Source organism: Paroedura picta, chromosome 3 (genome assembly GCF_049243985.1).
Source record: "Paroedura picta isolate Pp20150507F chromosome 3, Ppicta_v3.0, whole genome shotgun sequence".
Lineage (NCBI taxonomy): Eukaryota > Metazoa > Chordata > Lepidosauria > Squamata > Gekkonidae > Paroedura > Paroedura picta.
In genome coordinates this window covers 143,954,999-144,197,325 of record NC_135371.1, presented here as the reverse complement: position 1 = coordinate 144,197,325, position 242,327 = coordinate 143,954,999, and the positions used below count along the sequence as shown (strand labels likewise).

General features: G+C 43.8%; 4 protein-coding genes across 15 annotated transcripts; 1 reads left to right on the top strand and 3 right to left on the bottom strand.

Annotated features, from left to right (window-relative positions):
• Positions 1–68,199: 68,199 nt before the first annotated feature.
• LOC143833050 (uncharacterized) lies at positions 68,200–84,063 on the bottom strand. 3 transcript variants are annotated; one of them, XR_013229505.1, is made up of 3 exons: positions 83,746–84,063; positions 78,280–78,567; positions 68,200–68,623 (listed from the first exon to the last, which is right to left on the bottom strand). XR_013229505.1 is itself a non-coding variant. In XM_077328373.1 (2 exons), exons 1-2 carry the CDS (start codon positions 83,765–83,767, stop codon positions 76,130–76,132), a joined length of 378 nt encoding a protein of 125 aa, XP_077184488.1. In that variant the 5' UTR covers positions 83,768–84,039; the 3' UTR covers positions 76,000–76,129. The 3 variants fall into 3 exon arrangements, 1 of the variants encoding a protein (XP_077184488.1); XR_013229506.1 differs by lacking the exon at positions 68,200–68,623 and adding an exon at positions 76,000–76,485; XM_077328373.1 differs by lacking the exons at positions 68,200–68,623; positions 78,280–78,567 and adding an exon at positions 76,000–76,485 and having other exon boundaries at positions 83,746–84,039.
• Positions 84,064–84,115: 52 nt separating this feature from the next.
• ARSG (arylsulfatase G) lies at positions 84,116–189,971 on the top strand. 9 transcript variants are annotated; one of them, XM_077328368.1, is made up of 13 exons: positions 84,120–84,389; positions 119,376–119,746; positions 130,204–130,391; positions 131,994–132,041; positions 133,546–133,657; positions 135,491–135,628; positions 150,949–151,145; positions 154,760–154,840; positions 174,293–174,401; positions 182,552–182,672; positions 186,366–186,456; positions 186,581–186,620; positions 189,429–189,572. In XM_077328368.1, the coding sequence occupies exons 2-12, from the start codon at positions 119,523–119,525 to the stop codon at positions 186,592–186,594; spliced, it is 1,323 nt and encodes a 440-aa protein (XP_077184483.1). In that variant the 5' UTR covers positions 84,120–84,389; positions 119,376–119,522; the 3' UTR covers positions 186,595–186,620; positions 189,429–189,572. The 9 variants fall into 9 exon arrangements, with proteins under 9 accessions (XP_077184481.1, XP_077184482.1, XP_077184483.1 ...); XM_077328364.1 differs by lacking the exon at positions 186,581–186,620 and having other exon boundaries at positions 135,494–135,628; positions 189,429–189,971; XM_077328359.1 differs by lacking the exon at positions 186,581–186,620 and having other exon boundaries at positions 84,121–84,389; positions 189,429–189,971.
• SLC16A6 (solute carrier family 16 member 6) lies at positions 89,531–104,581 on the bottom strand. Its single transcript, XM_077328369.1, has 6 exons — positions 103,878–104,581; positions 100,121–100,362; positions 97,892–98,035; positions 96,917–97,045; positions 94,955–95,776; positions 89,531–93,114 (listed from the first exon to the last, which is right to left on the bottom strand). The coding sequence occupies exons 2-6, from the start codon at positions 100,353–100,355 to the stop codon at positions 92,873–92,875; spliced, it is 1,572 nt and encodes a 523-aa protein (XP_077184484.1). The 5' UTR covers positions 100,356–100,362; positions 103,878–104,581; the 3' UTR covers positions 89,531–92,872.
• A 146-nt stretch (positions 189,972–190,117) lies between the features above and the next one.
• On the bottom strand, positions 190,118–227,148 carry WIPI1 (WD repeat domain, phosphoinositide interacting 1). 2 transcript variants are annotated; one of them, XM_077328372.1, is made up of 13 exons: positions 226,787–227,148; positions 217,514–217,596; positions 215,878–216,047; positions 212,883–212,979; positions 209,867–209,964; positions 208,496–208,588; positions 206,921–206,991; positions 205,385–205,492; positions 203,501–203,665; positions 199,809–199,916; positions 197,591–197,712; positions 195,672–195,772; positions 190,118–190,644 (listed from the first exon to the last, which is right to left on the bottom strand). In XM_077328372.1, exons 3-13 carry the CDS (start codon positions 215,962–215,964, stop codon positions 190,597–190,599), a joined length of 1,098 nt encoding a protein of 365 aa, XP_077184487.1. In that variant the 5' UTR covers positions 215,965–216,047; positions 217,514–217,596; positions 226,787–227,148; the 3' UTR covers positions 190,118–190,596. The 2 variants fall into 2 exon arrangements, with proteins under 2 accessions (XP_077184487.1, XP_077184486.1); XM_077328371.1 differs by having other exon boundaries at positions 226,791–227,148.
• Between the last annotated feature and the right edge of the window lie 15,179 nt (positions 227,149–242,327).

The following is a 242,327-nucleotide window of genomic DNA, read 5'->3' as shown; positions in this document are numbered from 1 at the left end:
TGTCTGGGTGGGGGGAACTTGCCCTACCCTTCCTCGCTCCTCTTTAATTGGGAGGCCTACAGCCATTGCAACATGTACAAGAAGAGCTTTGCAGGAAATGCAATACTTTTCCTCACTGCTGGATCCCAAGGACATTTACTTGGCGGTAATCCCGCTGGTTTTAGCAGGGCTTATTTAGCATACTGTATGAATAATGTTCAGTCTCAACAGCTTGTAACTCTGTGCCTGTTTGGGTTGCAGCCAGACACTGTGTATGCTTACTGGCAGTAAACCCCATTGATTTTGAAAGGGCTTGTGTGCTAGTGTGCACATACAAGTGTGAGACTGCATCTTCAACAGTATAAGAGGCCTTCATGGGAGGAGGTGGTATTGTCAAGGCTAAGGGGAAGGGGCTGATATCCAAAAGATGGAATCAGCAAGGCTTCACTGCAGGCAGGCCAGTTCACTTAATTTGTAGCCACATACAAACATAAGCAGGCTGCTTTCTTATTCAAAGGGCCAAGACCAAGGTCAGTGTTTGATATAGATTTAGATTTACATGGATTTCTTACAAGCTCTGGCACCAAACTGGAAAAGCTCAACATTCCCCCCAATTCCCCACAGTGAATTTTATGAATTGGGTGGATTGCTCCCTCCCCGTTCTCTTGTTGATAAAAGGCTCAATAATACATATGTTCAGACAGCATAACACCAAACTAGTCATGATCAGTCAAGTATGATCTTAATGTTTCTATAAGAGAGGAAAGCACTTGTATGACTTGTGGCTCTACAAATCCTGAGCATCATGATTTAGACTTGGATGTTTGGTGGCAGATTTGGCCTAACATACTAGCTGTACAGAATGGTGATTGTTCCACAAAGCAGAGAAAGCTTCTGCTTTTGTTCCTCTTTCTGGTCCTGATAAGTGAGTTAGTTGCGATATGTTGGGTCTAAGACATTAGACTGGGGAACCTAAACAAAAGATTTTACTTGCCTATGCTTTCAGGGTCACTGTTATTCTGGCAAGCTCGTAAAAGTATCCAGAAATCGTCTACCAGATCAAGCACAAGTTACCAAAATGTCTTTCTTGCTAACAGGAATAGCTCTCTGTCTTCTATATCCCTGGTACCACTTGAATCAATGTATAGGATATACTTAGGTTAAGTCTTAGATTCATGGCAAATATGAAATATCAGAATGTATTTTCAGTTACCTCTTCCTATTAAATTGTTAATTTGCCAGGAGTTGTTTTAAAATGCCACAGAAACTTTTAACTTTACAAATTCAGGGTCATATTTTTAAAAATCTTAAATTGTTACGGCTTTTTCAGACTACAGTGGATTAAAACTGATCTGCCTATGAATTTGGTGGGAAACAATTTTAAATCTGAAACAAAACATAAAAAGTCATTCTTAAAAAGTAAAGTTGTTTTTATTTTAAGGTCTGTGGGTTAGACCCTAAGTAGCCATTCCTAGAGCTTTTGGTGGCCGAGGAGAGGACAGCAACTTCTTCTTCCCAATGTATGGTCTTGTGTTGTACTCCCATGCTGTTCCTGAAATTCCCTTGACCCTCCAAGGGGCTCAGTAGATTGCAGTAGGAGTTGAGAATGCAGGTGAGTCCAACTCCATAAGCTTCACTCTGCCAATGAGAGTTATAGTCCAGCTCTTAATCTTAGACTTGGAGTGGGTTTTGCAGAGTATAAACTGATTTTTCACGGTTGAAAAAGAAAGTCCTATTTTATCACTGGGAAGTAAATGTCAATGCAAGATGGGGCAAAAAAAGAAAAGAAAAAAAAAGCAACCTTGGGGCAGGGGCAGGAATTTCCAGGGTAGTCATTTATGAACATGGACTCCCAGAACATGGGTCTCATAACCCAACTGTGGTGATAACTGTAAGGTTAGTTTAGAAACTAAGTATCCCAATCAGCAAAATGGTGGCAGAAGGTCGCTTCTCTAACTTCAGTGCTTCCTGGCCCAGATTAATTAGTTTTCATGTATGCTAGCCATAGTCTCCTGTTAGCTTTCTATAAGCCTCCATGAGTACTATGACATAGCCATCTGTACAATCAATGTTATTCGGATTACATATCACTGTAATAGTGCCATTTTCAGTTTCTTTACCTTATACTTGAAAGCGAATGATGGCCGCTTATTGAAACTTCCCATCTGTCCACAGCAGTGAAAGCTTGTGTTCTATAAAGCCTTATCTTAAAAATGTATTTTGTAACAGCCTCACAAACCTTATCTAATGAAATCAAAATTTGTATTAGCTTTGTATAAATGGGGGGGCTTTACTTTTTTATAAACATGTTAACTTCTGTAACTTTCCAGGGATAAAGAGAATCTCTTAACTTTGTAAATTTTCCCCCTTGCCTTAGTTCAGCATTGGCAATAAATTATTTCTAAAGGTCTTAAAGGCATAATTTTAAGAAGGTTCGATTACTAATAGATGATGAAAGCCTCTTTTAGTTGTATATTGTTCTGTACATATTTTGCAGAAATGTTGCCTCCCAGCTATTAATATTTGCCTTGTGTAAAATAAATTACTGACAGTAAATAAACAATATAAAACCTCATTCTGGAAACAAGTTTTGTATTCTTATACATCTAAGCCATGTTTTAGAGGCAAGGTAGCCAATATCGACAACTGCCAAGTTTCAATTAAAATATTACATCTACCCATTCTTAGTGCATGTAGCCATTTAGGAAATTAAAAACAAACCACAGAATTTTCTGGGAAAAGTTCAGAGTAGTTTCAGCTAATATATTGCATATGATTCTAGATTCTGGGGGAGAATTCAGAGGAAATGGTTTGGAAAGTCCTATGTGAAACCTTGGCACCATCAGCTTTGAACCACAGATTGTCTACATGTGAAATGTGCCCCCCTCCAATCCTTTAATAAAAAGTAGAATTACACATCCTGTTACGTCAGTCTATGGGAAATCAGCCATGCTGGAGTCCAGTAGAACCTTCAAGACCAACAAGGTTTTGGCGGTATAAGCTTTAGAACAGGGGTAGTCAATCTGCAGCCCTCCAGATGTCCATGGACTACAATTCCCATGAGCCCCTGCCAGCTGTCCATGGACATCTGGAGGGCCGCAGTTTGACTACCCCTGCTTTAGAAAGACAAAGCTATTCATCCCATCTGGCTGTAACCAAAGGAGCACATGTGGAGTTCCACTTGCAGAACAGATTTTACAACCTCTCCTTGAAAGAAAAAAAAGGAAAGATTCATGTGACTTTTCCAATTTGATGTTCAGAAATACGAAATCCATAATTATTCTAAAGATATTATTTAGATATTGATAGTTTTCCTTAAAACAAATTCCTGAAAGTCTAGAGAAATGTTTCATGAGAATTTGAAAGTCACATTGTCCTACAACCAAAGAAAGGGTCAAATGCAATTGAGGCAAAGGAAGGAGTTTCTTAAGGAGAGAATTTGAAAGGACCGGATGATCAGTTTCAGAGTTTATCTACTTGACAGTTGAAGGCATTTTATAAATACAGCTGCAAAGTTCTGTGATCACTGCAGAATCTGCAGTTATTTGGTTTGAAAGACATGACACACATTCAGGTCTCAGGGAAACAGTTATTTCACTATATAATCCCATTAGTTCATAGGAGCATTTTCATGATATGTTACATGTAATAAGTCCCTAAGAAGTCTTTCTGAAAGTTGTTCTGGAGCCAAGGCGTCTAAAATTACAAGCCCTATCTGCAGGGATGACCATGAATCAACCTAAAGAAGCAGTCAGAGACGGGGGCGCATGGCGAAGACTTTCCTATAGAATTGCCGAGGATCGGACATGATTGAATGGATGACATCATCATCATCATCTGCAGAAATGCCAGTGGAAAATATTCAGGTGAGAGTCTGCCCAAGGATTGTCTTTTGACCTAGAACACCCATTTTGAGCAACTTTGTAAATCATAAGTTCTGTTTGGAAAGTGTTCTGATGATCTTTCTCCTAGAATGCATCTATATGACTGATCTGAAGTGGGTTTACTTTTTCCAGCAAGCCCTTCGCCCACATGCACTGGGTGAAGTTTCTCAAGTCTCCCTTCCTCTAATAATATCTCTGAGGTTGCTCAATACGCAGAGGCAGAAGACCAACATGTGTATCAAGGCTCCAAAGGGCCTCTTTGGATTAGGCTGCTTGTGGTGGTGTGCACTTAATTCCAGTTGGAAAGTTTTGGATAGAAGACCTAGAGTCATCTGAAGCAAAGGAAGATGCCTAGACTCTTAGACCTAACTTTCCATCACACTTCTATTTTTCCTAAACAGGGTTATGGTTCATAACCCCCAGGTTTTCACTTTAAAAAAACAGTAGTATGCATGAAACCATTTAAGCAGTCAAATGCTGAGAATTCAAGTAGCTTCCCCCCCCCCAATTGTACCTGTTAACATTATCAAAAAGGTTCCAACACATAGAAGCATTTGTCTGAAAACTGCAGTCTTTAAATCTGCTCTTTATACATGCAGCCCAGTTTCCTGCTGTTCAGTCAGAAATTAATGAGTGCTTAGACATTGTGAGCAAGTGTTTGCCAGGACTGTGTCTAGTCTAGTTTTTCCAGACAGGCCCTTTATGAGTAACGCAGGAGAAGCTTTGCTTCTCAACTGTCTCTCTTCCTTTAATAATTTAATGGTTTGATCCAGGAATATGGTTTGCTGTCCTTGGCTACAAAGATGTTTACTTTCATCTCTCTGTTCATGTTTCACACTGGAAATTTCTCTGGTTCCAACAAGGTTCACAAATATTCCACTATTCCTCACTACTGTTTGGCCTTAGGGTGTAAGAACGTGGTGACTTTCTTACACACACAAGGGTTTACTATATTTCCCCATCTGGGTGTTTGCTTACTGGTGGCCCACGATTATCAGACGCTAGATGTCACCGTTTGGACATGGCACAGGTAGGGATTAGTGGTTAATTAACAGAAGGAGGCTATCTCCTACCCAGATAGCTCCATTTATTGGGGCTTCCCTTGATACCATTGTAGAGAGAACATTTCTCCCAAAAGACCAAGCCCATCAGATTCATACAATGGTGACCCAGTTCAAACAGAGCCAGTGGCAGTCAGTTTGGTTGATCCGGTTCTTATTGGAGTTAATGACAGTTTTAGTGGCTTTGGTTAGGCTACATAGTAATCCATGGACATCTGGAGGGCCGCAGATTGACTACCCCTGTTCTAAAGCTTATACTGCCAAAACCTTGTTGGTCTTGAAGGTTCCAGCATGGCTGTTTTCCCATAGACCGATGTAACAGGATGTGTAATTCTACTTTTTATTAAAGGATGGGGGGGGGGGGGGCACACTTGACATGTAGACAATCTGTGGTTCAAAGTTGATGGTGCCAAGATTTTACATAGGACTTTCCAAACCATTTCCTCTGAATTCTCCCCCAGAATCTAGAATCATACACAATATATTAGCTGAAACTACTCTGAACTTTTCCCTGAAAATTCTGTGGTTTTTAATTTCTTAAATGGCTACATGTACCCTTACAACTGTGGCTTGTGAAAAAGTTTAAGGTCGAATGCTATTTCCCTGGGACATGTTATACTAGCCCAAGACAGGTGATCAGATCTTTAGCATGGTGGAAGGAACACTCTCATTCTGGAATTTCCTTTGGGTTTTGATGACATTACAGTCACTAAGGATGCTTTCCTAGTGGGTTGGGGAGTACATTGTCAGAATAAATCTGTTCAGGGTAGATGGTCCTCTTTTGGGGCTCAATCTCATATTAATGTTCTAGAGTTGTATACTGTGAAGTTTACCCTTATCTCATTTACTGATATGTCACACAAAAATAATGTTTTGGTGCATTGGACAATTTGGTAACTGTGCACCATCTGAATATACATGGTGGCACAGGCTCCAAATGCCTCTGCTCGTTTCTATTGTATTAAATTTATTTGATCTTTTTAACTGCTCCTCTTCGGTAACCATCTTGGGGCAGTTTACAACAATTACAGGTAACACTAACATGGGAAGTATGCAGTGAGCAGGGGTATTACATTCAGAGTTATTCACATCACAGGGACAACCAGTGTTCAGGCAGGCAATCTCAGCAGAATCTTCAGAAAAAAACATGAATGGTTCATTTGGGACATTGCTCTCCATCCACTCTTCAAAAAATGGGGGACTCCACAGGTCATGGCAAAATCAGCAAAGGCCCCCACGCTCTGCTTCTTGGCACAAATCCAATTGTGTAATTTCAGATGATCCTTTCGTTAAGGATGTCAAAGAGTGAATTATTTTAAATAATTGTGTTGGGCATGAGCTAGCGGAGACACAAGGCAGCAAAACTTCCCTTTTTGTGGTCTTTACTGCCATCTCATTAGTATCCATAAGTGTCTCATAAGATGTTCCTGAATCTTTGTCGTGAGTTTGCCACCAAACTTGCTCTAGCCGTCTCAGTTCTTGTTTCCTTTTGTGCAGTTCCAATGTGTACCATAGGACTGGTTTGAAACAAGCATAGTGAGGGTGTCGGGGATAGATCTCTTCAATTACCTTGGAAAGGTGGTTGTGCTAGTACTCTACTAGCACATCAACCAAGTTGCCTAATTGGATCTTGGAGAGAATTCTGGAAGTCAATTGGATCCATAAGTCTTCTTAGTCAAGCATAAACCTGCTCTCCAACTATACAGGGAGGGAGTAAGGTATCTCTCCAAGCCTTAAGGTCTGACTATTGGCACTCTAGCTGACTGAAACAGACCATGGGATAGAGACCATGGGATAAAGGAAAAAGATTCTCAGAATAGGATTGCAACTCCACACATACACACACACACACACACACACAACCTTTTATCCAGGATTTGTGAAGGACCGAGAATCCAAGTGGAGTAAGATTTTTCACGGTGACAGCTTTGCCCTCTTGCAGGTCTAAGTCACACATGTGTCACTCAATTACCTAGATATGCTAGTGGGCCTTACTGTCTCCATAGTCCGCCTCTGCTAGGCCCAAGCAAAACCTGCACAGAGCCAATTATGGGCTAGTTGTGTGGGAGTGGCTCTGAGTGTGACATTCTTCCATTATGGGGCGACCTTTTGGGGTAACACATGCCAGATCTATAGTTTGCTCCAGGGAGGAATCCTGGAGAGAGGTGGTCTTAATCCTTGGAAACATGGCATTACATAGCACCAATGACAGAGAAAGACCTTTGTGCCTTTGAATGGGACACAGGTTAGAAAGGGTGCAATCTTTCCCATATCTACCATCCCTTCATTTAAACTACCATTTTGTTGTGCCAGACTCTCCAAGTCCCACAATTACAGGGATTCTCAGCCCCTTCCTGGCCTCCTTCCATCTCTTCTCTGCCATTCTCCACAGCTGGTGTCATCCGCTCAGCAAGAGCCCTAGCCTCACCTTGGCATTCAGGAGGCCACGGAGCTGAGTGATGCTGAAGGGTACTGGAACACCCAGGCCAGTGACTGAGGAAGGGGGGGGGGCTGTGACGCACTGTCACTGTCTGTTGCCTGTGTGCTTCTGTTCACGATCTACCTTGTCTCCCTCCCTGCTCTTAAGATCTGTATTCCTTAATGAGTGGAGCTGATGTCATCAACCACCTACATGCCCTAACCTTGAGGAGGTGCCCAGCAATAACAGCCTTTGTTGTCCTCCTATCACTGGGCATCATGGGGTCCTTGAGCTTATCAACCGAGGGAGAGCCAGTGCATAGAGCACACTTGATTTCTTTGGGGCACACTTGACATTTTGGGATGACAGAGCCCTGACAAAGGGGAGGGGAGAGGTGGCAGTGGCAGGACATCTCCCCCTGAGCTGCTGGTGGCCTGTACAAGGTGGGAGGATCCTTGACCGTTTCCATGTCCCAAAGTATAGGGCCTGGGTTCATCACAGCTCATCTTGCCCACACTTTCCTCCATATGGGCAGTGATTGATAGTAAAAAACCTAAACATCCATTGTGAGTGGCAGGAAGACTTCACGAGGGACTGCAATGGATGGGAGGGGCTGGCAGCCTCTGTGATGTAGGTGGCCAGGCATCTGGAGGGGCTTCTTACCCTCACAAGGGACATCAGTGAGAATCAGGGCCACATCAAGATATTGCTGGGAGTCCTCTCAAGAATCCATTTGTGCCCTTCCTGTACCCTCCCCTCCTCACCAGCCCTCTTTTCTGATTGTCCTTCAGCGGGGATGGAATGAGAAGCGGCACAAGGACCTTGACATGGGTGCCCTGCAGACTGGTGCAGCTGCAGGTGAGCAGAGAAGCAAAAGAGGTTTAGATTTGCTGGATAGTGCTGCATATGTTTCATTTCCTCCAAAAGTGTCTGTTTAAAAAAGGGGAGGAAATCAGTTCCCCTCCCCCCATAGCTTTGAAATTTCTGGAAATGTTACATAGAAGCAGAAGAAGAAGAGTTGGTTTTTATATGCCACTTTTCTCTCCCGGAAGTCTCAAAGCAGCATATAGTTGCCTTCTCTTTCCTCTCCCCACAACAGACGATGTCCTCGAGCACAGTTGACAAAAACCTACAACCATCTTAGTGTAATAAACAGGTGCTTAGCCAAAGAAAAATGACAACAGCACACCTGATATTATAATATTCTCCTCAGACAACTGTAGAAACTTCACAATTACAGTTCAAAACTTCAGTCTGAACGCTGCATTTTTTCAGGGTATGTCCAGACCAAGTTTGTACTTTAATGAAAATCAGCTGAGGAAGTGATCTGAGAAGCTTCACTTCCTGAGTAATTTTGTGCAAACCATTCTGAATAATTCAAGAAAGTCAACTGTTTGGTTTGTTAAAAATGCGAAGAGGAGGCTTGGATTACGACATGACTGTGAGGGTCTTATCTTTGTTGTTATCTGCCAGTTTGTCATTCTTAGGCTTTGGTTTAGAGAAGATGTATGTATAATGCTACATCAACAGCCTCTGTCCCCTCTGAGACTAACAAGGATCTATAAACATGTTAATGGTTATTGTTATTTCTGCAATGAGGCAAAAGCCAAGTTTTTGCCTGGGTGGCGGAAATGCACCCCAACAAAACATTTTTGAAAGACGGTTACACCTGTTGAGGAACATCCTTCTAAGAGTCGATTCCCAAATGAACCAGTAGCGAGAAAGAAAAGCACTCCATATATGCTCAGAAGCATATCTATCATGGCTCTTATGCCACCTAGCAAAGGTTTGTTTTCAACATTAAGATAAAGAGACTTCACCTTGAGATTCTGGGTCAGGGACTCCAGTTGCAAAATGCGCAAAGCCGGTCTTTAGCCGTGCTAACTAGAAGCATGTAGCTAATTAGACAGAACGTGGTGTACTCCAATTTAAGAGACACTGTGAGCCCCCCAGGCAAGGCTTTATTGGCCTCTTGTTCAAACCAGTCGAAAGCAAATTCTGGAGATGGCTCAAGTGAAGTCTTACTTCCTCCTGGTCCCTGTCTCCATTATAGAGCCCCCAGGAGTCAACATGAATTTCTAGAATTTCCCCCACATAGTCTGATGTTTATGATATGATGCTGGTTGTTTTCTTTGCCTGGGCCAGGCTGAAAATTGAATCCGAAAGCAGAGACAGATCAGAATAAGCCCGTATAGGCCCCATTCACTCTTCCCTACCCTCCATCAAGAAACAGCAGCTGACGCCCAGCCACGCCTCGCTGTTTGAACCCGCCAATTGAGTAGCGCAGCGAGCACTGAACTCCGGCCTGAGGCGGGCAGAAGTATGCTGAAAGGGTGGAGGCTGTACTGGCAAGTACCAACAGATATGGTGATAGTGAGCCACTGTGTGAGTCGTAGGGGTGAGGCTGCATGAGAGGTGGCCTCGTGACACTGGCCTCTGTTGAAGGAAGAGTGAGAGTCGAGTAGCGAGGGAAAGGTTCTAGTGGTACCAGAGTGTGTAGTGTCTGTGGAAAGAGGTGTGGACTAGTTTGTGAGGAAAGGGTGCCCTCTTACGCCTTGGTGCTCAGTGCTTAGAACCGACTTTTTCTACCTTTTCACTATGGAAGTACCCCTAAATATTCTTCAGGCTCTGAGGTACCTCAGAAGTGATGTCAGCTAGCCATGCCTCCCTGCAACACACACACACACACCAGAAGTGACATGTCACTCCCAGATGTGACCAGGCCACTCCCAGTGATGCATCACAGAAAGTGATGTTACCAGCCCCCGCTTTCCTCCTGCATCAGCAGATGTGTCTAGCCCCATCCCATCCCCACCTACATCTGACGGTCACATATTAATGTAATAATTGCATTGCTAGAGTTGCCAACTTTCAGGTGGGGCCTGGAGATCACCAAGAACCACAACTGATCTGCACCGCTAGGGTTGCCAGCTTCCAAGAGGCGCCTGGAGATCTCAAGGAACTACAAATTTATCCACTTTGCTTTGTGAACAGGACAACCTAGATGGGAGATTCACACACAAACAAAAATTCTGGTGAACTCTGAGCAGCTTTAAAAAAAGGGGAGGTTGAGGAAGGCAGCCCTGGGGCATTCTGTAAAACCAGTGAACTGGGATCGATTTTCTATTTTCCTTTTTTTCTGAAATAAGGGAGGAATAAACTACACAGATCTCCCATTCCAGATTCCTGTTTGGTGGCCACACATGCACTTCAATGGGTAACTGGCTGAAGCTCTACTCTAGTGATCCCCAACCTGTGGGCTGCGGACCACATGTGGTCCTTCGACTAATTGGAGGTGGGCCCCGAAGGATGCCTTTTCCCTCCCCCCCCCGGCCCTTTACTTCATTCCCCCCAGCCCTTTACAACACACTTCATTGTTGTGGCATGTCTGTATCTTATTTTGAAGGGATGTTTAAACATTACCATAGCGATCAGAGAGCACTAGGGCAGTGGTTGAGAGTAGAGGAGTAAACTTCTCCCCCCCACCGGGCCTCAGTAAAAGGCGTTGAGTGGTCCCCAGCGTTGAGTGGTCCCTGGTGATAAAATGGTTGGGGACCACTGCTCTACTCTATGAGAATCTTTCTGCATGTGGGCAGTACACCCATGGGCACATATGAAATAAGTTTATGAATTTTGCTGTCAAGATCATGTTGTCACCTGTTCTTGTCATGATGTTTTCATGATCAGTGTTACCTTTGTATTTATGGTGCACGTAGCCTATGTATTTTTGTGTCTTTCCTTTGCTGTCATCAAAGAAATTCATGTACCTGCTTTGTTAACCCTTCAATAAGGATATTTCTTCAACCAAGAGTCTGCTTATTAGGGAAAATAAACGGGAACTGAGACCTAAACACATGGATACAGTATCAATCAAGCCAGGAGCTCTTAACTATCTCTCTGTATATTACAAAATGTGAAGCTGAGGAAGGGCAGAGGAAGGGCAGGGAGGCAGCAAGCACCATCATCTTCTTCCCCTTCATCTCCTTCTTCCTCTGCTTCCACTGCCTTCTCCTCAGGTGACAGCTGCCACTCCTCAACCAGCAGTGGCTCCGCTTCATCTCCCGTTACAATCTCCATCTCCTCTGCCTCGGTGGTGGCTTCATCAATATGCCTAGCTTTACCTTCTTCCGCACCACCAGTTAAGAATGCTGAAGTGGTCACATCAGGTGCTGAGGAGGAAGACAACGGCAGCTCCTCTCCAAAAGGTCCTCAGAACTCAACCGAAAGGAGCTCCTGGGAGTAGCAATAGCTTCTCTCCTCAGCATTAGGGCTGCCCATGGCCATTGCTTCACATTCTTGCTACCACAGAATGCAAGGACCGATGGCTCCAGCAATGTCAGTATCCGGCCAGAATACGTCACCTCCACAGAGCACTCATAGAATCATAGAGTTGGAAGGGGCCATACAGGCCATCTAGTCCAACCCCCTGCTCTATGCAGGATCAGCCCTAAGCATCCTAAAGCATCCAAGAAAAGTGTGTATCTAACCTTTGCTTAAAGACTGCCAGTGAGGGGGGGAGCTCACCACCTCCTTAGGCAGCCTATTCCACTGCTGAACTACTCTGACTGTGAAAAAGTTTTTCCTGATATCTAGCCTATATCGTTGCACTTGTAGTTTAAACCCATTACTGCGTGTCCTTTCCTCTGCAGCCAATGGGAACCGCATCCTGCCCTCCTCCAAATGACAATCTTTCAAATACTTAAAGAGGGCTATCATGTCCCCTCTCAACCTCCTTTTCTCCAGACTGAACATTCCCAAGTCCCTCAACCTATCTTCATAGGGCTTGGTCCCTTGGCCCCAGATCATCTTCGTCGCCCTCCTCTGTACCCTTTCAATTTTATCGACGTCCTTCTTGAAGTGAGGCCGACAGAACTGCACACAGTACTCCAGGTGTGGTCTGACCAGTGCCATATACAATGGGACTATGACATCTTGTGATTTTGATGTGATGCCGCTGTTGATACAGCCCAAAATGGCATTTGCCTTTTTTACCGCTGCATCACACTGCCTGCTCATGTTTAGTTTACAATCCACAAGTACCCCAAGGTCTTGTTCACACACAGTGTTACCTAGAAGCGTATCCCCCATCCAGTAGGCATGCTTTTCATTTTTCTGACCCAGATGCAGAACTTTACAGTTATCTTTATTAAATTGCATCTTGTTCTCATTTGCCCATTTGCCCATTGTGTTCAGATCTCGTTGTACTCTGTCTCTATCTTCCAGAGTATTTGCCAGTCCTCCCAATTTAGTGTCATCTGCAAACTTGATGAGTAGCCCCTCCACCCCCTCATCTAGATAATTAATAAATATGTTAAAAAGTACCGGACCGAGCCCCGAGCCCCGAGGTACCCCGCTACTCACCTCCCTCCAGTTTGATGAAACACCATTGACAAACAACTCTTTGAGTGCGGTTCTCTAACCAATTCCCTATCTACCTAACTATCTGAATATCCAGATTGCAGTCCTTCAATTTATCCATCAGAACATCATGGGGAACCTTATCAGCTTTACTAAAATCCAAGTAAATAACATCAACCAAATTTCCACGATCCAGCAAACCTGTCACTTAGTCAAAAAAGGAAACCAGGTTGGTCTGACAGGGCCTGTTGGAGACAAATCCATGCTGACTTCCTTGGATCACCAAATTGTCCTCCAAATGTTTGCAGATCGCTCCCTTTAATATCTGCTCCATTATCTTACCCACAACAGAGGTCTGACTCACTGGTCTATAGTTTCCCGGGTCATCCTTCCTCCCTTTTTTGAAGATAGGAATAACGTTTGCTCTCTTCCAGTCCTCCGGGACATCTCCAGTCCTTAAAGAGGTCCCGAAGATGATGGACAAGGGTTGTGCAAGTTCTCTGGAAAGTTCTTTGAATACTCTCGGGTGCATTTCATACGGCCCAGGGGATTTGAACTCATCCAGTGCAGCTAAATGCCTCTCGACAACCTCTCTGTCCATGTCAACCTGCCACCCAGACACTATCCTTTGGCTACAGCCATCTCTAGATGTGCCTAAACCCTTTGACCTGTGGGAAAAAACAGATGTAAAATAGGCGCTGAGCCTTTCTGCTTTCCCTGCATCCTCCGATCACTCCGATCACAGTGAAGTAATGCGTCACCGCAGTTGGGAATTCCTGGCTTAGAAATATTAATTTTAGTCTTATTTGCCTTTTCCGATGTTCCCAGAGTCGTTCATGGACAACAAACCTTTATAAAGTTCAGAATTAAACACTAACTCATTAAACTGAATCAACTATAACAACGTGTGTAAGAGCACTGAAATTCATTTGTTTGTATCCCATTTGGAGTCGTATGTTATTAGTGCAGCCTCTTTTGCTGTGCCTATGACATTCAACAGTTGGGAGTCATTGAGGGTATAATATGCACTAAGGTTGTAAATATGGGGGTCCACAATTCCCATTTTAGGCTAAAACATGGTTTAGCATAGTGCATTTGTGTCAGAGTTCAATTTTTATTCAAGCACTATTTGAAATACCTTGGCTCAGAGAGTTTCTTAAACTTGGTTTAGAGCAGAGCATGACAATGGCTTACTGCACTGTCGAGGATTCTGGAAATGGGTAGAGCCAGAAGTTAAGAAGATGCAGCCGTGTCGTTGAGGGGTAGTCTCTTCACAGTGACTGCCCAGTGTATAAACATAGTGATTAAAAGAAAGGGTATTTGAACCCATCTTCGAGTGATAGAGAATGTGAATAGTTCCCTGTGCTTCTGAATGTTTCTTAACATTCATTGCTGATTCTGTTAAAGGCGGGATGATAGGTTTGATAAGTTATTGCTGATTAATTAGGGCAGTACTAAGAAGTAGATTCAGATACCTTTGTATGGATCTGACTGAATTAAGAACCATTGGAGGCTTGGTAGAATATGCGCTGGTAGTGACTTTTAAAAAAGAAAAAGCTAGGATAATGTGAAGCACAGACATAATGCATGGGATTAGACTGGTGACTGATCTTGCAGAAAGCTGGGCTTGTCCAAAAGCAGAAGCCGATAATGAAACTAAGACTGAGTTTGGAAAAAAAGACTTGATGGAAAAGAGGAACGTGAATGACACATGCTGAGGACATGATGACCACTGAGTAAGCAGCAAGATGTAAATTATCACAACGGTTGGTTGGTTACTAAATGAATAATAGAGGTTATGACGGGTCACTAGCGGTGGAAAGAAGATGTACTGTATGGAAATGAGATACAGATTTTTAAACTGTGTTTCCTTCTCATTGCTAAATTGAAAAGGATTAAACATTCTGAGGAGATCTTGAAGGCAGCTGCTCTGCGACTGCACATTCAACCACTCTTCCGAGGAATGGGACATGTAAGACTGGACGGTTGGAGCCTCCTTCAGTCGCTTCAGGAAAATCCCTGAAATTAGGGACAGATTAATAATCTCTCAGAGAGGAGCACAGTTGTCCTCACCACTAGCCTTTACCAGTCATGAGGGACATGGGTCAGGGTGGCCCATGGTGGGTGGCACATCTGCCAGGGCACTGTCCTCATCAGCTAGGAAGAGCAGACTGAAGCCATCACAAGTAAGGCTTGAGACGGCCAAGGGGCCTCCAATTCCCTAACTCTATCAACATTAGTGAATAAGTTGTGGTAGAGCAACAAGATTTTCTCTACAAAATAGCTAACAAAACCCTCACCGTTTATGTCTAAATGGTTTGATTTCAGACCATACAGCAACTAAGGAGGTCAGAAATTGAACTGTTTTAAATAATTGTACTGGGTGTGGTCCAACAGAGCCAACGGAGGGCTTTACTGTGTAGCCTTTGCTGCCACCTCATAAGCATTCATGTTCCTGAAGCTTTATCATGAGTTTTCCAACACATTGAAAAGCTCACATTTTTCTAAGTTCTGTCCCTAATTTCAGATATTTTCATGGAGAGATTGAAGGAGGATCCAATTGTTCTGACTGAGCAGTGATATCAGGGCTCTCTCAGCCTCACCCACCTCACAGGGTGCCTGTTGTGGGGAGAGGAAAGGGAAGGTGTCTGTAAGCCGCTTTGAGACTCCTTCAGGTAGAGAAAAGTGGCATATAAGAACCAACTCTTAGGGGCTTTTTGCACGCCTTCAAAATAGCACAATGGTTGCCAATTGAAAACGCTACTGATTTGCCGTTTTGCACAACGTCGTCGACAATCTGCCACACACCTGAAACCAATCTGCAAAAAGCGCTTCCTTGTAGCGCTTTCAGGGAAATCCCCAAAAGTGGATTCACCCTCCGGAAAGCGATACACTCCTGCAACCAATCTGCAACACTAGTGAAAAAGACCTGTGCGTTAACATTGTTGCGGTTTCTACAAAGTCCCTCCCCCTCTGGCTCTCCTCTCTGATCTTCCGGCGAAGCGATCGCCATTTTTTTTTCTCCGAGCGAGCGGGGATAAACGCACCAGCGAGCCTCTTTCTGTTTAGAGGCTTCCCTGGCTTCAGTCCTTCCCCTTTAGTCACTAAGCACAAACCACAGAAAATCCCGTTTGCTGATGTATTTTCCCATTAATTTTTACACATTCATTCAGCCGAAAATCGGGCCCGTGAGAGGGGGGGGGTTTCACTCGGAGGCAGCGTGGCAACGATCAAACGATCAAACGACAGCTCAAACACATTAGGCAGCTGGATGGGTCTCTCCGTTGCAACGAATCTACACAGATTCATTACAATGGGTCTGTTTTTTTTTTTTAAACCTTTCTTAAAGGGAAGGGGGCTGTTTGGGAGCATGCTAACGGCTGCCCATTGGCTGCTTGACGGCCAGGGGCGGGACGAGCTTGGCAATAGCGCTTCCTTTCTAGCGATTTCTGCCGAGACCGGAAGCCTGTGGGAAACGCTACAAAACGCAACTGGATTCCACTACAAAGGCAGGTATGCATAACGACGAATTCCACTATTTTAAATGGCGATTTTTCATTCAGTGACCAATTTGCTACAAAGATCCCGGTGCGTAAAGCCCCTTATTCTTCTACTACTACTTATTGCCAAGAGCCTAATCCTGACTTTACAGTTCTTTGTGATTTTATTAAAGTGGTGACGTATATAAATACTGAAGTAACCCTGGTTGTCACCACTACAGCAAAAAGCTAACCTCTAATCCTATTCTAACCTCTCCCGCATTTTTTATAATTACCTTATTGCCTTTTAAGCTCCATATAATTGAAACTTGGAGCCAGTATAGAAAGCAGCTGGTTAAGAATGCATCTACCATCACGGAGGGGTCTGAAGTTAACATATAAAGCAGCAATGCCAAGAACATCATGCACAGGTGTATTTTATGTCATCCAACAAAACTTATTCATGTGTGAAATGATAAGCTTTGTGCTTCTCAGGATTTCCAAGAAACCCTAAAATGAAGTAACCACTAAAAAACCTGGCATTTGCAATTCATCAAGCATCTGCGCCTGAGAAAGGGATAGTTTTATAGACTTTCTACCATGAGGAAGCCTTTTCCACATTGATTTGTGTCCTTAAGCATCTGTGCACATCTGCCACATAAGTTATGGAGCATTTTATAATGTGTACATGGTTCATGCTGGACATCATCTGCCAGGTATGTTGCTTCTTATCAAGACTTTCATGAACTGAGTGAGATCTAAAATACATACACATTCTCCTCCCATTTGCAGGGAAAGATTGCAGTGGGGAGCAAGATTTGGACTTTTCTTTGAGTAGTCTAATAAATTTCCAAAGCACTCCAACAATTTTTGGAGTGAGCAATTCAGAACATAGTGTGTATGTTAAGGGTATGTTGTTGGTTAAACCTTTAGCTGCCTGTGAATCAACAAGTCCTGGACCAATAAACACTGATTAATATGTTTACTTGTGAGAATATCCTTTGATGAGTTGGTTGAACCACTTGTGATAACTATATATGTGCAAAAGTGCATATGAGATCAATACAACTGTCTTGCTTCCATTTATGACCCACCTTTAGTGGCCAAAGCTAAACTTGGAAGAATGTTAGTTGTAATTAACATTTTAGTGCTTTTCTTTGCCCAAATGAAGGGTATTACAACAATGGAAATTGCCCTTTCCAGCATGATTTATAGAAAAGTGGGTCAATTCTGGCAACTGTGATTAATTTATTTTTTAAAATATTAATACCTTTCCTTTCTTCTTGGTGCAAGGTGGTTTACAAGCAGTAACTAATGATTTACAAGTTTATACCAAATAAAACTACCCCTTGATACCTCCCTCCCCCCCAGTAACTCTGCCCTTGAGTTATGTGAGCACAAATCATCTTTTGATTCAAACCACTGGACCCTACACATTTCAACAACTGTATACATTGATGGTCTGAGGGTTTTTAGGTGACACCATGCTGTTCTGTAGGTGCTTTATTAAGACAGATGTAGTATCTAAATACCATCTTAAATCAATGAGATTTAAAGATTGTGAGATTTAAAGGAATGCCTAGCTTTTTCAGGATTTCATCCAATATACTGAATATTCTATATTATATATATATATACTGCAGATATTACCAAAATAGCTTGACTTGCTCCATCCTTGCTTGCATTTGTGTAATTCAGTGGTCCAAAGTTCTCTATCTACTGTGAGACTGCTGCAGATCCACGAATAGAGTAATGTTCAAGAGGTTTACAGGCTAGTACTTGTGTATATGGACTTTTCTGCATTCTCATTTTACTTGCTGCCAATTTGCTGCTTCTTGGGGGTTTCCCCCCTATTCCACATGAGTTTTGCACCCTCTAGTGGTCAATTCAATACAAGTTTTATTCCCAGTTTATCTCCTTGCAGTTTTAGGGATTTTCTGCATTCGCATTTTACTCACTGTTAAATTCCTGTTTCTTAGGTATCCCGTCCCCCCCCCCCTGCCTTCTGCACACATTTTCCTCCTACTAGTTGATTTGATATTAAACTGCTTTATTTCCAGCTTTATTTCTAATAAATTGTAAAGAAAGCTGTTTGATATCAAATCAACCTCTAGAAGTAGCAAAATATGCAGAAGGTAGAGACCTTCAAAAACAGGAACTTCTCCTTCCATGGGTGAAGTCCTCCAAAATTGTTTAAATCATGTCTTCTCTCACTCCAGGCAGAGCTATTCAAATGTGTATGCCTTTCTAGGACCAAGAGAGGGCTGTCCTTTCCAGTTTTGCATGTCTGGTCATTCCAGCAGGTTCTTTCAGAGCCTTGCTCCTATTTCCTGCAGTTTTTCAGCATGTGGACCTATCTGAAGGTGAAGGAGGATGGAGTCTACCTGATTAGCAAGAAGTCCCAGCAGATGGGTTAAAAGACAGGTTATAAATCTCCCAGGTTGAGGCTGTGGGCATGGGAATCTTCAAAGACATAAAGACACCCCCCTCCCCCAGTTGTAGTGAGCAAAGCTGGGGAAACCTCTGTCTCCAGCTCAGGCAGAGCTGCTGATGTGAGCATCCCTAACCCCCATTCAGAAGGAACAGGGAAGGGAGGAAGATACTGAAGGAGCTGCCAGCCCACCCCCAGAGGCATGGTGATCCTGGAAAAGAAACAGCTGCATTGAGCAGGCCAGAGGAGAATGGAGAGAACGAGTCAGATGGTGCAGCTTACCTGGCAACTCCAACACAGAGCTCCAGTAGACCTCCAATGCAGAGTTCCTTGACCTGGAAATTGCAGCTGGTACAAAATGCAGATGCTCGGTTCCTCGCTGGAAGGCCTTAGAGGGCTCACATCCAGCCAGTGCTGAGGCAACTGTGTTGGTTGCCAGTTGCAGCCTGGAATAAGTTCAAGGTTTTAACCTTTAAGGCCCATCACAGTCTGGGACCCATATACCTGTCACCTTATACCTCCCACACACACACACACAGGGTTTTGTACTCTGTGGGCACTAACTTATTGGGGGTGCCTGGCCTTTGGGAGGTTCACCTGGCCTTAACCAGGGCCAGGGCCTTTTCAGTCCTGGCCCTGACCTGGTGGAATGAGTTCCCAGAAGAGCCGAGGGCCCTGTGAGAACTTTCAACATTCCGCAGGGCCTGCAAGATGGAGCTCTTCCACCAGGTCTTCGGTTGAAGCCAGGGTATGGAAGATGTGAGGAACCCCAACAGGTCAGACATCTATTGTACCAGAATTGGATTGAAGGCACCCCTGAGGCACCGGGTAGGGGTAGCTGGAAAGTTGGGGGAGGAAGTTGGGGTTTGTAATGGGGGGGGGGTTAACTTTTGTGGGGTTCTTTTTTATGTAACTGCCACAAGACGGATTGCCGATAGTGGTGGGAAATAAATCCAAATCCAAACAAACAAATCAATAAATAAATGGCAAGCCACCTCTGAAGACCTCTTGCCTTGAAAACTCCACAAGGTTGCCATAAGTCAGCTATGACTTGACAACAAAGAAAAAAGGGGGGAAAAGAAAAATGCTAAATAACATCTTAAGCAGTCACGTTGTAAAACTTTGTGTTGCTAGTCCCTGATACCGTAGATTTGCCAACTTATCAGTCACTGTGCCTTCAAAAGCAGCTTGATTGCAGAAATTGGCAGGGCAGGAGATCACCTTGACCGTGAAAAATCTCATTTGCTGTAATCTGCATATCAAGATAAAAGCCCCCCCCTCCCTTTTTTTTTTACTGTATTTCCATCTCATCACAAGTGTTTTGTTCTTGATTCTAGTTCTTTGTATGGACACAGAACATACAGCAATTCTGTGTGTAGTTCATGCGGCACACCTCTTAAAATACTTAAGGGGGAAAAAAGCCAAAGGATGCTTTTTGGATTGTGGAAATAACAATGATAGATCTTTATCCAAGAGACTCCTGGAATTTTGTCTTTGTCAGTAAAATCTTTTACTGAAGATATGTCAAATGTTACTATTTCATGTTTCAGCCAGTGAGATATGTGGCTTGATTTTTTTTAAAATACTATGATAAGATGCTATGATAATGAAAGCATTACTTGAGCCATTATGGACGTGCTATTATGGTAGACTGTGAAAATGACCAATTTTATTTCTCTGGTCAGAGCTCAGAAGAATATTTGTTTTGTAACTTTCTAGCAAAAATTGACTGTGCTCAGCAATGATTCACAGCTCTGTGACAGCTGAAACGCAAATCTTTCTCTTTCATACCATCTCCCCCTGTTCCTTGAGCAATCTTCAGCATTAATATTAAAGCACTTGAATAAAAGCTCTGCTTTAAAAATACAAGCACTTTGAAGCAGAGAGAGATTTTCTGTAAGGTTATTTATGAGTAATCCCCCCCCCTTTTTTAAACTGTAAATTGACTGAAGCGTGCTGGAAGGAGAAACAAAACAGACAAATTAATCAATGTTCAAATCACTGATAAATGCCTCTGTTATTTGTACTGTGGGTTCTTATTAAATGCAGCAGTGCATATCAAATTGCAGGCTTTTGTGCCCGCGAGATCTTTACTATGAGGACTGCAACACATTTACTGACCACAAGGTTTCAGTAATGACACATGTTTTAAGTAGTTCTGTAATATAGGTGTCATAGAGCAGGTGTTCTCTAGGGCTGCATTTAGACTTTACAAATTACCATTTGTTTACAGCACAAACAAGACTGAAATCCTTGGGTTTGTGCCTCTCCTCTGCCCTGACACACAGTGCAGAGATTGAAGAGATCTTAAAATAGGAAATGGACAAGCTGACTGATGCTTGTTGTGAGGTCCAAACCCGAAAAATAGCCAAGACCAAGGAGAAAAGGTGGTCCAGCTATCACCTTGACAGTGGGATGTGTATAGTGTGTTTGGCCATGGAGGGTCCCAAGTCCAACAGAAGGTCCTGTATCCAGTAAGCAACAGCTTCTCAACTGAGTGTGAGACAGACACGTCTGCATGCCCTGTGCCAGTGGGGTGTGTGGGAGTGAAGGATTGGCCAGGGTTCACTGAATAAGACGGAGGCTCTTTTGGAGAAGGAGAAGAGCCATCACAAGCTGAGCTGAACAATGGGCAAGTCAGGAGATGATTTGAAGCCCAGTGCCCACCCAATAATACAAACCCTCAAATCCAACCCATTCTGCAGCTACCTTTGAGGAAACTGATCACAACCAGAAGGGCTCTGGGCAAAATAAACAATGAATTCCTGGGACGGATTGGCCTGGCTGTGGGTGCCCTGCTATCATTCTGTAGTCATTTTTGATTGGGGGGGCTACACTCTCGCTAGTGGTGCAAGTGGAAGAGGATGGCTCAAGACTTGGTGCAACAGAACTCATGGAAGCCCCCCCCACACACACACACACACACATTCATCCCCTGTATGCCATCCATGTGTCCTGCCCCCACCCCATGCTCCAGCTTTTGGCTTGCACAAGAGGGATGGTCATTGGCAGCATTCCCCAGCAACACCTCCAAAGGATTGTCCTTTGCCAGTGGCTAGATGTCTCCTTGCCAGTAAGCAAGGATGGCTTTGAGTCTGCACTGGTTTCCATGACCAGCTGGAATAACAAGACCTTTTCCTGAGTGAGTCAATTTTCTCCTTGCCAGTGGGACGCCCAGACCCAAGAACTAGGGAAAGAAGGAAGATCCTCTCAAAAATGGCCCTTCAATCTGCCCCATTGTGTATACAGGGTAACAGCAATTCGGAGTTTAGATCCTAGTGATAGCATCAGAAAGGCTTATTGACCATTGGCTAGCTATTGGTTGTTGAAATTATCCTGTCAGGGGGCTCCTTTTAGGGTCAATCACAGGCTTTGGCATGAACCTCTGAATTGTATAAAAGTTCAGGTGGTGGGCTGTTGTTTGAGTTCAGTTGTGTGCAATCATAAACAGCTGATGTTTTGGCACACGAGCAACTCCACCCCATATTGAACCCACTATTCAATACCTCCAGTGCCCACTTGTCTAAGCAGCCCATCAGTATCACCTTGATGGTGGAGAGTTAGTGAAAAAAGAATGGCTTGACCCTCGTATGATGATGGGAAAGACAAAGAGGAAGACCAGCCAGCAATGCCAAGTCCCAGGAAACAAGGTTGGCCAACCAGCAATCAATCCCATTGACAGCATTGTAAGTGAAGGCTGGAAGCTGTGGAGCACCCATACACACACCCATACACACATCAACAAAAGGACAACTTCTAGCTTGAGCCCTGTAGGAAATGGTCTCACTGGTTCCTCCTTTAGTTCTCCCTGAGTCTCGGCCTTGCATATCTGGCACAGTCCAGGTTTATCTAGCGACAACAGAGTTATTGCATCAGCAGCTAGCCATCTCCTGAAGGGGCCCTTCTACTTCTGCGTGCAAATGTGCAGAGTCATCTGCCAGTGCAGGACTGTCTACCGTATGCAGCTGTTTCAAGCACAGCACTGTGTATTTGTTAAGAGTGTGGAAGGATTTGGAATATAACCAAAATTTCTTATAAGGATCTTGAAAATGACTCAAATTTGCTGTATGCTTTGATAATTAACTTAAGTGATACTAGATGATCCTGGACCTGGGGGCCAAGCCCAATGAGGAAAGGCTAAGGGATTTGGGGATGTTCAGCCAGAAGAAAAGATTTGGCGAGGACATGATTGTCACTTGGAGAAGGGCAGGGAATGGTTTCTGTTGGCAGCAGAGGATAGTCCCTCAGTAAAGAGTTTGAAATATGTGTAGCATGGTACTGACTGGATATCAGGAACAAATTTTTCATATAGTAGTTCAGCAATGGACTTGCTCCCCCTCACTGAAAGTCTTTAAGCAGCAGCTGGACAGATACTTAGCCTGGATGCTTTAGACCAGGGGTAGTCAAACTGCGGCCCTCCAGATGTCCATGGACTACAATTCCCAGAAGCCCCTGCCAGCATTTGCTGGCAGGGGCTTCTGGGAATTGTAGTCCATGGACATCTGGAGGGCCGCAGTTTGACTACCCCTGCTTTAGACTGATCCTGCATTGAGCAGAGGGTTGGACTTGATTGGCCTATATGGCCCTTTCCAACTCTACAATTCTAAATTGAAAATAGTAGTGACAGTAAACTGATTCACCCTCACTCAGCTTGCCTTGGACTTTGGATTTCTTTTTTACCAGGGGAAGAAGCCATGGGGACACATAAATGACCAAGATAATGGATTTTATGTCTATTCAGAAGTCCAAGCAAAATAGAACTGTGACATTTACATTTTTTTGAATGGTGAACGCATGCCCACCTGCAACCTTTCTTGCCATCCACTCAAGTGGAATGAACTTAACAGTTACTCTAAGTACCTCCCCTCTCTGTTTTCAGGCTGAGTGGGGCACATGGAACAATAGTGATTATTTTTTTCCCATTTGTCCCTTTCTTTCACCAGGATTTTGTTGAGAGAACGGGTGGAGTATAGTGGCCCATTTTTGAACAAAATGAAGAATCTGGGGAAAATGAGGTAAACTCTGTGCTCTCCCCCTCCCCCTTATCCTGTTCTCCAAACAAGCCTACTGGCTCCTCAGTGGATACTAGGAGGTTAAGTCAAGTAAGGTATGGGCTTGAAGAACCTAATGCAGGATTCCTGTGCACCCATGCATAATTGAGGGAAACATACATGGAAATGCTTATCAGAGATGCTGCTGTGAACATGTCATAAGTGTTTGGGTTGGATGGCATGAACACAGTGCAGGCCAGGAAATGGAAAACAAGCACAGTTCCCATCTAACCATAGAGATCTCAGTTGCTTCAGAGAAACAAGGCAAGATTAGATGCTTCTTAACCTAGTGGGTCCCCTTAACACTCCTGCTGGATCTGTGCTTTCAACTTAAGACGATATAAAAGTTACCTTCTCTCTTGCTAAATCCCTGTGACTCCTTAAACAACAAGGTACACATTTATAGAATTTGCTTTACAGATCTTTAATTCTCAATCCACAACTTTGCTAGATTACAAAACAGAATATCCTGTAGGCTCTGCATGTTACAGATACAAATTATTATGAATTTCTCACGGTCCAGTTGTATTTTAAACACAATTTTCACTTTATGTGGGGATAACTCCACATACCTACCACACACAATACGGAGAAATGTTTCTTTGTACTGATTTCTGCCACTTTTCCGTGATGGAAAAGTGACTATAGTTTGTTTCTTTTTCTTCCTCTTTGTGTGTTGTCCTCAAAAGCGAAGAAATAAAAATGTAAAGGAGCTGAAAGGTCCTGAAGAACCCTGATTTGAAGTATGCATGAAGGACATCATTGTTGGTCAAGAATCGTGCTCCCAGCCAAGACAGTTGATTTATGTTGCCTCTTTTCAAGATCCATGTCCACTGAAGCAAGACATTTAAATCAAGGTTTGATTTTTTTCTAGGCACTGAAATGTCAGAGGGAGGAAGAGGCTAATGGGACAGAAGCTGAACTCAGTAATGCAACCCAACTGGGTTGGCACATACTTGTGAAAGCTTTTAAAGAAAGCTATGACTGGATTGTAAAATGGGTAGACGTTTTTCAGAGGTAAAATCCTTCGGTATATGAAATAGTATCAGGTTCCTTGGCGTGTACCTAAGTCTGGTGTGTATCTAAGTTCCATGGATTCTAGCGTTTTCTGTTCAATGTTTCTTGTTGCAGTTAATAAAGAGCAGATTGTTTTCAAAGAGCTGTGTCTGTGTCTACCGAACCCTCAGACTTAATAGGGCCCATGCAGCTGCAAGTTTACCAATTGCCCACCTTTTGCACACTAGGCCCAGATGCTAACTGTTTAATAGCAATCAAACATAAATGAAAATGACATGGGTTATATTAGCATACAAGCAAAACAAAGAAACAAATTAATGCTACAGCAAGTATCTATGTTTTATTAATAAGGGGACAAAATTGACACTTTTATTAAAATGAGGGGACGGTCAGGAAATGTGAAAAAAGGGTACTTTTGAAGGGTACCCTTCAAAAGGATACATATGGTCAACCTAAGTCTTACCATTATTTACAGCTGTACATCATTTCCTTAGTTTTCTGAAATGAATTGCAGTGGCTCTCTGGCATTCACTAAGAATAAAAATGTCTTCTATCAGCCAATTTCTAGTACAGATACACAGAAGTTCTATGCTATCTGAGATTCATCAACATTTATTTGATGTAGGCTTGAAAGCCTTGGGGCATAATATTGCCAGTCATAGAAAAAGAGGAAAATACCCCTTGTTGGAAGAGAAGGGCTTTGGGATGTCTCTTAGCCTGACTCCAGAGGGGGTTGTCAGGGGGTCAGAGAGACAGGCCAGGAGACAGAAGATCCTTCCTGTCTCTACTTTATTGCTTGCTATCCCTTTGATGTGTAGAATACTATTCTTAGGGAACAAACTTCCTTCTGGCTTCCTCTACACACCTCTCTCTCTCTTGCACGCATTGCCCCTTTTCTTCATCTTTGGCAATACCAGAGCAGAATGGATTCGGCATCTCTCTCCACCAAAGTTAGCTAAAATAGATTAGACCTCTGCCTCTCCACTATCCTACCTAGAAATGGATTTCCTTTAATAAAAGTAATTGAAAAATTAAATCATAAGAAGCAGGGTTTTTTTTAAAAAAAATAATAACATTAGCAGCATAATTTAAATGAAATGAACAGTAAAAACCCACAACATAGAATCAGCAGGAAGAGTAAAAACCATAATAATCTAAATGGTCATACTTATATATCCTAAGAGCAAAATCAAAAAAAAGAATGCCAAAACCTCAACAAGCTTCATGCAAGGAAACTTATATGGTGAGGTAGTTCTAGGGTAAGGTCCAGAGATAGCCTTGTTTCTGGTACCAATGAGCTCAACCTCTGAAAGTGGCATCCGAAGAGGAGCTCAGCTGCCAGGCTTATGGGAAGAGATGTCCTTATTCCAAGCAGGTTAGGGCTTTAACTGGCAGCCAGGATAGGTGTTCCTCCCCCCTGAATTGGCAAGATTTGTTCCAGGGGAAAGTTATTATATATTAATAATGTAATAACTGTAATAAGTGTGAAACATTTAATTTCCTATTGTATAAAAGAGTTTTTAATTGAATTTGGGGCCCAGTTATATTTCCATTTCTGTCCACAATCTGATTAACACTTTCCTACTGTGTGTAATTTTCAAGGTTAAGTTTTGTTCATTACAGAACTACTGGTGCCCTATATCAGATTTTTAGATTCATTATCAAGATTTATGTTATAAAAGTTCAGATCAGTTTGTTGTTAGAATGAGAGAGCAAGATGGCGAGGCAGCTTTGTAACACGCTAAATTTCCCTTTCTGCTATGACTCTTAATGGAATTACAGAAAGCAGGAATGACTTCTACATCTTTGCTGGCTCCAGTGTCCATGGAATAGTGCTTAGTGAAAGTGCATCTAAAAATGGATCGTGCAGAAGGTTTAGGGCCTGATTCTGAAAATGATACATTATTGTACTTTCTGAAGCCTTTGATTTTGTTCAGCTAAAATTGCAAAACTACAAACTTCCAACATGTGGAGGGCATGCTCAGTCTCATTCTTTGTTTGCAGAAGGAATACTTATAAGTTGACCAGGGATGGTGATATACAATTGATTGTGTCCATGTCCATTTTGCAGAATATGCACACCGTGAAGACTTTTTAGCATCAGTAACTCCTGTTTCACAGGTTCTGAAAAATAATTCTTGAGGCATAAATTATCTATGCTGTCAAATGCAAATTTTGTGTATTTGAGTATAGGAATATGTCCTGCCATGGTGTGGGAGGGAGGATGTGATATTTGCCTCAGCAAATCTTTAGCAGAGTAGGAAGCTCAGCTTACCTGACTCAGAACAGAGCTACTAACTGTGGTTGTCATGTTTTGTGCTCTCATCTTGAACAGTGCTTTAGGATGCTTTGGGCTGATTGAGCAGGGAGTTGGACTAGATGGCCTGTATGGCCCCTTCCAACTCTATGATTCTGTGATTTTGGACAATGTTCTTAGTTCAGGGTTACAAACTCAGCACGGCTTGTCACTTGTGGGGATGCCTCCATGCTTGGATAGAGATGGATGGGGCTAGCAACAAGTCTCTTTAATTATTTCTTTTCACTGTTGGGAAGTGTCTGCCATTAATCACTAACCTGATTGCCTCAATGTTTTTTGAGTGACAACTGAGCCCAAAGAACTAATTTGCTTTTCTAGTAAAGAATTATCATACTGCATATTAGGGACTTTGGGATGCTGTTTACTAATTTGACTCTAATTTACCTTCTCCTTGTACCTGTATTCATATGATCCCTTTTTCATTGTCTGAGGAAGTGGTGCATACACACAAAAGCTCATGCCTTGAATAATTCTTTGTTGGTCATAAAGGTGCCATTGGACACAAATTTTGTTGTGCTACTTCAGACCAACACGGCTACCCACTTGAATCAGAGACATCATGACAGTCATCCTATGGGCAAGAATACTGGAAGAGAAAGTAGCAAGCACTTTTTAAACAAGAACTATTGCATGACCAAGACATGACTATTCCAACAAGACTGAAACACTGTAGGGGGTCCAAGAAGCTTATTTCGATGAACAGAGAACCAGGAGAAGATAAGGAAGGGAAGGACAAACTCTTAAAGTATCTGCAGGTTACAAGGTACTGTAGGTCAACCATCAGAGAGGCCAAAGCTAGGAGTTCTGCAGGGCCTGCAAAAGGGAGCTCTTCCACCAGGCTTTTGGTTGAGGTCAACCTGAATTCAATCATGAGAACCACCACCAACATGTCCATCCTATGAGGCCATCAGTATGTTACAGTTAAAATTGGATGTTTTCACCATATTTGTTCCATTATGTTACTGTTCTCCTGTTATGACTCTTTCACTATTATTCAATTTATGTTATCTGTAATGTTTTTATTCCAGTTCCATGTAAACTGCCCTGAACCTCAGGGGAGGGCAGTATATAAATATAATAAACAACCAAACAAACAAATAAATGATCTGGATGAGGGGGTGGAGGGACTCCTCATTAAATTTGCAGATGACACCAAATTGGGAGGAGTAGTGAACACCCCAGAAGGCAGAGTTCAAGGAGATCTGGACATGCTGGAAACGTGGGCAAATGAGAACAAGATACAATTGAATCAATAAGGATAAATGCAGAGTTCTACATGTGGGTCACAAAAATGAGAAATATACATACTAGATGGGAAATATACTTCTGGGTAGCAGTGGGTGTATGAAAAAAGGTCATGGAGTACTTGCAGACTGTAAGCTAAAGTGGGAGTAAAGAAGGCAAATACAGTCTTGGGCTGTATCAATAGAGGCATCACGTCAGAATTGCAAGATGTCATAGTCCTATTGTATGCCACACATAGTCCTATTGTATGCTTCACTATTGTATCCCACCTGGAGTACTGTGTGCAGTTCTGGGGGTCTCACTTCAAAAAGGATGTGGACAAAACTGAGAGGATTCAGAGTTAAGCAATAAGGATGATCAGGAGAGAGGACCAAACCCTATGAGGAATGTTTAGCCTGGAGAAGAGGAGGTTGTGAAAGGACATGATTGTTCTGTTTAAGTATTTGAAAGGTTGTCACTTAGAGGAGGGCAGGGAGCAGTTCTTGTTGGCAGCAGAGGATAGGACCTGCAGTAATGGGCTTAAACTATGTGTAGAATGGTACTGGCTAGATATCAGGGGGAAATATTTCACAATTGTAGTAGTTCAGCAATGGAATAGGCTGCCTAAGGAAGTGGTGAGCGCTCACTAGCAGTCTTTGAGCAGTGGCTGGACAGATACTTTTCATAGATGCCTTAGGCTGATCCTGCATTGAGCAGGGCCTGTATGGCCCCTTCCAACTCAGTGGTTCTATGATTCTGTTCTACTAGGTTTGCATACAGTGTGTGGATATAGTTGAAATGTGAAAAAGGTTTTAGAGCTACTGTGATTGGTAGGGAAGTCATGAACTCAGACTCTGATGAAATACTTTGGTATGTATAAAACAGGAACTCTGATCAGACAGAAATTAATAAATGATATGCTGAGGAACCCCCTTCAAGGATCGCTGCCTTGTTGTGGCAAGGGGGCTTGCGTAGTTCAGTGAAGCTATGAGCTATACCGTGCAGGGCCACCCAAGACGGACAGGTCATAGCTGAGAGCTCTGACAAAAGGTGATCCACTGGAGAAGGAAATGGCAAACCACTCCAGTATCTTTGCCATGAAAACTCTATGGACAGTTCCAATAGGCATAACGATATGACGCTGGAAGATGAGCCCCTCAGGTCGGAAGGTGTCCAATATGCTACTGGGGATGAGCGGACGGCTAGTACGAGTAGCGCCAGAATGAATGAAGCGGCTGGGCCAAAGCCGAAAGGACGCTCAGTTGTGGAAGTAACTGGTGGCGAAAAGACAGTCCGATGCTGTAAAGATTTTTATTCCATAGGAACCTGGAACGTCAGATCCATGAATCAAGGCAAGCTGGACGTGGTTAAACAAGAAATGACAAGACTGAACATCGACATTTTAGGAATCAGTGAACTAAAATGGACAGGAATGGGTGAATTTAATTCAGATGACCATCAGGTATACTACTGTGGACAAGAATCTCGCAGAAGAAATGGAGTAGCCTTCATAATCAATAAGAGAGTAGGAAAAGCAGTCTTGGGATACAATCCCCAAAATGACCGAATGATCTCAGTTCGAATCCAAGGCAAACCATTCAACATCACAGTGATACAGGTCTACGCCCCAACCACTGCTGCTGAAGAGGATGAAGTTGATCAGTTCTATGAAGCCCTACAACACCTTCTAGAAGCAACGCCCAAAAATGATGTGCTTATCATCATGGGGGATTGGAATGCTAAAGTAGGAAGCCAAAAGATAACCGGGATAACAGGCAAGTTTGGCCTTGGAGTACAAAATGAAGCAGGGCACAGGCTGGAAGAATTTTGTCAAGAGAATACAATGGTCATAGCAAACAGTCTTTTCCAGCAACCCAAGAGACGACTCTACACATGGACATCACCAGACGGTCAACACAGAAATCAGATTGACTATGTGCTCTGCAGCCAAAGATGGAAAAGTTCTATCCAGTCAATAAAAACAAGACCAGGAGCTGATTGTGGTTCAGATCATGAGCTTCTTGTTGCAAAATTTAGGCTTAAATTGAAGAAAGTAGGGAAAAGCACTAGGCCACTCAGGTATGAACTAAATCATATTCCCGACGAATACACAGTGGAGGTGACAAATAGATTTAAGGAATTAGATCTGATAGACAGAGTGCCTGAAGAACTATGGACGGAGGTTCGCAACATTGTACAAGAGGTAGCAACTAAAACCATCCCAAAGAAAAAGAAATGCAAGAAATCAAAATGGCTGTCTGAGGAAGCTTTACAAATAGCTAAGGAGAGAAGGGAAGTGAAAGGCAAGGGAGAAAGAGAAAGATACACCCAACTGAATGCAGAATTCCAGAGAAAAGCTAGAAGAGATAAGAATGCCTTCTTAAATGAACAGTGCAAACAAATAGAAGAAAACAATAGAATCGGGAGGACCAGAGATCTTTTCAAGAAAATTGGAGATATGAAGAGGACGTTTCATGCAAAGATGGGTATGATAAGGGACCGAAATGGTAGGGACCTCACAGAAGCAGAAGAGATTAAACAAAGGTGGCAAAATTATACAGAAGAACTATACAAGAGCGAGCTTAACATCCCTGATGACCACAATGGGGTAGTTACTGACCTGGAGCCAGACATCCTGGAATGTGAAATCAAATGGGCCTTAGGAAGTCTGAGCAACAATAAAGCTAGTGGTGGTGACAGCATTCCAGTTGAACTATTCAAAATCTTAAAGGACGATGCAGTAAAAGTGCTACACTCAATATGCCAGCAAATTTGGAAAACTCAACAATGGCCACAGGATTGGAAAAGGTCAGTTTACATTCCAATCCCAAAGAAGGGCAATGCCAAAGAATGTTCAAACTACCGCACCATTGCACTAATTTCTCATGCTAGCAAAGTTATGCTCAAAATCCTACAAGCTAGGCTCCAGCAATATGTGGACCGAGAACTTCCAGAAGTACAGGCAGGATTTCGAAGAGGCAGAGGAACTAGAGATCAAATTGCCAACATACGCTGGATCATGGAGAAAGCTAGGGAGTACCAGAAGAACGTCTACTTCTGCATCATTGACTATGCTAAAGCCTTTGATTGTGTGGAACACAACAAATTGTGGCAAGTTCTTAAAGAGATGGGAATACCAGAGCATCTTATTTGTCTCTTGAGAAATTTATATGCAGGTCAAGAAGCAACAGTGAGAACTGAACATGGAATCACTGACTGGTTCAAAATTGAAAAAGGAGTTCGGCAAGGCTGTATACTGTCGCCTTGCCTATTTAACTTGTATGCAGAGCACATCATGAGAAATGCGGGATTAGAGGAGTCACAAATTGGGATCAAGATTGCAGGGAGAAATATCAACAACCTCAGATATGCAGATGATACCACTCTAATGGCAGAAAGTGAAGAGGAACTAAAGAGCCTGTTGATGCGGGTGAAGGAGGAGAGTGCAAAAGTTGGCTTGAAACTCAACATCAAGAAAACAAAGATCATGGCATCCGGCCCTCTCAATTCCTGGCAAATAGAAGGGGAAGAAATGGAGATAGTGACAGATTTTATTTTCCTGGGCTCCAAGATCACTGCAGATGGGGACTGCAGCAAAGAAATTAAAAGACGCTTGCTCCTGGGGAGGAAAGCTATGGCAAATCTAGACAGCATCCTAAAAAGCTGAGACATCACCCTGCCAACAAAAGTGCGTTTAGTCAAGGCTATGGTATTCCCAGTTGCAATGTATGGCTGCGAAAGTTGGACCATAAGGAAGGCCGAGCGTCAAAGAATTGAGGCTTTTGAACTCTGGTGCTGGAGAAGACTCTTGCGAGTCCCTTGGACTGCAAGGCGAACAAACCGGTCAGTCCTCGAGGAGATCAGCCCTGACTGCTCTTTAGAAGGCCAGATCCTGAAGATGAAACTCAAATACTTTGGCCACCTCATGAGAAGGAAGGACTCCCTGGAGAAGAGCCTAATGCTGGGAGCGATCGAGGGCAAAAGAAGAAGGGGACGACAGAGAATGAGGTGGCTGGATGGAAACACTGAAGCAGTCGGTGCAAACTTAAATGGACTCCAGGGAATGGTAGAGGACAGGAAGGCCTGGAGGATCATTGTCCATGGGGTCGCGATGGGTCGGACACGACTTCGCACATAACAACAACAACAACAATATGCTGAGGAAACTACGTTACACATTCTGTTTCCAGTTTCCTGATCGTTGCTTTCTTCTCAGTAAGGGCGCCTGGAACTATGTTCGTCTGAAGACAAAACTGCAAAAGTGGAATGTGTAGAGAAAGACAATAGGGGAGAACAAGTACACATAGCAATACCATCTTCATAACATAACATCCCAATTCATAACATAACATCCCAATCAGCGGTCCCCAACCTCTGGTCCGGAGGCCGGTACTGGTCCGTGGATCAGTCAGTACTGGGCCGAGGCTCCTCCTCATCCTCCTCCCCAGCTGCTGCCTTGGGGGCTGCCATGCCTCTCTGCTGCCGGCTCACCTTTGGTGCTCTCCAGCAGCCTCCATGGCTGGGACCCCGTTTGGTGTGGCACTGTGCAGTTGCTGCTGGCAGCGCCCCCCAATGGGAGGGGGAAAAAAGGGGTGCTGGTGCGAAAGGAAGTGGAGCAACGGCTAAGGCTGTGGTGACATCCCTTGGCAGAGGACTACCCTCCCCTCGCCTCATTAAAATTGTCAAGCGTTGACCAGTCCCCGGTGATACAAAGGTTGGGAAACACTGGACTGTACTATTTCAAACTGCAGGGGAAGACTCAGGAGCACCATGTATTGCAGCTCTTTCCCTTATCTTAAAAACTCCCTGCATTAGGAAAACCAGCCTAACCATAGAACCGTTCTCCTTGTGGGCCAAATTTTCTATTTGCACGGAGGTCTCACAGTAAAGAAACATTCAAACCTGGAACCCACCATTTGCAGTTTGAAGTGGCACAGTCCATTCCACCACCTCAGGGTTCTACCTCATTGTCACCTCATTCTTTCATGTCTCTTCCCTCGGATGTTGCAAACAAACAAACAAACAAAAAACACTCTTAACGTCTGCCCACAGGCTTCATCCTCAGCTTCAAGGAAGTCTGTTCATGGCTCATGGTGATCTATACATCTGCTCAGATTCAACAAACCACTCTGTGAATTTTAAGAAGTCTTGATAACTGACGGTATTACTTGGGTGTTTTTCATATCCTTTGTTCCTGTTCCTCCTTTTCATATTCTCATCCTTAAATTGTAAGCTTCACAAAATCTGACAAAATCAAGTAACCTGGGCTATGGAGGTTAGAGCACTTTAAAATATTACAGTGAAATTAGTAATGGTAGATTCTTAAGCAGAGTTACCCAGTCAATACAACCAGCTTTTCTGCTGGATAAGAGTGGTAATCCCTTTGCCCGCCCGAAACACCAGGGTGTAGTCTGCACGGGGCTTTTTACCGAGTCCCCGTTTGAATGAATTCTACACTGAATTCGATTTGCATTTTGATTTTCGGCGCTTTAAATTTCCCCTCTGCAATAAGCATGATTATTTCACGGTGACCCTACCTTTCCCCCACAGTATCCTGGAGTGGATATAAGCCTCAATGAAAGGCTCAGAAGTCAGCAGCATTCTTATTAGATAAGAGCCCACAGGGAAGGGCAATATAAACATTTTAATATAAATATATAAATGTATAAATAATGAATGACTGCTCTTTCTACAGATGGAAACATGACAGCAGATTTTCGGTCAAACCCAATGAAAACACTATGTCAGAGGTGAGTTTTTAACCACATGTTTAATAGAAGCAAAACTATAAATTTATTACAGATTATGTAAATATTCATGACTTGACTTGACTTGGAGGTGGTGGTGGTGATTGTGCAGGAGCAGGTGGTGGTGATGGTGGTGGTTCAGGAGCTGTTGGTGGTGGTGATGGTCGAGAAGGAGGAGCAGGAGGAGGAGCAAGTTCTGCTGGGGATGGAGGTGGAGTAACGGGGAATCCGTTGTTCCAGCATGGGTTCAGAGAGTATCTTTTCAATACTGGGCTCTCGTAATGGTGGTGTTCCCATGCTCCAACTGCTCACATCCACTTCCTCGAAGAACTCATCGCCATGCAGTTTGTCCAGTATGTCATTTTCCAGTTCATCCAGATTATAATATATATCTTTGAGCCAAAGAGGCTTATCTCTCAATGGAGAGGGTGTTCTGGGAATCTCTTCATCCGGCAGTGGTTTCTTTTCTTTGCCCAGAAAGCTCTTCTCCATGGCTGCAGAACGCAGAGACAAGGCTAGAATTAGGCAGATAACACCAACAATGATCAGAATGATGGTGATCACTGTAATAGCCAAGATCTGCTTGTTTCCATATCCATATGATGGAAGCCGCTCATTTGAGAGCCTGCCTGAAGGCTTCTCCAGTTGTGGTGTGCTTGCTGTGGTCTTATCAGCTGCATCCAAGGAAGGCCAAATGCTCCATAGGGAGGATGTTTCATCGATGGGCCCACGGACATTGGTCTCAGCGTCTGGGATGGATCGTTTCCAAGGGGACGGAAGAGCTAGCCCCATAAGAGGCACCAGTAACATGCAAAGGAATAGGTTAGCATAAGCCATATCGGCAAGGTGTATGCCACCGAGCAGGTCTTTGCAGACTGCACAGCAACCACTGTGGGCAAGCTTTATGCATGTCTGAAGATGGTTGTGACATCATTTAGCAGGATAATCAGCATTATAACCTAACCATCCCTATGGCAATGATGAAGGCTTTGCTTGAAAGGCAAGGACTGATAGGCTTGAGGCACTGAAAGCAGCTGGGTATTGGCTACAGGTTACAGAATCATAGAATCATGGTGCTGTAAGGGTCTCCAGGGTCACCTCGTCCCATCCCCTGCACAGTGCAGGAAACATAACTACCGTGGCCCCCACAGTGATCCCAATTCCATGCCCAGATGACACATCTTTTGAAATGTTTTGAATTTACTGTCATAATTGTACAATGCTAATGTTGTTCTAAGTATAATAATCATACAATGTACAGCATATCCCTATTGCCCAAAATGTATCTCTTCCTTACAAATTTATGGATTTTAGTTGATCTAGAACAATAAAAAGATAACGTATCATAAAAAAAATATCCTGAATAAGTTGTTTAACATCCCAGCTTTGTCTATAAACTGTTTTCTCCAGGTACATATTTTACACAGAGCCATTCCTCCATAATTAGTAGTACCTTCTGCTTTCAATATTCTGCTACTCAAATTGTAGCTGCTATTAACAAATTCCTTATAATCTCCTTATTGTTTCTAACATATTAAGATAGCCTAACAGAACTGTAACTGGATTACATGCAATCTCACAATGAGTAATTTCTGTTAGAATCTGAAGTATTCCTTTCCAAAACATTTTGACCAAACCCATCGAATATGGATAAAAATACCAACTCGCTTTTTAACATCTCCAGCAACTGAAAGAGGATGTCAATACCATTTTTGGCTTTTTGGTAGGGTATAAACCATCTGTACATCATCTTATTGATATTTAATGAAGGTGTTAAAAAAAAAAAAGTCAGCATGCCATGGTAGGTAAATAGTTTCTATCATTGTCATCTCCAAGTCAATTTAATCATTCCTTTTTCCTTTCTCTGTAAAGAATAGATTTTGGGTGAGTAGGTCCGTTTAATCGATACATCCAATATAGTTATTCGATGTTGCAGAGACAAAAGGGTACTGTGAGTATACTGAAGCATTAGATCTGGTGTTCATCCTCTTTTACCTGTGACTTCTGAAAGAGTTAACAGAATAGACTGCTAGGGATGCCAGTCCCCTGGTCGGACCTGGAAATCCCCTGGTTTTACACCTCATCTCCAGGCAACAGAGATCGGTGCGCCTGGATGACACGGCTGCTTTAGAAGGTGGATTCCACAGCATTATCCTCCACTTAAGTCCTTCCCCACCCTAAATCCCACCCACATCCATCTCCACCACCAAAGTCTCCAGGTACCACCCAAACCACACCTGGCAAGCCTACTGAAAGCTCATGTATAACATCGTTTAATTGTCTAGCCAAGTCTTAAATGAATTCAAAATGACCATATCCATCATGAGTAATATACATACTGATTAGCTCATTTTCCATTGAGACTTGCATTTATCCTGCGCCTCTGTCAAGGCTTCTGGAGTACGATTCTATTTTGGCTTAGTGTGGTGCTTTTTGTTTATATCTATCCCAAACAAGAGTGGGATGACTCCATGAACTTGTTGGAGTGTGAACCCCCAGCCCCACATCCAACCGCTTGGTGTAGTGGTTAGGAACGCGGACTTCTAATCTGGCGAGCCGGGTCCGATTATGCTCTCCCCGAGCAGTAATATCAGGGCTTCCTCAGTCTGACCTGCTCCACAGCGTGCCTGTTGTGGGGAAAGTAAAGGGAAGGTGATTGTAAGCCACTTTGAGACTCCTTCAGGGAGAGAATAGTAGCATATAAGAAACAACTCTTCTTCTTCAGCAACATCAGGGCTCTCACAGCCACACCTACCCCACACGGTGACTGTTGTGGGGACGATTTATGTCGGAGGTGTGTTTTTAATCACATGTTTAATGGAAACAACACTAACTCTTTATTACAGATTATGTAAATTTTCATAACATCAGAGAGATCAGTCACTCTCTTCTTCACCTTCACCTTCACCATCCCCCACTCCATGGTAGGTAATGAAGTACATAAGTGAATCCATGCAGGAGGAGGAAGCAGAAGAATGCCGAGATGGTATATTGGACTGTACTATTTCAAACTGCAGGGGAAGACTCAGGAGCACCATGTATTGCAGCTCTTTCCCTTATCTCCCTGCATTAAGAAAACCAGCCTAACCATAGAACCGTTCTCCTTGTGGGCCAAATTTTCTATTTGCACGGAGGTCTCACAGTAAAGAAACATTCAAACCTGGAACCCACCATTTGCAGTTTGAAGTGGCACAGTCCATTCCACCACCTCAGGGTTCTACCTCATTGTCACCTCATTCTTTCATGTCTCTTCCCTCGGATGTTGCAAACAAACAAACAAACAAAAAACACTCTTAACGTCTGCCCACAGGCTTCATCCTCAGCTTCAAGGAAGTCTGTTCATGGCTCATGGTGATCTATACATCTGCTCAGATTCAACAAACCACTCTGTGAATTTTAAGAAGTCTTGATAACTGACGGTATTACTTGGGTGTTTTTCATATCCTTTGTTCCTGTTCCTCCTTTTCATATTCTCATCCTTAAATTGTAAGCTTCACAAAATCTGACAAAATCAAGTAACCTGGGCTATGGAGGTTAGAGCACTTTAAAATATTACAGTGAAATTAGTAATGGTAGATTCTTAAGCAGAGTTACCCAGTCAATACAACCAGCTTTTCTGCTGGATAAGAGTGGTAATCCCTTTGCCCGCCCGAAACACCAGGGTGTAGTCTGCACGGGGCTTTTTACCGAGTCCCCGTTTGAATGAATTCTACACTGAATTCGATTTGCATTTTGATTTTCGGCGCTTTAAATTTCCCCTCTGCAATAAGCATGATTATTTCACGGTGACCCTACCTTTCCCCCACAGTATCCTGGAGTGGATATAAGCCTCAATGAAAGGCTCAGAAGTCAGCAGCATTCTTATTAGATAAGAGCCCACAGGGAAGGGCAATATAAACATTTTAATATAAATATATAAATGTATAAATAATGAATGACTGCTCTTTCTACAGATGGAAACATGACAGCAGATTTTCGGTCAAACCCAATCAAAACACTATGTCAGAGGTGAGTTTTTAACCACATGTTTAATAGAAGCAAAACTATAAATTTATTACAGATTATGTAAATATTCATGACTTGACTTGACTTGGAGGTGGTGGTGGTGATTGTGCAGGAGCAGGTGGTGGTGATGGTGGTGGTTCAGGAGCTGTTGGTGGTGGTGATGGTCGAGAAGGAGGAGCAGGAGGAGGAGCAAGTTCTGCTGGGGATGGAGGTGGAGTAACGGGGAATCCGTTGTTCCAGCATGGGTTCAGAGAGTATCTTTTCAATACTGGGCTCTCGTAATGGTGGTGTTCCCATGCTCCAGCTGCTCACATCCACTTCCTCGAAGAACTCATCGCCATGCAGTTTGTCCAGTATGTCATTTTCCAGTTCATCCAGATTATAATACATATCTTTGAGCCAAAGAGGCTTATCTCTCAATGGAGAGGGTGTTCTGGGAATCTCTTCATCCGGCAGTGGTTTCTTTTCTTTGCCCAGAAAGCTCTTCTCCATGGCTGCAGAACGCAGAGACAAGGCTAGAATTAGGCAGATAACACCAACAATGATCAGAATGATGGTGATCACTGTAATAGCCAAGATCTGCTTGTTTCCATATCCATATGATGGAAGCCGCTCATTTGAGAGCCTGCCTGAAGGCTTCTCCAGTTGTGGTGTGCTTGCTGTGGTCTTATCAGCTGCATCCAAGGAAGGCCAAATGCTCCATAGGGAGGATGTTTCATCGATGGGCCCACGGACATTGGTCTGAGCGTCTGGGATGGATCGTTTCCAAGGGGACGGAAGAGCTAGCCCCATAAGAGGCACCAGTAACATGCAAAGGAATAGGTTAGCATAAGCCATATCGGCAAGGTGTATGCCACCGAGCAGGTCTTTGCAGACTGCACAGCAACCACTGTGGGCAAGCTTTATGCATGTCTGAAGATGGTTGTGACATCATTTAGCAGGATAATCAGCATTATAACCTAACCATCCCTATGGCAATGATGAAGGCTTTGCTTGAAAGGCAAGGACTGATAGGCTTGAGGCACTGAAAGCAGCTGGGTATTGGCTACAGGTTACAGAATCATAGAATCATGGTGCTGTAAGGGTCTCCAGGGTCACCTCGTCCCATCCCCTGCACAGTGCAGGAAACATAACTACCGTGGCCCCCACAGTGATCCCAATTCCATGCCCAGATGACACATCTTTTGAAATGTTTTGAATTTACTGTCATAATTGTACAATGCTAATGTTGTTCTAAGTATAATAATCATACAATGTACAGCATATCCCTATTGCCCAAAATGTATCTCTTCCTTACAAATTTATGGATTTTAATGTTGATCTAGAACAATAAAAAGATAACGTATCATAAAAAAAATATCCTGAATAAGTTGTTTAACATCCCAGCTTTGTCTATAAACTGTTTTCTCCAGGTACATATTTTACACAGAGCCATTCCTCCATAATTAGTAGTACCTTCTGCTTTCAATATTCTGCTACTCAAATTGTAGCTGCTATTAACAAATTCCTTATAATCTCCTTATTGTTTCTAACATATTAAGATAGCCTAACAGAACTGTAACTGGATTACATGCGATCTCACAATGAGTAATTTCTGTTAGAATCTGAAGTATTCCTTTCCAAAACATTTTGACCAAACCCATCGAATATGGATAAAAATACCAACTCGCTTTTTAACATCTCCAGCAACTGAAAGAGGATGTCAATACCATTTTTGGCTTTTTGGTAGGGTATAAACCATCTGTACATCATCTTATTGATATTTAATGAAGGTGTTAAAAAAAAAAAAGTCAGCATGCCATGGTAGGTAAATAGTTTCTATCATTGTCATCTCCAAGTCAATTTAATCATTCCTTTTTCCTTTCTCTGTAAAGAATAGATTTTGGGTGAGTAGGTCCGTTTAATCGATACATCCAATATAGTTATTCGATGTTGCAGAGACAAAAGGGTACTGTGAGTATACTGAAGCATTAGATCTGGTGTTCATCCTCTTTTACCTGTGACTTCTGAAAGAGTTAACAGAATAGACTGCTAGGGATGCCAGTCCCCTGGTCGGACCTGGAAATCCCCTGGTTTTACACCTCATCTCCAGGCAACAGAGATCGGTGCGCCTGGATGACACGGCTGCTTTAGAAGGTGGATTCCACAGCATTATCCTCCACTTAAGTCCTTCCCCACCCTAAATCCCACCCACATCCATCTCCACCACCAAAGTCTCCAGGTACCACCCAAACCACACCTGGCAAGCCTACTGAAAGCTCATGTATAACATCGTTTAATTGTCTAGCCAAGTCTTAAATGAATTCAAAATGACCATATCCATCATGAGTAATATACATACTGATTAGCTCATTTTCCATTGAGACTTGCATTTATCCTGCGCCTCTGTCAAGGCTTCTGGAGTACGATTCTATTTTGGCTTAGTGTGGTGCTTTTTGTTTATATCTATCCCAAACAAGAGTGGGATGACTCCATGAACTTGTTGGAGTGTGAACCCCCAGCCCCACATCCAACCGCTTGGTGTAGTGGTTAGGAACGCGGACTTCTAATCTGGCGAGCCGGGTCCGATTATGCTCTCCCCGAGCAGTAATATCAGGGCTTCCTCAGTCTGACCTGCTCCACAGCGTGCCTGTTGTGGGGAAAGTAAAGGGAAGGTGATTGTAAGCCACTTTGTGACTCCTTCAGGGAGAGAATAGTAGCATATAAGAAACAACTCTTCTTCTTCAGCAACATCAGGGCTCTCACAGCCACACCTACCCCACACGGTGACTGTTGTGGGGACGATTTATGTCGGAGGTGTGTTTTTAATCACATGTTTAATGGAAACAACACTAACTCTTTATTACAGATTATGTAAATTTTCATAACATCAGAGAGATCAGTCACTCTCTTCTTCACCTTCACCTTCACCATCCCCCACTCCATGGTAGGTAATGAAGTACATAAGTGAATCCATGCAGGAGGAGGAAGCAGAAGAATGCCGAGATGGTATATTGGACTGTACTATTTCAAACTGCAGGGGAAGACTCAGGAGCACCATGTATTGCAGCTCTTTCCCTTATCTCCCTGCATTAAGAAAACCAGCCTAACCATAGAACCGTTCTCCTTGTGGGCCAAATTTTCTATTTGCACGGAGGTCTCACAGTAAAGAAACATTCAAACCTGGAACCCACCATTTGCAGTTTGAAGTGGCACAGTCCATTCCACCACCTCAGGGTTCTACCTCATTGTCACCTCATTCTTTCATGTCTCTTCCCTCGGATGTTGCAAACAAACAAACAAACAAAAAACACTCTTAACGTCTGCCCACAGGCTTCATCCTCAGCTTCAAGGAAGTCTGTTCATGGCTCATGGTGATCTATACATCTGCTCAGATTCAACAAACCACTCTGTGAATTTTAAGAAGTCTTGATAACTGACGGTATTACTTGGGTGTTTTTCATATCCTTTGTTCCTGTTCCTCCTTTTCATATTCTCATCCTTAAATTGTAAGCTTCACAAAATCTGACAAAATCAAGTAACCTGGGCTATGGAGGTTAGAGCACTTTAAAATATTACAGTGAAATTAGTAATGGTAGATTCTTAAGCAGAGTTACCCAGTCAATACAACCAGCTTTTCTGCTGGATAAGAGTGGTAATCCCTTTGCCCGCCCGAAACACCAGGGTGTAGTCTGCACGGGGCTTTTTACCGAGTCCCCGTTTGAATGAATTCTACACTGAATTCGATTTGCATTTTGATTTTCGGCGCTTTAAATTTCCCCTCTGCAATAAGCATGATTATTTCACGGTGACCCTACCTTTCCCCCACAGTATCCTGGAGTGGATATAAGCCTCAATGAAAGGCTCAGAAGTCAGCAGCATTCTTATTAGATAAGAGCCCACAGGGAAGGGCAATATAAACATTTTAATATAAATATATAAATGTATAAATAATGAATGACTGCTCTTTCTACAGATGGAAACATGACGGCAGATTTTCGGTCAAACCCAATCAAAACACTATGTCAGAGGTGAGTTTTTAACCACATGTTTAATAGAAGCAAAACTATAAATTTATTACAGATTATGTAAATATTCATGACTTGACTTGACTTGGAGGTGGTGGTGGTGATTGTGCAGGAGCAGGTGGTGGTGATGGTGGTGGTTCAGGAGCTGTTGGTGGTGGTGATGGTCGAGAAGGAGGAGCAGGAGGAGGAGCAAGTTCTGCTGGGGATGGAGGTGGAGTAACGGGGAATCCGTTGTTCCAGCATGGGTTCAGAGAGTATCTTTTCAATACTGGGCTCTCGTAATGGTGGTGTTCCCATGCTCCAGCTGCTCACATCCACTTCCTCGAAGAACTCATCGCCATGCAGTTTGTCCAGTATGTCATTTTCCAGTTCATCCAGATTATAATATATATCTTTGAGCCAAAGAGGCTTATCTCTCAATGGAGAGGGTGTTCTGGGAATCTCTTCATCCGGCAGTGGTTTCTTTTCTTTGCCCAGAAAGCTCTTCTCCATGGCTGCAGAACGCAGAGACAAGGCTAGAATTAGGCAGATAACACCAACAATGATCAGAATGATGGTGATCACTGTAATAGCCAAGATCTGCTTGTTTCCATATCCATATGACGGAAGCCGCTCATTTGAGAGCCTGCCTGAAGGCTTCTCCAGTTGTGGTGTGCTTGCTGTGGTCTTATCAGCTGTATCCAAGGAAGGCCAAATGCTCCATAGGGAGGATGTTTCATCGATGGGCCCACGGACATTGGTCTGAGCGTCTGGGATGGATCGTTTCCAAGGGGACGGAAGAGCTAGCCCCATAAGAGGCACCAGTAACATGCAAAGGAATAGGTTAGCATAAGCCATATCGGCAAGGTGTATGCCACCGAGCAGGTCTTTGCAGACTGCACAGCAACCACTGTGGGCAAGCTTTATGCATGTCTGAAGATGGTTGTGACATCATTTAGCAGGATAATCAGCATTATAACCTAACCATCCCTATGGCAATGATGAAGGCTTTGCTTGAAAGGCAAGGACTGATAGGCTTGAGGCACTGAAAGCAGCTGGGTATTGGCTACAGGTTACAGAATCATAGAATCATGGTGCTGTAAGGGTCTCCAGGGTCACCTCGTCCCATCCCCTGCACAGTGCAGGAAACATAACTACCGTGGCCCCCACAGTGATCCCAATTCCATGCCCAGATGACACATCTTTTGAAATGTTTTGAATTTACTGTCATAATTGTACAATGCTAATGTTGTTCTAAGTATAATAATCATACAATGTACAGCATATCCCTATTGCCCAAAATGTATCTCTTCCTTACAAATTTATGGATTTTAATGTTGATCTAGAACAATAAAAAGATAACGTATCATAAAAAAAATATCCTGAATAAGTTGTTTAACATCCCAGCTTTGTCTATAAACTGTTTTCTCCAGGTACATATTTTACACAGAGCCATTCCTCCATAATTAGTAGTACCTTCTGCTTTCAATATTCTGCTACTCAAATTGTAGCTGCTATTAACAAATTCCTTATAATCTCCTTATTGTTTCTAACATATTAAGATAGCCTAACAGAACTGTAACTGGATTACATGCGATCTCACAATGAGTAATTTCTGTTAGAATCTGAAGTATTCCTTTCCAAAACATTTTGACCAAACCCATCGAATATGGATAAAAATACCAACTCGCTTTTTAACATCTCCAGCAACTGAAAGAGGATGTCAATACCATTTTTGGCTTTTTGGTAGGGTATAAACCATCTGTACATCATCTTATTGATATTTAATGAAGGTGTTAAAAAAAAAAAGTCAGCATGCCATGGTAGGTAAATAGTTTCTATCATTGTCATCTCCAAGTCAATTTAATCATTCCTTTTTCCTTTCTCTGTAAAGAATAGATTTTGGGTGAGTAGGTCCGTTTAATCGATACATCCAATATAGTTATTCGATGTTGCAGAGACAAAAGGGTACTGTGAGTATACTGAAGCATTAGATCTGGTGTTCATCCTCTTTTACCTGTGACTTCTGAAAGAGTTAACAGAATAGACTGCTAGGGATGCCAGTCCCCTGGTCGGACCTGGAAATCCCCTGGTTTTACACCTCATCTCCAGGCAACAGAGATCGGTGCGCCTGGATGACACGGCTGCTTTAGAAGGTGGATTCCACAGCATTATCCTCCACTTAAGTCCTTCCCCACCCTAAATCCCACCCACATCCATCTCCACCACCAAAGTCTCCAGGTACCACCCAAACCACACCTGGCAAGCCTACTGAAAGCTCATGTATAACATAGTTTAATTGTCCAGCCAAATGAATGAAAAATGACCATATCCATCATGAGTAATATACATACTGATTAGCTCATTTTCCATTGAGACTTGCATTTATCCTGCGCCTCTGTCAAGGCTTCTGGAGTACGATTCTATTTTGGCTTAGTGTGGTGCTTTTTGTTTATATCTATCCCAAACAAGAGTGGGATGACTCCATGAACTTGTTGGAGTGTGAACCCCCAGACCCACATCCAACCGCTTGGTGTAGTGGTTAGGAACGCGGACTTCTAATCTGGCGAGCCGGGTCCGATTATGCTCTCCCCGAGCAGTAATATCAGGGCTTCCTCAGTCTGACCTGCTCCACAGCGTGCCTGTTGTGGGGAAAGTAAAGGGAAGGTGATTGTAAGCCACTTTGTGACTCCTTCAGGGAGAGAATAGTAGCATATAAGAAACAACTCTTCTTCTTCAGCAACATCAGGGCTCTCACAGCCACACCTACCCCACACGGTGACTGTTGTGGGGACGATTTATGTCGGAGGTGTGTTTTTAATCACATGTTTAATGGAAACAACACTAACTCTTTATTACAGATTATGTAAATTTTCATAACATCAGAGAGATCAGTCACTCTCTTCTTCACCTTCACCTTCACCATCCCCCACTCCATGGTAGGTAATGAAGTACATAAGTGAATCCATGCAGGAGGAGGAAGCAGAAGAATGCCGAGATGGTATATTGGACTGTACTATTTCAAACTGCAGGGGAAGACTCAGGAGCACCATGTATTGCAGCTCTTTCCCTTATCTCCCTGCATTAAGAAAACCAGCCTAACCATAGAACCGTTCTCCTTGTGGGCCAAATTTTCTATTTGCACGGAGGTCTCACAGTAAAGAAACATTCAAACCTGGAACCCACCATTTGCAGTTTGAAGTGGCACAGTCCATTCCACCACCTCAGGGTTCTACCTCATTGTCACCTCATTCTTTCATGTCTCTTCCCTCGGATGTTGCAAACAAACAAACAAACAAAAAACACTCTTAACGTCTGCCCACAGGCTTCATCCTCAGCTTCAAGGAAGTCTGTTCATGGCTCATGGTGATCTATACATCTGCTCAGATTCAACAAACCACTCTGTGAATTTTAAGAAGTCTTGATAACTGACGGTATTACTTGGGTGTTTTTCATATCCTTTGTTCCTGTTCCTCCTTTTCATATTCTCATCCTTAAATTGTAAGCTTCACAAAATCTGACAAAATCAAGTAACCTGGGCTATGGAGGTTAGAGCACTTTAAAATATTACAGTGAAATTAGTAATGGTAGATTCTTAAGCAGAGTTACCCAGTCAATACAACCAGCTTTTCTGCTGGATAAGAGTGGTAATCCCTTTGCCCGCCCGAAACACCAGGGTGTAGTCTGCACGGGGCTTTTTACCGAGTCCCCGTTTGAATGAATTCTACACTGAATTCGATTTGCATTTTGATTTTCGGCGCTTTAAATTTCCCCTCTGCAATAAGCATGATTATTTCACGGTGACCCTACCTTTCCCCCACAGTATCCTGGAGTGGATATAAGCCTCAATGAAAGGCTCAGAAGTCAGCAGCATTCTTATTAGATAAGAGCCCACAGGGAAGGGCAATATAAACATTTTAATATAAATATATAAATGTATAAATAATGAATGACTGCTCTTTCTACAGATGGAAACATGACAGCAGATTTTCGGTCAAACCCAATCAAAACACTATGTCAGAGGTGAGTTTTTAACCACATGTTTAATAGAAGCAAAACTATAAATTTATTACAGATTATGTAAATATTCATGACTTGACTTGACTTGGAGGTGGTGGTGGTGATTGTGCAGGAGCAGGTGGTGGTGATGGTGGTGGTTCAGGAGCTGTTGGTGGTGGTGATGGTCGAGAAGGAGGAGCAGGAGGAGGAGCAAGTTCTGCTGGGGATGGAGGTGGAGTAACGGGGAATCCGTTGTTCCAGCATGGGTTCAGAGAGTATCTTTTCAATACTGGGCTCTCGTAATGGTGGTGTTCCCATGCTCCAGCTGCTCACATCCACTTCCTCGAAGAACTCATCGCCATGCAGTTTGTCCAGTATGTCATTTTCCAGTTCATCCAGATTATAATACATATCTTTGAGCCAAAGAGGCTTATCTCTCAATGGAGAGGGTGTTCTGGGAATCTCTTCATCCGGCAGTGGTTTCTTTTCTTTGCCCAGAAAGCTCTTCTCCATGGCTGCAGAACGCAGAGACAAGGCTAGAATTAGGCAGATAACACCAACAATGATCAGAATGATGGTGATCACTGTAATAGCCAAGATCTGCTTGTTTCCATATCCATATGATGGAAGCCGCTCATTTGAGAGCCTGCCTGAAGGCTTCTCCAGTTGTGGTGTGCTTGCTGTGGTCTTATCAGCTGCATCCAAGGAAGGCCAAATGCTCCATAGGGAGGATGTTTCATCGATGGGCCCACGGACATTGGTCTGAGCGTCTGGGATGGATCGTTTCCAAGGGGACGGAAGAGCTAGCCCCATAAGAGGCACCAGTAACATGCAAAGGAATAGGTTAGCATAAGCCATATCGGCAAGGTGTATGCCACCGAGCAGGTCTTTGCAGACTGCACAGCAACCACTGTGGGCAAGCTTTATGCATGTCTGAAGATGGTTGTGACATCATTTAGCAGGATAATCAGCATTATAACCTAACCATCCCTATGGCAATGATGAAGGCTTTGCTTGAAAGGCAAGGACTGATAGGCTTGAGGCACTGAAAGCAGCTGGGTATTGGCTACAGGTTACAGAATCATAGAATCATGGTGCTGTAAGGGTCTCCAGGGTCACCTCGTCCCATCCCCTGCACAGTGCAGGAAACATAACTACCGTGGCCCCCACAGTGATCCCAATTCCATGCCCAGATGACACATCTTTTGAAATGTTTTGAATTTACTGTCATAATTGTACAATGCTAATGTTGTTCTAAGTATAATAATCATACAATGTACAGCATATCCCTATTGCCCAAAATGTATCTCTTCCTTACAAATTTATGGATTTTAATGTTGATCTAGAACAATAAAAAGATAACGTATCATAAAAAAAATATCCTGAATAAGTTGTTTAACATCCCAGCTTTGTCTATAAACTGTTTTCTCCAGGTACATATTTTACACAGAGCCATTCCTCCATAATTAGTAGTACCTTCTGCTTTCAATATTCTGCTACTCAAATTGTAGCTGCTATTAACAAATTCCTTATAATCTCCTTATTGTTTCTAACATATTAAGATAGCCTAACAGAACTGTAACTGGATTACATGCGATCTCACAATGAGTAATTTCTGTTAGAATCTGAAGTATTCCTTTCCAAAACATTTTGACCAAACCCATCGAATATGGATAAAAATACCAACTCGCTTTTTAACATCTCCAGCAACTGAAAGAGGATGTCAATACCATTTTTGGCTTTTTGGTAGGGTATAAACCATCTGTACATCATCTTATTGATATTTAATGAAGGTGTTAAAAAAAAAAAAGTCAGCATGCCATGGTAGGTAAATAGTTTCTATCATTGTCATCTCCAAGTCAATTTAATCATTCCTTTTTCCTTTCTCTGTAAAGAATAGATTTTGGGTGAGTAGGTCCGTTTAATCGATACATCCAATATAGTTATTCGATGTTGCAGAGACAAAAGGGTACTGTGAGTATACTGAAGCATTAGATCTGGTGTTCATCCTCTTTTACCTGTGACTTCTGAAAGAGTTAACAGAATAGACTGCTAGGGATGCCAGTCCCCTGGTCGGACCTGGAAATCCCCTGGTTTTACACCTCATCTCCAGGCAACAGAGATCGGTGCGCCTGGATGACACGGCTGCTTTAGAAGGTGGATTCCACAGCATTATCCTCCACTTAAGTCCTTCCCCACCCTAAATCCCACCCACATCCATCTCCACCACCAAAGTCTCCAGGTACCACCCAAACCACACCTGGCAAGCCTACTGAAAGCTCATGTATAACATCGTTTAATTGTCTAGCCAAGTCTTAAATGAATTCAAAATGACCATATCCATCATGAGTAATATACATACTGATTAGCTCATTTTCCATTGAGACTTGCATTTATCCTGCGCCTCTGTCAAGGCTTCTGGAGTACGATTCTATTTTGGCTTAGTGTGGTGCTTTTTGTTTATATCTATCCCAAACAAGAGTGGGATGACTCCATGAACTTGTTGGAGTGTGAACCCCCAGCCCCACATCCAACCGCTTGGTGTAGTGGTTAGGAACGCGGACTTCTAATCTGGCGAGCCGGGTCCGATTATGCTCTCCCCGAGCAGTAATATCAGGGCTTCCTCAGTCTGACCTGCTCCACAGCGTGCCTGTTGTGGGGAAAGTAAAGGGAAGGTGATTGTAAGCCACTTTGTGACTCCTTCAGGGAGAGAATAGTAGCATATAAGAAACAACTCTTCTTCTTCAGCAACATCAGGGCTCTCACAGCCACACCTACCCCACACGGTGACTGTTGTGGGGACGATTTATGTCGGAGGTGTGTTTTTAATCACATGTTTAATGGAAACAACACTAACTCTTTATTACAGATTATGTAAATTTTCATAACATCAGAGAGATCAGTCACTCTCTTCTTCACCTTCACCTTCACCATCCCCCACTCCATGGTAGGTAATGAAGTACATAAGTGAATCCATGCAGGAGGAGGAAGCAGAAGAATGCCGAGATGGTATATTGGACTGTACTATTTCAAACTGCAGGGGAAGACTCAGGAGCACCATGTATTGCAGCTCTTTCCCTTATCTCCCTGCATTAAGAAAACCAGCCTAACCATAGAACCGTTCTCCTTGTGGGCCAAATTTTCTATTTGCACGGAGGTCTCACAGTAAAGAAACATTCAAACCTGGAACCCACCATTTGCAGTTTGAAGTGGCACAGTCCATTCCACCACCTCAGGGTTCTACCTCATTGTCACCTCATTCTTTCATGTCTCTTCCCTCGGATGTTGCAAACAAACAAACAAACAAAAAACACTCTTAACGTCTGCCCACAGGCTTCATCCTCAGCTTCAAGGAAGTCTGTTCATGGCTCATGGTGATCTATACATCTGCTCAGATTCAACAAACCACTCTGTGAATTTTAAGAAGTCTTGATAACTGACGGTATTACTTGGGTGTTTTTCATATCCTTTGTTCCTGTTCCTCCTTTTCATATTCTCATCCTTAAATTGTAAGCTTCACAAAATCTGACAAAATCAAGTAACCTGGGCTATGGAGGTTAGAGCACTTTAAAATATTACAGTGAAATTAGTAATGGTAGATTCTTAAGCAGAGTTACCCAGTCAATACAACCAGCTTTTCTGCTGGATAAGAGTGGTAATCCCTTTGCCCGCCCGAAACACCAGGGTGTAGTCTGCACGGGGCTTTTTACCGAGTCCCCGTTTGAATGAATTCTACACTGAATTCGATTTGCATTTTGATTTTCGGCGCTTTAAATTTCCCCTCTGCAATAAGCATGATTATTTCACGGTGACCCTACCTTTCCCCCACAGTATCCTGGAGTGGATATAAGCCTCAATGAAAGGCTCAGAAGTCAGCAGCATTCTTATTAGATAAGAGCCCACAGGGAAGGGCAATATAAACATTTTAATATAAATATATAAATGTATAAATAATGAATGACTGCTCTTTCTACAGATGGAAACATGACGGCAGATTTTCGGTCAAACCCAATCAAAACACTATGTCAGAGGTGAGTTTTTAACCACATGTTTAATAGAAGCAAAACTATAAATTTATTACAGATTATGTAAATATTCATGACTTGACTTGACTTGGAGGTGGTGGTGGTGATTGTGCAGGAGCAGGTGGTGGTGATGGTGGTGGTTCAGGAGCTGTTGGTGGTGGTGATGGTCGAGAAGGAGGAGCAGGAGGAGGAGCAAGTTCTGCTGGGGATGGAGGTGGAGTAACGGGGAATCCGTTGTTCCAGCATGGGTTCAGAGAGTATCTTTTCAATACTGGGCTCTCGTAATGGTGGTGTTCCCATGCTCCAGCTGCTCACATCCACTTCCTCGAAGAACTCATCGCCATGCAGTTTGTCCAGTATGTCATTTTCCAGTTCATCCAGATTATAATATATATCTTTGAGCCAAAGAGGCTTATCTCTCAATGGAGAGGGTGTTCTGGGAATCTCTTCATCCGGCAGTGGTTTCTTTTCTTTGCCCAGAAAGCTCTTCTCCATGGCTGCAGAACGCAGAGACAAGGCTAGAATTAGGCAGATAACACCAACAATGATCAGAATGATGGTGATCACTGTAATAGCCAAGATCTGCTTGTTTCCATATCCATATGACGGAAGCCGCTCATTTGAGAGCCTGCCTGAAGGCTTCTCCAGTTGTGGTGTGCTTGCTGTGGTCTTATCAGCTGTATCCAAGGAAGGCCAAATGCTCCATAGGGAGGATGTTTCATCGATGGGCCCACGGACATTGGTCTGAGCGTCTGGGATGGATCGTTTCCAAGGGGACGGAAGAGCTAGCCCCATAAGAGGCACCAGTAACATGCAAAGGAATAGGTTAGCATAAGCCATATCGGCAAGGTGTATGCCACCGAGCAGGTCTTTGCAGACTGCACAGCAACCACTGTGGGCAAGCTTTATGCATGTCTGAAGATGGTTGTGACATCATTTAGCAGGATAATCAGCATTATAACCTAACCATCCCTATGGCAATGATGAAGGCTTTGCTTGAAAGGCAAGGACTGATAGGCTTGAGGCACTGAAAGCAGCTGGGTATTGGCTACAGGTTACAGAATCATAGAATCATGGTGCTGTAAGGGTCTCCAGGGTCACCTCGTCCCATCCCCTGCACAGTGCAGGAAACATAACTACCGTGGCCCCCACAGTGATCCCAATTCCATGCCCAGATGACACATCTTTTGAAATGTTTTGAATTTACTGTCATAATTGTACAATGCTAATGTTGTTCTAAGTATAATAATCATACAATGTACAGCATATCCCTATTGCCCAAAATGTATCTCTTCCTTACAAATTTATGGATTTTAATGTTGATCTAGAACAATAAAAAGATAACGTATCATAAAAAAAATATCCTGAATAAGTTGTTTAACATCCCAGCTTTGTCTATAAACTGTTTTCTCCAGGTACATATTTTACACAGAGCCATTCCTCCATAATTAGTAGTACCTTCTGCTTTCAATATTCTGCTACTCAAATTGTAGCTGCTATTAACAAATTCCTTATAATCTCCTTATTGTTTCTAACATATTAAGATAGCCTAACAGAACTGTAACTGGATTACATGCGATCTCACAATGAGTAATTTCTGTTAGAATCTGAAGTATTCCTTTCCAAAACATTTTGACCAAACCCATCGAATATGGATAAAAATACCAACTCGCTTTTTAACATCTCCAGCAACTGAAAGAGGATGTCAATACCATTTTTGGCTTTTTGGTAGGGTATAAACCATCTGTACATCATCTTATTGATATTTAATGAAGGTGTTAAAAAAAAAAAGTCAGCATGCCATGGTAGGTAAATAGTTTCTATCATTGTCATCTCCAAGTCAATTTAATCATTCCTTTTTCCTTTCTCTGTAAAGAATAGATTTTGGGTGAGTAGGTCCGTTTAATCGATACATCCAATATAGTTATTCGATGTTGCAGAGACAAAAGGGTACTGTGAGTATACTGAAGCATTAGATCTGGTGTTCATCCTCTTTTACCTGTGACTTCTGAAAGAGTTAACAGAATAGACTGCTAGGGATGCCAGTCCCCTGGTCGGACCTGGAAATCCCCTGGTTTTACACCTCATCTCCAGGCAACAGAGATCGGTGCGCCTGGATGACACGGCTGCTTTAGAAGGTGGATTCCACAGCATTATCCTCCACTTAAGTCCTTCCCCACCCTAAATCCCACCCACATCCATCTCCACCACCAAAGTCTCCAGGTACCACCCAAACCACACCTGGCAAGCCTACTGAAAGCTCATGTATAACATAGTTTAATTGTCCAGCCAAATGAATGAAAAATGACCATATCCATCATGAGTAATATACATACTGATTAGCTCATTTTCCATTGAGACTTGCATTTATCCTGCGCCTCTGTCAAGGCTTCTGGAGTACGATTCTATTTTGGCTTAGTGTGGTGCTTTTTGTTTATATCTATCCCAAACAAGAGTGGGATGACTCCATGAACTTGTTGGAGTGTGAACCCCCAGACCCACATCCAACCGCTTGGTGTAGTGGTTAGGAACGCGGACTTCTAATCTGGCGAGCCGGGTCCGATTATGCTCTCCCCGAGCAGTAATATCAGGGCTTCCTCAGTCTGACCTGCTCCACAGCGTGCCTGTTGTGGGGAAAGTAAAGGGAAGGTGATTGTAAGCCACTTTGTGACTCCTTCAGGGAGAGAATAGTAGCATATAAGAAACAACTCTTCTTCTTCAGCAACATCAGGGCTCTCACAGCCACACCTACCCCACACGGTGACTGTTGTGGGGACGATTTATGTCGGAGGTGTGTTTTTAATCACATGTTTAATGGAAACAACACTAACTCTTTATTACAGATTATGTAAATTTTCATAACATCAGAGAGATCAGTCACTCTCTTCTTCACCTTCACCTTCACCATCCCCCACTCCATGGTAGGTAATGAAGTACATAAGTGAATCCATGCAGGAGGAGGAAGCAGAAGAATGCCGAGATGGTATATTGGACTGTACTATTTCAAACTGCAGGGGAAGACTCAGGAGCACCATGTATTGCAGCTCTTTCCCTTATCTCCCTGCATTAAGAAAACCAGCCTAACCATAGAACCGTTCTCCTTGTGGGCCAAATTTTCTATTTGCACGGAGGTCTCACAGTAAAGAAACATTCAAACCTGGAACCCACCATTTGCAGTTTGAAGTGGCACAGTCCATTCCACCACCTCAGGGTTCTACCTCATTGTCACCTCATTCTTTCATGTCTCTTCCCTCGGATGTTGCAAACAAACAAACAAACAAAAAACACTCTTAACGTCTGCCCACAGGCTTCATCCTCAGCTTCAAGGAAGTCTGTTCATGGCTCATGGTGATCTATACATCTGCTCAGATTCAACAAACCACTCTGTGAATTTTAAGAAGTCTTGATAACTGACGGTATTACTTGGGTGTTTTTCATATCCTTTGTTCCTGTTCCTCCTTTTCATATTCTCATCCTTAAATTGTAAGCTTCACAAAATCTGACAAAATCAAGTAACCTGGGCTATGGAGGTTAGAGCACTTTAAAATATTACAGTGAAATTAGTAATGGTAGATTCTTAAGCAGAGTTACCCAGTCAATACAACCAGCTTTTCTGCTGGATAAGAGTGGTAATCCCTTTGCCCGCCCGAAACACCAGGGTGTAGTCTGCACGGGGCTTTTTACCGAGTCCCCGTTTGAATGAATTCTACACTGAATTCGATTTGCATTTTGATTTTCGGCGCTTTAAATTTCCCCTCTGCAATAAGCATGATTATTTCACGGTGACCCTACCTTTCCCCCACAGTATCCTGGAGTGGATATAAGCCTCAATGAAAGGCTCAGAAGTCAGCAGCATTCTTATTAGATAAGAGCCCATAGGGAAGGGCAATATAAACATTTTAATATAAATATATAAATGTATAAATAATGAATGACTGCTCTTTCTACAGATGGAAACATGACGGCAGATTTTCGGTCAAACCCAATCAAAACACTATGTCAGAGGTGAGTTTTTAACCACATGTTTAATAGAAGCAAAACTATAAATTTATTACAGATTATGTAAATATTCATGACTTGACTTGACTTGGAGGTGGTGGTGGTGATTGTGCAGGAGCAGGTGGTGGTGATGGTGGTGGTTCAGGAGCTGTTGGTGGTGGTGATGGTCGAGAAGGAGGAGCAGGAGGAGGAGCAAGTTCTGCTGGGGATGGAGGTGGAGTAACGGGGAATCCGTTGTTCCAGCATGGGTTCAGAGAGTATCTTTTCAATACTGGGCTCTCGTAATGGTGGTGTTCCCATGCTCCAGCTGCTCACATCCACTTCCTCGAAGAACTCATCGCCATGCAGTTTGTCCAGTATGTCATTTTCCAGTTCATCCAGATTATAATATATATCTTTGAGCCAAAGAGGCTTATCTCTCAATGGAGAGGGTGTTCTGGGAATCTCTTCATCCGGCAGTGGTTTCTTTTCTTTGCCCAGAAAGCTCTTCTCCATGGCTGCAGAACGCAGAGACAAGGCTAGAATTAGGCAGATAACACCAACAATGATCAGAATGATGGTGATCACTGTAATAGCCAAGATCTGCTTGTTTCCATATCCATATGACGGAAGCCGCTCATTTGAGAGCCTGCCTGAAGGCTTCTCCAGTTGTGGTGTGCTTGCTGTGGTCTTATCAGCTGTATCCAAGGAAGGCCAAATGCTCCATAGGGAGGATGTTTCATCGATGGGCCCACGGACATTGGTCTGAGCGTCTGGGATGGATCGTTTCCAAGGGGACGGAAGAGCTAGCCCCATAAGAGGCACCAGTAACATGCAAAGGAATAGGTTAGCATAAGCCATATCGGCAAGGTGTATGCCACCGAGCAGGTCTTTGCAGACTGCACAGCAACCACTGTGGGCAAGCTTTATGCATGTCTGAAGATGGTTGTGACATCATTTAGCAGGATAATCAGCATTATAACCTAACCATCCCTATGGCAATGATGAAGGCTTTGCTTGAAAGGCAAGGACTGATAGGCTTGAGGCACTGAAAGCAGCTGGGTATTGGCTACAGGTTACAGAATCATAGAATCATGGTGCTGTAAGGGTCTCCAGGGTCACCTCGTCCCATCCCCTGCACAGTGCAGGAAACATAACTACCGTGGCCCCCACAGTGATCCCAATTCCATGCCCAGATGACACATCTTTTGAAATGTTTTGAATTTACTGTCATAATTGTACAATGCTAATGTTGTTCTAAGTATAATAATCATACAATGTACAGCATATCCCTATTGCCCAAAATGTATCTCTTCCTTACAAATTTATGGATTTTAATGTTGATCTAGAACAATAAAAAGATAACGTATCATAAAAAAAATATCCTGAATAAGTTGTTTAACATCCCAGCTTTGTCTATAAACTGTTTTCTCCAGGTACATATTTTACACAGAGCCATTCCTCCATAATTAGTAGTACCTTCTGCTTTCAATATTCTGCTACTCAAATTGTAGCTGCTATTAACAAATTCCTTATAATCTCCTTATTGTTTCTAACATATTAAGATAGCCTAACAGAACTGTAACTGGATTACATGCGATCTCACAATGAGTAATTTCTGTTAGAATCTGAAGTATTCCTTTCCAAAACATTTTGACCAAACCCATCGAATATGGATAAAAATACCAACTCGCTTTTTAACATCTCCAGCAACTGAAAGAGGATGTCAATACCATTTTTGGCTTTTTGGTAGGGTATAAACCATCTGTACATCATCTTATTGATATTTAATGAAGGTGTTAAAAAAAAAAAAGTCAGCATGCCATGGTAGGTAAATAGTTTCTATCATTGTCATCTCCAAGTCAATTTAATCATTCCTTTTTCCTTTCTCTGTAAAGAATAGATTTTGGGTGAGTAGGTCCGTTTAATCGATACATCCAATATAGTTATTCGATGTTGCAGAGACAAAAGGGTACTGTGAGTATACTGAAGCATTAGATCTGGTGTTCATCCTCTTTTACCTGTGACTTCTGAAAGAGTTAACAGAATAGACTGCTAGGGATGCCAGTCCCCTGGTCGGACCTGGAAATCCCCTGGTTTTACACCTCATCTCCAGGCAACAGAGATCGGTGCGCCTGGATGACACGGCTGCTTTAGAAGGTGGATTCCACAGCATTATCCTCCACTTAAGTCCTTCCCCACCCTAAATCCCACCCACATCCATCTCCACCACCAAAGTCTCCAGGTACCACCCAAACCACACCTGGCAAGCCTACTGAAAGCTCATGTATAACATAGTTTAATTGTCCAGCCAAATGAATGAAAAATGACCATATCCATCATGAGTAATATACATACTGATTAGCTCATTTTCCATTGAGACTTGCATTTATCCTGCGCCTCTGTCAAGGCTTCTGGAGTACGATTCTATTTTGGCTTAGTGTGGTGCTTTTTGTTTATATCTATCCCAAACAAGAGTGGGATGACTCCATGAACTTGTTGGAGTGTGAACCCCCAGACCCACATCCAACCGCTTGGTGTAGTGGTTAGGAACGCGGACTTCTAATCTGGCGAGCCGGGTCCGATTATGCTCTCCCCGAGCAGTAATATCAGGGCTTCCTCAGTCTGACCTGCTCCACAGCGTGCCTGTTGTGGGGAAAGTAAAGGGAAGGTGATTGTAAGCCACTTTGTGACTCCTTCAGGGAGAGAATAGTAGCATATAAGAAACAACTCTTCTTCTTCAGCAACATCAGGGCTCTCACAGCCACACCTACCCCACACGGTGACTGTTGTGGGGACGATTTATGTCGGAGGTGTGTTTTTAATCACATGTTTAATGGAAACAACACTAACTCTTTATTACAGATTATGTAAATTTTCATAACATCAGAGAGATCAGTCACTCTCTTCTTCACCTTCACCTTCACCATCCCCCACTCCATGGTAGGTAATGAAGTACATAAGTGAATCCATGCAGGAGGAGGAAGCAGAAGAATGCCGAGATGGTATATTGGACTGTACTATTTCAAACTGCAGGGGAAGACTCAGGAGCACCATGTATTGCAGCTCTTTCCCTTATCTCCCTGCATTAAGAAAACCAGCCTAACCATAGAACCGTTCTCCTTGTGGGCCAAATTTTCTATTTGCACGGAGGTCTCACAGTAAAGAAACATTCAAACCTGGAACCCACCATTTGCAGTTTGAAGTGGCACAGTCCATTCCACCACCTCAGGGTTCTACCTCATTGTCACCTCATTCTTTCATGTCTCTTCCCTCGGATGTTGCAAACAAACAAACAAACAAAAAACACTCTTAACGTCTGCCCACAGGCTTCATCCTCAGCTTCAAGGAAGTCTGTTCATGGCTCATGGTGATCTATACATCTGCTCAGATTCAACAAACCACTCTGTGAATTTTAAGAAGTCTTGATAACTGACGGTATTACTTGGGTGTTTTTCATATCCTTTGTTCCTGTTCCTCCTTTTCATATTCTCATCCTTAAATTGTAAGCTTCACAAAATCTGACAAAATCAAGTAACCTGGGCTATGGAGGTTAGAGCACTTTAAAATATTACAGTGAAATTAGTAATGGTAGATTCTTAAGCAGAGTTACCCAGTCAATACAACCAGCTTTTCTGCTGGATAAGAGTGGTAATCCCTTTGCCCGCCCGAAACACCAGGGTGTAGTCTGCACGGGGCTTTTTACCGAGTCCCCGTTTGAATGAATTCTACACTGAATTCGATTTGCATTTTGATTTTCGGCGCTTTAAATTTCCCCTCTGCAATAAGCATGATTATTTCACGGTGACCCTACCTTTCCCCCACAGTATCCTGGAGTGGATATAAGCCTCAATGAAAGGCTCAGAAGTCAGCAGCATTCTTATTAGATAAGAGCCCATAGGGAAGGGCAATATAAACATTTTAATATAAATATATAAATGTATAAATAATGAATGACTGCTCTTTCTACAGATGGAAACATGACGGCAGATTTTCGGTCAAACCCAATCAAAACACTATGTCAGAGGTGAGTTTTTAACCACATGTTTAATAGAAGCAAAACTATAAATTTATTACAGATTATGTAAATATTCATGACTTGACTTGACTTGGAGGTGGTGGTGGTGATTGTGCAGGAGCAGGTGGTGGTGATGGTGGTGGTTCAGGAGCTGTTGGTGGTGGTGATGGTCGAGAAGGAGGAGCAGGAGGAGGAGCAAGTTCTGCTGGGGATGGAGGTGGAGTAACGGGGAATCCGTTGTTCCAGCATGGGTTCAGAGAGTATCTTTTCAATACTGGGCTCTCGTAATGGTGGTGTTCCCATGCTCCAGCTGCTCACATCCACTTCCTCGAAGAACTCATCGCCATGCAGTTTGTCCAGTGTGTCATTTTCCAGTTCATCCAGATTATAATATATATCTTTGAGCCAAAGAGGCTTATCTCTCAATGGAGAGGGTGTTCTGGGAATCTCTTCATCCGGCAGTGGTTTCTTTTCTTTGCCCAGAAAGCTCTTCTCCATGGCTGCAGAACGCAGAGACAAGGCTAGAATTAGGCAGATAACACCAACAATGATCAGAATGATGGTGATCACTGTAATAGCCAAGATCTGCTTGTTTCCATATCCATATGACGGAAGCCGCTCATTTGAGAGCCTGCCTGAAGGCTTCTCCAGTTGTGGTGTGCTTGCTGTGGTCTTATCAGCTGTATCCAAGGAAGGCCAAATGCTCCATAGGGAGGATGTTTCATCGATGGGCCCACGGACATTGGTCTGAGCGTCTGGGATGGATCGTTTCCAAGGGGACGGAAGAGCTAGCCCCATAAGAGGCACCAGTAACATGCAAAGGAATAGGTTAGCATAAGCCATATCGGCAAGGTGTATGCCACCGAGCAGGTCTTTGCAGACTGCACAGCAACCACTGTGGGCAAGCTTTATGCATGTCTGAAGATGGTTGTGACATCATTTAGCAGGATAATCAGCATTATAACCTAACCATCCCTATGGCAATGATGAAGGCTTTGCTTGAAAGGCAAGGACTGATAGGCTTGAGGCACTGAAAGCAGCTGGGTATTGGCTACAGGTTACAGAATCATAGAATCATGGTGCTGTAAGGGTCTCCAGGGTCACCTCGTCCCATCCCCTGCACAGTGCAGGAAACATAACTACCGTGGCCCCCACAGTGATCCCAATTCCATGCCCAGATGACACATCTTTTGAAATGTTTTGAATTTACTGTCATAATTGTACAATGCTAATGTTGTTCTAAGTATAATAATCATACAATGTACAGCATATCCCTATTGCCCAAAATGTATCTCTTCCTTACAAATTTATGGATTTTAATGTTGATCTAGAACAATAAAAAGATAACGTATCATAAAAAAAATATCCTGAATAAGTTGTTTAACATCCCAGCTTTGTCTATAAACTGTTTTCTCCAGGTACATATTTTACACAGAGCCATTCCTCCATAATTAGTAGTACCTTCTGCTTTCAATATTCTGCTACTCAAATTGTAGCTGCTATTAACAAATTCCTTATAATCTCCTTATTGTTTCTAACATATTAAGATAGCCTAACAGAACTGTAACTGGATTACATGCGATCTCACAATGAGTAATTTCTGTTAGAATCTGAAGTATTCCTTTCCAAAACATTTTGACCAAACCCATCGAATATGGATAAAAATACCAACTCGCTTTTTAACATCTCCAGCAACTGAAAGAGGATGTCAATACCATTTTTGGCTTTTTGGTAGGGTATAAACCATCTGTACATCATCTTATTGATATTTAATGAAGGTGTTAAAAAAAAAAAAGTCAGCATGCCATGGTAGGTAAATAGTTTCTATCATTGTCATCTCCAAGTCAATTTAATCATTCCTTTTTCCTTTCTCTGTAAAGAATAGATTTTGGGTGAGTAGGTCCGTTTAATCGATACATCCAATATAGTTATTCGATGTTGCAGAGACAAAAGGGTACTGTGAGTATACTGAAGCATTAGATCTGGTGTTCATCCTCTTTTACCTGTGACTTCTGAAAGAGTTAACAGAATAGACTGCTAGGGATGCCAGTCCCCTGGTCGGACCTGGAAATCCCCTGGTTTTACACCTCATCTCCAGGCAACAGAGATCGGTGCGCCTGGATGACACGGCTGCTTTAGAAGGTGGATTCCACAGCATTATCCTCCACTTAAGTCCTTCCCCACCCTAAATCCCACCCACATCCATCTCCACCACCAAAGTCTCCAGGTACCACCCAAACCACACCTGGCAACCCTACTGAAAGGTCATGTATAACATAGTTTAATTGTCCAGCCAAATGAATGAAAAATGACCATATCCATCATGAGTAATATACATACTGATTAGCTCATTTTCCATTGAGACTTGCATTTATCCTGCGCCTCTGTCAAGGCTTCTGGAGTACGATTCTATTTTGGCTTAGTGTGGTGCTTTTTGTTTATATCTATCCCAAACAAGAGTGGGATGACTCCATGAACTTGTTGGAGTGTGAACCCCCAGACCCACATCCAACCGCTTGGTGTAGTGGTTAGGAACGCGGACTTCTAATCTGGCGAGCCGGGTCCGATTATGCTCTCCCCGAGCAGTAATATCAGGGCTTCCTCAGTCTGACCTGCTCCACAGCGTGCCTGTTGTGGGGAAAGTAAAGGGAAGGTGATTGTAAGCCACTTTGTGACTCCTTCAGGGAGAGAATAGTAGCATATAAGAAACAACTCTTCTTCTTCAGCAACATCAGGGCTCTCACAGCCACACCTACCCCACACGGTGACTGTTGTGGGGACGATTTATGTCGGAGGTGTGTTTTTAATCACATGTTTAATGGAAACAACACTAACTCTTTATTACAGATTATGTAAATTTTCATAACATCAGAGAGATCAGTCACTCTCTTCTTCACCTTCACCTTCACCATCCCCCACTCCATGGTAGGTAATGAAGTACATAAGTGAATCCATGCAGGAGGAGGAAGCAGAAGAATGCCGAGATGGTATATTGGACTGTACTATTTCAAACTGCAGGGGAAGACTCAGGAGCACCATGTATTGCAGCTCTTTCCCTTATCTTTAAAACTCCCTGCATTCAGAAAACCAGCCCAACCATACGGCCGTTCTCCTTGTGGGCCAAATTTTGTATTTGTACGGAGGTCTCACAGCAAAGAAACATTCAAACCTGGAACCCACCATTTGCAGTTTGAAGTGGCACAGTCCATTCCGCCACCTCAGGGTTCTACCTCATTGTGACCTCATTCTTTCATGTCTCTTCCCTCGGATGTTGCAAACAAACAAACAAACAAACAAACAAAAAACACTCTTAACGTCTGCCCACAGGCTTCTTCCTCAGCTTCAAGGAAGTCTGTTCATGGCTCATGGTGATCTATACATCTGCTCAGATTCAACAAACCACTCTGTGAATTTTAAGAAGTCTTGATAACTGACGGTATTACTTGGGTGTTTTTCATATCCTTTGTTCCTGTTCCTCCTTTTCATATTCTCATCCTTAAATTGTAAGCTTCACAAAATCTGACAAAATCAAGTAACCTGGGCTATGGAGGTTAGAGCACTTTAAAATATTACAGTGAAATTAGTAATGGTAGATTCTTAAGCAGAGTTACCCAGTCAATACAACCAGCTTTTCTGCTGGATAAGAGTGGTAATCCCTTTGACCGCCCGAAACACCAGGGTGTAGTCTGCACGGGGCTTTTTACCGAGTCCCCGTTTGAATGAATTCTACACTGAATTCGATTTGCATTTTGATTTTCGGCGCTTTAAATTTCCCCTCTGCAATAAGCATGATTATTTCACGGTGACCCTACCTTTCCCCCACAGTATCCTGGAGTGGATATAAGCCTCAATGAAAGGCTCAGAAGTCAGCAGCATTCTTATTAGATAAGAGCCCACAGGGAAGGGCAATATAAACATTTTAATATAAATATATAAATGTATAAATAATGAATGACTGCTCTTTCTACAGATGGAAACATGACGGCAGATTTTCGGTCAAACCCAATCAAAACACTATGTCAGAGGTGAGTTTTTAACCACATGTTTAATAGAAGCAAAACTATAAATTTATTACAGATTATGTAAATATTCATGACTTGACTTGACTTGGAGGTGGTGGTGGTGATTGTGCAGGAGCAGGTGGTGGTGATGGTGGTGGTTCAGGAGCTGTTGGTGGTGGTGATGGTCGAGAAGGAGGAGCAGGAGGAGGAGCAAGTTCTGCTGGGGATGGAGGTGGAGTAACGGGGAATCCGTTGTTCCAGCATGGGTTCAGAGAGTATCTTTTCAATACTGGGCTCTCGTAATGGTGGTGTTCCCATGCTCCAACTGCTCACATCCACTTCCTCGAAGAACTCATCGCCATGCAGTTTGTCCAGTGTGTCATTTTCCAGTTCATCCAGATTATAATATATATCTTTGAGCCAAAGAGGCTTATCTCTCAATGGAGAGGGTGTTCTGGGAATCTCTTCATCCGGCAGTGGTTTCTTTTCTTTGCCCAGAAAGCTCTTCTCCATGGCTGCAGAACGCAGAGACAAGGCTAGAATTAGGCAGATAACACCAACAATGATCAGAATGATGGTGATCACTGTAATAGCCAAGATCTGCTTGTTTCCATATCCATATGATGGAAGCCGCTCATTTGAGAGCCTGCCTGAAGGCTTCTCCAGTTGTGGTGTGCTTGCTGTGGTCTTATCAGCTGCATCCAAGGAAGGCCAAATGCTCCATAGGGAGGATGTTTCATCGATGGGCCCACGGACATTGGTCTGAGCGTCTGGGATGGATCGTTTCCAAGGGGACGGAAGAGCTAGCCCCATAAGAGGCACCAGTAACATGCAAAGGAATAGGTTAGCATAAGCCATATCGGCAAGGTGTATGCCACCGAGCAGGTCTTTGCAGACTGCACAGCAACCACTGTGGGCAAGCTTTATGCATGTCTGAAGATGGTTGTGACATCATTTAGCAGGATAATCAGCATTATAACCTAACCATCCCTATGGCAATGATGAAGGCTTTGCTTTGATAGGCTTGAGGCACTGAAAGCAGCTGGGTATTGGCTACAGGTTACAGAATCATAGAATCATGGTGCTGTAAGGGTCTCCAGGGTCACCTCGTCCCATCCCCTGCACAGTGCAGGAAACATAACTACCGTGGCCCCCACAGTGATCCCAATTCCATGCCCAGATGACACATCTTTTGAAATGTTTTGAATTTACTGTCATAATTGTACAATGCTAATGTTGTTCTAAGTATAATAATCATACAATGTACAGCATATCCCTATTGCCCAAAATGTATCTCTTCCTTACAAATTTATGGATTTTAATGTTGATCTAGAACAATAAAAAGATAACGTATCATAAAAAAAATATCCTGAATAAGTTGTTTAACATCCCAGCTTTGTCTATAAACTGTTTTCTCCAGGTACATATTTTACACAGAGCCATTCCTCCATAATTAGTAGTACCTTCTGCTTTCAATATTCTGCTACTCAAATTGTAGCTGCTATTAACAAATTCCTTATAATCTCCTTATTGTTTCTAACATATTAAGATAGCCTAACAGAACTGTAACTGGATTACATGCAATCTCACAATGAGTAATTTCTGTTAGAATCTGAAGTATTCCTTTCCAAAACATTTTGACCAAACCCATCGAATATGGATAAAAATACCAACTCGCTTTTTAACATCTCCAGCAACTGAAAGAGGATGTCAATACCATTTTTGGCTTTTTGGTAGGGTATAAACCATCTGTACATCATCTTATTGATATTTAATGAAGGTGTTAAAAAAAAAAAAGTCAGCATGCCATGGTAGGTAAATAGTTTCTATCATTGTCATCTCCAAGTCAATTTAATCATTCCTTTTTCCTTTCTCTGTAAAGAATAGATTTTGGGTGAGTAGGTCCGTTTAATCGATACATCCAATATAGTTATTCGATGTTGCAGAGACAAAAGGGTACTGTGAGTATACTGAAGCATTAGATCTGGTGTTCATCCTCTTTTACCTGTGACTTCTGAAAGAGTTAACAGAATAGACTGCTAGGGATGCCAGTCCCCTGGTCGGACCTGGAAATCCCCTGGTTTTACACCTCATCTCCAGGCAACAGAGATCGGTGCGCCTGGATGACACGGCTGCTTTAGAAGGTGGATTCCACAGCATTATCCTCCACTTAAGTCCTTCCCCACCCTAAATCCCACCCACATCCATCTCCACCACCAAAGTCTCCAGGTACCACCCAAACCACACCTGGCAAGCCTACTGAAAGCTCATGTATAACATCGTTTAATTGTCTAGCCAAGTCTTAAATGAATTCAAAATGACCATATCCATCATGAGTAATATACATACTGATTAGCTCATTTTCCATTGAGACTTGCATTTATCCTGCGCCTCTGTCAAGGCTTCTGGAGTACGATTCTATTTTGGCTTAGTGTGGTGCTTTTTGTTTATATCTATCCCAAACAAGAGTGGGATGACTCCATGAACTTGTTGGAGGGTGAACCCCCAGACCCACACCCAACCGCTTGGTGTAGTGGTTAGGAACGCGGACTTCTAATCTGGCGAGCCGGGTCCGATTATGCTCTCCCCGAGCAGTAATATCAGGGCTTCCTCAGTCTGACCTGCTCCACAGCGTGCCTGTTGTGGGGAAAGTAAAGGGAAGGTGATTGTAAGCCACTTTGAGACTCCTTCAGGGAGAGAATAGTAGCATATAAGAAACAACTCTTCTTCTTCAGCAACATCAGGGCTCTCACAGCCACACCTACCCCACACGGTGACTGTTGTGGGGACGATTTATGTCGGAGGTGTGTTTTTAATCACATGTTTAATGGAAACAACACTAACTCTTTATTACAGATTATGTAAATTTTCATAACATCAGAGAGATCAGTCACTCTCTTCTTCACCTTCACCTTCACCATCCCCCACTCCATGGTAGGTAATGAAGTACATAAGTGAATCCATGCAGGAGGAGGAAGCAGAAGAATGCCGAGATGGTATATTGGACTGTACTATTTCAAACTGCAGGGGAAGACTCAGGAGCACCATGTATTGCAGCTCTTTCCCTTATCTCCCTGCATTAAGAAAACCAGCCTAACCATAGAACCGTTCTCCTTGTGGGCCAAATTTTCTATTTGCACGGAGGTCTCACAGTAAAGAAACATTCAAACCTGGAACCCACCATTTGCAGTTTGAAGTGGCACAGTCCATTCCACCACCTCAGGGTTCTACCTCATTGTCACCTCATTCTTTCATGTCTCTTCCCTCGGATGTTGCAAACAAACAAACAAACAAAAAACACTCTTAACGTCTGCCCACAGGCTTCATCCTCAGCTTCAAGGAAGTCTGTTCATGGCTCATGGTGATCTATACATCTGCTCAGATTCAACAAACCACTCTGTGAATTTTAAGAAGTCTTGATAACTGACGGTATTACTTGGGTGTTTTTCATATCCTTTGTTCCTGTTCCTCCTTTTCATATTCTCATCCTTAAATTGTAAGCTTCACAAAATCTGACAAAATCAAGTAACCTGGGCTATGGAGGTTAGAGCACTTTAAAATATTACAGTGAAATTAGTAATGGTAGATTCTTAAGCAGAGTTACCCAGTCAATACAACCAGCTTTTCTGCTGGATAAGAGTGGTAATCCCTTTGCCCGCCCGAAACACCAGGGTGTAGTCTGCACGGGGCTTTTTACCGAGTCCCCGTTTGAATGAATTCTACACTGAATTCGATTTGCATTTTGATTTTCGGCGCTTTAAATTTCCCCTCTGCAATAAGCATGATTATTTCACGGTGACCCTACCTTTCCCCCACAGTATCCTGGAGTGGATATAAGCCTCAATGAAAGGCTCAGAAGTCAGCAGCATTCTTATTAGATAAGAGCCCACAGGGAAGGGCAATATAAACATTTTAATATAAATATATAAATGTATAAATAATGAATGACTGCTCTTTCTACAGATGGAAACATGACGGCAGATTTTCGGTCAAACCCAATCAAAACACTATGTCAGAGGTGAGTTTTTAACCACATGTTTAATAGAAGCAAAACTATAAATTTATTACAGATTATGTAAATATTCATGACTTGACTTGACTTGGAGGTGGTGGTGGTGATTGTGCAGGAGCAGGTGGTGGTGATGGTGGTGGTTCAGGAGCTGTTGGTGGTGGTGATGGTCGAGAAGGAGGAGCAGGAGGAGGAGCAAGTTCTGCTGGGGATGGAGGTGGAGTAACGGGGAATCCGTTGTTCCAGCATGGGTTCAGAGAGTATCTTTTCAATACTGGGCTCTCGTAATGGTGGTGTTCCCATGCTCCAACTGCTCACATCCACTTCCTCGAAGAACTCATCGCCATGCAGTTTGTCCAGTATGTCATTTTCCAGTTCATCCAGATTATAATATATATCTTTGAGCCAAAGAGGCTTATCTCTCAATGGAGAGGGTGTTCTGGGAATCTCTTCATCCGGCAGTGGTTTCTTTTCTTTGCCCAGAAAGCTCTTCTCCATGGCTGCAGAACGCAGAGACAAGGCTAGAATTAGGCAGATAACACCAACAATGATCAGAATGATGGTGATCACTGTAATAGCCAAGATCTGCTTGTTTCCATATCCATATGACGGAAGCCGCTCATTTGAGAGCCTGCCTGAAGGCTTCTCCAGTTGTGGTGTGCTTGCTGTGGTCTTATCAGCTGCATCCAAGGAAGGCCAAATGCTCCATAGGGAGGATGTTTCATCGATGGGCCCACGGACATTGGTCTCAGCGTCTGGGATGGATCGTTTCCAAGGGGACGGAAGAGCTAGCCCCATAAGAGGCACCAGTAACATGCAAAGGAATAGGTTAGCATAAGCCATATCGGCAAGGTGTATGCCACCGAGCAGGTCTTTGCAGACTGCACAGCAACCACTGTGGGCAAGCTTTATGCATGTCTGAAGATGGTTGTGACATCATTTAGCAGGATAATCAGCATTATAACCTAACCATCCCTATGGCAATGATGAAGGCTTTGCTTGAAAGGCAAGGACTGATAGGCTTGAGGCACTGAAAGCAGCTGGGTATTGGCTACAGGTTACAGAATCATAGAATCATGGTGCTGTAAGGGTCTCCAGGGTCACCTCGTCCCATCCCCTGCACAGTGCAGGAAACATAACTACCGTGGCCCCCACAGTGATCCCAATTCCATGCCCAGATGACACATCTTTTGAAATGTTTTGAATTTACTGTCATAATTGTACAATGCTAATGTTGTTCTAAGTATAATAATCATACAATGTACAGCATATCCCTATTGCCCAAAATGTATCTCTTCCTTACAAATTTATGGATTTTAATGTTGATCTAGAACAATAAAAAGATAACGTATCATAAAAAAAATATCCTGAATAAGTTGTTTAACATCCCAGCTTTGTCTATAAACTGTTTTCTCCAGGTACATATTTTACACAGAGCCATTCCTCCATAATTAGTAGTACCTTCTGCTTTCAATATTCTGCTACTCAAATTGTAGCTGCTATTAACAAATTCCTTATAATCTCCTTATTGTTTCTAACATATTAAGATAGCCTAACAGAACTGTAACTGGATTACATGCGATCTCACAATGAGTAATTTCTGTTAGAATCTGAAGTATTCCTTTCCAAAACATTTTGACCAAACCCATCGAATATGGATAAAAATACCAACTCGCTTTTTAACATCTCCAGCAACTGAAAGAGGATGTCAATACCATTTTTGGCTTTTTGGTAGGGTATAAACCATCCGTACATCATCTTATTGATATTTAATGAAGGTGTTAAAAAAAAAAAAGTCAGCATGCCATGGTAGGTAAATAGTTTCTATCATTGTCATCTCCAAGTCAATTTAATCATTCCTTTTTCCTTTCTCTGTAAAGAATAGATTTTGGGTGAGTAGGTCCGTTTAATCGATACATCCAATATAGTTATTCGATGTTGCAGAGACAAAAGGGTACTGTGAGTATACTGAAGCATTAGATCTGGTGTTCATCCTCTTTTACCTGTGACTTCTGAAAGAGTTAACAGAATAGACTGCTATGGATGCCAGTCCCCTGGTCGGACCTGGAAATCCCCTGGTTTTACACCTCATCTCCAGGCAACAGAGATCGGTGCGCCTGGATGACACGGCTGCTTTAGAAGGTGGATTCCACAGCATTATCCTCCACTTAAGTCCTTCCCCACCCTAAATCCCACCCACATCCATCTCCACCACCAAAGTCTCCAGGTACCACCCAAACCACACCTGGCAAGCCTACTGAAAGCTCATGTATAACATCGTTTAATTGTCTAGCCAAGTCTTAAATGAATTCAAAATGACCATATCCATCATGAGTAATATACATACTGATTAGCTCATTTTCCATTGAGACTTGCATTTATCCTGCGCCTCTGTCAAGGCTTCTGGAGTACGATTCTATTTTGGCTTAGTGTGGTGCTTTTTGTTTATATCTATCCCAAACAAGAGTGGGATGACTCCATGAACTTGTTGGAGTGTGAACCCCCAGCCCCACATCCAACCGCTTGGTGTAGTGGTTAGGAACGCGGACTTCTAATCTGGCGAGCCGGGTCCGATTATGCTCTCCCCGAGCAGTAATATCAGGGCTTCCTCAGTCTGACCTGCTCCACAGCGTGCCTGTTGTGGGGAAAGTAAAGGGAAGGTGATTGTAAGCCACTTTGAGACTCCTTCAGGGAGAGAATAGTAGCATATAAGAAACAACTCTTCTTCTTCAGCAACATCAGGGCTCTCACAGCCACACCTACCCCACACGGTGACTGTTGTGGGGACGATTTATGTCGGAGGTGTGTTTTTAATCACATGTTTAATGGAAACAACACTAACTCTTTATTACAGATTATGTAAATTTTCATAACATCAGAGAGATCAGTCACTCTCTTCTTCACCTTCACCTTCACCATCCCCCACTCCATGGTAGGTAATGAAGTACATAAGTGAATCCATGCAGGAGGAGGAAGCAGAAGAATGCCGAGATGGTATATTGGACTGTACTATTTCAAACTGCAGGGGAAGACTCAGGAGCACCATGTATTGCAGCTCTTTCCCTTATCTTTAAAACTCCCTGCATTCAGAAAACCAGCCCAACCATACGGCCGTTCTCCTTGTGGGCCAAATTTTCTATTTGTACGGAGGTCTCACAGCAAAGAAACATTCAAACCTGGAACCCACCATTTGCAGTTTGAAGTGGCACAGTCCATTCCGCCACCTCAGGGTTCTACCTCATTGTGACCTCATTCTTTCATGTCTCTTCCCTCGGATGTCGCAAACAAACAAACAAAAAACATTCTTAACGTCTGCCCACAGTCTTCATCCTCAGCTTCAAGGAAGTCTGTTCATTGCCCATGGTGATCTCTACATCTGCTCAGATTCAACAAACCACTCTGTGAATTTTAAGAAGTCTTGATAACTGACGGTATTACTTGGGTGTTTTTCATATCCTTTGTTCCTGTTCCTCCTTTTCATATTCTCATCCTTAAATTGTAAGCTTCACAAAATCTGACAAAATCAAGTAACCTGGGCTATGGAGGTTAGAGCACTTTAAAATATTACAGTGAAATTAGTAATGGTAGATTCTTAAGCAGAGTTACCCAGTCAATCCAACCAGCTTTTCTGCTGGATAAGAGTGGTAATCCCTTTGCCCGCCCGAAACACCAGGGTGTAGTCTGCACGGGGCTTTTTACCGAGTCCCCGTTTGAATGAATTCTACACTGAATTCGATTTGCATTTTGATTTTTGGCGCTTTAAATTTCCCCTCTGCAATAAGCATGATTATTTCACGGTGACCCTACCTTTCCCCCACAGTATCCTGGAGTGGATATAAGCCTCAATGAAAGGCTCAGAAGTCAGCAGCATTCTTATTAGATAAGAGCCCACAGGGAAGGGCAATATAAACATTTTAATATAAATATATAAATGTATAAATAATGAATGACTGCTCTTTCTACAGATGGAAACATGACGGCAGATTTTCGGTCAAACCCAATCAAAACACTATGTCAGAGGTGAGTTTTTAACCACATGTTTAATAGAAGCAAGACTATAAATTTATTACAGATTATGTAAATATTCATGACTTGACTGAGATCAGTCACTCTCTTCTTCATCTTCTTCACCTTCACCTTCATCATGCCCCTCTCCACTTTCTGGTTCTTCACTAATATCTTCTGTTGAAGGGGGGTCTCCGATTTTTCAGCAGAGCTCTCTATGTCTTCATCTGTTGCTGAAGATGCTGCTTATGGACTGGTGGCCTCTGGTGTTTCTGAAATCCTTTTCTCAATGGACTTATCAGGAGTAGAAGGTGTTGGTGGAGGTGGTGGTGGTGATTGTGCAGGAGCAGGTGGTGGTGATGGTGGTGGTTCAGGAGCTGGTGGTGGTGGTGATGGTCGAGAAGGAGGAGCAGGAGGAGGAGCAAGTTCTGCTGGGGATGGAGGTGGAGTAACGGGGAATCCGTTGTTCCAGCATGGGTTCAGAGAGTATCTTTTCAATACTCGGCTCTCGTAATGGTGGTGTTCCCATGCTCCAACTGGTCACATCCACTTCCTTGAAGAACTCATCGTCATGCAGTTTGTCCAGTGTGTCATTTTCCAGTTCATCCAGATTATAATACATATCTTTGAGCCAAAGAAGCTTATCCCTCAATGGAGAGGGTGTTCTGGGAATCTCTTCATCCGGCAGTGGTTTCTTTTCTTTGCCCAGAAAGCTCTTCTCCATGGCTGCAGAACGCAGAGACAAGGCCAGAATTAGGCAGATAACAGCAACAATGATCAGAATAATGGTGAAGTTTTCCTTTCCAAAACATTTTGACCAAACCCATCGAATATGGATAAAAATACCAACTCGCTTTTTAACATTTTAACATCATAGAATCATGGTGCTGTAAGGGGTCTCCAGGGTCACCTTGTCCCACTCCCTTGTCCCACTTTCTGGTTCATCACTAATAACTTCTGTTGAAGGGGTTCTCCGATTTTTCAGCAGCGCTATCTATGTCTTCATCTGTTGCTGAAGATGCTGCTTTTGGACTGGTGGCCTCTGTTGTTTCTGAAATCTTTTTGTCAATGGACTTATCAGAAGGAGTACAAGGTGTTGGAGGTGGAGGTGGTGGTGGTGGTTCAGGAGCAGGTGGTGGTGATGGTGGTTGTGGTTCAGGAGCTGCTGCTGCTGGTGGTGGTCGTGGATGAGGACCAGCAGAAGGAGGAGCAGGAGGAGGAGCAAATTCTACTGGGGATGGAGGTGGAGTAACACGGGGAATCCGTTTTTCCAGCATGGGTTCAGATAGTATCTTTTCAATACTGGGCTCTCGTAATGGTGGTGTTCCCATGCTCCAATGGGTCACATCCACTTCCTCGAAGGATTCTTCGTCATGCAGTTTGTCCAGTGTGTTATCCACTAGTTCATCCAGATTATAATAGACTAGTAATCAAGCCCACTGTACTCACAATACAGCGGGCCTAGATCATGGTCTCGCGGCCGGCGAGCCTGCGTGCGGCTGGCGGGGGCTCCCTTGCCGGCGGCCTGACGCATCGGAGGCGCTTTGCGCCTCCCAACGCATCAGGCCACTGGCAAGGTAGCAGCTGAGAGCCGCGCTTTGATCCCTTGTCGGCAGGGTGGGAATCGTAGAGGCTAATGGGCAGGCGCTTTGCACCTGCCGATTGGCCCCGCCGATGGTCTGTCTTGGAGGAAGGGGCCAATCGGCACCCTTCCTCATCCCGGACAGAGCCCGCCCAATCTCCTCCCCCTAAGCCCCCACGGCTTTATTTAGTCCGCGGTGCCCGTGGCGCCGGGGTTGGGGTTAGGATATCTCTGAACCAAAGAGGCTTATCCCTCAATGGAGAGGGTGTTGTGGACATCTCTTCATCTGACAGGGGTTTCTTTTCTTTGCCCAGAAAGCTCTTCTCCTTGGCTTCAGAATGCAGAGAAAAGGCCAGAATTAGGCAGATAATAGCAAAGGTGATCGGAATGATGGTGGTCACTGTAATAGCTAAGAGCAGCTTGTTTCCATATCCATATGCTGGAATCCCCTCATTTGCCAGCCTGCCTGAAGGCTCCCCCAGATTTGGTGTGCTTGCTGTGGTCGTATCAGCTGCATCCAAGGAAGGCCAAATACTCCATAGGGAGGATGTTTCATTGATGTGCTCACTAAAGACTTTCATGAGGAGGTCTTTGCAGACTGCACAGCAACCACTGTGGGCAAGCTGAATAAGTTGTTTAACATCCCAGCTTTCTCTATAAACTGTTTTCTCCAGGTACATATTTTACACAGAGCCATTCCTCCATAATTAGTAGTACCTTCTGCTTCCAATAAGTTGTTCAACATCCCAGCTTTCATACAAGAGTATAAGAAGTACGGTCTAATAATTAAACCAAACAGAGAGAAACAGACTTATCCAATGGCAATACAATATATTCATAAAAGAAAGTGTACTTTTTTGTAGTTTTCCTTTTTTCTTTATTCTGTAGGACTTCTGTCAAAATGGTATCCAGATAATATCCATTTTCAGTTAGATTCTTTCATCAGTGACGAGTCCTCTGAGTCTTCAGTATTTTTATCAATTTTATAAGTATTGAGAATTTAAACCTTATTTATAATAATAATATAATACTGGCCACAGGCTCACATAGGTATGGAGATACCGATTGGCCCCTCACCAGGACAGACCAAAATTCCATTCACCCAGCCCAGTCTGGCTGCCAGTCTGCTCCTGACCACTGCAGGGAGAGGACGTCAGTAGGTTGCCAAGGGGGATGAGAACACAGGCTGTGCCAGCTCTTTTTGCCCAAAGGCTGTCCTAACTGTCATGTCCAACTGCAAATTGCCTCAGAACCCTGACAGAGCTGGCAGGAGGCTGCTGAGTGCGCTCCCTCCCCCTCCCTCCCTTCAGGCCTGCTGCGAAGGAGCCTCTGACAGGCCCTGACTGAGGGGAGGGAGGTATTTTCCTTCAGATAGCAACACAGGCGAACCTGAGGGCTTTCCTTTTGAGGGGGGGGTGGGGGACTTTCCCCTTATCCCAAACAGTTGGCTGACAGGGAGGCCACAGAAAAGCCTGTTATCACTGAAAATACTGCTCTGACCAGGGGTTAGACACAGCCAAGCCATGTTTCTTTCTTCTTTGCCACTCTCTGCAGATTTGAGGCCACTGCACATCATTATTCTGCAGAGGAAACTGGCTCTTTTGTATCCTGTTTCATCTGCACAACAACCCTGTGCAGTAGGCCTCAAGTCTTTCAACAACAACCTGTATGGGAGGCCTTAAATGTTTCTTCTCTACCGCAACCCTGACCAAAGTATCCCTTTCTGCCTAGGGAGCTGATCTTTATACTCTGCAGGTGAACTGTAATTCCAGGAGCTCTCCAGGCCCCACCTGGAGGTTGGCTACCCCTGGGTTGGAAATATTCCTGGAGGTTTGGAGGTTCAAAATCGTACAATGCCTCAGAGTCCAGCCTTCAAATGAGCCATTTTTGCCTGCAGTTGGGAGGGAGTGGTGCAGGGGTGTCCCTCCTGGCCTATGGATTATGGCCAGCCCTTACCAGCAACTGTTTGTATTCTGGGGTGCAGACAGGCAGACCAGCATCAGTCCTGTGAGTCTGGAAAGTGCCGGAAGATCTAAATAAATATTTACAGCCTGTAAACTGTAAATAGAGAACAATGTCTGGAGACACATGGTAACTGAATTGACTTTTTGGCCTGGTAAATAACCTTGACCTGGCATATAAAAAACCAGTATAAAAATCCTTACTAAGGTCAAGACTGATGTGCACAGAGAATCTTCCTCTTAGGGTTGCCAGCTTCCCTGTGAGGCTTGCTACCTCACCTCCCTCATGGGGAGTCTGCTATGGGGAGAGAAAGGGAAGCCAATTGGAAAATGCTTTGAGACACCTGAGGCCTGCTGGGTCACTGCGGCCCATTCCCAGTTCTCTCAAATGTTTTAGAGCTCCTGTGATTGGTAGGGAAGTCATGAACTCAGACTCTGATGAACTAATTTGGTATGTATAAAACAGGAACTCTGATCAGACAGAAATTTTTAAAATGATATGCTGTGGAAACTACGTTACACATTCTGTTTCCATTTTCCTGATTGTTGTTTGTTCTCAGTAAAGCCACCTGGAACTCTGTTCCTCTGAAGAAAACCTGCAAAAGCGGAATGTGTAGAGACAGACAATAGGGGAGAACAAGTACACATAGCAATTCCACATTAGATTTTCCAACATGGGTCTTCATTGCTATTGTTACTGTTCAGAAGACGATTCATAAAAATGTACTTGGGTCTCCTTGCCCTTGTCTACATACCAAAATGTTAAGGAAGAAGCTTATACCAACACAGCTACCCACCTGAATCTATCTTTATGAAGGAATTGTTAGTAAAATATGGAGAAGATTACTTCTTCCAAAGATTACTGATTTCCGAAGATGGAGAACCCACCACCTCCTGAGGAACCGGCTTCCTCGGGAGGTGGTGGGTTCTCCATCTTTGGAAAATTTTAAACAGAGGCAGGCAAGCCAGCTGACGGAGAGGCAGATTCCATGAAGGTTCAAGGGGGTGGCAGGTTACAGTGGATGAGCGATAGAGTGTACTGCATGGTGCAGGGGGTTGGACGAGATCAGCGGTCCCCAACCTCTGGTCCGGAGGCCGGTACTGGTCCGTGGATCAGTCAGTACCGGGCCGCGGCTCCTCCTCATCCTCCTCCCCGGCTGCTGCCTTGGGGGCTGCCATGCCTCTCTGCTGCCGGCTCACCTTTGGTGCTCTCCAGCAGCCTCCATGGCTGGGACCCCGTTTGGTGTGGCACTGTGCAGTTGCTGCTGTCAGCGCCCCCCAATGGGAGGGGGAAAAAAGGGGTGCTGGCGCGAAAGGAAGTGGAGCAACGGCTAAGGCTGTGGTGACATCCCTTGGCAGAGGACTACCCTCCCCTCGCCTCATTAAAATTGTCAAGCGTTGACCAGTCCCCGGTGATACAAAGGTTGGGAAACACTGGACTGTACTATTTCAAACTGCAGGGGAAGACTCAGGAGCACCATGTATTGCAGCTCTTTCCCTTATCTCCCTGCATTAAGAAAACCAGCCTAACCATAGAACCGTTCTCCTTGTGGGCCAAATTTTCTATTTGCACGGAGGTCTCACAGTAAAGAAACATTCAAACCTGGAACCCACCATTTGCAGTTTGAAGTGGCACAGTCCATTCCACCACCTCAGGGTTCTACCTCATTGTCACCTCATTCTTTCATGTCTCTTCCCTCGGATGTTGCAAACAAACAAACAAACAAACAAACAAAAACATTCTTAACATCTGCCCACAGGCTTCATCCTCAGCTTCAAGGAAGTCTGTTCATGGCTCATGGTGATCTATACATCTGCTCAGATTCAACAAACCACTCTGTGAATTTTAAGAAGTCTTGATAACTGACGGTATTACTTGGGTGTTTTTCATATCCTTTGTTCCTGTTCCTCCTTTTCATATTCTCATCCTTAAATTGTAAGCTTCACAAAATCTGACAAAATCAAGTAACCTGGGCTATGGAGGTTAGAGCACTTTAAAATATTACAGTGAAATTATTAATGGTAGATTCTTAAGCAGAGTTACCCAGTCAATCCAACCAGCTTTTCTGCTGGATAAGAGTGGTAATCCCTTTGCCCACCCAAAACACCAGGGTGCAGTGTGCACAGGGCTTTTTACAGAGCACCTGTTTGAATGAATTCTACACTGAATTCGATTTGCATTTTGATTTTCGGCGCTTTAAATTTCCCCTCTGCAATAAGCATGATTATTTCACGGTGACCCTACCTTTTCCCCACAGTATCCTGGAGTGGATATAAGCCTCAATGAAAGGCTCAGAAGTCAGCAGCATTCTTATTAGATAAGAGCCCACAGGGAAGGGCAATATAAACATTTTAATATAAATATATAAATGTATAAATAATGAATGACTGCTCTTTCTACAGATGGAAACATGACGGCAGATTTTCGGTCAAACCCAATCAAAACACTATGTCAGAGGTGAGTTTTTAACCACATGTTTAATAGAAGCAAAACTATAAATTTATTACAGATTATGTAAATATTCATGACTTGACTTGACTTGGAGGTGGTGGTGGTGATTGTGCAGGAGCAGGTGGTGGTGATGGTGGTGGTTCAGGAGCTGTTGGTGGTGGTGATGGTCGAGAAGGAGGAGCAGGAGGAGGAGCAAGTTCTGCTGGGGATGGAGGTGGAGTAACGGGGAATCCGTTGTTCCAGCATGGGTTCAGAGAGTATCTTTTCAATACTGGGCTCTCGTAATGGTGGTGTTCCCATGCTCCAACTGCTCACATCCACTTCCTCGAAGAACTCATCGCCATGCAGTTTGTCCAGTGTGTCATTTTCCAGTTCATCCAGATTATAATATATATCTTTGAGCCAAAGAGGCTTATCTCTCAATGGAGAGGGTGTTCTGGGAATCTCTTCATCCGGCAGTGGTTTCTTTTCTTTGCCCAGAAAGCTCTTCTCCATGGCTGCAGAACGCAGAGACAAGGCTAGAATTAGGCAGATAACACCAACAATGATCAGAATGATGGTGATCACTGTAATAGCCAAGATCTGCTTGTTTCCATATCCATATGATGGAAGCCGCTCATTTGAGAGTCTGCCTGAAGGCTTCTCCAGTTGTGGTGTGCTTGCTGTGGTCTTATCAGCTGCATCCAAGGAAGGCCAAATGCTCCATAGGGAGGATGTTTCATCGATGGGCCCACGGACATTGGTCTGAGCGTCTGGGATGGATCGTTTCCAAGGGGACGGAAGAGCTAGCCCCATAAGAGGCACCAGTAACATGCAAAGGAATAGGTTAGCATAAGCCATATCGGCAAGGTGTATGCCACCGAGCAGGTCTTTGCAGACTGCACAGCAACCACTGTGGGCAAGCTTTATGCATGTCTGAAGATGGTTGTGACATCATTTAGCAGGATAATCAGCATTATAACCTAACCATCCCTATGGCAATGATGAAGGCTTTGCTTGAAAGGCAAGGACTGATAGGCTTGAGGCACTGAAAGCAGCTGGGTATTGGCTACAGGTTACAGAATCATAGAATCATGGTGCTGTAAGGGTCTCCAGGGTCACCTCGTCCCATCCCCTGCACAGTGCAGGAAACATAACTACCGTGGCCCCCACAGTGATCCCAATTCCATGCCCAGATGACACATCTTTTGAAATGTTTTGAATTTACTGTCATAATTGTACAATGCTAATGTTGTTCTAAGTATAATAATCATACAATGTACAGCATATCCCTATTGCCCAAAATGTATCTCTTCCTTACAAATTTATGATTTTAATGTTGATCTAGAACAATAAAAAGATAACGTATCATAAAAAAAATATCCTGAATAAGTTGTTTAACATCCCAGCTTTGTCTATAAACTGTTTTCTCCAGGTACATATTTTACACAGAGCCATTCCTCCATAATTAGTAGTACCTTCTGCTTTCAATATTCTGCTACTCAAATTGTAGCTGCTATTAACAAATTCCTTATAATCTCCTTATTGTTTCTAACATATTAAGATAGCCTAACAGAACTGTAACTGGATTACATGCGATCTCACAATGAGTAATTTCTGTTAGAATCTGAAGTATTCCTTTCCAAAACATTTTGACCAAACCCATCGAATATGGATAAAAATACCAACTCGCTTTTTAACATCTCCAGCAACTGAAAGAGGATGTCAATACCAAAAAACTGAAAGAGGATGTCAAAAAAGTCAGCATGCCATGGTAGGTAAATAGTTTCTATCATTGTCATCTCCAAGTCAATTTAATCATTCCTTTTTCCTTTCTCTGTAAAGAATAGATTTTGGGTGAGTAGGTCCGTTTAACCGATACATCCAATATAGTTATTCGATGTTGCAGAGACAAAAGGGTACTGTGAGTATACTGAAGCATTAGATCTGGTGTTCATCCTCTTTTACCTGTGACTTCTGGAAGAGTTAACAGGATAGACTGCTAGGGATGCCAGTCCCCTGGTCGGACCTGGAAATCCCCTGGTTTTACACCTCATCTCCAGGCAACAGAGATCGGTGCGCCTGGATGACACGGCTGCTTTAGAAGGTGGATTCCACAGCATTATCCTCCACTTAAGTCCTTCCCCACCCTAAATCCCACCCACATCCATCTCCACCACCAAAGTCTCCAGGTACCACCCAACCCACACCTGGCAAGCCTACTGAAAGCTCATGTATAACATCGTTTAATTGTCTAGCCAAGTCTTAAATGAATTCAAGATGACCATATCCATCATGAGTAATATACATACTGATTAGCTCATTTTCCATTGAGACTTGCATTTATCCTGCGCCTCTGTCAAGGCTTCTGGAGTACGATTCTATTTTGGCTTAGTGTGGTGCTTTTTGTTTATATCTATCCCAAACAAGAGTGGGATGACTCCATGAACTTGTTGGAGTGTGAACCCCCAGCCCCACATCCAACCGCTTGGTGTAGTGGTTAGGAACGCGGACTTCTAATCTGGCGAGCCGGGTCCGATTATGCTCTCCCCGAGCAGTAATATCAGGGCTTCCTCAGTCTGACCTGCTCCACAGCGTGCCTGTTGTGGGGAAAGGAAAGGGAAGGTGATTGTAAGCCACTTTGAGACTCCTTCAGGGAGAGAATAGTAGCATATAAGAAACAACTCTTCTTCTTCAGCAACATCAGGGCTCTCACAGCCACACCTACCCCACACGGTGACTGTTGTGGGGACGATTTATGTCGGAGGTGTGTTTTTAATCACATGTTTAATGGAAACAACACTAACTCTTTATTACAGATTATGTAAATTTTCATAACATCAGAGAGATCAGTCACTCTCTTCTTCACCTTCACCTTCACCATCCCCCACTCCATGGTAGGTAATGAAGTACATAAGTGAATCCATGCAGGAGGAGGAAGCAGAAGAATGCCGAGATGGTATATTGGACTGTACTATTTCAAACTGCAGGGGAAGACTCAGGAGCACCATGTATTGCAGCTCTTTCCCTTATCTTTAAAACTCCCTGCATTCAGAAAACCAGCCCAACCATATGGCCGTTCTCCTTGTGGGCCAAATTTTCTATTTGCACGGAGGTCTCACAGCAAAGAAACATTCAAGCCTGGAACCCACCATTTGCAGTTTGAAGTGGCACAGTCCATTCCGCCACCTCAGGGTTCTACCTCATTGTGACCTCATTCTTTCATGTCTCTTCCCTCGGATGTCTCAAACAAACAAACAAAAAACATTCGTAACGTCGGCCCACAGTCTTCATCCTCAGCTTCAAGGAAGTCTGTTCATTGCCCATGGTGATGTCTACATCTGCTCAGATTCAACAAACCACTCTGTGAATTTTAAGAAGTCTTGATAACTGACGGTATTACTTGGGTGTTTTTCATATCCTTTGTTCCTGTTCCTCCTTTTCATATTCTCATCCTTAAATTGTAAGCTTCACAAAATCTGACAAAATCAAGTAACCTGGGCTATGGAGGTTAGAGCACTTTAAAATATTACAGTGAAATTAGTAATGGTAGATTCTTAAGCAGAGTTACCCAGTCAATACAACCAGCTTTTCTGCTGGATAAGAGTGGTAATCCCTTTGCCCACCCAAAACACCAGGGTGTAGTCTGCACGGGGCTTTTTACCGAGTCCCCGTTTGAATGAATTCTACACTGAATTCGATTTGCATTTTGATTTTCGGCGCTTTAAATTTCCCCTCTGCAATAAGCATGATTATTTCACGGTGACCCTACCTTTCCCCCACAGTATCCTGGAGTGGATATAAGCCTCAATGAAAGGCTCAGAAGTCAGCAGCATTCTTATTAGATAAGAGCCCACAGGGAAGGGCAATATAAACATTTTAATATAAATATATAAATGTATAAATAATGAATGACTGCTCTTTCTACAGATGGAAACATGACGGCAGATTTTCGGTCAAACCCAATCAAAACACTATGTCAGAGGTGTGTTTTTAACCATATGTTTAATAGAAGCAACACTATACGTTTATTACAGATTATGTAAATATTCATGACTTGAGTGAGATCAGTCACTCTCTACTTCATCTTCTTCACCTTCATCATGCCCCTCTCCACTTTCTGGTTCTTCACTAATATCTTCTGTTGAAGGTGGTGGTTGTGCAGGAGCAAGTGATGGTGATGGTGGTGGTGATGGTCGAGAAGGAGGAGCAGGAGGAGGAGCAAGTTCTGCTGGGGATGGAGGTGGAGTAACAGGGGGAATCCATTGTTCCAGCATGGGTTCAGATAGTATCTTTTCAATACTGGGCTCTCGTAATGGTGGTGTTCCCATGCTCCAACTGGTCACATCCACTTCCTCGAAGGACTCATCGTCATGCAGTTTGTCCAGTGTGTCATTTTCTAGTTCATCCAGATTATAATACATATCTTTGAGCCAAAGAGGCTTATCTCTCAATGGAGAGGGTGTTCTGGGAATCTCTTCATCCGGCAGGGGTTTCTTTTCTTTGCGCAAAAAGCTCTTCTCCTTGGCTGCAGAACGCAGAGACAAGGCCTGAATTAGGCAGATAACAGCAACAATGATCAGAATGATGGTGGTCACTGTAACAGCCCAGAGCTGCTTGTTTCCATATCCATATGCTGGAATCCGCTCATTTGAGAGCCTGCCTGAAGGCTTCTCCAGTTGTGGTGTGCTTGCTGTGGTCTTATCAGCTGCATCCAAGGAAGGCCAAATGCTCCATAAGGAGGATGTTTCATCGATGGGCCCACGGACATTGGTCTGAGCGTCTGGGATGGATCGTTTCCAAGGGGATGGAAGAGCTAGCCCCATAAGAGGCACCAGTAACATGCAAAGCAAGAGGTTAGCATAAGCCATATCGGCAAGGTGTATGCCACCGAGCAGGTCTTTGCAGACTGCACAGCAACCACTGTGGGCAAGCTTTATGCATGTCTGAAGATGGTTGTGACATCATTTAGCAGGATAATCAGCATTATAACCTAACCATCCCTATGGCAATGATGAAGGCTTTGCTTGAAAGGCAAGGACTGATAGGCTTGAGGCACTGAAAGCAGCTGGGTATTGGCTACAGGTTACAGAATCATAGAATCATGGTGCTGTAAGGGTCTCCAGGGTGACCTTGTCCCATCCCCTGCACAGTGCAGGAAACATAACTACCGTGGCCCCCACAGTGATCCCAATTCCATGCCCAGATGACACATCTTTTGAAATGTTTTGAATTTACTGTCATAATTGTACAATGCTAATGTTGTTCTAAGTATAATAATCATACAATGTACAGCATATCCCTATTGCCCAAAATGTATCTCTTCCTTACAAATTTATGGATTTTAATGTTGATCTAGAACAATAAAAAGATAACGTATCATAAAAAAAATATCCTGAATAAGTTGTTTAACATCCCAGCTTTGTCTATAAACTGTTTTCTCCAGGTACATATTTTACACAGAGCCATTCCTCCATAATTAGTAGTACCTTCTGCTTTCAATATTCTGCTACTCAAATTGTAGCTGCTATTAACAAATTCCTTATAATCTCCTTATTGTTTCTAACATATTAAGATAGCCTAACAGAACTGTAACTGGATTACATGCGATCTCACAATGAGTAATTTCTGTTAGAATCTGAAGTATTCCTTTCCAAAACATTTTGACCAAACCCATCGAATATGGATAAAAATACCAACGCAGGGGAACCTGAGGGCTTTCCTTTTGAGAGGGTGTGGGGGACTTTCCCCTTATCCCAAACAGTTGGCTGACAGGGAGGCCACAGAAAAGCCTGTTATCACTGAAAATACTCCTCTGACCAGGGGTTGGACACAGCCAAGCCATGTTTCTTTCTTCTTTGCCACTCTCTGCAGATTTGAGGCCACTGCACATAGTTATTCTGCAGAGGAAACTGGCTCTTTTGTATCCTGTTTCATCTGCACAACAACCCTGTGCAGTAGGCCTCAAGTCTTTCAACAACAACCTGTGTGGGAGGCCTTAAATGTTTCTTCTCTACCGCAACCCTGTCCAAAGTATCCCTTTCTGCCTAGGGAGCTGATCTTTATACTCTGCAGGTGAACTGTAATTCCAGGAGCTCTCCAGGCCCCACCTGGAGGTTGGCTACCCCTGGGTTGGAAATATTCCTGGAGGTTTGGAGGTTCAAAATCGTACAATGCCTCAGAGTCCAGCCTTCAAATGAGCCATTTTTGCCTGCAGTTGGGAGGGAGTGGTGCAGGGGTCTCTCCCCTGGCCTATGGATTATGGCCAGCCCTTACCAGCAACTGTTTGTATTCTGGGGTGCAGGCAGGCAGACCAGCATCAGTCCTGTGAGTCTGGAAAGTGCAGGAAGATCTAAATAAATATTTACAGCCTGAAACTGTAAATAGAGAACAATGTCTGGAGACACATGGTAACTGAATGACTTTTTGGCCTGGTAAATAACCTTGACCTGGCAAATAAAAAAACAGTATAAAAATCCTTACTAAGGTCAAGACTGCTGTGCACAGAGAATCTTCCTCTTATGGTTGCCAGCTTCCCTGTGAGGCTTGCTACCCCACCCCCCTCATGGGGAGTCTGCTATGGGGAGAGAAAGGGAAGACGATTGGAAAATGCTTTGAGACACCTGAGGCCTGCTGGGTCATTGCGGCCCATTCCCAGCTCTCTCAGACCTCTCACAACCCCACATACATCACAGGTTGATTATTGTGGAGAGACGAATGGAAAAGGTGTTTGTAAACCGCTTTGAGACGCCTTTGGGTAGTAAGCAATAGGGTACACAAATCTGTTCTCCTAAGGAGCAATCATGAAAGAAGCATGTGGGCACGTAACATTTTATCAACAGTGAAAAAAATTGAAAAGAAGGAACAGGGTGGACACCTGTGTACTGTGACTACCCCATGTGTACCCCAATGCAGAGAGGCATTTCGGTCCCTGTGGCCTAATTCACACAAGAAGGGAAATGACGCAGAACTGGGAGGAATTGGTTGCCATGTAATCTTCCCCTAAGAAGAGTCTCCAGTCTGATTTTCCCTTCACATATCTGAGGACATGGCTCTGGAAAGGTTATCTGTAACCACTATGCCAAAATTCCCAAAGTTCTGTCCTCTCCCACACTCAACGAACATTCCACACCACAGGTTCTTGACACCCATATCTCCACACCCATGGCCTCATTTGCCACCATGCCACCACAACCTCCCACACAACACACATGACAACCCCATGCCCTTACAGACTGGACAACTCCTCCCCTTCCTCTTCCCACTGCCAAGCTCTAGCACCCGTTGTATTCTTGGATACAACAGGCTTTGCCCCTAGTTATAAAAATAATATGAAATGATATGAAACTCTCTTGAAAACTCAGAAAGAAATGCTGTTGCTATTAGACTGGTTAGGCTAACCCAGCCTGTTAGGCTCTTTCTAGGTGTGGCAGAGCTTTTTACTACAACCAACTACCTGCTCTGTCAAATATTGGAGCTGGGTAGCTCTTGCACTTTATCTTCCCAGTGAGGCAGTTCTTGCTGGGCTTTCCGAGGCACAGGGCCATGGGCCCACTGATGGCTTTCCTTGATGTTTCTTCAGAGGCCTCACCAAGCGAGGTTGACCCCACCCAGCGACATCCCTCGGCAAAAGACCCCACAACAGCAGTGGTGTCCCTCGGCAAAAGACTACCCCCCATGGGCCTCAGTAAAATTGTCAAGCGTTGACCAGTTGGGGACCACTGGACTAGATGACCCCAGATCTACCTTCCAATTCTATGACTTCCTACTCCACATACCTTTGTTGCTGATCAGATACATCCAAATACCTGGTTTTAATGGAGCAATAGGAGAACCACTAGGTGCAGTGTAAACTGATCTATCTAGTCAGAAATAAGTCTCATAATATTATTAGTCACTGGCAATTACTTCTAGGAAAGCGCCTTTAGAAATCCATCTGTGATCGTCACCCGATTTCCACAACGCTTTCCAATAGCCAGGTTTCCTCGCAGTCGTGAAACTCTTTTTCTGGTCGCGGTTGTACCCGCCTGCAAACCTCAGGCCGAGGCGGAAGATCCCCGGCGCCTGCCTACTCCACTCAGGCCGCGAGAAAGAGCCCGGTGTTCGCGCACTGACGCAGCTCACGATAAGGGGCGGAGCAGGACGGGGTTTGCCAGTGTCGCTACTCGTGCAGGATGCCTGCGAGCCGCCGTGGTCGGTCGCTTTTCAGTGGCGCAAACTAGAGAGGGCATTTTAACCTTTGGGGACCGTTCCGCCCCCTCTCCCTTTCTACGCAATGGAGTTTCTGGCTTGGGCGGGCAGGTGGGCTTAAGCGGCTGTGAAGGGCTCGGAGGCCATCGGCGGGTCCCAACCCGAACAGAGTAATTCGATAGTGGCCATCGAGGGCACAGGTGATGGGACCGGCCCCAGACTCCAAGGAGAGGTAAGCCGTCGGATTTGTCGACTCCCGGGGGCTGCTTGGCAAGGGGTCGGCTTGCGGCAGTGAAAGCAGCATACTTTAAAAAACAAAGCCTTTTAAAATAAGGGCCGCTCACAGCCCGGTCGTACTAGGCGCTTCCTCGGCAGTAAAAATTCTGCTAAGTTGGATGGCGCGTCCTCCCAGGGAGGCGTGCGTAAGCCCCTTAAACGCTAACTGGAGAGGGGGGAGGCATTGGGGGCGTGGGGGGAACGCGGTGCTTGCTTTGTGTATACGGGAGTGGGGAGGGGGAGCTAGCGCGGGCGCGGGCGCGGGCGCTGCGGAGGTCTTGTGCACAGCCCGGCGAGGCAGCCATGTTTTCTCAGCCCACCGAGTCGGGAAGTGATGGGCGGCTACAGCCCCGTCGGTGTTTGGGCCGCCTCTGGAGCCGGTGGCGCAGCGAGCAGAGGAAGGCCGCCCCAGAGTGCGGTTTGTACTGCCGCGAGGCCTTAACGTGGCCCAAGGGGGGGGGGGATGTCCACAACGTTTAGCTGCGGGGGACTGGCGGCGTCGGAGCACCGGAAGGGGGAATAACTAATAATGGTTAGGAATGCCGGCATGCCCGGTTAGATTCTGCACTCCCCCACATGCAGCCAGCTGGGTGACCTTGGCACTGATAAAGCTGTTCTGACCGGGCAGTAACATCAGGGCTCTCTCAGCCTCCCCTCCCTCACAGGGGGTCTGTTGTGGGGAAAGGGAAGGCGACTGTAAGCCGCTTTGAGCCTTCTTCGGGTAGAGAAAAGCAGCATATAAGAACCAACTCTTCTTCTTCTAATTAAGACCAGCATTTGGGCTCCCGCACTTCCTAAAGAAGATGAGGCGGTTTGTAGGTGGGAAACCGAGGGGGCCAGGTGTTGGGTATAGTTACAGAGCTATTTGCTCAGAATGCATTTCTTTTGTCAAGAAAAAACATCATGTGTCATTGTGCTTCATGTACACCTGTGACATTTTGCTATCCATTATTTAACATACTGAGGTTGCAGTCTGATCCACTTACTTATACATTTAACGGGGGTGTGGTGTCCGTGGTTTAGGGTTTGGTGGAAGACCAAAGAGAGCATGATGTTGTGATGCAGAGCAAGCTGACAGTAGAGTTTCTCTAATGTGGAGGGTCTAGTGCAGAATCTTCAGGGATGGACCTGCAGGCCCACCTTATTTCTCCCTGCCCTCCCACTGTGTGTGCGTGTGTGTATTGGGATGAGGGGGAGACTCTGGAACAGATGTTCCCTGTACTGTGTGGTCAAGCCTGCCCTCAAGACAATTCCTGTAAAGGCACAATGGTTTTAAAATGGCGTTGCAGCCTGGATTTTGCTCCGTTTCTGATATCTATTCTTACAAGAGGTCAAAATGGTGTTGACCAGGACTGACCGGATCAAACCAACAGCTAATCCAGTTCAGTATGTGGGATCAAACTAACAGTTCATCCAGGATGTTATTTCCAACAGAGGAAAGCCAGATGATTAATATCTGGTATTAAAGCAACATATCTTTCTATTTAGCTTTCATGGCTATTAACTGCTAATACCTCCCATGACTTGATCTAATCTTATTTTAAATCTTTAATCCATCTTGTGACTGTGCATTCCAGAAGTGAATTATGTAGTGTGAAAACATACTTTATTGTACTAAAGCTGTTGCTTCTTGGTTTATTTTATTTATTAAACTTTCATCCCACCTTTTACCCAGATATGTTGGGGTGGCATAAGTGGTTCTGTGGCCTCTATCCTAATAAGAACCCTGTGAGGTAGACTGGAATATGATTAGTCCAGGATCATCTAGTGAGACTGTGGCTGTGTAGGGGGTTGTCTCTTATTCTCCCCAATGCTAATTCACATTCTAAACCAGTCTTTTTCATCCTTTGACTGTGGAGTAATCCCTGAAAAGTTTTGCAGGTTTTGAGATAACCCTGAAGTGATGTCAGCCGGCCACACCTCCCTGCCCCTCCCCTGTAAGTGACATCACCCAGACACCCACCCAACCCACCCCAAGAGGGGAAGCCCCCCCTCACCCCCCAACCCACTAACCCAGATTTTAAAAGCTCCTAAACACCCCCAACACACATATGCATACCTCACTGGAGAGCAATGGCCAGATCTGCCTGCTGTCAGGACCTTTACATCTACATAATAAAAACTGCTGTTTCTTGAATTTTTAAAATGAGCATCTAAAGTAGAATGTGCATCATGTTACTGGTTTAAAAGGATGACTTCCTAAAGATTGGACAGGTTGCTTAAAAAAAAAACAGAGCAAATAACCCGCAGTGTTTCTCACAGCTGTGATTGTACAGCTTTATTATATTCTGACTGAGGTCTAGATCTGGGTTGGGTGCTTCTCCGCTTCCCAAGCTTTTCTTTTTCTTCCAATGGCAAAATTGCATCTCTTTGGATTAGCGGATCTCCCTCCCTCCAGTTGAAATAAATATAGATGTCCATGTATCCACAAAAGCCTTACGTAAGCATTGGAAGGGAACTGTTAACTAGTTTAGCTAAATTAAGAAAATTGTCTTACTAATTACTGCTTTTTTGTCATTGCATTTGGACTTTTCCTAATTATGTTTTGCCTTATAGTTCTTGTATTGTCCTCTATTTACGTTTTATGCTCTTCACATAACCTTGTTTATGTCTGCCTAATAAGGCATCACTCTGCATTTGATAGTCCAAGAAAATTTCAGCTATAAATAAAAACTTTTTAGTATTTGGCCCAGTACACACATACATTACAGCAGATTTTCAGAGCAGTTTGCCTGTAATCGTAATTTCAGATTCTGTGCCCACCTTATGCAAAATTCTATACATACAGTGTATTTATTCTGCAGCTACAATAAAACCTCCAGTTTTCCATATTCCATAGCATCCTGATGGCACTATTAGATCTTTTATACGGTGTGCGGAGCCAGATGGAAGATCTCAAATCTGGTTGTTAAATCCAGTTTTATTTAACATTGGTCTTTTCTGCACCAGTGGTTTCTTCTGGTTTTACAATGAATTACTGTCTGATTATTTTTACAGTTCTTCATGTGACCCTACTTTCGAAGCGGATGTCCATTGGATTTTTGGTTGCTGTTCTGCCTCAGGGCGCATTCCATTTGTGGTTACATCAAGAGTTTTTGAGATAATAGTATATCTGCGATTTTTAGACTTTGTTCATTCTAAAGCAGAAGTATTACAAAGCGGAAATGCTCTGTTGGATTTTTTGCTCTGATCCCTCTTCTGTTCTGGGGAGGACAGCTGTTCAAGTCTCACAATGATTGGAGAACACTGAGCTGCCTGGCCATCTTCTTGCCGCCACCCCCCCCCCCAGTCCGTTTTAGGTTTTGGTTTTCAACATGCCTCATGGAACTGGTGGAGGGAGGGGAGATTGCCCTTCTGCATGCTAAGAGTAGCTTAACTTGCTCTTCCAGCCTATTTGCAAAGCCACGCTGTTCCTCTGGTCTTCACCAGGCAGAGGCTCCCTTCCCAGCTTGCTGCCTTCCCCCAACTGTTTCTGCAGGACTCCACTTTGCAAAGCTCCCAGCACAGCTGGTGAGGTGGCTCAACTGGCAAGGACTGTTCAGGGGGGCTGTCCCCCCACCCTCCTCACCCTGTGCCTTTTACCAGGAAGCTGGCAGTGGAACCTTGAGGGTGGGGAAGGAGAGGAGGTGACCAAGTGGTGGGAGCTGTTGCAGCCAGTTCCATGTTTAGTACCTGCCACTGAGCCTGAGAGGAGGGTGGTGTAGTCAGGAGGAGGGTCATTTTGGCCGTCTACAGATTTCCCTGAGTTTTTCCTATCCTTTAGGTTTAGCGAAAGAGTCTGATGTTTGTTAGACTCTGCCTGTTTCCTAAAAGAAACCTCCAAAAACCATTGAGGAGGCCTCTCAGAAATCAAGGTTTCCCCCACCCCACCCCATTTTTGCTTCTTCCCTCCAGTAGTTGGGCTATTGCTTGGAGGAACCAGCGGGGAGTTGGGGGTGGAATATAGGCAAAGGATTCCTTTCCCTTCCAACTGTGTTCATGCAAAAGATCCCATGATCTCTCCTTCCACAGGTGCTTTGGAATACGGGCTCAGTTGCTATGGAAAGTTCTTCAAGGGGACGCAAGCAAAAATGGGTGTGTTTCTGGTGGAGTGTGTGAATTAAGGGCCAGGTATCATGCCAGAGAAAAATAGGCTCATCTTTGTTGAATGAGTGAACCTTTCAGTTGGTTTCCAGCTTGCAGTTTCTTCTCCCAGTGGCCCAAGGCAGATAAATCAATGAAGAGGCATTTCAATGAAATAGTGCCATCAAACCTGGTGAGGGCCAACTTGCACAGCTCCAAGGAAGGGGAAATAAAGTTGATCTATGCTTGAATCCTGCCTCTTGTGGCGCAGAGTGGTAAGGCAGCCGTCTGACAGCTTTGCCCATGAGGCTGGGAGTTCAATCCCAGCAGCCGGCTCAAGGTTGACTCAGCCTTCCATCCTTCCGAGGTCGGTAAAATGAGTACCCAGCTTGCTGGGGGTAAACGGTAATGACTGGGGAAGGCACTGGCAAACCACCCCGTATTGAGTCTGCCATGAAAACGCTAGAGGGCATCACCCCAAGGGTCAGACATGACTCGGTGCTTGCACAGGGGATACCTTTACCTTTATGCTTGAATCCATAGTGCCATTCCCTAAACCTCACACGTGACATCGCAATCCGAATTAAGGAAGCTGCATTTTTGGGGTTGCAGCTACAAAATAAATAATGCTATGGGGAAAAATACTGGTGCATAAAGGCAGGCACTGAATTTGAAGGCAAGCTTAAAGGCTTGTCTACTGGGATAGTCTGCAGTAAGTTCTTCATGCAAAAAAGCTACAAAAGACCAGTCTTTTCCCCATACTGTAATAATTAAACCAAAACTTCTGTTTATCACTGATGTTTGCAGGCAACCTGGAAAGCAACCTGCCTATTTTGCTGTGAATACACAGATAGCTTGTTAATTACAAGACTGTGTACACATGTGGCCTTCATTATTTGCACATTTTATGGAAGTTTTGAAAGCCTTCAAAATGCAGGAATCATAGGTTTGTGCTATACATGTGTCTGAGATTGAACATTGCTGCTAAGAGCTGACCTAGGAGAGAGAATAAAAATATTAAATAGAAATAAGCAGTCTTTTTTAAAAAGTTTATTGCAAAACTCTTGTGTTTGGAGCACTTTTAGAGTTCACCAATTACAGTACAGAACAATCCAGCAATCCTGCTGTGACCATGTTTAATTCTGGTTTGGGGGCTTGTGTACACAGACACACATTCTTGGTCATGCTAATGTGTTATGTACATAAGCAGTAATGTTGTGCAGTCAGTTGTACACATTATTTAGTATTGGAAATCCTGGTAAAAAACATTACAGTAGAACCTTGTTAATCTGCAGGACAGGTACATTTTTCATGTAATATATTCCTTACCATAATATCCTCAGTACAGTTATAGAAGTAAAAATACTGTCTTGTGTTACTGAGGCTACATTAATTTTATAGTTAACATATATGGCATATTTTCTGCTTTGCTAGAGGTATAATAATGATCAATAAAGGTTTGTCAATTTTGGGAACATACTCTCACGCTTGGTCATTTACTCATCAAGTTCAGCGAAAGCCAGCCACCTGTGTGTGTGTGTGTGTGTGTTCCAGTTGCAACTGCAATTTACTGAGGTTCTACTGCAGGTTATAAAGTGCTGAAGGTACACAAAGAACACCAAACTGCTACATGATCTTCATAGTTCTCAAACAGTGAGGGAATACAGACTGCTACAGCCACTTGGACACAAGCACCTTTTCTGGTGTTTTAGACATCTTAAGAAGCCCTAGATGGAACCGACTTTAGATGAGCATGCTTCCAAAATAAGTATGCTTATGGTCACTGACGCTGATATTAAGGACACTTAATTCAAGTGTATGTGCCACTGAAAAGCCACAAGCATCCCCATACATGAATGAATTGGGGTGACAGCCAGAAGTCCTAAGCATAATTAAATTTCATGGCTAATAATATATAGGTTACATCCTTGTGTGGCCCCCAGTTGGGGATAATTAAATCCATGATTTCGGGCCATCCAGAGGCTAAGCAGATTTTTTCGGCAAACTGGAACACTCCTTAGGTTTGCAGAAAAATCAAATGGAAAAAGAAAAAAAAAACACTGAGCGGGCTGAAGTCCCTCCAGAAGTAAAGTAGCGCACTTACGTTCAGCAGCAGTGGCACCAGAGCACAGGATCTGGCAATGGCTACACATCCAGGGCTCCATGCTGGGCCCAGCAGTGGCCACAGAGCGTAGGAGCTGTGCTGGGCATGCTGCCACCTGGGAGACATGCCAGGCATGCAGCCACTAGCAGCGCAGCCTGGAAGTTGCGCCAGGCCCACAGACAGCAGAGGCACAAGCCTAATGCAAAAGTGTATATATGCAAGGTGTGAATATCACAGGCTTACACTTGTGTATTCTGACATCAGGTACCAGCAGGTTTAATTAAAAATACCTCTTTGCACAGGAAGCTTTAAGCAGAAGCCTATGTTGCAAACTCGATTGTCCCTCATAATATAGTCTTAACAGCACAATCAGCATGCAGTGTCACTCCCACTGAAGTGTGGAGGAGCCTGTCCACTTGTACTGGAACATGCATTTTCACCACCCACCCCACCCCTCCCCTGGAATTGTCTAGTGATAAAATAGTGTGCATAAAAGAGGGGCAGGCAAACTCATCTTTCCATTGGTAATTATGAGTTAAGTGAACAGCTAGTGTTGCCGACTCTTAAAAATTCCCTTTTCATATAATTAACTAAAAATTGGAGAAAAAATCCCATCCATGTAGCATATTTCTGTGCTCTCTGAAGCAAATGGTAAAAAAAAATTACTGGCTTTTATGGGAGTGACATTAGCTTCCAGCGTGATAATTTAAAATATGATGTTTGTGGCAGTTATTATATATGCATTTTGTAAACTTTTATGCTTGTATTCTTAAACTCATCCCTCTTTGCTGCGGAGATTGCCCTGTTTTATTTATTCAAATACAGACAAGTAGTGCTACTGTTGCAATGTAAGAGATGTCAGCATCCAATTCCTACATTTTGCCCCTGTGTTGTCACTGGTGGGGCAGTTTGCATGTTCATGGCCTGATGGGAACAGTAAGCTACACAAAAGGGTGGCTCCATGTAGCCCTTCCATTGTTGTGATGACTAATGTTAGGGAGAGGTAACTAATCACATCAATGGCAGGGGCCATCAGACTCCCACATGAAGGTCACAATTTCACTTAAACCACATCTCCTGTTTGAATCAGGTTGTGAGCTTCTTGGCAACCCCATATGCTCCCAGATGAGAATAACTGAATTTAAGAATTGATCTGGATCCTACATACATTCTCAGCTGATGCAAGCACCAGCCATTCCCTACCCCTTCACCAACACATCAATAGAACTGGGACCTTGGTTTTAACTCCACCTATAGACCTAAGTAAATATAAAGCCTAATATGCTTGAAATCTATGTTGAAGTAAGGAGCCATGCTAAGAATTATATAGCTTTTTTGCAGTTGGGACAACAGTCCTAGTGTTTGAGAACTATGGTCCAGAATATATATTTTAAGCATGTTTTACCTCAAAACATTATTTTTACCAGGAAAAAAAAACACAGTCCCTGTAACTCGTGCCTTCTAAGAAATCCCAAATGTTACATAATCCAAGACAGGCATTAAAAATATTATGAATTAAAAAAAATTCCCAAAGAGCCACTCTCTAATACTCTTAAGAATAACTTAATAAATACTAGTTTAAAATTAAAAGATGACACAATAATATTGGTTTGTCTGGTGACTGAGGAGTAAAAAATCGTAATATTTTTTAAAAAGCATCTTGTAATGAAATATTTGCACTAATAACTGGCCATAAAAGTAAAAGTGGTAACCTCCAACTTACCAGCATTTATAAAATTCAAGTGAGTTTTTCAAAAACAAAACCTTCTATTAATTTTCTATGCTACTCCATCCAACCTCCTTTAGCTCTAATTATTTTTAAAAGTAAACTTTACCTTGTAAAAAACATTACAATTATGAATTGAATTTACCAAATAAACTCTTTCATCTTGACTTTAGTTTGATCGAGCAAGATATCTGGTGTAAGATGCTAGCAGGCAGCAGGAAAGTGGTAAAATGACCATTTTCGTTACATAGCTGGTATTTGCATTTTCCTTATACACCACAAATTTGTTTGTTTTTGTATATGGTCTATTGCATATTAGGAATCTGAGCTGCTGCTTTACACAAGATAGGAGTGCTTTTTTGTGGTCAATGAAACAGCATTCCATGTAATGACAAAAGTTATGTAACAATAATTGATCTTTCTGAAAGGATTGACAGGATCCATTCACATTAAGATTTTGCATTCCCTTTAACGTGTATTTTTTAGAAGGCAGGTGAGAGCTGCCAATGCTCCCCCACCCCATGTCTGTTAGCACAACATTTTCTGCTCAAGCCATGCTGTCACTGCCTCTTACAGAATCCTCACTTTTGTCAAGGTCAGATTCTATAAAGTCATCTGGTACATCATGTGAAGGTTCTGAAACAGTCTCATGGGCTGGTTTCTTCTTACTTTGGCACAGCACTGTCTTGCAAGGCCTCACCAAAGAAAGGAACACAGCAGCCAGCAGCATCCCAGCAGCACAGGAATAGAAAGCAGATTTGTAGTTCTTTGTGGTATCCACTAGCATACCTGTGAGTGGGAGAAACATTGAACATACGTTAAAATTTTAATTTCACATTGATCTGTAGCACTGCCTCGTATAGATTAAAAGCAATGCCATTTGTTTTAAGACTCTATACAACTACAGATTATGCTCCAAGAAATATCTAGGCTGTCTGTCAGGGCTCTCTACTGAAACACCAAATATTTATTCCTCAGATTCAAAAACCAGTTCAGTGACTTTGTGTAAGAACAGCTGAAGGAGAAACATTGCCCTTTGATATGCTCTTTTGCTATATTCCTAAACTGTGGGGGTGGGATGGAAATTAAAGAGCAATTCCATAAGAACAGCTTCTGGGGTGGGTGTTGGGGCATACCTACAAAATTTGACATGCATTCCCCTATGGAATGCAGCCACACACATCCCAATTGTTTTGAAACTCATTGACTTCAGTCCTTGGAAATACAAGTTGGATGTCATCCTGTTGAGTTGAAGCTTGTAAACAGCTTCAGAAATATTGGTATTTCTTTCCTGGACTGCAGTTGCCATACACACTTGCTATGAATATTGTACAGAATTACAACTTTTACATGGCCTATATTTTGTGGGTTTTTTCCCCCCAACAATATATTTTAAAAACTATATTAAAAGTGTGGTGGCAGTGACACCTTGAAATTTTCATAGAAGTAACTGTGGCTTTCATCACGCAAGAGATCTCCTTAAACACGGATCAGATGCTACCAGTTTTTGTTTATAGCTAATGGACAAGGAAGTAAAGTGACCTGTTCTTGTCAGTGCAGTGTTGTGTGTCCTTCAGTCAGATAGCTTAGCTGATGCCCCTCCTGTCTCACAGGCATTTTACTTCCCCTTTGTGAACCTTCAAGAAGATTTCATTCTAACTGGTCCTATTCCTTTTCTGTTCTTAAGGCTTTTTAGCCTGTTCTTAATCAACCCCAAACAAGAGTTTTATCTCTGGATGCAAACAGAGATTTGGATTTGGGAGACTAGGACCCTTAGGCAAGGGTTCAGTTCCTGGCCTTGGGCAAAAATCATTTCTCTCAATCTCATTTTTCCATCTCAAACATGACTAATAATTGCCAGCCTTATATAGTAGCAATGAACAATAATAATGTACAATAAATTCTAACCCAGTGGTCCCCAACCTTTCTGAGGCTGGGGACCGGCAGGGCACCGGGCCGCGCCTGCACGGGCTGGCCCTGATTCCCTCTCCCTGCCCTCCCGCAGTAAGAAGCTTCCCGGGCCGCAAGCTTGCGGCCTGGGAAGTTTTTTACTGTGGGGGGGCAGGGAGAGGGAGCTGCGGCCCGGCACCGGGCCGCAGCCTGCAGGTTGGGGACCACTGTTCTAACCCACATGTAAATTAGATTACTAAGTAATACTGATGATCCAAATGTCTCTTGTCTTTGTTATCCTTAGCAAGGATGGTTTGGGTAATAGCCTTTAGCAAGGGACAGGTCTAATCAATGGTTAAATACCTGGTGGCATTGGACTATTGTGGAGACACTGATTTTCTTCTACCAGTCTGTATAATGGTTTTAATCCAGCTAGTTTCAGTGAGAATTATGAGAGTCGAAAGGATGATTTCCTTAAGGAAGCTAATGGAACTTCAGTACTTTTGAAGGCTTAAATGAGCTGTGAGCTGTTTATAGAGCTCTTCTCTTTTGCATTGGCCAGCTCTTTGCTACTGTCCAGGATGGCTATTTTTTGTCATCCATGTACTCTTAGCTTACCCAAGACATTTGAAAGCACTTGTTTCATTATGATACTATCTAATTATGATATCTTTTTAAACATAAAAAGGCACTAGTAATGAGAGAACATCTGGATGTTTCATTTATATATTATTCTCACCTGCAAGGGGTGGTCCAGCCAATCCTGACAAACTTTGAACAAATACATAAACTCCTGCAGCTGAAGACATCCTCTCGATCCCAACCACATCGTCTTCGGCCAACATAGGAATGTGTGTGCCTGCCACGGTTCCAAGCATGAACCCAAAGAAGATGCTACACGTTATTAAACCCCAAAATTCATAAGCAAAAGGGAAAGCAAAGAGGGCAATATCCAGCAGAATGACACAGATGAGTTCAATGTAAATTTTTCGGATAGGCTTTTTGTTGAGGACCCAGCCAGCACTGATTCTGCCAAAGACTTCAGCGATTGCCATTGCTGACAGTATGTATGCAGAGCAATCTTTGTTGATGCCAAGGCTCATACTGAGAGGAATTATATATAGGGAAGGAGCAAAAAATCCCAGAGTGGCAAATAAACCAAAAAGTGCATAGCAAATAAAGCTATAGTCTTTCATCACAGAGAAGTCTAGGAGTTGAGTTTTTGGTTTCTTGTTAGGGATGCTACTAGCTTCTATAAGCACCTCTGTGTTTTCCTTTGGTTCTTCACTTTTCAGTTCCAACTTGGCATCTCGATGCTTGTTGCTAGGTGAGGTAGTTACTTCGACTCCTGAGTCAATGGAATCTATTGAGGTGCGTGTCTGCTCGTTTTCAAGCATGTACTTTGTTTCTCTCTGCTCTTCTGCTGGCAATACTTTTTCTTCCTGTGCTTTGATTATGATAGGTCGCAAAAGTGCTCCACAAGCAGTGATTCCAAGCTGCAGTAAACCAACAAACAGGAGGCTTTTTCTCCAACCAAAGTGTTCTTTCAAAGCTGTAATAGCTACAGAGGGGAATAAATTAATTCATATCTTTCATTAATGAAACGGCAAATATTTTAACAATATTTAAAGCTCAGGTTTTGGATTAGATTATACCTAAATGTGTACAAGTTATCCCAGAGTTAATACAAGCATATATGCTTTCTATACTTCTAAATAAAATAGAAGTCCAGTGGTACCATAAAACTAACAAAAGGACAGGTTAAATGATTACAGAAGGCACAGAAAGTTTATCTAGCACAGCTAGGAATCATAATGATTAAAGGCCAAAGTAGATTTTCTAGATTGGAAAAGTACTGTAAGAAAGGAGTTCAACTATTTAATGACACCAGTTTTGGATTTCACTGGTGATGAACTCTGTGGCCTATATATACATGTACACAAAATAAACTCCCGGGCAGACTGGAGTTACTGCTCAGCTTGGAAAAAATCTATACTGGATTGTGTAACAGGTCATTTTGTTCAGCAAAGATTGTAAAAATAATGCCAGGCAGAGTTCTCCCTCTGTCCTTTCCTTTGCAAGATTTCTTCTGCATACTTCCAAGGTCAAGTAAGGCCATAAATAATTACCTTGGGTTTAATCAAGAAAATCCGTATGCTCAGATGGGGGACCCTTTTTTCTAGCAAGAATATGCATTCTAATGGCTGTGCCTGTATCCATTCCCCTCACCCACTTCTGTGTGCAAATATGATTAGTGTCTTGTATGAAATATCCAGTTCCCGGGCAGAGTGCAGAAACTACTGGATAGACTCACAACTAAGTATGCTTACGTTCAGATTTCTTTTACCATGAACTTCTACTATACTGTGAAATCAGAACTGGTCTCAATTCCAAGAACAAAGTGAGCCACAGAACGCTTGGCCTGGAAACATGTGCCTAGAGAGCTTCCACAATCACATCACAGCCAAATAATATTTTGGGAAGCACAGACAAGACTGTAATATTTTTTCTTTCTTCCCTAGCTGGGACACATGAACTAGACCTCTGCTCAATGAAGAGACACTTAGGCGAGAGCAGGTTTGACAAAATGCTCATGTTGAAAGATTACAGGATAAAGTCAGTGGAGCCAGAAGTAGATGCATGTCAAACTGAGGCTGTCATGTAGCAAGTAGGAAAGTTAAAGAATTGTGTTTTTCAATACCTGGTGCAAAAGAGAAGACAGCAAAACATTCTCCTGTAGAAGCCACTGCGGTGACTAATGAACGTTTTTTGTCAAAGTACTGTGACAGAATAGTGACAGTGGGAAGAAAGGCAAGGCAATATCCAAGGCCTATGAAGAAATGACAAAAATGCAATTAGTGCAAAAAAGATACTGGATTTAAGCCCTTTGGAATAAAGCATTTTACCATTACAAATTTCCATTGGCGATCGCCTTCCTGAGAACTAGCACTAAGATTTTTATTTCTCTCTTTTCTGTACTGTAGGGTGTCTCAAAGTGGCTTTCAATTGCTTTCCCTTCCCCTCCCCACAACCAGCATTGAGGCAGTTCTGAGAGAAGGGTGACTAGCCTAAGATTACTCAGTAGGCTTCATAGGGAGGAGTAGGGAATCAAGCTTGTCTCTCCAGGTTAGAGTCCTTCACTTTTAACCACCATGCTGGCCACTTCTCAATAACATCAATTATGATATTCAAATTGTTGAAACATAGCTGTGCTGCTTGGCTGACTCATGACAGCAGCTTTATTAATGGTAAATTCTCAGAATACAACACTGCCAATGAGAGGGAACTTTATACATTGTGTTCTGTCCACTGTTTCTGGAGCACAAAGAGTTATTAAGAAAAGGTTATGTCCATAATTTTTAAAGCCACTTGTCACCTAGAAGGTCAGGGTTTTTTCCAATCCTAAGCACTTATCTTGAAAAATCGGGGTAGAATCATAGAATCATAGAATTGGAAGGAGCCATACAGGCCATCTAGTCCAACCCCCTGCTCAACGCAGGATTAGCCCTAAGCATCCTAAAGCATCCAAGAAAAGTGTGTATCCAACCTTTGCTTGAAGACTTCCAGTGAGGGGGCGCTCACCACCTCCTTAGGCAGCCTCTTCCACTGCTGAACGACTCTGACTGAGAAAGCTGGTAGCTGGCAGTTGTACTCAAAGAGGGACCATGTAACTCACCTGAAACTATGCCAATGGAAATATACATTTCAACAACTGTGCCTGCAAAGGAGCCTATAATCATTCCAGAAGAGATCAGTACCCCTCCAAGCATCACAATCCAATGGTGACCAAAACGATTAGACAGGACTGTAGAGAGGGGAGCTGCAGAAGATAAAAAGAGATGAATATGTATTACCTTAGCTGTTTTGAATTATAGCAGGGGTTTCCCATTTGGGCTGCAGGAATGGAGGTGTTTCTCATGAGAAGGCACTTTCCTTCTTGATTTATAAAAGGTGCATTTGTGCATTAGTTCAAGGAAATGCCACTTGACATCTCAAGGAAAACAAAACACGGTAATTTTCTTATTTTGTAGATATGTTAGATCAGGGGTTCCCAAAGTGGGCAGTAAGCTCCCCCTGGGGACAGTGGGGAATTTGGGGACAGCCGTCTGGCTCTTCCTGCTGCGGCTGTGTTTTCCTAGCGAGAGACGGTGCAATGTGGCTTGGCATTGCCTGCCTCTGGGTAGTAGGGACTGGATTTCCTTGGTGGTCTCCCTTCCCAGTGCAGACTAGGACCAATGCTGCTTAGCTTCCTGGAGTAAACAACTTCAGAAGGTGGGCTGGATGGGATCCTATTCCTGCTGAGCTCCTTCCTAGGTTCCACCTCCAAATCTCCAGGAATTTCTTAACCCAGGGTTGGCAACCCATCCCCAAAGTCTCCATCTTTGGAAGGCTGGAAAAGCCTTCCCGTTTGCTCCTGGTCATGGGATTTTTCGTTGTCTGTGTCTCTCCCATGAGGCCCCAAAGTGGCTTTTACAAATGACTTCTACGAAGAACTTAGAAATTTATCCAGACTCAGCTAGCCCACTACACCACAACCAAAAAAGAACTGTAGGCAATATAGTGTGTTTGGAATTTAACACCTAACACCAAGAAAGAGGAGTGTGTGTATGTGTGTGTGTGTGTGTGTGAGTGAAGTAGCAACGTAAAAATGTTTGGGAACCACTGTTAGATTAATAAGGCCCTATGATATCTACCTGCTTCCCCCAGAATAACCAGAATCAAAAAGGAAAGAAATGTGAATGAAGGAAACTGTTGCTATTATCTGGATCACAGCCGTCGTGATTAAAAGTAGTTGTTTATGCTCACTTCAGCAGCACATATACTAAAATTGGAACGATGCAGGGAAGATTAAAAGGAGTTGTTCTCTGCTTCCTTTTATGGAAGTGATATTTTCCTCCTCCTGTATCAATAAACTCTAGTTTCCATGTGGAACAGATTTTTAAAAATAAGTATTAGAAGTGGTGCCTTTCAAGAAAGCTATCTGGATTAAATCAGAAAACAATTCTGTATCAGAAAGAAGCCCTCCTAGTTCGGGACTTTCCATCCCAGGATATCTTTCATTATAGAGAGCAACTGATCTCACTGAAGAAACTGCTGTCTGATTTAGGATAAACATTTGAAAAAATTATCCAAAACGAGGGCAGCCGTCTCCTGTTCCAGCCAAACTTGAAATGAACAACCCTCCCCTTGCGCAACTGGTGCACGAGGAATGGCCTGTGTCCAAGACACTCCCTACCCTACAAGGTGCTCTTTCCTTCCTACATCTCTCATTCTCTTTCCTGCTATTTCTTTTTTCACTCTTGAACTGGCACTTGTCTTATAAGGTAAGCTACCAGATGCCTGTGATTGTGGCTAATACAAAGCCTAGCTGTCCAATAAGTCATGGCACTAGTTCCAGGATGAGGTGGGTCTGCAGAAGTAGCTGCAAATAAACAAAACAAAACAAGCTGGGTTTATAAAATAAGTTGTCAGATGAAATTTGAGTGGTTTGCTCTTTAGGGTCATCTGTAGGTTTTTTTTTTAGTTAAAAGAAATATGTGGATATCCCCCACACATGTAGTTGCCACCCCTGTTTATTATTTATGATTATATTTATATCCTGCCCTTCCCTGAAGGTTCAGGATGGACTACATCAATTAAAACACACAATAAATGTACACAATTAGAGGTTTCAAATACCTTGTTGTTAAAATTTCTAAAATTAGAACTCATTTGCCCAAGCCACCTGCTTCTCAAGGGAGAGGGTGGATGGGGTGGGGGATAGGAAGACCAGTGTATTTTTGATGTTATTTATTGTAAATTTTTAGTTACCGCCTTACAAAGAACAAGGCATCCTGAAATCTAGATTTAACTTTTAACAAAATCAAGTAAGACTGTATAAATGCAGCATGTACTATATACTCACCTGTAAAAGTTAACACAAATACACATATTGAGATTATCCATGATATCCTGCTATTTGTTTCATCAAAGCTTTCTACCAAGTCTGTAAAGAAGACTCCAAAAGACTTGATGATGCCATATGTTAGGGCTTCTATAAAGAAGAAAGCAAACGCCACGATCCAGCCCCATCCTCCATCAGGCACTTTATCATAAATATTTGGAGGGATACAGGACATTCTTGCAGCCTTGACAGTCATTTTTGATCTGGAATAAAAAAGGTAAGGAGGAAAACATTCAAGACATCCTCTAAAATACATCATAAATGCAATTATACAGATGTCTACTAGAGAGGATGTCTGCTGAGTTCAGTGGGGCTTATTTCCTATTAAACAGGATTAAGGTTGCAGATTTCATGATTGCCCTTTCATAGTGCAGTCATAGAATCATAGAGCTGGAATAGGTACACAGAGTCACAGAATCATAGAGTGGGAAGAGTTGCAGAGAGTCATAGAATCGGAGGAGGTGCCCAGAGTCGTAGAATCATAGAGTGGTTAGAAGTGCAGAGAGTCATAGAATCAGAGTTGGAATCCAACCCCCAGTTCAGTGCAGGCTCAGCCTTAAAGCATCCATGGTAAGTATCTGTCCAGCTGCTGCTTAAAGACCAGTGAAGGCGAGCTCACCATCTCCTTAGGCAGCGTGTTCCACTGCTAAACTATTCTGACTGTGAATCCCCCCCACCTATACCTAGCCAGTACCAGTACTGTTCTACACACAGTTTAAAGCCATTACTGCAAGCCCTATTCTCTGCTGCCAACAGGAACTGCTCCTGGCCGTTCTCCAAGTGATAACTTTTCAAATACTTGAAGAAAGCAATAATGTCTCCTTTTCTCCAGGCTAAACATTTGCAAGTCTATCAGCCTTTCATAGGGTATACTAGTAAGTAAAGAGTATCGGACTGATGCTTTCAGCTTAAATATAGTATCCTAGCAGATGTTTCAACTTTTGTGATCAGTGGATTAGCTGAATCAAGAGCACGAAAAATGTATCTCATCAAAAGGATCAGCTGTTTTAATTCAACAAGGAGCATTTAATGAAAGAGTCATCTGACTTAAATACAGTGGAAAAGAGGCAATTTTATGGAAAACGCATGACTTAACCCAAATGCTGCAGAAAGACGTTCTTACAATTTTTGGCTGTTATCTATACACCTTAATAGAAAGTCAAGAGGCTTCTAGAAGCAACTTGCCCTTCTTGCCTTCCAGATTACAGCTTGGTCACAGGTGATGTTTGTCAGGCAGTTCTGCATATTTTCTGCATAGCTGGAAAGTTACGCAAACCATCTACAGAAGGATTTTGACTGCTCTTGCTTTTTTAGACAAAGCACTGGCTGCCTACATTTAAGGCACTTGAACTTCCCCGGTGTTTTACCTGCTTCACTCCAGAGCAACAAAATCAGATTGATTTGCATAGTTCAGATTTATTATTTGGATAGTCTTGCTCAATGCCCTCTAGTGGTTCTTGGAAATATCTGAACACATTAAGCTGTTTACATATTGCTGACTTTTCTGAAAAGTAGCATGCTTTAAAAGGAAATAAAAAGCTGTAACATCTGTGAGGCAAAATGCAACTCTGGGTATAGTGTGTAGCCTGAGAAATGCAAGTACCAATATCTACTTTCCTAATTGCCTCTAGAAACTGTCTAGTCAAGCATCTGGGATTATTGTAATCTGTCCACTACAGATGTTCTGCAATATTTCTGCCTCTCCAGAGTTTTGCTACACAGGCATTTTAAAGAGCTAGAACTACAATTAATGTTCAGCTCTAACTGAGCCATCACAGACTCAAACCACCTGTTTGATGTTCATGAAAGGAAAAACTGTGTGGTGTTGAATTATTGCAGTAGGATCTGGTCACCCCAGGTTCATAGCTACACTCTGCCATGGAAGCTTGCTTGGTGACCTAGGGCCAGCCACTGGTCAGGCTAACCTACCTCACAGGGTTGTTGTAAATATTACATGGTAATGATGAAAATGATGTATTGTACACCATTGTGAGCTCCTTGGAGGAAGGGCGGGAGAAAAAAATCTAAATGCACAAGTATGTATTGAAATTCTAGAACTGGGCAGGTTACTACAGAACCGTAGCTTTGCAAATTATGTGCAGCATGTAGGTGCAGTATTCTTCTGAAAACAAAGTCTTATGTCATGCTGGTTAACCTAATTGCTTAGGCTTTTTGTTTCAGGACAAAGTTTTATTCAACTTTAGCTGTGTGTAATTCTGTACATGTCATATTGACTAAACTAAGGAAGTAGCTGTATGGAGAAATTCATGGTTAGCTCACTGACAACATGATTTTATACTGCTAACGAAGCATAAGAGTGGAGTTCTTTTAGGAATAGCACCAATAGGGTTTAGTAAAAATAAATAAATCAGAATTTCTCATAGCAAGGGAATGTTACATTTTAATACATTTGATGCCAATCATGAACTCTCTTTAGAGGAACTTCCCTTGGAAATCATAATATTGTCCTTTGAAAATAATTCAACTGGAATGTAACATGGAGTCAGCATTGCAGACCAGAGACTGACTTCCAAATTTGGCTTACAAGAACTTTATTGGAAGACTGTTTTCTTTTCCTTCATTCTAACACCTCTATTTGAGAAGCACTGCAATACCAAACAGATACTGCAATACACAGCATTTAGCCATTTCTAGGCACTGGCTAGAAACAATTATTTTTCTAATAATGCCTGCAATGTGCAGGCGATTATGAAACATATAAGACAAGTAGGAGGTAGTCCTTCAAGCATAGTGGCTTGGTTGATTTTAATAAAACCTTATAGTATTTCTGCCTTGTTCTCAATTGGCTAGACATTTCTTCTCAATTAACTCTGCCAGAAAAAGGGCTTAGAATTTCCTGAAAGCTTCCGAAAACTGGGATTTGCAACTGAACTTGTCATCACTTGGGTCACGGCAGGGAGGGACCCCTTCATTGCATTAGGCAGATGTAGCTTTTATAATACGATTGGCCATATGGTGGATGCAGCTTTCCTCCAACATGGTCCATGCAAAGCAGATCGCTGGGTGATTAAAATGCCCACTCTGATCTCAGTCACAGCAGGCAGGCTCTAATGCTAGTTTGCTCACTTCTGCAAAATACATGATGCCACCAAAGCTCTGCAGATGATCCCATTTCGTGCCTTCGAGGCCCCACTGCTGTTTCTTAGGGAAGTATTTGGTTGCAATAGGGTTTAAGCCACCATTCGAGGTGAGCTTTGTTGAATCGGGTCCAGACGCCTGCAATCCGCAGTCTCTCAAAATAGACTTTTGGTGGCCACGTTGCAGCACGCGGTTACCTCAGTCCGGTTCAAAGTGCCATGACACCTTCGGTGGAATGGAGAGATGCGCAGGTCTACCGCGCTGAATAAAGAAATTCTCAAGAAGCCCTTGGGGAGAATAAAGGCAACTAAGTTCCGGCGGAGGGGATCTCTTCCATGGAGGAGACAGCACTAAACCTGAGCAAAAGCAAAAAAAAAAAAAAAAAAATCCCATCTGCTTTCTGTCTTGGCTGTGGGCGAGGAAGGGGAAATAAGCGCCCATGAGGAAATACAATTGCTCCATTGCTTTGTAACGCGAAGTGCAGCCGGCTTCAAAATTGCACCATTTTTTAAAAAGCAGCCACTGATGCTCTTCAGGTGACGAAAAACAGCAAATAATGCTAAAAGGGGGGACAGCCGCCAAGCAACAAACTTCAGCGTCCAAAATAAAAGTCACTTACCAGGTCAGTAGAAGGTGCTGCTGCTGCAACTTGGGGAGAGAGAGAGAGATGAGGAAGAACAGCCCCCTCCCCAGTCGCGGAGAAGCGCAGCTTTGGGCTATGACCTGGTCAGTAACATGCTGAGGGGGCTGGGTACGACACGCAACCCTGCGCCCTTAAAAGGCCGAGCCGGCTCGGAAAGGCACCGGAGGGGACGGGGCTGCAGCCTCCGGCTTTGAGGGAGACCCTTGTGCGCGGCCGGGGGAGCGAGGCGCTCCCTCCCTACCCAACGTTGGGCTCCCGCTGCCTAAGCCAGGGCTGCCCCATGTCCAGCGTCTCAGAGGGTCGCTGCCTGCTGCCCCTTTCCTGCCGGGCCAGCCGCTTTTCTCGCGTCCCTCCTGCCACCTTCGCCTCTCTTCCCCGACTCTCGACCTCAGCTTTTTATACCGGCTAGAGCCGGTCTCTGCCGGCGGACCCGGCGCGCGCGGGTAGCTCAGCAGCGCCCATGTGCGCGCCGCGCTCAGCGCTGCAATTGCAACAGAAGGGCGGGCGGGCGCCGCGTGCTCAAGAGGGGAAGGGGGGGGGGAGGAGGAAGAGAGGCGCTGGGTGCGCGCCGTGAGGCGGCAGGGGCAGGACAGGAGGGCGGCGGGCTTTGAAAGCGGCCTGGGGACTGCTGCTGTTTTTCGGGGCCCCCAGCTCAAGGCTTCTCACGGCTCCAGAAGACCCCCCCTCCCTCCCACAAGCGGGGTAGTCGGGGGGGGGGGCGCGCGACTGTGCGCAATGTGCTGCGTGCGCTCTCCAGACGCCTTGGCAGTGACTCAGGCGCTTTCCCTTTCTTTGCTAGGTGGTGTCCGGGTGCTTTCTTTTCCCCTCCTCCCCCCCCCCCCGGGTCGCAAGTTTAGTAGGATGGATTTGCCAGGGTGGTCTCGGGGATCATGCATTCGTTCCCCGGTGCCGCCGCGACGGGCTGTCTTCCCTTCGCCACCGCAGTTCCTGCCCGATGGGTGAGGTCATTTGAGGCGAAGAATGCCGAAGACCGGCCCGCTGCCGCTCAAGGGGAGTCAGCAGCGGAGGCGCTCCAAGGCGTTCCCCCGCTCCTCTCACACTTTCCACGTACTTCGCCCAACGCTCTCCTCCCGCACGCCCGCGGTAGCCTCGGGAGCCTCGCCGCGCAGCCCAGGGCAGCAGTGGCGAGCGACCGCTCAGAAGCCTGCTAGCCAGCTCTGGCCGTTGATACAGAAGGGGGGGCGGGGGGGATACCGTCTCAAGAGCCCGGGAGCCGAACAGTTTTCTAAGAGGCGTGCGTGGCCCAGCCATTGCTGGCCTGCCAGCGGCAAGCCCTGACTGGGAACCTGCATGCGCCAGGCCCCGGCGGCAGACGCCGGCGGCGGTAGGAGAGGTGCGAAGGAAACCTGATCCTGTCGTTTCCACAAAATCTGCCGGGTTCCGCGTTGTTGAGACGGTATCTCCCCCCCCCCCCCCGGCGGCTAGCGGGCTCTAGAGCGGCCTTGAAAGGTGAACAATTATTGACAGCAAAGGAGTCCCCACGCAAGAGTCGTTCACAAGAGGGAAGTGCAGGTTTGGGCCAGGGGAAGAGCCTGCAAAGCAAACTCCTGCGCCACTTTGCTCGTCGTCGGGCAGCCGACAACCTGTCTGGAAACTTGCGACTGAGCCTCCGGGCTGAGGCGGGGTGGGGGGTAGTGGCGCCTCCGTCCGGCGCGCGCAACTGGAGAGGCCCCCGCCAGAGGCCTCGCCCCGGAGCCGGGAGAGCCGTCTCAGCGCCCCCTAGCGCCAAGGCTCGCGCGGCCGGGTTGTCTCGGGTGCGAGCGACGTGGCGCGTGCGTTTCCTCCGCGGCCGCGCGAGCGCGTCCCACTTTCTCAGGTTCCGGCTCGTGCTGCCGGAGCCGGGCAGAACAGGTTTTTGCCAGTTTGGGTGTGCGGCTGAGCGCCGCTGTGTACGCGCGGGAGACTCCTAATCTCCCGGAAGCTGAGCTCTCCCCGTTGCCGCGGGTAATGCTGATGACTCAGTGGATTGGTGGTGGGTGCGACGCGCCGGCTACACCAGCAAGCAGCCGTCCCTGCGGAGAGCCGCCTGTGTCGCGAGTCTTTTTCTCTTTGTCCCCCCGGCGTCAGTCATTTGCTGTCCCTGCCTTGAACCTTCGATTCTACCAGCTTGCATTTCCACTACCCCCACCCCCCTTCCAGTTTGAGTTGAGTCTGAAGACCGTTTATTAGTCAAACACCTTTTCTTTTACGGCTCTGGGACAAAGACAGCCTCTGTGACATGAGCAGAAACAGCTGGCATAGCACCTCTCTCCTGAGTGTTTGGCGCCTGGCGTGTGTAGAAAACCGACCTGTTCTTCACGTCAGGAAAGTTAAATGCTTTTAGCGCTTGGGAGTTCAGATGTACCCGAAAACTAGTTTAATGTGACCTCGATGAAGCAAACTGATGGCTTTCTGATGTTATTAATGAATGAGGAGCAGAAGTTAATTTTTCCCCTATGTTTAGGGTTACATTGGACTGAAAACCACTTGCGGTTTAGTGTATGCAAAAGGATGCTGGGTAGCCTTTGTATAAAGGGAGTTTATTTTACAGTAGACTGTGTTTTATTTATTTATGCTCAGGGCTGTTCACATAAAACAAACAATGCATATAACTCAGTTTAACAGCAACTTAGACCGATAGAATAATATGGAGAACATTCACGCATACTGATAGGCCAGTGGGTTGGGTGAAACTGCAGTGGGTGCCATAGGAAGGAGGTTCAGGGGGAAGGACCATGGGAAGTGGTGGTATAGGCCCTGCAGAACCTGCTCAAGCTCCATCAGGGCTCTGATCTCCTCTGGGTGCTTGTTCTACCAGGTGGGGGCCAGGATGGGAAAGCTCTGGCCCTGGTTGAAGTCAAGAGAGTTTCCCTGGAGCTAGGGATCACCAGAAAGTTGGAGATGCTGGAGCGTAAGGCTCTTTGGGGGGTGTAAGCAGAGAGGTGATCCCTTAGGCACACTGGGCCCAGACCTCGTATGGCCTTAAAGGTGATAACCAGAACTTTAAGTCTGATCTGGAATTCAACGCAACTGCTGGAGGACAGCCTAGATGTGGGACCTCTGAGGTGTTGCTGTGAGGACCCTAGCAGCTGCATTCTGGACTGGTTGCAGTTTCCGGATCAAAGTCCTTATGGATTTTCAGGGTTTTTACATTGGGTCATTCCAGACTCACCATCAAATCACATATGTCCATGGGCACAGCTTATGCAACAAAAATCATGCGTCCTCGGCTTTGTGGTACCCCCACAAAGCAAAAACATGGTTATGAAGTGCAAATCCTCAGGGTTTTTGTGTTGGATAATTGCAGTGTCTCCCAAAGCACCTTTCCCTTGCTCGGATTTGGTCAAATATATACAATTGAATCTGAAGTCAATGGGAACTTTCCCCTTTCCATCTATTCTCTGGTCTGGAGGTGGTGAGAGTTTGAGGTAGAGGCGCCAAATTTGCAGTGTGGCTGTGAGAGACTCTCTTTAACTCACCAAGCTTCAAAACAATAGGACCAGGAAGTCCAATTCTACAAGCACACAAAGAGGGTACCCCCTTCTGACATCCATTGCTTCCAAGGATGAGAGGGAAAAGATTCTATGTTCTTTTCCCCTTCACATTGGACCCCTCCTCCCGGCCCAATCTTTTTTAAGCTTAGGGGTTCTTTTGAGGAGAGGCTCCTGCAGTTATGCTACAGATTTGGTTTCCCCTCCCCCAACCACGGAATAGACAGAAAAGGAAAATGTTGGTCCCGTTAAACTGCCTGATATCTGCAAGGCCAAATTGCACCCGATTTGTGATTTGGTGATTCAGCAAAGGCTGATTCAGGCAGTTTAATTTAACGGAAAGTGCAGTTCAGACTATCCAAATTGAATTGCTCACATGCCTTTCCATGAATAGCTGTGCTTCAGAAACATTTTTGCTTCATATTGTCGTCATGAAGGCGTGGATCAATGATTTGTGGACATGATGTAGGATCTGATGGTGACTTTGGAATAATCCAATGCAAAAATCCTGAGGATCCGTGTATTGGAACCATGTTTTTGTGCTGTGGTGCCGCTTCAAATAAATGGGTCTGTGATTTTTGCTATGTGATCTGGGGCTATCAACATTATAGGTGATCTGATGGAGAAGGAAAAAATCATGAGGATCTATGAGAATCTCAGGATTACAACTATGTTTTTGTACCACTGCAGCCCCACAACACAATGGAAATGTCATTGTGGCACTGTCTATTGATTAAGACATGGTCTACAACAGTGGTCCCCAACCCGCGGGCCGCAGCCCGGTGCCGGGCCGCGAAGGCCATGGCACCGGGCCACGGCTCCCTCTCCCCCCCCCCCCCCCGCAGTAAAAAACTTCCCAGGCCGCAAGCTTGCGGCCCGGGAAGCTTCTTACTGCGGGAGGGGGGGAGAGGGAATCAGGGCCGCGCCCGTGCATGTGCGCATGCGCGGCCCGGCCACGCATGCGCAATGCATGGGCACGGCGGGCAGTTGCCCTGCCGGTCCCCAGCCTGAAAAAGGTTGTGGACCACTGGTCTACAACATGATGGCTGTTTTATTTCATTTCAACATAAAATTCACAAGAATCCATGCCTCAGATCCACATTTTTCTGCTGCTGCAGTTCTGCAGAGTATTGGGTCCAGAGTATTGTGGTCCAGTCTGTAGTCCTGACTTCTGCATGTGATTTCATACTGGATTTGATGGCGTGTGTAGAAAATGGAGGATCCATGAGGAATCCATGAAGAAAGGAGGGCCATATTTACAACAGTGCTGTTTCTGGGATTTGGGGATATTTGCTTTTCCATGGAGTTAATATCCTACCTGCATATTTATATAAAAATATCTAAAATCAGGGTGCTTACTTCTGATGAAATTGTACTCCCCCACTGAGTAATATTTGTAACAAGCTGTTTGACTTCTACTGTCTGTTTGCCCTTCCAGATCTTCTAAAGACAGCTTCCCATTTTGTCATTATGACTACCATAGTTTTTCTTCTGCTCTCACTCTTTTAAGGCAGTGGTCCCCAACCTTTATTAGGCTGGGGACCGGCAGGGCATTGGGCCGCGCCCGCAGGGACCGCGCAGGCCACGCCCACGCTTCCGGCCGCGCCCGCGAGCCGCGCCCGGCCGCGCCCGCAGGCCGCACCTGTGGATCGGGCCGCACCCGCGGGCCGTGCGGGCGCGGCCCGGCCCTGATTCCCTCTCCCCGCCCTTCCGCAGTAAGTAGCTTCCCGGGCTGCAAGCTTGCGGCCTGGGAAGTTTTTTACTGCGGGGGGGAGGGGCGGGGAAGGGGAGCCGCGGCCCGGCGCCATGGCCTTTGCGGCCCGGCGCCGGGCCGCGGCCCGCAGGTTGGGGACCACTGTTTTAAGGGACCTGTGTGTTTTGTTTGTTGTTAAATAGACATTTGATCAGTTGCTAGCGCATGTTTATATGTTCAGTTTGAGTCTTCCCTTTTTCCTCCTTAGAAAACTGAAGTTACACTCTGATACCAGTTCTACCTACCAACGCCCAATCTATTCAGGGCTTCCAAGAAATGCATACAGGATGCAAGCATATGGCCTTACCAGCAGGGCCTGAAACACTGGTTATTCTCTCCACTGTTTTTTTTTAAATATCCAGGCTTGTAATAACTTGAACAATGTTTTGTGTTAATTTGTTAGGTTCTACTATAATGGATTACATGGGTTTTGTTACAAAGCTGCAGGTTTGCAAAACATCTCTTTGAAATCAATGTGACTTCCTTTCCACCTTGCGAGTTTAAATCTGGGATTCTCAACTGGGTGCTGCAGTACCCTAGGGTAGTGTGGCCTGTCCTGGAAATTCAGGTGGCTGCTGACATCACTGGAGCCATGCGTCCTCACGTTCTGGCTGATGCGCAGATTGGCTGGCGGAAAAAAGCCGATCACACATCACGTATTCAGCAACTCGCTTTTCAGATGGATATGTGACAAAAAAAGAGAGGGAGGTTATCAGAGCTCATTTGCATAATGGTCAAGTATGTGCTTTGGGGGTTTTTCATCATTGGTGGTGGTGGCAGAGGAAACAGATGAGTTCTTACAGGTAGCTCAGTGCAGCAATGGTGATGGAGAGATTCACAAAGTCAGGGACTCCTTAGATCTCTTTGCAAGCTTCTCCCTTCTCTTCTCTCCTCCCCTCCCCCAGTGCCTCCATATTGCCTGCCCAACTATCCTCACAGATGGAGGTAAGGTGTCCTCAGTAGACCAAGGAAGTCCGCCAGGGCCTCTTAAAATTGCAGGGAATGGAAAAATGAAGCATTTCTAACAAACGTATGGCGGGGTGGGGAGGTTAAACTGAAGACTACCAGAGGGAAGGACTTCCAGGAGGTCTCCAGCCCTCACCTGGATGTTGGCAAGCCCAGGTGGGTTTTGGTCTCCTTTATCGTTTCCTTTATAAAACGTTTGCCCCTCTAATAAAAGAATTCTGACTATGGGCCTGGACTGGCATGAGTTGTAGGTAAAGTCCTGGTAAGGGGCTTCATTTGTGGCTTTATATTGCCTTTGCACGGGTCGTTTTTGTTTTAAAAATGATTGTGTAGCAGTTGTGAAAACCTGTTGCACAGGGGATGTGTGTGTGTGGTCATTTGGAATATATTTGGACTGCTCTGATTTGTGGAGGAAAACGGCCATAGTTACAATGTTGACTGAAATGCCATAACACAATTTGGAGGGGGGGTGAAGGTAACTCAAAGCATTTGATACCTGAAGTGCTATGGCTTGAAGGCAAGTCCTTGATACCATGGTTTATTTTTATTTGTATTTCATTTATCAGATTTTTATACTACCCATCTTGGTAGCCCCCCTCTGGGGGGGGTGTACTACAAGATATATTAACACGCTTAAAATCTTTTAAAATGTTAAAACAATTTAAAGTACAATTAAAACAATGTTATGAGCATGCTTTAATTTGTGTGTGTGTGTTGAATGGAGATCTGGATACTATTTTTTACAATGCAACATGTTCATATCAATAAGTAACAGTAAAGAGAGAAGACTATCTACTTAGGATTGTGTTGAGAAACTAAATATGAAGTTCTTGAAAGACTTTAACGCGCTATTTTGAGTGTTAGTTTTGTTGTTAGTTTCTCGGGGGTGGGGGGCTGTCAGAGCTGTCCAAATATGAGTCATCACAAAACTGGTGCCAACGGAAGGAGTAGAATAAAATTGAATTAGTATGTAGACTAGGGTTGAATCTTTAGCTATAATCTTATAAACTATATTTTGTGAACATCTTGAAGTTTGGTGGGGGTTGGACAGAGAGGCCAACAGAATTAGATATTCCTTTTGGCCTCAACGATAGGCCCAGCAGAAAAGCTCTGTCTTAATCTGGCGGAATGTTCCACCAGGCGAGGGCCAGGACCAAGAACCTCCATGTTCAAAAGGTTGAAAGAAGCTGGTTTAAATTAAGGCTGTATTATAACTAGTCATTTCATTACTATTCCTGCTTCAATCAATTTGTGCAATTTAGATATACTTTTAGATATACTGCAGCCCAAGCAATCACCAAAAATGAAACAAAAGCATTTAAAACAGCAGATCCAATTATATGGGATCCAGTTAAGGCTATCTTAAAGCAAAATTTGTTTTGAAACTTTAAAAGTTGGCTTTGTGAGCTCAGAAGGAAAGTGTTTCCAAATTTTCTCTAGTTTCTGTCAAACTCCTTCCATGTTCTCTTCACTCACAAATCCCAGTTTGCTATGAGAAGAATATGTAGATTTTTAAGTTCTTAGATTTCAGTGATGCTGAACAAATAGATACCAAACTTGTATATGTGAATTGTGTCAGTTTCCAAGGAACCCCATGTATCTGACAATGCCGTCTTTTTATTTATTTATTTTACATTTTTCATTTTTGTCTGCAGAAATTCCCCAGTAGTCTGATGCTATCCCAATTGCTGCTTGTATATACTGAGTTGGTAAGAGTTGATAGGGTAGTCAGTTTGCATACGTGACTAAATCTGCATGATTTCCAGAAAGGTGGGCAGAAATGGTTGATTTCCAGAAGCCATCTTGGAGCTCCTACTTGATGGGGTTTTTGGAAATAATGTTGGACTAGGTGAATCTTAGTCAGATCCAGCGAGGCTGGTCCTTTAATGCAAATCAGTTATAACTAAACTGTAAAGTGCTCTAGAGCCTCTTGTGGCGCAGAGTGGTAAGCGGCAGAAATGCTGTCTGAAGGTTGGGAGGTGCCATGAGGTTGGGAGTTCAATCCCAGCAGCCGGCTCAAGGTTGACTCAGCCTTACATCCTTCTGAGGTCGGTAAAATGAGTACCCAGCTTGCTGCTGGGGGGTAATGACTGGGGAAGGCACTGGCAAACCACCCCGTATTGAGTCTACCATGAAAACGCTGGAGGGCGTCACCCCAAGGGTCAGACATGACTCGGTGCTTGCACAGGGGATACCTTTACCTTTAAAGTGCTCTAAACAATGTTCTCTTTCTGAGGGTTTTTTTGGGGGGGGATTTTGGTATTTAAAACAAAAAGAAATGCAACACAAAGCTGACATCAGGCCTACTTTTACCATGGAATTCTGGCACAAGAGTTCATTTGCACTAGTTAGCTTCTTCTGTGAGACAGTTACAACTGCTAGGGTCAGGAGTTGGGTCCAAAGCCCTTTCTATCAAGAGAAGCTTTCCACATGATGATGCTTATGTTTGCTGTAAATTTACAATGATTTGTTGGAGTTCAGTGGGCCTTAATCCCTAGAATAGGGCTTCCCTGTTCTTAATCTTGTTAAAGCCTTGGACAGTTTTGCAATTTTGAGAACAAGAAGTAGATGCCACAGGGAAGGTGCTGATGCTGGCCTTTAAGCGCTGCATGGCTTGGGATCTGCATACCTGAAAGACTTCGTACTTCCCTATGAACTTACTTCATCACTATGATCATCATCTCAAGCCTTGCTTCAGGTGGCCTACTCTTATGAAATTAAGCAGGTAGCAACCTAGGAGAAGGACTTCTTTGTCATGGCGCCAAAGCTCTGGGACTTTCCAGGCAGTTCTTTCTATTCCCTCCTGTCCTTACCTCTTCTGCCAAAAGTTAAAGACTTTTCTGTTTCATCTGATTTTCCCTTCCTTCCTACTCTATGTTCTAATAGTTGCTTTTATGTTTCGTATGTGTATTAGACTTCAGTTCATTAATGTACAGTTCCCAAAGTTATGCCTAACATTTCAGAAGCAGATTTCAGATGTTTGTTCATCTTCCAGAAAAAGAACACCTTTTGGCTGGATATTTGCACTTCAGTCAAAAATTATGACATTATATACCATTTTAATGCTTAAGCTGATCTTCTTGCCCTTGGGAGTGTATGTAATGGCACTGCTTGAAGGGTAAGTTCCGGTTAGGCTTGTTTTTGTAATGAATCCTTTTCTTACGCAAACATATGCTAATACATAGGCATACATGGTGAATACCTCTCCACTCCCTTGCAGTTTAAAGCTCTGGTTCATCATCCATCTAGCAACCCCACATTGAGACTGTACATGCACAGGCCAGCCACGGAGGACTTTGACTAGGTGAAAAACTCCAAAGGGAGCAATCCAACCTCAACTGTGCATTTTCCTGCCAGCCGCATCACGTGTTTTGAGAGCGGGATGCCCCCTCCCTCAGTTCTGTTTTCACTGCTGAGAAGAGAAGATGCTTCAGCTAGTGCTCCACTGCTGAATTACAACTGCGCAATCTGGCCTACTAGTCTTTTTTTCCCCCTACAGCGATTTTAGTGAGCTGAGATGGCCTCTACGTCTGTGTTTAAAAACGGTGTTGTGCACTTTCTGCACTGGGCGCACCTTTGGTACACTCAAACACTATGGCTACAAGCCCCTACGTACCTCCTTAGACGGCTGCCTCTGCAGCACCTGAAGTTCCATCTAAAGTTACATGCACTGTTTCAGTGAGCGTTCCTACCCACTGCCTGCTTGGAAGATGCATGATACTGCAGAATGTCCTAAGGCTGGCTGTATAGGAGTCTTAAGAACAAACTGAGCAACATGTTGGAAATCTGTGAATGGATCTTCTTTGGTATTTAAACTTCTCTGAATAGCGTTCGCAGGACCAGGAAGGGGACTTCTGGATAAGGGCTAAAATGTCAGACGGGAGGGGACTAACCTGTCCCCTGGGTCCTTTTCCTGGTGAAAATATGCCATTGGAGGTACACTGTGCCCGAGGAGGATAAACATTGGGGGAAAAGACCCTGCTAGTGGTATGTCAGAAATCCTCAACCACAGCAACTTTCACTGCTGCTTCTCTTATCCCACATGCCACTCTTCTCCTGGAATAGTGAGGAGGATTTTACAGACTAGCGAGATCATCAAGCCATCTTCCCAGTGGACTTTTTGTTTTCTTTGTTTGCAACAGACTCCCACAACGACTTCCCCTTGGCAATACATACTCCCAACCTGCTAGCCAGTAAATATTCAAGCAGCAGAAAGGAAGAAGCTTGCAAGGCCCCTTCGCATTCTGTTTTCTTCTTTCTGCTCCTGATTCTTCTTCTCACTGCATTTTCTGGCAAGGAAAGTAGAAAGGAGTAAATTTGGGCTGATAGCTGGGAAAGGAGGGAGGCCGATGGCTCTATTCGCTGCATTGTATGAGTTTTCTTTGCTTCTCCACTTGCAATGTGTTAATAAGCCATAAAAATAGGAGGAAATTCCAATGCAAAGATGTCCTCAGGTATCTTTAATTAGTTAATTGCAGACATTTCTCATAATCTACACACACCCATTCATTCAGAGTGAACAATTTGAGAACAGGCTGGATTCTCGGCTTCCTTGGATTCTCTCTTTGCTATCCCAGAACTCTGATTGGTTTTGCATATCCAAGCACTTATTCATGCCCCTCACTTATCTAGGTCACTCCCCTCCCCCCTTTGTTGTGTTGACTGACCCACCAATTTTGTATCTTCAGCTGCACATTCTTTCCCGAAGGTCATTGATACACAACTGGAAACATCTGTCATAATACTGGTCTTAGCTGGACTCAGCCTGCCAGTTCCATCTACCTCCAACTTTGGATATTCAAGCTGGTTCTTCTTTCAAGTGTCACCCTCTGATAACATTCTTATTGTCCTTGCATTTTAGGCTGGTGCTGGAGGTTTGTGAATAAATAGCCTTCAGACCTGGAAGTTGTCGGTTTTCTCCAGTTCTCAGCAGATCAAATTGTTAAACACTTGGCAAAAATGCAGCATGTGATATATTTGTGTGAATATGTTTGTTATACTAGTGATTCTGTTAGTTTCAAAATGAAATCCTGTATGGCCTCAGGAATGCCATTATTAGGGATAAAACAGGATTTAGGTGGCACTTTAAATACTAGCCAAATATATTCCAGTGTAAGTTTTCACAAATCAGAGGATTTACATATGCAACAGGAAGGGGGGATTAACAAAGAGAGGCTGATTCCAAACAAGATCCAGTTGAAAGAGTGAGCAGTTTACTCTTGTTAGATAGGCAAAACTTTGCTCAGGATTAAATGAGATAAGCAGACACAAAAGGAAGTAATAGAGGTAAAGCTGAAACAATTAATATTGCTTAATTTTGCAAGATTTTAGCACATGAAGTGAGTTAGGAATCCCAGATCCCTATTTATTTATATATTTTTATATTTATAAGCATCCCTTCCCCAAGTGAGGAGGATCAGGCCCCCCCCCCATGAAATCTGGCGGCAGTGAGTGCTAGCTCCCTCCACCTCCCTGTAGCTGAGGCGGTGGAGACTCAATGATTAGTATTGCCATCTATTGTTATTATTGTTGCTATTGTTGACTAATTGGTTGTTATTTATTGTAATTTTATGTTATTGTTATGGATTTTAGGGGAGGGGTTTTTATGTGAGCCGCCTCGAGCCTTCGGGGGGGGGCGGAATATAAATATAATCATAATCATAATAGTGCTCAGGGCAGCTGGAGTGGTACACTGTTTTAAATTTGTTTTGTGCTGCATCCTACCTTTGAGGTTTGGCTGCTGCAGATGGTCACAGCTACTCACTTGACATTAACATTGCCTGGTGTGATTGTGGTAGAGTAGTAAGTTTTGGAGCTGGGCAGAAATTTTCTGTGCCAAAAGCTGAACTGGGTATTTCTGCTTGCGGAAAAGGGTTTGAAAGTTCAGTTTCAGACCTGAAGGATGGTATTTTGGCCCCCACTGGTTCCTGTTGGTCATGTAGATCAGGGGTAGTCAACCTGTGGTCCTCCAGATGTTCATGGACTACAATTCCCATGAGCCCTGCCAGTGTTTGCTGGCAGGGACTCATGGGAACTGTAGTCCATGAACGTCTGGAGGACCACAGGTTGACTACCCCTGATCTACATGATAAGGAATGATAAAAAAAATTCACATGTCATTCTGAAGCAAACACAAGGTTTCCAGGGAGGGAGGCAATCTACTGCCTGACACTGTTCACAAAATACCTATTACTTCACTAAAACCAATTAAACATTCTGGATTATTTGTAGCCCCCTCCCCTGGGAAGAAGTCTGCTGCTTTCCTCCTGGGAGCACATCTTTTCTGTAACTGTCTCTGTATATAGGCAGGTCACTGTGGATAACATTGCAGTTGCAAAGCTGTTCAGTGTATGTATGGATGATTTTATTGAGGCTATGCTAAAAGCCCTGGGTTTTTAACTGGGTTAATAAATGCTGGTACTATATTTTTAAAATTGTGTTTCACCCTGTATAGGCTTAAGTTCACTTCCTTTGTGCTGACCTTTTTAGGTTCTTCATGCCAGGGATTGAACCTGAGACCTTTTGCATGCTAAGCAGATGCTCTCCCACTGAGCCATAGCCCCCCAGTTATCTCTGAGTTATTAATTAATGTGCACAGTAAAAGTTGGATTTTTATACTCAGCTTGGTTCCTAGTGAATGATGCTGTTTCTTCACCATGAATACTTAAGACACATGTATCTAAACTGAAATGGCTATTGTGTGCTAGCCTTTGTAAATTGTTGAAAATAATATTTACTGAGTTTGCTTGCCCATAGGGTATCTACACAAAGACTAAAGACCTGCTCTATTTTGTGCAAGTCCTGTCTTCAGTCATGCTGGAGATGTAGATGAAATTACCTGTCAAATCAACATCTACTCTAAATAGAGGAGAGTTCAGGCATGACTTTTATCAGTTATAACCCCGATTCTGATTTCTTGTTGTTTTTATAATCATAAAGGTAAAAAAAAGATGACATCAAGAATATCAGACATTGTTGCCATAGTTTTGAGGAACAGCATTAATAGACAAAGTGCAACACACCTTTAAAGACTTAACTTACCTCCAGCACCTAAGGAGTAAATTGTAGAATCCCTATTGTTGATTTTTATTGACCTATAATTGAGAAACCTGCTAAGGGAGATCAAGAGTGGCATTAGATTAGATAAATTAGATGTCCAAGAATTCTTGTAGAATTATTTTAAATTGTTATGTAATTTAAGAAGATTAAGTCAATTCTTGAGGTGGAATTAGAATAAGAGATTAGGACAGAGTTGGAGTGGAGAGGTGATAGACAGGCTGTGTAAATTGGAGAAGGACTAAGGAGATAGGATTGTGGAGAAAGTACTGTTTAGAAAGTTAGATCAGAGAATGATTTTAAAATGATGGGCTAATAATGGGAGAAGGAAATAGATCGAAATAGGTGGACACAAGGATTAGAAACCAGGAAATAGAAGGGAAATAATGTAGAAGGAAGAATTGGTAGAGAAGAATTGGGAGTTGACTAACAGATATTGATTTGATTTAGGAATAGATAGTGATCTGATCTTAAGGTTGCTGAAGATGTGAATTTGGAGAAAGGGATGGATGTGGTCCCCTAGCATCTGAATGTATGGCAGATTTGGCAGTAGGAGGATATTTAACAGTAGAAGGAGGTTTAGATATGAGTGTCTGAATAGTGAGCATGACTGGACTTTCCAGGCCCACATGAAATACAGATAAACTTGCTCCAACCCAGCTCAAAAGGGGGTGAGGCTAAGGGCTGTAAACCGACTCTGACATTGATGCATGAGGTGGATCTGGCACATGTGACTAAGACCTAGATGAAGGAGGTTGAAATGGTTCCTCTTAAATAAGTCCCCACACTCAGGTTTCTTAGTTCTGTATCTTGGACCTCACTGCAGGGTAAAGGGGTGGCTATCTGCCACAACAATCCTGGGTAATGAATATGTTGGCCTGGGGTGGGACTTGGTTGAGAGCTTGGCCATCTGGCTGCCTAATGCAGTAGCAGATGTCCTGTCAAGCCTGCTGGAGGCAGCTGTGTGGGCGCTACAGTACCTAAGACTCATCATCTTGTGGGATTTTATCATACACACAGATGTGCCTGCCTTTGGTTCAGGCCTGGACCTGGTGGTATCCATGGCCACAATGGGACTCATGCAGTTTGTTACAAGTGCTCATCAAGCAGGCCACACCCTGGATATGATCTTTGGTGTAGGTTTAGAGGTGGATCTGATAGTGAGAAATGCAGTACCATGGACAGACCCCTATGCTCTAAAGGCTTGACAACAGATTACACCTCCTCCTTTCATAGGTGGAGGGGGCATTTATGTCCGCCCAGGGAGACCTATGGATCCAGGAGGATTCCTGAATGCTCTGCTGGACCCAAAGTCTCCCAGTGACTTGCAATGGTAGTACAGCTGATGTTTTACTTGGCTCTGGAACACCTGGCATGATGATCCATGTGACGGACACCTCCAGACTGGACTACTGTAACTCACTCTATGCTGGCCTTGCCTTGTATCTGATCCAGAAACTACAGCTACCTGAGTTCTTACACAAACAGCATAGAGAACCCATATAAGGACAATCCTTCAGCATCTGCAGTAGCTTCCAGTTGAATTCTGGATCAAGTTCAAGGTATTGGTATTGTACAGGCCCTGCATATCTGAGGGATCCTCTTGGTCCTGGTCCCAGCTTGGTGGAATCAGCTCCAAGATGGGATCACAGCCCTGATGGGGCCCATGGTTGAGGCCAGTGAAAAACATCATAGTCCACACTCAGGCCTCTCATTGTGCCACCACCTTCCTTCCTTTCTCCATCTGAAATAATCATGACAATTCTCCAACAGAACTATCCCAAAGAATCTGGGTGCTGACTAGAGCTGTTGTGCAAATGGTTTTAATATATATCTCTTCTGAGTTTTTTTGTGATTTTATTTCTGTGATTGTATGTTTATAAGACTGTAAACCATCCCAAGACAACTGGTTTGGGAGTGGCAGTGTAGAAGTTGAAATAATAAATACACAAAGTTGAAGTGAGAATCACATAATTCTACTTATATTTGGAACAAACACCTGCAAAATTAAATGGAATTTGCATTCCAGAACAAACCTTTGCCAACTAAAGCCTAAGTCTTCAAAGAAGATTACAAAAAGGTGCCAGGAGAGTTCTGTCTTCAAGGTGCTGTGACACAAAACCCCACAAGACATCCTATGTAGATGATATTGTCTTGTGACTATCTCTATATTTTTCCCATATCTGTTTCTGATTTTCTTTTCTGCAGAAAAGTAGAGACACTCTGAGAGTTATGAAGTTTTGTGCTATTTCTGAAGAGGCCAAGACCAAGGGATTTTGATCATGATTATGAGGATATTTTCAAGCTAACCTTCAACATTCATGCCATGTCTGTTAGAAGAACATTTTTGATGCCATGGGGATTCTCTTCGTTAAAGTGTTGGTTTTGGTCACCTGCCTTGTTGGACTCTACTCCTGTCACCATCCAGGCATCTCTTTGGATGGTAAAGAATCCCACTCACCCAAAACAAATTTCATAATAATTTTAGCAGATGATATTGGATGGGGAGACCTTGGCATCAACTGGGACAAACGAAAAGACACTCCTAACTTGGATAAGATGGCAATGGAAGGAATGAGGTAAGCTTCAACCTAACACCTAGTATCTATTTTCCCAGTTCCCATTGATTTGGAAAGTAGAATTGTGAAGGGACATAAATTGCATCTACCCTCACTGCCCTGATGGCAGATACGCAGTCAGATTAGAAGAGCATAACAATGCCATTTATATGAGCATTCTTTAATAGATTGGTATCATACAGGCAATATAGAATAGCGGTATATTTTTGAGCTGATTGTATATTGAAATAAATAACTTAAAATTTGTATGTCAAACTAGAATCTACCAGCTTTCCGCAGGGCCTGTAAGACGGAGCTCTTCCGCCAGGCATATGGTTGAGGCCAGGGCAGCTCTCCCACAAATCCATCAGAAGATCCCCTCCAATATTGAGATCTCTAACATCGAGATCATTGTTAGATCTACTGTATTGGTACCACCCTCTTCTGAATATTATTCTTCCCACCAGGCTGAACTTGGGGGGAAGTCAGGTAACTAAGATCAGAATTGTGACCACCACCGCTTATATGTTATATGTAACTTGTTGTTGATGTTAATTGGGGTTTTTATGGAGATTTTATTGTGTTTTAACTATTTATGTTGTAAACCGCCCTGAGACCTATTTGGAGAAGGGCGGTCTAAAAATTAAATAATAATAATAATAATAGAAATGTGAGTTCATATTCCTGTTCAACGATGATGCTTGCTGGATCTTGGAAAAGTCACCCTCACCCTAAATGGGTGTTATGAGAATACAGTGGTGGAGAATTACATGCGTATGTGCTCTTCATCTCTTCCAGAAACACTAGCCATTTTATTGTGGACTTCTGTACATTGTGAAGGTAGCTAGACTTTTCTCCCCCCCCCCCAGACTCTACTTACCATCCCACCTATGTATTTTCTTTCTGTGAATGCTTAGCTTAAGTTGTGTGCAATTATGCTAGTTTTATTTTTAATTTGTTTTTTCAATAAAAAATATGTTCATTTTATTCCAAACCAGACTCTGTGCGAGTTTCTAAGGGAAGAACCCGGGTGTACACAGATGGAGAATCATGTTGCTACTCCTCTTGCAAGCCATGAGCTCCTTGGAGGAGAAGGAAGAGGATAAAAATGTGTGGATAGATTTTTCTTTGTTGTTTTTCTAAGAATCTCAAGTGCCATTTTTTTCCCCTGCTTAAAATTGTAACTGGCTCCAGAAAAATGCTTTCTAAAAAAGTTTTGTTAAAAATATAGTAATTCTCCCTATTAGTTATTGGTTGTGTTTTGAGAATGGTGAACGCCTATAATATCATGAAGAGTTTTTATATACTCAAAAGATGTTAGAACTAGCTTATAAAACCTGCCCAGACAGGAGCTGAGATAATAGCAGTGATAGGGACTAATTACATATGATGCGCATTTTTATCATGAATGTAGTATCTTCATTCCACCTGTTACCCAAATTAGAATATAAATTGAGGATTAAAGCTGGCGAGAAGGGTAACAACAGGATTCTCTACTTGTGAATGCCAAGGTTGAAGCCCGTTTTCTCAATCAAGGCTTTATGAGATTCTGGCGTTTCTTGATGGCACTGGAAAGGTTTCCTGAATGGGTGGGAGTTAATTCATTTATATATATATATATATATATATATATATATATATATATATATTTAGATTTGCTAAACATTTATTGGATGATATGATCATATATAGTCACCTACCCTCCCCAAAATGACCAATGATCGGACTGGAGGGGGTGGGAAGGGGAGGGGCTCTCCGTGGAATTGTACACAGCTGTTCTACCCAACCATATTCTGCAAGATCACCAGCCATATGCTCCCCAACCATAAACCCCAACTATATGCATCCCAGCCAAATTCTGCAATTCTGGGGTTTCCTGAAGCCTGACAAATGTTTCAGGGGTTTCTCAGTGGTAAAAAAGTTGCCAAAGGCTGCCTTAGAAACTCACATAGTGACCAGTTTGAAATAAAATGAAAATTATTTTTATTGAAAAACAAGTTTAAAAAAAAACTAGCACAGTTGCACACAATTAAGCTAAGTATTCATCCAAGAAAAAGAAACAGAGGTGAGATGGTGGAATAGGGAAGTATAAGGAGGAAAAGAAAAGTATACCTACCTTCTTGGCATGCCGAAGTCCAGAGAAATGGCTATTATTTCTGGAAGAGATGAAGAACACATCAACACACAGAGGGGCTCTGGTGTGTGCCTTAAATATCCAGAGGCTAAATTATATGCTATATCCCCTAAAGCAGGGGTAGTCAAACTGCGGCCCTCCAGATGTCCATGGACTACAATTCCCAGGAGCCCCTGCCAGCATTCGCTGGCAGGGGCTCCTGGGAATTGCAGTCCATGGACATCTGGAGGGCCGCAGTTTGACTACCCCTGCCCTAAAGCAAAGTGCTTGATGAGATTGGATATGTGTATAATAAAGCAACATTTGATATAGTCTTGGACAAAACATTTGGTGAGGCCCCATGGTTTCCCAGGATTATCCTGGGTAGGCCATTAATGAATTTCCTAGGCAAAAAGACAAATGAGTTTCCCAGGGAAAAAGACAAAGACATGGTTACATCACTTAAATAAGACAAAAATGCAACTGGTGCTTTGATCGTCCTGGGATTAGAGGATGGGAAATGAATGGGTGCGGTAGTATGCTAATCATCACTAATGGATTTCCATAGGCATGGTGGGAAGGAAGAAGCACTTAAGGGGTGATAAAATTAGTAACATTCTTAGGGGCACCATTGATCTGCAAATAGGCATTGTTTCTAGAGCGGAGCGGGGCGGGGGGGGGGGGGGAAGAGATCCTCCTGAGGATCCATACCAGTCAGACTTCTGTCCTGGCCACAGGGTGGAGATGGTGTTGATCACTCTGACACATGACCTCCAGCACCAGCTGGATAGGAGCGGTTCAGCTACTCTCATGTTAGACCTGTCAGCTGTGGTTGACATGGTTGACCATGAGCTATGAGCCCACCATCTTGCCAGGGCTGGGATACATAGGACAGCCCTCCAGTGGCTAATATCCTTCCTTCCTTCCTTCCTTCCTTCCTTCCTTCCTTCCTTCCTTCCTTCCTTCCTTCCTTCCTTCCTTCCTTCCTTCCTTCCTTCCTTCCTTCCTTCCTTCCTTCCTTTATTTATATTTATTAGACTTCTATCCCTCCACTTCCAGACAAGCTGGCTTCCTTCAGAACCGGACACAGAGGGTTGCAGTGGGGGAAGAGTTATCACGTCCCTTTCAACTCCCATGTGGAGTTGCACAGGGGTTGGTTCTTTCTCCCATGCTTTTCAACATCTTTATTTGTCCTCTGGCCCAGCTGGTCCGGAGTTTTAGGCTGTGTTGTCATCAGTATGTAGATGAAACCCAGCTTTATCTCCTGAATGGCCGCCCAAGTTCCTCCTTGGAAACATTCACCCGATGATTGGAAGACATAGCTGGATGGCTTAAGCAGAGTCCCCTGAAACTCACCCCCCCCCCCAGATGGAGGTCCTGTAGCTGGAAAGGAAGGAGGCCAATCAAGAAGTGTGTCTGCCCAGCTGGGCTGGGGTGCCGTTTAACATCTCACTTTATGCTAGGAACCAGGGTGTGATCCTTGATGCCTCCCTTTCAAAGGAGGCGCAAGTCATGAAATTAGCTCACCTGGTGTTTTTCTACCTTTGCCAGGTGAGACTACTAGTACCCTATCTGTCTCTGGAGTACCCAGCCGCAGTTATCCATGCAATGGTCACCTCCAGGATTGATTTCTGTAGCTCACTCTACACGGGCCTTCCCTTGTCCTTGACACAGAAATTGCAGCTGGTACAAAATACAGCTGCTAGGTTCCTCACTGGAACACCTTGGAGGGCCCATATCCAGCTGGTACTGAGGCAGTTGCATTGGTTGCCAAATGTGACCTGGATCAAGTTCTTGGCAATCATCCACCTCCCCATTAGTGAGTGCCCAGCATTAGGGATGGGTGATTCAGTGAGGATTCAATGCTGATTTGAGTACTTTTTGGACCTATCCAAGCCAAATTGCCCTTCCCTATACTTTAAACTGGTCAAATCAGTGGTATCTGAATGTGTTTTAGTGACTTGACCACGATTTGGCTAGTTTAAAGGAAAGGTTAGGGGTGGGGGGAAGAGAGCATGTCAGACAGCTGCTCTGTCATGATCAGCTGCTTGATGTGCTCTTTAAATGCCGCCCCCCCCCACCTTCTTAGGCACTGCCTGAGAAAACATGAGGGGGGGGAAGAGTGTGCTAAACAGCTGATCTGTCATGATTAACTGCTTGGTATGCCCCTTAAATGTCTCCCCCGCTTTCTCAGGCAGTGGAGATTCTCTCTCATACCTGGCAAGATGGGGGATGGAGTAGGGGGAGTGGCATATGCACAGAAAAATGGTACTTTCTGGATTTGGCTGAATTGGAACTAGTAAAAGTTGATTCAGATGTTTCAGTTTCATTCCAAATTTAGGACGTTTTCTCTGCAAGATGTTCTCCCCTTTTTACACCCAGGCATGTGGTTTGTGCATTTCCACAAAGCTACCTGACACGCCATCACAACCATCCATGAGAAACCAGGAAATTCCTCAGTTTGCAGTGTGGAACCTCACATTCTTTGTTGCATGCTGCAGGGTCTTGACAAAATGTATGCTGATGGTTCATACACAACTCTGATTAGATGACAGACTTTATGTAGCTACAGTCATTAATGTATATGGCCATCAAAACCCTATTCAATTTAGGCCTCTTAATCAACCAGCATAATTCCACCTCTCCCATTCACAGTGGATGCATTTAACTGGAGCCACATTGAATTCCATCCATAGCAAAGGCTTCTTTACCCTAAACAGTGTTCAGGCTCTTCAGACTATGGTGGCATGATTTTCAGCCAACTGCTACTAAAAGTCATTGGATGTTCAGAAGTTGCTAGGCATGCTAGCTGCATCCACAGACATTGTGTCATATGGTAGGCTCAGAATGAGGGACCTTCAGAGCTTGTTCAACAGGGTTTTCAAAGTCCTTGTAGGCCTTCAAAGTTTTCTATTCCCAGAACAGTGTCCTGGTCTCTACTTTGGTGGGCAGATGGGGGCAATTTATCCAGAGGGACTTGGACTGGGCTCTGTGGCTATGACAGCCAGGGCCATTCCGCACCAGGATCTATGTTGCAAATTGGTTGCAGAATGAAAAAACGCCATTTTAAATAGTGGAATTCGTCGTTATGCATACCTGCCTTTGTAGTGGAATCAAGTTGCGTTTCTATCGTTTCCCACAGGTTTCCGGGCAAAAAACACTAGCCAGGAAGCGATATTGCCGAGCTTTGTCCCGCCCCTGGCTGTCAATCAAACGAGCAGCCAATGGGCGGCCGTTATCATGCTCCCGAAAAGCCTCTTTCCCTTTAAGGCAAGTTAAAAAAAAAACCACGTTGCCAAGAATCTGCGTTGATTCGTTGCAATGGAGAGACCAATCTAGCTAGCAGGAGAGACCAATTTAGCTAGCAGGTGGTGTTTGAGCTGCCGTTTCATCGTTGCCACGTTCCCCCCGAGTGAAACACCCCCCCCCCCGCACGGGCGCGATTTTCGGCCGAAAATAAAGTGAAAAATAAAGGGAAAATAAACCAGCAAATGGGGCTGTGTGGTGCTTGGTGCTTGGTGACTTAAAACAGCTCTGGGGAGGGACTGCAGCCGGGGAAGCCTCGCTGGGTAAACGAAGGCTCGCCGGTGCGTTGATCTCCGCTCACTCCGAGAAAAAAAAAATGGCGATCGCTTCACCGGAAGATCAGAGGAGAGAGCCAGGGGGAGGGGGGACTTGGCAGAAACTGCAACAATGGTAACGCACAGAACTTTCCCGCTAGTGTTGCAGATTGGTTGCAAGAGTGTAGCGCTTTCCGGAGGGTGAATCCACTTTTTGGGATTTCCCTGAAAGCGCTACAACGAAGTGCTTTTTGCGGATCGGTTTCAGGAGTGTGGCAGATTGTCAACGACGTTGTGCATAACTGCAAATTAGTAGTGATTTCAATTGAATCATAGAATCATAGAGTTGGAAGGGGCCATACAGGCCATCTAGTCCAACCCCCTGCTCAACGCAGGATCAGCTGTAAGCATCCTAAAGCATCCTAAATTTACAACCATTGTGCAATTTTGAACTAGTGCGGAATGGCCCCCAGTTCTTTTCTGACACCTCTTTTATAAACTGGGGGACTCACTACAAGGACTTTTCCATTAGGGGCCTCTGGTCTGCAAGGGAGGAGGAGGAGAAGGAGAAGGAGAGTTGGTTTTTATATGCCGCTTTTCTCTACCTGATGACTTTCTCTATCTTCCACAGGGTGGTCTTGAGGATTAAAGCAAAAATTATATCCTGATTGCCTCCTCTTTGCCTGGGAGGATGTGGGAACTGTCTCAGGGGATACACATCATCCTCCCTTCAGAGTTCAGTCTCCTTCAACATGGTTCAGTGGTGCACTATGACATCCATTCATTGTATCTGACAGGCTGATCCCGTAAGGCCAGTGTACTCTGCTAGGGTATCACAGGTCATAGAGGCAATCCTGAAGTCCAGTACTTGTAGATCAAAATGGCATATTTCTGCATGAGTTACAGCCCCCCCCCGCACATTATCAGTTAATTTTGATTACATCCTTTCCCTCAATGATAAAGGGCTTTCAGTGTCATCTGTAAGATTATGCTTGTTATGAGTTTCTGCTTATCACAACAGGACTGATGGTTGTGAAGGCTTCACTTCTCAGTCTAAGAGGTTCCTTAAGGGGCTTCTCAGTCTGTTCCTAGAATCTACCCACCCATAGAGTTTATCCCTGGTTTTATCCAGCCTACTTAGTAAACCTTTGAACTGTTAGCTTACCACTCCTTATACTTTATATCATACAAGACAGCATTCCTGGAGTGATCATATTAACTCGCTGAGTTAGCAAGCTAGGAGCCCTCAGGTGTGACCCCCCCCCCCGCAATACCTCAAGTTCTATCCTGTCACTGTAGTCCTAAGGCCTAGTCTGTCATTTCTGCCCAAGCTGGTCTTTCACCAACAAGCCCACTCCCTTCTTCTCAGTAAGTGAGTTTGCTATCTTCTCACATGGGACTGCTCAGAAGCCATAAGTCCAAAAACATAGTTTCATTTGCATGTAACTGATGTTTGTTCATTGGTGTTCTGTGCAGGCAAACGTCCCTCCCTCCTTTCTCTGCTATGGGCTGCTCTTTGTTCAGGCCCTGTCATGAGTTAACCCATAGGGTCTGACAATGGGACAGAGGAAGCAGTCTCAGGGCAAAATAATAAAAAAAACAGCTAGGAACTAGGCCATGGTAAGGATAGAGACACAAGAGATCAGTGAGCCTCGCGAACAAAAGGAGACAGAAGCAAAGGTGAGACCTGAGTTACAGGAGGAGTGCCAAGCTAGCCACCTGTTATGGCAGGAGACTAGAAGAAGTAGCTGAGTGCTCTCAGGATGAGGATTGAGGAACAAGGACCCTCTGAGTCAAGCCATTACAGGATCAGTGTTTACTGTTCAGATACACCTATTTGTACCCAGGGCACCATGAGCCAAGCCTAGGTGCAATAAGTGAGACTGCTGTTGTGCACACCACCTGGATCCCTGCCCAGCTACCTTCCAAATGTCAAATTGATTTGCTTTGCCTCCTCTGGAATTCAGCCTGCCCTGACCTTTGGACCTGTTTAAGTATTCTGCTTGATTTCTGCCTGCTGTCTGATGTGACCTCTGAACTGCTACACAACTCTGTGAACTCTGCCTGCCTTGACTGAAGAACGCTGACCATGCTGTTTTGTAATGTTGCTTGCTCACCTACTAATCTGATAACAACTTCGTCTCCATTGCTTAGTGACGCTGCAGTTATTCTCTGCCTTTGTCCCAAGGAGGGAAGGGCTGTGTCAGGTACTATATCAAGCCACTCAGGCATGACTTGGGGCAGCCAGTGCAGGGCCATTTCCTAATGCTGGCTGAAGGAAGACTGAGGCAAGACTGCTCCCCCCTTTTCTCTGGAAGGGGAGCACTCTTTAAAATGAGAAAGCTCTCAAAATCTGTAGCATTCCTCAGTCTCATGTGTGCCAGCACAGAAGATCACTCAACAAACATCAGTTATAGATAAGTTCAGCAGTATTTTAGAAAGTGAAGTGAGAGCTGCACTGAAGGAGTTGGGATAAATGAATGACCAGTAGATAGTGCTATTCCATCCCTATAAACAGTCCATTAAATTCTTAACAAGATTGTACCAACAAATATGGAAAAAAACAATGGCCCGGAAGACCAGAAATGTTTGATTTACATCCCCCTCAAAAGGGAGAAGTCAAAGGCTGCAGCAACTATTGGACCATTGTATTAACTTTTCAAGTAAATAAAATGATGCTTAAAATCTTATGACAAAGACTTTTACCATATATGGAATAAGAAATGCCAAATCTTCAAAGGAAGAGGCACTAGAGATCATAGGGAAGACACAAGAGAATTTCAGAAGCAAATCAGCTTGTGTTTCATGGATTACAGCAAAACTTTGACTGTGTGATTAATGAAAAAGTACCTTCAGGCCAGCTGTGTTTCATGAAAGAGGAGGGCTATAAACAAATGTCCTTGCTCAAATGGGTTCCACTTTTTTCTTTTTCTTTGCCTTTTTTCTTTAAAGTTGGACTCTAGTTCATTTTTTTAAAAGGGAGTCATCTTCTTCAAAGACAAACTGCTGTGAATTATTACTACCAAAGAAATCATAATATTATTTGAATGTAAACAAAAAATATTAATGAGGCATATTATTTTATAGACATGGCTGGAGCTTAAAATATATGAGATACTCAGTCTCACATGGTTTCACCAGCTATATCCAAGTAATGCTCTGGAAGCTCTGTGCTTCTTAGATTCATGTAGATTCATGATTTGGATTGGCCCACATTTCATGGGAAGAAGGGGCCTGCTCTAACATTTTCGTGGTCTGAAACAACTCTGTATGCTTCAGACATGGTCTGAAACAACTCTGCTTCCTGCTGACATCTCTCTTTGAAACATTTTTGTTTGCTGAAGTAGCGTACCTTTTGGTCTGCTGTATAATATCTGGGGAGCCTCTTGTGGCGCAGAGTGGTAAGGCAGCCGCCTGAAAGCTTTGCTCATGAGGTTGGGAGTTCGATCCCAGCAGCCGGCTCAAGGTTGACTCAGCCTTCCATCCTTCCGAGGTCGGTAAAATGAGTACCCAGCTTGCTGCTGGGGGGTAAATGGTCATGACTGGGGAAGGCACTGGCAAACCACCCCGTATTGAGTCTGCCATGAAAACGCTGGAGGGCGTCACCCCAAGGGTCAGACATGACTTGGTGCTTGCACAGGGGATACCTTTACCTTTACCTTATAATATCTGGGAAAACTGAACTACTCTTCTGTGTTTCCTAATTTTTAAGATGTTCTCCTCCTTTGGGGAAACTGATATGTAGCAATATACTATACACCCTAATGGAGAAGTAGTGTTTCAGGTCAAGAAAATGGCATACGGGGGGGAGTCTTCTCCATACACACTGAACTCCCACTCTAAATTGAATCCCCACACACTGGGGAAGTTTGGAATTCTTGGGGTGTATCCTTGATCAAACACAGGGAAGTACCTGAAGAAGGGTAGGAGGACCTTTCCATCTTACTGCCTTGGGAGTTAATGCTGGTTTAGGTTTTTTTATGGGATTTTATGGCGTTTCCATTCACAAGCCCAGTGACATATGTGTTTCTTCTGTACATCTCAAAGTCAATAAGGAAACACATGCTACTTTCACCCTCGTTTGAGAAATCTGGTTGGGACTCTGCTTGCAGAAGGAGCCTAGAACATTCCCATCAGGCTAGAAATATCCCTTAGTAGAGAAATTTCAAGAGAGGGACATTCGTGGCATTGACAGATTCTCTTCTCACTCTCACATCTGTTTTCACTCACGTTTCACCTGTGTTGTGCCAAGTTTATAACTGCATTATGGGCCCCTCACTTATCTGTGGGATAAGATTATTTTTGTACATCTAGCAATTTCAGGGTCTTCTCTCCATCCGCTAGGGAGTGGCAGGGAATAAATCAAATAATAATAATAATAATAATAATAACTATTAGGTTACCAGGAAAGTGTTGACATTGTCATTTTTAGAGAATCCAAGAAGGCTAAAATTTCCCTAAGCATAAGAATTGGGAGTCAAGTGTCAGAGGGATGGCAATGGTGATAAATACCCTGACTTTTCTGCAGATTAGAACTGATATGACATAGAGCATAAGGAGAAGAACATTGCCAGGAGAGCTCTACTCCTACCATATGGAAGGACCAATGTTAATTTTAAAAATTTTGTTGCATCACAAGTTTATCTAAGAACCACAATGGCTTTACATAGGAGGTAAAGAGAAGAGATTAGGATTGCCGTTATTAATTTTATAGCAGAACTGGTTTAAGGCTGTTTGCATCAAAGATAAGAGAGTATGATGAATTGTAAATAACATATGAAACCTTTTCTTTGTGTTATTTCTAGATTTGTAGATTTCCATTCTGCTGCATCCACCTGCTCCCCATCTCGTGCTTCTCTACTTACAGGACGTCTTGGCATCCGCAATGGTGTGACCCATAATTTTGCTGTCACATCAGTGGGTGGCCTCCCATTGAATGAGACAACATTAGCTGAAGTTCTGAAGGAAGCTGGCTACCTTACTGCTATGATAGGTAACTCAACCTATTGGGAGCCTCAAAGTAGCTGTTTTATTTCCTCTGAATGGGTGTTAAAACAGGAATTCCCAAGAAGAAGAAGAAGAAGAAGAGTTGGTTCTTATATGCCGCTATTCCCAAAGGAGGCTCAAAGCGGCTTACAGTCGCCTTCCCATTCCTCTCCCCACAACAGACATCTTGTGAGGTGGGTGAGGCTGAGAGAGCCCTGATATTCCTGCTCGGTCAGAACAGTTTTATCAGTGCCGTGGCGAGCCCAAGGTCACCCAGCTGGTTGCATGTGGGGGAGCGCAGAATCGAACATGGCATGCCAGATTAGAAGTCTGAGGTCGGTAAAATGAGTACCCAGCTTGCTGCTGGGGGGGTAAAACGGTAATGACTGGAGAAGGCACTGGCAAAGCCACCCTGTATTGAGTCTGCCATGAAAACGCTAGAGGGCATCGCCCCAAGGGTCAGACATGACTCGGAGTTTGCACAGGGGATACCTTTACCTTTACCTTAAGCTACAATGGTGAAGATCACTGCAATGTAGCAACTCTGCCAATGCAAAGGGATATGATTCTGGTCAATTGTGCAGGATAATTAGCATGGCTGATGGAGGATACAGTCAGCACAGTTGGTTTCTTGGTACTTGTCATAGGGGAACTTGGGCCAAAAGGTGCTCCCCTCTTCATGGATTCTTTTTGTGACAGGGGATGCTAAGTCATCAGTAGTATCTATAAAAGCAGCATTGTCTCCAGTGCATTTTTAGTTGCTTTAGTTTCAGACACTCATATCGCAAGCATGTGAGACTCTGTGGTAGTAGCTTCTGGGACGTTAATGCAGCATGTCCTATTTCTTATATATTGGTGATGACAGAGAAATATGCATAGACATTCACATTGCAATGAAAGGGAGGCATAATTGCAAATATAGGTCCTACGCTAATATTTGATTTACATGCAAAATCTCCCCCCCCCAATGGTTGGGTATTTTCTTCCCTTCCCTAGATCATACTTCTGAGCAACGTTATCACAAGGCCTGAAAGAAGATGCTTTGCTTTCAAAGCCACCTGAGTTTGTTGTATAAGCCTCTTGCTAAGTTGCCATAAGTTAGCTGTAACTGTTACCAAAATAGGAAGATCTCCTAGTTTATTAGGGGAATTGTTAGCTTACATAAACATAGCAAAACGGGGTAACTTGGGATCTTCACCAATATGGATTAATCCCTTAAAGAAACACATGCAAGCACACATCAGCTGGATGTTAAACTTGAAAATTCCTATTAAGGGGAAATGCATGCACACAAAACACTTCAAAAAACAAACACCCAAGGCTGGCTAAGAAAAGTAAGTAAGGAAAGGGGGGAGAGTTTTTTGAGGGGAAGGCAATATTTGCCAATCTAGTTGAGGAGAGGTCCATGCATTCAGCAGCAAAACAACCAGCATTTCACAGAAGAACGGGGATAACGTGTTGGGTATATGTAGGGGTCCAAAAACACACACAACACTGGTGACTGGGTGCTCTTGATATAGAGAAAATGTTCTCCAGTACAATGATGATGTGTTTAGTGTGTATGGTAGAGCTGTTTTACTGAAGATTGTTCCTAATGGTTTCATTGCAGGGAAATGGCACTTAGGACACAATGGCCTCCATCATCCCAGTTTTCGTGGTAAGGACTTCATATTATTATTCTTTCCTTGAAGTATAAAGAGTACATCCAGACATATACCTCACATCTGGGCTACACTATTCATACTGCAGGTGTGGTGCACATAAATGAATGTTCCTGCATACCAAACAATTCCCAGCTCATAAAGATAATTATGATAGGGAGACAAAACAGCAATTTCTGCCAGTTTGCTCTGCCTACTTGAAAGAAGAAGATTTGGTTCTTATATGCTACCAGGAGTCTCAAAGCAGCTTACAATCACCTTCCTTTTCCTTTCTCCACAACAGACAACTTGTGAGGTAGGTGAGGCAGAGAGAGCCCTGATATTACTGCTTGGTAAGAACAGCTTTATCAGTGCTATGGTGAGTCCAAGGTCACCCAGCTGGATGCACGTGGAGGAGGAACGGGAAATCAAACCCGGCTCACCAGATTAGAAGTCCACCCTCCTAACCACTACACCAAGCTGGCTCTTTTGTCCCCCTCCAGGCTGTTCTGATGAACCCAAGGACCAAAATAGGAGAGAGGTGGCTTCAGTGAGAGAAAAGTCCCACTCTGTGAAGGTAGCTCCATAAGTTGATTTTATTGGATAGTAGCTAAGGCTTAATGGAAGCAGCCTTTGAGATAATCCTCTCTGTTGCATTAACCAAAAGCTGCATTATCAGCAGTTAAGGCCAACCATGTTCTCTGTTGAACTAAAATTTAAACCATGACCAGTTTCTTTTCTTTTTGAGCTTCATGGAATGTGTATAATGATTCTAGCTTGTTGAATTGTGCAAACATAAAAGAAGATCCAGTTTTAGTTACAGCTTGAAAAAGCAGTCTCTACACTCAAAATCCATTCATTGATTGGGTAACTTTTGCAGGTTGCATTTTCTTAACTTCAGTTCCGTATCTCTAATACGGGATTAGTAATAGCATACTTTGCTAGGTTGTTTTGATTATGAATGAGGTATAAAATGGAATTGGCATGAGAAACATTTAGAGCAATTAGTAATAATAAAAGCACTAAAGATGATTACACAGTTGGATTTTTACCAAGAAGCATGGGGGGCGGGGAGGGAACCTTAATGGACCAAATCCCTTGTTACAGTTTCCATTCCTGTGATTATTCCAGCAAATTATTCATGTAACAGACAGGCCTTCTTGTAAACCAGATATAGGAACGGTGAGAATCTTGAGTTAGTTCACCATTCCTGTTTCTGCCCACTGCTGATATTAGAAGTTTTAGCCCGTTCATGATATTTTGTGGGCTTATACCATTCAATGCCATATTCTGAATATGGTTTTTCGAAATTTGTTCTGCAATGAATGGACTGGTCCCTCAGAGGTTCAAGAATTTGCTCACAGGCATCCAATTGTCAAGACATAGCTGTTGCACTTACTAGTAACAATTCATGAAACGAAGTTGTTTTTACAAATTGAATCTTCAGCAAGGGTGTTTAAGACAGCTGAGCAAGAATAGCTGGTGCCCTTAAATGTCCTAACACTGTGGTTTTAATCCTAGGCTTTGATTATTATTTTGGGATCCCCTACAGCCATGATATGGGATGCACTGACACACCAGGCTATAATTGTCCTCCCTGCCCAGCTTGCCCTCAGCACTCTACCACCACCAGGTATGGCTTCCCTAGTGAGGAGCAATGACACCCTTGTCATCAGTGCTGTTCAATGAGAGATTTTCCTGTCCTTTACTTGCCTCCTTCTGTTTCTATCCTCCTAGTCAGTTTAGTCCAATAGATTGTGAATTGCACAATTTTGGTGGCCTTGTCTCTACTACCTAATTATTCTAGTGCATATTTTATCCCAATCGTCTTCCAAAGAACTTAGGACAGCATACATAATTCTCCCTTCCTCATTTTGTCTTTACATAAATTTTGTTATCATTAGGGTGAATTACTTGCCTGTGTTCACCCAGTTAAGTTCATGGTAGTATAGGAATTTGAATTTGGGTCTTTCAGATTTTACTACGCTAGCAGTGCAATCCTAAGTAGGCTTCAATAGACTTATAGGGGTAGGATTGCTAGGATTGCTCTGTTCATGGACTCTGACTTACTTCCTTCCAATTTTGAGCACTGCATATGTTCTAAGAAACATGAGGTCATTTTTGTAAGGTTCAGACCAGGAAAGATACTGCATGTTCCATGTCTGGAATTCTCAAGAGGATGTTTTTTCCTTGTTCTATAAAAACATTGTTTTGCTGAATCCCCTTGAAAATTAATAATCAGAGCATAATGGAGATAGCTATCTCTCTTCATATTAGGTCAGGCCCTGGAAGGGTTTCCTGAATGGGTGGGAGTTAATTAACTTGTAATATATTTTTTTAAAATTTGTTAAACATTTATTGTGTGATATGACCACATATGGTTATGTCAGCCCACCAGCCCCCTCCCAAAATGGCCAATGATGGGCCTGTAGGGGAGTGGCCCCAGGTAGACATGTACACAGCTATGCTTCCCAACTATATTCTGCATGATTGTACCACTTCAGGGTTTCTCAAAGCCTGAAGAATGTTTCAGGAGTTTATCAATAATAAAAATGTTGAGAAAGGCTGTATTAGGTAGTCATCTGTAAACCGCTCCGCGGTATTAAATAAAAGGCTAAGGGCTAAGTGGGAGGAGAGTGGGCGGGCACTGTCCAGGATAAAAACTCGGCTCCTGATTCGCTCCTCCGAGTGGTACTCCAGGGCGAAGTGGCCAATTGGGAGGCGTGCAAAGCGAACGGCCAAGGACGGGGATGACCGCCGGAGAGGAAGGTTGCCCCATGCCGCTGCAACGCTGCTGCTTTCCCTCTGCCCAGCGACAGCCCTTGCCCACCAAGGAACCTCGCTGCTACCCCCTCCGCACCTCTCCAGGCACCTCTCCATGCACTGCCGCCCGCGCGCTTCCCACCCTGAACCCGCATCCAAAGTAGATGGACTCCCTGCGTGCTATAGCCCCAACCCTAAAATTATACTGATTTCTGTCTTCAACTTACGCTCTGCAGGGACAAATTTGTTGGTGATTCCCGGCCCCCAGGAGGCGCGCCTGGCCTTAACCAGGGCCAGGGCCTTCTCGGTCCTGGCCCCTACCTGGTGGAATGAGCTCCTGGAAGAGCTACGGTCCCTGCAGGATTTACGATCTTTCCGCCTCGCCTGCAAAACAAGGCTCTTCCACCAGGCCTATGGTTCAGGCCGGTGCCTCCTTGTAAGATCGGACCCCCCTTCCCCTCTCAGGGCAATATATGCAGTGCTCCCTGGTCCCCTCCCTGGGAATGCTGCCGCTGTCGGGTTGGTTGGGTTGGACGGTGTATTTGTTTTTGTAGGATGTTTTTATGTATTAGGGTCTTTATGGGTTTTTATATGTTGTTACCTGCCACGAGCCTTAGGGGAGTAGCGGGCTATAAATTGAAGTAATAAATAAATATAAATAACTTCAGATTGATAACTTTTTTCGAAATCTGTTTTTATCCAGCAGCCACCCGAGAGGATGTTACTCTAATGTGGCACTTCCACTTTTTGAAAACCTCACTATCATCCAGCAGCCTGTGAACCTAACTAGCATGGCTACAAAGTATGCAGACAAAGCGGTTCAGTTTATCGACTATGCAAGGTGAGGACACCTCTCAAATGAGTGATTGTTCATTTCTGGCCTCCTCAGCTGGAAAGGCCGTAGAGTCATTTTATGTGTCCAATGGCCTTCAGCCAATCCAGGCTTTGTGGCTTAGTTGCTTTTCTGAGCCATGACAGGGAAGGCAAAATTTCAAAATGACAGTGGAACTTGGAAATAACAATGGAACTGTTATTTGAAAATAAGTTGAACTTCTGCTTTCTAGTGGTAGCTGGCGTGACCAGTGGTTTTGGTGTTGAAACTCTGCTTTTGAGGCCTGTATCAAAATTCTATATACAGATATAACTGTTTACAGAACTCATATTTCTTTCTCCTGTAGTATGAAAATGGCTTCCTTCTGCCTTCACAACACATTCTACAGGTGTAATAATCACTTCTCTATCTTGTTTCTCCTCTGTCTTCAGACTGGCTGTCTGGTACAACTCATTTAAAACGCAGCAGGAGTATTCATCCATTTTAGAAAGTCACACCAACAGACAACACTGCTCTTGGGTTTTCGGGGGGGGGGGCTTTGTAATATCACTACCACTTTGTTCTGCAAACTCAAAAGACAGTTTTTTTCTGCGCTTAATTTTGGGCATCTGTATCCAATGAGATGAATGTTCTTCTGCAGCAATATTAATTAATTAATTAATTAATTAATTAATTAATTCATCATTGGATTTATACACCTGTTTTAATCAGAGGTGATGTGATTTTTATTTACGGTCATTTAGACCAAACAGCAGTTAAACTGGTTGGATTCATGTTATAAACTGCAGATACTATAAAACTGATTTTTCAAAAAATTACCCTATAAAAGGACTACGCAGCTTAATGGCAGCACCACAAAATTTGGCAATATAAACAGTTATTTGACTATTTTTGCCACTTAGGAGCTTTTTCACCTTTCCCACTGATGAGAGGCCTGGATCTCTCTCTAGTAGTGGTTAGATTAGTTGGCCTTGGATACTGTCATAGATAGGGACAAAGCCTCTGAAAAAAAGGAATTTTCTTATAACAACCTTCCTAACACAGAGCATCTGGCCAAGGAGAAGGCTCAGAGAAGCAGCTCTCTAATAAGGCTAGGTAGGTAGCTGAAATGAAGATGTATTTAGATTTATCCGATGCCAAAAAGTCTGGAAATTGATTTAGGTCCCATTGCAGGACATTTGCTTGTCGTTGTTGTTGAGAGAATCTGTTTGAGAAGGGATCACAATCAACTATTGCAAGATTATGTGGGTTCATGGGCAGACGCATCAAAGGCAGACACACCTGAAGCCAATCTTTTTTCTTTTAACAGTGTACGTATTAAAATTGGATGGGGCAGCAGATGGGGCAGCAGGTGCGGAGGAGTAAAGGCAAATAAAAAGTGCAGTCAAACCAGAAAGTAGTGTAAACGGATACATCCAAATTTATCCATGTGCATCCAAACAGCTTGCAGAACTGTTGCCTCCCCCTTCACAGCAGGCAAGCAGGATATAAGCCATTTGCAGATTTCTGAGGTATCCATACACACAAACTGAGCACAGATAGAAGACATTGTTAACAATGTGAAGATGAAAGAGTCCAGCAATACAAGAGACAGCAGTAGTTGTATCATGTCACAATTCACAAATAAAGATTCAGTCAATGAATACAAGAACCAGTGAGTAGACTCACTCCTGAGTAGTTCCCATGAGAGATGAAATCAGTGACCCAAATAAAGGTTGAAAGAGAGACAATTACTCTCTCCTGTGAGCTAGACATGCTCAGTTTTATTGAGTCCAAATTTCATCTGTGTTGGTCAATACAAACTTAGCAGCCTCTCCTTAGAGACTGAAATATATTTGTTAAAATATAAAAACTTTAATAGTTTTACACAGTGCCCTAGGATGGTGACTTGTCCCTTCACTGGTTTCTAAGTAAATGTTTTTAATATTTGATTTGCGTCTCTTTATTCTCTTGCATTGAAACTATCCTGGGCCTAGTCTGCACACAATAGATAATGCACTTTCAATGCACTTTAGAAGTAGATTTTCCCGTTCTGCACAGGAAAATCCAGCTGCCAAAGCACATTGAAAGTGCATTATCTATTGTGTGCAGACTAGGCCCTGGTCTGTATTCTGTGGCAAAAGACATTGTTGGAAGGTGACAGACATCACTCCGGAAAACGTGCTGGTGAATGAATCTGTGATTGGAGGGCTCATGCTGTTATGTCCTGTAGTTTTGTTGCAGAGCAGATATGGGGGCAGAGATGTCCCTGAGGTTTGTTGGAAGGGATCGTTCTTGAGTATCTTTGTTTGGTGGGTCCCCTGTTGTTCTTAGGTAGCTTCTTCCTCCACAGGACCAAGAATCACCAATTGACTAAAAAAAAAAATAGAGGCCTTCCGCTTGTAGTCTGTGAGTGGGAAAAATCCAGTGTGGCCTATAAATTATTCATGACAACCTGAAAAGGTTCTATGCAACAAACTCTGTCTTCTAAGCCAGGCATGTCTTGTAAAAGGTAACTCCTGAGTGCTTGTCTGGCTTTATCAGTCTGTTTCAGCATTTTCTAGGACATGTGCTGCAATTTTAGGAATGCCTCATATAACTTCTGCGGGTGTTTGTTTCTGACCTACCAATGCAATTATGGTCTCAGATTTGGCTGAGGGCATTGGATTGTGCATTGTGCCCTGAATGATAGCTGGAAGTATGTGTAGTAATAGGCTCTTGACACATAATTTTATGATAAGTATAGTATAAAGATTAAATATGAAACTTAGACTGGCAAAACTACAATAATCAGTTAAACCCAGATAGACTGAGGAAAGGTAGACCCACTTTGGAAACAAGAGCTACTGTTGAAAACAAGCAGTCCCATGTTCCCACATCTCCCCTCCTCCCCACACTTGTATTCTGTTGTGATACAGCATGGTTCCTTCTCACCACTGGCTGACAGGGATGGAAAGTATTTGACATAATGATGTCAGATAATAAGGCAAGTTGTAATGCACATTACAGAAGAGGTAGTGGAGAACTTGACATAGAATCATGGAGTCATCTAGTCCAACCCGCTGCACAATGCAGGAACCTTACAACTACCTGCCCACCCAAAGTGACTCCAATTTCATACCCAGATGAGACCCCCCCTCCCCAGGAAAGCCAGGATCCCTGGCCAATCTGGCCTAGAGGAAATGTGCCTCTCGACTCCAAAGTGGCGATCACCGTTTCCCTGGGCGAATGCCACAGGCACTGGCACAAACACTTTCTGCCCACCCACTCACAATCTGCCTTTCACAGAATCAGCAGTTCTCTCAGATGGCTCTGTAGCCTCTGCTGGCAATATGCTCATGAAGATGCCTTATGTCAAATCAGACCATGAGGCTTTCAATATCAGTATTGTCTTCTTTGAATAGTAGAAGCTCTTCAGGGTGACAAGTAGAAGTTACCATTTTGGGTTTCAGTTTCTGTTCATGGATAGTTCCAGCGACAACTGATGGCAGATGTAGGTCTGTTCTTTGACATGTTTTAAATAGTCTTCTATAGATAGAATGCCTGAAGACATTATGCTTTCCTGTCATGATTGTGCTCGTTTTGCTGTCCGTAAACTGGTCGAACAGCTAGATAAAACTCCTGGACTACAGATGCAAGTGAGCCGTATGACAAGAAAGGACACAGATTCATAGAAAAAGAAAGCAGCTGTGGCTTCATAGAATGTGGGTGGTATTGGGGTGTTCTGAACAACAGTGGAGAGAAAAATGGTCATCAGAATGGGACCAGGGTGTAAACTGGAGCTTTTATTCCAATCCCAGGTCGATTCAGTCCCTGCCGACTACAGAGAATGCGATTTCCATTTTGATTTTGGGTGATTTAAATTTTCCTTCTGCAGCAAGAAGGATTGATCCGGAGTGACCCTACCTTTATTGTGTGATATCTTCAAGTGCTTTTAATGCTCAATATTTTAAGATTCAGATTGAGAAAGGAGGTTATTTTGAATCTGGGCTCCCCTCCGTGGTAGAGACTCTCGGATTGGTCAAAGGTGCCCATGTGACAAGCTTGCCTTAAAGGAGAAGCCCCTAATTTCTCTCAACTTCTGTCGGTCTTGGATTTTTTTTCTCCCTCCTCTGCCTTCTTCAATCCTCTCTCCCCGCCCCTCCAAGAAAAAGAAGAGGCTCCCTGCTTGGCTACTCTCCCCCCCCCTTCAAGAAAAGAAAGAAAGAGGCTTGGCTCCCCCCCCCCTTCTGAACTACCCTAACCATGTGCAGAACACTTTCCTGTTTCAATGGGGAGGGGGGGAAAAGAGGAAGACCAGAATTCAAATCTATCTAAATTCAACAGGATTGACAATGGAATAAACAAAGTAAGTGCAGACTCTGGCCAAGACAATATCAGTAGGGTGAAGCCAAACATGATGTGGTATTCAAGGGTGCCCAGGAGGAGGCTGCTAAGGAGAAGAGGAAGTCAGGAGACAGGTCTGTTAGCCACATGTCTGTTTTCAACTAGGTGCATTGTGGATGCCCACCTCATGATGATACTGTTCATACCTATTAAAGGGAAATGAACATTTGGCCAGAGAACACCCAAAGTACAAAGGTGACAGTAGACGTTCTGGATGCTTTATTCTGGAGTTATTAATTAAACTTTACTAGGATTGCCGGCCCTTGAAAGTTTCTTGTGTAACTTTTTCCTAGTCTGAATGTGAAGCAGCCAGGATTCACAGCGAAATGGCACTGACATGAATTTTGTCATGGCTACATCCATCTCACATAGGAGCAGCTTTGCTCTTCTTGGATGGTAAATAAATGGGCCCAATCCTGATTACTGTTCTCCCACAAAGAAGCTAGGAATAGTACCCAAAGAATATATGTGAAACTGCTTTAAACTTCCTTCCTCTGATTCATACATACCTTTCTGGAACTCCAGACATTTGACAATGACAGAAGACCTATTCACAAATTACAGTGAATGCATGTACAATCCATATACAGTATATATTTGATGTATTTTCAAAGTGTACAGCTGAATGTGTGATACATTTATCCAGGTCCCTAGTTTCATTTGTAAAGTGCATGTGCATTGGCTCTTTCTTACAAACAGATGTAAACATATAAGGCAAGTTGTACATATGTTCGCTGTAATATCAACAGCCCTTGCAGAGGGGCTGTAGCTCAGTGGTGGAGTATCTGCTTGGCATGCAGAAGGTTGAATTACTGGCATCTCCAATTAAAAGGATCAGTTGGGAGGTGATACGAAAGACTGTAGCCTGTGACCTTGGAAAGCTGCTGTCAGTCTGAGTAGAGAATATTTAATGCATGGATGGCTTGATTCTGTATAGGGCCTCTTCATGTGTATTTAGGCCTATATTGAGCAGCCAGTCTTGTGCATTTTTGTGTATAAGCTAGATGGTTATTAGCAGTTTTCATGCTACCATCATCTGGTTTCCTTTAGTAGATGCTAAACTGGCATTCATTTCGAGAAGTGGTAGAAATTGTCGTCTGCTAATATCCAAATAAAGGTAAAGGTAAAGGTATCCCCTGTGCAAGCACCGGGTTATGTCTGACCCTTGGGGTGACGCCCTCCAGCTTTTCATGGCAGTCTCAATACGGGGTGGTTTGTCAGTGCCTTCCCCAGTCATTACCGTTTACCCCCCAGCAAGCTGGGTACTCATTTTACCAACCTCGGAAGGATGGACGGCTGAGTCAACCTTGAGCCGGCTGCTGGGATTGAACTCCCAACCTCATGGGCAGACAGCTTCAGTCAGCATTTCTGCTGCCTTACCACTCTGCACCACAAGAGGCTCTTTTAATATCTAAATATCTAACTATATATATAACAAAATTCCATTCCAATGATGTAACAACATATTCAAATTATGTCCAAGATTTATGTCAAAATGATTGCCTTAATTATTCCCCTATCTGCATAGGAGCATGAGTACCTCCACTTGTCCAATGTAATATTTAAGTTATCCCACTTCAAGATGGGAGCCATTGTCTAGAACTTGACTGTGAAATTCTCACCCTGATGGTGAGCACCCAAATAGAGTGCCCCCATATGACCTCCAGTATTTCCTATGGTGAGAACAGTTCTCACCATAAAAAATTGTTTTTGGACAGGGAACCCTCTTTGTATGCCCATAGAATTGGACCCTCTATTCCAATCTTTTTGCAACCTGGGGGTTCTTTTGAGGAGAGGCTCCTGCAACAATTTGAGGTGCCTCTACCTCAAACCCCATCCCCTGAGAGCCTGGAAAAGATGGAAAGGGGGAAATCCACAGAGGCTTGATGGCACCATATGTTTCAATGCCGCCAAATCAATTTGGCTGTATCCAAATCGATTTGGCTGAATCAAAACTACATAATAGGTGATTCGGTCCGAATCAATTTGGACCAAATCAAAAGCGGTTTGAATCTTTTTCTTCCCCTATGGAAGAATCTGTCCATACTATGACTGAATAAATATTTTCCCATCACCATCAGGGTGCAAATTTGGTGCCTCTGCCTCAAACACCCCAACTGCGCAGAGCCCAGCAAGAAAGACAAAAAGGGGAACTTCCCCCCCCCCTTTCTCTTTCCCTTTAAAGTTTAAACAGCCACTTGCTCAAATAGCTGAATCACGCAGAATAAAGATTCAGCAATCCGAGCAAGGTGGCTTTGGCCATTTAAACTTATTGGGAAATGGCGATTCACACCCAATTCAGCTGATTTGTGCCCAGATCAAGGTTGACTCAGGTACTTTTCAGCCAGATCGAGTCACACATGCCTATGATTGACCCTCATGAGGAAATCATTTCAGTATTTTCCGGACACATGGGAGTCACTCATAGAAAAACGGGTAGGATAGTTTTTGAAGGGAACTTCAAGCAAGCCCAGGAAAAGAGATGAAGCCAAACTGGGCCTGGCCTCTTTCCTTCATTACTGCAGTGTGAATCAAATCCAGCTGCTTACCCATGCTTGTTTTTAGTGAGCACAGGTCACTTTTTCTGCTGAAAGGGGAAATAATGAAGAACTAAGAAGCTTGGCTAATCTGCTCTTCAGCACTAAATGGGTGACGGGTGGAACATCTTGTCCTCTACACCAGTGGTCCCCAACCTTTTTATCACCGGGGACCACTCAACGCCGGGGACCACTCAACGCCTTTTACTGAGGCCCGGTGGGAGGGGGGTAGTTTACTCTTCTACTCTCAACCGCTGCCCTAATGCTCTCTGATCGCTATGGTAATGTTTAAACATCCCTTCAAAATAAGATACAGACACGCCACAACAATGAAGTGTGTTGTAAAGGGCCGGGGGGGGGATGAAGTAAAGGGCCGGGGGGGGGGTGAGAAGGCGTCCTTCGGGGCCCACCTCCAATTAGTTGAAGGACCACATGTTGGGGATCGCTACACTACACTGAGCACTTGCATGTGAACCTCCCTTGCACTGCCTGAAACACATGCACATGAGAAATGAAGTGGGTGTTCCAGCTGAGCGCTGTTTGCCCATTTGCATCCTGAGCCAACCAGAAACCAATTGATTTATTTTACTGAGCCTATTGTGCGCTTTCTCAAGAAGACACCGGTAATCTTGAGTCTCAAATGTAAAAAGGCACTTTGCTATAATGACCAGCAGAACAAAGTTTGGGTTTCTGAAGAGCTGTGCTTTCACACGAAAGCTTATATATTTTGACTAAAACGTTAGATTCAAATGGGCAGCCCTGTTGGTCTGAAATCTGTACACCGCCCATGGTGCCATGGGCGCCACGGACTATATAAAAGAGTAAGGGGTTGTGGGGAGGAGTTAGGGCGGGACCAGTCCTGGATAAAAACTTGGAGGGGTCCAATCAGGAGCCGCGAAGCGGCTCCTGATTGGGCCCCTCCGAATGCCACTCAAGGGCCAAGTGGCCAATTGGGAGGCGTGCATAGCACGCCTCCCTATTGGCCACTTGGCCCGCCCTGGACTCGCCGCCCACATCCACCATTTCCCCACTTGCCGCCGAGCTGGACGCATCTCTGGCAGGAGCTGCACCTCCTCCTGTCGCCAGCGGGCCGCCTTGCCGCCCGCTGACACACTCGCCTGCCGCCCACCGGCCGCCGCTTTCAGTTGCCACACTGGCCCAGTGCCAGCCGCGCCGCCACCAGAGCCGCGAAGCGCCACCCGATGCCTCAGCCCGCCGCAGAACCCCCTGCCGCCGCCCAAGGCCTGGGAGCTGCCCGGCGGGAATCGCCCCCAGAAGCCGTCGCTGCCGCATGAGCCCTGGGAGCCGCCCGGCAGCCTCGCTCCCGTCGCCAGGGCGGGAATCGTCTCCAGAAGCCGCCGCCGCCGCCCCAGCCCCAGGAGCCGCCCAGCGCCCTCGCTCCCTTCCACAGGCCGGGGATCGGCCCCACAAGCCGCCGTCGCCACCGCCCGAGCTCCGGGAGACGCCCACCAGCCTTGCTCCCTTCACCAGCCCGGGAATCGGCCCCAGAAGCCGCCGCAGCCGCCGGAGGCCCAGGAGCCGCCCGGCAGCCGCGGCCAGAACACCTACCGGCTTCTCACGGACCTGCAGCATCCCCAGCTCGACGCCAGGCTCCCGGTGAGTGATCTGGGCCCAGCGGCGCCGCTGCCAGGGCCTCCCTGCCACGACAGGCTAGCGCCCATTGTATTTAAGACATACAATGGGCTTTTTAACTAGTAGCACAATAAAATCAGAGTCCAGTAGCACCTTTAAGACAAAGAAAGATTTATTCAAGGCATGAGCTTTCGAGTACAAGCACTCTTCCTGGCAGTCTTCAAGCAAAGGTTGGATACACACTTTTCTTGGATGCTTTAGGATGCTTTAGGATCAGGCAGATTTGGGCAGATCCTGCGTTGAGCAGGGGGTTGGACTAGATGGCCTGTATGGCCCCTTCCAACTCTATGATTCTGTGATTATGTGATTCCTCAGACTAAGAATTCCCAAAATGCAGAATGCTCCCCCTACTCCTTTTTCTCTCCATGGCCTCAATTTACATTTTTAAGTATCTTTCCTGAAGAGATTAAAGGAAAGAGAAAGCAGGCTGCACGGGGGGAGGGGGGGGGGCTGCAGGGTGTTCAGATGAATCCCATATCCAAAATATCTCTTATCTATCATCTCATCCCATATCCAAAATATCTCTTGCCTATCACAAGAGCTTTGTGTAGATGGATCCTAACGTCAGGAGAAGTCCTGCAGGTGGGAAGACTGATCTATGCTCAATAAAATCAGTCTAGTAGCACCTTTAAGACCAACAAGTAGCACCTTTAAGACCAGGGCGTCAGACTATGACGAAAAGTGCTTGCCCTGGAAAGCTCATGCCCTGAATAACTCTTTGTTGGTCTTAAAGGTGCTACTGGGCTCTGATTTTATTGTGCTACTTCAGACCAACACAGCTACCCATTGGAATCTGATCTATGCTTACTTTTCAGTTTTCCTGCACTTCACAATGCACATGTGTTTTCAGACTCATATGTTTATCCCGATGCATTTGTGATTTGAGGAAGGTAACCAGGAGCTAGGTTTGGTTCAACCATAAAGAATTCTCCAGGGTTTTTAGCAGTGTAGATGAGGTGGCTGCCATTGTGCAAACTGAGGGCTGATTTACAGTCTGCACAGGTTTTCTCTAGAATCTCCATTCTGCTTTTCAGCTGGATGTGAGTTGTGGGTTTCTTTCCATTCCATTGCTCAAGGTGCCTGATCTAGATTGGGACCACTGTGCACAAGGGGAGGGGCATTCAGCCCCTGCTCATGCCTTTTCCCCCATATAAAAACCTATGTGAATTCCAGGATATATGCAGCTTTCCCCAAGAGGGCAAATAGAACCCCAGGACTGATTCAAATCAAGACAATGGTGTGGTGGTAACCACTGAAGCCCCTCACATGGCAATCCTGATCCAAATTGGTCACTCCATGGAAAGGAGTTCAAGAGAATCTGTAATCTTGTGTATGACTAAAAGACAGAATAGGAATCACTGGCACAGTTTGTATGGATTGTAAAGTGTGAAAACAGCCAATATTAGATGTTAGAAGTCTCGATATAATGTCTAGTGGCCAGAAAGCTATATTTTTGAGTGTATCTTAGAAACAGAGGCAATTTTGCCTTTTGAGAGCATGTACAGAAAAAGATGCAAACACACACACTTGAAGTAATCGTGTTCTTTCTCAGTCATCATCCCACCCACTGCCGTTGGAGGGCCCAAAGGAAGAACAGGCTTTGTTTGAGAAGATAAATATAGATGTAAACAAGAAAACAGGATGTATTCTCTGATGGTTTAAACATAGTGCCTGAATGACGTTCAAACATCAAGTAGCCCTGTTTTGATAACTTGGACCTTCTTCACAGGATACTTAACTGGCTTTCCGTTCTGTGGGAACACTAGAACCATTTCAGATTTACAAATTGTTCTGTTATTTTACTTATTCTCAGTTTAATCCACAACTTCTTTCCTTATAATGTGAGGGACTCCTCATGCTTGTTTAGAATTCAGTCACATGTTATGTAGCAAAATCTTTTCTTGCTTCTTTTGGGTTCTTTATGATAAAGGCTTTCTTGTGGTCTATTATCACCTTCAATTTCTGTTATTCATCTGCTTCCTTGCGCTAGAAGCAGATGAATCGCCCCCCCCAAATCATTACAATCAGACTCTCCAAAAGCTGAGCAAAATGTGTATGTCAAATTTCTGTGCATTATAAGACTTGGTCTTTGTACTCCAGAATTTTAAGAAGTTCTTATGAATGTCATGCCTGCTGTTTCTTCCTCTTCCCTGCAGAATTTGAAGGGCTGCTGTATGGAAGTAAGATGTGCTTGTCAATCTCTTGGATCCAATCTGGTTTTCTGTGTCAGCTGAATAGTGTAGCTCTTCTAGTCTAATCTTTTTCTTTGAAAACCACTAACAATCTTCCTAGAAAGTCTCCTTGACTATTTAACAGCTTCTGATAACTTGATAACTTTTAAATCTGTCTATCCATCCCTTAGTGGCTGTATTGTACATTTGTTCTCATCTTCAATTTTTACATCTGGTAAAGTATTGAAAACATTATCAGCCCACTCCTGCAGGTAACTCTCCATTTGTACAAGAATTAAACTTACCTCTTTCTTCCCGCCAACTTTGGAATTTGGCATAAGCTAGATTGGTGGGCATTGAAGGTGAATGAGTTTCAGGGAATGACGGAGAACACTTTTCTGGGTATTACCAACTCTAAAATTAAGATTAAAACATGTATTTTTACTTAAATCATCTAGAAAGGCTGCTAGAGTGCTCTTGTTATGAGAACTGGAATCTAATGGGATAAAACATAAATACAAAATTAGGAAGAATTGGTGAATATAGAGAAATACAGAGGTATGGCCCTTTAGCAAGCAAATTTCCAAGGAAGGCTGAGATTTCTCAAATGGCACTGGTGTTTTGCAAAAGGGACAAACAGGAATAGTATGTCAGGATGTCATGACTCTGCTTGAGGGAAGTGAAGGGTAATGAGATTAGGAACTAAACTGTAGAAGAGGAAATGGCCTGTCAGCTTTTTTGGACGGTGGGAGTAGGCCTCAAACCTAGTTGCACTTAGCAACAGGGGAAGGAAAAGTAAACAAGAAAAAAAATCCTAAAATGTGGCAACAGAACTGGACGGAAAATCTGGTTTTTAGTTCGTAACAGGAAAGAGCTACCCAAAGCTTTTTCTGCAGATGCTAGAAGCTGTTATCAATTTACTTTCATTTTTATAATTCCACCCTTCCATCGAAGGGCTCAGGACATTGCATGTGGTCCTTGAGTATATCTGTAGTCCCGCCGGGTATTTGTGCTAATGCTCAGAAACACAGTCCTGTGTAGCTGCCCCATAGGAAAGAAGGAAAGACCATCCATGATATAATCAACGCCTAAGGCAAGCATAATGGTGATGACGCAAGTGGCAAAAAAAGTAGTTGTGGGAAATTTGAGGTACAAGATTGTGGTATGTTTTTCTTGACAGTCTTTCCCCCAGTTCACGTGTTGCCAGGCCCACAAGAGTTGCAAAGTGGAGTGGTGGAGATTAAAATGGCAGACAACCTTCATTCAGTAAACTGGTAAGGTTGCCAGCTCTGGATTGGGAAATACCTGGAGACTTCGGAGTAGGATGGGGAAGGACCTCAGTGGAGTATAAAGCTATGGAGTCCACCCACCAAAGCAGGCATTTTCTCCAGGGGAACAGATCTCTGTCACCTGGACATGAGCTATAATTCCAGGGGGTCAGGCCACTTCTGAAAAAACAAGTGCTGGATCCTTCTGTCCTGGCCAAGTACTACTCAGTATCACATCTGGCATTTCTGCGTAAGGTGGTTGAAAGGGAGGCTGCTGGAGAACTGCAAAATTTCTTGGAAGATACGTCTGCATTTGACCCATTCCAGTCCAGCTTTCGGCCTGGTAGAGACAGCTCTGGTCGCCCTGACAGATGATCTCCAGAGAAAGCTGGACCTGGGCGGGTCAGCATTGCCGTTTCTACTGTACCTGATAGCAGTGTTTGACACTGATCATAGAAAAGAAAGACATTAGGAACTTTTCCATACTACAGTCTTTTACAAATCTTCAGTTTGGATCCCCATGGGATGCAGTGAATTGGCACTAGGCATTTTGCACTAGAGCTCCCCCCCTTTTTCCTTGGGTGGAACCCGCCGTACCTGTTCCACATTAGATCCATGGCACAAAAAAATACTCCAGCTATGCCCTCCTCCCTTCCCCTCCCAGCTTCAACCCCATGGCTGGCTGCTTATTCCCCACCCTGTCACTGGCAGGATTATCTTGCAAATGGATGTCAATGGTGAAAGCTTTTGGAGACACACTCTGCGAGTTTACTGGATGTTGTAGTTTTTAGAAAGCACTAGAGAAAAACATGCTTTTTAAAAACGTTTTTTTTTTGTTAGCATTTTCCTGGGGACTGTCAAGTTGACGCACATCTCCAGGAATGAACTGGAGATTTCTTCTCTGAGGATAGATTCCCTGGGCGAAGAAAAGGAAAACTTTTGGGGAGGGGCACATTGTAGCACAGCTGGGGAGCTGAGCTGTCTGGGTGTCTCTCCTCTCTAGGAGCTGAGAAACCCAGCTGTTTGAATGTCAATAGATGGGAGGAAATGTGCTTAGGTTGCCATAGCCAGGATCGGTGGAGGGGGGGGGAGGCAGGGGAGGCTTTTCCCTATTTTTAATCACTGCCAGGCTTTGCAGAAAGAGACCACAGGGGTAGGATAGAAGATGGGCCTTCCCCCCACCCTGCGCAAAACATACTTCCCTTGAGATAAACACATTTACATGTAAAAGGGGCAGCCAGCCCTTTGCATTCTTCCAAGGGGGGGGAGCAACCTTGTGACAGCGTCCAACTCCCACTCCTCACAATCCCATTGGCTGGTAGTGACCTCCATCTGTAGAGGTTTGAAGGCATGTTCTTAAGGTTTTGGGGCCTGAAGCATCTTTGGGTTCAGTAAACACAGACCCAAAAGTTCTTTAAATCAAACAGCTCTTTTATTCGTCACCAACTCCAAACATTGAACAGGAGACACTGGCACAACATGAGCTTCTATACATTTTGGTTTGCCCACCAAAAAAACCCTGATTGGCTCTTAATGGGAGCAGTTCATTGGTTCATTACTAAAGTCAATATTTAGTTGCTGATTGGTTGAGGTTGTTAGGCTTCCAAGCCTTCATTTGCATAGCACTCTGAAGCATCGACTGCCCATGTGGGTCCAGGAAATAACCGTTTTATTTTTTAAAATTAGATTAAATGGTTAATGTATACAGCTACTAACTCTTATCTCCATTAAAGTGTTAAGCCGCCACTTTCCAAAACCTCCCCCCTCTCACTGTGCTTCGGTTTTCACACCAACATCTTTCCTAAGGTAGCTGCTATCTGCGCTGCTGATAATTCTGCCTGGACTGTATCTGCTGCCTACTTGCAGATTGGTTACCCTCCTGGACTTGGCCAAGTACACCCACCATTTTTTCCACTGAAGAATAACAGGGCATCTGTTATCACACCATAGACATGAGCAGTACAACTTAATAACCCAGGAACTACTCCACCATCTAGTGGCCAGTTGTAGATATAACACCTTCCTTGGAAATTAATGAGGTCACTCTGCACAAGCCACTACTGCCATTGGCTATTATTATATACTAGAAATTAAGCCCGCTGTAGCTGAAATACAGCGGGCGCTAGAGCAGGGGTAGACAACCTGTGGTTCTCCAGATGTTCATGGACTACAATCCCCATGAGCCCCTGCCAGCAAATGCTGGCAGGGGATCATGGGAATTGTAGTCCATGGACATCTGGAGGACCACAGGTTGACTACCCCTGTGCTAGAGCATAGGGAAGCATAAGGGAGGAAAGGAAGGTCTAAGAGGGAAGGAGGGATGGGAGTGAGAAAGGAGGGAAAGGTGTGGGTGAAGGGATGAATAGAAGGAAGGCAGGAAGTGTGTTAGAGAGGAAGGGGGAAAGAGAGCAAGTGAGAGGGAGAAAGAGATAGGCAGGAAGTAGATGGAGAAGTAGAGGAAGTCAGGAAGGAAAGAAGGAAAGGAAGAAGGAAGGCAGGCAGGGAGGTAGGTTGACGTGGAGGGGAGTGGGGGGAAAGGAGGGGGGTATTTCAAGTGTCTGTGGGGGAGGGAGTCGCGAGGGGGGGTGAATTGGGAGGGGGAGTTGGGGGGGAAGAGATCGAGAGATAGAGGAAGCAAGGGAGAAGGAAGAAAGGCAGCCAGGGGGGGGAGGTGGGCTTGGAGGGGAGTGGGGGAAAAGGAGGGGGGTATTTCAGCAGTAAGAGGCGATGACCAACAATTGAACACAATTCCGAATCAGTAGAGTAGTGATAAACGAGGGGTCAGCCCACAGGTGATAGGGATCCCAACAATATGGCGGTGGCAGGAAGTTGGCCAAAAAAAGGAATTCAAGATACGGGTGTGCTCGCAATCCTTCTAGCCTCCAATCCATCTCTGTTTTCCTAGCCTGAAAATGCCCTATGGAACTTTTGTTTACCCTGTATGAAAAATAGCAGCTTCTGAGACTGCTTCAAGTTAGGAAAACATTACAAGAGGGGAATACTTAAGACCCCTCTCTACACACACCATTCTTCTAATCTGAATTGGGCCCTTGTATATTTCAGAATTGGGTGCTGGCCATAGAACTCCCAATCCGTGTTTATTGGCAGAGAGAGACCTGGGAAAATTACAACATATTCTTTAAGCCCCCAGTCAAGAGGTATCCTTATATATAAAAGGCAAGACATATTGGCAATGCCTCACTTCTGAAAGGAGGTGCAACACAACCTGCTTGAGAGATGAAGGGCAGCCCTCTGTTCTATCCGTATGTGATTATCCGTATAATCTCTTCTGTCCTTTAATTAATCAGCATGTATTCTTGTGTTTTCTTGTTTAGCCGGAGTGGTCATCCATTCTTCCTGTACTTGGCCCTGACCCATATGCATGTGCCTTTGGTAATGACAGAGCCAACATGCAACCTGTCTTGTCAAGATCCATATGGAGCAAACCTGAGGCAGATGGATGCCTTGGTGGGACAAATAAAGGCCAAAGTTGATAGCACAGCGAGGGAAAACACGTTCCTCTGGTTCACAGGTAAAGCAGTAAAACTCAGTTACTGTAACATAGATGCTTAGGTAACTGACTATAATGGGAAGTTTACAATGGGAAACACAAGATGTAATGTTTCTATAGATTAATTTAACAAATAAGGAATAAAATAGTTAGTGCTATGTTGTGTTCTCAGTATCTCAAATACAGAAGCTGGAGTGTTGGCCTTGATTCAAATGGAGACTGATCAGCTATCTGTAAATATCCACAACAGAGCAAACAGTGGCTCCCCGGGGCCTTTTTCAGCTCAGGAGAATGATGCAGAGAAAAGTCTCAGCCCTTTTCCATGTGTAGCTTGGTCCAAATCAAAATCAGTCCCCCCTCCCCCCCCCCCCGCATGACCATGTAAGATTTAAGTTTCACAGATACAAATAGTGTTATAATGATACTTTATTTTTACAGCCTGTGCTTCCCACATTGACTCAGGAAATGTAACAAAATACATGATTAAAATAACTAATACATACGTTTAAATTATATTATTAAAAGCTGCTTCCCAAAAACCTTATGGAGGGAGCTAATTTATATTTGGCAGGTTGATATTTTGTGAATGGGATTCCTGGGCAATGAGGCCAGCATTCCCTTGATGTTAATTTCCTGGCCTCAACCATAGGCCTAGCAGAACAGCTCTGTCTTAAAGGCCCTTTGGAACTGCTGAAGGTCCCAGACCATTTAGGGCTTTGAATGTAAATATCAGGACCTGGAATTTGATTCAATTTCCAATCTGGAGCTAATACAGTTGGGAGAGCACTGGTGTAATACACACTCTCCATTGAATGAGGAGTTATGCTGCTGCATTCTGACTAGTTGGAGCTTCTGGATCAGCTTTAAGGGCAGCCCTGCATAGAGTAAATTGCAGAAGTCTAGTCTGGAGTTGACAGCCACATGGTCACGGTGGTTAGATCAGGTGCCAACAGATACTGTGCAAGTTATCAAGCCTGATGAAGGTGGTAGAATGCCTGGCAGGCGGCATTTGTGACCTGGGCCTCCATAGACAGGAAGGCATCCAGATGCTTGATGGTGGTCACAGGTGTTAAAGAAATTCCATCAAGAGCTGGGAGTTACACTGCATCTCCTTCGGAATGCCTCCAACTTTGCTGGATTTAACTTTAGCTGACTCCTCTTGAGCCAGTTCACCACAGCCTCCAGGCACTTAGCCAAAGACTTTGGGGGTGAGGAAACTAGATTATAGTGGGTCTTCCACTTTTTATTCCACTGGATTACAGTGGGTCTTCCAATGTTTCTTCCAGGAAACACTAGCTGTCCTGCAACTGCCTGCTCAAACACGGTACCCAGAAGTGGCAGATGTGAGACTGGGCAATAGTTGGCTTGGTGGGATTGGTCCAGCCCCAACTTTACCTCATGGAGTTTCCAACACAGAATTTCCAATCCATGTCTGTTTTGAAAAGTCCACTGTGTAATAGTGAGCTACTATCTGTCCCTGAATATTAATATATCACTGGTTGGTCTTGAGGATAAACGTGTGAGAAATTTGTGTGGATCCACTGCGAGATACCTTTGTGGATATGGGAGCATGTAATCAGACCTCTGCCCTGTCTCTCATTTTTCTCTGTGGATTATTGTATCGAGGGAGCCTTTGCTTTCCCCGTTTTCAGAGATGGACAAGAAACTTGAAAAATGTAATCACTGAAGATAGCCCTTTTTTATTTGTGGCAGGAAAGGGAGAAGCCAAGTAAAATCTGAGCATTTGTATAATTTGCCAATCGCCTTCCATCCCCCACCCCTGACCACCCCCTCCTCCTTCCACTTCTCTCAGAGGCTGAAGATCTCTGCCACATGAGAGCTCCCCTGCCGGTGAGTTCCCTAGCAGCTGCCTGCAGCCTTTCCAGGTCCTGGGGAGAGGGGGAGGCCGTCCGCAGAGTTCTTCCATCCCCACCCCTTAATCGAGTCCCCGTTGTATTCCTGAATGCAACGGGCTTGGCTTCTAGTCTTCTATAAATACATTAAAAATGTGTTTAGCTTAAATTAGGAAACATCTCTGTTGTGTTTCAGTTAATTGAACCTTCTTGGGTCCCTTCAAAAAATCCAATCCAAATCAGGGTCCTGTGCAGCTTTAAAAATGACCAGAAGATCCACTCACAGTTCTCCCTGCATCACATCTGTTTTGGCCCTCAGCCTCAGAGCAAGTAATGCGTCATTAGGCTCATGGAAAGCTGTAGCCATCTGTGTTGTATCTCTGGAGCAGAACCCCTTTCTTTAGAAACCTGAGAACAGAGCAGGATGACTCCAGGCTGTTATCTGCTCTTATAGCATAGGGATATGAATGATGAGATGTGCCCAGTTGGCCTTTTTATTACAGGTATATCCACATTCATTGTCAGCAATTTGGTGTTTTACGTTTTGAAATGGCACAAACTATGGGAACGTTCAACCACGTTTTATTTTAGGGGAAAAGATAAACCTTGGCGCCCATGTCTAAAAAGAAAAAAAAAACATGGCGCTATTAAATAAAAATAAATTACCCACTCCCTTAATCCTTTTTTAATGAGTGCCAACTCTTCTTTTTAATGAGGTCACTCCTTGCTTTCTTCCAAATGGCAGGAATGGTTGTGTGGCTCATTACAATCTAAGCCCAGCCACTGATTGCTGTTGTTTTCTTTCCCTGTGATTGAGACCCAGTTATTGGAGTGGAAGGATATTTTGCTCCCCACTGAGAAAATGTATTACCATGCTTTAAAAAAAAACATGCCTGGGGCACTCAGTAGATCTCTTTGCAGCCTCTGTGCAGTCATAGTGGCTGATGCTCGGGCCTAGACAGAGCAGTTTGAAAAGCTGAACTTGACTAAGAGAACATTTCCTCCCCCCCCCCCTCCTCCATTGACCAGGCTTCTCACTTTGACCTTTAGGATACAAGGAGCCCTATTTTGAGAGCTGGCCATTTCTCATACCCTCTGCTTCCTGTCATTAAACTAATTACTAATCAGTGAGAGAACCCATCTATACTGTTGGTGGAGATAATCTTCAAGTCCCCTCCACAGTATACATTTCCTCATGCATGCATCCTACTCTAGAAATAAATGTACAAAGTAGATGTATATCTAGTTGCAGACAGAAATAAAAGCCTCTGAGAATTCACTGATCTCCAGTACCATCTTGAGACCTCCCATAGATTGGTAGCAACTGCTTGGTACAGTGTTAAAAGGACGTTTTGGAGCCTGATTCATGTACTCTCTATATCCATATATGGATGTAGCTTTATTATAATAGGTAATGTTGCTTTTAAAGGGGTGAGGACCATACTGTGTACTCCATATATTTATGACTAGAAAGAAAGCCCATTTTACCCCTGGATAAAATGGGCGCTAGTACGGGCCGGGAAAAGGCGGCGTGCCCCCCCCCCCCCCCGGTTCTCTGGAGCCTTCTCCCGGCCGCTGGAGCCTTCGCGGCTCCTGATTGGCCCCTCTGAGTTTTTATCCCGGACAGGGCCCGCCCTAACTCCTCCCAGACAGCCCTTACTCCATTATTAAGTCCACGGTGCACCACGCCGCAGGCGGTTGAAAGATTATGTTTATATTTTGCATTTGGATTAAATTTGTCACCATATTTCTTTTTTCAACAATTTATTGATTTCCTCTTAGGGGACAATGGACCCTGGTCTGAGAAGTGTGAGTTTGCCGGAAGCGTTGGTCCATACACTGGGATGTGGCAAAAAGAAAGAGGTAACTTATTTCCAGCATTTCTCATTTAATACCTAGAATGGGTTTTTGTAATATTGATAGAATGAGGCGTTTTCTGTAAACCTCAGAATCAAGCAAAATTTTAAAGCAAATTTTGGCCTTATTTTCTTACAATGCTGACCTCTCCTTCCTCCATTGTGATGGAAAACTTTAACCTGGGGATACATGTTTGTAAAATTAGTATTTTCATATTCAGTTTATTTCGATACATGATCAGCTTGGAGAGTGTTAATAAAAAACAATAAAAACTCCTAGGGATGGGCACAAACAGCATTTTTGTGGTTTGTTTTGGTTCATGGCTGAACCACAAACAGAACCATAAACCTACATGAGCCAATATGCTAGTTCACAAACCAAACTAGTTTGTTTAGAACCATGAGCCATTTAAAATTTAAATCCCAAAGTTCTGCTCCTCACAAAAGCGGTGAAGAGCAGAAAGCAGGGGTTTAAATAGTTCTGAGACATTTAAACCCTCCAGTTCTGCACCCCACTGCTTTGAAGCAGTGTGAAGCAGATTGGAAAGGTTTAAATGGTTGAGAGCCATTTGACACTCTGTTTTTGTTCCCCACCTCTTGGAAACTCCCACTCAAAGCAAAACTAGAGGGTTAGATATGGAGGTGAAGTTCCTCCCATGGGGTATTTCACCTCCTCCTTTCTGCTGGTTGAGGAAAACTGCAACTTGCAGAAAGGAGACAGTAAAATGCTCCATGATAGGTATTTCACTCCTAGATTCCTTCTGTCTCTTAACCCTTGCAAGCCCTCTCTGCTCTCTGCCATTTCAATGGGGGGGGGGCAGAAGCAGAGAATTTAAATGGCTAGGGCTACTGAAATCTGAACAGTGGGCCATTCAGCTGCTTTTTGTGAAAAACACAACGCAGGGGTTTAGAAGTTGAAGGTTTATATATCCTGCTTTTCACTTCCTGAAGGAGTCTCAAAGCAGCTTACAACCACTTTCCCTTCTTTTTCCCACAAAAGACACCCTGTGAGGTAGGTGGGGCTGAGGAGCTCTGATAGAACTGCTCTGTGAGTTTAGCTCTGTGATTAGCCCAGTGTCATCCAGCCAGCTATATGCAGAGGAGCACTGACTTCTAATCTGGTGAGCCAGGTTTGATTCCCTGCACTTCCACATGCAGCCAGCTGAGTGACCTTGGACTCTCCACAGCACTGAGAAAAAGCTGTTCTATTCTGATTGAATGAGCCTCTTGTGGCGCAGAGTGGTAAGGCAGCCATCTGAAAGCTTTACCCATGAGGCTGGGAGTTCAATCCCAGCAGCCGGCTCAAGGTTGACTCAGCCTTCCATCCTTCCGAGGTCGGTAAAATGAGTACCCAGCTTGCTGGGGGGTAAACGGTCATGACTGGGGAAGGCACTGGCAAACCACCCCGTATTGAGTCTGCCATGAAAACGCTAGAGGGCGTCACCCCAAGGGTCAGACATGACTCAGTGCTTGCACAGGGGATACCTTTACCTTTACCTTTTATTCTGATTGAGCAGTAATATCAGGGTTGTCTTCAGCCTCAACTACCTCACAGAGTGTCTGTTGCGGGTAGTGGAAAGGGAAGGCAATTGTAAGCCGCTTGTATAAGAACCAGCTCTTCTTTTATATCAACTAGCTCAGAGCCTTTTAAACCTGTTTTAAGCTCTTCACAAACCACCACAAACTACATCAAAGTTCATGGACTTTCTCATGTTCTTGAATATGGGCTCACAATACATGAACCAACCAAAGTTTGTCACACACTGTAGTTTGTGAACCGGTTCATGCCCATCCCATACTCAGTACCAAGACCGACAAAAAAGACTTATATATACCACTCTATAAGTCAATTTCAAAATTCTTGTGCACATTTCACAATAGAAAGGGTCAGTTATTTGAAGACAGAACCATCTGCTTTTGTATTTCACATAGCAATTTACAAAATTTTGTAAGAGATCTCAGTGATTCTGTGCTCCAAATTTCTTGTACAGTATTATTCTGAATATGGATTTCAGGTGGGACTTCCCTTGTCTTTCATACCTCTTTCATTATTTATTTTTATACTTGTATGCCATCCTTCCCCAAAAGCTCAGGGAGGCTCACACAATTTAAAATATAATACAATCATTATATATCTTAACCATTAGTGGCTCTTATATTTCTAAAAGAGCCATGTGGGCAGTCCTGTCCAGGCCTGGATAGCCACCTTGTCCGGGTGGTGTCCGGCCCTGCGGGCCAATCCAGATGGGGCTGGCCCCTGGAGTGCCTCCAGGAGCCAAGCAATGGGCCCAATCTGGACACGCCCATCAAAGCTGGGCGCTTCCAGATTGGGATGGTCCCTGGAGCTAGCAGCAGCCGTGGAACCACCTGGCCACCACGATGATGACGTGCCCTCCAGTGAGAAAGGCAGGGGGCCGCGATGGCTTCACCTTGTACCGCCAAGCACGCCCGCTGCCTTAAGTTGGTGGGTGTGCTTGCTGGCCGGCGGAGAACCCGCTGAGTCGCCGGGGGGGGAGGGGGCCGGGAAGGCATTCCCCATGGGCCGCCAAGCACATGCGCAACCTCTTTGAGGTGGCAGATGTGCTTGGTGGCTTCTGCGGAAGCTGCCGAGTTGCCAGGGGGGAGGTGGCTGGGGAAGGCTTCCCTTTGGGCCGCCAAGCACACCCGTCGCCGCTTTGAGGCAAGCTCTTTGTGGGAGCTTTCCGCATTCCGCAGGGCCTACATAACAGAGCTCTTCCGCTAGGTCATGGGATGAGGCTGGGCCGCATGGACGATCTGGCCCCCCTTACTGCAGCAGTAGCGCAGCCCATCTGGCACCCTCTGTCCTCCTCCCCCCTCTATAGTGGGATACTAAGGGGTAGTGTAGATATTAGCTGTGTTTTTGCCGCATCTTGTTTCACTATGTGTAGAATTGTATATGATACGTTTTATATGTTTTATTGTATGGTTTTAGTGGGGGTTTTATATGTTTTAGTGGGGTTTTATACTCGCCTCGGGCCTCTGGGAAGAGGCTAGGGATAAATTAAACAAATAAATAAATATATAAATAAATAAATAGATAGATAGATAAAATTGAGGCGTCGGATGTGCTTGGCGGCCCATGGGGAAGCTGCCGAGTCGGCCGGGGGGGGGGGGGGAGAGGGTCAGGAAGGGCTTCCCCGTGGGCCACCAAGCACACCCGCCACCTTTGAACGGGCTTTGCAGCTAGTAGATAAATAAATTTAAAAATTATACTTATACATTTAAAACATAGTTTAAAACACATCAGTAAAACAATTAATAGTATCAGTTTGCTTGCCCTGTTTCATTAATCTGGGAGAATACTGTGCACTTCAATGCAGTTTTCAGGCGGGTCTGGGAAGGGAGGCCAACAGTATGCGTGGTGGATCAGCTCTCTTTTGCAAGCCCCGTGAAATGACAAGGTCCTGCGTTGCTCTGATCTCACCAGGCAGAGCACTCTACCAGGCCCGGGCCTTTCCAGACATTTTTATTTCTTTAGGACCGGGGACTCACAGCATTTTTTGGTCACTAGACTTCAGGGCTCTTTGGTGTGGATAGTGTGAGAAGTTGTCCCTTAGATACATTTGTCCCAGGCTGTTTAGGGCTTTAAAGGTGGTAACCAAAACTTTGAATCTGATCTGGTCTCCAATTTGGAGCCAATTCAGCTGGGAGAGCACTGTTTATATATGTACTCTTCACTAGATCCCAGTTAGGACCCATTCTGCTGCATTGTGAACCAGTTGGACCTTCTAGAGCAGCTTCAAGGGTAGTCCTGCATAGAACAAATGACAGTAACTAAGCCTGGAGGGGACTCTTGCATGGGGGCTGTTGCAGGTGGGATGCTGCCAGGTGAGGTACTAGCTGACGTGCCTGGCAAAGATGATAGAATGTCTGACATTCAATGTTTGTGTCCTAGGCCTCCTTGGATATGGTGGCATCTAGGATCACACCCTGGCTCTTGATGGTCTCAGGGGGGAACTGTATTGATTTCTCTCGTTCAGCTTAGCTAGGGGGACATTGAGTTGGATTATTTGAAGCTGTCTTACAATAGGTTTCTCTGTTGTTGAAGAACAGAGTGACAGATCTTGCTCAAGTCATGAATATTTACATAATCTGTAATAAAGTTATAGTGTTGCTTCTATTAAAGATGTGATTAAAAGGATACCTCTGACATAGCGTTTCGATTGGGTTTGACAGAAAATCTGCAGTCATGTTTCCATCTGTAGAAATAGCAGTCATTCATTATTTATAGATCTGTTTATGTTAAAATGTTTATATTGCCCTTCCCCGTGGGCTCTTATCTAATAAGAATGCTCCTGACTTCTGAGCCTTTCATTGAGGCTTATATCCACTCCAGGATACTGTGGGGGAAAGGTAGGGTCACCACGAATTAATCATGCTTGTTGCAGAGGGGAAATTTAAAGCGCCGAAAATCAAAATGCAAATTGAATTCAGTGTAGAATTCATTCAAACTGGGACTCGGTAAAAAGCCCCGTGCACACTGCACCCTGGTGTTTTGGGTGGGCAAAGGGATTACCACTCTTATCCAGCAGAAAAGCTGGTTGGATCGACTGGGTAACTCCGGATGAACTAGAGGATACCACACTGGAGAAACTGCATGATGAAGAATCCTTCGAGGAAGTGAATGTGACCAGTTGGAGCATGGGAACACCACCATTACGTGAGCCCAGTATAGAAAAAATATTATCTGAACCCATCCTGGAACAACAGATGCCCCCTGTTACTCCACCTCCATCACCAGCAGAACTTGCTCCTCCTCCTCCTGCTGCTGCTCCTCCTCCTCTTCCACCACCACCACTTGTTTGGGATAGATGTAAAAAAAAAGCACCACACTAAGCCAAAATAGAATCGTACTCCAGAAGCCTTGAGAGAGGCGCGGGATAAATGCAAATCTCAATGGAAAATGAACTAATCGGTATGTATATTAGTCTTACTCATGATGGATATGGTCATTTTTAATTCATTTAAGACTTGGCTGGACAATTAAACTATGTTATACATGACCTTTCAGTAGGGTTGCCAGGTGTGGGTTGGGTGGTACCTGGAGACTTTGGTGGTGGAGATGGTTGTGGGTGGGATTTAGGGTGGGGAAGGACCTAAGTGGAGGATAATGCTGTGGAATCCACCTTCTAAAGCAGCCGTGTCATCCAGGAGCACCGATCTCTGTTGCCTGGAGATGAGGTGTAAAACCAGAGGATTTCCAGGTCCGACCAGCAGACTGGCATCCCTAGCAGTCTGTCCTATTAACTCTTCTAGAAGTCACAGGTAAAAGAGGATGAACACCAGTATACTCATAGTACCCTTTTGTCTCTACAACATGGAATAACTATATTGAATGTATCGATTAAATGGACCTACTCACCCAAAAATCTATGCTTTTAGTAGATACAGAGAAAGCAAAAGGGAATGATTAAATTGACTTGGAGATGACAGTGACAGAAACTATTTACCTAACGTGACATGCTGAGTTTTAAAAAAATACCTTCATTAAATATCAATAAGATGACGTACGGATGGTTTATACCCTACCAAAAAATGCCAAAAATGGTATAGACATCCTCCTTCAGTTGCTGGAGATGTTAAAAAGCGAGTTGGTATTTTTATCCGTAATCTATGGGTTTACTCAAAATGTTTTGGTAAGAAATACTTCAGATTCTAACAGAAATTATTCATTCTGAGATCACATGTAATCCAGTTACAGTTCTGTTAGGATATCTTAATATGTTAGAAACAATAAGGAGCTTATAAGGAATTTGCTAATAGCAGCTACAATGTGAGTAGCAGAATATTGGAAGCAGAAGGTACTACTAATTATGGAGGAATGGCTCTGTGTAAAATATGTACCTAGACAAAGCTGGGATGTTAAACAACTTATTCAGGATATTTTTTTATGATACGTTATCTTTTTATTGTTCTAGATCAACATTAAAATCCATAAATTTGTAAGGAAGAGATACATTTTGGGCAATAGGGATATGCTGTACATTGTATGATTATTATACTTAGAACAACATTAGCATTGTACAATTATGACAGTAAATTCAAAACATTTCAAAAGATGTGTCATCTGGGCATGGAATTGGGATCACTGTGGGGGCCACGGTAGTTATGTTTCCTGCACTGTGCAGGGGATGGGACAAGGTCACCCTGGAGACCCTTACAGCACCATGATTCTATGATTCTGTAACCTGTAGCCAATACCCAGCTGCTTTCAGTGCCTCAAGCCTATCAGTCCTTGCCTTTCAAGCAAAGCCTTCATCATTGCCATAGGGATGGTTAGGTTATAATGCTGATTATCCTGCTAAATGATGTCACAACCATCTTCAGACATGCATAAAGCTTGCCCATAGTGGTTGCTGTGCAGTCTGCAAAGACCTGCTCGGTGGCATACACCTTGCCGATATGGCTTATGCTAACCTATTCCTTTGCATGTTACTGGTGCCTCTTATGGGGCTAGCTCTTCCGTCCCCTTGGAAACGATCCATCCCAGACGCTCAGACCAATGTCCGTGGGCCCATCGATGAAACATCCTCCCTATGGAGCATTTGGCCTTCCTTGGATGCAGATAAGACCACAGCAAGCACACCACAACTGGAGAAGCCTTCAGGCAGGCTCTCAAATGAGCGGCTTCCGTCATATGGATATGGAAACAAGCAGATCTTGGCTATTACAGTGATCACCATCATTCTGATCATTGTTGGTGTTATCTGCCTAATTCTGACCTTGTCTCTGCGTTCTGCAGCCATGGAGAAGAGCTTTCTGGGCAAAGAAAAGAAACCACTGCCGGATGAAGAGATTCCCAGAACACCCTCTCCATTGAGGGATAAGCCTTTTTGGCTCAAAGTTATGTATTATAATCTGGATGAACTGGAAAATGACACACTGGACAAACTGCATGACGATGAGTTCTTCGAGGAAGTGGATGTGACCAGTTGGAGCATGGGAACAGCACCATTACGAGAGCCCAGTATTGAAAAGATACTCTCTGAACCCATGCTGGAACAACGGATTCCCCCTGTTACTCCCCCTCCATCCCCAGCAGAACTTGCTCCTCCTCCTGCTCCTCCTTCTCGACCATCACCACCACCACCAGCTCCTGAACCACCACCATCACCACCACCTGCTCCTGCACAACCACCACCACCACCTCCACCAACACCTTCTACTCCTTCTGATAAGTCCATTGAGAAAAGGATCTCAGAAACACCAGAGGCCACCAGTCCATAAGCAGCATCTTCAGCAACAGATGAAGACATAGAGAGCTCTGCTGAAAAATCGGAGACCCCCCTTCAACAGAAAATATTAGTGAAGAACCAGAAAGTGGAGAGGGGCATGATGAAGGTGAAGGTGAAGAAGAGAGTGACTGATCTCAGTCAAGTCATGAATATTTACATAATCTGTAATAAATTTATAGTCTTGCTTCTATTAAACATGTGGTTAAAAACTCACCTCTGACATAGTGTTTTGATTGGGTTTGACCGAAAATCTGCCGTCATGTTTCCATCTGTAGAAAGAGCAGTCATTCATTATTTATACATTTATATATTTATATTAAAATGTTTATATTGCCCTTCCCTGTGGGCTCTTATCTAATAAGAATGCTGCTGACTTCTGAGCCTTTCATTGAGGCTTATATCCACTCCAGGATACTGTGGGGGAAAGGTAGGGTCACCGTGAAATAATCATGCTTATTGCAGAGGGGAAATTTAAAGCGCCGAAAATCAAAATGCAAATCGAATTCAGTGTAGAATTCATTCAAATGGGGACTCGGTAAAAAGCCCCGTGCAGACTACACCCTGGTGTTTCGGGCGGGCAAAGGGATTACCACTCTTATCCAGCAGAAAAGCTGGTTGTATTGACTGGGTAACTCTGCTTAAGAATCTACCATTACTAATTTCACTGTAATATTTTAAAGTGCTCTAACCTCCATAGCCCAGGTTACTTGATTTTGTCAGATTTTGTGAAGCTTACAATTTAAGGATGAGAATATGAAAAGGAGGAACAGGAACAAAGGATATGAAAAACACCCAAGTAATACCGTCAGTTATCAAGACTTCTTAAAATTCACAGAGTGGTTTGTTGAATCTGAGCAGATGTAGAGATCACCATGGGCAATGAACAGACTTCCTTGAAGCTGAGGATGAAGACTGTGGGCAGACGTTAAGAATGTTTTTTGTTTGTTTGTTTGAGACATCCGAGGGAAGAGACATGAAAGAATGAGGTCACAATGAGGTAGAACCCTGAGGTGGTGGAATGGACTGTGCCACTTCAAACTGCAAATGGTGGGTTCCAGGTTTGAATGTTTCTTTGCTGTGAGACCTCCGTACAAATAGAAAATTTGGCCCACAAGGAGAACGGCCGTATGGTTGGGCTGGTTTTCTGAATGCAGGGAGTTTTAAAGATAAGGGAAAGAGCTGCAATACATGGTGCTCCTGAGTCTTCCCCTGCAGTTTAAAATAGTACAGTCCAATATACCATCTCGGCATTCTTCTGCTTCCTCCTCCTGCATGGATTCACTTATGTACTTCATTACCTACCATGGAGTGGGGGATGGTGAAGGTGAAGGTGAAGAAGAGAGTGACTGATCTCTCTGATGTTATGAAAATTTACATAATCTGTAATAAAGAGTTAGTGTTGCTTCCATTAAACATGTGATTAAAAACACACCTCCGACATAAATTGTCCCCACAACAGTCACCGTGTGGGGTAGGTGTGGCTGTGAGAGCCCTGATGTTGCTGAAGAAGAAGAGTTGTTTCTTATATGCTACTATTCTCTCCCTGAAGGAGTCTCAAAGTGGCTTACAATCACCTTCCCTTTACTTTCCCCACAACAGGCACGCTGTGGAGCAGGTCAGACTGAGGAAGCCCTGATATTACTGCTCGGGGAGAGCATAATCGGACCCGGCTCGCCAGATTAGAAGTCCGCGTTCCTAACCACTACACCAAGCGGTTGGATGTGGGGCTGGGGGTTCACACTCCAACAAGTTCATGGAGTCATCCCACTCTTGTTTGGGATAGATATAAACAAAAAGCACCACACTAAGCCAAAATAGAATCGTACTCCAGAAGCCTTGACAGAGGCGCAGGATAAATGCAAGTCTCAATGGAAAATGAGCTAATCAGTATGTATATTACTCATGATGGATATGGTCATTTTTCATTCATTTGGCTGGACAATTAAACTATGTTATACATGACCTTTCAGTAGGGTTGCCAGGTGTGGGTTGGGTGGTACCTGGAGACTTTGGTGGTGGAGATGGTTGTGGGTGGGATTTAGGGTGGGGAAGGACCTAAGTGGAGGATAATGCTGTGGAATCCACCTTCTAAAGCAGCCGTGTCATCCAGGAGCACCGATCTCTGTTGCCTGGAGATGAGGTGTAAAACCAGAGGATTTCCAGGTCCGACCAGCAGACTGGCATCCCTAGCAGTCTGTCCTATTAACTCTTCTAGAAGTCACAGGTAAAAGAGGATGAACACCAGTATACTCATAGTACCCTTTTGTCTCTACAACATGGAATAACTATATTGAATGTATCGATTAAATGGACCTACTCACCCAAAAATCTATGCTTTTAGTAGATACAGAGAAAGCAAAAGGGAATGATTAAATTGACTTGGAGATGACAGTGACAGAAACTATTTACCTAACGTGACATGCTGAGTTTTAAAAAAATACCTTCATTAAATATCAATAAGATGACGTACGGATGGTTTATACCCTACCAAAAAATGCCAAAAATGGTATAGACATCCTCCTTCAGTTGCTGGAGATGTTAAAAAGCGAGTTGGTATTTTTATCCGTAATCTATGGGTTTACTCAAAATGTTTTGGTAAGAAATACTTCAGATTCTAACAGAAATTATTCATTCTGAGATCACATGTAATCCAGTTACAGTTCTGTTAGGATATCTTAATATGTTAGAAACAATAAGGAGCTTATAAGGAATTTGCTAATAGCAGCTACAATGTGAGTAGCAGAATATTGGAAGCAGAAGGTACTACTAATTATGGAGGAATGGCTCTGTGTAAAATATGTACCTAGACAAAGCTGGGATGTTAAACAACTTATTCAGGATATTTTTTTATGATACGTTATCTTTTTATTGTTCTAGATCAACATTAAAATCCATAAATTTGTAAGGAAGAGATACATTTTGGGCAATAGGGATATGCTGTACATTGTATGATTATTATACTTAGAACAACATTAGCATTGTACAATTATGACAGTAAATTCAAAACATTTCAAAAGATGTGTCATCTGGGCATGGAATTGGGATCACTGTGGGGGCCACGGTAGTTATGTTTCCTGCACTGTGCAGGGGATGGGACAAGGTCACCCTGGAGACCCTTACAGCACCATGATTCTATGATTCTGTAACCTGTAGCCAATACCCAGCTGCTTTCAGTGCCTCAAGCCTATCAGTCCTTGCCTTTCAAGCAAAGCCTTCATCATTGCCATAGGGATGGTTAGGTTATAATGCTGATTATCCTGCTAAATGATGTCACAACCATCTTCAGACATGCATAAAGCTTGCCCATAGTGGTTGCTGTGCAGTCTGCAAAGACCTGCTCCGTGGCATACACCTTGCCGATATGGCTTATGCTAACCTATTCCTTTGCATGTTACTGGTGCCTCTTATGGGGCTAGCTCTTCCGTCCCCTTGGAAACGATCCATCCCAGACGCTCAGACCAATGTCCGTGGGCCCATCGATGAAACATCCTCCCTATGGAGCATTTGGCCTTCCTTGGATGCAGATAAGACCACAGCAAGCACACCACAACTGGAGAAGCCTTCAGGCAGGCTCTCAAATGAGCGGCTTCCGTCATATGGATATGGAAACAAGCAGATCTTGGCTATTACAGTGATCACCATCATTCTGATCATTGTTGGTGTTATCTGCCTAATTCTGACCTTGTCTCTGCGTTCTGCAGCCATGGAGAAGAGCTTTCTGGGCAAAGAAAAGAAACCACTGCCGGATGAAGAGATTCCCAGAACACCCTCTCCATTGAGGGATAAGCCTTTTTGGCTCAAAGTTATGTATTATAATCTGGATGAACTGGAAAATGACACACTGGACAAACTGCATGACGATGAGTTCTTCGAGGAAGTGGATGTGACCAGTTGGAGCATGGGAACAGCACCATTACGAGAGCCCAGTATTGAAAAGATACTCTCTGAACCCATGCTGGAACAACGGATTCCCCCTGTTACTCCCCCTCCATCCCCAGCAGAACTTGCTCCTCCTCCTGCTCCTCCTTCTCGACCATCACCACCACCACCAGCTCCTGAACCACCACCATCACCACCACCTGCTCCTGCACAACCACCACCACCACCTCCACCAACACCTTCTACTCCTTCTGATAAGTCCATTGAGAAAAGGATCTCAGAAACACCAGAGGCCACCAGTCCATAAGCAGCATCTTCAGCAACAGATGAAGACATAGAGAGCTCTGCTGAAAAATCGGAGACCCCCCTTCAACAGAAAATATTAGTGAAGAACCAGAAAGTGGAGAGGGGCATGATGAAGGTGAAGGTGAAGAAGAGAGTGACTGATCTCAGTCAAGTCATGAATATTTACATAATCTGTAATAAATTTATAGTCTTGCTTCTATTAAACATGTGGTTAAAAACTCACCTCTGACATAGTGTTTTGATTGGGTTTGACCGAAAATCTGCCGTCATGTTTCCATCTGTAGAAAGAGCAGTCATTCATTATTTATACATTTATATATTTATATTAAAATGTTTATATTGCCCTTCCCTGTGGGCTCTTATCTAATAAGAATGCTGCTGACTTCTGAGCCTTTCATTGAGGCTTATATCCACTCCAGGATACTGTGGGGGAAAGGTAGGGTCACCGTGAAATAATCATGCTTATTGCAGAGGGGAAATTTAAACCGCCGAAAATCAAAATGCAAATCGAATTCAGTGTAGAATTCATTCAAATGGGGACTCGGTAAAAAGCCCCGTGCAGACTACACCCTGGTGTTTCGGGCGGGCAAAGGGATTACCACTCTTATCCAGCAGAAAAGCTGGTTGTATTGACTGGGTAACTCTGCTTAAGAATCTACCATTACTAATTTCACTGTAATATTTTAAAGTGCTCTAACCTCCATAGCCCAGGTTACTTGATTTTGTCAGATTTTGTGAAGCTTACAATTTAAGGATGAGAATATGAAAAGGAGGAACAGGAACAAAGGATATGAAAAACACCCAAGTAATACCGTCAGTTATCAAGACTTCTTAAAATTCACAGAGTGGTTTGGTGAATCTGAGCAGATGTAGAGATCACCATGGGCAATGAACAGACTTCCTTGAAGCTGAGGATGAAGACTGTGGGCAGACGTTAAGAATGTTTTTTGTTTGTTTGTTTGAGACATCCGAGGGAAGAGACATGAAAGAATGAGGTCACAATGAGGTAGAACCCTGAGGTGGTGGAATGGACTGTGCCACTTCAAACTGCAAATGGTGGGTTCCAGGTTTGAATGTTTCTTTGCTGTGAGACCTCCGTACAAATAGAAAATTTGGCCCACAAGGAGAACGGCCGTATGGTTGGGCTGGTTTTCTGAATGCAGGGAGTTTTAAAGATAAGGGAAAGAGCTGCAATACATGGTGCTCCTGAGTCTTCCCCTGCAGTTTGAAATAGTACAGTCCAATATACCATCTCGGCATTCTTCTGCTTCCTCCTCCTGCATGGATTCACTTATGTACTTCATTACCTACCATGGAGTGGGGGATGGTGAAGGTGAAGGTGAAGAAGAGAGTGACTGATCTCTCTGATGTTATGAAAATTTACATAATCTGTAATAAAGAGTTAGTGTTGCTTCCATTAAACATGTGATTAAAAACACACCTCCGACATAAATTGTCCCCACAACAGTCACCGTGTGGGGTAGGTGTGGCTGTGAGAGCCCTGATGTTGCTGAAGAAGAAGAGTTGTTTCTTATATGCTACTATTCTCTCCCTGAAGGAGTCTCAAAGTGGCTTACAATCACCTTCCCTTTACTTTCCCCACAACAGGCACGCTGTGGAGCAGGTCAGACTGAGGAAGCCCTGATATTACTGCTCGGGGAGAGCATAATCGGACCCGGCTCGCCAGATTAGAAGTCCACGTTCCTAACCACTACACCAAGCGGTTGGATGTGGGGCTGGGGGTTCACACTCCAACAAGTTCATGGAGTCATCCCACTCTTGTTTGGGATAGATATAAACAAAAAGCACCACACTAAGCCAAAATAGAATCGTACTCCAGAAGCCTTGACAGAGGCGCAGGATAAATGCAAGTCTCAATGGAAAATGAGCTAATCAGTATGTATATTACTCATGATGGATATGGTCATTTTTCATTCATTTGGCTGGACAATTAAACTATGTTATACATGACCTTTCAGTAGGGTTGCCAGGTGTGGGTTGGGTGGTACCTGGAGACTTTGGTGGTGGAGATGGTTGTGGGTGGGATTTAGGGTGGGGAAGGACCTAAGTGGAGGATAATGCTGTGGAATCCACCTTCTAAAGCAGCCGTGTCATCCAGGAGCACCGATCTCTGTTGCCTGGAGATGAGGTGTAAAACCAGAGGATTTCCAGGTCCGACCAGCAGACTGGCATCCCTAGCAGTCTGTCCTATTAACTCTTCTAGAAGTCACAGGTAAAAGAGGATGAACACCAGTATACTCATAGTACCCTTTTGTCTCTACAACATGGAATAACTATATTGAATGTATCGATTAAATGGACCTACTCACCCAAAAATCTATGCTTTTAGTAGATACAGAGAAAGCAAAAGGGAATGATTAAATTGACTTGGAGATGACAGTGACAGAAACTATTTACCTAACGTGACATGCTGAGTTTTAAAAAAATACCTTCATTAAATATCAATAAGATGACGTACGGATGGTTTATACCCTACCAAAAAATGCCAAAAATGGTATAGACATCCTCCTTCAGTTGCTGGAGATGTTAAAAAGCGAGTTGGTATTTTTATCCGTAATCTATGGGTTTACTCAAAATGTTTTGGTAAGAAATACTTCAGATTCTAACAGAAATTATTCATTCTGAGATCACATGTAATCCAGTTACAGTTCTGTTAGGATATCTTAATATGTTAGAAACAATAAGGAGCTTATAAGGAATTTGCTAATAGCAGCTACAATGTGAGTAGCAGAATATTGGAAGCAGAAGGTACTACTAATTATGGAGGAATGGCTCTGTGTAAAATATGTACCTAGACAAAGCTGGGATGTTAAACAACTTATTCAGGATATTTTTTTATGATACGTTATCTTTTTATTGTTCTAGATCAACATTAAAATCCATAAATTTGTAAGGAAGAGATACATTTTGGGCAATAGGGATATGCTGTACATTGTATGATTATTATACTTAGAACAACATTAGCATTGTACAATTATGACAGTAAATTCAAAACATTTCAAAAGATGTGTCATCTGGGCATGGAATTGGGATCACTGTGGGGGCCACGGTAGTTATGTTTCCTGCACTGTGCAGGGGATGGGACAAGGTCACCCTGGAGACCCTTACAGCACCATGATTCTATGATTCTGTAACCTGTAGCCAATACCCAGCTGCTTTCAGTGCCTCAAGCCTATCAGTCCTTGCCTTTCAAGCAAAGCCTTCATCATTGCCATAGGGATGGTTAGGTTATAATGCTGATTATCCTGCTAAATGATGTCACAACCATCTTCAGACATGCATAAAGCTTGCCCATAGTGGTTGCTGTGCAGTCTGCAAAGACCTGCTCCGTGGCATACACCTTGCCGATATGGCTTATGCTAACCTATTCCTTTGCATGTTACTGGTGCCTCTTATGGGGCTAGCTCTTCCGTCCCCTTGGAAACGATCCATCCCAGACGCTCAGACCAATGTCCGTGGGCCCATCGATGAAACATCCTCCCTATGGAGCATTTGGCCTTCCTTGGATGCAGATAAGACCACAGCAAGCACACCACAACTGGAGAAGCCTTCAGGCAGGCTCTCAAATGAGCGGCTTCCGTCATATGGATATGGAAACAAGCAGATCTTGGCTATTACAGTGATCACCATCATTCTGATCATTGTTGGTGTTATCTGCCTAATTCTGACCTTGTCTCTGCGTTCTGCAGCCATGGAGAAGAGCTTTCTGGGCAAAGAAAAGAAACCACTGCCGGATGAAGAGATTCCCAGAACACCCTCTCCATTGAGGGATAAGCCTTTTTGGCTCAAAGTTATGTATTATAATCTGGATGAACTGGAAAATGACACACTGGACAAACTGCATGACGATGAGTTCTTCGAGGAAGTGGATGTGACCAGTTGGAGCATGGGAACAGCACCATTACGAGAGCCCAGTATTGAAAAGATACTCTCTGAACCCATGCTGGAACAACGGATTCCCCCTGTTACTCCCCCTCCATCCCCAGCAGAACTTGCTCCTCCTCCTGCTCCTCCTTCTCGACCATCACCACCACCACCAGCTCCTGAACCACCACCATCACCACCACCTGCTCCTGCACAACCACCACCACCACCTCCACCAACACCTTCTACTCCTTCTGATAAGTCCATTGAGAAAAGGATCTCAGAAACACCAGAGGCCACCAGTCCATAAGCAGCATCTTCAGCAACAGATGAAGACATAGAGAGCTCTGCTGAAAAATCGGAGACCCCCCTTCAACAGAAAATATTAGTGAAGAACCAGAAAGTGGAGAGGGGCATGATGAAGGTGAAGGTGAAGAAGAGAGTGACTGATCTCAGTCAAGTCATGAATATTTACATAATCTGTAATAAATTTATAGTCTTGCTTCTATTAAACATGTGGTTAAAAACTCACCTCTGACATAGTGTTTTGATTGGGTTTGACCGAAAATCTGCCGTCATGTTTCCATCTGTAGAAAGAGCAGTCATTCATTATTTATACATTTATATATTTATATTAAAATGTTTATATTGCCCTTCCCTGTGGGCTCTTATCTAATAAGAATGCTGCTGACTTCTGAGCCTTTCATTGAGGCTTATATCCACTCCAGGATACTGTGGGGGAAAGGTAGGGTCACCGTGAAATAATCATGCTTATTGCAGAGGGGAAATTTAAAGCGCCGAAAATCAAAATGCAAATCGAATTCAGTGTAGAATTCATTCAAATGGGGACTCGGTAAAAAGCCCCGTGCAGACTACACCCTGGTGTTTCGGGCGGGCAAAGGGATTACCACTCTTATCCAGCAGAAAAGCTGGTTGTATTGACTGGGTAACTCTGCTTAAGAATCTACCATTACTAATTTCACTGTAATATTTTAAAGTGCTCTAACCTCCATAGCCCAGGTTACTTGATTTTGTCAGATTTTGTGAAGCTTACAATTTAAGGATGAGAATATGAAAAGGAGGAACAGGAACAAAGGATATGAAAAACACCCAAGTAATACCGTCAGTTATCAAGACTTCTTAAAATTCACAGAGTGGTTTGGTGAATCTGAGCAGATGTAGAGATCACCATGGGCAATGAACAGACTTCCTTGAAGCTGAGGATGAAGCCTGTGGGCAGACGTTAAGAATGTTTTTTGTTTGTTTGTTTGCGACATCTGAGGGAAGAGACATGAAAAAATGAGGTGACAATGAGGTAGAACCCTGAGGTGGTGGAATGGACTGTGCCACTTCAAACTGCAAATGGTGGGTTCCAGGTTTGAATGTTTCTTTGCTGTGAGACCTCCGTACAAATAGAAAATTTGGCCCACAAGAAGAGACATGAAAGAATGAGGTGACAATGAGGTAGAACCCTGAGGTGGTGGAATGGACTGTGCCACTTCAAACTGCAAATGGTGGGTTCCAGGTTTGAATGTTTCTTTGCTATGAGACCTCCGTGCAAATAGAAAATTTGGCCCACAAGGAGAACGGTCATATGGTTAGGCTGGTTTTCGTAATGCAGGGACTTTTTAAGATAAGGGAAAGAGCTGCAATACATGGTGCTCCTGAATCTTCCCCTGCAGTTTGAAATAGTACAGTCCAATATACCATCTCGGCATTCTTCTGCTTCATCCTTCTGCATGGATTTACTTACGTACTTTATTACCTATCATGGAGTGGGGGATGATGTAGGTGAAGGTGAAGAAGAGAGTGACTGATCTCTCTCAAGTTATGAATAATTACATAATCTGTAATAAAGATTTAGTGTTGCTTCCATTAAACATGTGATTAAAAACATACCTCCGACATAAATTGTCCCCACAACAGTCACCCTGTGGGGTAGGTCAGGCTGAGCAAGCCCTGATATTACTGCTCAGGGAGCGCAGAATCGAACCCGGCTCGGCAGATTAGAAGTCCACGCTCCTAACCACTACACCAAGCGGTTGGATGTGGGGCTGGGGGTTCACACTCCAACAAGTTCATGGAGACATCCCACTCTTGTTTGGGATAGATATAAACAAAAAGCACCACACTAAGCCAAAATAGAATCGTACTCCAGAAGCCTTGAGAGAGGCGCGGGATAAATGCAAGTCTCAATGGAAAATGAACTAATCGGTGTGTATATTAGTCTTACTCATGATGGATATGGTCATTTTTAATTCATTTAAGACTTGGCTGGACAATTAAACTATGTTATACATGACCTTTCAGTAGGGTTGCCAGGTGTGGGTTGGGTGGTACCTGGAGACTTTGGTGGTGGAGATGGATGTGGGTGGGATTTAGGGTGGGGAAGGACCTAAGCGGAGGATAATGCTATGCAGGATAATGGTATGGGTTCTGGTTTTACACACATGGGCAGATTTTAGAATTGTTTTAAATGGTGATTTGAATGCATTGTTGGTTATATGTTGGTGACCCCTGCATTAGAGCATACCAGATTTTCTTCTGGTTGATCATCAGCTGCAAGAACAGTAAAGGCTTGTCAGGAAAAAAAAACCCACACTAAAATAGTATAAATGAACACGATGGGGGCAGGAACTTGTTGATCATGCTGGCAGGAAGGATTATTTGGTGTTCAAGCCAATCTTAGCAGGAATGCGGCTTTATAATTGTTTTTGCAATCCAGTTGTAACAGCTCTGTGCACAAAACATTTCCCAGTCCTGTTTTGCAAAGGAGACATGGACCCACTTGAATGGGCCTCGTCCACCTCCTCCCTGTGTCCTAGAAACATAAACAAACTGGAACTTGCCTGAAACGTTTCCTGTTCTCCAGTTTGGTGTAGTGGTTAGGAGTGCGGACTTCTAATCTGGCGAGCCGGGTTCGATTCTGCGCTCCCCCACATGCATCCAGCTGGGTGACCTTGGGCTCGCCACGGCACTGATAAAATTGTTCTGACCGAGCAGTGATATCAGGGCTCTCTCAGCCTCACCCACCCCACAGGGTGTCTGTTGTGGGGAGAGGAATGTGAAGGCGACTGTAAGCCGCTTTGAGCCTCCTTCGGGTAGGGAAAAGCGGCATATAAGAACCAACTCTTCTTCTTCTTCTTCTTCTACTGTGTCCCTCTATGCATTTACATAGTGTTTGTTGCTGATCTAAATGCACTAGAAAGCAGGGGTGTCGGTCCTGAATGTTAACAGTGAATAAAAGGATTGTTAAGATGGAATGTGTGCCACCTGCCTTCCCCTTTTGATGTTCTTGTTCCTGAGGAGGTATCTGCATCCTCTACCTCATGGTTTTATCTTTCCTTCTGATTCTGATATGGGGGGCGGGGCTCACTGAAGTGGTGGTAGAATCTTTCTTTGCTCCTGTAATTCAGCCGCAGCTTTCCGTGTTTTCGCTGCTACTAAGGGAAGGGAGTCAAGCCCAGTCCAAGGTGAGCCACTCCTTACTTCCTTCTCTCAGACACAACCTCCAGTCATAGTTGCCCTCACTGCTGAGGGGATGTCAGTGACTGTTCAGACCAGCAGCGGACTGGAGAATCTGCTGCACTTGCTTATCTGTGTAATTTTGCCTACTAATTATATTGGGATTTATATGTGTGATTTACTAGCATTTTAAAATGCTACTCTGTAGTTTTGTATCTCATGTTCCTTCATCCTTGTTGTGTGACATCGGTAGTTCTTATTCCCATTTTCCAAAGCTGAGGTGGGGACTTACCTAAATCCGGTGTGCTACCATCTGCATCATGTCGTAATGTTTTTGAATCTCCAGACCCCCCCTTCCCCCCCGTGCTCAAAAGGCTACAAATATCCCCAGTTTAGCATTGCATAGCATAACTCGTGCACTGAGCTGTTGTCAGTCCTGAATAAACAGGCAGCATGGAAGAAACCTGTGTTGCCAGTAGGTTTGCCATGCTGTTTGTTTTTCATTGGGCACATCTCTCCATGCCCTAATGGACTCCTTGTTCTTCTGGAAAGGGACTTGTCCTCCTCGCTCTGAGTGATTGCTTTATTTTGCAATCTTGGCTCATAAGAAGGAAAAGCTTCTGGCAGGCAAGCATCTGCAAATACTTTTTTTCTGTTTAATTTCACAGATGGCAGTTCTGCAAAACAAACCACTTGGGAAGGAGGACACCGCATTCCCACAATAGCCTATTGGGCAGGGAAGATCCCAGCGAATGTGACGAGTCATATGATGTTGAGGTAAAAGTACAAACTTGTTGCTGTTTTGGACTGTTGTTATGGGAGCCTTTTTATTAGCTAGCCGAGTAGGGCCAAATGCAGAGCTGTGGCAAAGGTAAGAATGCTGGAAGCAGCTGAACCATTACTTCTTGCATCAGAACCGTGGACAACACATGTTTCTGAGATTAGAAGGGCCTGTCGTTTCCTAAGAACTACACCAGGGCTTGACCTGAGCTAACCAACAATGAGTTAACCTTATTCACCGCTTTATGTTAACCACTCTGTAGGGCTAGTGTGACAGCTTCAAATAAGAATTTAGAAGGATTTTTGGAAAACATAATGGCATTCCCATGATGGGCTTTCCAAAATGTTGTTGACAGTAACAGCTGTGCTTTCTGAGACTCTTCTCCCGGTAAACTTTGATTTAAAAGTTTTCAAAAGTAAGCATGGATGTTTGTTTACATAAAGGTTTCAGAGCAGGCATGTCATAAAATGGAAATTTTGTCCACCAATAATGTTACATAATTGTTATTGTGTTGCCAATTTTGTGCAGATAGATGAAACCTTCTATGGGCCTGCTAGAGATGCGGTCTTCCATGTGTCTTTGGGCACATTCTGTGCTATAGTTCTCATACTGCACTGCTATAGAGGAGCTAGCGTAACCGTCTGGCCAAGAGTGATAGCAGTCAGTGGAAGTCAGGGCTGCTGAAAGAAAGAGCTTTGGAACTGGGCATATTATGTGATGTCATGTGATGTTTGTGTTGGATCTGGTGTTATTGAGGGACATCACAGGGAATCTGTGTCTTGAGACCCCTCAACAGCTCTTGATGTCCCTGGGAAAATAATTGCTTGCGGTAATACTGTTCTGATTCTTCCTGGAACATTCATTTACCAGAGATGAACTTGCAATAATGGAATTCAGGAGTTGTATTTTGCAGCACAAAGTTTGTAGTATAAAAATAACAACAGAGAATAAACTGACCTCATTTACCAAAACCAATCTATTGCAAAAAGTGAACAATTTTGCTTTTTGGCAAAAGAAACAAAAGGAAAAAGTACGTATGAAATTCACTGTCACAACAACATTTGGCGTTGGCTCTAATGATGTCAGTGGGATGACTTTAAAAGAATTCAAGAGAAAGGAACAAATGGTGCACAAGGATCTTTCATGATTGAGTAACAGTTGAATATGAGACACATGAGAATGTGCTCAATCTGAGAGAGGACAATAATAAGGGTGGAACTTCAGATAATAAATATTTTGTACAGGGGTCTCTCAGACAAATATATTGAGACATTTTATACTAGCAGAAGCCTCTTCTTTTAGTTCCGTTTACCACCTTACAGTCCCTACTGCAATTTTGCGTCAGTGCATTTAAATATCAGACCACTGAGGAAGACCCCAAGACTATGTGTTGGATCTGTGCAATAGTGTGTAATTAGTATTGATGTTTTGATTTTTTTAATGTGTACATGAATAGTAATACATATTTGCATTTTAACATTTAGTATATTCTGTTGCTCAACCTCTAAGGTTCCTAGCTTGTATACAGGTAGGGTTATTTTGTTCCCTATTTTGTTGTCCACTATGAGGACAGGACATGCCTCCTGCATTTCTAGCCATCCTAGCTAGATAGACTATATTAGAATCCTGTCCCTATTCTATCCTTCCTAGAATGAAGTTCCTTACAGAAGAACTCACATTAATTTTGCAAAGATAAAAGGGTCCCATGTATAACTTTTTGTCTTCAGCGCACATGGGACAAATTCTGGAGCAGGCACCTTTGATCTTCCATCTCCTATCAAAGCACTAAACATTCTGCCACACAATCAACTATATATGTGTATGTGTATATTTGTGTGTGTATGTATATGTTCTATTGTCAAATCACAGCCAACAGACTGTAGGGTTTTGAAGGCTAGAGACATTCAGAGGTAGCTTGCCATTGGATGCCTCTAAGTAGCATCCCTAGTATTCCTTGGTGATCTCCCTTCCAAATATTGAACATGGCTACGTAGCTGATGAGATCTGATGAGATCGGACTAGTCTGAGCTATCTAGATTAGGGCTGAATATATCTGCATATCTAGAAAATACATTGAAAATGTACAGGCATATGGCAAGTTTAAATTGTTTGCACATTAGAGCTTTGTACACCAGCATCTTGTGGTGAGGGAGTTAGAATCATAGAATCATAGAGTTGGAAGGGACAATACAGGCCATCTAGTCCTGCTCAATGCAGGATCAGCCTAAAGCATGCATGAAAAGTATCTGACCAGCCGCTGCTTAAAGACTGCCAGTGAGGGGGAGCTTACTACCTCCTTAGTTCACTGCTAAACTACTCTGGTAGGAATGGCCCACCCTGATAGGTTAGCCCCAATCAGGAGGGAGCCCTTGGCCAGGAAGGGCTAATAAGGACTTAGCTCTCTACCTCCAACATCCCGCAGATTTCAGAAGTTTGCTATTTGGAAGAGGAGGCAGCCTCATAGCATGCCTCAACTGCCAGTAAGTTGCCGTGGACTCCTGGCCTCTTTCAACTCAGAGGACAAGGGGGGGGGGTTGAGAATGCCTCTGGAGGTGGAGGGCTGTGGGATGCCCAGAAACATCATCCTGATGGCCATCTGGGACCCAGCACAGCCAGGAAAAGCCTCTGCCATGGGAATGTTTATTCATGAGAAAGTCATGGGTCCTGCCCTGGGAATGTTTACTTATGGCACTCCGCCAGAAATTGCCCACCCTGATAGTTTAGCCCCAAATGGGAGGGAGCTCTCAGCCAGGAAAACATAATAAGAGTTCACGTCCAACTTCCTGCCATTTTCAGAATTTTGCTGGGTGGAAGAGGAGCCAGCCTTAGCGTATGCCCTTCTGCCAATAAGTTACCCTGGCTTCCTGACCTCTTTGAACTCGGAGGACCAGGAAGTGGGGTAAGCTGCCTTCTGGCAGTCTCTTAAGCTGCCGTCTGGCAGTCTCTGCATGCCTTCTGAAGGGGGAGGGATGCCCAGAGGGATGCCTCTGGGACCCAGGGCAGCCAGGAAAAGCCTCTGCCATGGGAATGTTTACTCATGACTAAGTTATGTGGTGCTTGGAATTTGCAATCTGAGAAGGGAGGGATGTTATGAGGTATCCATCTTACAATTTTCTTCCTTTCCTCTCCCCACAACAGACACCCTGTGAGGTAGATGAGATTGACAGAGCTCTGAGAGAAACTTCCCTGTGAGAACAGTTTCTAACCAGACTGTGACTAGCCCAAGGTCACCCAGATGACCCAAAGTTATACAGCAAGTGCAGGAGCAGGGAATCAAATCCAGCTCGCCACATTAGAGGCCACTGCTCTTAACCACTACACCAAGCTGTACAAATTGCCATTGCCTTAAAGAGTGTAGCTAGAGCAGAAGTTGTTTTTGGAGGACCTTCTGGCCAATTGCTTCTCAGAGCAATACAAGGAGGGAGACACTCAGATATTTCCTACATGGAGAGGTGATTGTGTTGTTAATAAAGTTTGCAATTTGAGAAGGGAAGAATGCTTTTGTTTTCTGTGTTCTCTCTCTCTCTCTCTCTCTCTCTCTCTCTCTCTCTCTCTCTCTCTCTCTCTCTTTCTCTCTGTAGTAGGAAGGGCTACATAGCCCCCCATCCCCGTCCCTTGCAGCCCTTTCCTCCAGGGAACTGATCTCTGCAATCGGGGGCGGAGCTTTCATTCGGGGGGGTTCTCCAGGTCCCACTGAGAGTCTGGCATCTCTGAATGGTGGCAGGGATGCTAGCCTCCAGCTGGGACCTGGAGATCCAACTTCTGGGGTTTCTTGAAGCCTGAAAATATTTCAGGGATTTCTCAATGGTAGAAATGTAGAGAAAAGCTGACATAGATGTAATAATTGAGAAATCCTTTGTAAGTTCTTTGCCAACCAATGTTTTCGTGTTTGATTGTAAAATACAACTGTTATTTATATTGATATTGAACTGAAGAAAATACAGACTGAAAGGCTTTCAGTTCTTCAAACAAATTTTGCTATCAGATATTTTAATTGAAGGAAGAAACTGTGACAAGTTTATGAATTATCTGATGTTTATTTTTATTAGCAGTTACTGCCACACAGCATTTCTCTTTGTTTCCCACCTGACATCCTTGCATGGGATCCAAAGCCAGGAAGGCCACAATTAAGGTGTACATCCTAGTGCCCCTTGTTTCCCTGGGTCCATTTCCTCTAGTCCACTAATATGTTTAATAAAAATAAACTTGAAGGAGACTATTCACAATAAAGACTTACCAACTTAAATAATCTGTATATGTGATCCTCATGTATCAAAGTGGCTGATACCCTCTACTTTACACAGATCATTACTACAGCTCAGTAACAACCAGAATATGAGAAAACCTGCCAGCTGGATCTCATTAGACAAATGCTGCTAACTCATTATCATGATTCAGACTTTTATGTATCAAGGTCCTGATTCTGTGTATGTATGCAGCTTCTCATTGTTTCAAACGGGACTTATTTCTTTCGTCTCACAGAAGCCAGGCAGCAAAGTCAGGCAGCCTCAGAGCAGCAGTAAGCAAGCTAAAGCTTCAGCCAGCCACACATCTCCTCTCCATCAGACCAGTGGAGTCAGACCCTTGCTTTTATGCCTTCTGTCCATGCCTAGAAGGATTAAAAAAAAAAGAACCACCTTCTGTGATTGGCCAAAGAGCTGCTTTTCCTATTGGCCAAAACCTCTCCATACCATCCCTCCCTGCCCCCTGTTACCTTGTCTGAAGCCTGCAAAAAACATTGCAAGTTTCCAGATCTTATTGCAATTGCATTTGTAAAATGCATTGCAATGATTGGCTCTAGGTCCCATTAGGGGGCTGCTGAAACTGACATGTCGGGATTCTTCTTTCCCTGGAAACCACGGCAAAAGGCGGGAATGGCCAGCTAGAGAGAGAGCAGGAAAGTAAGTCTGTTTCCCTTTACATTTTATAATGTCAGGATCACCAAATCATGATTCGGACAAGGCTGAATCGACCTATTTAACCTAATGGAATGGGCAATCCAGCTCAGGTATGTCCCAAAGGTGCCCAAATCAGCATTGATTTGGATACTTTTTGGTTTATCCAAGCCAAATCACCTATCCGTAAGCGTATCTTGCAGGTTATCCATCAGGGTATGCCTTATTTTGGATTAGACTCACTAGCTTTATGTATAAAATGTGAGAATACTTCACAGCTCTTTTAAGAACAGGTCATAAGAAAATTAAACTACATCTTAATGTAGTCTGTTGACCAATACAAAGAGTGTCCAACATATGACCAGCCAAAGATTAGAAACAAAGCTTGCTAATGAGAATTTTCCACTGTTCTATATGCAAACCATATAGGAATCGGAGGTGTGCATATGGCTGAGAGTTAACGTCATGAATTTGGGCTGCACTTTTGCTTGGGGCTACACACATTCCATAGCAGTTATTTTCATAAATTGGGTATGTGTTGCATGAAGCGCTTCCTCCAATTGACCCCCCTCAATCAGTTTCATTAGATGATCCCTATTTCCAGTATTTCATGGGACAGAATAATTTCGCTCTGTTCACTCTCTCTACAGCGTTCATAATTATGTTAACTTCTATCATAGCCACATCTCCTTGTCATTTAAAAAAAAAATCTAAGAAGACCCAACAACTTTTTTTCTATAAAGAAGATACTATAGGCATAGGAATATTTTATCCACATTTTTTCTAGTTCTCAAATAACATTTTGAGATAGAGTTGGCACAATTATTGGACGTTTTCCCGATGTGGGGGCACCATCATTTATATAACTGCCTTAGAATAGGACTTGTAAAATTCCATTTCTTTTCATGACATTGAGTTTCTATTTATTTTAATAGCATGTGGAGCTGATGTTTGCTGAGGCTTTTCTTTTATAAATGTTATATGATTAGAGCCAATTTAGGACTCAGCATTGAATTTGTGGTTAGAACATTTTATTAAAGTATGTATCATGCCCCACTTCCTTGAACAGCTGGCTTGAATATCTGCTGTTCATGGTATGAGCTTTTGAGGGTCAAATCTCTCTTGATCAGATAATTCCAAAAACTCCCCCCCCCCCAAAAAAAAAATCTTATTGAACTCGAAGTTACTACTGGATTCAGTTCTAACTGTTCAACTACAGACCAACATGATAACCCTCTGAAACAACACAAAGGTGTTACTGGAAGTGCAACTCTATATCACGTGCTTCATTTATTAATGTCATTTTCTTATCTTTGACAGCAGCAGCCAATAATATTAGGGAAGCAAAGGGACTAAATGATACACAGAGAGAACTGAGAACTTGACACTGAGCTGCTGTTTCCCTGTCAATTCTGTGTCAAATACCACATTTATTTCTGCCATTTCTATGTGGGGGTGGGGGTGGGGGTGGGGGTGGAGCCACGAAAACACCTGGCCACCTCAGGATGTGTTCTGATACCATTTACATGAATAAAACAATTTGAAAACAGGCATTGATGTTCCTGCTCTCTCCTGATATAAATTTAGAGGTAATCACAGAGGTTAAAATGTATTCTGTTTCTCAAACTTTAGTAAATGTTGTTGCATAAATCAACTGGTCTTTTTTTTTTTTACAATTGGGGGATATGCCTGCATAGTTTTCTATATAGAAATCTAGTAGTTTTAACTTCTCTTCTAAAATCTTCAAGCCACATGGATATTTTAAAGGCATTCAAATAGCCACTGCTTGTACTCACCTGTTATTCCTGTACTCTTGACTTCCCATAGTATGCAAGGAGAGATAAAACAGTGTCAGCACACATTTCAGAAAGTTTACATTTTGTGTAATCCTAAACAAATACCAGTGGGAATATGTCAGATATGGGGAAAAGGGATAATCAATCTATTTTAATTTGCGTATGCAGGAATATATTATTATTATTATTATTATTATTATTATTATTATTATTATTATTATTATTATTATTATTATTATTATTATTATTATTATTATTATTAAGCCTGGAGGCTTGTGGCAGGTAAAAATAGTCTTAACCCCGTTAAAATACCCATTAAAAGACTTTAAAAATCCCAACATGGTGGAGAAAACAATCTTATTCCCTCCCCCCACTATCAGAGCGGCAGGAAGAAAAGGAGGGAGTGGTGTAACTTCTAGTCCGGCGGGGGGGGGGGGCTCATTTACAAGAAGAGAAAGGCACCGAGAGTTGCCAGAATTAAAAGTCTAGTGTCTGTAGAGGTCCATTGAATTCCATCACTAACTTGTATCTGGGAAGAAAATCCCAGTAATTACCTCCCAAACACTCGTGGTAACACAGCGCTCTCATAATGCCAGCTGCAAATACCCCCAAAGTATGAGCTAAATAGATAAAGGAACTATTTCTTTATGGCAGTACATGCTTTCTGTGGAGCATGTACTGTAGTCATGAGTTTTTTTCTCTCCTAGCTTTCTCCAGACGTAGGGCTAGGAATTTATGTCTTTAAACAAAAATACCCTGTAAAATGAGTTAGTCACAACTGTGTCATGAGTCCCTTGACCAAGGAGTAATTGCTCTTTGGACCACTTGATGGGATTCATGCTGTACTTGTTAGACATGCTGATAATTTTCTAAATATATTCCAAAGTGAATAGCTTCAAATGAGTCCTCGTTTTGTTTATATGGGATTCCAAACTGGCCATCCTGACCTGGATAGCCCAAGCTAGCCTGACTCATCAGATCTTGGGAATAAGGAGAGGTCGGCCTTAGTTAGTATTTGGATGGGAGACCACCGAGCAAGTCGAGAGTTGCAGCGCCGAGGCAGGCAATGGCAGACCAGCTCTGAATGTCTCTTGCCTTGAAAACCCCACAGGATCACCAGAAGTCAGTTGTCAGAAGCCCTCCTGTCAGAATCAGCTGTAACGCAAGGGGAAATCCCCTTCACACTCTTATAGCAATCCTAAGCAGCACTACTCGGAATACTAGTCAAGTCTATTCAGTCAGGCTTACTCCCAGGAAACTGTACTTAAGATTGCATGGCTACTCTCATGGGTCTCTCATCTTTATTTTAAGCAAGAGATAAATTGCCCTAGAATGTGTTGAGATAGAGTAGGCCGTACTTCATTTGTCCCAAAGTCCTCCTTCATTGTGAAGTAATTTCTGTTTCAGAGGCATTTCAGCTGTCCATTCTTCTGACCAGTCTTTTCTATTCTGCAGCACTTTAGATATATTCCCTACTGTGATATCCCTTGCAAATGCAAGCCTCCCTCCTCACAGACGGTTTGATGGTATGGATATATCCGAGGTCTTCTTTGGGCAGTCAAACAAAGGGCATGAGGTATGGAAACTTCACATACTTGGTTTCATGATCAATCCCACAGGAGTGCGATAGGACCTTAAGCGTAAGAACTAACAGAATGTGTTTCAGCAGGAGCTTTTGTGAGTCAGAGCTGGCAGCCTCAAGACACATAGAAGTGTAAAGCCATAGGATTGGTCTCACAACTAACAATAGCAGAGCTAGAGCAGCCAATCCAAACTGGGAAACTTGGATATTTGGGAGTGGACTGTGGGGAGAATAAGGGCCTCAGTGGGATAGGTAAAGGTAAAAGTATCCCCTGTGCAAGCACCGGGTCATGTCTGACCCTTGGGGTGACGCCCTCTAGCGTTTTCATGGCAGACTCAATACAGGGTGGCCTTGCCAGTGCCTTCCCCAGTCATTACCGTTTACCCCCCAGCAAGCAAGCCGGGTACTCATTTACCGACCTCGGAAGGATGGAAGGCTGAGTCAACCTTGAGCCGGCTGCTGGGATCAAACTCCCAGCCTCATGGGCAGACAGCTTCAGACAGCATGTCTGCTGCCTTAACACCCTGCGCCACAAGAGGCTCATCTCAGTGGGATAGAGTACCACATAACCCACCCTCCAAAGCAGATATTTTCTTCATGGGAACTGATCTCTGTGGTCTGGAGATGAGCTGTAATTCCAAGGGATCCCCAGGTCTCACCTGGAGGCTGGCATCCCTAAGCAGAGCAGATAAAACAGCAGATCTACTCTTGAAAATTTGGCCTTACTTCTACTGATTGTTTTGGCTTTGTTTTACTAACGCTGCAGTTCTAGTGGTAGCAATGAATTGGTGCTTTCTAGTTTGCCTGCAAATTATGTATGTGGGGTAGAAAAATCCAAATGTTACAAAATCGATTGGACTAAATTCAACTTTCTTATGTGAGCGTTAGAAGATGTGATTAATATAAACTGTATAATCTACAGAGCATTATTAAATGAAACTTTGTTGATCCTAAAGGAGCCACTGGACTCTAAATTTGATCTAGAGAGAAGTTTAGGGTCATTTTTATAATTGTTAGCCGCCACGAGCCCCTGTGGGAGTGGCGGGATAGAAATGCAATGATAAAATAAATAAATAAAATATGTTTTGCATTATTGCTATTCTCCATTTTGTGGGTACCTTCAAAGATCTGGAAAGGTGATGACTAAGATCAATCAGGTTTAAAATATCTGTAGCACCCCCTTGAATAACCAGCACAGAGGAGACTAGAGCTGAGTTGCTGTTTATTTAGTTAAACCATTTATAATTCATGAACTCTCAGCCAATTAAAACAAATAATGAAATATCTATTTAAAACAATGCAAAACGACACCCGCAATCATCCAGCATAATTGTTGTTGTTAGGTGCGAAGTCGTGTCCGACACATCATGACCCCATGGACAATGATCCTCCAGGCCTTCCTGTCCTCTACCATTCCCCAGAGTCCATTTAAGTTCACACCCACTGCTTCAGTGACTCCATCCAGCCACCTCATTCTCTGTCGGCCCCTTCTTCTTTTGCCCTCAATTGCTCCCAGCATTAGGCTCTTCTCCAGGGAGACCTTCCTTCTCATGAGGTGGCCAAAGTATTTGAGTTTCATCTTCATCCAGCATCAGTAATATATTTAAACTAGAATTTAAGCCCGCTGTAGGCAAAATTCAGTGGGCGCTAGTGGGCAGTGGGCAGTGGCTGGGTGCGGGAGGCCCCCCCGGCCTGGGCGCCCCCTCCCCCCATGCTGAAGCCTCCCCCACCCGCCCCCCTCTCGCCCGAGTGGCCGGCTTCAGCGCGGGCTCGGAGCCTGGGCTGACATAGGTTGTAGGTAAGGTCTTGGGGGAGGGCTACTTTATGGCTTTATATGGCCTTTGCACAGGACATTTTTGTATTAAACATGTTTATGCAGCAGTTGTGAAAACCTACTGCTTTGGGTTAAAGTGGTATAGAACAGGGTATGTATTTATGTATATTTGTGTTTGTATACATATATACATACGTGGCCATTTGGAATATGTTTGGACTATGTTTTCTGGAAGAAAAATTGTTACATTATTGATTAAAATGCTATATCACAAGGAAGGGAATACCAATTAAGGCCATTAAGGAGAATACCTATGACCATTAAGCCACATTATCATTCCTTGTCATGTAGAGAAATCACGCTGAAAAAGTCCACATTTCCGACACTAGATTCAGGTGGTTAGTCCTGTTAGCCTGAAGCAATAGACCAAGTTGGCACCTTTAAGACCAACAAAGTTTAATTCTGGGTATAAGCTTTTGGGTACGAGCAAACGTCATCAGATACCTTCATTAGACCTGATGAACTTTCTTGATCTTAAAGATGCCACAGGACTCAAGCTTTGTTCTGTCCCCAGCACTTTATGACAGCAGCAGCTTCAAATGAAGAAGAAGAGTTGGTTCTTATATACCGCTTTTCTCTACCCGAAGGAGGCTCAAAGCGGCTTACAGTCGCCTTCCCTTTCCTCTCCCCACAACAGACACCCTGTGGGGTGGGTGAGGCTGAGAGAGCCCTGATATCACTGCTCAGTCAGAACAGCTTTATCAGTGCCGTGGCGAGCCCAAGGTCACCCAGCTGGTTGCATGTGGGGGAGTGCGGAATCGAACCCGGCCTGCCAGATTAGAAGTCCGCACTCCTAGCCACTACATCAAACTGGCTGATAGCCGCTTTTACTTGTGTTCCGTTACTTGATTCCTCTCCAGACCAAGATATGAAAACCAGAGTGCAGTGTACAAAGAGGCTGGTAGAAAGGATGTTTAGTATTCCCTAGGGCAGTGGTCCCCAACCTTTTTATCACCGGGGACCATTCAACGCCGGGGACCACTCACCGGGGACCACTCAATGCCTTTTACTGAGGCCCGGTGGGGGGGGTAGTTTACTCCTCTACTCTCAACCACTGCCCTAACGCTCTCTGATCGCTATGGTAATGTTTAAACATCCCTTCAAAATAAGATACAGACATGCCACAACAATGAACATAAGGAACATTTTATTTTCACTCATTAAAATATTGACTATTTTAACTCATGACAATGACAAATCAATGGGAACCCTGAGCTTGTTTCTCTGCAACGAGATAGACCCATCTGGGAGTGATGGGAGACAATGACACCCAAAGTGTGTTGTAAAGGGCCGGGGGGGGGGATGAAGTAAAGGGTCAGGGGGGGGAGAAGGCATCCTTCGGGGCCCACCTCCAATTAGTCGAAGGACCACATGTGGTCCGCAGCCCATAGGTTGGGGATCGCTACCCTAGGGTACAATTATATTTGTTTTTTGCTCCTGGAGGAAAGAAATAGACTCTAAGGGTTCCCTTCCTAAACATGCGTTTTCTAGCCTAGTTCCTGTTTGAGATAAGAAAGCACATTAGGAGATCCTATCACTGATCACCATTTTAATGTGTAAGGTAAAGGTAAAGGTATCCCCTGTGCAAGCACCGAGTCATGTCTGACCCTTGGGGTGACGCCCTCTAGCGTTTTCATGGCAGACTCAATACGGGGTGGTTTGCCAGTGCCTTCCCCAGTCATGACCGTTAGTTTGGTCCTAAATGTTATCACATGAGAAAAATAAGCTAGATGCATCATTACACCATGGGGCAACAAACACACACTTAGCATACTATCTATAGTTTAATTACTCTTTCTGTACTCATTGGAAGGGCCAAATTCCATAATCTTTTGCATTCTTTCTTTCCGTAGACATTATTTCATCCCAACAGTGGAGCTGCTGGAAAGTATGGAGACCTACAGGCTCTTCGGCTGAATCAGTACAAGGCATTTTATGTCACAGGTTTGTATTTATTGGTTTGTGTCTGTTAGGTAATTTTAGAAGGGTAAAAATAAGCAAACTCTTTAGGGCTCATTCCTTCAGTTATCTTTTTCAATGTTGTCCTCAAAATAATTTTTATTTACAGCTGAGGAACAATGATGCCAATTCACAACTTCTCTTGTGAAGTAAGTATGCATGAAGTGTGCAAAAATGAAATTAGATAGGGCCAGCCAGAAACATTTGACTCCACACAAACTGGCAAATAGTGACAGGTTCACTGTGCTTTGCAGCAAAAGCTGCAGGGCACTTCTTGCCTCATGGTAAAGTCTATGACAGAAATAATGCCCCCCCCACCACCATTCTGTGCTGCCTTGGAATGAATATTTCTCATGTTTACAACTGTTTGTTCAAACTAGGGCCACCAACTTTCAGACTTGTCCCTCTAGTTATCTGTTTAATATAAGTTTGATCTCCATCAATGATCAAATGATATTCTTTAGCTGTCAGTTTCTGCCTACTAAAGATAATTTTTGTTCCTGGCCACTTTATACTCTTGGTTCAAACCCTGTTCTGAAAGTTGGTTTCCATTAGTTCTTGGTGTACAGGCAAACTTATTTCAGGAAAGTTACAGCCCTGATTCTTTTGCTCTTGCCCAGATTCCTGTCATCTGCCTTTTTCTTCATGACCAAAATAAAGGCACCACTTTCTAAATCCTACATTTACTCCTAGTGACCAGAACTTTAAACTTTAGCATCTCCCTCAAGTTAGTATGGAGCCTGCTGGCATGCCTTGTCAGGACTGCAACCTGCATGTCTCTGGTGGTTTTTTGTGCTTTTATGCAAACTGTCATCTTTGAATGAGCTCAGATGTAGGCCAACTCCAGAGAACCACATAAGCAAGGTTGACTAGAAAATCCCACTGATAGCTACATTTTTGAGCAATACTTGATCCTAAATGTGTTATGACCTCTGCATAGTCATGTCATTGCACAAAGTTTAAATTTCTGAACTTCCTCCAGTATGGTTTGCCAGTAGCCTCTGCAGGTTTCCCTTACTAGGATCCTACTATCCTGGATTTGACTGGTTCATCATCGATCTTCTGTGCAGATCTGCAAATGAGCAGGCCTGCCATTGGAGAGGTTTTTACAGCTAAAAGCCTCCACGGGATGCTACACGCCAGAGCCAGAAACTTGTGGTCGCTCATGGGTTACATGCTCCCTCTCAGCAGCAACCACACCCTCAGTTCCTCTTGCCGCCAGTCATATTTTGGGAGTGTCCAGTTATTGTATGTTGGTAATTGCTTCCCTGGGGTTTCTTTAACTTCTGAGTTCTTACCGTGGCTCAAAAAGCCCTTTACAAAAAATGCACCCATTTTGGGATAATGACCCAAACTGAAGAACACAATCTTTGTCTGGGTTTGGGTGAGGAGCATCATGTCCCCACATGTAAGACCTGCCAACACCCCCCCCCCCAAATTGTCTTAATTTATATGTCACCTCTTCCTCAGGCCATATCTTAGTAGCATTTGTCTTCATATCAGTAAGCAAGAGGGGATATTTATCTGTGGGTTTAATGCTCTTCAGCAACTACATCACAAATTCTTGCCTCAGGGGAGACCACATACCTCATAAGAACATTTATCAGGGCAGCACATAGCTAATTCCAGCCCTCTCGATATAGAGTCTCCAAGAACTTCTGCTACTTTCTTCCTCTTTGTGGGATCATGTCATCTCCTGCTGTCCATTGGGGAAGCGGTGTTTCCATGGTCATTGGCCAAACATTGGGGCTCCCCTCCTCCTTCCAGTGGTCCAGGCAGAATATCCACAAGGAGACTCTCAAATAAATTCCACAATTCTGGAGACCCAAGGCACTGCCTAGACACCTTGCTGCATGTTGCACTCTCCTCTGGCAGACTGCCGTCCTTATGCACCTCCCATTTCCCACATTCTTCTGAGGCTCTTTTTGGGTTCCCTCAATGAAGTGTTTATCTGCTGGTACTCCTCAGGGTGACATTATGCATCCTTTTTATTGCATGTTGTCTTTGCATCATTTTCTATTGATATAGTACCATTTTTCTGCATTGTATCTGCATATCTAAGATACTTTGTCTAATACTAACAAAAAAGCCTGTTGTGCTTTAAATTACAACTGGTGCTAGCCTTCCTCACACCCTGCTCTGAGCAGGCCTGCCGAGGTCTGGAGTGGCCACAGTGGGCTTTTCTTTAAGGGGGGGGTACTGCAGGGACTCTTTTCCCCTCCTGCTCACACCCCAGGCAGCCCTGCTGAGATCTGTCAAGGACGGGCCTGCTCAGGGTGGGGGTGAGTGCTGGTGGGGGCTCTTTCCTTCCTTCCTTCCTTCTCCCCCATCGGGCCCGAAATCCCAGGCTCTCTGCCCTCCCAGCTCCCTAGCTTACCGTGGGGCTGGCACTTCTTACGCATGGCAGAAGTTGGAGGGGGATGCAGCCAAGGGCAGGACACCCTACCTGATTGGTCGTTTGTTGGACAAATGGCCAATCAGGGATGGGACACCCTACCTGATTGGCAGTTAGGCAATGAACTTCTCCCACCACCCCTTCCCGTTTTATTTATGTTCAGATTCAGATGTTATGCTTGCTCAATTTTCTGTATTCCCAGTGCTAGTACATTGTTTATTAAATGTCTTGTATTGACATATACCGTGTGATCCACTTTTGAGTCTCAGTGAGATGATATAGTAAATAAGTAAATATATCGATGACACCAACCAGCCTCTATCAGAATTTGCTTGTTAATGTTGCATAGGCATCATTGCATCATTGATGCTGCAATTTGTGAGTTCTCATAAATAGGCATGTATTCAACTCCTTCCACTGAAAATCAACACAATGGAAATGCTTAACTTTGGCTGGATTGTGTTTTCCATATGCATTCCGAATGTCAGCTACCTTTTTTATGATGCACCAGGGAGAGGTGGCAGGAAAAGGCCTTCTAGTATCTTGTTTTCTCTCTTTCCAGGTGGGGCAAAGGCCTGTGATGGCAGCATTGGACAGGAAGAACACCACCATCCACCTCTTATTTTTAACTTACAGAATGATATCCAGGAACAGAAGCCCTTAGACAGCAAGTCTGCTGAATACCATGCAGTCTTGCCCATAATAAACCAGGCTCTGCTGGGTATTCTTCAGGATATTGCAACAGACAATGTCTCCATAGCAGATTACTCTCAGGATCCAGCAGTGATACCCTGCTGCAACCCACAGCACTTGGTCTGCCGCTGTCAATCAATGTACTGGAAGTCAGACTTCAACACATACAGAAAGCAGCTGGATTGATAAAGAACTGCATTTGGGACTGGCTTCTTTTTTAATGATAGTGAAGATTTCTACAGGGACTCAACATTTTAGTGCACAGTAGGGGCATGATTTTTTTTAATTGAGCTTTTTATCTTTAGAATATGGATATTTTGTTCAAGTTTTTTCTTCTGTTTTTGCTAATAAAAGTGTCTCTTTATAAGGGTCAGTAATGTATTCAGCAAATAAAAAGGCACTTCTCACCTTACCTGAACTAAATCTGTGCCTACTCCTCTAAAAACAGCAGCACTGGCATGGGGAGAGAACTAGCTTGGTAAAATAGAAGGATGACACTCAAGTCTATCAGCTTTAAGGGCTCAGCTGCAAACAAGAATAATGTAGGCAAAGAGCAACTACTGCTGAAATCAGGATTCTTTATTCATAGGTATTCCAGCAGAGTGGCAACATAATAAAATTGCAGCTCTCTTTGCTTTCCTAGTAGATCTCTGTAAAAATATTCTGCAGGGGTAAAATATTATGGAATCCACTGTACAAAGACATAGATAGACTTCATAAGTACATTTGTGCATAACATAAGTTAGAAAAAGGCTAGACATATAAAATTCAGGTTACATACAACTCTGATCAGGATGAAAATTATACTGTGGTTTTCACTGTACAGAGCAGTGTACATATACAGGACATTTAGACCCACATAGCACTTTGAAACACATATCAGGGGCCAGAAAAGTTCAGCAAACCCCCAAACATACTGTATTAACAGCATTTAAAGGGCTCTGACTTCTCCCTCACTTGTGGTCTTTTCCATATTCATGTTTTGTTCACCAAACAACCTCCCATCCGCTGCTCTGTGCTCTGCTGTTTGGCATTCCTCATGACCTCTTCCCTTTGCTTGTCTGGTTTCCGCAGCACAAGTTTATCTATCAAAATCAAAACAAAAGGGCCTTACTTTTCCCACTGATGTGCTGTCGGACACGATGTGCTGTAAACAGGCTTTGTGCGCATGCAGAGAAAATTGGCAGGAGGGGGAGTCGTGCAAGTGTTTGGATTTCAAAAAGCTTGTGCATTTCTATAGGTCATTCCATGCTTTCGTCCTCAATTTACAGGAATGGTTTAACTTGGGAGCAAACTAGATCTGCTGTCTATTTGGCATCCAACCTGGCCTGAGAACATATTTCTGTTTAAACAATGAATGATACTCTTGTCTTGACTGAAACGTAAAATATATGCTAGTTCATCTAGTTCACCTTACGTGTCAGTTACGTAAGCCACAAACTAGGTGAGGCAACCAAATTAGGATACTGAAAGATAATACATTACAGCAAGGCTATTATAAAATTAATAGATGCAATTAATATCCTGATGATAGAAGATGAGAAAAGGTCTGCATAGAAGCTTGCAGAGTCATACCAAGAAAGCCATGAAAGTTGAGTTTTTTGGAAAAAATACAGCAGCCAGTCAATGCATTCTCACATCTGTTCAATATCTTTTTGTCCTAACAGCATTCCACTGATCTGGCTGCCATGGCTTCTTGTTCTGCCCTGAAAATAAGGTCCCACCTGAATTATATGTTAGCACAAGGATGTGTAACTAATTCTACCAGCCTTTCCATATTAATTAGTCCTGCTTGTGACTGGAACTACAGTGCTGAAATGGAATGATGAGTATTCTGCTATTCTGCTATTAGATAGAAATTGTAGCTGGCATGAATAATACTTAATGGCAGACCTTAAGTTTTAGCTGTATTCCACAGTGATACCTGCAATACTAGGTAGCATCACACACAAAACTATTTCTACAGGAGTATCAGTTCTATATAAAGAAAAAATGCATTATTACATATGTTGAAAACACATACCCATTTTGCTTCATGTATACCTAGACATATATGATGGATCCTATCCAATGTGTTGTGTCTTCCTTGAATGTACCATGAACTTTTGATGCAACCCTTCACCAAATCTGACCAAATCCCTGTCAGTATTGCCTACTCCAGGAGTCACCAACCCTTCCAGGCCAGAAGCCACCTTGAACTACAAGGTAACAAAATGGTACCCTTTAAACTGGAAGCACAGGGAAGGAAGTCTTATGACATTGCACTCTCAGGGCAGGAAAAGAAGTCAAGAGTTGTGAACTGGGGGGGGGGGGGGAGGAGATCCTGCTAGGTATCCACGTGGTCCCAGGTACAGTCCCCAGCTTCTCCATTTAAAGGATCTGGCAATAGGTGACATGTTTGCAGCATGGAGGATCTCCTGCCTTCGCATCATGACCCCAAATGTTCCTTTGAGGAACTTCATCCAAATCCTTGGAGGTCTCCCATCCAAATACAAACCAGGGTCCACCCTGCTTAGCATCTGAGATCTGGCAAAAATCAGGCTTGCCTGAGGGCTCAAGGGGCTCATGAAATAGCAGCCAGTGCTCTGCAATGCACCTGAGGTTCCAGACCCATTGGTTGATGACCACTAGTCTATTCTGACCAGCACTGGCTCTTAGGCACAGAGCCTCTACAACTGAGGCATGGCTCTAGCCTTCACACTACACACCAGGCCTTTCTGGCTGTCCCATCCATCTCCACTAAGTAACATGAAATGGAAGGATAACACTTAGGAATGGTCAGTTCGTTAGGTGAAAACGACAATAGCGTGAGGCCATCAGGCCCTAACAGGCAATGGTGATGGACAAGAGCTTGGAGGTTTCTCAATATCAGAAGGTGAACTTGCAGTCTTGATTTGGAAGTAGCCTGGACAAAATGAATCAGTTGACTAGAGCAGAGTCCAGCAGTCTCTCATGGGTGAGCCTCTCACATGGTGCAAATAGATTTTTTTCCAGAAAAATTATTACCTACAAAACAGTCCAAAGGTGGGATAAAACTGGACATTGGGTAAGGGACATGGGGAAGGAGAGCAGATCAGGATTGGGATGGCACTCTTCCTGAAAAACAAGCTAGTTTGATGTTTGTTAATTCCGTTACTTACAAGGAATAAATGCTTGTTACAACACGTCTGAAGAGACCATTGTCCTATGAAAAGGTGCTTTATTAAGACTAAGAATTCCACAGAGAAGTGAAAAGGAAGGATAAAGGAACATCTCCCCAAAAGTAGGTGTGTATATGCAAGATGCAGGGGTCAAACAGCTAAATAACTATCAAACAGCTAAATAACTATTAACCCACCCTTTTTCTATTAAGGCAACCAAAGGTAAAATGAAACAACCTTACGTACAATATCTCAAGGAGGTTGCTGAGTATACCTGTGTAGGGAGCAGTGAACCCTAGAAGCTCAGTGATCATATATTTGCACAACTAAAGAAAAAATAAATTAATAAATCAAGCCAGCCAGCCAGAAGACATAACAGACAAATCAGCGACACAACACATAGGATACTCTTCTTTTTCTGAATGCCCCCTGAAAAAGGGTTCCCAGCCACATCTGGTTAAGATGCCAGAACAACCAACCAGCTCTTTAATTGCACAGCAGGACAAGAATCTTGGCAATGGCCTGATCAATGGGGAACACAGCTATTAAAAGCTTTTGTTTTTTCTTAGCCTATCCATTCAGTGACAGACAGCAAATGTCCCCAATCAGGTTCAATTTGCTGCTTCCTTGAGCATTTGTGGTGAACAGCAACAGCAGCTAGCCTGCCCACCCAAGAACCCGCCCACCCAACCCAGAAGAGAAGCAAACTGCACTCTTTGCAACCTTAAGGCAAATAATGGCAGTGCATACAGATGCCCTAGCACTGTGATAGACTGCAGAATGAGGTACAGCACTGTCACGGCCAGATATCCTAGGTTAAATGGCCGTGGTGGTAGCAAGCAGTGGCAGAAAAAGGGGAAAGCACAAGAGGAAGCAGCGGTGAGTGCAAGGCAGGCAGATGATGGAACTGGAAAATGCCTCCCCCCCTCCTCCTCCAATCTGGGTCCATTTATACGTACTAGCAATGGCATGGCAACCTCTTCCCCGTGGCAACATTCTGTGCCTCTGCAGTGACATGAGTAGGATGGGGAAACTTGGAACGAACCATGCTATTTCCCCCAACAAACCCAGGATCATTTCTCACATGTGGCCTCTGCACAATGGGGCTTACATTGGCTAATTCCTGTTCTTCTCCCACTGCCTGCTAGGATTAGTAAATGATAAGCAGTAGTAACATAGAATCTTTGCCAGGATTCAGATCCAAACATAATACATTTCGCTTCTCCGAATACTAAAGGACCTTAATTACAAAGTAACAAAGATTGACTCTAGATGGTAAAAAGTTATCCAAAAATATCTTTTAAAGTTGCCTCTAGTAACAGATAAAGACACTTTTAAAGAAGAAAAACACCACCATGTTCTAACTCCCTTTGTCTTCCTTTTATACTTTTGTTAATGAAGGCTAGTTTGGCTGCAAGTTTTGCATTAAAGATCAGCATAGTAGGCATCTGCCGGGCTGGTGCTCACTTTCCCTCCTCTACACAATGGCCAGTATTATTTATTTATTGTATGGCATGTGTGTAGCATAGCCAGGCAATTCGGGATTGTCTGGCAGCCAGGCAAGAGAGTGGTTTGCCATTTCCTGCCTTCGCATCATCACCCCAAGTGTTCCTTCGAGGAACTCCATCCAAATCCATCGAAATACAAGCCAGGGTCAACCCTGCTCAGCTTCTGAGATCTGGCAAAAACCAGATTTGCCTGGGGTATCCAGGTCAGGGCACACCAGCCACTGATGAGTCTTAGCATCCTGTCCTTAGCACTCTCCCTCGCACCCCCCCCCCCCCCAATTCTACCCCACTGGGTACCTCTTGGTGCTTCCTCTTCTTCCTTCTCACTGGGCCACAACAGGAAATGAGGACAAGGTTACAGCGAGACATAGGGTCTCACACAGGGGCTGAAGGGAGCTTAGGGGTGGGCCAGTCTCCACAAATCTTCACGTCAGCCCTGTTGGTGAGTTTCACTAGTTTTGTTATAGTTGACTTAGCTGCAATACCTAAAATCTGAAAGCTGCTGAAAAAATTGCAGGGACAAGTAGTTTGACTTAAAAGTTGCTGAAGGAAAGAATTTAATCCTAACTGTATAAAGTTTGAGTCTTCTTTGTTGGAGAGGAAAAGGAAGATTTCTCCAGATGGCACAGCTTCAGGACTGAACTGAAGAGTTTGGGGAAGTTTCTCCCCCTACAGGAATCGCAGGGAAAAGTACGACTCTGCCTGCTCATTGGAGGAGGAGCTTCTATCAACTGGTGCAGCTGCCTCCATCCCAGACCACTGAGAAGGAAGATTCATGGTAAGTGAACAGATCTTCTGTTCTCTTGTCCTGATTGCAAATGCAGAAATTTACACTCTCCACAGAGAGCCACTGCTCAATGTGATCTACGCAGGGGCTCAAGCAAATGGACTAGCAGTATCTTGAGGCCCTGTGTCCCTGGCCAGTCCCTTAGAGCCCGCTTGGTGTAGTGATTAAAGAGTAGTGGACTTCTAATCTGGCGAGCCGGGTTTGATTTCCCGCTCCTCCACACATAGCCAGCTGGGTGACCTTGGGCTAGTCACAGTCCTCTTAGAAGCTGTTCTCACAGAGCAGTTTCTCTCAGAGCTCTCTCAGCGTCACCTACTTCACCGGCTGTCTGTTGTGGGGAGAGGAAGGGAAGGCAATTGTAAGCCACTCTGAGACTCCTTCAGGCAGTGAAAAGCAGGATATAAAAAAGAACTCCTTTACTTCTTATATTGGAGTCAGCTATCAGCCCCATGTAAAACAGGAGAATAAATAACCCATTATAAATTAGGAGCTGCATAAGAAGTCTTGCTTCCCAAGTCCAGCCCTGTCATGGCACGAATTATCTGTCCATTTCTAAGAGTGTAACGGAGTTAGTTGTCACAAAGGAAATGAAGGGCTATCCCTTTTGGAAGAAGAGGTTAATTCTTCCTTCTCAGCATGAGGCCCAAATTGCTGTCTTAAGTACTCCTAATGCTCACAGGTGGAAATTCATTTTCATCATCCAGACAGACAGGCCCAGTGGCGAATTCATGCTCTGGTATAATCTCTCCTCGAAGGGCTCCTCCATCTTCTGAGTAGCCTGGAAAAAAGTTACCAAAGCGCTATAGATAAATGAAAGAGAGCCCAAAAGCACAGAACAAGAGATTCCAATCAACACATATCTTTAACACAGTGCAAAAACAGGAGAAGGGTAAGGACTGGTGAAGTACTGGTTCTTAATTAATCTTAATTAATCAAAGATAATCTCTAACAAACTTTCAGAACCTCCTTTTCTGATTATATTAAGAGAGTATCATTGAAAAAGAAGTAATGTAACTCTGATAGTAGCTATGTCTTAACATGAAATGGAAGCTTCACGGCTACGTGTGTAAAGCAGCCATCCATGTTCAACAAGATTTGCATTAAAACCACTAGAAATAAAGAGTGAGGGCAAAGTTTAGATGGAGCCCAGAGAAAGGACAGGCATGAGAGGAAACAGCTTGGGGACAGAACGACAACCTGAGAAATAACACAAAAGTGGACAGACCCAAGCAGGAGAATGGACTATTTTTTCTATTTATTAGATTTTACTAGATTTATTAGATTCTATAGTACACATCGATAGCTGATATTAGGAGAAAGCTTATTGTTTTCCAAGCACACTGCACCACCTAAGTGTTTTGAGTTTTTATTGCGAATTAAACATTGCTATAATCAGAAAACAGATTAGTATTTTTCAGAGGGCATGTCAGGTAGCAACTGCATAACTGGTCCTTGACCAGAGAAGTTAGGCCCTTAAATCTGTAGGAAGGTTGCTCAGTTCTTCCCTCATTCATAATCCTGTGGGCATGTAAAACACATATAGGAGTACTATTTGGTCAAGGAAACAGATTTCTGTACACATCTCAATCAAAGGTGAAGTTCCATGGGCAGGAACATATGGATTACGGCCCTTCCTGTAATCACACTGACAGAATGGACTTCATATGTAGCATGCATAAGAGATGCCAATTCTACAATAGTACTTCTATTTTGTGGTTGTTTTCAGAGCTGTGAGTATTTTGCGCTGCCTAAGACTCCCCTCCCCCCAGGTAACAATAATCTCTTTAAGAAAAGGTAGATTTTGCAGCCTGTACAAATAGGCAAGTCTACCTACTTTATCCAGTCAAAAGAAGAGTCAGAGTGTTGCTAGGCATTGCAGCATCACAAGCACTGGATAACATGTCAAGATGCCTCTTGTGGGTAATAGCCTTATGCACTGACCATGCTATTCTAAATGCTGTAGGAACTTGAAATTGATTTATGAAAGCAGAATTCTGTACTCAGTGCCTTGTTCTGCATTTGTGAAGAATGGACACAGCTTCAATGAGTTTATTACTCTGCTCTTGGAAAGTGGAATGGACATCAGCTTTAGTTCTTGTAAAGAAATAACAAGTCTGTTATGGTAAGCCTAGCTGTTTTAACTTTTAATAAATGTAAACCTGGAGCAACACCAAGTTCAACTTATACCATAGCCCCTTCACTAAATTCAGGCCGGTGGCACTGGGCAGCGGATCCCTTTCCCTGCCCCCCCCCCCCCCGCAGTAAGAAACTTCCCTGGCCACAAGCTTGTGGCCTGGCAAGCTTCTTACTGTGGGAGGGGGAGAGGGAAGCAGGGCCGCACGCGGCCGTGCATGCGTGGCCGGGCAATCGCCCTCCCTGCTGCCGCCGGTCTCCAGCCTGAAAAAGGTTGGGGACCACTGATTCAGGCTATCTCAAAGGATACCAAATAACAAAAATGCACAGGTTGAATAAAGCTATCAGGGCCGATATCCAGGATCCCCATTATTCAGGGTCAAAAAACAGCAGACAATTCTGACTGGGCTTAAAATTGACTACCTATGTTCTTTCCTTTTCAAAGTGACAGGCAGTCACTCACCTGGCATCATAGAAGATGAAGGCACCGAACTTTGCCTGGCGACTGTTGCAGCATATGTCTGAGGTACTGGAAGTTGCAAATCATTTTCTTTGTTGTCTTCTGGCTTCCCTAAACCCAGCAATCTAATTGTATAAACCAGCAAGAAAAGAATTTAGTCAACTTTCTAATCTTCCCAGTAAAACTACTACTGTATGTGTATGTTTCCAGATGATGGGTAGACTAAACTGGATTAACAGATGGTGGGGGGCATTCTGCTTCCAGGCCTCTCTGTCTCTCAGTGACCCAGACATATGTGGGCAGCCTAAGCCCCAAGAGACTTAAAAGCAGGGGGGGGGGGGAGTCCAGCTATAGGTTCACCACCACACTGAGATCCAGGCCTCCATCATCATTATTATTTTATTATCATTATTAAATTTATTTCCCGTCACTCCCTGTATGCTTGTGGCGGGTAACAATAGTCTTTGTCCCCATTACAATACCCATTAAAAGACTGGTGGAAAAAACACCCCCTGCTATCAGAGCGACAGGGTGGATGGGGAGAAGATAAAACCTATTAGACCAAAGGGGGGGATGTTGGTTCTCATTCGCTGACCCCGGCCTCAACCAAAAACCTGGTGGAAGAGCTCCGTCTTGCAGGCCCTGCGGAAAGCTGGTAAATCCTGCACGGCCCGCAGCTCACCCAGGAGCTCATTCCACCAGGTAGGGGCCAGGACCGAAAAGGCCCTGGCCCTGGTTGAGGCCAGGCGTGCTTCCCTAGGGCCAGGAACAACCAGGAAGTTCTCCTCCGTGGAGCTTAAAGCCCTGCGGGGGGCATAGGGTGACAGGCGGTCCCTCAGGTATGTGGGTCCCAACCTGCGTAAGGCCTTGAAGGTCAAAACCAGAACCTTGAACCTGATCCAGACAGCAATCGGCAACCAGTGCAGCTGCCTCAGTACAGGCTGGATGTGGGCCCTCCAAGGTGTGCCAGTGAGGACCCTAGCAGCTGTGTTTTGCACTAGCTGAAGTTTCCGGATCAGGGACAAGGGAAGGCCAGCATAGAGCGAGTTACAGAAATCCAATCTGGAGGTGACTGTCGCATGGATCACTGTGGCCAAGTGGTCAGGGGACAGGTAGGGCGCTAGTAGCCGAGCCTGGCGAAGATGGAAAAAAGCCTGGCCTGCTACCTTCTTGACCTGGGCCTCCACAGTCAGGGAGGCATCAATGGTCACACCCAGATTCCTGGCTTGGGGAGCGGTAGTAAGTTGCGCTCCTGCCAGGGTGGGTAAGCACACTGCCTGATCCCGTCCTCTACCTCCCAGCCACAGGACCTCCGTCTTGGAGGGGTTGAGTTTCAGGCGACTCTGCTCAAACCATTTGGTCACTGCTTCCAAACATCTGGCAAATGGTTCTGGGGGGGGGGTACGGGTGGCCGGCCATGAGGAGATGGTGGCAACCCAGCCCGAAACTCCGTACCAGTTGAGCCAGAGGGTGCATAAAGATGTTGAACAAGGTGGGGGAGAGGACTGCGCCCTGTGGGACCCCTATAGGGACGCGAGAACTCTTCCCCCACCGCGACCCTCTGGGTCCGGTTCTGCAGGAAGGAGCATATCCAGCACAAGGCTGTGCTCCGTATCCCCGTACTGGCGAGGCGGTGAATCAACAGTTCATGATGCACGGTGTCAAAGGGCGCCGACAGGTAAAAAAGAACCAACACGGCTGACTCGCCTCTATCCAACTGGCGGCGGCGATCATCCAGAAGGGCGACGAACACTGTCTCCACCCCATGGCCAGGACGGAAGCCCGACTGATATGGATCGAGGGCCGAAGTTTCCGCCAAGAATGCCAGGAGCTGGTCAGCCGCAGCCCTCTCCACCACCTTGCCCAGGAACGCCAGATGTGACACTGGGCGGTAGTTAGCAGGGTCCTGCGGGTCCAGCGTTGATTTTTTCAAGAGGGGGCGAACCACTGCCTCCTTCAGCCACTCAGGAATCTCCCCCGAACCCAGGGAAGAATTGATGTTGTCTCTGAGCGGGCCTCCTATCCCCTGGCCGCCTCCCTTGAGGAGCCAAGAAGGGCAGGGGTCGAGGGGGCAAGTGGTCGCCCTAACTGATCCCAGCAACTTGTCCACTTCGGAAAGGGAGAGCTTATATAGCTGGTTGGTTTATTCTTTTAAACGTGCGCATGCTTGACCCCCAGCACAACTCAGTATGTTGCTGGAACAGCTGAACTATTTCATTACCTGTGTGTTTTGATTAAAACACACTCTCCCCCATCTTGAGGGTCCAGGTTGTAGAGGTAAAGGTATCCATCAGACGTTGTAACTAAAATACGTGGCAACTTCTGGATCCTATCAAGAAATACACAAAAGCAGGTTGAAATGGATCCTTGATGGGCCATGTCAATCATTCACTGGTCCTATGCTGCCATGAATGCTGTTTTTTTGTTTTTTTAAGACACTGGGATGTATTTAACACTGCATTTTACTTGTTTCTGATCGAGCAGATTCTGTACCTGTGTAATCATTACATGCTGTACTTCTCTCACTGACAGGTGGAAGTATAAAGAGTGAAAGGAGACACTACAATGAAAGAAAACAACACAGGAATATTGGCTGCAATGAACATGAATTGTGCTACCCATCACATTAGTGTGGGAAATTCACTAGACAAGCATTTCTCAAAGGCAGCCACTGGGAGGAGCAATAAGTTTCTTATAGGAGCAAAAGCAGGCCCAAGGTTGGGTCCAATGGAGGAAAGCCATGAAAGAGGTGGTGACTTTTGCCAATGTCCTGTTTCTTGCTACAGATCTCTAATTCCACCCTCATGTTGTTTCTGTGGATCCTCTGTCCCCCCCCCCCCACACACACACACAGAGCAGCTCTGGGCAGGGCCAGCTTGAGAAGCAGAGAGGGGAGGCGAAGACAGACCACTCTGCTGATGAAAATCCCTACTGTTCACAAAAGAGTCCCACAGGATGCAAGCCACTACCTGGGTCTACTGGCTTTCAAGTAAGGCTAAGAGAATTCTGAGCTTCCTTCCTGGTAAACAGCAAAGCCCTGATCAGGTAACATTACAAGTTTACTGTTTTTCCCCACCAACTTGGGATACTTCATCCCACATGCTGAAACCACTTCTCACACAGTCTATGTCTTTTTGAACTGCATTTGCAAATCTATCAAAAACTACGATTTCTTGGTATTTTATGATGCAAGTTTGTGAAAAGATGCAGATGGGGGAACTTTTTTTGAAGAGTATAAGATCAATTTATTTAGATCAAAAGGCAAGAATTATAGTAAATAGTGATTTATCAGAAGAATTTAGAATATATAGAGGGATGAGGCAAGGGTGTCCACTCTCACCCCTACTTTTTATATTAGTTCTTGAGGTATTATGTAATAAAGTTAGATCTGAACAAGGGATTAAGGGCACTAAAATTGGTCAGCAGGAATATAAATTAAGAGCATTTGCTGATGACGTGGTCTTCTTCTTAGAGGATCCCCTAAACAATATGAACGAAATGTTGGAAGTTATCAAGGACTTCGGTCAGGTAGCGGGATTTAAGATGAATAAAAGTAAAACGAAATTATTGATTAAAAATATGAAGCATGAAGAGATGGTAAATTTACAGGAGATGAGTGATTTGAGATGTGAAAAAAAGATAAAATATTTGGGTATCTGGTTGACTAATCAAAACATAACACTATTCCGTAATAATTATGAGAAAGTATGGGAGGATATTAAGAAAGATCTAACTTTATGGAATAAACTTAACCTCTCTTTGTTAGGAAGGATTTCAGCTATAAAAATGAATGTGGTGCCAAGGATGATGTATCTATTTCAATCAATCCCGATTATAATTAAGAAAAATTGTTTTTTAAAATGGCAGAAAAACATTCAAAATTTTGTTTGGGCAGGGAAAAGACCAAGAATTAGTTATAGAATCTTATCAGATTCAAAGGAAAGAGGTGGGTTATCTCTTCCAAACCTGTATCTATATCATGAGGCTGTTAAATTAGTTTGGATTAAAGAATGGGTGACATTGCAGGATACCAGACTATTAGACCTTGAGGGGTTTGATAGACGATTTGGATGGCATGCTTACATGTGGCATGATAAAGAGAGGATACATAAAGATTTTAAGAATCACTTTGTAAGAAGAGCCCTACTGCAGACATGGAATAGATATAAAGTTAGGTTAGAGAGGTGTACACCACTTTGGATTTCTCCTAAAGAGATAGTTAAAAGACCAGAAAAGAATATGAGAGATCAGTGGATTAGATACAGAGATATTTTGACTAACTCAAAAGAAGGCACTAAAATGTTGAGGTGGGAAGAAATGTCTGAGGCAGTGGATGGATGGTTTCAGTACCACCAGCTATATGAATGTTTTAAGAGAGACAAAGCAACGGGTTTTAGTTTTAAGAAATCCAGATTTGAGATAGAGATAATAGACAAAGATGAGAAACTTATATCAAAGGCTTATAAAATGCTATTAGAGTGGGACACTGAAACGGAAAGTGTTAAATTAGTCATGGTTAAGTGGGCCAAGGACCTAGGCTATCCAATAGATATGGAGACTTGGGAAAATTTATGGAAGAAACAAATTAAGTTCTCAGATAGTTACGATTTGAGGGAAAATTTTTATAAAATGTACTTTAGGTGGTACTTAACTCCATCAAAATTGGCAAAATGGTCTCAGGACACTGACAAGAGATGTTGGAAATGTAAGACAAATGAGGGCCACTTTTTCCATATGTGGTGGAGCTGCCCAGGGATGGCTAAATTTTGGAACAAAATATATGTAGAACTCAAGAGAATGCTGGGTGTTAACTTCAAAAAGAAACCAGAACTATTTCTATTAGGGATAACGAGAGGTGAAATACCTAAAGAATTGAATATATTGTTATTGTATGCCTTAACAGCAGCCAGAATGGTGGTAGCAAAAGTTTGGAAAACAAAGGAGATCCCATCGCTGGAGGACTGGAAAATGAAATTATTGGATTTTTCAAAAATGGCTAGACTCACAGCATTGTTCAAGGACACAGACTTAGAAAAGTATAAAAGTCAATGGAGACCATTTTGGAATTATATGGGGAAATCATATATAAATTTGGATTGGGAATCCTCAGTTGAGATTTAAATAGGAGGTTTAGAACTTGTTTATTTGCATTTGTCTCAGTGTACAAAAATTATACAATATGTTGTATAAAGTGTTACTGGAAGTTTAATCATGTTATATTGGAAGACTACAAGATTTATGTTATTATGGGAATGTATTATTAATAAAGTTACTAAAAAAAAAAAAAAAAACTACGATGGGGCATGAAACAGAACAGCTGCAGATTGGAATAGCATTGATAGTCTGTTCTGATCGTATCCTGCACAGACAGGCTTCTAGTGGCTTCCTGGAACATAGAGGCAGTGAATGTGCAGGAGAGAACAGGAAAAGAGATCCAGAGAGCATCACTCTTCCCACACAGCCCAAACACAGCCCAGCAAAGCTTTCCAGGATACATTTCATGCGCCAAATAAGAGGTTCTCTTCTGTGCTGCTTAAAGAAGAAGAAGAAGAAGAAGAAGAAGAAGAAGAAGAGTTGGTTCTTATAGGCCGCTTTTCCCTACCCGAAGGAGGCTCAATGAGGCTTACAGTCACCTTCCCTTTCCTCCCCCCACAACAGACACCCTGTGGGGTGGGTGAGGCTGAGAGAGCCCTGATATCACTGCCCGGTCAGAACAGTTTTATCAGTGCCGTGGCGAGCCCAAGGTCACCCAGCTGGCTGCATGTGGGGGAGCGCAGAATCGAACCTGGCATGCCAGATTAGAAGTCCGCACTCCTAACCACTACACCAAACTGGCTCTAACCACTACACCAAGAGACTTCTGTGCAAGTAAAAGAAGCTGTTGCTCCATGGCTGTAGCCACTGCTTACGTACGTGGAGAGCACACAGATGTTCCTTTGTCCAGAGAAGTTCAAGCGCACTGTGGCAAAGGCCCGGTCTTGGCTCATCATGCCTGACACTTGAGAAGGGAGGTAGTTCGTGGCAGCCATGAACATCTTGCCCATGTAGCCACTCCAGGATGGGGGTTCCTCTGGCCGGCTATGAATGACAAAGCATCAGTCACCAATAGTCCATATAGCGAGGGGCATCTCTACAACAGTCGCAAAGCTCTCATCCCTAACTGAAATGAAGCTGAAACACATGCTCACATACATACCTTCTTACTCATCTTTTCTCAGCCTTCGTTTCCCTCTGGTGCTCACTGCCTTCATTTCCCTTTGATACCTTCTACACTGTCCACACCTAGACTGTAAATACCTTGGGGAAGGGACATGCCTTCTCTATTTATGGAAAGTATACTATATACGGATATATCTTGGACACAACATGATATGAATGTTTGTGTAGGTCAGCAAGGTTGAGAGGAACACTATAAGAAGTTTAAAGGCTTTCAAAGAGGTAAAAGTCCTAACAGAGTAATTCAATGAATAACGGTCACAGCTGAGAGGCCAAAGTAAGATACATCCCCTTCGTTCTGGTCTAAACTACTAAAACCTTCAGGAAACAATGGCCACATCAGTATATCACTGGGATAAATACTGCAGTGTGTCAGCATCATCCATCGTCATCTCCTTTCCCATCCTCTCCTTCCGTCCAGTTTCCTTCCAGTCCTGCTGTCCTTTCTACAAGATGGCTCCTGTAACTAAGCTTCCACCCAGGCCTAAAGGCCCCCTTTCTCAATCACAAGGGGATTCCCACTTTGGAGCACTGCAGTGCTGATCAGATTCATTTTTTTCATTTATTTAAAAATGTTTATTAGCCACCTTTCTTTTGTATGGAGCTCAAGGAGTCTTATAACAGGGATAGGCTTGCAGAACACAGAAGACATTAATAAAACATAAAAACCTACATTTTAAAATCACAATGCAGGACTGCTAATAAACCTAGCCAGATGCGGCTCTAAATAAAACTGTTCAACTACCTCCTAAATATCAAAAGGCCCCTCCCAAGTGCACTTCTCTGGGGAGATTGTTCTGTAATTGTGGGGTTGCCATTGAAATTGTGGGGTTGCCATTGAAATTGTGGGGTTGCCATTGAAAGGCCCTCTCTTGTGCACCCTCCAAATGAACTTCTTTAACTGACGGGAAAGTCAAGAGGGTCTTTCCCTGTCATCTTAATCCCAGGGGAGAGAACATAGGGGAGAACATGACTGTTCAGATACTTAATCCCAAGCCACATGGCTACCAAGCATTACAATAAGCTTCGTCCTTTGCAATCGCCTACCAGATAGGGCTGGGCTCAGGCACACAGGTGCCCAAATCCCTCCTCCTAGGCGCAACCAGCAATGACAGCTGAGAGGCATAAGCCATGTTTTCCCCATTTGGCCTGTGTCACTCTCTGGCTGGACTAGAGCCACCTCTCATTGCCAAGCTGCAACAGATTAATCTAGGGAAGCAGGTAATGCTGTGTGTTGGGAGAGGTGAAAGGCAGGTTTCCAGCAAGCAAGCAGCTCAGACTCTACGGTCAATGGCAGACTTTGCTTTCTTGCAAGAGAGAGAAGCCTCTCTTCTCCTTTTTCTCCACAGGAACACTGACACCAGCTGTAGCCCAAGTCAAAAACCCTGGCAAGGAATAGACAATGGCTGCGCTTGAAGAAGTTGAAACAAGTCCAAAGCTTGTTTAGGAATACAAACCAGGAAAAAAAGTGGAAAGCATAGCAGATTTTCAAAGCAGCAACAAGCATCTCTCTGCGAGAATCACAAGAAAAGGACCAACACGGTAACGGCTGGTGAATCTCTTCACCGCAGTTCTTTTCACCTGTCTGTGAGATGTTCCAGCTTGAAGATGTGCACTGTCTGAGTGTTGCTGGATGCACACAGGAATTGTGAATCCATGCTAAACACTAGAGAGCTGATGTTCACATACCTACAGGCCAAGAAAAAAGACAACTGTGACCACTGGTTATGGCAACAAAACTAAAGAGGCCAGTCTGTACGAGGTTCTGATAAAACTGGCAAATCTGAGAGGCCTATGTGAGAGGCCTGCATCAGGCCTCCACTAATTACTCTATTAGGCACACTAGGTTTTGAAGCCTACAGTAGAGGAGCAAGTGCTATGTAGAGCTAGTGTGGCATAGTGGTGCAGAGAATGAGGTGTCACATTTAAAATCCCACCTTGTCTTTGAACTTCCTGACATAAACTACTGTTCTCAGACATAACCCCCTTCTGTTTAGTGTGTGGGGTTAGTGACCCAGAGACACTCTATGGGCTGCTAAAATAATGCAAGCGAAGTGTTTTGCATACTTAAAAATCTCCACATAACTACCAAGGATTAATATTGTTGTGTCATTAGATTTTTCTAATCCAAGAATTAACAGAGGCTTAATCCTCTATTTATGGCTGGCAGATTAAAGGTGCTCAATGGATATAAAACCTAACTTTTGGCTGCTTCCATAGGAAGGTTTCGATGTGGTTTGGTGTGCATACGGTTGTCAGCTAGCTCATGCCATGGCTGCAGCATAGCTGTCACTGTTAAGCATGTGCATCAAGAGACCATCCCAGCTTCAGAAGAAGCTCTCTCTGTGAACAGCAACAACCAGCTGTAGCCCAAGTCCTTTCCTGCAGCCTAACAGACTGCAGCCTAACAGACACACGTCTTCATGTCTGAATACTTCAAACCACTTTTCCAACCCTGGTTTGTTTTGGGGGGTTTTTTGGCCATCAAGTCACAGCTGATTTATGGTGACCCCATAGTTTTCAAAGCAAGAAACTTTCCAAGGTGGTAAGACATTGTGTGGATTTCCTTGGTGGTCTCCTATCCAAAACTAACCAGGGCTGACTCTGCTTAGCTTCCGAGGTCAGACAAGATTAAGACAGTGTCGGCTATCCAAATCAGAGCATCCTAATCCTACTTCCTTTAAAATAACTGCACATTGAAAGGATTCATAAGTCTCTCTAGAGCTTTTGCAACACAACATGATCAGCAGCCCTGGAGCACCATCCACCTTTTATACACTTCCTATCCATGGGCGTCCAGGGACGTGTCTCGTTGGATGTGTCCTAGCTTTGGCACGTCTGTAACCAAGAGACATGCAAGAAGAAATCTGTCCCAGGTGAGCACAGTGTAACATAGGAAGCCCTGTACCAACACTATCATTACCCACTCTACCTAATGGGCAACATTACGCAAGCTGGACCTCTGGATCAGAGACCTAAGACTGTCAGAGGTTATGGGCCCTTGTCATTTTCAGCCACCATGTGTCAAGGGCCTGTAACCTAGAAATAATATGGAATGGTGTCCAAACCCATTCTCTCCATGGAGTCCCTGCAACAGGTAGAGAACAGTAAACTGACCTCTTCATCCCTCTTCTGAATTCATAAAGTTTTTCACCTTCAGGAACAGAAAAAACACGAATGACAGTCCCCTGAAAGAAAATATGTGAAAGCACAAAAAGTTAGGCATCAAAAAATTCAAATGAATTCACAGCAGCTGCAGTTTACCTTGATGCTTTCAAGGAAGAGTTTAGAACACACAACAGTAATTTAGACAGACGGACGGACATGAGCACACATTGTGACCCTTTTAAATGCCAAGGCACAACAGAATGAAGATCTCCTGCCACCAGAAGAAAACACTCTGTCCTGTACAAAGGCAGAAACAATATATATTTATTTCAATATAACTTACTTCAAGCTAAGTTTGCAATCCTTAGCCTATTTACTCGAAAAGGAGTTCTACTGAATTCAGCAAGATTTAGTTTCAAGTAAATATACTAAGGATTCATCTGTAAGTCTGCCTAGGTTTGGCACCTTGCAACTCCAGGCTGATTTGTTTACTAAGAAGTAAGTCCCACTGATTGCAATGGAAGAGAAATTCCTGGTAAGCACAAAGAGAAATGCAACCATTCACCTATTCCTGTGAATGTTTATTCCACAGAGGAGTCCAGCTATGTTCAACAGATTTATTCCCAAATCCCACAGGCTGCACACACAGTCACTTCAAGGTAATGCCCACCAGAGTCATAAGAATGCTACACAGGCAGTTTCCTGTATCATGTTTAGCAAGCTATAGAAAGAATCAGGGGGGTAGCCATGTTGGTCTGAAGCAAAAGAACAAAGTTTGAGTCCATTAATTTAAATTTGTTATAAAGGAAGGAAACTAATTTGTTTTTGTTTGCATCAGTGGGAAACACATTTCCAGTCATATCCTCCTTGCTTCCTATCCAACTGGGATTACACTGTCCAAGATATTATTCCTGCCACATTTCAGAAAGAGAGGGAAAAGGATCACGGTTTCCTAAGAAATTAAATAGAGGCTTATTAATCCTTTTTATTAATGAATCAATATTATAACATATAGGAGGCTACATTTCCAGGTGCCATAGCATGTGGGAGCCACTAGTGCCTTCAAAAAATTCTCAATAAAGCAGGAAGCATTCAGTTAGCCACCAAAGTGAAAATGTGTGATCAGAAAGCAATCATCAGGAGAGATCAAGATAAATGACACTGACTTACAAGAAGGAATTATCATTCATCAGAACCTTTTATTGCTAATATGCGTCTTAATTTAATTGCCCATAACATTTGGCAAGGATTCCTTGGATGACAGGTAAAATCCCTGAGCCTTTGAACCAAGCTGAATGTAAGACCAAATTACATCTGGAAATGCACCCAACCTCCCCCCTCCCCGTTACTTACACACACGCACACACACACACACACGACAAAGAAACATTGAGAATGTAGGGGGGAAACCCAAATGTAGTCATTTATACACCCTTATTTTTTCCTGCTCTGATTTCTCAACAAGTCTGTTATTACATTATTATTTCACATATTTCACATTACGTGGTTTGAAGCCTCACTTCTCCAAAATACCACAAAAGCTGCACAGAGGTGCTTGAGGTGGCAGCCGTTTCATGCACTCACTTTTTCAGAAGCGCTTGCTAGTTTTGATCCTGTGGAGTTGAAAGCCAGGGCAGCAAGGGGACCATCGTGGGCAGGAATTAAGCAGACATCTTTCTAGAAGTTGAAAAGTAAAGACAGTCTGGATTCCTTTTTAAACTATCTGAACTCATGGAAAGATGCGTAGAGACAGAATTTTTGTTTTTCTTCAGGATGTGTGAACTAAACAGGACTAATATTCTAAGCAACTACCCTAGTCTTTTCAATCAACTTCTACTTAGTCTTACAATCAGGAAACACTCCACATTATCCCATCAATTCCTTTTCCTCCTCCTCCTTCCTCTATAGCAGCTGTCCCCAACCTTCTTGTAGTCGGGGACCGCCTCTGAGGGTGAGAGAGAGCCGGCGGGCTGGCCGCCGCAGCTGCATGTAAACGTGCACGCGCAGTCGCTGCGCATGCACGTTTTCGCCACTAGGTGGCGGTGCCGCGCATGCGCGCTGCCGCGCATGCGCATTTTCGCCAGCAGGGGGCGCAAACACGCATGCACGGCGGCTCCGCGCGTGCGCGTTTGCATCGCTGGCGTGCCAGTGGGCGTGCCTGCCTCTTCCCTCCCTCTCGCTACCGGGCCGCGGACCAGGGGTTGAGAACCCCTGCTCTATAGTGTTTCATCACAGGGAATGTCTCTGTTGTTTTTGTCACGAAGTCTGGCAAGTAACTTTCTTGGGCCGATACAGAATATCGTTCTGCTGCTCATGGCCGTCTGTGTTCACATCAACACAGGAGGCTTTTGTTATACTGACTTGGGCCGCTACACTTCCAAAGTCTACTCTGATTGGCAGCAACTCCCCAGGGCCTGGTGAGTCTTTGTCATCACCTACTACCTGATTCTTATAACTGGAGACATGAAGGATTGAACCTGGGACCATCTGATATTAAACAGATGTTCTACAACTAAGCCATGGACCCTTCCAAACAAATACTTCTCCAGGAGACACTCAAAGGGTATTTCTCATTTTTTGGAGACCTGCCCATGATGGCATACAAAATAAAACTTGATACAAACATAAAACACTATGTTGATTAAAACTAGCAGCAAGACCCCACCCATGACATAAACACTTAATACAATTGAGAGGCTTAAAATGAGTCTTATGCAGATCTCAGTCTGAAAGCAAAGTTCAGCTTGCTGGGAGTGTCGGCAAAAGCCATATTCAGCTAACACCCACAGAGCAAAAAGTGTCACAGATATGACATTTCTCTTTCATAAAACAATATTCTGCTGCTGCCTCATTTTAGGTCCTCTGTCCATAAGAGTCAAATTGTGTTGAGGCTTGGCTAAAATGAACTGTTGAAATCAATTTATCCAAGGGTTCACAAGTCACTCCTGTACCTACCAAATTGTTGCCATCATACAATGCAATCTCGCCAACAGTGGTACTACCAGGGTATGCCAAGAAGGAATTGGAATGGTTGATAGAAAGTGCACATAAACCTAGCACAAAGGGGAAAGACATTATCAGACATAGCTTCAAGGCAGTGGCTGAAGTACTGTGCCTGATGGAGAAAAAAGTTCACCCTGCTCCACACTTCCTATCAGCCTCAGGCTGGGTGACTTGAGAAAGGAAATCTGACTCTGGTGACATCTAAAGGTAGGTGATGGTAAAGCTCCATCTGGTACATTAATTCTTCACTCAGAATGAAGAGGATTTGTTTGTACTGTAACATTTTTAAACATGCAAACCCACCCATTACATCAGAGTGTCTGTTTTCAGAACAATTCGATTTTTCTGTTTTGAAGACTGCAGGAGAGATTCCTCCTGGAGCTGCTGTCAAGACAGGATTTATGGTCTGATGCACAAAGTGAAAAGTGGAATGCATATGAGACCATAATGAGCTCATTTGGTTATGTGGAATGGAGACAGCTCTTGTGCCTTATTAGGAAGTGATCTGTGATTGTCTCTGTAACTTGATAGATAGAAACTGACAACCTAAAAGGAGACAGTAGCTCTTCCAAAGGATTTTTGCTTGAGTGTAATCACAATGCCAACCATGTGGTAAGCACTGCATTACCATCACTGGCTCAGAAGTCACAGATATCTAAATAGATACAGGATAATAGATACAGGATAATGATGTAACCATTATTGAAAGAGCAGAAATAAGATTTGTGTCCCTAAAGCAGGCTTTCTTGACAGCCCTGGGAGGGGTTCCCGAAAGGGTGGGAGTTTTTTAATATGCATATTTTTAATATGTATATTTGAATGTGTTAAACTTTATCAGGTTATAGGATCATATATGTTGACCTGCCTCCTCCACATCCCAAAATGGCCACTGATAGACTTGGAGGGGGTGGGAAGGGGCCCCGGGTGGGCATGCACACAGCTATGCTTCCCAACCGTATTCTGCACGGTCACACCACTTCTGGGGCTTCTCAAAGCCTGAGGAATGTTTCAGGGTTTTTCAGTAAAAAAGAGGACAGGTAGAGTCTGCTTCAGAGAAAGAAAGAAAGAAAGAAAGAAAGAAAGAAAGAAAGAAAGAAAGAAAGAAAGAAAGAAAGAAAGAAAGAAAGAAAGAAAGAAAGAAAGAAAGAAAGAAAGAAAGAAAGAAAGAAAGAAAGAAAGAAAGAAAGAAAGAAAGAAAGAAAGAAAGAAAGAAAGAAAAAGAGGCACACCAGAAGATGTGTCCCACATCAAAAATTGTCTAAATTAGCGATCCCCAACCTGTGGGCCGCGGACCGCATGTGGTCCTTCAACTAATTGGAGGTGGGCCCCGAAGGACGCCTTCTCCCCCCCCCCCCAGCCCTTTACTTCATCCCCCCCAGCCCTTTACAACACACTTTATTGTGTGGCGTGTCTGTATCTTATTTTGAAGGGATGTTTAAACATTACCATAGCGATCAGAGAGTGCTAGGGCAGTGGTTGAGAGTAGAGGAGTATACTACCCCCCCCCTACCGGGCCTCAGTAAAAGGCGTTGAGTGGTCCCCGATGTTGAGTGGTCCCTGGTGATAAAAAGGTTGGGGACCACTGGTCTAAATGGTCAATCCAATCAGGAAAAACTGATATTGTTATCAAATACCAATTATTTTGTTACCAACAGAATGTAATTGCTGGCCCTTGTGGTTAAAAAAATAATGGCTAAAGAGGTATTAAAGACAGAAAATACCTAGAATCTGTAGCTCAATGATACATTACACATTTCAGGCATCAAAGCTTCAGGGGAACTGATTCAGTGAAAAGTTCCATATCTTCTGCTGTGTTACCCCCTCTAGCATTATGCTCACTATTTCCATTTTACATGGGATTGAAAACAAAGCCATAATTGATGACATGATTATGCTACCAACATATACAGTTTGGCCCTAAACAATAGCTTTTCAGTCCAAAATTAATCACTCCACCATGCTGTCTCTCTGGGTATGCCATATATTGAATCAAGTTGCAAACAGTTGCTTTCTAGAAGGAAAAAGCAGCAGGGAGGAAGACAGGATAGCGCTATCATCATTTCCTCATTTTTGCAATCTTTTAGTCAACCCTTTCTTGAAATGACTTGGCTGAGGCTGTGCATAGTGACACAGCAAAATAGTGCCAGAAAGACTGGGGGAGGGAGTGGGGGCACACAGGCCAGTCGGCTTCACATGCACATGCTGCATTCGTGTTCCAGCACAGCACCACTGACCTCACAAACTGGCACATGGAAGGCCACACAGATAATGTTTTGTTCTGCGCAGCCAGCGTTACACTGAAATCAGGTGAAAAAGCAAGCCGCCTCAATTGCAACCATTATGCCTAAGCAGCAATGTAAGGAGGCTAAAAAAATTCTGAATTGACTGAGATGAAGCTGGTGAGGCAGAGCAGGCCCTGTACTTCACGGCACAGAAAGTCCATGCCAGCTACCAATGCCAGGGTTTCCATTGCCGGAATGGTCTTGGGATTAGTACCATCTGCCAGAATATTTACAGCAAGGAAGATATAAGGAAGACACATCCTCATTCTGCTAGCTAAGGGAACATTAACTGGAAATGATAGTGTCAGCTACGCAAAGAAAAGCTTTCTTTTGAAAAACTGACTCTATTTAAACAAAATGAGGTAAAGCGTTTCTTTGAAATTCAATCTGCCCTAAATTTCTCTTCCCCAGCTTGTCTCTTTACATGTTATAAATCTATTTACTGACTTAGAGGTTTACTCCTAGAAGCAGAAAGCTGCCAGAGCCCTTTCCAATGGACATTTTTAAAAGCGAGAGAAAGTCCTATCCCTGAAAACAATGCATCTTGAGGGCTTTGATACAGAATCATAGTTACGCATGGACACTGCAGAAATGGGGCGAGGGCCCTTATATAATCTTTCTAGTGAGCATTCCTGTACTAGGGACATTCCTCTCAACTTATCCCTCTGATGGGCTTGGACCCTTACCTTTTGTGTTCAGAGGCGTGTCCAGGACTGTTTTCAGCAACTTCATGTCCTTAATATTATGAATATAAATAGATTCCTCCAGGCAAACTATCAGTCTCTGCAAGAACAAAAAAAAATTCTAATTTGTTGTTTAGGAATGGGGAAAGCTCCACATTCCAAGAGTCCATCAGCATGTACTAGATGGACCTGAGTTTCAGAAGACTGGGTGACATACCACATGGAAAGAGAAGTCTTCTGAAGTCTCACTCCAAAGGGAAAGCAACTGAATAAAGCATCTGTCCCTTGAGTTTAACTTTGATAATGGCATATGGCACAAACGGTTTAAAATCTGAAGTAGGATTCAGTAACGCAGCTTATTCTGCTGAAGAACAGAGCTGTTGAACTCATTTGCTATGTGGGCTGGATCTTCAGATAAATTGGACAGGCCACATGTACCAGAAAATGTATCACCAGAGATATAAATTTTATAAAGGTGATTTCAGATGCCGAATGGCAATAACAGATTAATTAGAATAGCATGCTTACTCGGATTAGGTGTGATACGCAGAGGAGCAAAAGGCCTGGAGATATCAGTATTGGTAATGAGACAGAAAACCTAATCTCAATTTGGTCCAGGAGGATTCAGTACAGGAGGAAGCAAAGAATAAAGGAACATAAGTCTGATGTTAGAAACCACAACATTTAGAAACCGCAACACTTGAAAAACAGTGGGGGGAATATTTTAACCTCCCAGGGTGTTCAATTGCTGACATAACAGTAGCAGTTCTCTTCTTAAGAAATTTTCTAGAGAGATTAGAAAGAGACTGCTGAATTGCAACTGATAATGAAGCTCAAGACAATGCATCTGCCTGGACTGAACTGAAAGCTAGGTTTCTTGTCTCCTGACAAAAGCCTGCTACTATCATTTGACATCTGAAATCACCCCATTCTCCAAGATATAAGGAAAGATGGACTTGCATTCTAATTCTATCTGAATAAATGAGCAGTGACTCATGAAAGCTCATGCCACAAATTTTGTTAGTCATTAAGGTGCTACCATCCAGTTCTGCTTAAAGACTGTCAATGAGGAGGAGCTCACTGCTGAACTACTCAATGAAATTCCCCCCCCCCGATATATAGCCAGTACCATTCTACATGCAGTAGAACCCATACTGCAGGTCCTATTCTTTGTCATCCTTCAAGTAACAACCTTTCAAATACTTAAAGAGAACAATCACGTCCTCTTTTCCAGGCTGAACATTCCTCTCAGCTTTTCCTCATAAAGCTTGGTACCCAGGCCCCAGATCATCCTTGTCGCTCTCCTCTCGACCTTCTCAATTTTGTCCACATCTTTTTTGAAGTGAGGCCTTCAAAACTGCACACAGTAATCCAGGTGCAGTCTGACCAAACTGGTATACAGTAGGACTACGACATCCTGCAATTTTGATGTGATACCTCTGTTGATACAGCCCAAGACTGCATTCGCTTTGTTACTGCTGCATCACAGCTGGATGGATATCATGGATGCTTTAAGCTGATCCTTCATTGAGCAGCGAGTTGGACTAGTTGGCTTGTATGGCCCCCTTTCAACTTTATAATTCTATTACTTAACTCTTTTGTATCATCTTTCACCTATTTCCTCTCCAAGATGTCCTTGTCCCGTCTCATACATTATTTTTATATCCCTACTCTTTTGTGTTTGATTTTGATGACATATGCTATCCCTACTTATTTACTGGCATTGCCCCCTTTATCTACATACCAGGTCCAATTACACGGTGTCACGTTTAAAGGTGTGTGAACAAATCAGTATAGTATGTATATAAGCTTAAGTCTAAGTTGCAGCTTGCTGATTTTGGAAACGGCTTGTTGAATAAGGAAGATATTTGGCCTTATCCAGTATGCCAGTTCTTGATGTTCGTCTATACCAGCTTTTCTGAATCCATCATAACTCACCAGCAGCAGAACAAAAATAATCTGAACCTAACCCAGCATATTTGTCCTAGAGTGACTGAAACCACTAAAATTGGACTCTGTCCCTGAAAGCAAAAGCTCTCTGGATTAGACCATTTGTATAAAAGCCACACATGATGTTGAAGCACTCCACCCCTACCCTGACCTGAGATATGAACAGACTACGATATCATGAGCAGGTCCCAAAGTTACATTCACCACCTTCTTTTTATAGTTCTACAGTTCGCTAATTAGGCCCCTTCACCAGCTGGAAATAATCCAGTTTTGCCAACATGTGCAACTCATTGTTCCTAGACCACCAGGCTCCAGAAACTCATTAAATAGAACTTTTCCATTCTCAAGCTCAGATTTTACATTGACAAATCCAACAGAGAAAAACAAATGTTTGCACAAAAATCCTGGTTTAATTTGAAATGTGACAGTCATCACAATTTTGGTACATTTTTACTGTAAAAACTAAACAGATTACTGTTGCCATATATCCTTGCATACATTACACAAAAGGAGAGCTAAAGAGGATGACACAGGAAACATGCAGCCAGATAGGGGTGGTCTACAAGGCTGAGGTAAGGTTGTCTACGTTCATGCATAACAAATGCGCTGTGCCTTGGATGTGTAGAATTCATTGTGACTGGACATAACAGTTGGCTTTAAAAGGGAACTGGATAAATTCAGAGGACAGGTCCAATCAAAAGCCTTTCTCCTCTATGATTGAATGGAACCTCCTTTGTTCATAGATAGCAATCATCTGATTGTCCTGGGGGGCAAATGTGGGAAAGCTTTGGCCTTCAGGCTCTCCTTGTGAGTCTTTTGTGATCATCTGTTTGGCCACTATACAGAACTGACTACTGGACTAGGGGGGGCATTGGTCTGATTCAATGCAGTACCTGCTCTCACATTCTTAATGTAAAGGCTGGGTAGCAGCTTGCAATGCAAGAGACCAAATTCTTCTGAAAGTAATATAGGAAGCCTGAAATTTAACCAGTGTGAGCAAGACGATTCAGAACATACAACGTGTATTGGGAAGCACTTGACCACATACCTGCCGATTGAGCCGGATGGAGAGTATGTTACTAGAATAGCTGTAGTTACAAATTTCCGTCCCTTTCTTGAAGTGGTAGACATTCATTTGCCGAGGCTTTGCATGACTCACCACCACCACCAGGCTGCTAGAAAAGAGGCGCTCCACAATGTAAACATCTGGTATTTCATCTGGTCAGTAAAGAGACATAAATGACAGTTTTCAAAGAGAAGAACATTGTACATATATTGTTCTTACTGAAAAGAAATGCTGGACAACTAAGGTCCAGCTTTTTAATTAGCTACAGTTAACAGAGCTTTATGATGGCCATGTGATGAAGTGGGCACTCTGCCAGAGCAGGCAGAGGTTAATGACATGTCTTATATCAACCTCATTCTGCAATATCCATCGTTGGAAAACTTAGTAAGCCATCCCTTCTGCAGCTATTAATCTGCAGACGACCAACATCTAATAGAGCTTTTGTTCTTAAACGGAGCGCATCCAGCCCCCCACGTGGCAGCAAAAAAGGTGAATGCAGTCTTGGGCTGGATCAACAGAGGCATTACATCAAAATCACAAAATCACAAAGTCCCACTATATACCGTGATGGTGAGACTGCACTTGGGGAACTGCGTACAATTAAATAAAATGGAACTGATAGAAGATGTTCATTTATCAAATATAAGTCTCCTTCTTCAAGGCTGCTAAGAAGTTCTTGTGTGTCAGTAGCTTCTGTGTACATACGAAAGGAAATTAGGTTATTTGTTTAACTTTGTAAATTGCGTACAATAAATGTTAATATAATTTGAATATTTATATTTTGTGGACACTTAACCTTTTGGGTTCTAACTACTGGTTGGTTAGGTTTGTTGCTTTTTGTAACAATATCCCCTTTTAGGTTTTACTAGGCTATACAGTCCTGTTCCCAAAAGATAAACAAAACTTAATTTCACATGTGCTCACAGCTACTAGATTAGTATTTGCACGCCACTGGAAATATCTCTCAAGCCCCACAGTTGATGAATAGATTTTGACATGCAAGGAAACTTTCCTCCTAACGAAATGGAGTAATTTAAAGAGAGCTTATTATGACTCATTGCAACTGCAAACAATATGAGCAGCTTTATTTGTACAAACTCTGTAATGTGTTGATGCATGGCCAGCCAGACATGCCTTCAATGGCACAAGATCATGGCTTTACATCTCATCAGTCCTGCTAAGCTCATCCTCTTCTCTTCCACACCAAATAACTACTTTGTTGCACAAACCAGCTTTTTTGGGGGAGTGATCATGTCTATTTGTTTTGCAGTTTTAATTCTGGAAAATCTGAATACATCAAACTGATCTCTGGAAGAGGATGAAGTTTGTGCAGCTGTGCATTTAATCTTCTTGAATTTGCTGGTGATTGGCATTCAACTCTGAATTGTGGGTGTTCTGCGAATGGCAGTTTCCAGCACTGTTTTGTTGTGTTTTGTGACTGCCCCTTTAACACAACTGCATTTAGCACCGTTTTGATCCGAGAGATGCCATGCCATCAGCCTTCTAGCTGAGAAGAAGAAAAGGAATTGCTCCTTGGAGGCAGATTAAAATGCTGTAATGCAGAATAAGACAGAGCATTCACCAATACTCTATTGCACTCAAAACAGAATAGACTTACTGCTTTCATGGACTTGATCCAGCTGTTCTACAGAACTTAAGGAAAATAGTCTGTATCCAGTTTTGGTTCCAATTGCCAGAGAACTGTAAAAGATAACAGTCATTAGAGACATACAAACACAATGATATTCTGCGTCAAGCAGCAGGCTTTCAAGCATTCAAGGATTTGGAATTTTTAAGCAAAATTTGAGATTGTAAAACAAAAGGGGGGTAAGAGGCAACGGTCAAAAGGGAACACAAAGACAATGGGAAGAGTCAAAGAGCAACACAAGATACTGTGGCTCCACCCCTTAACACCGGGGCTCTGCCAAGTATCCTCTAGTGCCTTCAGTAATCATTATTCAAGCAGAGGGAGTAATAAAGTCGATTCCAGTTGGCATTTAGACTGCAAAACACACAATCAGCAGCAAAGATCCCACTCTTGTTTCAGCCACCAAAAGTTTTATCAGGGATTGCCAGAACATTTTCAAGCCTGGCTCTACAACTGTAACACCAAACAACTGGCTAGAAGGGAAGAAAGATATTCCCAGGATGCTGAATTCAGCAGTCAATACCAAATTCTATGCTTGGGCAGCCACAGAATGCAAAAGAACCCATTTAGTATTTGCCCAACCTCTTTGAGAAGTTACTACTAAGAGAGTATTATAGGTGCATACATACATACACAACCACAGAAAATTACCCTCTGTGTAAACTGGTTTTAGCTACAATTTAGGTAGAGGGCCACAAGCAGAGGGAAGAGTGCCACGTCCAATAAGGAAAGGAGAACAGACTGGAATCATTAATACCCCTTCTCAGCATCAAAGCCTGAATCCAAAATCTCCTCCTCAGATATTAGAGGCTAAATGTCACATCAGGTGATCTAAACAAAAGTTCCCATAGTCCCATACAATTTAGCCCCAAAGAGCAAAGACAAAGACATCAATGAAAAGGTGATTCACTCAGAGTTCAGGGTGCTGAGCTAAGACAATGCATCCATATTGAAACGAAAGAAGTTGTCATCAGAGAAGGATTCACCAGAAACTGAAAGAAGGCTTTCATCCTCTCACCTCCACCCCGCTGATGCACCTGCCTGCCACAATTGCCTAGGACTCCTGTTCTCTCTCTCGCTCTACCCGAGCACTTAAGCGGGGTGCTGCCTCCACGCTGCCCATGCCACCGCCAAAGGAAGAGGAACTGCCTCCCTCACCATGCTCTCTGCTGGCCAGCTGCATTTGTTTTTTTTTTGGGGGGGGGGATTTACCTCCCATGGCAATGTGAATGCATAGCAACAAATACACATTGCCACATGTAAGTTTCAATGAAAATAAAAACTAGACCAACAAACCTCTGACTGGTTGCCTCCACTGACTGAAAGGCCGAGGAGTGGTGAGTGAAAGAGCGCTTTGCTCTCTCTTTTGCTTTTTGCACCGCGTGTAATGGGGAAAAGCTGAGATATGGAGGTAGGAAGGCTTTAAAGTGTGGAGGGGAGAAATAGCATGACTGACTATCCCTTTATTGCGGGTAGGAGACATCGCACAATTTAAGCCTCTGTGTGGAAATGGCCTGGATGTTCTATGGGAAAGATGTGGGGTTATGGCCTACTTACTAACAACATAAAAATAGATTTCAAAATGTTTGTATAGATTGTATATATGTAATATACCTGCAGTAATGCTTGCACCAACTCTGTAAGGTACTCCAAAAACAAACAAAAAACCAAAAAAAACAGTAGTACGAAAGCTCCCAAGTGAGTTTGAGGAACTACCATGAAAACTAGAGACCGTATTCATAGCTACCAAAAATTCATGGCTTAATGTCTATATCAGGATTAACAGAAAGTCGGGTAGGTTGAAAAAAAACTATAAGGCCCCAATTCTAAATAAAATTATAAAAGTCTGACGGAGGCTAGAGGAACACTGAACACACGATACATGGGCCTACTCTGGTTCCCAGCACATTCTTACCAGCAACTGTACTTTCATTTCTTAAAATGTCTTGAGTCCAAGAAGATCAGGGAGGAAGAAATGATGAAATAAAGTGTTTTGCTCTGTTAAATAACCAGTCCCTATTTCCTGACTTCGTGAACTTTAAGAAGATATTACATAAGGATGTGCAGATGCCCACTAAAATAACATGCAATCTGCCAAGTAGTGAACTAGACATATAAACCAAACATTAAAGTAAGAATTGTAATGCGACGAAGAAAAAGCTTTTGTTAATGAAGCAGTTCTAGAGTGACATACCACATGGTGTCGCCATGGATTGTCCAAACAATACACCTCATCATATTCCCTTACTGGTTCTCAAAAATGAGAGGGAATGACTACTTGTGAGGTGCACACAGATAACCTATTTGGACAAAAACTATGATTAAGGCCTGCTACTCCAGCTACTTTTAAAACTCTCAGCTCCTACATGCCTGGAACAGCAGCCTCATTTTCCTCTCTGGTTTCTTCCTCAAGATCCATTTCTTCAGCTGAGCCTTTGACAACTAAGCTTAGCCACCCTGCATTCCCTCATTTATCTGACTTTCCCCTGCCACCCACACCTGCCACCTGAAAATCTTTGATCTTTTTACTCAAAACTCCTGTTTTGGCCATATAATTATTTCTGTTCAATAATGCCTCCAAGTCAAATTCCAAAAACTTTATTAAGGTCTCAGTCAAATAGCAGTCAAAACACATACCTATAGTTGCATTCATTCCCATATCCTACATCCAATTGATATACAACTCCCTCCTACCATAACAGCAGATCTCTTAAAGCAGTGGTCCCCAACCTTTTTATCACCGGGGACCACTCAACGCTTGACAATTTTACTGAGGCCCCCTGGGGGGAGGGGTAGTTTACTCCTCTACTCTCAACCACTGCCCTAACGCTCTCTGATCGCTATGGTAATGTTTAAACATCCCTTCAAAATAAGATACAGACACGCCACAACAATGAACATAAGGAAATTTTATTTTCATGGAAATTTTAACTCATGACAATGACAAATCAATGGGAATCCTGAGCTTGTTTCTCTGCAACGAGATAGTCCCATCTGGGTGTGATGGGAGACAATGACACCTGAAGTGTGTTGTAAAGGGCAGGGGGGGATGAAGTAAAGGGCCTGGGGGGGGGGAGGAAGGCGTCCTTCGAGGCCCACCTCCAATTAGTCGACGGACCACATGTGGTCTGCCGCCCACAGGTTGGGGATCGCTATCTTAAAGAAACACACACCCCTACATCAGATTTCCTCCTTTATAGTCCTCTATCCAAACAGGTTGTCACCTTGTTCTTGCTTTTTTTTTTCTTAATTGCCACAGTAGATGGTATCTTGAGACAACGATGATGGTATGTCTCTTGACTATATCTGTAATAAGGTCTTGAGACATATCTAAAGGAACAAACTTGTGGCATGCAAACCAGCCCTCAAATATTGTGTTTTTCAAGTTTGCATATACTTTGCATATATTCCCCCGCTAGTTTACATATATTCCCCCGCTAGTGGGGGAATGGGTAGTCGATTAGCCGCTCTTGCCAGGTAGCTTATTAATTGCAGATGTGTTAATGGGATTTTAATGTATTTTATGGGGTTTTATACTGTTGTAACCTGCCACGAGCCGCAAGGGAGTGGCGGGTAATAAATCCAATAATAATAATAATAATAATAATAATACTGACCCCCCATTGGTATTTACCCAATATTCCTGAATCCCAATACTGGTATGGTACTCAGATTTAGTAAATATTCAGAAATGCTGGATTTTTTCAGTACCACTATAATGTAGGCCCTATGGGGACCATTATAATCAATGATTAATCAAATTTGCAGCATAGCTACTAGTGCCTCTTCAAAAAAAATCAAAACCCAAGTCGGAAAAAGATTAGATCAGAGGGTCCACTTCTATGCCCCCCCAAAGAGGATTCTCCCCCCATTGGAAACAATGGAGGAAAATTAAACTTTAAATGAAACATGGTATCAGCACACAGCCCCTTTAAAATGCCTTCTCCAAACCAAGATTCCACACCAACAGCAATTAAAGGGACTGGAAGCCCTTCAAATGTACTTCAACTGGTGATCCCAAAAAATCCCAAATATTTTCAGGATCTATCATGCTCAGCCATATACAGCTAAATTAATACATGAAAAATACCAATACAGTATTTTTTGGCTCAGATTAGCCCTAGCACATACTGAAAACCTGAATTTACTTTGTTATGATCAGGTCCAACCTCATTTTGGATTACTGGTAACATTTTGGATTACTGGTCTTTTCAGTCCTGGCCCCAATCTAGTGAAATGAGTTCCCGAGTAAGCTGCAGGCCCTGCGGGACCTTACGTCATTCTGCAGGGCCTGCAAAATGGAGTTCTTCTGCCAGGTCTATGTTTGAGGCTTGGGCAGTGGGAAAGATTGATGCCTCCCCCCCTGGTGTCAAGCAACAACTCTGGTTGTTCCTCCTTTCTCTTCCCTCTAGAGCAGTGGTTCTCAACCTTCCTAATGCCAAGACCCTTTAATACAGTTTCTTATGTTGTGGTGATCCCCAACCATAAAATTATGCAAGTGTTCTTTCACAGAAATGAAACCGAAACCAATGGCGTGAAGATCCATTGTTCATGATTGTATATACATTAGTTTTTTTCCGGGGTTTCTCAGTTCAGTTCTGCCTCTTGTCCCACCATGCTGATCTTGCTCTTTTTCGCTGCTCCAGACAGATGAACACTCTATCTCGATCTACATCACAAGGCTGTTGTGTAGATGGCATCCCCCACGGCCAAGCTGTTTGCCCTGCCATGACCCCTTGTGAAAGTGTTGTTCGACCCCCAAAGAGGTCCCGACCCCCAGCAGTGAGAACCACTGCTCTAGAGGTAGGGGTGGTGGTGTGTTCCACCATGTTGTCTGGTTTATTGTATTTCATGTATTCTGTGTCTATTTTTTGTAACCCGCCACAATCATCATCATCATCATTATCATCATCATCATCCACTGACATAAGGGCCCATTCTGCCCACATAGGATAATGCACTTTCAATGTGCTTCGATAGCTGGATTTTCCTGTGCAGAATAGACCTAGGAACAAGATTATCAGGATCTGTAATGAAACTTAGAAGATATGCTGCCACCTATGCAGTGGCATTCAGGGAACACTGCAGTCAATTATTAGGCAGTCAATTGATAATATCTGACTGGTGAATTAACCAGAATGTCGTAAACAGGAACGGTCCTTATGATGCCATGGCATAGTTCTAAGGTGGCAAACATCTTGATTTTGGTAGCTTCTGAATTCATCATATGGCCTCAGTGAAATCACTGCCTAAATTCATATTATTTTTGGGAAGACAAACAGGATGATTAAGATTATATGGATTTCCAATTCTGTGGCAAAAGATTTTCTCTGCTAGAAGTGAGTCGTAAATATTGCATTAGTATAAATTGAGAGGGTGTATCATTGGGTTGCTCCAATAAGAGACGTGCTATAATAGATATCCTATGAGAAATGTATGCCCAGCTTTTTGTACCCTAATTTGCCCTAAAGCCTTAGTTTGGCCTGAAGTAGGAGCATCTGGCAACTGAATACAGGAGTCTCTTTGTGGCGAACTGCAGCTGCTGCATCTTGTTGCCAAAGAGGAAGGATCACTCCTTTAGATAACAGCATTACCATTCTAAATTATACATATTTATCTGAATGTTAATTTAAAAATCGGATGTTTCTTTCTGCTTTTTTAAGGAAAATAACTTTCACAGCCTTCTTCCCAAGTAACTACTGGACAATCAATAGGTCGTAGCTACTTTCATTATGAGTTACATATGTGGACTGCCATAGATATTTGTATGGCTATGGTTGGAACCAATCTTCAGAGATTCAGAAATGATAAGTATGTGCTTAATATTTATTTTGCCATAATTCCCATTCTTCCTTTATCTACTTCTAGCGCCTTTTTTCCTTCATTGATCCTGCTGATAAAATTCCTCAATTTCTCTACTGTTTATATTCATTTTAATAAGAATTGTGAACAGTGGGTTACATCTGTCTCTCTTTCAATTTATATCAATCATTGTGCAACAGAGCAGATGTCACAGAACCCACTATGGGAGAGGCAATATCAGACTTGGTCCTAAGTAATGCCCAAGACCTGGTGAGAGATGTAAACAGAATATTTGGGAACAGTGGCCATACTGCTATTGTTCAAGATTTATGTAAATACAGAGTTGCACAAAAAGACTAGGACAATCACATATAACTTTAGAATGGGTGAAGGGGGGGGGGTTGTGAAGAAGAAACTGAACGCTAGACCAAATCTTCCCCCTAAAAGAACGTTGTTTGCAGCCATGACAATACACCACTTAAAACCGGAGGTGACTGGCCCTGAGTGGAGGCTATTCGCCCAATAGGAAAAAGGCAGTTCTCCATTCAGAGACAATTGCAGCTCCTCCTTGCCCTCCTCCACCTCCCAACGTTCATAATGGCAGTTGCAGAGCTATCCCTGCTCTGCAGTGATCCCAGCAGTTTCTGGCTGAGTGAGGAGAAGGAGGAGCAGGGCCAGCCCCCAGGTGTGGCTTGGTGTTGCAATCTTCATGGGATTGGGTGTGGGGGTGTCTTGGGGCCAAGGACCCAGGTGGATTTGGGGCAGGGGACATTAAAATGGCTTACTCTTTTTTCCCTGCACAGCACCCGGCCTCTGAAGGTTCCCCCTTCAATGCATCTTTCCCCCCTTCCCCACGGCCAAATCCCAGCTGGAGACTGTGAATCCTTTGATCATATCTCCAGCAGTAGAGGGATGTCAGAGCTCAAGTCCTGAACTATAAAGCCCTCCCCTCAAAGGAGCCCACTCCAGAACTGCCAATGTCAGAAGGTATGTTGAAAAACCTGGGTTAGATTAAGCTGACAAGAGAGGAAATCCTGACTGATGGACTGAGAATTCACCAGGCCCAGATGACATACATCCAAGAGTTCTGAAAGAACTCAAGTGTGAACTTTTGGATCTTTTGATAAAAATATGCAACCATTAAAATCTGCCACCATACCTGAGGGCTAGAAGGTAGCTAATGTAACCCCTATCTTCAAAAAAGGTTCCAAAGGAGATCTGGGAAATTACAGGCCAGTCAGTCAAATGCTGATATTGGGTAAGTTAGTAGAATTTGTTATTAAAGACAGAATTAGTGGACTCATAGAAGAAGAAAACTTATTGAGGAAGAATTGGCATGGATTCTGTAAGGGAAGATGTTGTCTTACTAACCTGAGAGTTCTTTGAAAGGGTAAAACTAACATGTGGACAAGGGTGACCCAATTGATGTTGTTTACCTAGACTTCCAAAAACTTTTTGATAAAGTTCCTTATCAAAGAATCCTAAGTAAACTCAGTAGTCAAAGAATAAGAGGACAAGTCCTGCTGTGGATTAAAAACTGGTTAATTAACAGGAAACAGAGAGTATACATGGGTAGGTGGCAAGCAGTGGAATACTGCAGGGCTAGGTACTAATCCTGGTACTCTTTAACTTGGTCATTATTTGTAAAGGTAGTATAATCTATTAACATGTTACTTTTTGAGATGGTTAAATATATTTTTATGAAATGGATTATAAATAAAATCTGAAAAGAAAAAAATAATTTGGAGTTGGGATTAAGCAGTGAAGTGGCTAAGTTTGTGGAAGACAATAAGTTTTTCACGGTGGCGAAAACCTGAGAGGATTGTGCTACAGCGGGATCAGTCAAGGCTGGATGAGTGGGTGTCAATGTGGTAATGAAGTTCATTGTTCCTAGGTGGATAACATTAGATCCAAAATTACTTATAAATACATGCTAAGAGGGCCCAAACTGGCAGAGACTGACCTGGAGAGGGATCTCAGAGTCATGGTAGATAACTCACTGAAATGTCAACTCAGTGTGTGATGGCAATAAAAAAGGCTAGGGATTGTTAGGAAGGGATTTGAAAACAAATCAGCCAGTATCATAATTCCCCTGTATAAATCTATGGTGCATATATATACATATATACATATATATATATGTATGTGTGTGTGTGTATGTATGTGTGTGTGTGTATATATATATACACACACACACACACACACACACACACACACACACACACATATATATATAGCATTGGAAAAAGTGCAGAAAAGAGAGAAAAGGAGAAAGAATACTTTCCCTATAAAGAAAGGTTAAAGAAGACAGGACTCTCTAGCTTGGTGAAATGGTAACTGTGGGGTGATAATGACAGAGCGGGACTGAGTGAAAGAAGCTGCAGTCTTCATTTAAAATTTCCTTCACTGAGATGTCCATTGCAGTTGCTTCTCCGTCCAGCTTTCCAGCAACCTTTTTAAGAAGTGGAGCAACTGAAGCTGTACTTTAAGAACTAGGGCAACCTGTGATCATACCATGATGACATTTCCTGTTAGTGAAGGAGTTTCCTTTTTTGTTGACATTTGGTCCACAGAGGTGGCATTAGGACAGAAGAGAAGGGGGAAAACCATAACACTGTCAGCTAATGCAGGATGCTGCACAGTTTGAATGAGAAACACCAGCCTTTTGGCTTTCTGGAAATAGAAGCCTATCTTGACTTGGTGAAAAGCTTGTCCTGAGAATCATAGGACTTGAAGGAACCCGGCAGTCATTAAGTTCAACTCCATAGCCTCCAGGAACAGTGGGCCATAGAGGAATAATAGATATACCCTTAAACACTTACAGCAGGAACAACACTATCCAGATAGTAATGTCTAACATGAGAAGAACAGGAGCAGCCAAGAGATGCTACCAGAACACCTACGTTTAGAAGATACAAATTTAACCTCAATGACTACAACAACTGTACCATTTTAGATTATGCCCCGGCAAGCAAAGTTACTTCTTTTTACCAGAGACATGTACAGCAGCAAGCCCTTGAGGAGCTTCCTAAACATATTACCATGGTAACCAATGCAAGCCTTGTAGAGATATACATTCATCCTCACTAAGGAAAACTCTAGAGAGGAGGAAAAGGCCACTCTCTCTGTCTAATACCTTAAAAGAAGGGAGATTTCTGTCAGACTGGGGGGAGGGGGGGAATAAGGGCGTTGCCTCCTTTATAGATATGCTACACAGTTAGAGACTCTTCCGGAATTTTATGGACCCAAAGGGCACAGCCCATCCGCAGAGCACATAAAACGGGCCACTGAGAGAGAGAAATATATATCTTCATTTTCCTTTGCCTGGCAGCAACCAAATAGCGACGACTTGTTTCGGTCTTGACTCCCCCAATGGCTGAGCGCGAGCGGCGCCGGAGAAAGAAAGAGGAGACGGCCCTGCCCCGTCCTCTCCCTACTTACGTACGTGCAATCCTGGTTATAGGAGAAGCAGCTCAGCGCCTCGGGCTCCCCCTCGCCAGCGCCAGCGGCAGCCTCCATGGCGAAGAGACGGCGCCGAATCCCCGGCGTCCCTCGATGGCGTCCCTCCCTCCCTCCCGCGACGCGGCCCCCGGGAGTTGGGATCCTTCCTAGTCGCAGCTCCCAGGTGCCGGACCGAAACAAACGCCTCTGCGCCTCGTCCAGCCCCCGCCGGCCTGGGGCAGCGCCATCGGTCCCGCCTCCTGCGATTGGGCGGCGACAGCGCTACCTGGCCCCCTCGCCCCACCCAACGGGGCTGGCGACGCGCCTCAATGGCGACCGGCGGCAAACCCCGCCCTCGACGCCAACAGGGCTCGCGCCCATTGGCCGGGGAGGAGGAAACCGGGGGCCACGTGGCTGTGTTGTGATGGTTGCATCAGACGGGACGCGTGACAGCGGTGGGCGGCAGGTGGGACGCGGGAGCGGAGGTGGGCCCGGCTGGAGTCCCTCTCTTGGCGTCTTCCTCAGCGCCCGCTTGCGAATAGGAGCGTTCGTGGTTTGCACGGGTTGCGCTTGGTTCTTCCAGAGGAAAAGCGAGACGATAGATTTCCGTTGTATAGATGCGCTGTAATGGTTCTAGATTCAATAAAATCTAGCGGGGATTTGTTTTTCTTGGGCTGTTAGCAAATTTGGAGAACCGATGGAAGATCTCTTGTTGTAAAGGTCCCTCAGAAATAGAATAACCTGATATGCTAGTTTTCTCTGTACAGGCCGAGTCTCCCCTCTCCCACAGGGTAGCACTGGAAAATGTTATCTGTCACCAGCAGCCAAAGCAACCGAGTTCAGGAAAGCTTTCCTGCCTGACTTCGTTGAAAGCTGTCCAACTTGATGTTATATACAATTACTCAAACTACGTGAGGTGGTAGAGAAATTCAGGGAGGTAGCTGTGTTGATCTGAAGCAACAGAACAGAATTTGAGTCCAGTGGCACCTTTAAGACCAGTGAAGTTTATTCAAGGTATAAACTTTCAATAAGCATATAAAAATTAGAAATTGATGTGTAAATGTACCCTGTGGTTACCCTGTGTCATTTTGTTTGCGTCTTATACCTGATTATGAACCCAGAGCTGTAACTTCAAACAGAGACCAACAGACCTCCACACTGTGCAGGTTATATCTGTTAGCACTGTATAGCTTTATTGGTCATGTCATTTCCACAGTACTTTACAATGCTACTGTACTTTTATTTATGCTCATAACAGCATTGTGACAATATATAATGACTGTCAACATTGCTGCCTCTGAAACTGAATTATTCCAGCTGAAGTGATGTTGCTAACTATATCAATAACAAGTCAGGGCAGTCTAGTCTATAAGGATTCTATCCCCCTAGCATGATGTGCCATCCAGAATGATACCAGTTTTGAGACCATGCACTAGATGTTGAGAATGAGACACAGGACTGGGATTCTGTTAGTGTTCTGCCCACATGCTGCCTAACCATCCCCCTACCTGAGCTGCCAGAGTTAGTCTCAGGAGTGGTGTTGAAGATTCCTGATCTGTGGTTATGAAACTGCAGGGACATAAGAGGTTACAGTGAGGAACTCAACATCTCCATTACTATCTTCCACTTGTGGGACCATAGAAAATAGACTTAATAAAATCCTTTCAATAAGCTTTAATAACAGATAGCCTGACCCACTAGAACAGGAGTACTCAAACTGCGGCCCTCCGTATGTCCATGGACTACAATTCCCATGAGCCCCTGACATGCTGGGAATTGTAGTCCATGGACATATGGAGGGCCGCAGTTTGACTACCCCTGCACTAGAAGAACAGAGGCCGCCATTTTCTGCAAGTGAGAGGGAGTCACTCTGTTGCTTGAATTTCATGTGTGAGATAGGAGAACAAATGGAACCCATTGCAGTTTGCAGAGGTGGCCCCAATGTAGCCAATGTAACCCGTTGCAGGTTTAAGAATGTGCATATGTCCGAAGGAACATCCTCGAGGGTCCATTCTCAAAGGAGATTGTTCAAACAAACTCCAACGTGCTACAACAATAGCCTTTTGTAAAAGAGGTGACCTGCCCATTAGGCTGGGCCAGAACAACTGCCCTGAGAACTTGGCCAGTCATGTGGTGTTAAAGTTATTTAATGATGATGTATTAACCAATGGAAAAGTGTGAACTGTAAATTCACAAGTCTGGAAAAGTTATAAAAGATTTGTGTCAGCTTTGCTCAAACAGAGATCTGTATTTTAGCCCTATTGCTCTGATCTCCTTATATTTGCAAATATATTATATATATATACTAGTAAAAAAGCCCATTGTATCCTGAATACAATGGGCGCTAGGAGGCTGGGGAAGAGTAAAAGATCACTTACTTGTTGCGGCGTCTTCTTGCTGGCGTCCATCTTCTGCAGAGAGGCTTGAGCGGCGGCGGAGGCGGCAGCGGCTTGAGCGGAGGCGAAGGCGGCGGTTTGATGCAGGGCCACCCGGCAAGGCCCACCCGCCCCCGAAGCACCCCCAGGCCTTCTCTCAGCCGCTGGAGCGGCCTCGCGGCATCTACGACGCCGCGCAGCCGCTCCGGCGGGCGAGAGAAGGCGGCCAGGTCCACCCGCCGAGGCCCACCCGCCCCGAAGCTCCCCAAAGCCTTCTCTCGCCCGCCGGAGCGGCCTCGCGGCGTCTATGACGCCGCGAAGCCGCTCCGGCGGCCGGGAGAAGGCGGCGCGGCGGACCGCTCACCTGTGCCTGTGCGGGTAAAGCAGGGAATGGGAAGCCGCGCTTCGCGCGGCTCCCCATTGCCTTCTTCGGGTGGGATGGACACTTGGAGGGGCCAATCAGGAGCCGCTTCGCGGCTCCTGATGGGCCCCTCCGAGTTTTTATCCCGGACCGGTCCCGCCCTAACTCCTCCCCACTACCCCTTACTCTTTTATTCAGCCCGTGACGCCCGTGGCGCCACGGGCTGTGTACAGATATGTTGAAGCAAAATGCCAGGTGCTGGGACACATGGTTCCAGTGCCACAAGCCTGCCAAAGAGAAAATGCTAAAACAAACTGCCCCAAACATCCCAAGACTGTGGTCCCAGCCATCCAAGGACAGGCAATAACCAGGAGACTCAAAGGAGGCTCTTTGGAATTCTCTGGACTTGGCCATTATTATTATTTATTTGATTTCTACACTGCCCTCCCAGCAGACCGGCTCAGGGTGGTATACATGTAAAAATGATATTAATTTAAAACATACCATAAGATTTAAACTAGCATTAAATTGTGCAACAGTCTCAGCATCAACCAGACAGGTGTCATATCGCTCAGTTCTCTTAGAATTAGGTTGCAGTCCAGAAGTGGTTTTGATGGGGGGCCCATTAGATATTGTCTGATTCACTGCCTCCCAACAGAAGCCTGGTGGAAGAGTTCTGTGGAAATGTGCTAGTTCTGTCACAGCCCAATGTGCTTTGGGAGCTCATTCCACCAGGTGGGGCCAGGACAGGAAACACCCGGCCCTGGCTGAGGCCAGACATACTTTCTTGGGGCTAAGGATCACCAACTGTTTGGTATTTGAAGAACTGAGAGTTCTTCAGGGTTATAGGTAGAAAGGTGGTCTCTTAGATACATGGGGCCAGAGCCACAAATGGCCTTATGGATAAGTACCAGAGCCTTAAACTTGATCCATAATTCAGCCATAAGCCAGTGTAACTGCTGAAGCTCAGGCCTTATATAGATCCTCCAAGATGTTCCTGTAAGGACTCTGGCCGCTGCATTCTGGACCATACAGCAAATTACAGTAAACCAGTCTAGAGGTGACTGTAACACGGATAACTGACTAGGTGTTCAGGAAACAAGTAGGGCACTAATAGCTTGTCCTGGCAGAGATGGTAAAACACCAGCCTTGCTACTTGTGTGACTTGTGCCTCCATAGAGAGGGAGGAATCAAAAATCACCCCCAGATTTCTAGATGAATGTGTGACCAATAGCCGCAGCCCATCCAGACAGGGCAAGTGTGCTTCCTCACCAGGTCCCTTCAGTATGATATGGAGTCATTTAGTAAAGGCTAATGTTGCAATGCTGTTGCAGTTTATTTGTCATATGGTAGAGTTACATGCAGGAAACAAATAATGCAGTAATATAAAATACATAACCACTGATTGGTTGTGTAGTATAGTGAGGAGATCCTACAGCTAGATGTTCAAGTTCTTTAGGGTGCATCACATGGAGGCAAGCAAGAATTATTGTTTGCAGTCTTTTGAAAACATTGTTTTCAAATTTTCTATCATAGTCATGATGTAATCACTTGGGAAAACCAAACTGCAGAATAAAATCATTGACTATTTTGTCTGCAACTGTCCTTCTACACTTATTGGTTGTAGGATAAGCCTGGGCAAACCTTGCAAATAATCAACCAGGACTAAGATCTCAAAATGCAAGAAATCATTGAGCATAAGTGGGGAAGTTTCTGTCATGATTATGTTGTCAGGTAGGGTATGGCCTCTTTTGATGGACAGCTGAAAATATTTGTGATCAATGTCTCTTTTCAGGGGTTACCAAGGTCCCCTTTTCAAGGTCCCCTTGCTGCACTGAAGGCCCTTTCCCCACCTAGGTGTCCCATTTCCTCATGCAGTGCATGATATACCAATGACTTGTATTCTGAATGGCTTGTTTTAAAAGATTACTTTAAGCTTTTATATTCTTGATTTCTTCAATGCTAGCCTTCAGTTCCTTGATGTCCTGCAACAAGTAATTGCTGTTTTCCTTAGATGAAGAGATAGCTTTTGTCTCATGCTGAGGTTCTCAACCAGGGTTTCATGACGGCCCTGTAAGGGTTTCCTGTATGGGTGGGAGTTAATTTATAATATAGTTTTAAAAATTTGTTAAGCATTTATTGGGTGATATGATCACATATGATCATATCAGCATCATATCAGCATCCCCCTCCCAAAATGCCTAATGATGGGCCTGGGGGGGGGGTGAGAAGTGGAGGGACCCTATGCGGGCATGTACACATCTATGCTTCCCAACCAATCTGCACGATTGCACTACTTCTGGGGGCTCTTGAAGTCTGAAGGCTGTTTCAGGGGGTTCTCGACATTAAAAAACTTGAGAAAGGCTATTCTACATACAAATGCTTGAGAGTAAGGTTTTTCCCAGTCTTTGTCTGGGCACCATTTCCCTGTTTTTATTTCTCTTTATTCATTGTGAACTAAATTCAACTTTTCAAATAATGTATAATCTGTCACCTGGCAGCCATTCATATAACATGTCATCATGATCCCAACATTATCTGCCTGTAATCCAGTAAGCAAAAAGTGCAGCAGCAGGTTTTGTACCAAGGCAGTGTCATAACCAGAAATTACCTCTTGGAGGCAAATAGGATTTTTTTGTCTGAAATCCAACCATTTGACACAGAAATCTTGGGATTACTCCTGGACTTCTTGCACTACTTTTGACAGCTGAAAGAACAGTTCAGTGGCATCTTTTTCTTGATAAAAGGATCAGAATAGGTATCATAATTTTGATAAACTGAGATCCCTTTCGCCCTCCAAATAACTCCCCAGACTGAATAAAGGAGAAATTGCCTTGATGACAGCTTCTATGATTTCTGCCTCACTGCATCTTTTTTAAAATCCATTTTCAATCTGATAGGCCAGGCTGCTGAAGCACAGCCCTTCCCTGTCCACAGATATTGATGTTTTCCCTCTGGATTGATCCCACTGCCTTTTACAGCTTCTCTCCACCACTATTGCACTATTTCTTTTATCCGCTGCAGAGGGTTCGGGGATGGTACCTCAGACTGGGGACGGGGGCCTGACGGAGAACCCAGGGAGTGCACAACCTGAATCAGAAGGTGTGGAGAGACCCACAGCGACTGAGGCTGAAATGGAGGTCCCATCAGAGTTTGAGCCACATCCTAGGCGACCCAGTGCAGCATTCTACTCGTGAGAAAAGCCACCCACTGTGTCGAATAAGGGGGGAAGGGTGTAATGTATTACATTTGGAATGTGAAGGAGTAATGGAAAGGTATCGTTTCTGCACGCAGGAAGGTTTTAGGCAGGAAGACAGGCTATACAAGGAAACATCGTTGTTATAGTTCTGCCAGTTGCTGCTGAGTGTTTGATGTGAGAATTAGTAAAGTTATCATGTTACCATGATCTGTCTCAGCATCATTCATGAAACATTGCAGGTTAACATAAAGAAGTGCAGCCTGTTTCTTCTCCATATGCTCTTTCAATCATTCTTGCTGCTGGCACTCTGGATACTTTCCTTTTTCTGGCATGGGTTCGCAAAGAAGTTAGCAATTCCCTCAGTTTGGCTTCTCTTTCCTGTGGCAGGCCGGAGGGTCTTGGGGGGGGGAGTATTTAACAATATATAACAGTGTGACAAATCCTTCCTTAGAATGTCACCTAAAATGCAATTCTAATATGCAAATTTTCCCCTGCTTAGGCTCATCACATTTCTGCAAAGAAGCTAGCCTTTCCCTCAGTTCAGTTCTAGGCTTTCTCCTTCCTGCTTCAGGCCAGCTTGACTGTGAGGGTGTGGCTCTTACATTCAGATATGTGAGCGATTGACTAACTATCTGTGCTCTGTTACCTTTTGCTCCCTAGACCCCAAATTCTAAACCATTTTAATAGAAATTAACTGTTAAAGTGAAAATGACATGGGTTATATATACATGATGAAGTGATAATGGATAAAGCAGTGAGAATAATTGCTAGTACTTTGGGAAGTGTCATCTAATGCTGCCCTCTAGTGCTTATTCAACCTTACAACTCCCTTTCTGAACATTTTTGTTTTGTTTGTTTCATTTATCCTCCTCCTTTAGGCAAGAAACCGAAATTATATTATTCTGGTTCAAGTCATATATATTTTACAGTAAATCATGGTGAGACAGTGGAATTTATTCCCAAGTAGGCATGCTTAGAATTAGCTACTCATGGGTAAGTAAATTGATAAATGAAAGTTTCACCTGTTATGCTCAGGTAGAACATTTAACAAGAAACTAAGCAGCTTATGAGAACAAAATATACCATCCTTATCCATTGTTGTTCCTCTATATATTTGTGAAACAACCTAGGGGGTGGGACATGTCTGGCTGTCCAAGTTGGAATAGGGCCAATCAGGGTGTAGCCAGCTTTGCCCTGATTGGCCCTGCCCCTCTAGCCTTTTTGCTCTCAGACGCCTCAGTGCCTGGAGCCAGCAGCAGGTAAGGGGAGAGGGCCCTGGGGAAAGGGCCATGGTGGAGGGCCTGCTAAGGAGGGCCTCTTGGCATGCTAGGCTGGGCCTGCTGACGAGGGCCTCTTGGCCTGCTATGCAGAGCCTGCTTACAAGGGCCTCTTGGCCTGCTAGGCTGGGCCTGCTGATGAGGGCCTGTTGGCCTGCGGACTGCCTGCTAAGGAGCTCTGTCCCGGCCCTGCTAACAAGTTGCCAGTGAGGGGGAGCTCACCATTTCCTTAGGCAGCCTATTTACTGTATTTGCCACCGTATAAGACGACTGGGCGTATAAGACGACCCCCCAACACATCCACTCAAAATACAGTACTATGGGCCACTATGGGCAGCTATGTCTATCTCAACTGAAGTGCACCCGGCGTATAAGACGACCCCCCCACTTGGAGGCATGTTTTCCAGGGGAAAAAAGTAGTCTTATACGCCAGCAAATACTGTATTTTATATATTGCTGTTATAAACTGCTTAGTAGCACAACTTGGAAGACTGAGTTTCCTATTAAATGAACACTGTTGGCTTTTTATTTAAACAATACTTTCTTGCAGGCACACAGCAGCTACAATTTTCAGCTACATTTTTCTATGTTGTTCTTTGTATAGATGTAATTAACAGTGATGCATGAAGAAGTACATGTAAGCTGGCTTTTCAGATGTATCTGCAAGTCACTTTTTGAATATGTGGTATAGAATGTTACTGTCTAAAATCACAAACCATAGCATCTACAACTGACTGCCACATGCAAAGAAGATTGTGGACATGATATTGGGGTCACCATGGGTGGGCAGGTAGTTGTGAATTCCTGCATTGTGTGGGAGGTTGGACTAGATGACCCTGGTGGTCCTTTCCAACTCTATGATTCTATGATTCGAACATAGGCCCTGAGGTTCCTGTCACTGTTTTTATCCCACCACTTAAATATATTTTTAGTAAGGTAAATTTATCAGTATGGGAGATAATTGGGTTTAGGATTGCCTATGCATTATAGCAGTGGTCCCCAACCTGCGGCCCGCGGCCCGGCGCCGGGCCGCAAAGGCCATGGCGCCGGGCCGCGGCTCCCTCTCCCCGCCCCCCCCGCCGTAAAAAACTTCCCAGGCCGCAAGCTTGCGGCCCGGGAAGCTTCTTATTGCGGGGAGGGCGGGGAGAGGGAATCAGGGCCCACGGGTGCAGCCCGCGGGCGCGGCCGGGAGCGGCTCGCGAGCGCGGCCCGATTTGCGGGCGCGGCCGGGCGCGGCTCGCGGGCGCGGCCCGATTTGCGGGCGCGCCCGGGCGCGGCCCTATCTGCGGGCGCGGCCGGGCGCGGCTCGTGGGCGTGGCCCGCGCGGTCCCTGCGGGCGCGGCCCAATGCCCTGCCGGTCCCCAGCCTAATAAAGGTTGGGGACCACTGCATTATAGCCTTTCAGCCATTAGGCCTTTTACAGTGAATACTTCTTTTTCTGTTATGAAGGCTTCTGGAGTGTAAACCTGCCTGAGCAGTAGGACTCTTTATTCATTTAGACATAATTGTAGACTTTGGGGGAGTTGAGGACAGTGGTTGTTCGTTAGTGAGATCAGTTTTATGTTCTACTTTTAATACCCGACTCCAGATCACCTAACCACCTTTGGGGGTTGAATGACCCTTTCACATGGGTCATAGCAGGGCGATCAGTGTGCCGGGGGGGGGGGAGCACCGCCACTGTTGCCGCTCCTCCTAAAGGTGCCCGCCGATTTATATACAATTTATAACCAATTTATATACAATCATGAACAATGGATCTTCATGCCATTGGTCAGTTTTGGTTTAATTTCTGTGAAAGAACACTTGCATAATTTTATGGTTGGGGGTCACCACAACATGAGGAACTGTATTAAAGGGTTGGGGCATTAGGAAGGTGGAGAACCACTGCTATAGGGCGTCAAGTAACAGTTTCCCTCTTAAAAAGAGGAACTACTATGCAAATATAGTCATCTTTATGAACACTGATTGATTCATCAAGATATTGGTTACTGTGTGTGACTGACGTGAGGCACAGAGGCAATATGGAGAACTGCAGTACAGTTTTTCCTGCGTTCATTGTTCTCTCAAACACAGACAGTTGAAGAAGCTACAATAGCACAGATGGTGGTAGTGGTTTGTTCTAATAGTAAAGTTTTATAGAAGCTATACACACGTGTCTGCATGGCTAATTTCAAAACAACGTATTTTAAAACTCCCAACAGGGAGAGATCACTCATGCTGATTTTAAACTGTTGTACACTGCCCCAAGACAGCTGGGCTGAAAGAGGCGGCCCTATAATAAACAGATTAATAAATTAAAATAAATATTGTAGGGCTTTAAAATTATGTATTTATCTTTTTAAATCTGGGGGGGAAGTATGATACAAACATCATAAACAAGTATTTGTGTTGAAAACAGATATCTCTTATTATTATTTGGTTTTTATAGCTGCAAACAGGTTTGGGTGGTATACAACTATAAAAACCATTGTTAACATACAGTTAAAAACCTGCCCCTTGCACCTGCCCTCTTTAATCTATTAAACCCTCATGCCTCAGACTGCTAGTCAGCTAAAGCTAAGAAAAACCTTCCTGTGCTGATATAGTTTCTATAAATATCCATTGCTAGTATGTGGGGTTTCCCACCCCTTCTGATATAGTCACCTGTGGAGGAAACTAAGGTCAGGCCTGAATAAACCATTCTCCAATGGCAGTATAGGATCGCTTCAAAGTGTTACCTGAAATTAGTGTGGGTAATGTAACCGTTTCAGTATGTATCCATTATCCTGTTAAGAAAAATAAATGTTCTGGCACCAGAAAGGTTTCTAAAACAGCCACAGACCTGGTCCTACAAATATCTGTAGTGCCTTTTGCATTACAGAGGCAATGACATTAATACCCACTTCCTCAGCTCACATTTCAGTGCAACCAAGTATGTAAAACCCACACTGGCACAAACTATTCTTCCTTCCCCTGCTGAGTCATTTGGCAGAGGATGTAGAAAGTTCTAGGCTTCCCTCCTGTTCCTCAGCCCTCTCTTTATAGTGCCTATAGGATATATGGGGAAGGTGGCAGATATGGGGAAGGTGGCAGATATAAGAGTGCATAGTGAGGAGCGCATAGGACAATAACAGCGCAGTTGTAAACAGTTACACACATTGAAGTCCACGGAATGGTGAAACTCAATTTTGGACTGCACTGTTCGAATCCAAGCATACAGCCCCTTTCAGACATACAGCCCCTTTCAGACGTCTCTGTACATTTTATGGTTGGGGGTCACCACAACATGAGGAACTGTATTAAAGTACATATGTGGATAGATCCAATACACGTAGTGGCCTTATTATCTGAAAAGATGCAACACATATTTTACTTATGAGTGCAGCTTTCATATATATGATCTAACCACTGGCTTTTTCAAGAAAGGCAAGAAACGCTGTGACAGATATGGTGATAGAAATCACTGGCAACTCTTTGACAGGGAAGAGAGGTAGAAGGTGCCTCTCTATAGATAGTGTGCATCCTTTCCTAACTGACAGGGAAGCATTTTATTTAAATTGTTTATTTATTATATTTATATATCTCCCACCCCAAAGGCTCAGGGCGGTTTACATAATATGTATAAACAATATATGAAACAATCCGTATCATATACATTACCATAACAATAGTACTAATAACTGATGATTGTAACAGTGCAAAGAGTGCAAACAATGCAACAGTGCAAACAGATCCAGAGTGCATTGATGGAGTTCTGGGAGGGAAGCAGGAGCCCTTCAGACATTGTTGGTTATGCCTGGTCTCAACCAAATGCCTGGCAAAAGAGTTCTTTTTTGCCCCTTAATGTGTTAACACCTCTTAATTGGAAGGTCTAGGACTGGGGGGGGGGCTTGAGCCCCCTAGCCCTGGCACCCAGACTGACAAAGGGCCCTGAAGCACATATGGGGTGGGGTCTGAAAAGGGGAGCTGTTTCATTGTTTGGGAGTTCATTTGGGAGAGCCAGTTGGAATTGGGTTTTGGTGTTCATCAGGGGAAGTGAAGGACGAGTGCGGAATGATAGATTGTAAATAACAAGTTAGTAACTTCCCTTTAGTTTATTTTGCTTAGTGCGCTAAGATCTCTTCTATAATTTGTGCCTTGTATAATTGGAGAGAGTATGCACAAGTCTTTATCCTTCAGCTTTGGCTCCTTGGCATGTTATGGTGATACACCCCTGCAGAGTTGGCCTCTGGCAACCCATAAGAGATGGGGAGGGGATGTGGGAGTTGCAGCAACAGTGGAAAGGGCAGGGATAAGGCAATGGCTGGTTATGCCCCACAATGTGACAGAGATCACAACAATACAAAAGTTGTAGGTGTGTAAAAATATACACATTATATTTACATATAATGGCAACTGGGCATATCAGGAATCTTGTGGGTAGTTTGGGAGCTGATTATGTATGGTTGTCCATGGATCAAATGTCTTAAAAGAGCTTATGTAGATGTAAAACCTCGAGCCACCACCCCATGCTTGAGTGTCTCAGCAAATGACAAGTAAAATGGCTTCTCCAATCAGTTTCAGGGTTATAGAGGATAATATTTTAATGTAAATACTTAAACTACTCCACAAAAGTAATACACTCATTTGGCTTGTTGATTTACGTGTGATACCATAAACAAGTTTTTCTGGGCTTTAAAAGCAGATAGTCAGAAGAGAGCAACAAAGATGATCCAGGGCCTGGGGACCAAGCCCTATGAAAAAGGGCTGAGGGACTTGGGAATGTTCAGCTTGGAGAAGAGGTGGTTAAGAGAGGACATGATTGCTGTCTTTTACATATTTGAAAGGTTGTCACTTAGAGGAGGGTAGGGAAAGGTTCCTGTTGGCAGTAGAGGATAGAACCTTCAGCAATAGGTTCAAACTATGTATAGAACAATTTTGGCCAGCTATCAGGGGGGAAAATTCCGTTAGAGTAGTTCAACAGTGGAATCGACTGCCTAAGGAGGTGGTGAGCTCCTCTTCAAGATACTTATCCTAGATGCTTTAGGCTGATCCTGCATTGAGCAGAGGGTTGGAGTAGGTGGCCTGTATGGCCTTTTCCAACTCTATGATTCTACTTGAGTGCCTATAAGTCAGCTATGACTTGACAGCGTGTACATGCATACATTTTATGGACTTGTTCTTACATAACAATGTTTTAATCTTTTACATGCAAGTGATTGTTTATTGAAGCATTTATGCCCTGCTTTAATCCATCTGAGGATTCAAATGGCTAACCACATTGATCTTTAGCAATAAAGTAAAAGATTAGTTCAGAGACATGTAAAAAGAAAAATTATTCTAGCTGGTTTTTGTGAATGACAGCTATCGTCATTAGATCTATAGGAGTTTACATTACAATAATCCTATTGTGCCTATCAACAACAGTTACTTTGAGTGATCGGATTATGCTTATTACATCTTGTTTTAAACCCCCCTCTCTTTGTAATGTCTCCTCCTGCTCTACTGTTGTGCATATAAAAGCTCATGAAAGATTATTTTGGAATAAATGTTTTTAGTATTTAACATGCCACTGGCCTCCTGGATTAAACAAACACAATCAGGAATCTGCAAGGATTTACAGGGGATAACTCATTTTCCCCGCCCCCACTATTTCCTTGTTTCCTTCCCTAAAAGCCCCCATAGACTGTTTCTGTACTAGTGATATCGTTCGGATTTGTATTTTTAAAGGGCCGATCTTTCTGCCCATTTCCATATTAAAATTAGCCATTCCAGGTGCAGACCTGAATAGCCCTTTGAATCATCACGCATTTTGGAAATGCCCATACAATTATTTCATTGGTCACAGTGGAATCTGATTTGGGGCTGTCTAATGGGGAAATGTGTGTATTCCGATTTCCTCCCACACCTCCCATTTTGAGTTTTTTGTGCATGCCCCTTTCCTTGTCATCATCCTCCATCCCAAAAATTTGACTTACAATGTGGTTTCTAGCAATAAAAAATAGTGACAGTCTTCATCATTGCAGCAGTGTTGTAATATGATATCCAGTATACTTGGGGAGGAATGGGGGAGGCAATTGAGGGCACAGAATGGTGGAATTGAGAATGGTGGAATTGCAACAAAAAGAAAGTTGCAAGCAGGCACCATTTTTTGAAACAAGAATTGGAAAGGAGAAGGGAGCAAAGCATAACGGGAGGCAGCCTCCATCAATCTTAGATCCCGAAAGCATATCATGAATTTCAGCCTGGGAAATGAGGGGAGGAAAGCCCAAATGCAGAAAGCCTAGAGTTGACTTGCAGCATCCAAAGGATATCCAATCCAAACAAAGTATGTCTCCTAATGCCAAAACAGTAATAGCTGTCTCTCTTCTTCCTTTTCTCTCTCCCACCAACAAGCTAAGTTCCCTTTATCTGCCCCCCCACTTCAGCATTCCACCCTCCCCCATCCAACAGCTTCTGCCTGAGTAAACTACAGACCAGTTTGTGCAGAGTTGGCTGTTGGGCCAGGCCCACTTACATGATAGGGATCCTATAAGGATTTGCAGGGAGCACCTCACTTCCCTCTGTATCCTCTTCCCTGTACTTTTTCTCCTTCTGGTAATCCCCACAACCTCTCCCTTTTCCCTGCACCATTCTCAGCCATTCACAGACCTATCTTTTATCTTCATTCCATCTTTAGCTGTATTTATTTTAAATCCCTTAATATCATGCCTTTATATGGATATGACTGACCCAAGGTCACCTAGTGAGCGTCCCTGGCTGTCGTAAGTTTGCAAATTTTAAATTACTGTTTGATTGTGATTTTATGATTCTGAGTTTTAAATGCACCCAACACTTTACTTCATATCTATTGTTCCGGTCTAAAAGGTAAAGGTAAAGGTATCCCCTGTGCAAGCACCGAGTCATGTCTGACCCTTGGGGTGACGCCCTCTAGCGTTTTCATGGCAGACTCAATACGGGGTGGTTTGCCAGTGCCTTCCCCAGTCATGACTGTTTACCCCCCAGCAAGCTGGGTACTCATTTTACCGACCTCGGAAGGATGGAAGGCTGAGTCAACCTTGAGCCGGCTGCTGGGATTGAACTCCCACCCTCATGGGCAGAGCTTTCAGATGGCTGCCTTACCACTCTGCGCCACAATGACTGTAAATAAAGTGTTTGTCTATGGGGTCCAAGCAGACATGAGTCTTCTGCTGGCAGCAGTGGCGCTGCCAACCCTTCTGATCTCTCAGAAACTTTGGTCACGCTCTGCTTTTAAAGCTTAAACAAATGATTTGACCGAGTCTATTTTTATGGTCCCACAGGTCCATAAACTTTATGGTTGTCTAACAGCAGCCGCTGAGGCCATCCATTTCTTAAAGCTACAGGCAGACCTTTTACCATTTTGTTCTTCTTTAACCCCTCTTTTTAAAAATGGCATACTATTCTGAAAATCTGGTGCGATTTTCAGGTTTGTTGAGGGATCCATTTTGTCCGTTCAGGGCTCCAGGTTGACTGTTAGAACAGACAAGCAGCGACCCGTGAGCAACTCATGAGGAAATGCCCCCACTACTTAGTCCTCTGGTTCCCCTTCCCCTACCCCTTATTCTCACTGTCACCTGCTGCACCTATTCTCTCCGTCCCCCCAGCGCCCCGCTCGCTGCTGCCTCGCTTCACTTCAGCGCCTTCCCCAAGTTGGCTAATGAGGCCGCCTCCCCTATCGCTCCGTGCAGACGCCTGTCCCGCTGGTTAGGAGCCCGAGCTTCGGCGGCTTCCCCTCCGGGTCCCGCAGCCTCAAGGGCAGCGGCTCCTCCACCGGGCCGGCAAAGATGTCCCCAATCTCTCCGCCCTCCTAGAAGCCCTTCGCAGTAGACAGGGCTCTTTCTATGGATTTTCCCTAAGTAACTGAGCTGAAGAGGTCGGCCTTCCCCGGCTTTGCTCCGGTTCCCGTTCAAACCTCCTGCGCCCTATACAGGACGGATACCCTGTATAGGTGAGCAACGCTCGGTTCATCCATGGGCCGGCGCCTCTCCTCCATCTATGAGTAGCGATCGCTGTTTAAAAACAGAAAGGGACAACCTGAGGGGCCACCTTGACGACCACCCAGTTTTGTTCGAGGGATGCGCTTTCGTGCGCCCGCTGTATCGGAGGCCCCGTGCGTGCGACTCTGGAATGGTTCTGCCGCTTCAGACCGGCACGGCGACCCACCCGAACCTAAAAGCAGAAAGGCTACGGGCAAGGAGGTGGGTCCTCTTTCCCTACCACGCTTTCGCTTCGAAGAAGACGGCATCCCAACAAATGCACACGCCGGAGCGGAAGCCAAGCGCTGGGGCCAGAAGCGCGGGCGAGGAAGGAGCCTTGGGCATAAGCCACGCCCTCCACCTTCGCGGGAATT

What these genes read in the sequence shown, in the direction of transcription:
- WIPI1 (XM_077328371.1), bottom strand. Translation starts at nt 226,864, where the DNA reads ATGGAGGCTGCCGCTGGCGCTGGCGAGGGGGAGCCCGAGGCGCTGAGC. An exon ending in CTGGAACATCTCACAGACAG is followed by an intron (nt 203,666 to 205,384) that starts GTGAAAAGAACT and finishes TGTCATTCATAG; the next exon opens with CCGGCCAGAGGAACCCCCAT. An exon ending in GTTTTAATCAAAACACACAG is followed by an intron (nt 197,713 to 199,808) that starts GTAATGAAATAG and finishes TTATACAATTAG; the next exon opens with ATTGCTGGGTTTAGGGAAGC.
- SLC16A6 (XM_077328369.1), bottom strand. Translation starts at nt 100,355, where the DNA reads ATGACTGTCAAGGCTGCAAGAATGTCCTGTATCCCTCCAAATATTTAT. An exon ending in ATTTGTGTTAACTTTTACAG is followed by an intron (nt 98,036 to 100,120) that starts GTGAGTATATAG and finishes TATCTTCTGCAG; the next exon opens with CTCCCCTCTCTACAGTCCTG. An exon ending in GGCTGGACCACCCCTTGCAG is followed by an intron (nt 93,115 to 94,954) that starts GTGAGAATAATA and finishes TCCCACTCACAG; the next exon opens with GTATGCTAGTGGATACCACA.
- ARSG (XM_077328359.1), top strand. Translation starts at nt 119,523, where the DNA reads ATGGGGATTCTCTTCGTTAAAGTGTTGGTTTTGGTCACCTGCCTTGTT. An exon ending in CAGTTTATCGACTATGCAAG is followed by an intron (nt 135,629 to 150,948) that starts GTGAGGACACCT and finishes TTTCTTGTTTAG; the next exon opens with CCGGAGTGGTCATCCATTCT. An exon ending in AGTCAAACAAAGGGCATGAG is followed by an intron (nt 182,673 to 186,365) that starts GTATGGAAACTT and finishes TTCTTTCCGTAG; the next exon opens with ACATTATTTCATCCCAACAG.
- LOC143833050 (XM_077328373.1), bottom strand. Translation starts at nt 83,767, where the DNA reads ATGTATCTGATCAGCAACAAAG. An exon ending in GTATCTGATCAGCAACAAAG is followed by an intron (nt 76,486 to 83,745) that starts GTATGTGGAGTA and finishes TGCGTTCTGCAG; the next exon opens with CCATGGAGAAGAGCTTTCTG.